This window comes from Sander lucioperca, chromosome 8 (genome assembly GCF_008315115.2).
Source record: "Sander lucioperca isolate FBNREF2018 chromosome 8, SLUC_FBN_1.2, whole genome shotgun sequence".
Taxonomy (NCBI): domain Eukaryota; kingdom Metazoa; phylum Chordata; class Actinopteri; order Perciformes; family Percidae; genus Sander; species Sander lucioperca.
The window spans coordinates 9,160,213-9,448,570 of NC_050180.1; the positions used below are offsets into that span (position 1 = coordinate 9,160,213).

The 288,358-nt window shown below is 40.9% G+C and overlaps 11 protein-coding genes and 1 long non-coding RNA gene across 25 annotated transcripts in view; 4 read left to right on the forward strand and 8 right to left on the reverse strand.

Annotated features, from left to right (window-relative positions):
- The first annotated feature begins 696 nt into the window (after positions 1-696).
- zgc:162780 (uncharacterized protein LOC555377 homolog) lies at positions 697-6,102 on the forward strand. The gene is made up of 6 exons (XM_031291602.2): positions 697-1,153; positions 1,281-1,441; positions 2,441-2,657; positions 4,759-4,862; positions 4,998-5,135; positions 5,459-6,102. Exons 1-6 carry the CDS (start codon positions 1,043-1,045, stop codon positions 5,553-5,555), a joined length of 828 nt encoding a protein of 275 aa, XP_031147462.1. The 5' UTR covers positions 697-1,042; the 3' UTR covers positions 5,556-6,102.
- Positions 6,103-18,107: 12,005 nt separating this feature from the next.
- ube2f (ubiquitin-conjugating enzyme E2F (putative)) lies at positions 18,108-55,711 on the forward strand. Its single transcript, XM_031291645.2, has 9 exons — positions 18,108-18,295; positions 19,942-19,971; positions 23,477-23,542; positions 32,578-32,645; positions 34,998-35,068; positions 35,550-35,607; positions 41,936-41,968; positions 42,986-43,048; positions 54,079-55,711. The coding sequence occupies exons 1-9, from the start codon at positions 18,181-18,183 to the stop codon at positions 54,127-54,129; spliced, it is 555 nt and encodes a 184-aa protein (XP_031147505.1). The 5' UTR covers positions 18,108-18,180; the 3' UTR covers positions 54,130-55,711.
- Positions 55,712-72,640: 16,929 nt separating this feature from the next.
- ramp1 (receptor activity modifying protein 1) lies at positions 72,641-152,752 on the reverse strand. Of its 3 annotated transcripts, XR_004898129.1 has the most exons (4): positions 152,174-152,751; positions 105,111-105,249; positions 74,156-74,470; positions 72,641-74,026 (listed from the first exon to the last, which is right to left on the reverse strand). XR_004898129.1 is itself a non-coding variant. In XM_031291688.2 (3 exons), the coding sequence occupies exons 1-3, from the start codon at positions 152,229-152,231 to the stop codon at positions 74,215-74,217; spliced, it is 450 nt and encodes a 149-aa protein (XP_031147548.1). In that variant the 5' UTR covers positions 152,232-152,752; the 3' UTR covers positions 72,641-74,214. The 3 variants fall into 3 exon arrangements, 2 of the variants coding, with proteins under 2 accessions (XP_031147548.1, XP_031147537.1); XM_031291688.2 differs by having other exon boundaries at positions 72,641-74,470; positions 105,111-105,246; positions 152,174-152,752; XM_031291677.2 differs by having other exon boundaries at positions 72,641-74,470.
- A 4,672-nt stretch (positions 152,753-157,424) lies between these two features.
- LOC116044606 (E3 ubiquitin-protein ligase mib1) lies at positions 157,425-162,850 on the forward strand. Its single transcript, XM_031291933.2, has 4 exons — positions 157,425-157,784; positions 160,287-160,481; positions 161,135-161,295; positions 162,799-162,850. Exons 1-4 carry the CDS (start codon positions 157,578-157,580, stop codon positions 162,848-162,850), a joined length of 615 nt encoding a protein of 204 aa, XP_031147793.1. The 5' UTR covers positions 157,425-157,577.
- A 1,478-nt stretch (positions 162,851-164,328) lies between these two features.
- Positions 164,329-176,851, forward strand: map3k19 (mitogen-activated protein kinase kinase kinase 19). 4 transcript variants are annotated; one of them, XM_031291703.2, is made up of 12 exons: positions 164,329-164,799; positions 165,849-165,909; positions 166,959-167,049; positions 167,673-167,798; positions 168,137-168,291; positions 168,974-169,008; positions 169,161-171,383; positions 172,854-172,958; positions 173,793-174,031; positions 174,132-174,384; positions 175,605-175,813; positions 176,015-176,851. In XM_031291703.2, exons 1-12 carry the CDS (start codon positions 164,629-164,631, stop codon positions 176,145-176,147), a joined length of 3,801 nt encoding a protein of 1,266 aa, XP_031147563.1. In that variant the 5' UTR covers positions 164,329-164,628; the 3' UTR covers positions 176,148-176,851. The 4 variants fall into 4 exon arrangements, with proteins under 4 accessions (XP_031147563.1, XP_031147573.1, XP_031147582.1 ...); XM_031291713.2 differs by having other exon boundaries at positions 167,676-167,798; XM_031291722.2 differs by having other exon boundaries at positions 166,962-167,049.
- A 185-nt stretch (positions 176,852-177,036) lies between these two features.
- Positions 177,037-203,131, reverse strand: LOC116044510. 2 transcript variants are annotated; one of them, XR_004103687.2, is made up of 2 exons: positions 203,009-203,131; positions 177,037-178,181 (listed from the first exon to the last, which is right to left on the reverse strand). It is a non-coding gene; the product is annotated as an uncharacterized LOC116044510 (long non-coding RNA). The 2 variants fall into 2 exon arrangements; XR_004103686.2 differs by having other exon boundaries at positions 203,005-203,129.
- ccnt2a (cyclin T2a) lies at positions 177,226-186,619 on the reverse strand. Of its 5 annotated transcripts, XM_031291744.2 has the most exons (10): positions 186,372-186,613; positions 185,593-185,674; positions 185,347-185,475; positions 184,971-185,031; positions 184,338-184,400; positions 183,764-183,809; positions 181,294-181,457; positions 180,993-181,063; positions 178,764-180,036; positions 177,226-178,602 (listed from the first exon to the last, which is right to left on the reverse strand). In XM_031291744.2, the coding sequence occupies exons 1-10, from the start codon at positions 186,527-186,529 to the stop codon at positions 178,529-178,531; spliced, it is 2,121 nt and encodes a 706-aa protein (XP_031147604.1). In that variant the 5' UTR covers positions 186,530-186,613; the 3' UTR covers positions 177,226-178,528. The 5 variants fall into 5 exon arrangements, 3 of the variants coding, with proteins under 3 accessions (XP_031147604.1, XP_035860054.1, XP_035860055.1); XM_036004161.1 differs by lacking the exon at positions 184,338-184,400; XR_004103682.2 differs by lacking the exons at positions 177,226-178,602; positions 178,764-180,036 and having other exon boundaries at positions 180,987-181,063; positions 183,370-183,809; positions 186,372-186,619.
- Positions 203,132-207,173: 4,042 nt separating the features above from the next.
- Positions 207,174-209,579, reverse strand: LOC116044171 (conglutin alpha 2-like). The gene is made up of 4 exons (XM_036004147.1): positions 209,197-209,579; positions 207,785-207,870; positions 207,295-207,391; positions 207,174-207,186 (listed from the first exon to the last, which is right to left on the reverse strand). The coding sequence occupies exons 1-4, from the start codon at positions 209,577-209,579 to the stop codon at positions 207,174-207,176; spliced, it is 579 nt and encodes a 192-aa protein (XP_035860040.1).
- A 19,348-nt stretch (positions 209,580-228,927) lies between these two features.
- On the reverse strand, positions 228,928-235,875 carry LOC116044520 (piggyBac transposable element-derived protein 4-like). The gene is made up of 3 exons (XM_031291786.2): positions 234,911-235,875; positions 233,041-234,444; positions 228,928-230,013 (listed from the first exon to the last, which is right to left on the reverse strand). Exons 1-3 carry the CDS (start codon positions 235,087-235,089, stop codon positions 229,581-229,583), a joined length of 2,016 nt encoding a protein of 671 aa, XP_031147646.2. The 5' UTR covers positions 235,090-235,875; the 3' UTR covers positions 228,928-229,580.
- Positions 235,876-261,204: 25,329 nt separating this feature from the next.
- Positions 261,205-264,827, reverse strand: LOC116044615. Its single transcript, XM_031291944.1, has 6 exons — positions 264,740-264,827; positions 264,453-264,497; positions 263,241-264,357; positions 261,983-262,970; positions 261,740-261,896; positions 261,205-261,495 (listed from the first exon to the last, which is right to left on the reverse strand). The coding sequence occupies exons 1-6, from the start codon at positions 264,825-264,827 to the stop codon at positions 261,389-261,391; spliced, it is 2,502 nt and encodes an 833-aa protein (XP_031147804.1). The 3' UTR covers positions 261,205-261,388.
- Positions 264,828-264,877: 50 nt separating this feature from the next.
- On the reverse strand, positions 264,878-266,923 carry LOC116044534. 4 transcript variants are annotated; one of them, XM_036004584.1, is made up of 4 exons: positions 265,727-266,923; positions 265,567-265,642; positions 265,425-265,474; positions 264,878-265,242 (listed from the first exon to the last, which is right to left on the reverse strand). In XM_036004584.1, exons 1-4 carry the CDS (start codon positions 266,481-266,483, stop codon positions 265,181-265,183), a joined length of 945 nt encoding a protein of 314 aa, XP_035860477.1. In that variant the 5' UTR covers positions 266,484-266,923; the 3' UTR covers positions 264,878-265,180. The 4 variants fall into 4 exon arrangements, with proteins under 4 accessions (XP_035860477.1, XP_031147652.1, XP_031147670.1 ...); XM_031291792.1 differs by having other exon boundaries at positions 265,425-265,480; XM_031291810.2 differs by having other exon boundaries at positions 264,878-264,958; positions 265,430-265,474; positions 265,727-266,921.
- Positions 266,924-282,336: 15,413 nt separating this feature from the next.
- acmsd (aminocarboxymuconate semialdehyde decarboxylase) overlaps positions 282,337-288,358 on the reverse strand; it is a 6,089-nt gene continuing 67 nt past the window's right edge. Inside the window, exons 1-10 of the mRNA XM_031291848.2 lie at positions 288,242-288,358; positions 286,704-286,748; positions 285,786-285,882; positions 285,644-285,693; positions 285,095-285,331; positions 284,859-284,952; positions 284,311-284,406; positions 283,958-284,130; positions 283,166-283,264; positions 282,337-282,852 (exon numbers count right to left, since the gene is read on the reverse strand). The exon at positions 288,242-288,358 is cut by the window's right edge and continues 67 nt beyond it. Of these exons, the coding sequence (XP_031147708.1) occupies positions 282,790-282,852; positions 283,166-283,264; positions 283,958-284,130; positions 284,311-284,406; positions 284,859-284,952; positions 285,095-285,331; positions 285,644-285,693; positions 285,786-285,882; positions 286,704-286,748; positions 288,242-288,298 (1,011 nt within the window). The 5' untranslated portion in view covers positions 288,299-288,358 and the 3' untranslated portion in view covers positions 282,337-282,789. The remainder of the gene's footprint in view (positions 282,853-283,165; positions 283,265-283,957; positions 284,131-284,310; positions 284,407-284,858; positions 284,953-285,094; positions 285,332-285,643; positions 285,694-285,785; positions 285,883-286,703; positions 286,749-288,241) is intronic.

Sequence of the window (288,358 nt, forward strand, 5' to 3'; positions counted from 1 at the left end):
TGAATAAGCTCATTAAAAAATATCAATAGCTACTTTGCTGTGTCGGAGTTAGATTTCAGAACAACTTTACATCAGTTTGGATGGAACGATTCGATTAGAGACACATTACAATGCTTGGTTAATTCGCAGCCAAACTCAAGTAGGTTAACACTGTATTACAAGCCGTTGTTTTGCAAATTCTGAGGTATATATATTACTATATCCCATACCATATAGGCTACACAAAAGGAGAGACAATGACTGTAAATCATGAAGACCATGCATTCAAACTGAGCCGTGTAGTACCACTTTTCTGTGACTCGGTGGTAACACTTGTGTATATCGACAATATTAGACCACGAGTTATCGTTACTGTTAAAAAATATGTATCAGTCACAACGTGTAGCTTAGTAGGTGGCTGTGATAAAGTAGTAGTAGTCCATATGGCCGTGGATGCGAGGAAAGAAACGTGAAAACTGTCATCGGGTATTTCCTCAACTAAGCCCAGGTAACCAGTTTTAAATCAGCTCAAAACAAAATGTTACCTGGTTGCTGACTTAGTTGATAAATATGTGACTGGAAGCTGTTTATTATAGAGCTATGATAGCTCACTGTGTAGAGCTGCGGACTCAGGTGTTAGTTATTATATTTATGCCACAAGATCGAAACCAGCTCGACCCGAACTGAAATGATTATATTGTTTTTAGATCTTTTTTTGTTTGTAGGTGGCTGTGATGTGGTGCTTACTTAGACAAACATTTTCGCGACAGTAGATCTGGGAAACGATTTGAAAATCGGCAGTAATATGTTTGTGATTGTGTGACGAATCTGGTGACAGAGGCGGCCCACATCGGCAGCTGTTAGGTAAACACAACATACGGAAACCAGTTAGTGTGGAAACCAGTAGGGCTATAACACCGGCAGAAAAGAATAGGAGCCTACACGGTCTTTTCAATGTGGAAGTTAGCTCCTCTTACCCAGTAAAACCCATAAGATAAAATAGATGGCTTTTATCTTTATGTAAACGTATGCTATATCAGCTGTTGAGAGGGATCAACGAACTATGGCTTACCGTCTGTTTGAAGGCAAAAAGCATGCTTCTTCCTACTGGAAGTACAGGATCTCACCATCAGATGAACTAATACGACAGGTGCTTGACTTTCTGGAAAAACGGGTAAGTGCAAGTGGGAAACGTGTGGTAGCCTATTTGGTAAATATAAAATGAACTAGCTTTGTCAGTTGATACAATATCAAAACTAACTTTGCAGCAATGTTGTAATACGTGCTCAATATTTGGCCAGAAAGGACATCCCTTCGAGCTGGCAGTGGATGTTGGTTGCGGCTCAGGACAGGGAACAGTGCTGCTGGCCAAACACTTTGCCTCGGTGGTAGGGACAGACGTTAGTCCTGCCCAGGTGGAAGTGGCGTTGGAGCATGCTAAAGAGCCAAACATCACATATAGGTAAGCATGAACCAGCCAGGAGTCCCAATTACTCTTTAGTTTTAATTCAAGTCTGTAAACGAAGATTTTATGGATTTTACAGAGGAAAATCAACGGATGGCGAAGAAATGTCCCGCCGTACTCTGCCTCTGATTGGCTAGTATTCGAGAGAGAGAGAGAGAGAGAGAGAGAGAGAGAGAGAGAGAGAGAGAGATAGATAGATAGATAGATAGATAGATATTTATTGATCCCAAAAATGGGGAATTACAGTGTTACAGCAGCAAGATATCAGACACATAGCACACATACAGAATATACATTAAATAATAGGATACAAACATGAAATAATAATAGGACAGAATAGAAGAACAAATATTTAACCAATAGCCAATCAGAGGCAGAGTAGGGTGGGACATTCCTTTGCCACCTTGTAAACAGCGAACCTGATTGGCTAAAAGTTGAAAGCGAGGGTTGACAGCCATACAGTTATTAAAAGTGAAGTCATTATGAAATAAATCTTGACATTAAATAAAGATGTCATTGGGAAAAATACCAACATGACGCTTAAAAACAGACTATTATAAAAGGCATTTTTAAATGAAAATTTCAATGGAAAAATAAAAATGATATCCAATGTTCCTTAAAATAAATGATGCAATTATATTCTGTAATAATGAGTTTTGATATTTTCTGTATTATTATTAGATCTATTTCACCTATGAAACCCAACAACCATCTCTTTTTTTTTTTTTCCTATTTTTTTTTTTTATAAAACAATGGATCATTTGAAAAAAATTGCAGGAGGCACTTATTACATCTGGCATCTGCATCAGGCTTTTCTGTTTAAAAGACAACAGTGGTTTGTTGCACTGCACATTAGACTGCAATTTACACATCACATTTAAAAAGTAGCTTGACAATTCAAGAGCTAGTACCTGAAAACCCCCTACATTTGTATTCTTTATACTTTAAGCAGTAGTCAGAAGTTTGACTTGGCTGTTGCTACTGTTCCATCTTTAGACAGTGTGTGGCCGAGGAGCTGCCATTTGCTGACAGCTCGGTGGACTTGGTGACAGCCATGTCTGCCTTCCACTGGTTCGACCGACCACGTTTTCTCCAGGAGGCCCACAGGGTCCTGAAGTCCAATGGCTGCTTGGCTCTGCTCAACTACACCATTAACATGGAGCTCAGCTACCCGGACTGCTGCTCACATACACTCAACCAAGTCTGCAAAGAGGTGCTTACAAGAATGTTCATCTGAGAGAAGTTATTGTGACTGTGCACTGATAGACCCTCCTTAGCTGTATGTACAGAGATAGATGCACGGCAATAAAGCTGTTACTGATAACATTAATGATGGCTCTGTTCATAGGCCTTGTCTACACGTACACGGCTATTTTTTAAAAACGCATAGCTTTTCCTATGCATTTTGGCCTTTCATCCACACACAGAGGATGTTTAAGGTCACTGTAAACAGAACTTTTAAAACACTCCTGCCAGGGTGAAAACTTTTAGAAATGCCGTTTGTCTGTTGTCGTGTAGACAGAGAAAACAGAGTTTTGGGCTTGTAATGTCAGAGTGTGCGCCGTTATCTCTTTTGTTAGGTGTCACAAATGAGCAGACATTTCTCTTAATGGCAGATGTGGCCAAAATAGTGCTGATAACAGGCTTGCTAGCAGGACTTTTTTAACACGTTTTCACATAAATGTAAAGTTACTCTTCATTGTATTGTGGAACGCAGGCATCAGATTTTGCCACGGAGGTCACTGCTGCATAATCCATCACTGCCACGCCACAGACCCTGCCGCCAACACTGCCGGTCTCCGACAAGACCATCGGACTTCTAGTTAGTCGGTAGCCCTCGCCACCTGTTGGCTTGACATGTTCTTGACAGCGCTTCCATTGTGTTTTTGACAGAGGGACAGGCAGAGATTTTTTCTAAACAGTGCATGTGTGGACAGGATTTTTTATTTTTTTTTAGAACAAACAAAGGAAGAACCCCGTTTTTAAAAATACACGTGTACGTGTGGACTGGGTAAGCCATGACAGTGTGACAGTGAGCCAGCATGAATAATAGGCTGCAGGGCCTTAAAACTGCCATCATTCTTTTTTTATTATTTACACCTATGTTCTTCCTACTGCAACATGTCAAAATGTCTGCTGTAAAAAGGGCCTACGATTGAGATGTATTTTTTAAGAAAATTATGTTCATCTTTTTCAACTTTTTCAACTTGTTTTTTCATTCTATAAAAACAATTGAATCACTAATATCAACAGTCCCAGACAAGCATTTCTAAGGTAAATGCATATTTATATATTTACTGTATCTTCTCTTTGCCTCTGCTGGGGTTTTGTACAGGAGTACCAGCATCACCAACTGCTTCATCTGCCTGATCCATAAACTCAAAAGGAGAACACTTTTCCAGTTCTGCTGGTGTAGGGGATATACCGTATAGTGTACTATACTGTCTGCCATCATCATCAGACACATCCTTACATCACACTCTAGTGGATTTTCTGTGCAGAACAATTAATGGCCTTCAATCAGAAATGAACAACAGCACCATCTATTGGATCTCAAACTTTTATTTATAAAGCGCCTTTCATGAATCCCAAGGACACTTTACAAAATTACAGTGGCTATACTAAGGGAGGTTGTAGGCTGTGGTAAACAAGTGGTGTTTCTTTCTCTTCTGTTTTTTTCGAATATCTTCAGGGAGGGTGTTCTGGTGTGGGGAATGGAGAGCAGACCAGCGTCTAAAGACCACAGGTTTCGGGGTGGGGTGTATGGATGGAGGAGGTCGGAGAGGTACAGTGGGGCCAGGGGCATGGAGGGATTTGTAGGTGAGAAGGAGGATTTTATATTTGATGCGGGACTTAATTGGGAGCCAGTGAAGGTGGATGAGGGTTGGGGTGATGTGCTGCCACGTCTTGGTGTGGGTGCGGACCCTGGCGGCAGAGTTTTGGACATACTGGAGCCTGTCTAGGGTTTTGCTGGAGACCCCAGACAGGACTCCATTGCAGTAGTCTAAAAGGGAGGTAATGAAAGCATGTATGAGGGTTTCTGCCACGGAGTCAGAAAGTGATGGCCGGAGTCAGGATACGTTTTTAAGATGAAAAAAGGCAAAACATTGTAGAAATGTGGATTATGAGTTCATTATGAGTCAGACAAAAAACATACACTAACTCTGGATAGATGGTACAAACACACATAGCGTTAAAGCTGTTTTATAGTGAAATGAAAGCAAACACATCAGTGATTAAAACATACGTTATATGTCATGTTATTATTATAGTGATGAACAATCTCATGACTCCCTGTCTCTGGGTTTTACCAGTTTTATGCAGCCTTGCAGCCTTACCGCAGTCCCCACCTTGGTGCCAGCTCTATGGAGTTATACCGGGAGGCCTATGAATCCATCCCTTACCCTGACAAGGACTGGTGAGAGCATGTTTTTGTTTGATCAATTTCAGCAAATTCCCTCTTTTTGGCTTAGGAAAAAAAACATTATTTGGATTCATATGTACATAAATGTGTAGGTACATACTCACTGTTTTTATTAAATATGTATTACAGGCAAGAGTGTGTGTGGGTGAAAAGACCCATGCCTCTGTCCAGCTACATGGGGTTGGTGGAGTCTTTCTCGAGCTATCAGGCTCTGCTGAGAGAGGACCCGCAGAAAGCCACCTCACTCTCCCAGGACATCTGTCAAAGGTAAATGCCTAATGGCAGCACAAATACAGTACAGTATACAGTACACTTGTGTGCATACCACACACTTGACAGTGCTCACTGTAAAAATGATAATAAGCAGTGTAGACCTATGATTTGTATTTATGAATGTCATGTATCTATGTGCTATCAACACATGAAGAAAATGTATTCAGGATATTATTGTTTTATGAAAAAAAATACACATTTTTACATGGATTTCTTTGGCTCCTTAAAACTGCCATATTGGAGATATAAGGTTTTTACCAGTGTCTGACATACTGTATGTTGCCCTAATACTGAATGATGACACACTGCCTCCTCAGGTTGATGTCCGTAATGAGGGTGACCTCTGTGGAGACAGAGGTAATGGTGGCTGTGAAGTATTTTTACCTTCTGGCCTGCAAACCCCAGGAAGCCTGACTACTGCCAGCACAGGAACGTGTGCTACCCCCCCAGTATTTTGTCAACTTTTCTGTGTGAAGGTTTTCTCTTGGACATTTAAATACAGAATGCTAGTGTGTAGTGTGCTAGTTGTTACTTATATAAGCTATGTATATATGCTTAGACTCTCTGTTTTGCATACAAATGTCACATATTTAAAAGGAATAGTTTGACATTTTGGGAAATACTCTTATTTACTTTCTTGTTGAAAGTTAAATGAGAAGAGTGATGCCTCTCTCATAGACATGAGAGTGTATTGATCTTCTGAAATAATTTTTAGCAAGAAAGCTTTCTGAGAATATCAAACTATTGCTTTAAAGTTCAACTAAGGAAAGAGCTGATCAGCTGTTTCTTTAACAAAAACATGCACAAATGTACTGTGCAGATTTCCGGGCGACAGTCGCTCACTCCGTCGGGACTTGGCTTGGGAATCTCTCCATTTAATGCATATCTATAGGGCCCTTCAGCATTTGTGTGTATTTCGGACCTGTGTGTGTAATGTGTGTAATAACAGAGTGAAAAAAAATGAATTTCCCCTCAGGGATTAATAAAGTATGTCTTCTTGTCTTCTCCTCAATATCAGCATCTAGCATTCCTTTTGCCTCTCGTTGGTGCTGCGGTCACTGCAGATTTATGTTTGAATCATTATAGTGATTTGTAAAATACACAGAGGATCTTTGTCTGAAGCTTCCCTGAATGCAGTAGCTACACTTGAATGTTGTAATTGATCTGCTTTATGTGTAAATGGTCATTTTCAAATGACTCACCCATTGTCAACAAAGTGTACAAGTGTAGTATTTGGATATGTTGTTTTTACAAAATACCACTAGAGGGAGACATTTGATTAAAAGTGATTATTGGCACTCTCTACACATGGGACACTATATCATCATATTTACTGACTGACACATACATTATCTGTATGTAAACAAAAATAATATAGTATATTTCAATCACGGCATGTTGTATATGTATTTTCTATGTATAATATACACTAAATTGTCCTGTTTGCTGGAAGACACCAGAGACAGGAAAGCATGCAGTCTCTCCAAAACACATTTAAATGGCCTTTATCTTTGTATTTAGATGATTAGTAGTCCCGCTGACTGATTTATGCGTCTTTACCATTCTCACAGTTGCCGTTAGTCGTGTTTGTGATGCTTGTCACGCCCGTTGTATGTGAACCCCCCGCTGTCTGTTCTCACATCTGTGTGGGAATGCTCTCAGCAACCTTTTTCCACCACTGGAAGATCTGCTGTGACAGAATCCTGCACCTTTTCTTTTTTTTATTTTCTTTATCCACATTCTCACAAACAAAAACATCCCATATGCCCTTACTTGAGATCTGGCTTCTTTCAATTTTAGTCAATGCTGGAGACATTTGTCACAAACCCAGTGCAGCCTTCAGCCTTCAGTTGTGCTATTGGTAGCCGCTGGCATGACTAGAGGCCATGGCCTATGAACAATGCAGGTGTTGTGAGTGGGCATGTTTGTATGGTCTGCACCTGGTAGCACAGTGGCTTTTGGCCTTGGGCTATTACGGTTTCCAACTCCTCCCCCCCCCCCCGCTGTAAAGCTTTTAGTCATACCACACAATTCTGTGTGTGTGTGTATGTGTGTGGTAAGTATCATCATCATTGACAGTATCATTGATCAAAAACGGTAAATTTGTGTTAGTAGCTATCACAATGTTTATTATCTGTTTGATTCTTGATTTGTGCAGTGCAGTGCACCATATTGGAATAAAAGAGCAAAAGTTCTGTCCGTCACTGATAACCATGAAGCAACTTCCTGACTGGACAAACCCTCGAATATTGCAACGAAATATTCCACATTAGTAGAGTTTACTTACTACTTTTTACAGTGATGGGCTAAAACATCTTTATCATAACTATTATCCCAATCCTAGTAAATTATAATTCATGTTTTAAGAAATGTAAAGTTACAAATCTTAAAAAGTTAAAAATCATTTTAAATGCACTACATGGTGAGTGATTCATCGCAAATGGATAGTGAGGTTTTATGCAGCTCCAAGTTTATATTTGAAAAAACATGGCACTATGGTGAATCCAAGCCTTCCCCTCTGTCTATCTGTTGTTGCAGCTGTATGAGCACAATGTTCCCTCAGATCTAGAAACATTGTGCTATTGTCTGGAAGATCATTGATGGAAAAACATTCCCTTCCCACCCTGTGAAATCAGATCTTTTTTCACCACAGGCTCAGCTTGAAGTCATATGTTTTTATATATCTGTTTGATGAAATTTCTCTTGTCATGCTATGATCCTCCCTTCTATAATACAGCGTTTCAGTGTCTGTCACAGATTTCACTTTTATACACACGACGTACACAAAAAACATTGGTCATCAACGTTGTAGGTTTATAGAGTAGTATATGTATTTGCAATGTTATAAAAGGAAATATTGACGCACACCAAGGGTTGAGGTGGTGATCACTGGATGTAGACCTGAAAGTCAGAAAAAAGTGTTGCACACTCCGGCTCCATATGCGTTTTTTCTTTTTTATTTTGATGACGTTAAGTCATCATGAATCGAGAATTTATAAAAGCGATAATTCACACACAACTCGAAGTCCACCACAAAGAACTATCAAACAAAACTACGTTCCAGCACTTTTGAATACAGCATTTTTGAATACACAAATATGAGTTAAAACTCATTTGTATACTCATTTGTATTAGTCAGGAGAAAACGTCCTTCCTCTTCCCATATTCAAATCAAACAGAGGTTATTAGTTCTCCGTGTGTCTTAGTGTGTGTGTGTATTTGTCTGAGAGAGAGAGAGAGAGAGAGAGAGAGAGAGAGAGAGAGAGAGAGAGAGAGACACACAGAGAGAGAGAGAGAGAGAGAGAGAGCGAGTGAGAGAGCTTACATCGTTTTTCTTTGTGACAAAAGACAAATGCACTATGCCTATTTATATCAATGATTCTATGAGATTCCTGAGATAGTGACTCACACTTTCAGTCTGTCTGTCCTGTTGTGTTGGAATACTGCAGAGTGAGTTGGACTGACTTCAGAGCTGTTCTGTCAAACAGTGAGCATGTCTGGTGTGTCTGCTGGACAGATGTTTCCATCTCAGCATCCAAAGTGCTGTGTAACCAAGGGGGTAAGCGAGCATCTGGAAAGCGTACCTCCTATGGGGAGATTCTGAGGCTATCAAGCCATCACCCGCCGTTAGCATTCCATTGACTGCCATTCATTTTGGCGCCACTTTGACAGCGAACGACTTTACATCTGAAGTGTTTAAAGACTTTATTTGTCCATTGTTTATTTCTAAAGAAACACGACAATGTATAAAAGGCTCCATTACCTTGTACCTCACGTTATGGCTCCGTAGCAGACGTTTTTATAAAAATAGGCTAACGATTGGGTCATAACCACGCTACTTGCTGTCGCATAGTAGAGGAATTACCGTATAGTCAGGAGAAGCTTGCAGGCAGTTTCGACTTACATTAGCTGTTTAAGTTTAATTACTAATGTTAACTAGCATTTTAGTTAGCAATAATTAGCCTGTGCCAATGTTATCTCCTTACATATACCTACGCTCTCCGTCTCTGCAAGATTGGGAATGATTGAGATTTCTCTTGGCACAGCTACCAGAAGACTTCCAACTTTCAGACAGGTTGCTCACATCACGTCTTCAAGCTCAGTTGGAGGCTGCGCAGTAACGCTCAGTCATCACCAGAAAAGTGCTTCTAATATCCTTCACTGGTCTCCGTCAAAGTCTAAGGCGTCACTGTGTCTATTTCTTTCACTATCATTTTCTTGCATTAAAAAATCACATATTGTATGAATTTTCAATTGAAATGTTTTCACTTTTTGGAGTGTACTGATTCCATAACAAGGTAACACAAGTTAGTGGTGGTGGTGGTGGGGAGACATTCCTCCCATGGTTCAATAGATGAGTTATGTGCATTGAGCCTGTGACTGAGGACAGTGCGACAATCTATTGCCATCAATTTTTCTTCTGTCAGTGCCCTATTGCTATCAAGTTAAACACTCTATTTCTGAGTCTCAGCTAGGAAATTGCCATCCATTGGGACCCTAAGAGAAAATAACTGTTAGGAGCCACTCATCTAGTGTCTGTCCTGCAATGTGTCAGGGGCTGGATATGTCTTTTTCTGAAATGACAAATTGGCGCATGTGACGTTAACCTGAAACACTAAACTAAGATGCTTCTCAGAAGCAACTGCTGCAGTCAATTTCACTCAAATTTGATTTAAATTGTGACATATTTTGCATAACTTAGTGTAAAAAAACAGCGGTATGCCGGTGTTTGTTTGGCCATTATTTTGAATATTGTGCTCTGCTTGCACATAAGTAGTAAGTTCTTATTTTCAATTCATTTCAAATAGAGTACAGAGTCTTCTTTTTTTATTTTTACAGCTTATAGCAAAAGTACAGCAGAAAGCGAACACACAGCATAAAACAGGATGTATTATCATGACCTGTGCATTAGTCATGTTGCTGTAGAGAAGTTTTTTTTTTCCTTTAAACTGAGTAGACACTCACATCTGGGTCATGTGGTCCAGCACGGAGAGCAAAGCCCCCGGTGTAACACTTTGTTTTGACATGATTAAGATTAGAGCCACCGGGGCTACTGTCACTGCAGTCACAGTCACAGTCTGATGTGAATGAATTGATGTACATATACAGAGTAACTGGTGGTATAACTAATACATTTAAGGACTGTGGTAAGAGGACTGTGGAAATGATTCGAAGTAGGCATAGGAAAAATCTCAGTTGAGCGAAGACTGAAATATCTCATCATCTTTTAGATGGATTGTCATGAACATTTTTCAGTTCCAGTTCCATGGTGCACAGAGGATAAATCCTACTGCTGTTGGTGAGCCTCTAAGTTTTAATCTAGCGCCGTTATCAGCTCAAACTGTGTTCAATACTTTACTTTAGGACCAAATACCTGAAAAACCAATGACATTCCCATCAGCCTCATCTGCTTTGTTTTAGTAGCCTAATAATTAAAACATGTTAGCATGTTTACAAGCTTAAAGCTAATTCAATAATTTGTTTATGTGCCATCCTTTAGCTACTGTCCATCCAGTATATGTATTAAGCAAAATTAGCTTCTAAATAGATCAGAACAAAACTGAAACAAGTTAATACATAATGATACACTATACCCGTCAATAAATTGAACATCTTTTCTCATGGGTTGCAACCTCCCTCCTCTTTACTGTATGCCTTTCCAGAATGGTTCTTTTGTATTTAACTTTAAACTGTGTGACATTTTTACTCAATTTGATTTCGTCCTCCAAACTATTACAGAGAGTCACCCCACGAACAGAAACACACATGCAGGTATATGATTGTTTTAAATTAAGTTTCCCTCTTCAATCATATATACAGCCCCCCCTCTCTATCCAGGAACATGTGTTACTGTAAAGCAAGTAAGTACACCAAATAGCACGTGCATTGTGAGGAGTGTAAACAACACAACCTCAGATTATTTATTTTTTTCGAGTCACTGATAGGACAATGCATTTTGCATGTCCTGTTCCTGAATCTCAGTCATAGACGGGAGGTGAGACCAATCATTTGCCCACAAGACAACCCAAACCATGGATTGTCCACAACATACTGTAGCAGCAGGAGACAAATCCTAATATTTTTGTATCCGACATACAGACAGCAGATGTTTTTTTTTTGTTTTTTTTTGACTTGAGGTTAACATTTCCAAGTCATTGTTCTGCAGACATCAAAGTTGAAAGCTAAATGAACATTTCAGTTTTCAAAAGCTGTCCAAAATGATAAACAGAAGTCTGAAATTCCTTAAGGTGCATCCGCGTCACTTAATTATCCCCTTTGGAGAGAGAAGCACAACAAACGTTTCTTATCTCCCTCTTTACGCTGTTGTTGAGCTCGAAGACCTTGAAGTGACAGAATGATTTTCTTTCAAAGTGAATGCCTTCATCTTCAGTACTGGATTTTCTCTTTACTGGGTCATTTGAGGAGAGGATGGAAAGTTGATTCCAATTGTTGATATCTTCAATATGTTCAGACAATTGTCCTTCCTGTCCAGAATTCTTGATCTCATCTGGATTTCTGACCTTCTGTTCTTCATCTCTTCCTCCTGACAAGGCTTTACCTCTCCTAACTTAAGGCCGTTTTTTTTTTTTTTTTTTTTATCATTTCATTGTTTGGGTGTTAATCTGATTAATGTTTTTCAATAGAGTTTATTCGGATCTCTACAACACAGTGAAACCACCCGCATAACCACAGATATATGATTTGTCCTCAGCCGGCATCCATTGAATAACAAAAGCAATGTGTTTTGGGTGTAAATAGAAGAGAGTGAACATAACATTGTCACAGGGGCAAAACCTTTGGCATATGAGCTTTGCAGAAAGCCTGATGGCCAACACCTGTCTAAACAGATGTAGATGAAATACACTATATTCATCCGCTCCAAGATTAATAGACTCCTCATTTTAAAAACCTTCATCCAACCAGGCAGGTCAGTCATTAGCATGCTCTTGTTTACAGTGACAGCCCTCATGCCCCTGGGTCCATAACAACTGGCTGAGTGAATCATAGCGTTGTCCAAATACTTTAGGGTGGACTGGGTTTGCTCCAAGAAGCAAATCAGCTGTTCTGTCATACAGTGAGTCTAAGTTTTCCATTTTCCATTGCAAATTGTGCACTTTTCAAGGAGTGTGTGTGTGTGTGTGTGTGTGTGTGTGTGTGTGTGTGTGTGTGTGTGTGCGTGTGTGTGCGTGTGTGTGTGTGTGTGTGTGTGTGTGTGTGTGTGTGTGTGTGTGGTTTCAGCATGTGGATGCTTCTTCCTAAACATTATATTGCTGTAGTTTTAATGTGAATTTTGGAAGATGTTTATTTACTTAATGTTGGGATAATTAGCAAAGCAAACATACATGAATACATAAATAAATTATCAACAATAATGAATAAAATAGTGTAGTATTAAAAAAAGCTTCACAACTGCTGGACAGATTTATTATCTTGAACCCTGTTCAGTGGTTCAGAGTAGCACAATCACAAGGAATAAGGCAGTTTCAGCATACATACTGCTCTTTATTCTGCAAACATGTTCTCTCATCTCTTTGTAGAAAGCTTATTTTTAACTATTTTTTAAGATGGGAAAGGAAACAAATTTGAATCTATTCTGGGCAATGTGCTAATGTAAAGTACTGTATAGGGTTTTGTTTCTACATGTACGTTAGACAGTTAGAGTAATAATTCAAAATAAATAACATAAATATTAATGAATGTTACAACACAACAATAAAACATATCCACTCAGTACCAGCAGGCTTCTTTAGTGACTATGTTAATTTTCATACCTGAACTTGAACTTATGACTGTGTATGACCTTGATATTAACAATCTATGGCAGGGATCTTCAACAGGGGGTCTGGGACCCCTAAGGGGTCCTCAGAGTCATTGCAGGGGGGCCTCCAAATTATTGTTCATTTTTGAACGTTTTTAAAAAAAAATTAAAAAGTCTTAACATGATTCCAACATATTATTAGCTAATATAAATCCCCACTGATGATAGGCTTACTGGCCCATAGGTAAGGTAGTCACTAAGGTAGCACAGATACAGTTCATCGCAAAGGATTTACTGTTCCACATCATGATTTATAAAATAATTTATAAAATCATGCCGACAATTATTAGGCTATTTGAATAGCTTGAATAGCTTAGTATTCTATGCAAAAAAAAAGGTATCTATAAAGGCTTTAGGCTGCCCTAAAAGTTATTGTAGGCCCAGTTTAATATACAACTTCATTTTATACAATATATGTAGTAGGGGGTCCCTGGTCCGTCTCTGTTTCAGTTATGGTATGACCTGAACCTACAAAAACCGACTGGAACTCTTCTTCTGCTCTGCGGAACTGTTTATCTGCCGCCATGTCTACACGGACAACAATACCAAACGGCATTTACTGCACTTCCGTTGCCCATGACACCGGAGCGAAGTTCTGACAGCTTATTCTCCAATCAGTTTATATCCACCCCGAACCCACAAATAATCACTTTTGAAGGTATTTACACTCGGACGTGCCTCCTATAACCTCCGGCTGGAGTTGCAGACAGCGCCTTGAACAGAGGAGGGCGGCTGATTATGGTGTAGCACGGAGCGCTAGCTCTGAGACAGCAGGTACAGCAACGCTCAGTTAACACACAAGCTAACACTGGCTAGCATAGACACTTCATCAAAAAACTCGCTTGCGTTTTCATGAATTAAAACAAGTGACATTTCTTAGTGAACTCAACCACATGTGCTAGGAATAAGCCTGAGCTGAGACATGTTTTAAGCTTGGACATTGTGTCTAGCTAGCTGTGATTAGCGGTGTTAGCGGTTTGTTATTGCGATTGGTTAAGCTAAAAGTACAGTGACAAGGTGGTAACTGTTAACTTCTAAAAGTATTTACAATAGCATTAATCGTTTCTTAATGGATATGCACTGGCTTGTGTCTGAGTATCATACTATGTTAACTGAGTATATGCATTGAGTTATAGCTTTACAATTAAATACAGGCTACACCTTTTTACTGAACAAGTGAACATACTCCATATGCTAACGTTACCAATTTAGGTGTATTCGTGGTTATAGTAATTAGCTAAGCTTGTTGTAACGTTACTATGAAAAAGATGTGTGCCTTTGTGTTAGACCCAGGAGAGTTCGGTGTGATTGAACAACAGGATATTTCATCAATGCGTGCGTGTTTACTTGCTAGTTAGTTGTATCAACCTGTGTTTACATTTCTTTTCTTTTCCAACTATGTTGTCTGCTTGACCTGCATGACCCTGTCCCTACCCCTGCAGCTTATTGACTCACATCCAGGTTGAGTTAGTGAGCAAAACGGGGGTGCAGTGACTGACAGCTGAGGCAGGTGGGCAATGTGTGTCACTGACAGTCAGACTCAGTGACACACATTTTATGGACTCACTGATACCTGAGACCTTCACCGTCAGCTACTGCTGCTCTTCCACACTGAAAACAGAGTGCAGAGATGCCAGTGAACTGCTCCCCTAGAGAGGAAAGGTTAAAAGGCCTCTGCACTACCTACAGAATTGTACAACAGTAAAAGAGCAATAGTAGGCTTTAGCAGAAAACTAGGGGGAAACAGAACATTTTCAAAACAGCAGAAGGTATCAGTGGGACCAACCATTCAAGACTGAATTATATTACATTAAGCGAGTAATGTATGCAGTGGGTCAAGGTTGTTGTTAGGCAGTACGGATGCGGCACCAGGCAAGGTGATTGTCTTTGAAAGTTTAAGTGATTTTAGATGATGACATACTGTATTGTTTGTTTTTAAATTTAAACTCTGATCAGTATTGAATTCTGGAATTCTGGCACTTCTTGTTGACGTTTGAAGTATTTTCAAACAAAACGAGACTAACTCTCCCCTCCCTCCTCTTCATCCCGTCCCCTCCCCCTCGCTTCCGTGCTTCTGCGCACTAACCCCCCAACCCCCACCCCCAAAATCCTTCTTGTCGGTTATTGGCTGGAACGCTGGAACACTGTTTGTTATGTTTGGTGGTGCAGGTTGGCCAGTTTGTTTTTGTTGGCGTTTGTGGAGCCTTGGCTGTCTACAGAGACCGCGTTTTTTTTACAGTGTGTTCAGGGGACAGGCAGCTAGCGGACAGTGAGGAGATGTTTGCTGTATGTGACAAAAAAACGTGTGACATCGCTTAGAGCACCTTTTAACATGACTTTCTAATTTTAAACTTTTGGATGATTACATTTTTAGGTAATTTGACAATTTAATGTAAACAATATTTTTGATACATTATCTTTGCCAGACTAAAGCTGTATCATCTTGATTAAAATACATTTAATCCATTACAGATATTGTTAATTTTACAAATGCATTTACAATAAATGCACAAGAAACTCCCAGGAAATAAGTAAGCAACAGCAAAGGCAGAAACCCACTCAGGCGGTTTGTTGTTGCATGGCATTGGTAGTTACAGGAAGACGTGTTTACAAATGGTAGGGATGCACCGATGCTTCAGCCGGACATTGGAATCGGCCAATGTCCACCCTATTTACTGTCATCGGCCTTTTGGAAAATAAGTTGACATGCGGCGATGGCAGTAGCCAATGTTTATCTGTTTTGCGCTGCCTTTATGTTGTGTTACTTGGTTTGATTTAGGCTACATAAACATTGTTGCGTTTTTGCTTTTAAGCAGAGTTTTGAGCCAAAGCAAACTCCGTGCACAAAAGTGTTTTTTAGCTCCAGTAGAACTAATCTCTGTTTAAACTAACACACCCAAACCGCATATCTCATCAACATTCTCGTATACTGGGAATGCGCATGCCAGGGTAAACAGGAGGCAGTATGTATACTCCGCCCGTTGCTGGTAGTTGCCATGGTAACGTTAATAGCTTAGTCTCAGAGAATGAGACTTCATGACCCAATCAGGCGGCGAAACATTGGCGTCAAAACGGGGTCAGAAGTCTTTTCAAATTTCTCTGGTTTAGGGGCTCTGAAACGCCAGAGCAGTGTGAATGCGAGGTGTAAACGTAGCAAAAGATATTTGTTTTTAAACCGAAATGTAGCAATGTAAATGTAGCCTCATACAACAGTACCTACCCAACTTAAAAAAAAAATGATGTTCTTGTGACCTTCCAAGAACAGGTGCGGTAGCATACCGGTAGACTGCAGCTTGACTATTCCAGACACCATGGCCACTGCCGGAGTCAGAGATGACGGGGGAAAATCATCTTTCTTCCCTAAAGTGTGGCAACATTTTGCCTTCATCGTGAGTGAGTTATGTAAACAAATAACAAAGGTAAAGCATGTGGGCTCCGACGGGACTCTACGGTGCCTTCACGTAAACCTAATGGTGCATTTAATGGCGCCACTAAAAACAAAAACTCGGAGAAACTCAAACTGTTCATGAATGTGTTTAATTACATTTCTGCTCATTTAAAGTTAGTGTAATAAAGATGGTTTAATATTGTTGTTTTTTTTATTATTTATTTGTTTACCTGGTGCAAAAGAAAACAACAAGCATCGACCTTGGCTAAATGAAAATTCTACACATCGGTGTCGGAAATTTGCAATCGGTGCACCCCTAACAAAAAGTGAATGCTTTCATCTCTGAGTTTAACAAGGTTCCTGCTGCAGCATTAATAGGAAAGTTGGCAGAAGCATGACGTCGAAGTACTGTTTTGGCTTCCTTTGTTTACTTTGCAGGAGTCTGTTGATGTCATTTTGCAATGACAAAATGCCTTTCATACTATCAGAGAATTTGTAGTCTTGCATTGCCAGACCTATCTCCACAGCACAGTGTCAGCGCTGGAGTACAGTCTGGCTACACTACCTATCTATTCTGATCTGGGATAGGGGGAAAAAAACAATCTGGCTTGTTTGTATTTCTTTAAACCAATCAAAACCGTCCTGGGCGGCGCTAGACTCTGATAGCAGAGATAACGATAGGGGAGGATGTCAGGCTTTATTGCAGAAATGTACATTCTTTGAGCCAGACTAGAGGATTTGTGACGCTCGTCTCTGTAGGCTCCCCTCTGTCTGGTTTTTGTTGAGATATTCAAAAGAGTGTCAAAGATAAGATGTGTTTTCTTTTTTATCTTTTTGTTATGAACTTCTGAGTTCCCTGTTGCATACAACGGTCCCATTTTGAAAACCACAGCAGTATGGTCATGAATGTTTTAAGAGCAGATTGTCAGAATTTACCTCCTTTAGCTTATACTGCATACATTTTATTTGTTGTAGCAAATAGTCTTGCATCTAAAGGAAAGTTTCAGAGGCTGTGTTATTAAATACCTCATTTCCTGCAGGTAGTCTCATATAACAAGACTATAACTCAACAGTTACAGTATTAGACACCTTGTAGCCCCACACGTCTTTCCACAACAGGGAGTTTAATTGCAATTGGCTCCTCTAATCGATGTCACGCACTCCATTATTCCACCGTGATTAAATGGTGTCTTAGTTGTTATTTTTTTGCTATAGGGAGAATAGGAAGGAATAGAGTTAAACCTCATTATTTCCCTGTGTCTCACCCATTAAACCATTTCTGTCCTTTTTATCTCTTTGCAATGTGACCCATATTGTAGAATATGCAAAATATGTTTTTGATGTATCTGATCTGTCATTTTCTGGTCAGAACTGAACTTTGGACTTGGATATAATGTACCTTGAAAGACCCTTCTCTGTAATGTTTTTTTTTCATCCATCCAGCCTTTCATTGGTGGCGTCTGAAATTCCATACTAACATGTGATTTAGTAGGCTAAAACAGTACAGCATGTGAGATTTTTGAGTATGTCCGAAACCTTAGTATGAAACCAATAATACGTGAAATGCATACTATTTCCGGTGAAATATTACAGCATGCAACCACTGACAACCAAGACATGCAGGAAAACCGTCACAGGTCGGACTCGAACCCTGGACCTTCTGCGTCGAGGAATAAACCTCTGCATATGTGCGCCCACTCTACCAACTGAGCTAACCGGCCACGTCTAATTCATTCTTTATGGTGTGTGTGATCGTCAGGCTTTTGAGCAGCAGTGCAGTGCAGCAGAGTTCAGCGGGGGGGCAGACCGAGGCAGACCACAGCAGCGTAGTCATGCTTACGTTGGCCAGTAAGCTGAAGAGGGACGATGGAGGAAAGGCGGGCCGTGCCTCTGGAGCCTCCGACTCCGCCCATAGGATCTCCATCAGGGACCGCCTCCTTACCAAAGGTACCTACTTCATAAGTTGTTTCTGGACTGTGTTTTCCAGGAAATTTCATTTCATAAATATATAAGCGTTCATGCTTCTCTTCCTCCATGGATGTTTGTGCTTCTCCTTCTCCTTCTCTTTCTCTGTTTCTACCTCCATCTCTTTTTTTCCTCTTTTTCTATCTGTCCATGTTTTTGCCTCTTGCTCCTTGGTTTTTATTTATAGGTACCTCTGGTTGCCTTGAGATGCAGCTTCCTCTCTCCTCCTTTAAATTTCATGGATGTCCTTGTCCTTCTCAGTTTTTGTCATTCTATTTACATTTGTCTCATTCTCACCCCTTGTGCCCGCCACCACTTTCCTTAATGCGTTCTCTTTTCTGGGTATTCACCTGTCTTTGCTTTAGTCTGTAAATGTAGGACTTAAATGTATTATTTTACCCAGTTACCATGACCATTGAAATTAAGGCTATAGTATAGTATAGTATAGTTTGATGTAAGTGTCTTTTCCCAATAATTTGAATGACCAATCTTTGTTTGTGTTAAACTGTTTTTGTCTAGAGAGATGTTTACTATTATTATTACTGTTAGTACACTATTATTATCAAAATTAAGTGAGAGAAAATTCAGAGTATCATTACAGTACCTTATTATTACACTTTGCACTTATATTGTTTATATTCTTTTTATCCTTCTTATATTTGTATGTGTGACATGCTCCAACAACACCATGACAAATTCCTCGTATGTGCAACGTACTTGGCAATAAAGCCCTTTCTGATTCTGATTCTGATATCTCAAAGCATATGTTTGTATAACTGACAATAGAAAAAGTCTTAGCACGACACACCACAACAACAGAGAAACCAAGCAAGTTTCCCCCCTCACCTTTTTGTGTTGAAGTGTTAAACCTGCTGATGCAAATAAGCAGTGAAAAGAGTGTCAGCGATGTGAAACTAAAACCGAGAACCTGAGATTTAGAAATCCAACCAGACTTACCCCAGAGGCAACCCCAGCTAAACAACACCCTACTCTTTACACGTCTTTCTGTTGGTTCTTTTTTTTCTTTTTTTTTTAACCCACTGATCAAATTCTGTTTTTCCTCTGCTACATTGTGTTGTATGCATTTACAACGTGCATATTATTAGAGGTGCAACGATGAATCGATGAATCGATTAGTTGTCAACTATTAAATTAATCGCCAACTATTTTGATAATCGATTAATCGTTTGAGTCATTTTTTTATTAAAAAAAATAAGATTTCTCTGATTCCAGCTTGTTAAATGTGAATATCTTCTAGTTTCTTCTCTCCTCTGTGACAGTAAACTGAATATCTTTGAGTTGTGGACAAAACATGACATTTGAGGACGTCATCTTAGGCTTTGGGAAACACTGATCCACATTTTTCACCATGTTTTGACATTTTTATAGATCAAACAACTAATCGATTAATCGAGAAAATAATCGGCAGATTAATCGACTATGAAAATAATTGTTAGTTGCAGCCCTACATATTATACATTATACTTTTATGCAGAGTCACTTTCCTAGGTTCATTATTTAAAGGTGCCGTAGGTAGGATTGCGAAGATCCAGGATTTAGCCAAAAAATTCTGTCTTTGCCCTTTTCTCTCCACCTTTATTCATGGTTCTTTGTTTTTCTCTCAACAGAAGTTGCAGAACTTGAAACCAATCTCCCTAGTAAGTTTTGCTTTGCACTTCCATACACACTGATCTTATTCAATTAGTTTAGTTCATTTCACCTTGCATTTCTCCCCATGTTTACATTAGTGTTTGTTCAGGTCCACATCTTCTCCTAGTCAATACATCTGAAACACTGCTAAGACAGCTAAATAACTGACTTAAAAAAAGGATATTAAATAGTGTCCTCCGTGTTCTTAAATGTTCTCAACTTAGGAAGAAAACATTTATAACATTTATAGTCTGTTTTTTTTTTTTCCTTTTTCCTACAATATAAAGGAATTGTTTCGGACATGCTAATTTTGAATATATTTTGTGTTTTGGGAATTAGGGAATATTGGAATAATTCCTACAATAGTTTGAGATGAGGCATGAAAACAAAACCAAGCCCATAGATGTGCTCCGTGTTCTGACAAGTTGCTTTGATACTTTAAGGTGTAGTTTATTTGTAACAATACTTAAAACTGTATTCAGGCAGAATCGGATGTATATTTTTTCATTTTTAGCCAGATCGCCCAGCTCTTCCAAATACATTTCTTGCTGTATTAAGCTGGAAATGAGCCATGAGTGTAAACACATGCGCTTTGAGCCTTGGACGGGTTTCATGCTTGTTATACTTCTGGCCTCAGGATGTATTTGCTCAGACTGTACCCCCAACTACTATATTAGTTCGGGTTTTTTATTTGAGCATTTACATAACAGTATATCAGATCTTCATTACTCAGTCATCTGGTTATTGTTATGCATGAGTAGTGCTGAATGAATTATGATTGTTTTGGCTGAGCTCCGCATGTTGTTGTTTGTGATCGGATGAGTTCGACCTCACAGCTGAGTATCATGAGAGCCAGAGAAGGAAACAGTGTATGTAGCACACAGCGTTGACAAGAAAGTAAGAAAACTGACTGGTTTGCTGGGAAATAATAGCTGTCAAAGATCTTCTAGATAAGACGCATGATAATTCAGCAGTGTTAATCTACACAATATGGGTCAAAAAGGACTACACCACGCATGGGTTGCACCATGCATGAATCTACTCTACAGCCTAGGGCTGCTCGATTATGGGAAAAAAAAAAATCATAATCACGATTATTTTGGTCAATATTGAAAACACGATTATTTGACACGATTACTTATTGAACTTAGAAATACAATAAAATAGTTGAACAAATTCCCAGTGAAAACACCTTGAACTTTGGAATTTCCCTTCATATTTTTTTCCCCCATTCAGAACACGAGACAATATAAGAGTTTACTTGCAAAGCATAATGTGCAAAATAATCGTTTTACTTGATTACATTGTTTTGGGTGTCGAGCCGAACTCAGTTAATTGCACAGTTCTACTACAGCCTGTATGTTTGCTGCACACTGGAAGCTGACTGTGTATAGGATATATAAATTAGATTTTCAGAAATACATTGCAGTAGCTGTGGGGTTGTTGGCCTACACCCCTTGGGGAACTGAGGTGAACAACTGGGTGAATGAGGGAAATTTGAAAAATGATTTTACGACTCATTAAAGCGCCATTAAAGAAACGATACAGCCCACATGACTATTATGCTCATCGATCCATGCTTTATTACCAACAACAATGATGAAATATGCTCCTGTGGAAAGTATTGATTTTCACGAGGCTTCAACACTATGCTTCATGGGAACCTGGCTTTGTGCCGTGGATCTGGACTTGCTGTATTACACTGATGGATTTTCACTGTTACAGGCAGATAGGAACTCAGGAAAAAAGGAGGAGGGGATCTGATCTCATCATATATACTCTGAGTGAGCAGTGGTGCTTTCAAAAAACCATATAGGACACAGTGGGCCTCATGGAAGAACCACTCGTATGAACAGATTTGTTCTTGAATTGCATGTACAAACAATTTGAAAAAACACAACATATATGATGATATTGCCTTAAGGCGCTGACACACCAAGCCGATTATCGGCCGTTGGACAGTCTGGCGAGGTCGGTGTTCGGTGTGTTCCGTGCCGTCGTCAGTCGGAGGAGGAGCTGTCGGCATCCATTTTAGCCGATTTGACTTGTTGAATCGGCCAGTGGGCAGTGTGACTCAATGACCAATCTGATTGGTGGAGTGCTAGCCCTTGACTAGCGAATCAGTGCACGAGAAAACTGGAGCTGACAACGGCAGTATCTTCTTATTACTAGCCATCGTATTTTCTTCCGTTCAGCGAGTAATGACAACAACGATCCTTCTTGACTACTATCAACACTCTCTGATGAAAACAGTGACTGACGACAGCGTGCTCTGTGTTTACTCGGTCTAGAGAGATGTTCCGTCATTTAATTTTTTGGGCGACAATACAATTAGCGCCGCCTGCTGTTATGGAGACGTATTACGTCTCGCGCATGCGCAGAACGTACGCTCAAGTCGGCGTCGCTTCGGTGTGTTCCGAGGCACTTTTTTGACCCACTCAGGGAGACGGGAGCTGACTGATCAGTCCAACTGCCTTTTCTGCTGACAGTCGGCCGTCGGGTTGGTGTGTCAGAGCCTTTAATCTGAATGGATTTGGAGCAGGGTCCAAAATGATCTTTTTTGTCCACCAGCCACTCAATAGATAACCATTGTTTTTTTGGCTGGTGAGTGAAGCAAATCTGCCAGCCACATGCATATTTTACCAGCATTTGGCTGGTAGATGGTGCTAATTTTGGACCCTGATTTGGAGTTTAAGCATGTTAAGCCTAGGCTATGTTACGGGGGAAAAAAAAAAAAAAAGAAAAAGCGTTATTAAAATAAACTTCTTTCAAAATTATATCCTGTTTACCATCATTATCCTCCCTCTAAACATTACCACACACATACACATACACATTTTTATACTTTTGTCAATTTACACTGTGCTGTTGTATAATGTTATTTGACATATCTGATGACTGCTGGTCCCATGTGATGCTCAACAAATTTCAGGCCAAGTTGGCGTAAATGATATATGAGCTTGGTGGAGAAAGTTTGCAAAAGAAGACAAATTCAGTTTCACTTTCAGATGTGATAAATGATCATCAGTTGTTTGTGGAGGGCTGTATTTTACGTGCAGCCAACAGTACTGTAAATGATCTACTCTGCATGACTTGAGTTTTACATTCATTACAGTCATAAACACTAACATGTTTCACATGTCTCAAGAACAGGGAAAAGGGCTGATGTGCTGTTAAGTTTTTTTAAAAACTGCTTACACGTGAAAATAGTTAAAAAAAAAAAACACTATGTTGTGCCAACTGTCTTCCTGAGTGCAGTATGTTTCCTTGGACACCAGGGGGGAATGTGGTGCCACAGCAAGGCCCAAGGCATATATCCTGCAGTCTGTGTAGACAATATCGACAGACTGTGGCTCAGGAAGGATTTCATAAAAATAAAATATGTGATTTATGTTAATGCCATTATTTGGTGCAAAGGCAAATAATAAAAATTAATGGTAGATCTTCATACAGCTGCTTCTGGCTTTAACCTTTGCCTCTTAATAACTTCCCCCTGCATTTGTTTTTGTTTAGGTACATGCAAAGCCAGTTTCCCAGATGAGGACAAGCTGCATCATTTTCAGCTGGCAGTGTCACCTGGTAAGAGAAAGCGACATCAGTCTATCCCCTTTTCTCTCTTACACTAACTGCTTTAATAATTGTTTGATAACTGCTTTCTTAATAGGATGTCCTTTAGGCTTCCACCCTTGCAGTGGCAATGTTGTATACACTTATTGCAGCAGTGTTGTTGGTTGCTTATCATTCTGGTGCGCTCTGAGTTTAATGTTTGAATTAAACACACTTTAAATCAGACTGTGATGGTGATGGTAATTAAGGGTAATGTAAAGGAGGGCAGCGCGTGGCAGGGTAGCCTGACTTGTGTCTTTCGGCTGCTCCGACGCTCTCAGCTCCGGTGCTGACTGTCAATGAAGTCGGCTAAACTACTTTTAAACCAGACGCTGGTAAATCCTCCTCTACTGCTGTCCAGTGTGATTGGATCTTCAGCTGATATCGCTGTCTGCAGCCAATACAGGATATATGCTCCTCGCTGTGCTAGGATTTTGTAACTCAACTATGACACTTTTCCTTTTTTACTTTCTCTGACTGTGTGGAAATCTGTGCCACGTTCAGCGCCGAAAAACGTAGCAACACGTTTTTTAAAAACTGAAACGGGGGTGCGTTGAACACCATGTTGTGTGTGCAAAGCGCTCTTCCTTTTTATTACCATGAGTTTACAGACACATCTCTGCTGATTGGGTATCACCTGTGACACAGGCTCTTTTACGCGAGTCGGTTCAACCGGACGGTCGTTGGTTGGCCTACCGAGTTAATAGATTCGGTCACTGGTTTGCGTGCCCACGGCGGGGCGGTGTTAACGTAGCCTATGAATTTCCATGAACACAATTCTAAGATGCACGAGACATAAAGGCTTCTGGGATCGGTTGATAACTCAAACTTGCCGAGAACCTAGACACCTCATGCATTAGGCACGGTTACGGTCTCGTTCACTAGTCTGGTGTGCGGTCGAACGTGCCCCTGTTGTTCGCACATCACAGATGATGAACAATGGTATTAAATGTGTCTTATAGGTAAAACGTGGGACTGATGTAGGCTGGAGTTTAGTTAGGGGCTGCAGCTCTGGAGATGAGCTGAGCTGACACTAATAGGGCTGCACGATATGAGGAAACTATGCGATATGCAATAACATTGTTGAGTATCGCGATAACGATATTACTTGCGATAAATAAACAGATTTTAAAGTGTACAAAATTTTTTCTTTCTGCTGCTTTCGTTATTCCTGCGAAAATACAACAAACTGCTTGTTGAATTTAAAACAAATGAAAGGAAATCATTTCCAACATTCTTTTATTGAACAAATTGAACATTGAATTGAATATAAAAGGCACCACTAAAAAAAAGAATGACAGTTACATTTGAAAGTGCAGTTTTTTCTACTGATATTTTCTTTCAACTGAAAATCTCTTGAGTGTCTTTCACAATATGTCGCAGCCTTGTGTTTATTGCGCAAGTTGATATTGCGATGACGATGAAAAAAGTTAGATACTGTGCAGCCCTAGACACTAACTGGTGAGGGTGAGAGTGACTAATGCATTTCTCATATTTATAGGTTGGGCGTATGGAAAATCATCAGTAATAATGTTCATAAATCTAAAACTATTTATAAATATGATAAAGCATGAACCACAAGCACATGACAAGTCGACTCTGAAAATCCTGTTTTGGGGACAGCCCTGATGACAAATGTGAAAATTGAAATACAAAATGTCAGCTAAATGTTACACAGTTCCCTGAATATGGAGTGCTCAGCAAAATATGTTTGCCCCCAGGTAGGACATGCAGCTGTATCCACTGCTTTCTCATTTTGTACTTTCAGACAATACGCGGGGTTTGTGTGTGCAGAATGTGTGGGAGACTGCAAATGTTAGTAAGTTTATGGGGCTTAAAGTATTTTCTCCTGAGATGGTACTCCAGTCTTGTCTCTGTACTTTGACAGTACCGCGGCACCATCATTAATCCCCAAATCCAATCTGCTTGCTCAGCGGTGTTCCAAGCAAAATGGGCTACCTGTCGAATATTGTACAAACCGAGCACACTGGTGTGGGATTACCCAAGTCTCTGGAGGCTCTCCTACTTCTCACTTCCTGCTCTCTATTTGTCATACACTGTCTCTCTGCCCTCAAGCCCAATGTCACCCTCTCATTTCAGGCAGAACACATGGCTTTGGGTTTGTGTGTGGAGTAATAGAAAGGGAGGGGACAAGTAGTGAAGAAAACTGAAACATAGGCATAATTAGGGCTGCACGATATAAGGAAAATATGCGATACGCGATAACGTTGCCGAATATCACGATAACGATATTACTTGCGATAAATAAACAAATATTAAAGTGCACTTCTGATGCTTTCAGTAATGTCGCTGTCTTTCGCGATGTGTTTATTGCAGAAGTTGATATCGCAATAACGATAAAAAAAAATAAAATATATATATATATATTTATATATATATATATATATATATATATATCGTGCAGCCCTAGACAGAATATTTATTTATTTTATTGCAGTTGTAGGTGCTAATACTACAACGTGGTATATGTGCTTTCAGTACCAGACATTGTTAATTCTGAAAAAGACCTGGGTAACTTGATTTTGTCTGGTTTTGAGAGAGTTGATGAAAGTCACTGCAAATCTTGATGTTTTAGCAAGTGGTGAATTCATTTGAAAAAGTTTTCAAGCTGTTCCCCGGCCTTGTGTGTGAAGTGTGTAAGTGCGTGTGTATGTTATGCATGTGTCTGTGATTCATCTGTTTCCCTGCCACCTGAGTAGGCACTGCAACGCCAAGCTTAGTTTTCTCAAAGGTCTTTGTAAGCAAACTCTGCAGAGAAAAGCAAAGATCAGCAATTAGAGACAAGGTCTGGTGTCGTGTTCTTTAAGGGAAATTGATAAGGAGACTGAGTTCTCAGAGAAAGACACGCTCAATTATTCAGAACCTCTGTCTATCCTGACAATGCCAAAAATACCACCTCAAGTGCTGGCTGTGTGTCTCGGTAAGACGTCAGATGAAAGATGCTAATTAGAAGGTGTCTCATTTTTCTATTGTCCTCATGCTGTGCTGTCAAATTTCCTTTCAGAATAGCAGTTTATTAGTTAAACATTATACACACAGACGCTTTAATGTGCACTGCACGGAAGTGGTCAGGAAAATATACAATGCAAAGGAGGGAACTCGCCTCAGGATGCATATCCAAACCAGTGAAAGTTAAAATCATCTCCCTGCATGGTTCACTTTCATATTTCCAGTACCAAGCTGCTTTTGTTTTTTTTTTCTAAGAGACAAGCTAACTCAAATCACTTCCCTTAAAGAAGAAACAAAAAACAAATTGTGTTATGGAGATTTTCCGACCCCTCCAGTGATGCGCTTTAGGACTCAATATACAAACACAGGGAGCACAGAGAACACAGAGATGGTTAAAGTGATATATTGCAAAAGTTTATGTAATTAATTACAGGGAAGTTACAGAGAAAAAGTGTCAAGGTCTCACCAGATCAGTTTTCCCCAATAACTACCACAGAGAAGTTTGTGCACATCGATTTCATACTGTCACAAAACAAAAGAAGTCCTTTCTGATTGGAATACAGCCAAAAACAAATCTCTCCTTATCCTATGGGAAATAGTCTCTATACAATACTCTATTATCAAAAAGTCCTCAAGCAACACTCCTCTGTGTCCTATAAAAAAACAGTATTTTTCCCCCACTGGTGACCTTGACATATACATCAGTTCACATTCAGTTCACATTCAGTCCACATACATGGTGTTTCCGGAGGTAATAAAACGACATGGGTCTCTTGACTATATTTCCATATCACAGCTCAGTGAACAGTGTGAGCATTTTTGAACATGATGCATACATAAAAAATGTTCAAATGATTAACACAACTCCAAGAATCATAATTCCTTTAGCATTTGTTTGCCCAGATGTAATTGAAGCACGGCGGGTGGCTGAGAGCAGATTATTTTCTATTGTTTAATTTGTTTTTACATAATAAACTGTATATTGTATGCAAATATTTGATCAAAATGTATTTTCTCCAACATGAATCTAACATTTATTTTATAACAGAAAACAATCGGCCAGTTGGGATGTCTCTTTAGTTACTCGATTTAGTTCATTTTTCTTTCCCATGCAACCGCTCACCCCCGTTGCTCCGGACCCCTGTGTCTCTGAGGAATGGGGACAGCAGCAACACTCTGGGGTAAACACATTCTCACATGACATTGTTTGGATTATCAATAGAAATACAGTAATGAAAGAAAAACAAATCACATTGCCTTTGTGTTTCAGATGTGTACTTTTTCTGCTTGATTTGCATATGGATAATTGATGTATTGTCGTGCACATCGCTGCAGAAACCTGCAAAGTTTGAGTGTATCATCAACACTCTTTAAGAGACCGCAAGAGGTCATAGTGTGTGTTGAAAAAAAGTACATTTATGGCAAAAAAAAGTATAGTTTAGTAAAATAAAATTCAACTCACAATGACCCTTACTGATTGTTGTAGCCAATTTAGTCATGTGCTGCGTGCGTGTGTTATGTGTATAGTGTGTGTGTGTGTGTGTGTGTGTGTTACGTCACCTGCACACCTGTGTGTATGTGTGCTAATCAAGGTTAGAAAGGGAATCACAGGTGAGAAGAGGATTGAGGAAATTAGGATCTGGGAAGCGACACAGTTTTTCAACCTCAGCTGTGTGCGAGTGATGTTTTTTTAGATCTCGTTTGCTCGTTGTTAATCTGACACAGTCAGTCTTTTTGAATGCATTTATAAAATAAAGGATTAACCTTAAGACGATGGCGGACCTCATCATTTGCACCAGCAAGCGTTGGAAATGGTTTCAAATTCCCTCCAGTGGCATTTTTTGTGGTCAGATTGCCACTACATTGATAAAATAATAGCATGTTGTTTTTTTCCTCTATCAACACTTTGTACAGGGAGCTTTTGCAGCAATCATATCTTACAGCCCTTTTTTGAATATGTTTATAACACCTTGGATGACTTCTTGTCTTTATGCACATTTGCTCAGAAATAGTCAACGTCAAGCTTGGGTATCACTACTTCTGTATTAGTTTGGCTTTGTGAGCTCCCAAGCTGGATATGTTTTGTGCTTTAGTTTGTCTCAGATCCTACCTTTAAAATGTAGGGACACTACCTTGTTGTTGGTTTATTTCTAAATGCGCTATTAAGCCACGTCAATAGCGTTTGAATTGTGGCTGTCCAAATAGATGCTTGGGCTACATAGTGCACTGGACGGGTTAATTTGGCTACACATTGGGGTTTCAGTTATTAGATCAATGTTGGAGCTTGCTGGTGCTCTGTTGGTGGTGGTGTTGTTTTTTTGTTGGACAGCCAAGCAGAGGCTACAGGGGCCATCAGAAGTTCAACTCTGCACATTAGTGTGTCTGCATGTACGGCCCGGGCTTCATGCTCATGTCACAGTACAGCTGTATGGCTAAACAGAGTTTCCTTCTGTGGAAGCCCTGCTGCCATTCAGTATAATTTGTTTGAGTTTCTTGTATTGGGAAACCATCATCATCATGGGAAAATATTATATATTGGTTTTGAGTTGTGCTGCAAGGATAAAGCTTTTTTGGCAATCACATTGGTGCCAGCCACGTTTGTAAAAATAAAATATAAGTAGTGCAAAATGTAAGTGCACAAATCCGGGCAAAACAACAACAAAATAGCAGAAATGTTGATAAAGCTCCTCACTGTCTTATTTCAATGACGTTTGTACGTCAGTACCATGGAGGGAAAAAAAAACACGTCCTTGTTTGTTGGTGTTTTTTCAGATAAGCTGTCTCTTTATTGTGCTCACAATTATGGATGAGTCTTTCAGAGCTCTGTCAGAAAACCTAATTATCTGTCAACACCAATCAGGGCCTGTACCTGTACTCTGCTTCTCTATCTTTCTACAGGGTGAAACACAACTATGCTTATTCATCTGGGTATGATGGCTTATTTCTTCCTGCATGATTTTTCTTTGCTTCAGTTTGTCAAAATCGTTGATTCAGACGAAGGCTCTATTTACATTTTAAGTAAAGGTGCTTTCAGAGAGCTTCAAAGGACGGGTCTCTGCCTGCTTTCAATTAAACTCTGTTGTTTGTGGTGTGAAAGCAAAGCAGACCAACCACATGATGTAGATGTGTGAGTTTAGCATAAATGTAAATGATAAACTAATGAAATCCATCTGCTGAACAAGGGAGCTGTCAAGGAGGCAATCTTCTAAGCAAACTAAATATATCGTACTTAAATATTTTTAATATGGTATATATGGTAACCTAATACACATCAGCATGTGACTGCAGGGATTTACCTAAATACATCAGGAAATGAACTGGTTATAACAGGTGTGTTGTGCTTGTGGCCTCCTCCTTGGTATTTTAGTAGTTCCTCATTAAAGGACAAATCCGGGCAAAATGAACCTAGGGGTTAATAACACATGTGTACTGAGTTGACCGTTCTCTGGGATTTGTTTTCATGCTAATGGAATGTGACCAGTTTTATCGCAAACCGCTAATTAGCTTATACCGCTAGTCGTTGAGGCACGGGTAAAGTAAAAAGAAATCACTATTTCTACATCACTAACAAGGCTCAAAATAGCCATCTTGGGAAAACAGTCACAACCAGTCGAACGCCGTGCAACCAGTAACCGGTAACATAGCTCAGGCACGGCGATCGTCGTTCGACTGGTTGTGACTGTTTTCCCAAGATGCCGCCCGCCTGTATATGTGAACGGTACTGTCTTTCTAAACTATCTTTTTAATAAACTGTACACTTACAAAGTTCTCAATGCTTCGGTTTACATGTAGGGACCCTCATTATGCTACCGTGGAAGTGTGGTGCTATTTTGAGCCTTGTTAGTGGTATAGAAATAGCGATTTCTTTTTACTTTACCCGTGCCCTGACGACTAGCTTTATAAGCTAATTAGCGGTTTGCGATAAAACTGGTCACATTCCATTAGCATGAAAACATATCGGTTGAATCGGTACACATGTTATTAACCCATAGGTTCATTTTGCGTCGGATTTGTCCTTTAACAGTAAATAAAATGTTGCAACAATGCACGTCAACTATTCATGGCGTGCGTGCGTGCGTGCGTCAGTGTGTATGTATGCAGTTCAGCATCCTGTGACAGTAAAGACTGATTGTTCCTGTCTACTGAAGACAATCTTTAATTATTTATGACCTCCGAATGCCGCTGTCAGTTAGCAGATGCTCCCTGCCTCCTTTGTCCCTCTTACTTTGTTGCTTTTTCTCCATTTTTCTATCCATCCATCCCGATTTTAATGTGTAGCTCTCTTTCTACTCCTTTCTGCTTGATAGTTGTTCAAGCTGTACCGTTTCTCTCTCTTTCACACAATGTTTCTCTCCCTTTACTCTTCTCATTTATAATACAGGGGAGACTGTGGGAGACTGTGGTCTAATGAAATTGCACCTCTGTCTTTGTTGCAGTGAATGGAATCTAGGTGAGGTTTAGATAGCCCTTTTAAGAAGGCCTTATCTCAAACTGCCCAGTGTTTGCGTACACAGGCAGGGGTAGAGAGTGAGAGTGAGACAGCTGCTGGCCTTTCATGCTAATTTTGATGTGTGCGTGTAAAAAAACCTTTTCTTCTGAAAACTCATTTTAAGTTTTATTGATACAGCGTCAGAGCAGTGTTGAATTAACTGGTATTTTTGGGAAATTTGTATTGCATTATATTGTAAGGTGTAAACAACATTTTCACCTCTCTGTATTTGTAAATGAGACCGTTTAAAATAAAGCGCAGAAGTGTATTTTAACATGTTATTTTTAGACAAATTGTGCAAAACTGGATACTGGCTACCTAATCAATAGTGCACATGTACCCGTTCAGATCACTACATATTATCGAGTGCTTTCCTTTCCTCTAAATCTCTCCCTCAATTTCTTGAGTTCAATCAAAAGTTGCCATGAGTATCAGTGCACCTGTGTTAGCTATATCGGCCGTCATAGGTAGTTTTATTTCTTTCTGGCATGATTCTCTAGCATCTCCTCTAGTTAAACTATTTAAAGACTCCTCTTCAACAGATCCTATGTCTTTAATTGGCTACATTTGGGGAGAGTGGGCAAACAGAGAGAAAGGTGTCTTTCATTGATTGGACAGCTTACAAAGGTAGATGGATATATAAACCGGTCATACAAATGTCACTGCAAATGACTGAGAAATATCTAATTTGTGATGTGTGTATATGAATAAACATTTTTGCTTTATGCTTTGATGTTATGTGTTGTTTAGTAGGTGTGCGTGTGTGTGTGTGTGTGTGTGTGTGTGTGTGTGTGTTTTGGTGTACTGAAGTCTGCCATTGCAAGATCAAAAGGGAGGATTAAAGCCAGTGTTATGATTATGTTTGACCTACAGAATGTGGTCCAACTGAAACATCACACATTAGGCCTTTTTCTCCTCTGAGATAACTTCCTAGGTTGAGATTCAGTTCGTCCAATCGGTCCTCTCATTTACTCTCATGTAGCAGATTCCTTGATCTCAGCTGAGCTGGTCGATCTCCTCCAGATTCTGTCACGTAGAGTTCAGGGACAAACCTCCTTCATTTCAATGTGACCACTGCGTTGGCATGGGAGGGCTCCAGCTATAAAGAAAAAAATTTAACCTGGCTCAATTTATGCATCATCTGGCAGCATACTGCATTTAGCACAAGTATTTGTGGTGGGAGAGAGGATTAGCTTTGTTTTTTTATCCGTGTATTATGCTGTCAGACAGACCCCTGGAAAGAGTTCTACTCAGTCAGCTATAGAGTACATAAGGTAACTGCTATTGCTGCTGCTGTACAGTGACATCTGGCAGCCCGCTAGGCCAAACGTTACCAGCAGAAACACTTGGGCTTCTTGTTCAAGATGATGTCTGACAGTGTTTGGTCACTTAATCCAGAAGGTCATAATGATATGTTGACATATCTAAACGCTGATCAACAGTGTATGACAATGATCATGTCCCTCTTTTCACAGGGAATTGTAAAGTGATGTTTGTTATAAAACCGATACTCTTTATTGAAAACCCTTGCCCTCTGTCTTTCTTCCAGATGAGGGTTACTACCAGAGTGGAAGGTTTCAGTTTGAAGTAGACGTCCCCGAAGCCTATAACATGGTGGTGAGTTGTCCAGGTGTTTTCTCATCATTTGGTCAAAAAATTCAATTTGTGTATCTGCTTGTGTGCATGCCCGTGCCCGCCCGTTCCCGCCTGTGTATTTATGTTGTCTATGTCATATATAGTGGAGATGCTGCTACTTATATCCCTGAGAACTGAGTAGGCCTACTATGTTTTAACCAACTGTCACTGGTCAATGATTCGGTGAATGTATTTGACAGCAAGTTAAATAAATAAATTGTTAATTTGATAAATTGTTAGTGTGTGTGTGTGTGTGTTTGTGTCTGTATGTATGCCTTGTATCTTCGTCTTTTGTCTAGTCCTTTATCTCTCTCACACACACACACACACACACACACACACACACACACGTATGTATGCCTTGTATCTTCGTCTTTTGTCTAGCCCTTTATCTCTCTCTCTCTCTCTCTCTCTCTCTCTCTCTCTGACACACTCACACACACACACACACACACACATACAACGATTTATCAAATTAACAATTTATTGTTATTTATTGTTACTGGTCAATGATTCGGTGAATGTATTTGACAGCTAGTTAAATAAATAAATTGTTAATTTGATAAATCGTTGTGTGAGAGAGAGAGAGAGAGAGAGATAAAGGGCTAGACAAAAGACGAAGATACAAGGCATACATAGAGACACAAACACACACACACACACTAACAATTTATCAAATTAACAATTTATTTATTTAACTAGCTGTCAAATACATTCACCGAATCATTGACCAGTGACAGCTCTTCACAATAAAAAACATAGTAGGCCTACTCAGTTCTCAGGGATATAAGTAGCAGCATCTCCACTATAAATGGCAGCTGCCGCCCACACACCATTTCCTCTATGCATCCATCCCTGGCAGTTTTATGACGCCTGCCACAGAATTAAATTAACATTCAATCATGAAAGGTTAATCGATTCATAAAGTTGGGCCTAGTGGCGTTCAAGGAGAGAAATGCTCCCGTGGCAGATATTGGCGAAGAGTAGTATGACAAGACAGAAAGTTTCAGTATATAACTGGTAATAAAGTCACATTAATAGTAAGAGTAATTTGCTTTCTAGTCTGTGTGAGTGTTCCTGCAGCAGGGTTTCAAACAAGTTGAATTGAAGATTGAGGGTGGAGTTAGAACAATAAGAAAATAGTACATTGCAGTAAAGACATTGTGAGTACATTTGTAAAGTATATTTTATGTAAGGGATAATGTAGAGCGAGGCGGTTGTTATAGCGAATACAACCCCGACAGGGTGATCAGGACATCCTTTTTGCACAGCCGCTGCAGTTGACACACCTGTAACGTTAAACATGTTATAATACAAGCTAACTAATTAGCGGTGTTGTCCCTACGGCTGAAGTTACTGCGTAGCGATCATAGACCATATATAAAGATGTAGAGATGGCGCTCACCAGATCTGCTGTCGTTGCTTGAATTGGAGGACAGAAGTTGATCCACGTTTCCCCACTTTTTGCCACAGCTGATAAATTATCCGGACTTCTTTTAGCGGATTGATATAGCTGTCCTCTAGAGTGAACAGAACGGCGACCATAGCAACGCTCTGCTATGCATGGCAACGGTGTGTTATCCTTAGCAACGGTCTGTTATCAAGAAATAACAGACCGCACGCAGAATGCCTTCGAATTCAACCAAGCAATGTAATAATCTATAATTTATTCAATATAAATATATAGATACTTTAAAACATGTAAGCTGGCTTTCAATTGTCAAACTCTGAAACTGAGTTAATGAAGAAGCGCCGTGGGGGATGTTTTCTCTCTCAAATTTGAATATTGTCCTACTAGACAAGTTAAAAGCCTCAAACCACAGTGGGACATGGAGCACAGAGACAGAAGGCACAGAAGCCTCCATGTTGACCAACAACAGTGAATAAACCATCTGTGAACACTGGCCTGAGTTTTGAGGGCTGGTCTATTCAAATGCTCATGACTAAAGAATTTCACAAAAATAGAGAAAATGGGAAATTACGCCACACAGAACATTTGAACCACAGAGGTAAAAGCTGTAGTTGTCTCGATACATCATCACTATATAATACATAAATGAAGATAAAAACTTGATGTTGTGCCCTGATTTAATACTGGTCACTGATGAGGACTTCAGGCCTAAAGCTTACCTAGTAAAGTACGCTATTTTGCAACAGCAGCATAACCATGGAGTTACCTCCATTTACACCTTCTGCAAAGACTTTTATTATATAAAGATGATCTGACAAGTTAATATTGGGTATTAAAGGTTTATTAAATTAAAAGATTTAAATTAAAGTAAATAAAAACGTGTCTCTCTCCTTTCTTAATTTTCTCTCCATGTTAATCTCCAGCCTCCTAAAGTGAGATGTCTGACCAGAATATGGCATCCTAACATCACAGAGAATGGAGAGATCTGTTTAAGGTAATGCTGCCGACACCTCCTTCACGACTCACCTACAGTGCGAAGCTTCTTCCTCTGTTTAGCTCTAGTTTTCGTATTTTACTTTAAGTTACATTATTGTTCTCCCTGCTAAGCAATTGATAGAAAAAGCTAATAAAAGAGTATTCCCTTAGCTACTGTAGACATCCACTCTCACCCACATTCCCTGAAATGTAATGGGCAAACCCTTAAAGGGACAGTTCACCCCAAAAAACAAAACCATTGTTTTGGTGTGACCACCACCAAAACAAGTTTATGTGCTTTTGGTTTGGGGGTGAACTGTCCCCTTTTAAACAATGTAGCTTATCACATTCTTGAAAATGTTACAGTTTTGTTCATGATCTTGCAGTTTGTAACCTTCAGCAACACTTTTGGCATTGCATGAGGGTAACAACCTACAGTGACAAGCTGCCACAAAGTGTCTTAGATAACATGCAAGTATTTCTATTTTTTTTTATTTCAGCCTATTGCGGGAACACTCTATTGATGGCACAGGCTGGGCCCCAACTAGAACATTAAAGGTAGGTACATTGCATTTATTAAAGAAAATGTTACTCTCTTTTAGAACTCCGATGTTTCAGGGATTTCCAACTGCATGTTTTTCTAGAACAGGAAAAGTGTAGCATGTATTTATCTGTCTTCAAGTTGTGGGTGGTGAATGGACTAACAGGACTCTACTCTCCATGTGAAATCAATCTGTATTTCAACAGTGTTTAGTTTTACAATGAGGGTAAGATTTCTTTTTTACAGCACCTACAACAGTTGTGTAGTAGAATAGACCTTATACTGTGATATTTCATTGTTGGCACATATTCCAGTCCAACATGAAAGCACACTCCTTTACTTTTTTACTGTATACTTTTTATTGTCTTCCAAGTCAAACAACAACATATAACATGAACACAAGAAAGAACACAGATACATAACTCCCCCACCTATGCCCCACACCCCACACAGTCAGATGGAAGAAAAAAAATACACAACCAAACCAATTCAAAAGCCCAATAAAGCACAACCAAACCACAGAGAGAAAGTATTGGGACAATTCAAGGACATATGACATAACAGACAAACAAACTTAGATAGACTGAAAACGAAGAGCAAGACAGGGAAACAGGACAAACAAATTGGCAAAGAAGTTAAAGAACGAACACATGGAGGAAATTGCAAGACAAGGCACAGCTGGAGTGGGCAAGGAACAGGAATAACGAGGGAAACACTGATTGGGTAACAAGACAACGAGGACTGAAAACACAAAGTCGGGCTGACGAGGTGTTGGCCTTGGTGTTATATATGACAGGTGTTAATTGGAAAACATGCAGAAACACATAAGGACAGGGCACTCACAGACAACTCAAAATAACACAATGAATAAAACAAGGAACATGAACAAAAAACCATATAACCTTTAAGAAATAGATACTGGAATGAAGACAACTAAAGACATCCTGTTGCGCTGAAACAAAGAGTCTAAAGACCACTGGCCACAGGGCAGGGCTGTGACAAAATGAGCACTTTCTGCAAGTTGATCAGAAACTGTTACTACAGTTTAAAGCAATGGTGTGGTGCTATCCCTATTCAAGATTTGACTAAAATTATATTTGATGGCAACTCCGGTGTGGAGTAGGCCTGCACAATAAATTATTAGAAAATCGCGATCTCGATTCACCCGTTCACAATTTTAAAATGACTTCGATTTTATATATATATATATATATATATATATATATATAGTATTTTTATTTTCCTTCAATTAATTTATTGAAAGCATTTGACATGTTTTAATTATGTTAAGACATGTTCAAGGAGTTCAGATAGAGCCTGTATCAGGGCCATATTTAGTTAGTTATGTCACTATTTTTGGTAGCCTACTGTACTTAAATGGCCAGTATGTACTTTATTTTCTTTATTCACTGAAGCCTCTGTTTACAGGCTTGTGGTGATGCACAATGTGCTATACTTGCCAAAAGAAAATCTATGTTTGGTACTGCCAATTTGTTTTGTTTTGTCATGGTTCATGTGTGCAATAAACATTACACTTTGTGAGAAAAAAATCGTGGCAGAGAAGCGTGATATCAATTTTAAGCTAAAAAAATCGTGATTCATATTTTTCCCTGAATCGTGCAGGCCTAGTGTGGAGCTGAATGTGGTTATATGGTGAAGCTCTGCCTTCCATGTTTAATTTTGACTCAAACATTCTGATACAACCGACACATATCTCTGCTTCTCAGCAGGGACGCAAGGCAAGATCAACATTCCTCTCAATCACTGCACTGGGATGCACTTGTAATTATGAACATATATAAATGTATGCATATTAGGTGCAGTTGCCTTTAGAAGTGGATGCAGAGGCATTGGATGCCCCTCCTACCCCCATTGCCAGATTTACAAGTTTAGAGGGTCATCCAGTAAATCTTGTTACCTTTTGAGTTTCCTGCCTTCTTCAAGAGTGCTCTTGAAGTTATTGTCATGATTTGTCTTATTCTCAAGGATTCTCTTCCCCCTTTTTTTTTTTTTTTTTATAACTTTATGTCTAGTCAATCTGGAGTTGTCTGCACACATTAACATACTTGGGAGATCTTATTTTTCTGCTTTCAGTAGAAACTGAAATACATAGCTTTCTTGTACAGAATAAAGAACACATTCTACGTAATTGAAAATTGTGAAGCTGGATAAAGTTTGTTTCATTGCAATGTCATCATGACAGGTTTAGTGTCTCCATATCACTGAACACATTATGTTCCACTTTGCATGACGCCAATCACATGATACACCAAGAAGAAATGGAAGACTTTGCCATGAAAACGTACCTTGCTCTGAAATGAACGATCAGCCTGACCATCTTTTATTTTAGCCATAGTGAGTTCCCCTCTGAAGGACAGTACAGTGACCTTTTGATGTTGCTCATAGATGTGTTGCTTTGGCATTATCGTGGCCATCCATTTCTTATCCCTGGCCTGTGTGTGACAGTGGGTGGATGTTTGTTTTGTGTTCCAAGTTTAAATGCAGTCTATCGTTTGTTAAACGTAGATGTGGATGTGGTCATATTTGAGGGAGTGGTCAGGCTTGGGTTCATGTGTGTCAGCGACTGTCCCTGTGAGTGCACAAAAATATGTGAGAAAAAGTAAGTGCAAAAGCTGTGAGTCAGAAAGGATTGTGTGAGTTTTTGAGTGGGTGATGATGTCCCTCTTCACTGGTCACCACTCGTCTCCACTTCAGCACACACACACACACACACACACACACACACACACACACACACACACACACACTGTAAATTAAACAAAATACATTTTCAAAGCATTGAGTGGAAAAAATAGTCATGTCAAACTCACCACTTTGTTGCTTTGAGTTTAGCTTTTTTAAGCAGAAATATTTCATTTTGACAGGTACTATTTCTCTGTTTCTATTTAATCTATTTTTGTAAAACAGCTGTATATTTAAAGGCAGTTTAATGGACGTATTGTAGAATTGAAACAAGGGTGCTCTCGTAGACGAAGGAGTGGGTTTGCAACAAAGGTCCTCAGCTGGAATCCACTGAGGATGTTGCAGTTGTGGTATGAGCCCCATCCATTTAAGGTGCTTTCTCTTGTGATGTTAGCGACTATTTGCTGCAGCATTTGGAGTTCATGATGGTTCAACTTTTTCAACTTCCCACTGGCCCGCCGTGTGACCATAGTCGTGTTTCTATTCGCATATGTTCATGTGCATTTTGAAGCATTGCATTAGAAAAGCTGAATGGAGACGTCAAATTTCAATACAAACTTTTTTTCAATTGCGGCGAAAAGCTTTTGTGACAATAAACAATGTTTCTGATACTAGCAAAACTTGCTATAATAATCATGTCATATTGCTAACCATTTCCTCTATTCTAAGCTACAATCCACTCTCTAGCTGCTTGATGCGTTCCTATTCGGTGGATAGCAGCAGCCTGTAGTTTGTGGGCTGGTAGGATTGGAGGTAGTCAGGAGCTGCGGCCGCTCATTCAAAATACAGAAAACCCAGTTTCTGCAGCGGTAACTGCTCGCTGTCTGAGAGCACTTTCAGGCTACCAGGACACCCCTGCAGTTAATTACAGTAAACATACTGATTCTAAGATGTTTTTTGGAAAAGTGTACTCCAACCAGACAGTAAACAATCAGAGCTTGTGTTGTCTTTGTTTTCAATGTCACTCACAATTATGATTATTTATTGGATCATACGTTTCACGGCAACTCACAAATTCTACCCTCTCCGTGGAAGGACGAACCTCTGGCTGCAGTCAGTGTACCAGCACTTGCATTGAATTTGACAATTTAAAATGACTGGGGGCGAGGAACAACTGCATATACTCTCATCTCATTCATCTTAAATGCATGTTTGATGCTTTCATATGTCAGCACTTTCACTAACATTAGGTTGGAGACCTAATTTACCTGTTGGGCCACAGACTAGAGAAAATGACACCACCCAAAACCAGCAGTCAGTCAGACTGGCGGTGAGATGTAGCTGTATGTAACACTAGATTTGGTTTATCAAAGATGCAAAGCAACAGAGAAAAGAAAATAATCACAACAGAAACGTCAGATAGGTCGGAACCTTTCAAGATTCACTATATATATATATATATATATATATATATATATATATATTAAGCGTTACAGTTACGGTTGAAAATGACAACATGACAAATAAAACAAGTTTGCTGATTTCGCATTTCTTCACAATTGAAATCAATGGCCAGTTGTCTACCCAAAAGTGTGTTGTGTTAAGTGTAGTCTATATCCACAACGTTATTCCACTTCCGGGATTGCTCCATTGCCGCCGGAAATACCGCCTAATGTCCTTATTTTCGGTCACCTTCCGCTTTCTTTGTGTTGGCGTTTCAAACTCTGGTGGATTTATGAGGACTATGGTTAACTGCTCCTCAGATCTCTGCAGGGTAAATCCAGACAGTTAGCTAGACTATCTGTCCAATCTGAGTTTTCTGTTGCATGACTAAAATAAATTTTGAACGTACACATGTTCCACCAAAACAAGTTCCTTCCCGAGGCTATTTTGCAGCAGCACCGGGACTCTGTGCGCCGCCCATGACAATTGTGATTGGGTTAAAGAAATGCCAATAAACCAGAGCACGTTTTTCTCCCATCCTGGAATGCTGTGTGGACTAGCCAGACCCTCCTCCGCAGCGTTGTGGAGGAAGGTGTATGTTAAGTGTGACATGGTGATTTAGTCTATACCGTAGCCTTTAGAAATGAAGCCTCTAATAACAGGCTGGCTCTAATAAAAGCTGGTGCTAGTTTGGTTTCAATTCAACAGGAATCAGACAAAAACAATGTTTGTTTTTTTAGTTTGATAATTAAACCTATTAGTATGTACCATGGTACATAGGAGACGGAGAAAAAGCAATGCATTTTTCTTTGGGGTTAGTTCAGCCTGGAATTCTCTGCAAGATTATTTTAATTTGCCTTAATCACAGAGTTAGCGAAACAGACATGTTGTTAGTTCAGGGCTTTATTTCATTATGTAAATTACATAAATACATGTGTGTAGAATGAGCAAAAGTTAATTAAAAGGAATCCCTGAAACTATTACCTTGAAATTGTCGATCAGCGGACCGTCTAACAGTTGTATGCAGCAGCACCCAGTGAAATAAAACTTCCTTTATTAGTTGGTCTTCTGTGATGTTTTCCATCACTCTTATATTCTGTCACCATGTCCCTGCATTTCTTAGTTAGATTTCACTTGACTATTCCTGAAGGTAACAAGCAGGGCATAATGAAAGTTGTAAGCTACAATAAAAAGGCAGTTATGATTGTGCCTTTGTTTTACCATACACAGAACCCTACAGCCTCTACTAGCCACTGTCAAACCTACTCTATAGTCATATCCTGCTTGTTGCAGTGGTACATTAAAGATTCCCATGGCTGCTTTGTCTCAAGGGAAATGTTGAAGAGATTCTTGTGAAGGTTATTGCAGAATAATATATGCACTGTTCATAGTGGTTTCCATCTTAGAGACTGGAAGTTGAAAAGCTTGCATTTCGAATTTACGGAATTTACTTGACAGTCGAGCAAAATTAAGTGGGTATTTAGTATTATAGTGCATCGACACTAATTGTTGTAGTTGTTTTCACTTTTTTTATCATTGGCAGGAGAGTTTCCATTCTTATATTCATTTAGCTGTGGTTTCATTTTATAACTGTAAGGTGATAATGACTGATAATATTCCAAAAAGATTTGTGATGGGACAGTAAAAATAAGTCACTGCATTTTTTTCTCAGATGATCAGCATTTGAATATACTGCTATTAAGTTATATAATGAAGTATCTGCTAAACGTACAAATTGTATAACTGCATATGAATCCATAAAACAAAGATGTGCACAGTAACTTTGTAACAAGTTCTTTGTCAGTGCCATGCAGCCTTTTTGTGGTTTTGATTGATTTGTTTAAGAACAGATCTTTCTTTTCGTCATAAGACTAAAAGGAATTTATAATAACATAAAATATTAAATTGCCAAGTGTCACCACTCTGGCTCCATTCTTACTGAGGACCCAGACAAAATGTCCTGTTATCTCATATAAAGTAGAAGCCTTTAGCATCGTCCTCATTATTCCTCTAATTTAGCGTCAGCTGAATTAATGTCAGTAAAATGATTCACCCCTTTCATACTATATACACTACCCATCAAACATTTGGAATAAACTGCCAAAAAGCTTGATTTGGTACAGTCAGATGGCTGAGAGGACTGCTCTGTATGTTTGAATGTACTTTCTTGCTTTTAGGTTGTAGAAAAGCTGTCTGTGATGCAATTTGACCATTTCTGTGCGCGACCATTAATGTTTTTTTAATTCTTTTTTTTCCTAGGACGTTGTCTGGGGATTGAACTCCTTGTTTACTGTAAGTTCTGCTTGTTTTTACTTTAATACCATGACATATTACCTTCATGTTGTTAGAAACTGAACTACCTAAAGAAATGAATTAAATCCACACTACAGAAGTTTGAAGTTGCTTACTGTATGTAGGTTACACCAATGACATTTGTCCAAGCTCAGATCAGATGAACCAAGGCTTTTGTTTACCTCTCTTTACAGCGGAAATAAGACCATCATTTCTGACTTGGGGGAAATGATCTTTCTTGTTATGAAGAACACTTTAAAATTATAGGGAAATAAACACAGTTGTGATTACACATTATTTTATCAGCTTGTGGAAATGCATCCCCTGCTGGTTCTGGATGTCCCCTTTTGTCAGGTCTTGAGTTTGAAAGTAATTCATTACAAATTCTTCAGAAAATGAAGATAACTAATCAGCTTTCTGGTCATGTTGGGAAAGATGTTTCATCGTTCAGAAGAATATTAAAATATAGGGAGGATAAGATTTGACTGTGAATATGAGTGCAAACATGCTTCTAAATATCAAATGGAATGGGGAATATGTTAAATAAATAAAAATAAGTTTCATTTAAACATTTTGGATGCCAAAGTAAGCCGTAAGTACGCAGCTGATAATAATCAGATTACTTAGTTTAGTCCAAAATATGCATACTTTGCTAATTGCAAGCTTGCATAAATCTATCATTGATTGCACTTTGAAAGCGTCCACACTCGGCCTGGGGTCAGCACTGTGTCTATGATGATAATGGTGATGGTAATCTGCATTGATGTGGGGCCATGCCCTAAATTGTACCTCTTAATCAGGAAACAACCTCTCAGGCATCCTCCTTTTTATCTCTCTATGAACACTCCCACACTTCGCCTTGCTTGTTGTGCATGGCATCTCTACGGCAACAGCTTAATTATAATGTTTTGTTTGTCGCAATTGCAGTATCCAGGGTGACACTGCAGACAGCAAATAGTGCTGACGTGGGCAATTCTTCATGTCTTCTCTCTCTTTCTCTCTTTGCCTCTGCACCAGGACCTGTTGAACTTTGACGACCCTTTGAACATCGATGCTGCAGAACATCATCTGAGAGACAAGGTGAGGTTTTACTGACACGCTCGGGGGGATTGTATCTTAAATTCTGTTTTATCATCAGACATAAATTCAGTGCAAACTGTGACTTGAGTCATTGACATGCAGACGATTCACTTTTGAAGCCTCCCCATAGTGTCTCAGATATGCTTATGGTCTCCATAATCATATTCATACCCTAGCTTCTGTTGACAGCCTGCATAGAAAATGTATTTGGACAAGACGTACAGCTGCTGCAGAAACTCAATTTTCTGCTGCAGCTTTGACTGAATTATGAGATATTCAGTTGAGAGAGCTTTAATCTGGTGTAATGGGATGAAGACAAAAAGCAAACCTCAGCCTTTCTGAGCAGAGATGGCTATGATGTTATATTCCAGAGCTGTATGCATGGGACATGTGCAAATGGTGTTATATTTTAACAAAAATAATAAAAATGATTTAATTATGTGCCTAAACAGTAGACTGCAGACTCTACAATTTGTAAGTCACATAAGCACCCACACATCTCACTACCTGCTCCTTGGTGATGTAGATATATTGTGTATGAGTGATTCTGTATGTATGGGTACACATATGCATGCCTGCATGTGTTTGTGTTTCTATGAACTGTAACTTTAGTTATACGTTATCTCGGCCTTACCATCCAGTGTAGTTATTATTATATTATACATACACAATGATGCGCGTGTGCAAGCGGTTGAATGCCAGCCTTGCTCTAAGCAAAACAAATTTGTTTCCAAAAGATAAGCACCCTGGCTAATTGATTCTTGACTTATTCCCTATATCTCTCCCCATTTGCACTCTCCCATTTATTTCTATCTTGTGCATCAACTCTCTTCCATTCAGTTCTTTATTGGTACATCAGTGTCAGAGAGTGGACAAACTGATGTTCTCAGTGTTTTGCTTACAGTATTTGCTTTCCTGGATTGCCAACCAAACTAATGTAACTCTGCAAGGAGCCTGCTGGCCAAGGTAATAGTTGTTAGTTGAGCCCGAGCTGAGACGAGCTAAAAGCCTTTTAAGGTACAACATTTGACCTTTGGCACTTTGCACATAGCTTTTCCCATGATGCATTGGGATGTATCCAGAAGTGCGTGATAATGGTTGCCATGTGACCCCATTAGATGTGAAATAATTTGTGTGTGTGTGTGTGTGTGTGTGTGTGTGTGTGTGTGTGTGTGTGTGTGTGTGTGTGTGTGTGTGTGTGCGTGCGCGCGTGCGTGCGTGCGTGCGTGCGTGTGCATGTGTCCGTGCAGGAGTGTGTGTGCGTGCATTCATGCGTGTGTGTGCCTGCATTTGTGCGTGCATGCGTGTGTGTTGTTGTGAGAGGGAAAGGGAGATTGAATGTGCAAGAAATAAATGGTGGTTTGTTGCAGGGGTTATGATTGTTTAGATTAGCCAATAGTCCCAGCAAGTGTAGAGGGAGAGTGTCAATTGGGAGCCTTTCATGATGTAAATGCAAAGAAGTCCTTGTTTCTGGTGTTGAGACCCAGATTAATTTGTTAGTAAGCCAAAGCCTCTTAGAAATGTCTCTGAACAGCAACAGCATGTATCTATCTAAAAAGGCAGGAATAAAATGAGGAATATAATGCACTGTATTCACTTCCTGCTGTTTGATTTAAGTGTCCTAATTCTGAGAGTGGACTACACTCAATGGAATGAAAAAAGTAACATACACTGATTAGGTTAGCAGTCCCACAGTGCAATGCATTTTTATGTATTTTATAGATGCAAAAATGTATTGCTCACTATAGAGTCAACTGTTGTCTATTATGGAGGGAGGAGTGAACAAGGGAGTGATCTGGTACACATCTCATGTCTTTGTGCAAGCATTGGGTTCTATGTTCTTTATGTATACTTTGTTGGTGCAGGAGCACATGCAAATGGCTTCTGCAGGGCCCAGTCACAGGTCGTGGGTTATACGTAAAACATTAGGGACACTGATCTAGCTTTATTTTCAGACACCTGTTCAGACAGAGGTGCTGGCTTCACTATTTTGCTGTTAGGCAACCAATAAATCAGCCGTCAGTCACCTCATGAATGTGGCAGAGAGCCTTTGCTATTTCCATGTACTGCTTCAAATGCCAACTAAAAAAAATTAACTCTACTCCCTGGGATAAACTGTGAATGCATGAACAACTATAGTCTACGTTTTCCATTTTCTTTGTTTACGACAACAGTATGGTTAATTATGTGGCACGGAATGATACAAATTTAGAAAACTCTCCAAACACTGAAAGTGGCACTTAGCAATCTTGATCTTCAGAACTGCTTGTGAAGGACCTTTTTCAGTTAAAGAACAAATCCGGCACAAACTGAACCTAGGGGTTAATAACACATGTGTACTGAGTTGACCGTTCTCTGGGATTTGTTTTCATGCTAATGGAATGTTACCAGTTTTATCGCAAACCACTAATTAGCTTATAACGCTAGTCATCGGGGCACGGGTAAAGTAAAAAGAAATCGCTAGTTCTATACCACTAACAAGGCTCAAAATAGCACCACACTTCCATGGTAGCATAATGAGGGTCCCTACATGTAAACCGAAGCATTGAGAACTTTTGACTGGTCGTGACTGTTTCCCCAAGATGGCGCCTGCCTGTATATGTGAACGGAACTGTCTTTCTAAACTATCTTTTTAATAAACTGTCTGTACACTTACAAAGTTCTCAATGCTTCGGTTTACATGTAGGGACCCTCATTATGCTACCATGGAAGTGTGGTGCTATTTTGAGCCTTGTTAGTGGTATAGAAATAGCGATTTCTTTTTACTTTACCCGTGCCCCGACGACTAGCGTAATAAGCTAATTAGCGGTTTGTGATAAAACTGGTCACATTCCATTAGCATGAAAACATATCCCAGAGAACGGTTGACTCAGTACACGTGTTATTAACCCCTAGGTTCATTTTGCCCGGATTTGTCCTTGAGGCAAATGTCTCATTTAATGCTTTCTTTACTTCCTAAATGGAATGTTCCTTATAGCACCTAGAGGCAACAGGGCACTTACTGTGCTGTGTATGAGTTCCACCCACGGCTGCTAATTAACAGAATGCAGTATGCTCCCAAAACTGTAAATGTAGAAGATGTATGTGTTTTACCCAAAAATACTGAACCTGAATCTCTCAATATTCAAGAGAGATCAAATTGATACTACTTTATTCTCAGTGAGTCATAAAAGAAATTTAAATTATTTTTTACGTTAAGTGTTGGTGCTGCTTCAGTGTGCTGTTGTGGTTCTCTGGAGTCACAACAACTGAAAACACAAAGACATCCATCCATGACCCACTCCCACTGAGTTACAGCCTGCTGTAATCAACTTCAGCAGCGAGTGGGTGAAGCCGTGTGTGTGTGTGTGTGTGTGTGTGTGTGTGTGTGTGTGTGTGTGTGTGTGTGTGTGTGTGTGTCAGCATACAAGTATGCTTGTGGATATGTGTGTCTGTCTGTGTTGAGACTTTTGAAGTGGAACTCCTGTGGGTGCTCTCTAAATACATTTGCTAGTTAAAGTGGCTGAAAGGAAGAATCCAAATGGGCAATTTGTGTGTGTGTGTGTGTGTGTGTGTGTGTGTGTGTGTGTGTGTGTGTGTGTGTGTGTGTGTGTGTGTGTGTGTGTGTGTGTGTGTGTAATATTGTACCATTGTTGGTTGTTAGTGGCTTTTTGTGTATGTACATGCACAGACACCTTTATAACATACACAGTTAGTAAGGATGGCACTTAAATGGAATAGATTTATTGGCTTGAAAGAGTCTGCAGCTCCAGCATAAGCGGTGTTTACATGAATATTTGTGTAATATGGAATTCTGAAATATAAAAAAAATATATATACTACTATACTACTTATACTATTTTTAGTGACCCAAATAAAACCTTCTTACAAGGTAGGGTAGTTGACATTGCAGACTGTCAGGTAGAAGTGAGAGTACATCCCCTGACTGACGTCCAGGGATTATTTCAAAGCACCCTCTTTGTCTGTGGCACTCTCTCAGTACTTATTTGTTTGAAGCTTTATAAAGACTGCTGACAAATACTTAGCTGTGCAATGCACAAGACAGGGTTTAAAAAAGGGCCCATTGTATTGTATTTACTAAATAAACTGGCGTCACATCAAGTCATCTTCAATACATCAATACATCACAATATTCACTGCATATGTTACCGATGAGGAAAAAAAGGAAAACAAACCTTTAAAAATTTTACAAAAACTCTGGAAATACAGCGTGTTATACATTGTATCTTATTTAGTTTTAAAGACAGCAATGGCGGAAACCGTCTCAACGATGTGAACCAAAATGAATAGCCCCTTACCCTTTAATACACCACCCAGCAGCATGAACATGTGTCATTTATTAAATGGCAAATGTCTATAAAATGGCAAAAGGCTGACCTGCCATAAATCAGATGAGTTCAGATGTCTTCAGTACAACACGTACCTCATTGTTTCAACTGAAAATATAATTTAGTTGCCAGAGTATCTGGCACATATTGCAAGAGATTTGTTTCTGTTAACTGTAATATGACTACTACTGAAGCACATAGTGACGGAGTGGGACCTTGGGGAGTGTGTGACCGGTTAAGCTCCAGAGTTCATGCGTCCCATCGTTGCCTTCTGAATTCTAAATTCTCTACATCTACATTGATTGTTACTCATCAATGTGAAAGAGCCCCTTTCTCTCTTTCTGTCTCTTACATCCTCACACCCTGGCTTCCTCCGGTATCTCAAGTGGCTCAGCCTCTTTAATCAATAGTCAGTTATGTCAAGCGCACATACCATGTGTTAGATCCTGATCTGGCTTCTGTCTCCATTATTTGTTTTCTGTCCCTGAGTAGTGATCGATGTGGCCCTATGGGGTCTCATTATACCAAAGGAAGAAGAGACATCAAGGTTGTTCCTGAGTCACATAGGATCCTGATTAAAAACAGCTTACATTTAATTCAGCTGAGCATAAAGCCCAGTTCAGACTCTCCATCTCCATCAGCATCTCCATAGCAATGACTCTTTGTACTTCTGTTCTAACGTTTGACTTGTCAGGATTTCTTTTGTTGCTGGATAGAATTTGTAGCATCTTAAATCCTTCAGTATTATATATGCATCTTGGTCTTATTGCAATAATGTAACAAAAGAGCTTGGCAGCTCTGCTCTCTGCTGACTGGCTGTCTGTCTGTGTTGCCCTGTAAACCTGCCAATTGAATGGAGAAGTTGTGAGCCAAAACCTTGACTATACCAAAATACACTCACCAACTCTTGATGAGGTGGAGGATGATTCAAACAAATTGATTTCCTGGAGAGTCTGGGTATGGCCATGGTATTAGTGATGCAAACTGTGACAGAGAGCAACGCAAATTAAGGAGGAAGGTGAGGCAAATCTTAGTTTCTTGTCACAACAGCCTCCTCCTATTTTTTTTTTTTTTTAGCCCTTTGCTATTTACAGTATTTATGTCTACAGACCGACTTTTCGTCTTGGCTCTGGTTCAGCACCACACTGCTGAAGTGTGCTTGACATAGAGAGTGAATCCCTATTGTTGGGGCTAATGTGTCACAGTATTTATCCCGTTCCTTCAGACTAATGCCTGTGATTGCATCTCAGCTGTGCTATTATCTGATGGCATCTCCCGTACAGTATGGCTGATTAAAGTTTAAATGTAATGCATCAGGCTCTGTCGCTCTTAAAAGATGGTTTGTCTGTCATTATTTGGACATTTTAGTATTTTATTGTGTGTATGGTCTTCTTTACTTTGTGTTTTTGCAGCCTATATAAGCCGAGTGTAAACTTCCAAAAATCCTGTGGGTTAATTATGCAACATTACACATCTTTATCATACTTTTGTATATGTTGTATGTATCTTTTCACCGGCAGACCATATCCCTTTCCCAGCCACCTAAAGTTTAATTCAGAATACTTCCATACATAAAATAAACCAAACTTCCATCTACTTGTTATATATGCAGGCAATCGAAAACCCATTACTGATGGCTTAAAGAACTAAGAACATGTGGTGGGCCATTGACTTGAATTCAGTTTTAAACTGTGCCAGAGATCTTTTCCCAATCAGTTTAGTGCTTAACACTACCTTGAGATAGATTATTGTCCTCTTAATGACGGGTTGTAAATCAGCAAATAAATGAAAAAGTTTAAATACTTTCAATATAAGAGACATAGAGTTTAGTTTGCATAACAGTTAAGACACTGCTGGGCCTTTTTAACAATGCCATCGGTATTTTCATCAAATCCAAGTCTGTCATTAAACACAAGTATTTAGTCTAGATAATCTCAACAACTATGCCTTGAATAATTCTGGGAACACACATTTTAGTTTCTTTATCATTAGTGCTGGATATATAATGAAAAAGACTCAACCAATCACATTATTCAACTTTGAGTGTGGAGTGGAAAGCCGCAGACCACACTGGAGTTCACTTATATGAAATCCTCACCATTTCCAGGTAAAATCACTTTTCTGGACCACACCCAGCCGTGACAGGGCTTTGACATTTTTACTAAACTTACAGAATTCTCAAAAGAAGAAATCCTCTGTCAGCGCAAGTGTGAAAACACCCGGGACTGTTGAGTGTTCAACCCTTCTGCATCCCTTTTCATCTGTCTCTTCTCTATTCCACTTATTCTTTTCCCTGTTCACACCTCTCCTCTCCTCTCCTCTCCTCTCCTCTCCTCTCCTCTCCCCTTCAGCATTCCCTTTGCAATCTGTTTGCCTAATATATCCAGGGGCTTTCCGTTGCTTAGTTATCAACTTTTGGTTTAATTTGCATCCCCTTCCCTCTGATAAATATTTTGTGGTGCACATTTTGAGTACCTGAAAATATCGCTGGAGAAGAGGAGAGTTAATTGCCTCCGCGGGTGAAATAAAGCAAAAAAAAAAAGTAAGTTGTAGCCTAAGAAAGTTTTTAATTGGCTGCAGGGTTTGCTTGGAGTCTTCAAACTAATGAACGCCAAAGTAATTTGCAGTCTCAGCCAGTTTTCTGCCGTAAGAGAGAAATGGTGGACAAAGTAAGAAAAAAGTATGAGGTCAATTTATGTAAATTCATCTTGTAAATTTGTGTGAGATTGCATTGATAGGGTTGGCAAACTCATCCTTCAAGTGAATGTGTTGGTCTATCTTCTTTTTTCTCTGGTGTCTGTGCAGCCTGCAAACCTTCTACAGTACTTCCTCATTTTCTCCACTAAATGGCATGCTGTGTGTACGTCTGTGTGTTTAAGTCTTTGTTTTTTTGGGGCTCTTCCCACAAACATTTACAGAAGATCGCAAGAGACAACTGGGTAGACAAAAGATGCCAGAAAGACAGGCAGGTGGAGGAGCAGTTACAGACGGTCCAATATCCCATATTTACATGTTGTGTCCATTTAACATTGCACAACTTGAGACAAATGGACAAAATATGTTATTCTATTGAGGCGGACCATGTTTCTGCTTATTATTTCATCTTTTTACCAAATAGGATGTTAGAAACCACCAATTGGCACAAAAGCAGACTGATATACAACATATACCATCTATGATCCCGTTTGAATTGAGCCATGGATTACAAATATGATGTTCGTCAATTTAAAAGATAATTTTTCAACCAAAGAAAGTCTCTGTTATCCGTAGGTTTGTCATAGTACCACTTAGTTTTGTGTGAAACCGCTCAGTGAACTACAGCTCTCGTCTCACGATTTACATCATCTAACTTGATGCTCAACTTGCTCGCTAGCTAGCTTAGCTCTGTTCCACAACACATGTAACGTTATCTTACCTGATGTGTTTTATCCAGTGAAGTGTTTTCAGCAGATAAGCAAAAGAACAAGCAAGATCCGCTGCTCATTTGAGTAACGTTACATCCCTGGTACGATACACACAGACATCGTAGCTTCAGCGAGACGTCATCCATGCGACATTGAAGTGTGTAGTCTTTCTAATTGTGTATTTTCACAGTCTTATACTTCAACAGTTTAACAATAAACTGAGACTTTCTTCGGTTGAAAAATTATCTTCTAAATTGAAGAACATCATATTTGTAATCCATGGCTCAATTCAAACGGGATCTCTCCATTGACCCTCATATTTTTTCAAAAGATAGGTCCCATTGGCCGGAAATAGAAGGGCGTGACTTCGGCTCTCTATATGGATAGGAACTAGTCTGTATCCCTTGTCATCTTAGGACATTGATCTCTGCATTGAACGTTGCATTGATCATCATGATGGTGCTCAGTCAGTCTTGAGGTATAGGCTTTTGTCTGTCTTGCAAATGTCTTAACTTATAGCTTATTCTACTGATGCATGCTTACTGCAAGTCAGAATAGGTATTGCATTTCTAAATATGGAAATATTACACTGTAGCTTCACACAATTTAGATCTATTAGAATTGTGATGTGTAATAGTTTTTGTGTGTGTGCTTTTTAGCCATGCTAGCAGCATTGTTCTAGGGATGGCAATGTCTGTCTGTTGATCTTAACAAGCTGGATTGCCATGAAACTTTGTACAAACATTCATGGTTTCCAGAAGATGAATCCTAGTGATTTTGGTGATCCTCTGACTTTTCCTCTAGCACCACTAGCAGGTCATAGTTCTCACTTTTCCAGTGAGATATCTCAATAACTATTGGATTGATTTACATAAAATGTTGTTCAAACAGTCAAGCACCCCTGGGAATGAATTGTAATCACTTTTGTGGTATTTTTACCACCATAATCAGTTCAAAATCCCATGCCACTCAATTGCATATCAAGCATCAACCGCTGAAAAATAAAGTCAACAGGGAAGTGCCAAAAACTGCAGTTCCTGAAATGGCCACTTGAGGCTAGCTCCAAAAGGGATTCACAGTCTGTGCACCCAAGATTCACCGCTTTGGGCCAGCCGTGGCACTTGTAGCAATACAATAGGGCCTAAAGGCAAAGATCCCTCAGCAGCAATAAGGCCAATTCATCATCCTGCTGTGGACAGATATTCAAAATGCTCTCATCACTGCTGAGGTTTTTGTCACTGGCAGCTTTTTAGCATTCCTGTCTGTCATCTGTGTTCCACACACACACACACGCACGCACGCACGCACGCACGCACGCACGCACGCACGCACACACACACACACACACACACACACACACACACACACACACACACACACACCATGCCTCTGTTCTCCGTTTCTCCCCATGTATCTTTATTTTCCCTTTGACTCGTGGTTTTTCTCACGTTCTCTGCCTCTCGATCATACACAGAAGCCCCAGCAGTGCGTGTGTGACTAACTGACGACTGGAGCTGTGCGTAAATCATTGCAATGATGTCACTGTGGGACACTTGGGGCACTGATGGATGATCGAAAATATTAGACACAAGAGGGGGAGATAAGAAGGGGTGATGGGCTGAGGAAGGAGGGTGCAAAGCATTGAAACTAAAAATGATATATCTCTAGAGTGCATGGAGCACACTATTAAGTCAGCCACAAATAAACTGGTTAAATATTTAACTGTATTTCTAGTGAAGTGAATAGTAAATTGAGATGTGGGAAGCTGTTAAACAATTAGATGCATGGGTGAAGACACAACTACACAATAGCACACAGAACAACAGGCTGAATAGGTGTCCGGTATGTTAACGTAACACATTAACAGTTATTCAGCTACACAATAGCATAAAGAACATACCTTGGAGGCTGAATAGGCTAAATTAACATAACAAGCCAGCGAGTCCAACAAGCAAGTTACCGGTAACACACCTGACTATAAGTTGCTGGACCAGCCAAACTATGAAAAAAAGTGCGACTTATAGTCCGGAAAATACGGTATTGAAAAAAAAATGTAAACCGTTCTTGTTTCTCATTAGAAATCTGCATGGACAAAGTATGCTTAAACTGCAGTTCCACCCCACATTCAGAAGCTATAGGAATTGTTTTGGCGGTCTCTCATGGAAGTCATCCTATAGCTAATACAATTCTTTAAATGACTATGGGAACATTGATGCTGCCGAAACAATACCGACATCATTAATCCCAGAAAAGAATGTCCCCTTAGCTGGGGATAGTGTGCAACCAATTACGTTGCTATGATTTACAGTGTTGAGCTACAGTGCAGTGTTACTAAGCCATGCACTTTCTTGTATAGAAACAATAAAGGAAATCCTTTCGGAGAGGAAAGCTGCTGCTGCTCAAATTAATGTAACAGTCTACAGCCTTTGACCAAATCCATTGTATTGGGTGTGTACTGTCATGCATTCTGCATGATGGATTAAAGAACAACTGACTGAAATATGAAGAGGATTTAGACAAAGTTAAACCAACAAAGTAGCCCAAGTGGAAGAGAAAGACATAAAGGCTTGAAATGATGGACAGAGCCAAGGAAAAGAAAGAGGGCTGTTAGTAGAGGAAAGGAAGGAGAGCTCGATCAGGCGAGATGTAACGAGGAGGAATGGGTCATGGGAGTGACAGAGGGGTGGTTATAGGATGGAGGGATGGATGGTGGGCTGGGATGGAAAGAAGCCAAGCACAACCAGGAGGGGTATGATTAAGAGGAGAGGAAAACAGGGAAAAGGGTGGAGAGGGCACACACGACCAGAAGGAATTTGGCCAAGGAAATTCAACTCGAGTGAGAGACACTGTACATAAGATGTAATGTGGTTCTGCTCTTTTCCACTAGACATCTACACTACATTGTTTGTAAATTGAATTGTGTAAAAACATAATCCAATATGTCATACAGGCATTCAAAATTAAAATTCAAAGCAGCTACAAAAAGCACAAAGCTTTACACGTTTGAGATATTTTAAGTGTCCGGAGCAAACACTTCATTTATGGTTATAGCAACTCACTAATTGGTGTAATTTGTGAATTGGCCAGAAGTCCAAAAATTAACTACACTGTATATTTGGTTAAGTCTGTGTTGATGTGCTTTGTATTTATTGTTTTGTTTTTTTTTTACATGGTGAGTCATATTACTTCGTCACTGTTGATTTTATTACAACTGCTCGCCCCCTACAAATGTTTAATGTCTGGCTTTTCCAATCTAACTCTCATATTCTCTCTTTACCTTTCCCTGTCTCCAATCCAGGAGGATTTTCGGAATAAGGTTCAAGATTACATCAAGCACTACGCCAGATGATAGACGCATCGGCTACCTACATTAGCCTGCACCAACCAACCAAACTGCTCTACCTTGCCTCTGCTTATCTTGGCCAAGTCCCCCTCCCCCTCCACGTGTGTAAATCAACAGCCGACTCTTTGACTCTTACAACTCCCCTCTCGACACCACAGCCACGCCCTGCTGTTAACCAATTGCAATAAATTCCACATTGCGGGAATGAAAAAAAAAGAGAGAAAAAAATTATGCATTTAAGTAAAGACTTGCATACAAAAGTAAAATATGCTTTAATTATCCTAATCGATTGAGTGTTGGACCACAATGTCTGTTCATTGTGACGAGATTGCTGAATAAGGCCGCCTCCCTGAGGTGTCCCTCTGAGCCTGTTGGAAATGAGCCATGGCAACGATTGGCAAGGGATGTGATGATTCACCAGCCAGTAAAAAAAATAAAATAAAGGAAGTGACGTTCAGCTGTTAAAAAAAGTTCATGAATCAAGAGAAAGAATATCTGTTGCTGTCAGTCCTCTGTTCCAGTGCCTGCTATGTTTGTGTCGCAAAAGAGAAAATGCATGTGAGTTCACACACATATAAACACACACTGTCACATCCTGTTGTAAAAGTTATCACATACATACACGTTTCTATACACTTTATTATTCACACACACTGAAGTTGGAAAACCGCCAGCCCCACTAGACAGCATGTGAATGACCACATTGTCCCTTTCTGTTGTCATTCTTCATGCATGTGCACACACATACACAACACTCACACACAGACTTTCTGTTTTGTGTTTTCAGCTCCAGTGGGATAAAGTACGACTTTTAAAAAACCACAGCCAAATCAATTTTTCCGGTTTTAGATTCACCTCTTCTCTTTGCCCTCACTCTTTTCTCTCCTCACTATCCTTTTTTGTCTTTCCTCCCTATGTCTCTCTTGTTTTAGAAACACACACAGACACACCCACAACCACAGGTACCTTTTTCATTGACGATGGAAAGGTTCATACCTACTTACAGTGCAATCAGAAAGTACCGTACTATGACAGTGACACATTTTCGGTGTGTGGTCGCTCTGTGCTTTACAGTGGGTATATAATTAAACAGTGAGTACGAGTTTAAAGGACTGATTCAGATTTAGTTTTGCATCCATAACAAATAAACAGTGTAGGGATTGTAGCTCTCTTTGTACATAGTCCCCCAGGTTTAATGGACAACGTGTAATTGAACAAACAATGTGAAAGGGGTCGGTCGTAGTTATGAACCTACAGAGAATTATCACCCGCTCCACTCAGCTTTATAGAACTTGTAAGTTTTGGCTCATTGTTTAGCTGTCCGGCCCAAAACTTTACTCTTTTCATTCATTCTCACAGCTCTTTTACTGGTGGTGTTTTCGCCCAGGCAGCTGTTTTCAATGAAAAAGCTCTAAAATTCCACTGCACACTGCACCAAACAGCAAAAAACACAGCAACTAGCTGGTGAACATATTGGAGCATTTAGCAGCTAAAGACCCAGATAGTTCTGTTTATAGTGTGTATAATTGGTAAAGACCAAAAAAACAGAGCTAAACCAGAGTCAATATTACATTCGCCAGGGTCCAGAGTTTGCCATATCAACTTAAAAGGTGATGATATGTTAGTGTTGGCCATAAAAAAAAAATCCTTTTTGTTCGGTCCTAAAATTTGGGGATTAGGTATGAAAGGCCCACAAGTCCTACACCGTTGACTCGACATGGATGTGAAGTCAGCATTTTATCCTCAAAGTTATTGTTTCATAGCATTGTCATTGTGCTGCAGTACGGAATAAAAGACATTTTACCGTGCCACGACTTTTTGACTACATTGTACGCACTTATCATTCTGGTTTATGTGTGAGATTTCCCAAGCCAACGTGTAGTGTGTGTCTTCCTGGAAGGACAGTACTCCATTTTCTCATTATCTTTGTGTCTTGTATGGACTGTCTGTTTTTACTGTCACTGGATGTGAACCTCTAGTCAATTGCAGATGTTCATAAAGGCAGTTAGATAGCAAGCTAACTAGCTAGCGAGCAAACTAGTGAGGTGACACGCTAACAAGTGAGCTTACTAGCTAGCTAACAAGGTAGTGTTTTTCACTCGGTGTAAGGGACTCTTTTTCATCAAGTATGTGTGGTTCTTGACATCCATACAATGTGGATAACATTGGAGGTGTTGCCTTTGTTGCACTCTGGGCATGTTTAAAGGACTGAAAGTAAGCACGTTGCTCACTCGGTAGCCAGTTGGCATGCTTAGCATGCTTGCTACAATGCTTGTTAGCTCACTTGTTAGCTTGCTAGTAGTCTCGCATTGCCAGACCTATCTTCACCGCATTTTGTCAGCGCTGGAGTATGGTGTATCTTGCTACACTGCCTATCTATTCTGGTATTGGGGGGGGGAATGCATAGCGGAGATAGCGAGAGGGGAGGGACATCCACACCTGATGTTAAGTGTGAATTATACTGGCCGCAGCCCAGCTGGCGCACACAAATGTGACGTCATGGATTCGCCGTAACTATTTATACCCGCGCTGGTGGTCGCGACACTAGTTGCAGTCTTCTCCTGAACAGAGGTGAGGAAAGGCTACTGACTTTGCTCTTTCTACAGACTCGAAGAATAAGAAAAAGGTAAACAACGGCGGAACTGGCAACAGCATTGACGTCAATGCTTTGATTTGATTCGATGACCTACTTGGTCGGATCAAGCCTTTCATTCACCATAAAATAACTCATCTTAACCCAGTAAGTTTACAAAAGAGACTAGCAGTCACTCAGAGTCCTGGCATCCGGTTGCCCAGGAGCTCGTTCATGCTTCCTTTTTCCACTTTGTCGCGCGCCCCTGGAAAAATCCGCGCCAGGTTGTGAACGGCCAGTATAATTAACGCTTTATTCTTCATCCCAGCAACGTACATCTATTGAGTCGGACTAGCTTGCTAGTGAACTTGAGTAGGTGCTGCTATTCCACTGCCATTGTGGATTTTGGCCATACAATGTGTGTTCATATTGTGTGTGTTAGAGAGAGAAAGAAAGTGCTGTCACTCACTCAGTTAGCCTTTGAGGGTGTGGTCTGCGTATGCTTGTGTGTTTTGTTTTGCTTTGCCCTGGCTAGCATTGTGCCTCCAGTTTGAGTAGTATACTGTATACATATCTGAACATCAACTCGCTCCGTTCAGCTTTGTGTTCACAGGTCTGCATGAGGCAAAGTCTATGTGATCTGCCAGCGGTGCATTATTTACTAAGGATGTCAGAAATGTAGTTGTTGAAGATGGAATTGTTTGTCGGAGGTGTGTGTGTGTCTGTGTGTGTAAAGATTGAAATTATATGCTTGTTAAGCGCACGTGTGTGAGCGCCTGTGTGTGAGCAGTTAAAGTACGACGTGTTGAAATGATGTGACTTGTTGGCATGCTCTGGTTCCCTCTTGCTCCTCTTTTTGTTATTCTGGCCCAGGGTTCAACAGCTCAAATTGTTATTGTTTTCCAAGTGAAAGTAAACAGACGACAGACGACACTGACTTCTGCTAAAATAAAGGACTTCAGAATATGACGAGTACCAGGTCCATTGAAAGCAAATGTGAATGTGGGCATTCCATGGTTATTGTCCAGCATTGTGTTGGTCCACTGAAACCATGAAGGCTAATGTAACTGCCTTTTAATATGAAGCCATCCTGTGTAATCACCATGACAGTTAATTGTCATAGTAGTTGCCCCCAGGATATAGTAGCCCAACACTCTGTCTGTCAGCCTTACTGATACTCTGACTTGTCATATGTCCTTTAGTTTGGCAGTTTGCAGTGTTTATTTTTTCCCTGGATGCTATTGGGAAATGTATCTGCTTTGGCTAACTCCATCTTTGAGCCAGGGGAGAAGATTAACAATCTGTTCTTCTTCAAATCCTCAACCTTTTCTTTCTCAGATTGTATGTCCATTTTTTTTAAAGATATATTAAAGAGAATATAAATAAAACTAATGTGTCTTGTTTTGTTCTGTTTCTTTCTCCAACGTACATTCACAACTGACAGTCAGCATTGCAAGAGAAAAGTTTCAGTGAGTTAACTATTTTAGAATTGTGAATAACGATTATTTTCATTACCAGTTAATGTGCCAATTATATTCTCCACATATCAGTAGGTCGATAAAATGGTTTAAAATGCCCATGGCATCTCATCCTAAAGACCAGAGTGACCACTTCAAATTGCTTGTTTTGTTTGACCAACAGTCCCTAAAGATGTCCTGCAAGATTATGGAGGATGAAAGACATCTGCTGCATGTCGACATTATGGATTAATTTATTGAACGCAGCAGCAGACTAAAAGCACCTGGCACACTCACTCATCACCATTCTCTCTCTCTCTTCTCTCGGGGGATACCACAGTAAAACCACACATTTTTAAGGAGGATGTAAACACTAGATTTATTATTCTTTCAGTGGTCGGCTGATTGTTTCTGTTAAAACACACACACACATTTTTGAACTTCTAGCACAGATATTTTAAATTGACTTGTGTTGCCTGTATGGTGTTTTTAGCTATACAGTAACAATCTATTCTTCCGTCTTCACCGAATAGAAGTGAGTTATACTTAGCAAGGTGTGGAGTACATCCACATGCATGCACACAATGTTTAACTCCATCTGACAACTGTCAGACAGTTACCCATTTGACTTGGCTGAGGAACACACATACACACATACACAATGCCAACACCTGCCAGTCACCCACAGCCCGTTATTACGCCTGGTTTCGGAGGAAACACAATCATACTGTACACTTGCCCAGTGGCTATACTTACTTGTGACAGCTGACAGCCACAGCCAGGTAATAAGATGGTTGAATGCTATAAATCATATTTCTGCAGTTTTTGGGATTCCTGGTCACAGCTGCTGAGCAAAAATACATACGGAATCAAGTGTTCTTTAAATAGCCTTGATTAACTTAAAGTATATGTTCCCATTGCCATTAACAGCTTTGGGAAGGAGGTGTGAAAATAATGAGGAGCTGCAAAAGTCTTGTCCCTACAGAGTTCCTGTTTACAGCCCACCTGCTAGTCACATTAAGGAAGAGATTAATGGGTGTAAATGATGGTCATTTGTCACACAAATTGGCTGCAGTCAACACTGCTGGGAGCTGTGTGATTGGTAAAAGAAAATAATGTTGAAACCTGAATAATATGTGTTATCCGTTTCTGTTGGCTAGAAAAAGTAACAGCTGCTGTGAAACTGAAAATACATTTTCCTTGGGACTAGAATTTTAAAAAAACACATATAAAGAAAACTAAAAAAAAATCCTAAGGTAGGGAAAATTTCTGAGTTACCAACAAAATAAAATAGCCCTGATTCTCTTGAGCTACAGATTGAGGCCTTGTAAATTGGTGTAATTATCACCATCTCATTATGAATGACAGCACACCTATCAAGCCTACTCATTTTTATCTTATGACTCATCTCCTGAGTCATTTCCTTGTAATCTCATGGGCAAATGAAGTTAAATGTATATTCATGGTATCTTTGTTGTGGTTCATTAAGGCTGAAGTTCACAGGATTTCCATTGAAAGGAAGATGTAAACATCAAAATGAAAGAAAAATCATACATGGGTCGATGCACATCTATTTGCAAGAGCTATCCACATTAATACTACATAGTATGGGAGCACTACTCTTAAAATATGCACAAATAATCATTTTATAAAGCAGATTGACTCAAAATAATACACTCTACCTTATTTTTTAATTCTAAAGATAATCTAATTTGCCTTTGTTACCATCATCATCAAGTCTGTGCGTGCGTGCGTGCGTGCGTGCGTGCGTGCGTGCGTGCGTGTGTGCGTTGTGCTGACCTGACCTGGTGGGCGTTCGGTGCCAGCTCTTTATTTCTCTCCTGCTTCTCTTCTCCCATCACTCAGCTGTATGCAAACTCCATCTCATCCGCCACGCTGTCTGATTCTGTATCCAAGCTGCACCTCATTTCTGTAGCTCTTATCATACCTCTTGCTTCTGGCCAAAAATGTCACTGTGGAGCTACCCATGCAGCGAGCACACAACGCAGAAAATACATAGGAAAAAATGAGGTCCTGGGGAGAAATCTCATGGGTCATACCTCATCACTGGATTGATGTGTTGAAGTGTTGAGGTACTGTAGGTTGATTGCAGGGAGAACTCAGCTGGACATTTCTTAGAAAATGATGATACCACGTGATATTGATGTCAACTAACCATCAATATTTTTTCTTCTTTTTGCTGTTGTTCTTTTTCAGACAAACGAGCATGTCCACGAGCCAGACACTTACATTTTTTACTTTCTCCATCATGAGACCTCTTCAGACATTACTGGCGTCATCTGTTAAAGTCATGGTGTTTAGTGTGTGGTGTCATTCAGACATAGCCTGGTCCTACCAGACTCTGGTACATTTCATTTGTACAGAGAGTCTGGCCATTCTCCATTGACAAGTGTTAACTTCCTTGAAGGCGGGTACTCTGTTGAAGTTTAAAACTATTGGATCTGCCCAGAGCCACTCTGGATCTGCCATAACAAATCGCTAACGTTTGGTCGTGACGTATGTCATGCACATGTGCAACAAGAGGGGAGACCGACAAGGCTTATATTTAGCATTAGCATCGCTAGCGTTAGTCTTAGCCAACTCCTTCACCAATAAAGGAGTCTCGGCCCCCTAGCAGATGGTCTGACCCCATACGCGGAGTTTGCCGGGGGGGGCAAACGGGTAATTGCATTGTTTAAAAAATTAGTGGAATAATTACATCTGGCATGACCAGATATTTTATAAATATCTTAAATAACACAAAACAACTAAATGGTGATAGGTAATACATCTGATTTCATATACTGCTTTAGTAAAAAAAATATGACCTGGCTGACGATGGGAGCAGCAGGACGCAAAAAACGAAAGTTACTGTTGCACTAGTCTGGACGTCTTGCTGTGCCAACCTTGCAATAAAGGTTTCCTAAATGCCATGTATATACATGTGATGTCAGCTTACTAATTGATTGCGGGTTTTGTGTAGATTTGGACTTGTATACGTTTATTCCACTTTGTTTAAACGGTGAAGTGGAGAGGCCTCGTTCACCTGTTTGGAGCTGGCTGGTGAATGTGACGCTCGTATCGGCCTTGCTGGATACACCGTGTCATTTACCTTTTTGTGGATCTACTGATCTCTGTGGATTACTTTTTTTTCGTGTCATTGGATTACGGCAAAATACAGATCTTTTTTCTTAACGTGTCTTAACGTTTTATGGTGAGTTTGGAGAGGCATCTCAACAGAATGTAGGTCCAACACTGATTGTTCACTGTTACATTTTAGTTGAATTTAAGCGTCTGTCTATTGTGTTCCAAAACAGCCGTGCCGCAATTGGATTTCATAAGGGCGAATTGTTAAATTGTTACAATGTAACTTAAAAACTTTAAAAATAAACATATGTGTTTTGGAATATAATGTTCAGCTTCAGCAGCTTTACCTATGTTCTAAAATATACAATGACGATAGTGACAAGTCCATAGCAACCAGTGTTGAATTGGTTATATCCCAGCGTCCTTTGCTGAATGGTCTCAATGTTTTATTGTTTTATTTCATATGAATACTAGTTTACTAGAGGAGTAACTTAGTATTTGAAGTAATGCAGTAATGCATGAAGTGTGCATTTAGTTTCCATGCTTATTGTGTTTCCACAACAATGTTAGTGAGTAAATCTACTGAAATGGCCACCACACCATAACAGAGGAGTGGGATGTGTAAGATGAGAATGCAGAGGTTAACTCCTGTACATCATGGCTGTAAAAATCAAATGGTATCTGTACTTCTTTGCTAAGTGCAAACTTGCACGCGAGGGGAGGGTCATAGGAAAATTATTACTGACGAGGGGAGGGTCAAGTCTTTTTAGGTTAGAGGCCACAAAACTTCTCTGGTGACCCCTTAATTAAATAACAAACAGTCCCTAAGTACGTAGGAGGGCAGAGCCAGGCTAATTCAGACAAAGCGGACCTTTATGTTAATGTTCTTTATGGCTTCATTCAGACCTGAAAGGATCCTTACGGAAAGAGTGGTCGCACCGCTGGATAGCAGTGGTGAATGGATGTACTACTGTGAGCACTGCACAGCATTATGCACATCTAACACATTATGCACACATAGAAGAGCATCATGGGTACCAACCAGCATTGCACACATCCAGCTGCGTAATATACATTGACTTAGCTCATCACATCTGCTGAAAACTACTGTCAACTGTTATGTTTAAACAAATTTGAACAAAAGAGATGGAGTCACACTTGAATCACGTAAGAGTCACTCTCCTCACCTGCTTGGATGCAACGTTTTTATTTTATTGTAAAGAAACTCAAATTTCCCAAAATGAAAAAAATTATCATTAGGCTGCGATCATACAAAAGAAGACAGCAGTTTCGCTCACCAGATGCCAAACAGTCCTTGGGGTAGTCAGTATGATTTTAAGCACATAAAGTCATTTGAAAAGCCTTTAGAGTATATGCGTCACAATTCTTTGCGTCAGAATACATATGAATGTATGAATCCATAGTTATCAGATCATAAAGATTGATGTGTTTAGGGATTTATGTGTCTACAATAAGTCATTATTATGAAGCCTTAACTGAGAACACATTTCTTTTCTCACAGATAAGACAGTCTGCATGGCTTAGTCTGTGTCATGAGCTCTTTTCAGACATTGCTGGCTTTATCTTTTTGTTGAAGTGATGGTTTTGTTCTTATTTATGGCTTCATTCAGACCTGACAGGATCTTTGTGGAAAGAGTGGTAGCACTGCTGGATAGCAGTGGTGAGTTTGGTAATAATAATGGCATGAATGAAGAGTTCTGTTTTCTCACAGTCTGCATCACTGTTTTTTATCCATATATATATTTTTGTAATTAAAGCCTTAAATAACTATCATCCTGAGCGTACATAGAAAGGGAGTGCTGGTCTAGAAGGAAGAGTTGGGGAAATCCCAACAAGTCTGTTCCATCTTGTTTATATCCGCGACGATCCACTTCTGGGATTGCTCCAGTGCCGCCGGAAATTCCGCCGGATGATTTATGAGGACTATGGTTAACTGCTCCTCAGATCTCTGCAGGGTAAATCCAAACAGCTAGCTAGACTATCTGTCCAATCTGAGTTTTCTGTTGCACGACTAAAACAACTTTTGAACATACACATGTTCCACCAAAACAAGTTCCTTCCCGAGGCTATTTTGCAGAGGCACCGTTGCTCCGTCCGCTGCCCAAGATGATTGTGATTGGTTTAAAGAAATGCCAATAAACCAGAGCACGTTTTTCTCCCATCCCAGAATGCTGTGTGGACTAGCCAGACCTTCCTTTGCAGCACTGTGGAGGAAGGTCTGGCAAAGCGAGACTAATCCCAACAAACTACACGACGATACAGGTAATTTATTCCTCGAAAAATCCTCATCTTAACCAGAGAACGTAACAGTTGCGGTTTAAAACACATCGTTAACGTTGTGAAGCGGTCGCAGTTTGGTTATGTTTAGGCACAAAAAACTACTTAAGTTTAAGTTAAGTTTAGAAAAAGATCATGGTTTGGGTTAAAATCAGTACATCTGTTACGTTACTTCACTTCCGGTTAAGCAAGAACGTGACATATTTTTGTTTGTTCCGTAAAATTGCAAAACAAAAGTATTTTTAATTTTAATTTTATTTTATTTTCAAACAGGACACAAACAGCAGTCTCCTGGGTGAAAGCTCTGTGTTTGTTTGATGTCAAATAATGATATAGTGAAATATATACAGTAAAAAAGAGAATCCAGGAAGTGAACTTTTGTTTTTGTCAATGATGTAGTTTGAATGATGACAGACAAGCAATGAAACCCAAAATAAGATGAAATAAAAACTCCTCTTTTTGTTGGTTCCGGTTGTGTGTGGGCTCACACGTGCCTATGTATGTTCCACAGCGTGTCTCTAACAGAGAGCGCCTCTCTGCTTCCTGTGTTCCGCTTCAAAAGCTGCCCACATGCTCGTTCTAGCCGTGGGAGGCATCTCATTGTTCTGTGAGATTAGCTTGGCAGGCTGCAAACAGTAAAACATTTAGTCATGCCAACTTTAACAAAAGCAGAACCAATGAGTGCATTACTGTAATTAAATAAAGCTCCATCTCCACTCTTATTGCTTTGTTGAATTGGAACAATGTTAATGTCAGATGAACATGCATCTTCGACATTATTATTAACTGTGGTTTCAGAGTCAGAGCCCTTGAGTGCCGGATGTGAGGCCCTGATCATCCACATGCATGAATCACAGTGCAAGTCGCAAAACTCATTTAGTTCAAGTTCAATCGTATGTCACGTTTTCATTTGAATGCAAATCAAAGTGCTTTACATGGAGATTTAATCTGTCCAAAGTTACATGTACATATAATAAAGGAGAAAAAGGGGAGAAGCTGCACCTATGGATTTCAACTTTCAAACATATCCATTACTGTGAGCACTGCAGCATTATGCATATCTATCACATTATGCACGCCCACAACATTATGCACACATAAACATACGTAGGTGCCAAACAGCTTTGCACACACACATCCAGCAGTGTTATGTTGTTTAAGTTTAAACAAATTCAAATAAAAGAGATGGACTTACCATACATGGGATCAATCACTTAGGAGTTGCTCTCCTCGTCTGCTTGGATGCAACCTTTTTTTTTTAGAGTATATAACTCAAATTTCCCCAAAAATATAAAAAAGTGCTTCTTTAGGTCGCGATCAGACAGAGCATGTTTGCAAGGTGCAAAACGTGAGGCGCACTGATCAGACCAGTTGCGTCTTTTTGTTATTCTCGCTAGGCAACCATCAAATGATCGTCCTCAGCCAACCGCCATTTGGCTGTGGAGTTAAATGACGTTAACCGCTTTTTCCACTTTGAGTTGAAGTTTTTTCAACTCGAGGCGTTGCTCGGGCAAAAAAACCAGAGGAGCTAAGCAACACAAAAGCAGTGAGGAAATCGCTTCACTCTAATTGAAAACAATTTAAAAGCCGCCCCAGACTGCTATAACGCGCTCTGTCTGATCGGGGCCTTACTGCACTGTTCTATGAAATCTGAAAGATAGATATATTCACAAGACATTTGTGTATATGTTGCTGTCAGCTGCAGCCTACACCAATGACCTCATGAGCAACTTCTGAGGTTTCAAACGTTTGCTTGCTAAAAAGCTTCCTCCTACTGTACTCATGAACCTAAGCGAGGATCAAAAATAGGCTGGTGAAGTCACTGGAGAGGTAGACTGTTCAGATTTTCTATTGTTTACTAAATGAGCAGTTTATGTTTGATGGCTGTGTTCACAGAGAACGCAGGAGGACAGGATGATGGATGGACATACATAGGCACCCCGGCTTTGTAGTACTGTTGTCGCTGTTCATTTTTTTCTTATAGCCTACCTTAACTACGATTTGGAACTCAACTTTATAGTTAGATTAGCAAAAACTGGATTTTGGGAATATTTCTTGTAAACATTTACAAAGCAGATGTTTTAATAGCTAGCAGTCTCTTTCTTCTTTGCCTTTGCTGTTGCATTGCTACATTTATTTGCACTATTCATTGCCTACCAACTGTTTTCTCCCTGTCTCTTGAGACAGGCCACAGTTTAGACCTCTGAGTGCAGAGTGTGAGACTGATCTGATTTAACTGCTTAATGCGACTGACAAGATAGATTGGTGCTACATGATCAACAGACACACACCCATGCACCATAGAATATGTGCTTGGTAATTTGTTTTTTTCCATGTTGTTTTCCACAACATTGACCATGCTGATATGGAAAAGATAGGATTGTGGAGCAAATCATAACATATTTGAAACCACAATTTCAGAGATTTGTATTAATTTATTATTTGACCACCAGAAAACTCAGAGCAGTTCTTGTTGGGGTCCCATCTCCCAGACAGAATGGCAGATTGTAATGTTGCTTGAGGTTCCACTGGGAAATTGCAAAAAAAAAGACTGAAATACACCAGAGGCACTTGGGAACAGGAGGAATTGAATTCTGACACACATACAGAGCACTTAAAATAACATGTATTAATAGCGGACATCTGTGAATGACATTATGGCATCTTTTATTAACTTTCTGTTGTCAGGCACTCATGTGTCTTATTTCTTCACATTTTCCGTCTGTTTTTTTTTTTTTTAAATCTCCAGCCTTTATCCATTTCGGACCTCACAGCTGGTGACAGGATGAACCGTGGCTGCAGGATACTTTCAAATGAAACGGTATTCTCCATTAAGCACAGTAGTGTTTTATCTTATTGTCATCATGGAGGAACTTCTTTTATACAATTGGGTCACAATGGTGGTCCTAGATCGCACTGTGAGACACGCCCAGCCACGGCCAGTTTCGTGCTTTTGTGACAAAAAAAAATCCTGCTGCAAACTTGTGTCAGAAATTCACAATTCACAATGTTCAGAAATTCACACAATGTGACCCACATCTGCAAACCAACCAATCAGAATGTGAAAAGAAATGACAAAAATTTACATGATCAACGTTGTCGCACCCACCCATACATCCGGTGGCATTTCCTGTTGCACTGGATCAATCCCGGAAGTGGAACGTCAAGGCAATAGACTAATGACATAGTTATGTTTGTGAGGGAGCGTAACACTGTTACATAGTTAACTTATGCATGTAAGTTAAAATAAGTCAACGTTGACTTTTGGTTTCACATGGGACACAAAGAGGTCTCCTGGGTGAAAGTCCTATCTGTTTGACCCGTCCTTTTTCCTCCTGCTAAATGGGCCATGTCACGTATTATTTCAAACGGTAAAAATAGCATACAATATTAACCACGAGATTTGAAGCAGTGGTAACTTTTAATGATGTTTTAAAAAGCAGACAACATTTGAACTATAAAAGGAGAGAGAGAGAGAGAGAGAGAGAAAGAGAGAGAGGGAAGGTTCCTCACATCTTTTATTGCCCCTTCTTTTTCTTCGGGTCACTTTCATGTCATGAAAGTTATATACTTCTCCAAAGAGGAACTTCCGTTTACTCTCTATTCCCTGATATAAACAGACCTGCTCTTGATGATTTGCAGCTGTGATATACTGTACAATAGCAACAGAGTGACTTTGAGAGGGGGGAAACACACAAGGCGGCAGGTTAGTGATCTGTGTATCATTCTTCAAAGACAACATGCATTTAATCCAGGTAAAACTTAACAGCCGAATAAAGCCCTCGGTGTGTGTTTTCAGTGCGGTATCTGGGACAGGGCCGAGCTTCTGTCTGCAGTTCAATCCCTCTACTTAGAAGCAAGTAAAACAACACGCGCGTGAGTGTGGGTGTCCTCGTTACTATCAGGTGGTGCCGTCTTATCTTCCAAGCCACAGTAAACGCTTTCACCAGGTCAGTCTCACGCTCTGAGGCAGAGGGACACAGATCCCCTTGGCTGCAGAGGCGACAGAGAGAAAACTAGCCTGTACTGACAGCAGTAATGAGAAACCAAATCATTCAAATTGCCTAAGAAAAAGCATTGCCTAAACATATATGATCTCATCTTTGTAATGTAGCTAACATCGTCTATAATATTTGGAAGTATTTATATGTGAAATAAACTAAAATGATGCCAGTTCCTCCCTTACACTGAACAGGTGAGAAAAATTCAGCGCTCTTGTGACATGTTCTTTTCCATGTGCATACTGAGTGTTTGGGATTAAAATGTAAATTTGAATAATCAACATTTAATGTTACATTTAAGTGTTATGTACTTTTAATGTTGAAATTACAATAATACTTGTGATTTCATTAATTTGTCTTCATCTTGCTTCATCTCACATGCACCACCCTGCAGCAGAATCACTCTGTTGCAAGCCAGTTTATTATTATTATTATTATTATTATTATTATTATTATTATTATTATTATTATATTAAATTATGCTGCCAGTGGCAAAGGGTTTAAACATTTGGTCTATGTGCATATGGTTGTTGGCTACATTTCCTTTTACAATTTATATACCTCTTATAAAGGTTTGCATGTTTTACACTGGAGAGTAAATACGGTGATTTACCCTTGTGTTGTCTTCCATTGGACCTTGCACTTGTCGTCCTCCTGGGCCAAAACAAAAAAATCAACAATTTTCTGACATTTTTGTCCTTTTTTTGACACTTTTGGTGCTTTTTTCAATGTTTTTGGCTCTTTTTTTTGTTGCCGTTTTACACTTCTTTTCAACACCACTAACACCAACTTATTACTAGTTTTATACTTATTTTTGGAATTCATGGTCAATAAACCTCATTTATAGGAAATTATACCTAATTCTTGAGTTAAAAAAAGCAGAAATTATGAAGTATTTAGACTAATATTAAAGGAAGGATAATCACAGACTGGTATATGTCAATGTTCAGTCTTTTTCAAATGCTAAAAAATGTAACATAACACCCCAAATTCAATGAAATTACAGATCCGATCTTTTGTTGTATTTGCGAAGCGCGTTGTATGGAATCATCCATACTATTTTTGGTTAATTAAAATTAGAACAGAAACCCATATTTCTGATATAGACATTTAGAAAATGGGTCAAATTTGACCCGAAGACAACACAAGGGTTAAGAAAATATTTCTGCTTTAGTTTTCATCTTAAAGGCTGCAATTAGCCGAGCAATAAAGAAATAAAGGGAACAATTGTATATAATGCTAAGAAGTAGAGAGTGTCAGTGTGAGTGACCTAGATACAGCAGACAGAGTTGACAAGTTCTGTGTGTGTCGACTCTGGAGATTCTGCACGCTTTAAAAAACTTTGAGACCTAATCCTGTGATGAGAGAGATCTCTTTCAAGCATTCTTTGAATGCAAATGAATACCAGTAGCAGTAGATAACTAATTTCAACTGGGAAGGGTACTACATTTTTACGTACTCTAGTTTTTCTGCAGCACACACGATAACCTTTAGAAAAGAAACTGTTAGTAGATAGTTAATGGTGTGTGCAGTTATTATCAGCCTGTTCCTGATAAGGATTAGTCATAAATTACCTTTTCAGGAGAGCTTAGAAATATGAATGTGGTTAAGAAGTTCGAATGATGGTTATGTGCTGTACTTTTTGCATATTCCTTTTTAACCTGTACTGTTGGTTTCAGTGTTTCTTACTTATATGTATAATATCACTTCTAATAATGAAGCCTCCGTAGCTTTACAGACGAAAATTCAGCAGGAGTCAGGAATATCACTTGTTTGGCTGTTGTACCACACTCTGAAATAACCATGTCATATCAATCAATCAATCAATCAATCAATCAATGGATGCAGAGATGGCCTCACTTGTCCACGTAGTCGGTTCATAGACATAGATCTTTGTTTGTGTTTACTCTGATGTTTTCATTTTAAGACTTTGACCTGCCAGGCTAGCAGAGTCAGCAGGAGACTGATTAGTTGATTTTCCTATCCTGATGAGTGACTTGTAGTCTTGAGATGGCCACAGAGATCTTGCTAGCTTAAGCTCATCTTCTTCTTCTGCATTTACTCTTCACCGGCTAGCTGGATAGCTAGCCCAGGCTAGCAGAGTCGGCAGGAGACGGGCAAGTTGATTTCCGATCCTGATGAGTGACTCATAGCCACATTGGGGGCCACATGCCATCACACCACAACATCAACCACATAAAACACAACTAATATTGGTAAAATAGACAATTCAGCATACATTTGGTGGAGCTGACATTGAGGCGACTGGAGAGGGCTGCACGTTGTAGTACAACATTTAATGTATCTGAATAACAAAACAAGCAAAAATACTTTGAGGCAAATATTTTTGACTTTTTGCATCTTGGAGCCTGATCTCTCTGACCTCAACCCACTCACTGTCCTTGGTTATTATACAATAATTAACAGTTTGGTGCATCATTGCTCACAATATCTGCTGCCCTTGCAGTCATGTGAGGCTTCAGCATCTGAATGTCCTCAGGTTGCCTTTCTCCCTCAAATAATTCCCCAGTGACAGTCCAATCTTTAACAAAAGGAGTTAGCGTAGGTTGAAAAGGTTATGGCTGACAGCAAACTCATATTGTTTTAATGAAGCATTTTCCGTAGCATGTTTTTTAGCATCATATGTTCTACTTATTAACCTATCATTTGTGCTAATGAAAAAATGTCACGGCCAAAAAATGTCAGCACCCAAAGCCTTGAAGTGATCTATGTACCATAGGACTTTGAATTGATTTGGAATTTGTTACTTTTGTAAGTCACCTGTAGTAGGTCACCTGTCCAAAAGACTGAAACAGATGTTAAAACATGCTACAAAGAGCACTGACTTAGGAAAACACGTGGAGCCACCTGTTGCAATCTCCGCCTCCCCCTGGCGGCTTGTTGGAAAAATGCGTATGTGTGACGTAGTGGGGCAGGTGTGTTCTGGGTAGTAAAAACAAAGTATAGCGTGGGAATCAGTCTGAGCCTACGGCGCGAATGTAATAGTAACGCAGTCCATGCTCCAGCCGAATGCTAGCAAGAAAAGTGCATATTGTGCCCATGAATGTGTACCACTGTGAGTAATAAAGCCCGAGTTCATTACTGCAACTAATCGACGCCTCACTGTTTTGTGCTTTGGCTCTGTTGACCCGGACCACTATACGCAAGTTACCTGCTACGAGCCAAGTTCTTAGTTTGAAACCAGCTCGCTCCCAACTACGGTTCGGAGCGGGGAAGCTGAAAAGGTAACACACTGTTTATTGGAAGCTGTAAGCAGACTGTATGATTTGGCACATAGTAGCCTATCGATAGAATTGTAAATGCAGAGATTAGTAATATGGACAGTGTGATCTTGTTTTCTTTCAGTCCTCGAAATATGCCCCAGGGCCCGGCCTCGAATGTCAGGAAAAGACACTTATTGAGTGACCTGGCCTCTTTTCACAATGTTCTGTTGTAGACTATCCTGCCTAAGTTTGTGGACTTTATGAACCACACATATTAGGAAATATTCTCCCATTGAAGCTCAAAACTGATAGCTACTTAATTAGCTTGCAAGCAAGTTAGCCTTTGTCAACAAAATACATAAGCTAGCATGTTAGCTAACATTAACCACTGCCTCCATTAATTGACCGTAAAACTATTCTAGATGCTTAGCAAATATCATGTTAGCAGTAATTTTATCTCTGTAACCTAAGTCAATCGAATGTTCATTTATATTCTGTTTTCAGTTATATGATTCTATCAGGGTTGTCAACTCTCACGCATCGAGCGTAGACTCACGCCACTGACACTTTTCGAACGCTCTTATGGCACCAACTCGGGTAAAAGTTATCTGAATAACAGATTAACACATCAATGCTCTTTCTACCTCTGTATTCGATGGTGACCATGGTGAGCTTAGGGGGAAAAGGCTGCACACAGCTTTTTCTTTTATTATTATTTAATAGTGCAAGGACTAACACTTTGACAAAGTATGCATCTTGCGGCCCAAAACATACACTCATTAAATTTCCATGCGGCAGGCTGTGTAGGGTTACATGGTACTTTTCTTAAAGTTAAATGTAGCTTACAAATCGCCTGGTTAATGAGAGTCCTCCTAACCCTTGCTAGACCAATGCTACGACAGAGCTGCAGAATTAGACTAACATGAAAGCACAAACCTTCAAGACTTAACTGGTAGATTCCCAGAACAATAAAAAAGTATTAGGGCAGCGTACAGCAGGCCTTGCATAACCACACACCTTGTATATTTTATTATTAGGCCTGGGCATTGAAAGGACTCATTGTCAGTTATATAAAAAAGGACTGGGCTGACACTGCTAGAGAGAAATGCCATCAGAATTCACATTTACCCTAATTAACTTGTGACTTGATTTAAAACTTGGTCTGAATGATTTGACACTTGAATGAGGTGACGTGTGTCTTAGATGTGTCTCAAATGACTTGAGACTTTACTTGACACTTGAATTAGACTTGTCTGGTAAATGTCTGTTTTGTCTGTTAATGACATGAGACTTAACTTGGAATTATCTTGAAAGAGTTTACACTTGCCTTGTAGTAGTTGTCTCAAATGTCTTGAGACTTGACTTGGATTTGCCCCAAAATACTTTTAGAGGACAAGTTAATCCTTTTCATCGCATAATAAGCAATTAAGAACAAGCTGTGTGCTCTAATGGACTTCTGAGCTCATTTTACCCCTGGTTTGTGATTCACGCTGACCTGTCCTCTGAGAGCACCAATACAAAGTCAAAATTCATTGCAATATAAAATGCTGTATGACTACTGCACCTTCATTTAATCTTTCTCTGCCCAGGCAACACTGCTATTACCCAATTCCTGCAGGTCACAGATCTTTGTGACATAAAAGCAGGAGGCCTTTGTTTTCTTAACACTTTACTAAACATAGTTTTTCCTTTCTCATATTTTTCACACTTCGGCAATTGACACAGGAGCTTGAACCTAGTGCATTTATTATGACTCAATGTTGTGCAGTACTAAGCCATGCATGCATTATAGCAGGATTCTTGATTCATATGTAAAGCATAGCCTTTTGTACCATCCCTCTCAACTCATGAGAAATCGAAGTGCCAATCCCCAGCATATCAGACACATTAATCAGACGTTTTATTCAACTTATCTTCATGATTATAGATTTTAAAATTCAGTCATTAGAAGTCACTCCAACAGAAAATTAGACATTTCATAGCAAACATTGCCCTCTGTTTTCCAAGAGCTTTTGGCACAAAGTACAGAGTAGATAGTGTTCAGGAAGTGTGGGTGTGCTTTCAAGTATGTTTTGCTGACAAGAGGGCTACAGGTCAATTAATCTATAAAGGAAAGAGAGCATTCAAAAATATCAATGAGAACAGAACAGTCTACCGCATTTGGAAATCATAAATCAATATAAACCTATGATACACAAACTGTGCTTTAGGCAATATTCAGCAGAGATGTGCATTGGCTAATCCATTGCTTTATGTTCTCTTTGTAGTTAGATTTGTGATTTTTCCACAGTGATTTTCTACTCATTGTTCTCGTTTTCATTCTTGCAACATTTTCACATAAGTGCCTACATTGGATGGAATCAATATGGTTATTGTCAGGATAGAATATTTCTATATGGTAACCAACATGGGTAGCAAAGGTGTTTAAGGGAGCAAAATCAGACAGAATGGGAGATTGTTTGGTTAATTAACTGTCTGATGTCTCCAAACTACTGCCTATGTATGCTGGCCTTTAAAGTCTTTACACTCATCCACTTCCACCTTTGTGTCTGCTGGCATTTCTTCATTTTTGTTTCCTTGGTGATGGAGGATGGAAGCAGCTGCTGCAGAACACAACATCATCACAGCCCGGCCAAATTGAGGCCTCAACCCCTGCCCACTGACCGTCCTTTCTGTGCCGTGCTGTATCTCACCTGTACTACATATCTGTATGTGACACCATTATCTGCAGCATTTCGCCAGCTGTTCAGTTTGCATTATGCTATAGAAACTTGTCTTTGTTTCCCATTCAGAGGAGAGAATGAGCTGCAGGTATACCAAGAAATTGAGGCAAGGGTGTCTGATATGAGCAGGGGAAAGGAAATGAAAACTAAAAACATACATATTCTACTCCCACTAAGCCATATGCATCATTCAGAGTATATAGTTCAACTATAACGCACATCTGTTTAAAATCATATATCTTTTTTTTTCTAAAATTTGCATCTGAGAGAAACAATTTCCTGTACTCTGGTTTGTTGCCTTGATTGTGTTACAAAGACATTCTGACAATCCACTGACAGATACATATTATCATATTGTACATACTGTGTATATTTACAGTATATGTATATACTCATAAAATCTGAAATACCTGGGTTTCCTACTGATGTCGGAGTCATTTTCTTTTGTAACCTAGTGATAATGTAAAGCAGGTCTCCTGGAAAAGTTCAGCACTGCGTTTCATTCCCGTGTTTCTGTAGTAGGTAATAGTGGTTTCATGGTCTGACTTCCTGTATGACTTGTAACACACATCCTAAGTTTTTTTTAAAGCAGTTTCTGTGATTTTTATATTTACAATATTTTTCCATCAGTCACTATCCTGGTCCACATCAGATTCAGCTGTGCAGTTCTGCTTCTCTTTGCTCTCTAAACCAAAGAAATTATTTCCTTGGCCCCCTCCCTTCCCCTCACTACACAATCCCCTCGCTGCGTTTGCTCCTCCACACCACCAGGGCCGTCATAAGGAGGGTGACCAGGATTGGTATTGCAATAAATGGACCCAGGATGCGATTTGGTGGGTCCTTGAGAAGCCGTCCAGACAGCGAGCAGTCGTGGAAGTACTGCTTGTGGACTCGGATGAAGAACTCATCCACCAGCCTGTTGGGCCAGAAGCAATTCATCCTTAGCGCCCACAGGAACGTGCAGTTTGTCAGCTCGCCGTAGAGTCTGCATGTTGGTGACAAGAAAAGAAGAGAATAGTTACACAGTGAAGATCAACTGAACGTTGCCCACTACCCTAAGTTAATGTTGTCATGCCTGTCCAACTTTGTTTCTCACACAATGTGCAGGTACTCTACAACTCAGAATTCATGGTCATTTTTGAAACAATGGGTGCTTCATTTCAGATTCTCATTTATTGCCCGTTCCTGCAGAATTTGTTAGCTGAAATGACAGCTGTAACTGGCGCGTTATTTTAGAACCCATGCAACTTCTAGGCAAGACCCGGCCTTCAATAGCATTCCCACGCTGCTTTTGGCTGGGCGTCCATGCTTACGCAAGGTAACGGAACCCGATTTGTTCAGGTCCTATCCCCTGACTAGTCTGGTATCCTAACCTTAACTACTATTAATTGCATTAATGTCATAGTTAACTCGCAATTAGTTAAGTTTAATCGCAATTAATCGCACATTTTTATCTATTCTAAATGTCCCTTGATTTATTTTTATTATTATTTTTTAATATTTATATATAATTTAATATTTTTAATATATATATATATATAATATTTTTTTATATTTTAATGCTCTTAACCAACATGATACGATACTTTTAAAACGGTGCCTGAACCGAAAGAGATATATATATATATATTAATTACAAATTATATTATATTTAAAAAAGGAGCACCTTGTTCAATTTTATTTGTCTGTTCTGTATGTTAAAAAAAAAAAAAGGAGCACAAAACGGCGAAAACAACCACTGGATGGGAAAAGGGTATTTTACAACAACTTTGAATGCACCACGAGGCTGGCGAGGTGAGGCTGAGTCTGTGTTTTTCAGACAACTGCAGCTACAGTCTGGTGTTAGAATCCTCTCCAGTGAAATACAGTCACACTTTAGCTGTCAGCACTTTAACCGTGTTTACTCCAGCTAGCTAACAGTAGGCTAACGTTACTTGCTGCTAAGTGTAGTGTTAACTAGCGTCCCGTGCGGCGATGTTTCAGTTCCCTCTAACGTCCATTTTCAAAGCATCAGAGAGAAGCGCAGGCATTTAAGTGGCACCTAAATAAGGCACCTAAATCCGCATTACTATTCGGTCCAGTAGATAACGGTCGTTAAGGCACCGGTGGGGGGTCTCGGACCCGATTCGAAACAGCGATTTTCGCCGAAAAGTGACTAGTTTGCAGGCATGTACTACTCTTTGGCCGGCTTCCAAGCCCAAACAAGTGTGTGCGGCGTACCTGTTGTTTTGTTTCCGGTCTAGCTAGATCCGGTGTGGTGTTACTAGTTGTTGCAACAGCATTTGAAAAAAACTACAGTTTGCTAGGCCAAAAAGAACGTTAATCTCGCGATAAAAAAATTGACGGCGTTAAAATGGGTTTGCGTTAACGCCGTAATAACGCATTTAACTGACAGCACTAATATATATATATATATATATATATATATATACACTCTACAGTGCATCAAACTGTATTCTCAATTAAAGAAACCCAATAAAAAAAGCAACAAAGGACTTAAAGGGGTGATAGAATGCAAAACCGATTTTACCTTGTCATAGTTGAATAATGACAGTTCGGTGGGTAAATAGGACATACATAGAAGCTCAAAATCCCATTGATACCCCTATCCTTTGCAAATCTCACATTTTGAAACTGCTGCTGAAAACGGGCGAATCTCAACAAAGCTGGAAGCTGACGTAAGCATCCCAAATCCTAGTCTTTGTCACGCCCCAACATTTGCATAGGCTACACCACTGACCTGAGGTCAGCTTAGTCTTCTGAATCTAGCTAGGTCATGCAGATCTCCAGAGGTCCGCTATTTAATTACTAAATTCACTTCTGAGACTTTTTTATGCAACTATCTAGAGGTCAAATATGGGCCGTTTTACGAAAATTGATGGCTAATTGCAAATTTTGTCCGACTGTGTGTCGGAGTTCAGCAGGAGCTCAGCAGGCTACGTGACAGCGGCCGGTGCTGCCTCGCCACCCGGCGTGTCCTACTTCATAGACTCGCTGTGAGCTAGCTGGATCTCCGTCACAAAGGGAAGCCCGCGGCGCTCCATACCCGCGCAAAGTCACCGGTTCTGGGTTACTGGACTACAAAATGCCGAGGCCCTGATGGAGCTCCAGGGCCTGCAGCTAGCTGCGATCTTTACCCATAGGATTGAAGGGACAGTAGCAGCTAACGGAATCCCTAATGTTCACAAAAATGCATTAAATTGAAATCGGACACCATAGTTAGCTTTATAAGACCTTGGGGTATATGTTATATAAGTGGCGTGACGAAATTCAAACTGTAAATAGACTTTAATTATGCCGAAAGTGAAGCTAACTAGCTAGCCGCGATCTGTACACATAGGATTGAAGGGACAGTAGCAGCTAACAAAATCCCTAGTTAATGTTCACAAAAATGCATTAAATTGAAATCTGACACCATTGTTAACTTTATAAAACCTTGGGGTATATGTTATATAAGTGGCGTGACGAAATTCAAACTAAATATACTCTAGTTCTATTTCGTATAGGCTTCACCCTCTAAGCCACGCTATTGGGTTTATCCCTTCGCGCATGCGCAGTCGTGAAGATTTTCTTTCCCGCCCTAGCGTGCCGCTCGGGCTTCAACTACGTCCGCAAATACTGTATATAAACAGAGCGGACCCGTAGCTCTGCTCCCACTTTTTCTTCAAGCTAGCAGTATGATGCCAGGTGATAATTCCCTATGGGTGTGTTACTGCAAGTAACTCAAACATTACACATAGTCAACTGACCCAGTGTTAATATAAGAATATCAATTAGAGCAAAACATAATGCAATGCATTATACTTAATATCAAACATTGTCTTTAGTGTAGAATATCTGCTCCTCTCTGAACTGCCCAGCTTAGATTTAAAATGTTTGTTTACTATTCTAACAGCTTTTGATGATGCATCCCAACACAAAGTCTTTCTTTGTGGAAGTTTAGATGTAAACAGCTCATTGCTGGTTGGCATGGGACCAGAGCTGCAGAGCACTGGGGTTGCTTCGGGTGGCACTCTGTCTGGGTGTCTACTTCCTTTCTCTGTTTCCTTCCTTGAAGTTTTACAAATCAGTCGTGGAGGAAAGAAATGCTGGTCTAATGAGCACTAAGGGTCTCCGGAGATGTTTATGAGTGAAAGAAGTCACAGCAGAGTCGAGGCAGAGTACACAAAGAGATGTAGTGAGTAAGGGTGTCACGATTTCGATTTTTAAATCGAAATCAACCGAAATTAAGTCACAATCTTGAATTTCAAATAAAAAAATGGAATCGTCAATACTGCCACGCCCCCATGTCACGTCCGGTCGGCTTGTCAAGCGGAAAAAAACGTGTTGAAGTGCTGCGAGTCAGTCAACCTCCTGTAACTTAGCTAGAGCCAGTCAAAAGATAGCATGGCAACTGCAGATGCTGGAGACCAATCGACAGAACTTGAGCCCCCTCCTCTTTCACTGAAGTGTGTGAAAATGTGGAAGTATTTTGGATTTCCAGTGAGTTATGTTGACAATGTTCGCGTTGTTGACAAAAAAGCCACAGTTTGCAAGCTCTGCTATGTGTGTGTACCATATTCTGTGTGTTTACCATTGCACATTAGCCTAGCAGCTAGCGGATATTCCTTCTGCTTATAGCTTTATCCCAACAAAACCGCACAGTTGAATTTCAGCTTGCATGCACATATTGTTGCCTGAACAGAGCAGCTTATATTGGTTATATTAAGCTGCAGACACCCAGACCAGATGGCCGACCCTCGGCAGAAAAGGCAGTTGGACTGATGAGTGTCCCCGAGTTGGTCAAAAAAGTGCCTCTGCACACACCAAAGCGACGAGATGTAATACGTCTCCATAACAGCAGACGGCGCTAATCTGTATTGTCGCCCAAAAATGAAAACCGGCAGCTGATTGGACAAATGCATCACGTGGGTCTGCTTTCTCCGGAAATTCAAAGACAGAGGCCGTTTCTCAATCTGTGTTCTTTTATTGACTTGTGTTCTTGTGTCCCTGTGAAACGTCATCTCGTGTTGCCCAAGTACTGTCCCAATACACAAGTTCGCATTTCACCAAGAACAGTTAAGATTCCCGGAAATGTTCTTGACACGCCCATTTTACCGAGGATGCATTGGTTGGTAACTTGTATGAACTTCGCTGCAACCGTATCCCAACATTCATTTCGGCATTCAATGATGGTCGGGTTTCCGGTACATAGACAGCCCAAAAATGGGACAATTTTAACAATTTTCGCCATCTTATTCATCACCAAATTAACTTCTGACCACATTTTAGGCGAGAAATGAACGGTTTAGATTTCGAATATAGGCAGTCTTGCGAAAATCTTTGCCGAATTGACAATTTGCTCCAAGGTTTTCGGAGTTTTCGGAGCTCCGTGAAGTGAGGCGGCCGCCAGCTTGCGCCTGCCCCGGCCGCTAGCTCGTCGCTCGGATAGTCACGCTCAGAGACCCCGCTGGAAGCCGGAGGTCTTTTAGACCGGTCCCGTAAATAAGAGGCTTTTATTTCGCCGTTGACGGATCGTTTGTTTAAATATCACAACACATGTCCATCATAAGATTAATGGGAACCTGTGGTTAACTGTCTTTTCAGAGTTAAACTCCACAAGCACACACACGCACGCACGCACGCACACACACACACACACACACACACACACACACACACAAGGGGGAGAGATATATACACGTTTCTTTTCGGGAGACTTGTTTAAATTATGCCATAGGCTATACATTTACGTATATATAGATTTAGTTTTTTTTTGGTGTATTTGTTTTCTGATTTATTAGAAGTTGAGTTTCAGTCTGTATGATAAATTAAGAGTTGTACATAAAGTGGTAACATGCTGACATGTTATGTAGACTAAAGGGGAGACACCAACCTTTATAATTTGAATTGCTAATGTCCATCTCCCTGGGCATATACAGGGCACTACAATAATATAGAAATGATCACGATCATGAACACATAGGACACACCAGTGCATGCCTACTTATTTTTTAATTTAAACTGACTTAAACTTATACACTAATAATAGTAGGGATCACGTTCCACTCTTCTGAATAAGTAAGGAGTGTTTGAGCTAAACCATAAACAATAAAATTAAAGCTCAATAAGATTTATTTTTCAATATTATTGCAATAATTGTAACATTGTGAGGTTTTCTTGTCCGGAGATTGTTTTAATATAAAGTGGTTATATTGTTGTGGTTTTTATTTCTAGCTGTTATTTTGGAGCCCTGCTGGTAGCCTCTGTGCTGGGGGGGTTGAGCAATAACAGGAAGTATGCATCGTCTCAAACTCTTAACAGTGTTTTCTGTGCTTGTGAACTTGCAAGTTCATTCTTCCAGGTACAACTAGCAAGAACGTCCTCCCCAAGAACACAAGTCTGTTCTTTGCATTCTTGGTATTGGGAAACGGCCAGAGTGTCATGGCGACTTGTTCAGAATACGATCTCATATTGTACTAAAATAGTTCATTGAAACATGTTTCTGAAAACATTTTAAGCAAAAAATGCAGTTGTTGAATCTGTCTTCATTTCAGTTCAACAAAGGTCAGTTTAAAAGATTTTCGTCAGATTTTGAGAGACTCTAGTCACACTCATTCCGCTCCCCGTTTCCGGGTTAGCACTCTACCAATCAGATGGGTCATTTGAGTCAGACTGCCGGCAGTGCGCGCCCCGCCAATTATACAGGTCAAATCGACCAAAATGAAGGCCGACAGCCCCTCGGACGGACGACGGCACGGAATACACCGAACAGACTCGAGTCACTGACCTTGCCAGACTGTCCAACGGCCGATTATCGGCTCTGTGTGTCCGGGCCTTTAGAGAGAGCAACAAGTTAGCGGACTGCCGAGTCGCCCTCTTTGCTATCGGTCTGCTCAGCTGCTGTGCTGGCTCGATGGTGTTTTAAGCCCCCAACTAAGCCTTCAAGGCAGCGCTGTGACCGTCGTCTTCAACCATAACCATTGCCTAATCCTAGTGCCTTCCAGGCAGCGCTGCCTGGAAGACGACGTTGGGGGCTTCAAACACCAAACTCCGTGTGCTGCGAAGCGTCTGCCCTCAGGATTGTCGGTAAACTTTTTTTTTTCTTTTTACTTTATTGACAAATTGTCAAGTTTCCAATTGACTGAAGATATGTTATTATTACATTATGTTGTTAATAAATGTTTTAAATTTGAAAATGTAATGTGGTACATTGCGAACAAAGGTCAGATATTATATTGCATAAAAGTCTAGTCTAAAAATGGCATAGCAACCTGTGCTTTAAAAAAAAGAATTTTAAAATCGAGAATCGAATCGAACCGTGACCTTAGAATCAAAAATGTAATCGAATCAAGGATTTGGAGAATCATGACACCCCTAGTAGTGAGAGAGAGACTGTATGTGTGTGTGCGGAATGTAGTCCACTATTTAATTTATATTAGTAACTATTCCAATTCCTTACAGAGTACACAGTGAATCAGTACTGGTTAAACTAATGTTTGAAGAAATATCATATGCCAGGGTTTGAACTCTATCTTAACTTGGCCTTTGTCCTGTGACCAAGACATAAAGTACTGTGCTAATTTCTTTTTAACTATTCACCCACTATGGTATAACCCAACTCTATATTTCTCTGAGGCCACAGGGTAAATGTGTGTGTATTTTTTAGGCGGGAGGAACATGCTTGTATGTATTATGTATGTATTGCCCATCATGTATGTATACATTTTCTTCCAATTAATAGGGAAGAAAGACAGGGGTAAGACACAGAAACAAAAAGAGACAGTCAGGAGTAGAGTGTGAATTTGAATTCCCATCGTATTACTTTTTCTTGGTAATAGTTTAAAGTTAATTATCATAAATTCATGCATGACGTCATGCATGAAAAAGCATGAATTCATTCAGGTAGTATGAACTATCAGTATTGTGCAGGATTAATAGTAACTCATGTCATGTCTTTCAATTCTGATTCTGGTTTATTGATGAGGTCTTAATAGGAAAATCTGTAGTTAAAGTGACATGCCAAAAAAACTGAGCAGTCACAGCAGTGTACATATATTCTGATGAACTGTAGTGTTGTAATCATGATTAACTAAACCTTACTTCTTCATGTTTATGGCCCTTCAAATAAAGGGCTGACCTGGTCCATCTATAACATTGATAAATAAAATATGATTAATGGTGGCATTATGCAGCAATCATCTTTGTGACCCCTCAAACATTTCTTTTGTCAAGAAATTATATATATATATATATATATATATATATATATATATATATATATATATATATATATATATATATATATATATATATTTACTGTATATATCTCCTACTTGGGTGAGCATTGTTCTCCCTTAGTTGATGCACTAATGAACGTACTGTTCCTGCATTAAGTCATGCATGATATACTATTAATCCTGTACATTACTGATAGTTCATGAAGTCCTACATGAATGAATTCATGCTTTTTCTTCAATTCATATACCCTTACCATAAAGTGTTACCCTTTTCTTCTTACCATTTCTGTCATGTTGGCATTCAGTGCTGCTCTCCATCCTAACATTAAGTGCCATCATTAATTGTATTACCACATATAGCCTAGTTTAATTTGAAAAAAGGGAGTGCAACTTGAGGATTAGAAGTGCCAGTAGTGTTGATACTGAGACACCAAGCAGTTTCCATCTTTTACAGTGTAATACAAATTTCAAATGAAACCGGTTTCAATCAGCTCAGTGATGGAGACTCCAAAAAACAACAGTATATTTTCTTTGTTTCTTTGTGGGGAATCAATAAACAGCAACAACTGCAGAGTGGTAACAGGGTTACTACTGACTGCTGCAGGTGCAGTGACATTGCAGATGTGCACAGATCAAAATGGTCCAATTTGTAAGTTGGGTAACAAATAAAGAATAATTAAATTGTAATGCATTTGAGACTGAAGCCTTTTGATTGCATTACTACTTAACAAAGGCCAAAGTATTACGTTTACTCAGAGCCGTTGCCCACTGGATGCTTATGTTAGCACTAATGGATGTTGAGAAAGATTCTCCAACTAGTCTGCTCATGTGAGCACAAGCAGCATTGCCTGAGTATTCTATTCCAAATGGGATTTGCCATCTCAGTTTAAACCTCGGGATGGAGAAGAGAAGCTTTACATAAAAAGGCTCATCTTATTTAGACAAAGAAACGGGGCAGCTCCACACAGGGTTTGCTATTCTAAACAGTAACAGAGTTTCTTGCTCTGGCTCCCATTTAAAACCACTTTAGATGATCCTTCTGATAATCATATGCTGGTCTTCTTCAGTAGGCATTCCTGTTTAAAGGTTAAAGCATTCTCTCAAGTCAAAAGTAGGGAGGCGGATCAGAAAAGAAATAGAGAACTCATGAAGCTCGCTGCAAGAAAAAAAACAGAGTTGGAGCGAAGGCGTACAGTATTTACTCTTTCACCAAAGGGTCACCAAAGGGCGGCCTCAACATAGATGCATTTAGGGTGATGTTGTTCCATTTCTGTAAGACAACATTCAAAACCCAGTTCCAAGATGACAATCTGTGCGAGGAAAATCAGCACATATAGTGTGTCAGTGTTTATCAGGAACCTACATTTCTTCGTGATCCTTTGAACACATGCACTCTCCATAGCTTGCCACAAGCAGAATCCTCTTAATGTGACACTGCATCCTTTGCCAAGTGTTATGCAACCGTTTGTATAGCCCAATGCACACTCATGAATGTTACTTTTTTGACTGGACTAGACATCCACAAGGGTTTACAAGAAACAGAATAAGTATATCTACTGTAGCTGTCTGTTTGAGTACTTAACTGCCTGCATGTGTTTTCTGTCATTGTGAGTGCAGTTTTGTTCAGTTTGTCACTTTGCCAGCAGAGTTGTCAGATTGCATGCGTGGTCATGGCTGTGCGTGACTGTGTGCCCACTCACACGTCAAGTGTTTTTCGATTATGTTTTTTTTTTACATCTTAACAAGTGTGTGGGAGATGAAGTATGCAATGTTAACATGCAATGTTAAAGAGTTTGAGCCTGTGAAATGATGTTTGGAAATGATTTGACAGCCTGTGTTCATATATCACCTGTGAGCACGTGAAAAATGAATCTACAGATATGATTTTCAGGTTGGTATCTTAATGTGTAAACATGTAAATAATGTAAAAAACGTTATAAAAAACAAAATGAAGCTCCTGGCTTTAATTTTACTCTTTATATAAACTGTATTGACTTGTTCCTTTTAGATATTGTATCACAAACAAAGTTAGGGAATTACATTTGAAAATATTGCATAATATATATATCCTACAAACCTGTTTATCTCAAAATTCATGCCTGTTGATAATTATTGTAGTTTTTGGACAGAACAAGAATCATTAATCGTTAATCTTTTTTATGGTTGTTCATTCTGTATTACATTCTGGAAAAGTTTTGAAAATGATATGGTATCTAAAACAACACATACAATCACACTTGAAGGGAAACATATTATTACATATTATGAACGTAAAGATAGAAATTTATGTAATATTGTAAATCTCTTTATTTTCTTAGGTAAGTTCCATATTCACAAAGCAACATTTTCCAAATCAACACCATGTTTTAAACTATTCCAAATTGATACTGAGATATACTTTGACTCTCTTAAATTGGTAACAAATAAGAAAGGTATGTTAATAACTGATATCTACTCAAAATTATTTAATTAAGAACTCCTGCTGTCAATATCATTAATGAAGTTTGCAAGTCTGTCACTTTTTTACTTATGTATCTTTTTATTTGTTTCTGTTTGAATTATTACTTTCATACTTACTTTCATATTATATTATTTGCACTTATTTACGTATAGTTTTATGTTTACGGATTGTGATGATTGAATTTTTGTAAATTGAATTCTAAAAAAAATTTAAAAAAATGGTGGGTCTATTGGCTGACCGTGCAAGACGAGATGGTGCTGTTGGCAGCATGCTTGGAAATGAATTATAATACAATCTATAATTCCGTCAGTTTCAATAAGGCCTCCGCCGTAGTCGGCGCTCGGACCCTAATAATGCTTTTCCCCTGATGGTCTGAAGTCGTTAAATTTGTTTTCGCTAGCCGCTTTTTAGAAAAAAAGGTGGAAAGAGGGTCTGAAAAGTCGCAAAATCTAAGAAGAAAATTGACAAGTTGGCAAGACTGCATATGACTGCTGTATTTACTGCCACAGGGTGGCGGTTTAATCATGTAACCATAGTCTTGTTACTGTTCAATTTAACATAAGGGCCGCAGTTTTAAACACGTATTAAATGTTGTGAAATAGAACTAGTTAAGTTTAGGCAACAAAAGTACTTAGAGTTAGTAAAACATCAGGGATTGGCTTGAAATGAGTCACATTAAATAAATGACAGTTGGCTTTTAGTTTCCCACAGGACACCCAGTCTCCTGAATGAAAGTTTGTTTGACCCATCCAATCCCCTAACCTGCTTCGTTACGCCAAATTTGGCGCTCTTACATTTTGTCGCCTCACTTCCTCATTTTCTCTCGCGATAATTACTACAGCTATGAGAGCTCAATGCCAAGAGGAAGAAGAAACTTAATTGTCAGCTGCTATGAGCTGCTTGCACAATCGACCCATATGGTCGTTTTTTGAGTGAGGACGGGCTGGACTATATTTATTTATGAAAATATCCCATATGTAAAAGATGAAGGACAGAGGGAGCTGGTTCAGGCAGAGGCATGCTGCTTTACGTAGTTTGATCTGTTGACTAAAGAGCAAAGTGTGAATAAATAAAACCTGGATAATGAATAAATAAAAGCAACACAGAGAGAAGCTGCTCCAGGGACTTGAGAAATGAGGCAGGACTGTTCCTTTATTCCACTGACTTACGCTCACAGAGACAAGCGTGTAAAGTGGACAGGTATGACGGTAGATGGATGGGGGTTACTTATTCAGGTAATATTGCAAAATATATAATAACTGATTTCATGTAGCATGCAATAAATAACAAGGAAGTTATGTAAAGTTAGGATGTGGCCAAGGAACAACAAGAGTTTTTGGTGCAGCTCCAGATGCAGTTTAAAACAATTTAGACATTGGCTAATAACAAAATTCACACACACACACACACACACACACACACACACACACACACACACACACACACACACACACAGAGAAAACCTCTCAGTCTCAAAGCTTGAGCTTAAGTGGAGAGGTGATTTCCTGCAAAAACCTTTAACTCAATTTGAAATGAAGTTTTTAAAATGGACAAATATCATGCTGTCACCTTCTATTCTCTGTTTGCTTTTAATGTGTAATATTGAAAAGTCTGTAAAAGGAAAATGTCATTTGGGAAACTCACTCAAAGTTTAGCATTGATGTTTTGTTTGCTATTGCCCTTCTGACAACCTCTGAGTCATTTTATATTTAGGAGCAGTTGATATTTAGCAATGTTAAACCTCTCTTTGAAATTACCATCAGAGTGGCAAACATCTCTGGCATCATGCTGTGCTATTCATACCGACCTCAACCTTGTGTGGGCTGCCAACACAGGGGGTTCCGGCAAAAGAAAGTGGAAACAAGCTCAACTTTTGCTACAAATACCTGCAAGGGCACATTCCTGGTAGATCACTTTGCAACATTGAACAGCATGTTTCTACATTTACTGTAATTGCTCGCAGGGCTGCCCTCAGCACGTCATCATACCACAGCTACCTTTGCATAGAAATATTATTGACAATAAAGACCGGTATACTATTCTGTCAAGTGGAAGTACCTTCAGCCACTGAGAGAAACTAGCTTCATGATGATCAACATAAGTCCAATCACAGCTCTGGGGAAATATTCAGCCTGATCTCACAGAAATAGGTGAAATGAGTACGACGAGTTCTTTTTTTAATCTAGTGATATTAGTAGGGCTGTCAAAATAATGCGTTCATTTCGATTAATTAAGCTGAGAAAAAACAACGCGTTAAAAAAAATAACGCAGATTAATCCATTCCATATTGATGTTTGACCCAGAGCCGTTCTAGCCACCATTGGACTGTAAAATGAAGGAGGGAGACGAGAATGTGCTGCCTGGATCATTAATTGGAACATTTACTTGTAAAAAATCTTCTTCCTGAATAAGGTTGGCTACCGAAATCTGGTACCACTGATATGTCTGCGCTTCTCTCTGATGCTCTGAAGACAATACAGGCAACACAAACATTGCTGCACGTGACACTAGTTAACACTATAATCGACAGCAGCTAACGTTAGCCTACCGCTAGCTAGTTAACACTATACTCGACAGCAGCTAACGTTAGCCTACCACTAGCTAGTTAACACTATACTCGACAGCAGCTAACGTTAGCCTACCACTAGCTAGTTAACACTATACTCGACAGCAGCTAACGTTAGCCTACCGCTAGCTAGTAGCTAGATTAAAAACGGTTAAAATGCTGACAGCTAACGCTGAACGGTGTAAAGTTTGACTGTGTTTTACTGTAGAGGATTCAACACCGGTATGTAACAATCTGTAGCTGCCGTTGTCAGAAAAACAACACAGACGGTGCGTTCAATGAAACTGGTAAACTACAGCCTCGTGGTGCATTCAAAGTTATTGTTAAATGCCCTTTTCCCATCTTGTGGTTGTTTTTGTCATTCAACAGCAATTTACTAGTGAAATAAGTTATTGTTATACATTATTATTAAATCATTTCATTTTGACCATATGGCCTTAGCAATAAACAAGCCGTTCTTTAACGTCCCCGACTGTTGTTTAGTACCCTTCTTTTTTTCTTTTCTTTTTTAACTTTCTTAAAAAGTATCGGTTTAGGTACTGTTAATTATGTATGCGATTAATTTCGATTAATTAATCACAGAGTATGTAATTAATTAGATTACATTTTTAATCGATTGACAGCCCTAGATATTAGTAATTTATCTCCTCAACTTGTTAATAACCTGTCTGAAAAACGGACAGATTGGACGTTTTAATAGGTGTATACATTAAAACATTGCTATGATGCCATAATGAAAATAAAATCTACAATACTTAAACAGAAGTACACAAGAATCAAATGAACAGTTCAGTCTTTTTAAAGACCAAATGAAAAAATGTTACATCCCTTGTTGTGAGGAAACTAACTAGATGTCAGTTTGTCACCAATTCATGGACTATTCACATATAGTGCGGATAAGACACAAAACACTGCAGATCGTCTTGATCAACAGTGATACTGTCATCACACCTTTTGTTCATTACAGCTGAGGAGAACATCTGATACGAAAGAGATCCCTGAGAGCAAATGGGTCATAAAGCATTGAATAAATGCAGCCAAAGCTGGAAAAAGCAATCAGGAAAAGACCTACAGATATAAATCTGTTGAAGATTAAAGACTGTCATATTACACAAAGATACATATCTATGCTGTATTTGTTTCAGCTCAAAATTTCTTAACATGACTTAGTGTCACTGTTCATCTCCCCGTCCTGTAATGTGAAACCACGTATTATCACCTTAATTCTCATTTCAGTATTTTGAGCCATGGAATCCCTTCTTCATCACTGTCATTTACTGTTGAGAAAGTTTCTGTCATGCAGCTTGGAGAGATCACCTCAGAACAGAAAGGGAGCGATTCCTCCCTCTGAAGACAAAGAAAAAAACAGAAAAAAACAGGCCAAACTGTCACTACTGAGCACATCAGACAAAATGTTCTGCTTTTTCATTCTACTTTGTTATTCTGCTGACCTCCCGCATTGCTTTTCCTCTGGGGGAGATTGAACATCTGAGTTTGTGCACAAGTGTGTGTGTGCAACTCTTTCTACTTCCAACATTAGAGGAAAAAGTGATAAAATATTTTGCAAAGTTTGAAAGATGCTTTTTTTTCAAAAGATGTAGCAGTTTCTAGGGCCCAAAATACACACACCACACCACACATATACACACACACACACACACACACACACACACACACACTTTTTTGTTTTTTTTGAGTGAGGACGGGCTGGACTATATTTATTTATGAAAATATCCCATATGTAAAAGATGAAGGACAGAGGGAGCTGGTTCAGGCAGAGGCATGCTGCTTTACGTAGTTTGATCTGTTGACTAAAGAGCAAAGTATAAATAAATAAAACCTGGATAATGAATAAATAAAAGCAACACAGAGAGAAGCTGCTCCAGGGACTTGAGAAATGAGGCAGGACTGTTCCTTTATTCCACTGACTTACGCTCACAGAGACAGGTGTGTAAGGTGGACAGGTATGACGGTAGATGGATGGGGGTTACTTATTCAGGTAATATTGCAAAATATATAATAAATGATTTCACGTAGCATGCAATAAATAACAAGGAAGTTATGTAAAGTTAGGACGTGGCCATGGAACAACAAGAACAACAAGAGTTTTTGGTGCAGATCCAGATGCAGTTTAAAACAATTTAAACATTGGCTAAGTTCAAAATAACAAAATTCACCCACACACACACACACACACAAACACATGCTCTTCGCTCTGTCACTTTTCTTCTCTCTCCTTCTGTATCTGTTTCAAATTAGTCAATATCAGGATGTGAATAGATAGAGCTCAGTGTGTGCTGCCGTTTGTTTTTTACATGTGTGTACTTGTGTGAATAATTGCACGTGTACTGTATGTGTAATGTTTGAGTGCTTTATGTGTTTTTATACCAGGGTATAATTTTGCTCCCGTGACTTTGTGTGTGTACATATGTGTATGTGAATGTTTGTTCTGTTTGTACTGAAACCTGGACAAATACACCAACTCAGATGCTACGGCACGGCCGTTTACATTAAAACAGTCAAACAAGTACTTACAAATGCAGACCTGCTGGTGCTGCTGTCCCAAACACAGACAGAAGTTCAAACTGTCAAACAACAAGCATGAAAGCTGTCAAGGACCATGATGTCTGCATTTACAGTACCGTCAGTGGCTTGCTTCCAGATCTAAAAAGTAAAACAGTCCAGAGCCCCACGAAAGCACTTTTAGGTTAACATGATGGTAAAATCCATCTTACAAACCTTCTTAACTATAAGAGGTGTTTTCCCAAAAGCATCGTAACTGAAGAGGAACAGATGCCTCCTAACCTAAGCATCTTAAGAAGCTCTTGACCCTGCAAGGGGAACCAAAACTGACATGATATATTTATGTTTTTATTGTTTTTGTTAACTTTGAAGTCTACACTTTTATCTTGAATTATCAGTTTTTTTGGTAAGTCCTGATGGGATATTTTCAGTTTCTGTATCTTCTATTTTCTTTCGATTTATGCTGCCACTTTTATTTTTAAATATTAACCTTTTTTTCTTTTTACATTGAAAGTCAATGGAGCAATCTTTGAATCCTCTTCAGTCTTCTTCCAATTCTAAATGCTACTCCTCCTACATACCTTCACCTACAGATGTCATTCAAACTTTAAACTATTCATAAAACCTTCAGCTATTAGAAAACGATTCAGAACATATCTTTTACAGTTTTTGTGTTATCACTGTTTAAGTTTAGTGCTTCTTTCAGGCTTTAACATGTCTATGTTACAACCTGATCTCACAGAATTACGTGAAATGAACACGGCCCCTTAACTCAACTCAAAAGCTGTGGCAGTTTCACAGAATCGCAAAAAAATCCTTGATGGTCCCACGGAAGAATTCCATGAAATGAACACGGCCCCTTAAGGTAAGGAAAAGGTCGTGGTGGGCTTACGTTTCAATGACACGTGGGACAACAACGGGACGGTTGGGTTTAGGGAAAGAAGAATGGACGGTTGGGTTTGGAAAGGTGACACGCGGGACACGATCCCAGGTCTCCTGGGTGAAAGTCCTGTGTTGTTTGACCCATCCACCAACCTCCCTATGAGGATTTTCAGGCTTTCATACTACTCGCTACCGTACTCGCTCCTAATGCTACGTCATCTTCTCATTGACTTTACATTGGCATTGTTTTCCGTGGTGGCCACACGGAATTTTCACACATTCTGTGCCACCGCTACGTAATGCGGTATTAACAGTTCGTGATCATTTCACGGAATTCTGTGAGACCAGGTTGTTTTTGACATAACTATACCATGACTTTTTTATCACTTTTTTCGATAAACTATAATATGACTTTATACTTTTTTTTTTACATACATATACAATGACTTGTCAACATGCTATACTACGACTTTTTTGTAATATTCCACTTTTTTTTAATATATTATTGGTATTATTTAACATGTCAATAAAATTCATACTAAACTAATTAAAAACATTCCCACTTTTCCAATTATTCTCATTACTCCACCTTCTTCTTACGCAATTATGCCAGCAATCCAGTTTAGCTTTAGTAATTTAGCTTTTCAGCATTCACAAGCATTTTCTGCAGGAATGCAGTTTCTAGAATGCAGTTTAGTTGTATGGGAAGGTCATTTTTAGAAGACAGGGATGATTTACTGCACATTAAAGGTTGCCTGTAGAGTTTTTGACATCTAGTAAGAATAAGACTGCTGGTTAGTAAACAATGCTGGATTTCAAATATGTAAAAAAAAGTTGTAGATCAAGGACACACACAATGTGTTCTGGGGTGAAACGCTGAATGTAAACATAATTTCATAAACATCTGCACAACAGCCTTATGAAAATCTGGCCCTTACCTTCCTAAGGCTTACGATATTTGTTAGTTAGACAATATTGTGTTTGTAACTTTAACCATGTGTTTATGCTTTGTGTTTTGTAACTCTTTTCTTGTATCAAGAGCACTTTTCTGAACTGTCTCTGAATTTAATTCTGAAACATGTTATTCAGAACATGTTGAAATAACACACTGTCACATCGAAACATCCAAAAGTAATCATAATTTATCCAAAAATGTGTACGGTAAGACAGGGGCGTAGCACAAAATTCTGGGCCCTGTAGAAAGGCATTTTCTATGGGCCCCTCCCATCCACGGCTATTCATTCTAGCATTTTTTGGGCCCTCCTCACATGACGGCCCTGGGTACTCAGTGCCCTTTTCTCCAAGTCCCCAATGAATGTGTCTGAATTTCCGTAGAAGGTACTATTAGAAGACATTTAAAAAAGAAGAAAAAAACACTACAGTGGGACTGCCTGAAACCTGTGAACACTTCTGTATGGTGCAATGGCAACGGTGCACAATAAGAGGATGAAAGCTCATCCCGAATTCCTCTCTAGCTTTCACTGAAACCCAGCGGGACCAATGAGTCATCAAAGTGAATGTTTGCAGTATTGATGCAAAAGCTCACAATAGGGAGATGGCTCAATTAGAGCAGGGAAAGACCTTTTCTTGTGTGTCCGAGTAATATACTCAGTTCTACATCAAATTTGAGCTTTACTTAAAGACGACGCTGTGTGCGCATGCCAATTTACTAAAAGCTAATAATACAGGAGGACAACGATTATAAAGAATTGAGCTTTTTACAGCAACAAAAGCAGAGGAAAGGAGAAGTGATATTTGTTCCAGAGAAGGAACAAGAACAAATGCAAAGGTTTCTCCTTTCTTGCAGCAGAAGGGGAGCATGGATGTGGAAAGAAATGCATGCCAGCCAGTTTGATGATCTTCAATCGGTTGACTACGTTTATCAAACTTGGATACAAATGAAAAACCTCCCTAACTGGGGTAAGCATTCAAATCATTGTCCCAATGCTGTTAAAGAAGCATTGCGTAACAGCTGCTGCAGCCACGCGGCAATCCAGGCAATGCTGGATGTAATCCAGTCATTATAGCTGGAAAAACATACGGCAATCCATTTCTAATCACCCACTAATCAGCCGTTTAATCACAGACCTCCGCAGAAAGAGAACTTCAATTAGCTTTCCACACTGCTGATATCATTTTTCTGGCCTGGATTTTCACATAACCCCGATGTGAGCTCACTCACAAAAGGTTTTTTAAATTATTACAGTCGGCTGACAGGCATGCATGACTGACTGACCAAAATACCCCCCAACAATCACCCACAAAGCATGCCCTTGTAAAACCAAGAAACAGAGCTATTTTTAAACTAAGAGCCTGCGGTACGAAAAACAGAGACAAGGGCAAAGGAAGAGAATTACACCTTAATGAGAATGAATCAAAAACATAAATTCTGTCTTCGGCAAACTATTCTGCTGTGTTCTGATCCTGCATAAGGTGCTGAGAACAAGCTGATATTACTGTAAAGAATGACTTAGTTTAGAAGGTCACCAAAACCATATAGCATCTTTTTTTCTCTATGTGAAAGGAGCATTTCATACTGTAAAAATTAGAAAATTAAGACTTGTATCTAAAGAGCATATATCTAAGATACGTTATTAATCAGAAGAAAAATATGTCCTTTTTGGAGCTTCTTTTTATGCTAGAAAATATCTTCTTGGAGAATGTGTCTCTAATTGGTTTGTTTACTCAGGAAATGAAAACTAAAATGAAAGAAAGCTAAAGTTGTTTTGCCGTGTTTATGAATATGCATAATGCTGGAGGAGTTTGTTTCAACTGAGCTTCCACACTGAATAAAGTAATGTACTAATGTGCCACAATAACCCGACTAACCCAACAGGCAGAGCGGATAGATGAGTATATACAGCCCACAGGGTCTTGTGTTACTGAGGCTGGCAGATGGATTGACTAAAGCATAGGCTACTTAATAGACCCCATACATATTTATAATGAGAAAGAGATGAAGGGCAGCTAAACTCCCTCCCCCCCATCAAATGCAGGTTGGTCAATGTAGACAGTGGCTTGCTGAGCAAGATAATACACTAACACTGTCTGTCCTTGTAAGCTACAGTTATCAGCAAATTTAGACCAACACGGTCTCACGGCAGTTCGTGAAATGTTCACGTTATTTTTAATCTATTGATTCGTGTACACGGACACGTTTATGTCGTTTTTTTCGTAATGAGAAGGAGGTTGGGTTTAGGAAAAGAAGAACGGGGAAAGCACACGTCACATGCGGGCCACGATCCGCGGTCTCTGGGGGACACGCAACAACAACGGGATGGTTGGGTTTAGAAAAAGAACAACGGGGAAATAAAACGTCACACGCGGGACACGATCCCCAGTCTCCGGGGTGAAAGTCCTGTGTTGTTTGACCCATCCACCACCGCAAACAACCGCCCTGTGAGGATTTTCGGCATTTCATACTACTCGCTACCGTAGTCGTGCTGTGATAACGAAAGATGCTTCCCATTGAAAAAAACGTGCTGACCACAACGAAAAATACAAGATAAACATGTCCGTGTACACGAATCAATAGATTAAAAATAACGTGATCATTTCACGAACTGCCGTGGGGAGAACTGGCATGACGTAAGACCATACTCCAGTTACTGCTCTGCATGTACAGTAACGCACTGATTTAATGTCAATGCCCCTTCCTGCTCACATAAAGGGCCCACTCAGAGGCTTACAGGATAAAGGAGAATTTCTCATTTATCTCCAAAGGCCCAATACATTTAATACACTTTGACATGATTTTGGACAGCACAAAGGCATGACTAGTAGTGATTTCAGTTTGATGTCAACATTCCTGATGTTCTGCTAATGCTCTTATGATGGTGAACAACATGATTAAGTTGTATTTTATAATCACTGTGGTCATTGGATTAAAACCCAGATTCTCGCCCCAGTTGTTTGCCAGAAGGCATTTATTTATTATGGTACGATGACTGCAGAAAAGATCAAAGTCTCAGATACACAATAATAGTAGTTGTGCCCATCGGCTTAAAGCAATTAAACTGTTACCTTCTTTGTTCAAAGATGCCGTTGGCACAGAGTAATTGGGCATGACAGCTGAGTACCAAATCATTTACCATTCTCTAGTTTTCTCTCCAGGTGTTTTATAATTATTCTATCTTATCCTTTTTTTCATCTAAGTTGTTTCTTTAACATGACATACTGCAGTGTATACACCTTCTTTGGCCATAAAGGAACTTTTACAGACCATCGGCTTTACAAACGCAGACTAAATCTCTGCAAATCCTCCCGACGTAGGCAGTGACCTGGGTCACTGTGTATTATTGAAGAGTCTGTGGTACTCTGACCTCACACAGCAGCTCCAAGGAACCAAAAGCTATGACAACTTTAGAGAGAGATTTAATAGCTGAATGAGAACATAGGCACGACGGACCAAAAGATGGAAAGGAAAATAAAGATAGGGGAAAGTATTTATGGTTGAGCCTGTGATGAACTGTTAGCTAGCTGACACTTGTGTCGGGCACTGTGTGGCTATAAATGGCCAAACCTCAGTTAACTGAGCAAAGAGTTCAAAGAAAGAATTTGATAGCTGCCTGCTCACCACAACACAGTTTGTTCGGTATAACGGTGCTGCTGCTGTTGACTAATCTGATGGTAAAGGTTTGTGCAGACTCTGATGGCTGGCTGATCATGTAGCATCAGAAGGGGCATGTCCTGATTAGTAATCATGAAGTAACCTCATGTAGGTATAATTAGACTGTGACAGGTTTGGAAAATAATAGTTAGCAGTGAGGACAAACTAATAATTAACACACCGACATGTTTTCTGCTGTTTTATTGGTAACGGTGGGGGGAAAAATGGATACAGCATAGTATCGCGATATTTAGTGTTGGTCAGTTTGTCTGCTTGACAATCCCATTTTGCAGCAATAAAATTGAAGTGAGATGAACAAACAGAAGTTTATCTTTTTAGATAAAACAGATGTTGACAAAGCAAAAAAAGGTAATAAATTGCAATATATGTGCAATATGTTTAAAATCGCAATAATATCGTATCATGACAGAGGAATCGTGATGACATTGTATCGTGAGGCCACTGGTGATTCCCACCCCTATATATTAGCAGAACATGTATAATCATAACGATATACAAATGTATTATATTATAATTTATTATATATGCATCTATTTGTTCATCTGATTGGGAGACAAATGGCAGATCAGTATTTAAAATGCAGACTCTGAGAGCTTTAATTCAGCACTCCTTAAAAAAACAAAACAAGCACTTTTAGTGGACGCACATTGACGGTTCATATTTGCGTCATAGGATTACATTGCAGCCCATTAAAAAACATTTTTTTGTTTTTGCGTCTAAGTGACGCAAAATCCGTTTCCTTCAAAACATCAATGAGAATGCAGTTTAGTTGTATTAGAACATAATTTTTAGGAGACAGGGCTCGCTGTGGTCCTTTAAAAGTCTCTCAATTACGTGCAGATATGTTGTGGAATGGATGTAGAAGGTTTTATATAACATGTAATAAACTGATGGATCTCAGAGTTCATCTATACCATACACAATAATGATGTCTCTAATGTTGGTGGCAGAAAGGAAAGGTCACATCATCCAATAACGTCAGGTATTTCAAATATCTGGCCCTTTCTTGGGAAGGCAGTAAGACATTTTCTTGTGTAGTTTCTTGTCTGTTCATCATCTGTTCACATTTTGACATGTCACTGTAGGGAAACCACAGGTTTAAATATAAAAAGAAAACAGATTTGGTTGTAATTAAACTTTTTTTGTGGTCACTACTTGTTCTTTCATGTTTTGTTAAAAACCATATTCATTACTAAATGACATCCGTTGTTTGTAATAATCAGCTTAAGTATGCAGTGCATATTAACCAGAGATAACTAAGGATGTTAAGTTTCTGTATGGGAGGGGCGGGGTCGTTTATTCTGCCTGAAGCAGTGCAAAGGCTCATGGGAGAAAAAAAAAGTTCTGAAAGGTTTCTGTCGTAGTTTAAGTGTGTTTTAATAATGTTCTATTAATGTTGGGTGTGCATTTACAGCATGTTAACTGGAATTTAGTTTTGTATGGATGATTTAGGGTTCATGTTTATCTACATTTATTGTTGCACCATGATAGAGACCCGGGTGGGGACTGATGGGGTCTGGACAGTGACAGAAGAAAATGCTTTAAACACAGATTGGAAATCATTAACTCTGTCTCCTGGGCTAAACTTCCCATGCAACACAGTGCATTGGAAAATTTCAATGTATTATGTTGATGAATTTCCTTACTGTTTTTTTTTTTGGAGTAAATGTATTGAATACATTATTCTTAAAACTAGATTGTCATAAAGAATAAACAATATTTATATAAGGAAAATGTTTCTGTAGTAATGATAAGTAGCCTAATGTTTTATATTTGTAATGTTTCTTTGCGTGTTTAAAAGCTATAGTGCGTAGCTTCTTCTGCTATAGTGCGTAGCTTCTTCTGCCCATGAGGGATTCTAAGTACTGACAACAAAACTGTCGGCGCGTCCACATGATACAAGCCTTCCCTGACCGCTAGAGGATGGATACCCGACCCGAGCCCGAGACCGGGACCCGACGGGCCGGGCCGGGTTCGGACAGATATTTAGAAATGATGTTCAGGCTCGGTCACATCAGCGCGATAAGGCATTGAACATTTAAAATTTAAAACAGCATATTCCTTGCCTGCAGCATCCTTGCCATTCCAGCCAGCAGCAGTAGCAGTGAGCGCAACGGCAGGACCGTCGAGCAGAGGAGGACAGCCTTGAAGCCATCCACCGTTTTTCTGCATAGGAACATGGATTAGCCTAAACTTTGATGGGTGGATTATGCAAATAGATCCCATGTTGCAGTTTAGTAGCCTATACAGTTTTCGAGGAAAATGGTAAGGGTGATATTCATTTCAATTAGCTGCATTTGTGTTACATTAATGTACTATTTTGACCCTTTGCCGCACCGTTACTTATCATCAAGCTGCGATACTTTCTACTGCTGCAGGCTGCAGGCATGATGGAGAAAGACAGCAGCAACACAGTTCTGAATGGCGCTTTTTATTTTCCAAAACTCCCGGACGGCTCAGTAGACAAGTCGAAAGCCATGCACATTGTGTAAAGCCGAATTAAAATATCACCGAAGCACGTCAAACTTGAGCTACCACCTACAAGCTAATTAACGTGACTCAGGTTGATGCTACCCACTAGCATGCTACCCACTCAGGCAAAGCGCTATTTTGGAGAGTGCTACTTGCCGACCTGTGGATGAAACCAAATCCAAAAAAAATACTACCGCTCTTGCGAAACGGGTGGCAACTAACTGCAGACCTGTCAGCATCGTAGAGGACTCGGGTCTTAAAGACGTACTATGGTTGGCATGTTCTGACCCGTCTCGTTGCCGTCGAGGGGGACAGTAGTTTTCACGCATACACAGCCTGTACAACACGGAGATAAATTCCGATCAACTATGTTGACATGGCAATAACGTTTTGAATTGAATTGAGAAAGCAGCCCAACTGGAACTGCTGCAAGGTGTGCAAACGCTGTCTCATTAACCGGTGATCACTGGACGTCAGTGAATAATCCAAATTATTTAGGAGTTACTAAACACTATATTGACTCTGGTAAGGATAGGTATTTTTTGTTTTTTAGTTAGGTACTTGGAGGAATTGTGCAATAATGACAGATTCACACATTTTTCAGTTACAGTAAATAAATAATAAGTTTGTTGTATAACAAATACAAATCTTAAAGTAAAGTTCATAAAGTAACTTTCTTTGCATTCATTTGATTCCCAATCAAGATACACTGGTAAGAATTGCTTTCCATTGTCAATATGTACTTAAAAACTTTTCTGAAATGCAAAATAATAGAATTTTAATCATGTGATAAAATGTGCGATTAATCGCGATTAACTATAGAAATTCAGCGATTAATCGCGATAAAAAAAATGAATCGTTTGACAGCCCTAATTTTTAGTAATGACTACTAATGTAAACTTGATTTGTCTACTGCATCAACTTACCGCTCTGTGTTAATACAACTTAACCTGTTAAGTTTCACCATGTGTAAAAACGTAAACGATTTAAGGCAACGGGTTTCCACGCAAATTTCTAGTAAAGTCAACTAATTTGGGATAACAGTGTATGGCTGAATTCCATTTAGCTGCTTCAGTTTGTGTGTCCTGGTATTGTGCATGCTCGATCACTGTCACACATTCATGGCTTACTAGGACACTTGAAAAGAAAAGAGCCATCTTAAATGTTATTAGTACAACCTGTGCTATTCCTACTGTGACAAGTCAAAATGTCTGCTGTGAAAATTATCTAAAAGAAGACTTTCCTCAAAATTCAAATATCAAAAGCCATTTGGAGTCTTGATTGAAAATAATTGAATATAAAAGCTGTTATTAGGAAGTTTGCTGTTTGCTTGCATCTCAAGTAGACTGGTTAAAAATACAAAATACTGGAGTGATCAGCTTTACAGTGGCTCCGTGATTAGCACTGTCACCTGCCAGTTCATTGCTTGATCATGTCATTCTGGGTGACCTGTATCTTCCCACAGTCTAATAATGCACCAATGCTTCTGAATGAGAGCGAGACATCCCGGTATTGACTGGTGGGTAAGGGTGTGTGGACCTGTATAGGTCAAATGTATTAGACATGTCACTATATTGAAAAGGGACAGCTTAAAAATGCAATATCTTAGCATTAGCCTCTGAGAAACACTGGAGTTTACTGCTAGAGCTGTAACAATTACAAATTTTACTGTACAATTTATTGTCTCAGAAATAATTGCGATTTCCCTTTCAGTCAAGAAAAGTTTTTTATTTATTACTTTTTCAAACAAATAAAGTTTTGAATGAATCCCAGGATACATCTTTTGGTTATATCATTGTTATGTGACCCAAATAATATACTAACACAGGTACTCAGCCTGTGAAGTGAACCACACCTCTTTATTATTATAAAAACATAGCATTTTTTTCTTACATGAACATAAAATTGACAATTACCATCAACAGGCATACCCATTACGACTTTAGCTAATGTTAGCAAGTAATTGCAATTAAACAAAGAAACTGCGATTATGTAAAAAAAAACAAAAAACGATTAGACAATTATGTAATAATTGTTACAGGCTTATTTACTGCATATTATAACTAGGGCTGTAATGCACGAAGCAGAGCAGTTTTAATGTAGAACAAACAGGCAGTCATGCTAAGTCACATTGGCACTTGAGTGTGTGAAAGCTTGTAAAGTATAATGGAAGGAGGTATATTCTGGAATCTGAGGAGATATGTACGCACATGCAGTTAATAATGTATACTGCAGTGACAACAGTTTAACAGAATAGACAGGGCTGTAAAGGCACATAGGAGGAATGTATATTTTAGGAATCATAAGTTTGTGAAAAATGTAAAAGGCCATTAAAAATTATCACACAGTAGGAGCATAATTTAACATTCTACTTGTGATTTCTGCTTCAGCGAGACAAACTAAGAGAGATTTCACGCAGAGAGGGAGAAAGTAGGACCGACCTTGCAGGGTGAAGGACAGTTGAGCTACTGCACAGCACATGTTAAGTGTTTATAGGGTGGGAGCAGGGTGTAAACTCAGGCGCATGTAACAGTGGTGAGAGCTGAGGAAGCTGCCCTCCCCTATGATACAATGAGAGGTAGGAAGGCACTGTGTACAACTGTCCTGACACACTCACACGCAGACATACACAGATGCCAAATGTCATTTGAACAGAAATAGAAATCCCCAGTGGCATCTTGGCCAGTATGCAGCTTTTTTCCTTGAAGGGGGAGTTACTGTCCTGATACTTGACCTTTTCTACTCTACTGAACCATTTTTGACATTTCAATCTACTATTCACCAGTTGTTTGTTTCACTTTTTTGTTTTGTTTCCTGCTTTTTCTGTGCAAAGGTTTGAGACAAATCTTTAATGAGAAGTGATCAGAGGTCAGTAAATCAAACTCCTCAGTTAACAACTCTTGTCCGACAAATCAGACTGTGCTTTGAGAAAAGTAGAGCGGTAACTGTGACTTTCTTCCACAACTCAATATCTAAACAGTAAAAGTAAATGTATTTGTCTGGGACCATTTACAAAAAAAACTTTAATCTCAAGTAATAAGAGGAGATGCTTTAAACCATTTTAGCTAGCTGTAGTACTTTTGATCTGCAGTCCCTGGCCAGATAGACACAGACACTACAAAGTAGAGTAGATACAGATATAATGCAGTGAATTCCATATTCAAGTTTCAAAAAAGCTTATTTTGTCCTTCACTTAAATGAAAAGACAGAAGTCCTCTTGAATACTAACGTTGAGCAATGCTTTTGAACAGTGGAGGAGCAGTTTTGTAAGTTATGGGTGGTGATGGCACAGTGGATATGACACATGCCTTTGGTGTGGGAGATATGGGTTCAATTCCCACTGCGATACATCAACCAATGTGTCTCTGAGCAAGACACTTAACCTATAGTTGCTCCAGAGGCATGCGGCCTCTGACATAAGTAGCAATTGTAAGTCGCTTTGGATAAAAGCGTCAGCTAAATGACATGTAATGTAATGTTAAACACCAAATCTGATTAAAAAAATGAAACTGTCAAACTTCAACAAGTTATGTCAAGTATATAACAGTGTCCTTATATCTTATCATTCTTTCAGAGCTTAGTTGGTTTTAAGGCTACTAATTCTATTAAAAACTATTAATTCAGGACATTTTGGGAAACACATTTATGTTTCTTCCTGAGTTAGATAAGAAGATCCACTTCCATGTATTTGAGCAAAATATGAAGCTAGAACCTGTAACCAATACGATTAGCTTAGTGTAACATAAAGACACAGAGCAGGTGGGAGCAGTTAGCTGGGCTCCAGCCAAAGTTGAAAGAATCCACCTACCAGCACCTTTAGAGCTCACTAAGTTTATTAGGGATCCTCACTCCCCTAAAATGCTAATTACAAAATCTTAAGAAATCATAACCCTGAATGGCCAGCCGCCTTCATTTGCTGGCAAGAAGGGAGTTTTCTTTTAATTACACATGCTTTGAAAATAAAGTATCTGAAGTTATGTGCAATAACAGTAATTCACCCTCATATACTGTACAACCATATGTGTAAACCAAAAATTTCAATAACTAAATCTGCTAGTTTCTAATTACAGCTTGCTTGAAAACATTTGGACGATACAAATTTGTGAAAACAAAGAATAAGATCATATCATCACTATGCGATTTTGCTGAAAGTAAAAAATCAATATTGAAATATTTTGACAGAGATGTCACATGTATATACTTCCTCACATCTACACCTCCCTCACCATCCTTCTTTTATGACTTCTTCCCAATTCTCCTCTTCCTGTTTCCCTGCAGCCTCCCCTTATTTGTAATGCCTCTCTTCACTTTCTTTCCTTGTTGTGGTTTTAAGGCTATCTTGCATGTCTGAGACCAAGGTGATATACAGAAACAGAAATGAGAAAAACCCTCTAATAAACCTGAAGCTGTGTGCATGGCTTATGTTTTTCATATGCTCCTTGAGTTATAGCTTTTGGCCATCGTTCATATTGATATATTCATTTATGATATTCTACTCAAGATATTTGCTGAGATCTGGTACCGTTAGTTCAGACAGAGCACTGAAGTCATGCTTGTATTAGCTGATTGACATCAGCTGTTTTATTCATGCTTCATGAAGCACACAGAATTGTGGCTATCAGCTGACAAGTAACATCCAATTATATTTATGCAGGTGTACTGCACGACCCATTATAACCTGATACTTCTCACTCAACTCTGCTGATACCGGCTCCCTCCAACACCCCAAATGCCTCAATATATGCCATATTTTTGGTATTGTTGATGTAACTAAGATTTAATGTTTGTGTGTGTTTATCAGCAGAGAGATTAGTTCTCCCAGCAGATTCCTCGTGTTCGCTGTTCGCATTCTTTGAGCACTGTCTAAGAGCAGAGCATTTTCCACCAAATTTAACTGCAAAGCCATCTGCTATAAAAGGTCAGTGGCTTAAAGAAAGTAGCTCCAACTGAACTATACTTGCCATAGTTGTGTGCATAGTTTTCCTAAAATGATTTTCACTAGCATGATAGGGATTTTCTTTTACTCTTGGATCATGGATTCTGCCTTTAACCTCACTAATACATTATTGTATTCTTTGTACATTCACATGAATATTTGGACAGACCTTTTGTTTATGTTTATTAGTAAGCTACTTGTCACTTGAGCGCATATGACCGTGTCATCTGAATACATCATGATTTCCACATAAATGGAATGAAATGAAAAACAAAGGCCCAAAAATAGAGCCTTGTGGCACTCTTAATTCATTATTTATCTAAACACAAAGGGTGCAGTGTGTCAGGTATGATTTTATCCACTTCAAAGTAATAATAGACTATATTCAAAACAGTTAGTGCAAAGTACTGGGTAGGTAACTATTAAAGGCCTCACATAGGTCAAGAAACACTGCTCCTTTACCCAAATTAACCTTGTAGCTTGGTTTTTCCAAATCTAATATGACATAGTTGTCTCTGGCCCAAGGATGTATGAAAGGGTTTCATTAGCAACATTTGGTACATCTCATGAGAACAGAGACAATGCTGCTTATGTATGGAGGAAATATTTATTCATAATTCAAATTGAAAGTCCAAAGAGAAATTGAAAGTCCAAAGAGAAAACGAAGCAAGATCAAATTAAAAATACTATTATTTTTTTAAATTTTCCATTGATCAAATTAAAAATATTATTTTTTTTTTTTTAATTTTCCATTTGGCTTTTCCATTTGGATTTAATATTTGGCTTTTGAATTTAAATTTAACATTGGCTTTTCCATTTGGATTTAATATTTGGCTTTTGAATTTAAACTTAACATTGGCTTTTAATTTGGATTTAATATTTGGCTTTTGAATTTCAATTTAACATTGGCTTTTAATTTGGATTCAATATTTGGCTTTTCGATTTCAATTTAACATTGGATTTTCATTTGGATTTAATATTTTGCTTTTGAATTTACATTTAACATTGGCTTTTCATTTGGACTTGACACATGTCAATGTAAATGAGGAGGCGTGGCCCAAAGGCTGGTGGGAGGGTCTGAAACGAAAGGGGTGCAGAGGCACCTTATGAACAGCAGGGGGAGCTGACTGCTGGGGAGCACACTGTTGAGGAGCATCTGTCTACAGCTTGGCCACCAGGCTGGCTTATCCTCTAATTTCACATGATAGAAACTGATGATGTAGGCTAAACACAAACGACATTTCATGCAACAACAGTGAAGTTTTCATGTAGTTACTATAATTGGGCCTGTGTTAGTGAGGACTAGATTAGGACTGTATTTAAAGCTGATTCTGGTTTCCAGAAATCAGCTGAAAACTTCACTGTTGTTGCATGAAATGTCGTTTGTGTTTAGCCTACATCATCAGTTTCTATCATGTGAAATAAGAGGATAAGCCAGCCTGGTGGCCAAGCTGTAGACAGATGCTCCTCAACAGTGTGCTCCCCAGCAGTCAGCTCCCCCTGCTGTTCATAAGGTGCCTCTGCACCCCTTTCGTTTCAGACCCTCCCACCAGCCTTTGGGCCACGCCTCCTCATTTACATTGACATGTGTCAAGTCCAAATGAAAAGCCAATGTTAAATGGCAATTCAAAAGCCAAATATTAAATCCAAATGAAAATCCAATGTTAAATTGAAAGCGAAAAGCCAAATATTAAATCCAAATTAAAAGCCAATGTTAAATTGAAATTCAAAAGCCAAATATTAAATCCAAATTAAAAGCCAATGTTAAATTGAAATTCAAAAGCCAAATATTAAATCCAAATTAAAAGCCAATGTTAAATTGAAATTCAAAAGCCAAATATTAAATCCAAATTAAAAGCCAATGTTAAATTTAAATTCAAAAGCCAAATATTAAATCCAAATGGAAAAGCCAAATGGAAAATAAAAAAAATATATATATTTTTAATTTGATCAATGGAAAATTAAAAAAAAATAATAATATTTTTAATTTGATCTCGCTTCGTTTTCTTTTTGGACTTTCAATTTCTCTTTGGACTTTCAATTTGAATTATGAATAAATGTTTCCTCCATAGTTATGAGACTAGAACTCTTTCAAAGGTCAGGCCTATTGGAGACTTGCTAAATGGGGTTCCCCTTCTAAGGTCTTCTGATAGTGAGGGCCTCGGGGAGGCAGCATGATATTATATCCAGGTAATTCAGGATAGGGGTTTGTTGTTTAAATACAAAACAGATGCACAATTTTAAATTGACAGTCAAGTGGGGGCTATTATTTATGTAATTATGTAATTGTACCAAATGATTCACTCATTCCTAAGAGCAATTGTAAAAACCTGTGGCGCCAGATGTCTTTTACAGTTAGTGCAAAGATAATATTTGTACATGCACAAAAGATCCCTGTTTATGCCAAAGGCATACGGCTTTTGTTCTTCACACTAACTGTCTCTGCATATCTCTCTCATCCCCCTCCCTTTTTCCATCCAATCTCTTTCTCTGTTGTCTCTCACCCAGTATCTAATCAGGTGTTGGAAGGGGACCAAAACGTTTGATGATTGTAAAGATCTCCAGTCAGAAATGAACAAATGATCTACTGCATTTTTTGATAACAATTGATCTTAGTTAGTTAAACTTCATTTTGTTGACTTACACTGGATCAAAAATGATGAATAAAGGTAATATCTGTAAGATTATTGTGTTATAGGGAACCTGTTACATTCACATTTAGGTGTTTAATGCTGTTATGTAATTGCATTTCAACTAAAAAATAGAATGGAACTGCTGATTGACAAATTTGAAATGCGGAGCTCATTATGTTGTTTGTTTTTTGCAAATGTCAATCTGTTTGCAATTGTATCTGGGCTTGTCGCTCTCTCTCTTTGTGTGTGTGTGTGTGTGTGTGTGTGTGTGTGTGTGTGTGTGTGAGTATTTATCCTACTCACTCGACTGTGTCCTCCCAGCTACACCAGTGTCTCTGGTCCAGCTTTTGCATGTCCAGTCTGAATGTGTCCAGGCAGACCTCCTCAATGGCTAATTCATAATCCGGCTCACACCCTAGTGCCGACACACACTGAGACACTGCTGAGAGAAGGGAGGAGGAAAAAGAGATGTAAATAAGTGAATAGAAAGAAAACTCAGAGCAGATACAGGTGTAAACTGTGGGTAACTTAGTACTCACACTGTGTGTGTGTGTGTGTGTGTGTGTGTGTGTGTGTGTAATACACAGTCAGTCCATGCAGCCTCCTATGGCCTGGTTAAAGGCTATAGCGGGGTGAAAGCACAGGAAAGCACTTAGAACTGAAAGCAGCTACAACTTTAAATGTTGTCGTCTCTTTTTGGGTCACTGCAAACTAAGATGTTTCCCCATCTGTGGGACATGACACTGAAACACCATCTGCTAACACTGTGTTATATATATCATTGCCTTACAAGACCCCAACACAACAAAGATACACACACACACACACACACACACACACACACACACACACACACACACACACACACACAGTAGAAATGAAGTGGTGAACAGGAACTTTTCTGTACAGTTAATTCTTGCTGGATATTTTCTACTTTTGTCAATAAGCAGGAGAGTGATCTACATGTTGTAAAGGACACTACAATATTATCTCTGGGACTGTGTGTGCTGGTTAAGAGACAAGGTCAAAAGATCTAAATGCAGCTCAGAAAAGATAAGATAAATTGAGACTTTGATGTTTCACGGAGGTAAAACCATGATAATACTGTAAACTGATAACAATGTTCAAATATGTTTTGTTTAAATGAATTCTCAATAGTATCATACTAATATCTGATGGAAATAAATGAAATAAATAAATGTATACAAAAGTTGTTATTTCAGATAATGCCTTATAATCCCCTTGAAGGCAAGGTTTGACATTTTGGGAAACACGTTTATGTTTCTTCCTGAGTTAGATAAGAAGATCCACTTTCATGTATTTGAGCAAAATATGAAGCTAGAACCTGTAACCAATATGATTAGCTTAGTGTAACATAAAGACACAGAGCAGGTGGGAGCAGTTAGCTGGGCTCCAGTCAAAGTTGAAAGAATCCACCTACCAGCACCTTTAGAGCTCACTAAGTTTATTAGGGATCCTCACTCCCCTAAAATGCTAATTACACAATTTTAAGAAATCATAACCCTGAATGGCCAGCCGCCTTCATTTGCCGGCACGAAGGGAGTTTTCTTTTAATTACACATGCTTTGAAAATAAAGTATCTGAAGTTATGTGCAATAACAGTAATTCACCTTCATATACTGTACAACCATATGTGTAAACCAAAAATTTCAATAACTAAATCTGCTAGTTTCTAATTACAGCTTGCTTGAAAACATTTGGACGATACAAATTTGTGAAAACAAAGAATAAGATCATATCATCACTATGCGATTTTGCTGAAAGTAAAAAATCAATATTGAAATATTTTGACAGAGATGTCACATGTATATACTTCCTCACATCTACACCTCCCTCACCATCCTTCTTTTATGACTTCTTCCCAATTCTCCTCTTCCTGTTTCCCTGCAGCCTCCCCTTATTTTCAATGCCTCTCTTCACTTTCTTTCCTTGTTGTTCTCCCTTATTCCCACAACGCTCCTCTGGCAGCTTCCTTCTTGATATTCCTTCTTCTCTCCCCTCCCTCCCTCCCTCCCTCCCTCTCTCTCTCTCTCTCTTTCTCTCTCTCTCTCTCTCGCTGTCTCTCTCTCTCTCTCTCTCTCTCTCTCTGGCCCCCTGAGTTTTGTGGAGACATGGACAGAATAGTTTGTCTCTTTGAGTATTTCTCACTTATTCACAACGATTAAAGTCAACAGTATCATGTGTGAAAATGTAGTAATGCATGTATGTTATGCTGCAGAGCAGAAGGGTGATAGAAACAGAGACATAACAGAGGATCCAGCCGATGTCATTTTAAAGATGGAAAAACAAACTCTAGCTTATAAAATGGAGGTTAAAAAATATAAACAATTAACTTGTTTACATTCCTACAAAGAATCCGAGTCATGCTGTGAGGAAAGCGGATGAAAAGGTCTACCCGTCTACTCCAACTCCAATCAGACGCTGCAATCAAAGATCAAGATCAAGTGTGTATGTTTGTGAAAGACACAGACATAAAGGAAGATCTAGAGAGGGAGTGAGAGAAAGAGTTGGATTTTTTTTCTGCAGATCACATTTATGTTATGCCAACGATCTCTAACAAAGATTTGTCCAACCAAAATGACAAAATGGGTTGTTTGTGATTGACTTCAACAGTCTATGTCAGAGTTTTGTGGTCATCAGGATGACATCTTCTAAAACCATTTTGTTTTCGTGGTTATCTTTTTTTTTTTTTTTTTAAGCGAGGATTAACTGAAAACTCACGCATTCAAGTTGGACTCCCTTACTTTCCGCTTTGCTACAGAAAGGGCACACTACTGCTTGTGTTGGCGATGAATTGGTATCTGATGCAAATTGTGTTGCAAATGTGTCACATATAAAGTTAATTGCTACAGATACTGGCCTGCATACTTATAAATGAATTGAAGTTTTTGCACAAACCGCTATTGTTTTTCTGGAGAGGCCAGTGTTCTTTCTAAATATCCTCATCTCAACCTGCATGAACAGATACAGTGTCTATCTTCTTTATTCACACAAACTGAGCCAGAAAATGTGTTTAGAAAATGTAGTGCTAACTGTGTTTTTGACATCTATGATTTCCTGTTTTAACATTCAGAGACTGTTGCTCTGATTTTAAAGCAGTAAGCCAGTGTCATCGAACTCATGCGTACATAAATGTCTTGCTGTACCAGCCTGCTACATGAGAGAGAGAGAAATACTTTCTGCAAAATGTGTCACTATCTCTAATTAAATGTACACAAGAATTTAACAAGTAAAGGTCAAATTAAACATAATGCACATACACCACACATGCATACACTAGCCTGCATGTCATCTGTTATCCGAGTACACTATGTACTAATTTAATGAGGCATCTCATCTTTAATAAACCATAGTTTTCATTTTGAATGCAAAGTTGTTTAACCTACCACATGCTTGGTGCTGCTTAACCACATAAACGTTTAACTCTTAAAGCAGTTTTAAAATTACTATAGTGTAAATGTGCAGAAGAGCAATCAATGCAAACATTCAATGAAACAAAATGATATTACAAAGATTTAATGAAACAAAATCATATAATAAATAATCAAAAATAACCCAAATCCCTGGTAGCTGCAGGGCCCTTAGGCCGGCTCTGATTATTCACATAATAAATCCATTCCACGTGAGTGGGCTGCTTGAACATTGCTAATGATGGCTCGGTTGCATGCATGTTGATTTGTCAGAAAGCCTGAAGGACACAAAAAAATACATAATGTTAACAAGAGTTCGTGCACTCCAACCAAAGTATCAATTCTGCACCAAAACAAAAATATAGTGGAAGATAGTTTTCTGTGATACTTTACACTTTAATCCTGAGACTTGGACATATTTTACTTGATGGGAATTTGCCTGACCACAACAAAAATTAAAAACATTTCAGAGTAGAATTACATCAGAAAATACTGCGAAATGTGTGTCACATATTGCTGAGAAGTTGTATTCCTAATAAACATGTCAGACAAGCCAAAGCACCTGATAACATTTCCATTAAAATTTCAGGGAAAATTGACATATTACACACGTTTATAGATCAAATATCTGCAGGATAAACACAAAGAACGCCTTGCCTTTTTAGCTGAACGTTTTCTTACTAAATGTGGAGTAGTGTTGCCACATCAGTTGAACTTTATTTTGCCAGTTATCTTATCACACGGCTAAATAAAGGCATTGCTGCCAGTAAACGATAAACGAAGGCCTCAGCATCAGAGTCAAAAGCTTTCCATTAGGTTGTCTTCAAATAAAAACAAAGTGGTTCTGTGAGTGTAGCAACAGAGGATATCTGTGGCTCCTGGTTGTGCGAAAACTGCAAATTTATCTATCAGAAGCCTTATGGAAAAACCCATTTGTGCTACAAATAAAAACACCTGTCTACCTAATCTTTCCTCCTGTAACTTGTCAAAAGGTTAGGATGAAAAACTCCAAACAGTCTGTAACTAAATGTTGTTTGTCCTCAACATGAGTCACATTTTTGTATTGCCTAAACACATGTCTCTCCTTGTAGAATAACTAATATTGTACTTATTCATGGCCTAATTCATGGAGCCATTCCTTACACTTCCTTTCTGAAAATGTGATTTACTTCATTAGAAGTGTACCTATAATATTATCACCTTTTCGGATTATAATCTTGTTGTTGTATTCTGTATACTTCACCTGCTAACAATCAAAAGCTTCTGTTCGATAGGGAAATCTCTTGCTCCAAACCTTTTTGTAGGAGTGTTGAAGTGAAGCCCACTGTATGTGATACTGGGATACATAAACTTGTCTTGATTTAGTAACCCGACTTGACCCATGCATAAAGTCTGCTTCTGTAAATACAAACATGCTTGTAGTCAACTTGTCTGGTTAAATACAGTAATATACAAGAACAGGAGAATGTACTTGAAGTCAATGGCATACTTGTTCTTCTAAGTAGATATTGCATGACCATTGACCTGATGCATGCTGCCTCCTCTATCCTCTCTGTGGGGTGTCTGTGTACAACAACATCCAGCAGCTAGCTTCAGGGGGCTCTGTGTACTTTATGTGTGTCCGATTCTGTGTGTATGTCAGATGGAATTGGACTGTCTATTTATAGTATGTTTTTTCTTTCTCATCATCATCATCCAAAATCCACAACAACTAAACAAAGAGCCTCACAGCAATCCAATTAGAGCTGCACACTCACATTTAATTCCTTTACGACATTGCCCTCTTGAACGCCTCAAGACCATATTTGCATACACACACACACACACACACACACACACACACACACACACACACACACACACACACACACACACACACACACACACACGCCCCCATCTGAAAGTCTAGTTTGACAGCTGTTGATCTGCTGCTGTTCCACCACACTGTGAGCTATTACTTGTATTCATATCTGGAGCTTTTCCAAGCAACAGCGCCTGAGGTTATGCATGTCTTAAAACATGTTGAAATGCTTTGAAATAAACAGAAACTTTCACAAGATATTAAAACTCAAGTTGGCACACAGAGTATTAGTCTGAAATGAAAGCAAATACTGTAGGCTATAACACAGGTGAAAGATTCAGGTATACTACAAGCGTTTGAAAGGGAATACAAAGAGAGCGATGCAGCAGGCGTGCAGCAGATGAAGACACTCATCGGATGAAATGAAGGTCTAAATATAGATGAGACGGGGGAAATGGATGACACTTCTCAGCGAGTGTCGACTCTGTGGAACTGGACTCCAACTTTTTTGCATTCTTGAACACTGACTCTCAAGCACTAAATGCAAATGGCGTCATATGAAAGTTGTGCAAGTTTTATAAACATTTTTATTTTAACAACTAAAAACACAAAATTATGACAGCTGAGAAATATTTCAGTGGGATAGGATACCTTTCTATGTCAATTCAATCTGTTTCAGGAACTTTAACACTTTAAGTGTGAACTTGAAACAGCACAAGATGGCAGACCAATATCATCAAAATTGTTCAAGTTTGTTTGTTAAAGCGGCCATATTATGCTCATTTTCAGGTTCATAATTGTATTTTAAGGTTGTAACAGAATAGGTTTACATGGTTTAATTTTCAAAAAACACCATATTTTTGTTGTACTGCACCGCTCTCTCTCACTGCTGCAGCTCCTCTTTTCACCTGGTCTCTGTTTTAACTACAGAGTGAGACCTCTTTTCTTCTTCTTCTTCTGTACTATCTTTTATTGCAATCGCACATGCTCAGTAGCTCAGATGTAGATCATGTCAGCTAGCTAGCTCCATAGACAGTAAAAGAAAGGCTGTTTCTACAACTTTGGTCAGTTACAAGGCAGGATTAGCTGGGAGACTTCTAAATGAGGGCGCACATGTAAGTAGTTCTTTTGTAGATTATGGTGAACTTGTGTGTGTTGTAGCAGTGCTTTGCTATTGAGAACGAGGTAGCATGCTAGCGTTAGCATTATATATATATATATATATATATATATATATATTTTTTGAACAGCTCACCCGAAGACTGAAGGCAGGACACATTCAGAAACTGTATCTCACTCTAAACAGCATGGATGGATTTTTTTCAAAGTTTGTATGTGTGTGGAAGCACAACATAACACCCCAAATCCCAGAAAAAGTGATTTTTTTCATAATATGGGCACTTTAACTAAAGGCGCTTTCACATCTGTAGTTGGGGATGAAGTTGTAACATTGTTGCGCTTTGGTTTGCATTCACACTGTACTTTGTCGAGCACACCAAACAATATAAACAAATGTCAAAGTGAACCGAACTCTAGTGCACTTGGAAGCGAACTGAGACCCCCGTTTTCAAGCGAACAAGAGTTTGGTTGTTTGGGCCGCACCAGAGTTCGAATAAGCTTTTACACCACCCCAAACTGGAGCTGGACTCACTGGTGACGGTGGCAGAGAGGAGGACACTGGACAAACTGCTGGACATTACTGACAATGCCAGCCACCCCCTGCACACCGTCATCAGCAACCAGAGGAGCCTGTTCAGTGGAAGGCTGCTCCTTCCCAAGTGCAGGACCAACAGACTCAAGAACTCCTTTGTCCCTCATGCCATCATACTCTACAACTCCTCACTTGGGGGGAGGAGGAAATAGGGTAAAGAGGACATAACAGGAAGGAAGGGAAAGAGTGGTAGCCACTCACTCACTCACTCACTCACTCACTCACTCACTCACTCACTCACTCACTGTGCAATAATTTTATAATCAACTCACATACATACCTGGACACTCTAACTGCTCTTAACTTCTAATTTATGCTTATATATCTTAGAGGTCGACCGATTAATCGGCCGGCCGATTTTTGGCATTTTTTAACATAATCAGCATCGGCCAATAGCAAGCCGATTAATAAGCAGGTGCATCTGCGGGCAGCCTAGTGTTAAAAACATGAATAGGCGACATTTTTTACAGCGCGCCCAGACCAGCTGCCTCCAGCCCCTCCCCTCGTGAATTCTTGCCGTGTGCCACTTCAGGTTCAGACGCTACCGTTAGTAGTTGCTTGTTGCTGGTGTTCTTGCCTTGTGATTAACTGTACTAATAAAACCGTACAAAACACCGCGGCCACACCGCTGTGGAAGCTCCCCGAATGTCATTTATCAGAGTCTGGTTGTTACCCCTGTCCGTGGCAGTCTCATCCACTCCTGTAACGGAGCTAACTGAAGCTAGCTAACCGCTAACAGAGCTAACCGCTAACGGAGCTAATCGTTGCTAACAGAGCCTTCAGTTCTTTGTGCCTGTATCCATTAACTGCATCTATGGACTCTAGCACGAATAAAACCGTTAATTTTATTAAATTGACTGGACGAGTTTTAAATTACAACTAAGAGTTGTTTGAATGACAGAAATGTGCTCAGATAAGATCCTAATGAGTCCAACAGGACATTTAACAGTAGGATCCCCAAAACACAGATAAAACACTTCAACAAGGTGAACAAGAATTGACTTTAGAGAGCCCTAGTCTTATGTGATTCAACAGGAGTTAGGAGGAAATAGTGTTGAGATTAATAACATGTCACTTTCTGTGAAGCTTGCAGATTTGTACTCTCAGAAAATTATTTGACAAAGTTTATTTTCTTCTTACCTGTTTTGTTTATTTAATATATTTTTCATACATTATTTATACAATATACAGTAGGCATATGTTTTTACATTATACATTTTTAATTGAAGTAGCCTATACAGTGTAGATTGGTGAAGTGTTCAATAAATGTTTTTGTTGAGAAATTCTGTGTATATTAGTGTTACATTTTATCTTTCAAGTAGAGGTTTAAAAACAAGCACATATCGGCCAAAATAAATCGGCAGCATTAATCGGCCATCGGCTGACCCTGATTTCTAAAGATCGGCATCGGCCAGAGAAAAACCATATCGGTCGACCTCTAATATATCTATATATTTATCTGTAGTTTATTGTTGTTTTACTGTTTGTTTACTTTTTGTAAAAAAATATTTAGCTAAAAGTCTATGTATATTGTTATTCTTATACTGTATTTTTTGTTTTCTATACCTCTTTATTTAAAGAGTGTTTTGTTTGTATGCTGCTAAAATCTGCTGCTGGATATTTAATTTTCTTGCGGGAGTCATCCCAAAAGGATCAATAAAGAAAAGTCTAAGTCTAAGTCTAAAACAAACCGGACTATCCCACGAAGCGCTCCACGGTTCCGTTAATTCGGACCAAACTGCTCAAGTGTGAAAGCAACCTAAGGTTCTGGGTAAAATATGGAAAATACAGACACAGCTGGGAACTACTTACAAATAGTTTTTATTGCAATCTCCGAACAAATCACAAATTAGGACAGGGAGTATGATCTGATTGTAGTTGCCGCATGTATTTGCGATGGAAACTAAGTTTAATTACAAACCAGAGTATAGAAATATCTCTGTTATATAAAGCTGAGCTAAAGTTCTAATCTGCTTCTACTCTATAGGCGTTCACTTTAAGTAGTCCAACCACATCTTGCCACGATCTCTCTCAGCCAATAATATCGTTGCTGTCAAACTTTAAAATCCGTTCTACTCTCTGCTGCTGTCAGTTGTCCTTTCAGTACGAACAGACCCTCCTCCATCCGTTCACCTCCAGTCTGCAATATATCAGCGCCCAGTCCTGCTCTACATTCCATCATCCAGGCCTTCAGCAACTCCCTTCACCACCACCACCACCAGTGTCTAGACCCCAGGGGGGAATATCTTGAACTAATCATGGCATCCTTACCCTCTAAATATAACACGCCACAATAGGATCTAATCGCCAAAGACTGAAATTGTTTTTATCATGCACTTGAATATAAATTGATTGTTCACTCTAAATAAAGTCCCTCCTGATTGAACTGCCTTATACTGTTCAGTTAACTCAGAAGTTGTTTTTCTCATGAATTCCTAACATGTTCCTCTGCAGCATCAGCAGATTGGCAATAAGCAAGCTCCTTAGAGAAAAATGCAAATTTGAATGTGCTGCTTGATGATGCCTTGATTGGGGGCGTTTTGAAACATATCAGTCGAGGCCTCTGCAGCAGACAGGTCCTCTGTAACAGGAAGCAAGCACATTGAGACATTTTATTCCCCTCTTGCCCCGTCTTTAATTATTTCCCATCTCCATCCTGTGAATTTTGTCTTTGACAACCCTTTCACTTTCACTCCACATCTCATTCCGATCTTGAGTAATGATTTCCCCTGCTGACTATTACACAGCTTCTACCCAAAGAACATGAGCACCTCTAATAAAATAGGCCTTTTAAATACGTTAAGTAATTATACTGAGGCTCACCCACCTGTAGCTCCAATTCGTAAAAAATAAGCCAATATATGACAGCAACATGTATATAATATCCATCAGATAATAGAAGCCTATGATGTCTAATTCCTTCCAACTGCTTTCTATGCCCAAGGCTTGGATTACCAGTTGCATCCTGATTCCCAACAACACAATGTAACAATACTCCCATCCCACGTGTGGCTTATTACATTACATTCTCTTCCCAATGCCAATGTTGCTAGTCTTTGTTAGAGGCTGACCTCCCATGTCAGCAAGAGATTCACTAGTGGAGAGAGCCTAGATGGAAGTATCGGGGGGGGCAGTTGTACCTTTTCTCTTGTAACATGGTAGTAAGGAACATACCGTGAAGTCCACACAATACATCCCGTTGTTAAGTCCGCAGCCGGAAATTAGCCAGGTCTGATCAGTTTTGCCAGAGTTACAGTAGAAAACTATATTTTTCGGCAGCCTTGCTAGCTTGACTGACTTTATGCACCTTTCTTGAATATTCATGCAAACACATTTAGGAACCCCTTGATATAGTTTTATATGTAAGAACTCTACTATTAAAATGTTCTTCCTACAGTCAAACAGGTTGTTACAGTAACGTGTCTGTCCCCGTCTGTGCATGTCTGTAAACAAAAGGCTTTTTAAAAAAGCAATTCTTACTGATGCATCTGTTATGACATTTTTTTAAATAAAAGGTTTTCCAACAACACAATAAAGTTGATGAAATAATGTTGTAATAACAGCTTACACAGCCAATACTGTTCAATTGCCAGCAAACATGCTAGTAAATTAGCTTGTTAGCAGTAGTGCAAGCTCTGCTGCCTCCATTAGTCACATGACCCTCGCCTTGCAGGTTGTAGCAGTAATAATACCATTACATTTCTAACAATTACTTTGAAAACATACATTATTTGCACCTGAATAGCATGACTTTACGAGGTGTACCTGAATGCACCATGAAGTCCCATACGCACTTTACCGTCCATGGTTTGTTTCGATAGATAGATAGATACTTTATTGATCCCCAAGGGGAAATTCAAGATTTGGCATAACTCATGGTGAAGGCAAAATGTTGCCACACGGGTTCCTTCAGGGAAGCATGAGGATTTAACATTTCTGTTGTTTCTCCATCATCTCCGACTCTGGCAATGGCCAATGTGTCTGGAAAAGTGAATCTGCAGGCTAAGCTGTGTCTTTAGTAGGGTTGGGTATCGTTTGGGTTTTTTCCGATACTGGTGTTAAAGCGATACTTTTAAAACGGTGCCGGTGCCTAAACGGTGCCTGAACCGATACTTTTTAATAAAGTAAAAAAAAGAAGAAAAAAAAGAAGGGTACTAAACAACAGTCGGCGACATTAAAGAACGGCTTGCTTATTGCTAAGGCCATATGGTCATTAAATGATTTAATAATAATGTAATAACTATAACTTATAACAATAACTTATTTCACCAGTAAATTGCTGTTGAACGACAAAAACAACCACTAGATGGGAAAAGGGTATTTTACAATAACTTTGAATGCACCACGAGGCTACCTGTTTTAAGCGAACGCACAGTCTGTGTTGTTTAATTCCGACAACGGCAGCTGCTGCGCTGCAGAGCAGACTGTTGCGTCCCGGTGTTGGAATCCTCTACAGTGAAATACAGTCACACTTTACACTGTTTAACGTTAGCAGTCAGCATTTTAACCATGTTTAATCCAGCTGCTTGCTAAAGGTAGGCTAACGTTACCTGCTGTCGAGTGTAGTGTAAAGTTAGGCACCAAAATGAGGCACCAACATTTTCGTTCTTATTCGGTCTCGTTACTACCGTTTACGTCGGCACCGGTGCCCTATTGGCACCGTGTTTCGGTACCCTACTCTTTAGCTATAGACTGTTGCACGTCCTGGACTGGGACTCCCGGTGTTTGAACCCTTTCGAGTGAAATACAGCCACACTTTAGACCGTTTAGCTTTACGTTTTTTAAATTGTGTTTAAGCGAGCCATTAGCCAACGGTAGGTTAACGTTACCTGCTGCCAAGTGTAGTGCTAACTGGCATCAAAAGCAGTGATGCATTAAGTGGGTGCAGTATCGGAGTACTTTTATGAGTAAGAATATGAGTAGATATCGGACCCAATACCCGATACTGGTATCGGTATCTGTGGATCCCTATTTTTTGCGTTCACTTTTGGTTTTACTTCCAAATAAAGAAATCTGGCTAAACTGTTGGCTTGTTACTGTAACAACCTGTTTTATTGTCTAACTGCTTGTGTTTCCGGCTCTGACTTCATTGTGGAGATGTTGCCCACATCTCAGAAATCACTGTAAGTACTGTGTTGTCATAACAGATAGGAATGATGGCCACAGCTATGAAACTAAGACTTAGGTTAATAAAACTGAATTGAAATTGAACTAAACTAAAGCAGTAAATACTGTACAGATCAACTAAACTGCCTCATTAATAATGAACTCTCTGTGTATGGTCTGTAGTTGCTGTTCTGGCATCAGATTCACTGAAGACAGACAGTTAAGTCGCTCTCAGAGTAGTGGCAGACTGTTGAGTCATAAATGATTCAGCCTCCTGAAATTGTTCACACGTTGCAGCCTATGACTCCTTCCAGTTTGAAAGTGACAAACATACAGAGAAGGGAAGGCAGATGTCTTCTGTCAGAGGCAAAGACTAATTAGGCAGCCAGATCTGATGCTCACAAATGAACCGGCATCGTACTTGTCTATATGATCACCCTCTACACCCGCCCCCGTTCCCTCTCGCTGTCGTCATTTTCTCACTGATGATTCATACAGAAGGATATCTTAATTTTTTACCTTTGATCTGAATTATTTTTGACCACCGCTGCCCTATCGCCCAAGCTAACATCAAAACACCCACTTCCTTGACTTTTCAACACTTTTTAGTGATGAATCATCTCAGTTCATTGAGTAGTAGAGGAGAAAGAGACAAATAGATCTGTTTCTTTCCCCACCAATCTGACAGCTCAATTTAAATTCTGTAAAGTGACACAGGTGTTATGCATATTTTAAAAACCCACACAATTCAGCTCTTCCTGTACAAACTTCACACATTTAGAACAAGTTTGGGTGAGTCTTTTTTTTTTTTTTTGCACTTCAGATTAGTTAAGTTTTTCCAATTGGTACACCAGAAAATCAGGGCATGTTCACTTCATGCATTGTGCATTATGTAAATTCTGTGTGGTCAACCATCCGCAGCTTAAGCACTAAGTAGATAAAACACTCCAGTGTTCTACATTCACTTGAAGTAACTTGTTCTCCCCTGTCCTTTATCTTGTACCAAGTGTACTGCAGCAACTTTCTCCTTGCAGATAAAACAGGAAGCAGTCAAACTCCATGAGCACAATAATCAATTGCCCTCCTCTCTGAAACCGTCTCTGCTTCAGGTCAACCTTTCTTTTAGGTTTACAAAATGACATTTTGGTGTCCGGTGCACCACAATAAATTAGAGTGCTGTTGGTCCAACAGCTAAAGCATCTCTGTTGACAAGTTGCCCAGTTATGCGCTACTTGCAAAATGTTAAATGTCAAATAAAAACAACATTAGTCTGTATCGACGACATTTCATTTCCGGGATTGTTCAGGTGCCGTGGGAAATTCTGCTGGATGTCCCACATTTTCGGCCCGATGTCCGCCACCTTCTGCTTTCTTTGTGTTGGCGTTCTAAACTCTGATCGATTTATGAGTACTAGAGCTGTAACAATTCAACATTTTACTGTACAGTTAATTGTCTCAGAAATGAATTGTGATTAACAATATCATTTTGACATTCAGTGTCTTTACCCCAAGTGAAGGAGTTCAAGTACCTTGGAGTCTTGTTCGCGAGTGAGGGAACAATGGAGCGGGAGATTGGTCGGAGAATCGGCGCAGCGGGTGCGGTATTACACTCAATCGCACCGTTGTGACGAAAAGAGAGCTGAGCCAGAAGGCAAAGCTCTCAATCTACCGGTCAGTTTTCGTTCCTACCCTCACCTATGGTCATGAAGGCTGGGTCATGACCGAAAGAACGAGATCCAGGGTACAAGCGGCCGAAATGGGTTTCCTCAGGAGGGTGGCTGGCGTCTCCCTTAGGGATAGGGTGAGAAGCTCAGTCATCCGTGAGGAGCTCGGAGTAGAGCCGCTGCTCCTTTGCGTCGAAAGGAGCCAGTTGAGGTGGTTCGGGCATCTGGTAAGGATGCCCCCTGGGCGCCTCCCTAGGGAGGTTTTCCAGGCACGTCCAGCTGGGAGGAGGCCTCGGGGAAGACCCAGGACTAGGTGGAGGGATTATATCTCCAACCTGGCCTGGGAACGCCTCGGGATCCCCCAGTCGGAGCTGGTTAATGTGGCTCGGGAAAGGGAAGTTTGGGGTCCCCTGCTGGAGCTGCTACCCCCGCGACCCGAGACCGGATAAGCGGACGAAGATGGATGGATGGATTTTGACATTCAGTCAAATTTAAAAACATTTACTAATGTATTACTTTTTTTTTAACAAACTAAAGTTTTGAATGAATCCCAGGATACATCTTTTGGTTAAAACCATGCCTCTTTATAATCATAAAACATATTTCCTAACTGTATCCTCCCCTTGTCATTTGTGTTGCTATAAACGTGTATAGGGTCAAGTGCCAACAACTAACGAAAGCCAACAAACGAAATAATAATAAAAATATACAGTCTGACCAATAATCATTTATATAATTACAATTTGGCATATCTAAACATAATCAACATTTACCAGTCACACGCCTTAAGATCTTAGCTACTGTTAGCAATTAATTGCGGTTAAACAAAGAAACCGTGATTATAAAAAAAAAGACAATTAGACAATTATGTAATAATTGTTACAGGCCTAATGAGTACTATGGTTAACTGCTCCTCAGATCTCTGCAGGGTAAATCCAGACAGCTAGCTAGACTATCTGTCCAATCTGAGTCTTCTGTTGCACGACTCAAACAACTTTTGGACGTACACATGTTCCACCAAAACAAGTTTGACTAAAACAACTTTTGGACGTACACATGTTCCACCAAAACAAGTTCCTTCCTGAGGCTATTTTGCAGAGGCACCATTGCTCAGTCCGGCGCTTAGCACCTCACAAGACGATTGTGATTGGTTTAAAGAAATGCCAATAAACCAGGGCACGTTTTTTTTCTCCCATCCCGAAATGCTGTGTGGACTAGCCAGACCCTCCTCCGCAGCGCTGTGGAGGAAGGTCCGCCAATGCGAGACTAAGATAACATTATTAGGCTCGGATTTTGCAGCCTTGCCAGGGTTAGCAGCTAATTGCTTTAATACTGTTGTTGCTGTACCCTGACCCTGTTTGAGAGCTCCTATCTCCTGTCTGTTCTCTAAGAACACCTTTTCTCTCTTCTAATATCTTTTCTGTCTTTTTGTTCTCTCCCTGTTCTCTGATTGTCCTCATCTCGCCTCACGAGTAGAGTTGAATAAATCAGCAGAATGTAATGTTCCTTTAAATGTCTGTGGAAAATGGCTATCCTTCACTTGTGGCATGTTCCCTCAAATTGATTGTGCACTTAGGAAGCACACATACTTTTTCCCTCCACTTTTTTGCTAAAAATGTCCTAAAGTCTGGCTGTAGTGTAAGATATCAAAAAAGAAGGCCTACTTTATGAACATGCGCATAAAAAACCTGAGCACGTGTTCAGTGAAAAAGCCAAGTGGTGAGAACGCAGTTGCAGACAGTAAATTCATTTTTGTGTCCTCATTAAAAAGGTTTAATCCATTGCTCCAACTGAGAAGTGACATATATATTAAGTGATATTTAGTGCTCAGCATTATCTAAAGACAGAAAAAGGGATTTTCACAGCAGGTGAATGATCAATCATTTTAAGCGATATGTGGTCAGTGTCTGACAGGTTTGTGTAGGCGATTGGTTAAAGGTGCTCTAAGCGATGTTGGGTGACGTTACTTTTTGTTGACGTTCAAAGTATTTTCAAACAAAACGAAGACTAGCTCGCTCCTCCTTCCTCCTCATCCCGTTCCCTCCCTTCTGTGCTTCAGCGCACTAACCCCCCCCTCAAATCCTTCTTGTCCGTTATTGGCTGAACACTAAAACACGGTTTGTGTATGTTTGCATGGTCCAGGTTGGACCACTTTGTTTTTGTTGGCGTGTGTGGACCCTAGGCTGTCTACAGAGACCGCGTTTTTTTACAGTGTGTTTAGGGGACCGGCAGCTTGCGGATATTGAGGAGATGTTTGCTGTATGTGACAAAACATGATGTAGCCTAAAAAACACGTGACATCACTTAGAGTACCTTTAAATATTAACTGCCTTAACTACGTTTCAACAATGTTACCTATTGCTAAAATGTTCCACAAATTTTACTTTCCGCCAGAAAATGAATAATCATATTTTCCAACATGTTGAACTGTTGCTCCTCTATATGATCAAGGCCACAAAATAAGATAATGAAGGACTTGTTTTAGTTGCATTTTGATGGTGCAAATTCCTTCAAAATAGTATTTACAGATAATGGATGGAGAAGTCAAACAGGTTTTTGGAGCCCTTGGGCGTCTGGAGTTTGTCTTTTGACTTTGGATAATGGTGACATCATGATGAGGCTCATAGGGCTCACAACTCCAGTTGCAACTGCATTAACTGCACAATAATGATGTATTGTGAGCAATACAACCTTCAATTTGGTCTCAATGTACACTTAAAAGGTACATTGGTCAATAAATAATGTCCAGAAACTTGCTATATTATGCTCCTTTGACATAAGCTATGGGGTAATGCAGGCAGCATAAAATGTCAAACTCATTTTTCCATCTATTAGCGACAGTGATGTGGAAATTCATAATGTCAACCCCTGAAGGCTGTCACATGCTAAGTGAGTTCATTAAGTTTACCTACCAATTCAACCTTCCTCTTCTTTCTTTTTTTTCTTTTATGGCTGATTACCAAGAGACCAAACAAATTACCCTGGTGAACTACTGATATGTTTATTGGCTGTTTATCACAGTGGGACACGAAAGAGCTGGACGAAAGTGAGTCATTCTTCCTCTTCCTCCGTCGAGCGAGCTGTGCATGTCTGATGAATTAGCGGAGAGGAATGCCAGCGGCAGTGCATCAGCTGCCGTCATTTCATCGCATCACAGTTTTACCTCTAGCGCTGTCGCTCACACTCACATACACACAAATGAATGCTTTCCTCCACCTCTGCTGTCTGTAATCCTAATCAGACAGCTGGAGATCCAGGGGGGGGATATTACTTTGAACAAACAGCATCCCTACAAATTTACATAACTAAATAGACAGACAGAGAGAGAGCGATAGAGGAAAAGATTTCCCCCAAAGAAACTTAAAAATCCCAAGCCATTTATCCCCTTAATCTTTCCATTCTTGTCTTACTTTAATGCAACCTGCCACATCTCACACACACACACACACACACACACACACACACACACACACACACGCACACACACACACACACACACACACACACACACACACACACACACGCACAATCTTCTATCCATGACACAGTGAGTTGAGATGGCCACGAAGCTTAACAAGCCCCTCTCTCCCCCCAGGTGCTCTTGTTATTATTAAAGCCCAGAGCATGCTTCACTGCAATGTGTCATTGGCCCTTAAAAGGCAGCAGCATAAATAAGCCACTGAATTTAAATACAGCCTGTAGCTACCTAGTTGGGCTCAGGATCAGTGGAAAGGAGACACACAAGCACACACAGCCAGGCTACAAACAGTGGGTGCATCATTTTGTACACTGACAGTGTTTTTAATGGCTAAAGGTGACACCACACAAGTGTTCTAACCAATCACCAGTGACCGATATATCAGGCCCCTCTGACATAATTTTCAGTCAACCCTAAGGCAGTGTTAGCTAGCAGAGAGCAGGAATTACTGTGAGCTTGTTTACAGCAAAAGACAATGATGTGTTCATACAGATAAATGTATGTTAAAAAAGCAATAATACAGCAAGAAAATATGATGAATGTGAGGAGGAATGCAATGGTCTGAAATCCCAGTCACCTCAAATGCCTACAGAGTACAGAAGAAAGAGAAAAAAGTCAGTGCATGGCATAATGCCATCTCTCTTGTAGCAACTGTCTTTAATTGTTTAATGATGTGGTGAAACAAATGACTTTTTTATTTTTATTTTTCAAGATATAGGGTGAGATAAACCATGTGAATGTATTAAACATGGCTCCTTGCAGGGTATGAATTTAAACCAGAGATGCTGAATTTTGAGTATTTATTGAGAACCTGTGGTATTTACAGATGACTGTAGAGATAAATGTGGCTGCACCATAAGCAAATTAACAAAAACAGGACAGAGGAATTGTCGTTTCTTTCACTTTTTACACAAATGAGATTGAACAATTACTGAGCTTTAGAGGAACTGGTAGGTGCATTTTGTTGTTGTTTTCCCCTGTTTCCAGTATTTGTGCTAAGCTAAGCTAAGCTAAGCTAAGCTAACTGGCTGCTGGTTCCAGGTAGATATTTAGCATCTATCAATCTTCTCATCTAAATCTCTGCAAGAGAGACAACAAGTGTTTCCCTACATTTCAAACTTTTAGGGGTGTAAGACAGAATGTAATAGTTAAAAAAATGCTTCATAGACGACTCAAATAGTAGGCCGTCTCTTTAAAGTTATAATCAGCCAGAGAGAGAGAGAGAGCGAGAGAGAGAGAGAGCAGCGGTGGTGGTCAAGTGAGCTAGAGAGTACACAAAGAGAGGGAGTGCCGTAAGCGAGAATGAAGAATGAAACTAAAACGTAATTTTCTGATTGTTTTACTGCAGTTTTATTCTAAAGCACAAATTAACACACCCACACCTCTGCACAACACATCACGGTTTATGTGCTTCAGTGAAGGGCTGCACGATATGAGGAAAATATGCGATATGTGATAACGTTGTTGAATATCGCGATAATGATATTACATGCATAAACAGATATTAAGGTGTACTCTATTTACTTTATTAGCCTATACATTGTTTTTTTAGGAAAACCCTGCATATCTTTAATATGAAGGCACGTGATGTATCACAAAACAGCTTCAGGCCCTCAATGAAGGAAAACGCAATATTAAGCTTATCACAAAAACTCACTACCAGGCATTTAGACATAATTACAGTCATTAAAATGATGACTTTTATTCTGAATCCCAACCATGTAGCTCACAGCAGGGACAGTGAAAAAGATTGGAGAGAAGGATGAAAATGAGAAAAGACTTTTCTTACACAATCATATCTTTTTTTGTATGAGAGGAGATGACATTTATCTCATCCATAATACAAGTATGACAATAGGAAGAGCAGCTTGAAGTTTGGATGATAGAGCGAAATTAATTATTGGGTATCTTTTTAGGAATAATGTGATCCTTTTTTTGGACTATTTTGTGCTAAGACCAGACAGAAGCCTCGCCTAAATATCTCGGAGGAATAAAAAATAAAAAAGGGTGCAAATATGATGACGCATTGCCTAAATCATTTTTATGGAGCTAAAAGAGTCTCAATAAAGATAAATACACACACTACATTCACATATGCACACACAGGATTCATACATGCACACACATGATTCATAAATACACACACAGGATACACAAATGCGCACAAAATTCACAAATACACACACAAAATTTAAAAAGCACAGAAGATTCACAAATGCATATAAAATTCATAAATGCACACAAAATTCAGAAATGCAAACAACATTTACAAATGCACACAAGATTCAGAAATGCACAGGACAAGATTCAGAAATGTATTTCTGATGCACACACAAATATATCTTGATTTACAAACTGCTTGCGGTCTGTGAACTTCACTGCATTTGTGTGTGAATTTTGAGACTGCCCTGACTTGGCTCAACACACAAATGCATTTTTTTAAACAGGGAATGATCTGCAACCAATCAGATATCTCCCTTGTTTTAACCAATCACAAGAACGCACCCCACTGGGGGATTGTTTACTTATAAGCCAATCACATGAACGCGTTCACACAGCGCTATATGAATGTGGTGTGGGCGCGGGCTAGCGCGGTGGAGTCATGAGGGGCTTTCCGACCGGAGGGATTTTTGCAGTTCTTAGAACTAAACGTTCCTAGAACACTTTTTTTGTCGTGTTCCAACAGGAAAAATTTGGGGATTTTTAAGTTCCTCTGGCCTCAGTAGCGTACTTTTTAAGCTCCTACTTCAGAGCAGGGTCTTTTCCCTTTTCCCTTTTCCTAGGTGTACTTGATTGGTCGAACTTATAAGTCACGCCCACTGCCAACTCGGAACTTGCAGACGGAGCAACATTTTTAACAATTTTCACCATCTTATTCATCATTAAATTCACTTCTGACAACATTTTAGGCGAGAAATCAACTATGTAGAGGTCAAATACGGGCCATTTACGAAAATTGATGGCTAATTGCAAATTTTGTCCGACTGTGTGTCGGGAGTTCAGCGGCCGGTGCTGCCTGTGTTGCTGCCTCGCCGCCCGGCCTGCCTTCCTTCACAGACCCCTGCCTGCTGGGAGGTAGATGGAGCTCCGTCACGGTTGGCAGCCCACGGCACTCCATACCCGCACAAAGTCACCGTTTTTTGGGTTAATGAACTACCAAACGCCGCTGCCCTGACAGAGCTCCAGGGCCTGCAGCTCCCCTCCGCGTGGTCAGCGAGCTTGTTACGCCCGCAATCTCTTACCACAGGTTCCAGTTAATCTCATAATGGATATGTGTGTTGAGTTATTTAAACAAACGATCATGGAAATAAACGCCTCTTGTCCGCGAGTCTCATTGATAGAGCCTGCGGCTGGATGGAGCTCTATCAATGAGAGCTAGCTAGCCTCCTCTTAGACCTCTGAAACGAAACCCCTTATGTTCACAAAAATGCATTAAATTGAAATCGGACACCATAGTTAGCTTTATAAGACCTTGGGGTAGATGTTCTATAAGTGGCATGACGAAATTCAAACTGTAAATATACGAAAATTATGCCGAAAGTGTAGCAACGATCTTTCCCATAGGATTAAATGGGACACATAGCTAGCCTAGCTAGCAGCTCCTCCTAAGGAGACCCCTAATGTTCACAAAAATGCATTAAATTGAAATCGGACACCATAGTTGGCTTTATAAGACCTTGGGGTAGATGTTCTATAAGTGGCATGACAAAATTCAAACTGTAAATATACGAAAATTATGCCGAAAGTGTAGCAACGATCTTTCCCATAGGATTAAATGGGACACATAGCTAGCCTAGCTAGCAGCTCCTCCTAAGGAGACCCCTAATGTTCACAAACATGCATTAAATTGAAATTGGACACCATAGTTAGCTTTATAAGACCTCGGGGTAGCTATTTTATAAGTGACGTGACGAAATTCAAACTGTAAATATACGAAAGTTATGCCGGCAGCTGGCAACCAGCCAGCTCCGGAGCTCCGCAGAGCCCCGAGCCCCGGTCGTCCAATAACCGAGAAACGGTGACTTTCACTGGGTATGGAGTTTGCCGCTTTCTCGTCAGACTGTGTGGAGCTCCTAAAGTTGAGCAAAACATTACGTGAATTACTACGAGAATGGATGACTCCACCACCTATGCCCGCGCCCGCCCCACATTCATATAGCGCTGTGTGAACGCATTCATGTGATTGGCTTATAAGTAAACAATCCCCCACGTGGGGTGCGTTCTTGTGATTGGCTAAAACAAGGGAGATATCTGATTGGTTGTAGATCATTACCTGTTTAAAAAAAAGGCATTTGTGTGTCGAGCCAAGTCAGGGCAGTCTCAAAATTCACACACAAATGCAGTGAAGTTCACAGACCGCAAGCAGTTTGTAAATCAAGATATATTTGTGTGTGCATCAGAAATACATTTCTGAATCTTGTCCTGTGCATTTCTGAATCTTGTGTGCATTTGTAAATGTTGTTTGCATTTCTGAATTGTGTGTGCATTTATGAATTTTGTGTGCATTTATGAATTTTGTATGCATTTGTGAATCTTCTGTGCTTTTTAAATTTTGTGTGTGTATTTGTGAATTTTGTGCGCATTTGTGTATCCTGTGTGTGTATTTATGAATCATGTGTGTGCATGTATGAATCCTGTGTGTGCATATGTGAATGTAGTGTGTGCATTTATCTTTATTGAGACTCTTTTAGCTCCATACATTTTATCTTATCTTTGTTTGTAAATACTTGTAAAAGCTTGACATAATGTGAAACGAATGCACACACAGGGGAAAACCAGTAGAAATAAATGGAGCTTGTATGCCTAAAAATGTTCACAAAAATGTGTTGATAATCTTCATACAACTGATGTGTTTAGATAACCCTCCCTAAAAAATGTATACGGGTTATATGACTGTAGCGGTGGAACAAGTGACACGGTAACTATGAAGAGGTTTCAGTCCGAAGGCTGAGAGCTTTGCATTACTGTTTGGAAAAGTGCTGAACAAATTAGATTTACTTGTATTGATTCTAAATCAAATTTGGCTCTATCTTCCTTACTTGGACTAATAGGCCCTCCTGGACATATCAAACCATATTAAATGCTCCACAGTAGACCAAGCAATGAGGCATGATAATAAACGATTGCATGGTTTCCCTCATATCAATATGATCTGGGAGTAATTGAGATTTCTATCACAGGGATTAGGCTCTAGGGACTGTTAGCTATCCGATGTAAGAACAGTTTAATTGCATATATAATTGATTTGGTATGAAATAAAGACGGGAAATAGAGAGAAAGGGAGAGAGAGAGAGAGAGAGAGAGAGAGAGAGAGAGAGAGAGAGAGAGAGAGACTGCTGGTTTGACAAATATCTTTGAGTGGCGCATTCCTCTCAAAACATGCATTCTCTCTCTCTCACACTCTCTCTCTCTCTCTCTATTAATATTTCTTTTGTCTATTTTGTCTCCAGTGAAACAGTTAAGATCAATCACAGAGGGTTAATTATCACATCATAATCACTGGGAAAGAGCAGTGATGTATGTCTAAGAAAAGTTTAAAAAATAAAACCCCCCGCAACATTCAAGAATAGGCCTATATTCATAATGATGTCAGTTTTTAAAATATAGATCAGAAACACAAGGCTGTAACTGTGACAAAGCTTCAAACTGTGCGTTGGTTGGTGAGCACAGGGCCCCCTCCTCCTTTGAACTACAAACAGGGGCGTCATTTCCACTGAGAATGGAGGGTCCACTCACTTTTTAAATCCTATTTTCGTCCCCCTCATTTATACGATTTTATGTGGATTTTTTTGGTTTAAGTCTCTCTAAACAGTGTCATTTCACTGCCCTACCAGAAGATCTGAGTTGATAAATAGGTTAATATATATTAATCTGAGCTGCCTTAAGTTATATATATATATATATATATATATATATATATATATATATATATTTTACGGGTCAAAAGTTTGGGGTCACTTAGACATTTCTATTCCACGCCATTCCAGACAGAATACCAGCTGAGATCAGTTGCATTGTTTTTTTAACCAGGGCAGCAGTTTTCAGATTACATTATGTGCTTACATAGGTGCAAAAGGGTTCTCGACTGTTGTAGAAAGAAGTGGCTGATCTTTAATGCAATGTCTACATTGCTCATTATCAGCAACCATTCATCCTGTGTTCCAAAGGCATATTCTGTTTACTAATCTGATATCATTTTAAAAGGCTAACTGAGAAAACACTGGAGAACCCTTTTGCAATTATGTAAATTATGTATTTTTCTTTTCACAGTTAATATCCTTAAAAGACGATACAATTGAACATGAATCAAAGATGAGTCAGTAAAGATGCATAAAATAAATGTAGGGCCGGCCCTCCTCCAGTCCAGAGTGTGGTGGTAATGCATCTAAAGCTGTTTGGTAAATGTCAAAAAAACACCAGAAAAAGAATAACATTTTCGCATTTTAGTTACAAAAGCTCCGCTATAGCTAGCTAACAACTATCCATAAACTTACACTATCAGGGGATTGACCTGTAGAGGCTAAAGCTTATATACAGTATGCCCCTTTAGAGACAGATGCATTTAATAAAGGTGAATCTAATTTACACCTTTTCAACATATGGTCAGAATCGAATATCTGGCCTGAACACTTGGATGCAAATATGTTTAGCTTTTTTTTTTTAAATTTAGACAGCTAAGTGTAAATGGGGACGTCTTTGACATTGATTATGAATAGTCAAGTCCTGTACTCCATTAAGCCTAACTCATTTTCTTCATTCGTGAAATGGCCAATCCGCTCAGCTATCTTGTGCTACTGATATATAGTTTTTTTTCTTTTTGAATAATTTTGAGCTGACAATGAGCACTTGGCAGTCAAAACTGTAAAAGAGTCTGTCAAAAATATCCAAAAAGTCCCCCTTTAGACTTAGAATCTGTGGACACCTTAAATAAGCAACTTAAGACCCACTTATTTAGAGTGTGTTATTTCATTAAATATTTTACCATTATGGTGCCTGTATTTGATGTCTGTTGCGCTTGATTTTCATTGTGAAGCACTTGTAATATCTGCCCTTGACAAGCGCTATAAAAAATATACTCTTTTATTTATCTGCAGCTGACTGTCATTAGTTCTTCTTTGACACTGCCAGTTTCACTCACACAGTTTTAAATGTGTTTATAGACACAGTGCATGGGTTCAGTGCCCATGACCTCCCTTTGATAGGAACCTCATGCAAGCACACAGGCAGTTTGAAAACATGTTATTCACGCTTACTTATGATAGAATAATGAATGAAGCCAGTGTGTGTCTCCTCTTTGACACACAGCTCACGTTAATTACACATTACAAATAGACACATCTTTGCGAACCCTCACCCACCCTGACACCTACCCAAACAGACACATATATGCTTTTCCACCCACTTACACACAATACAGTGTGACAATTACTGAAGAGGTGGTGTGTGTGTGTGTGTGTGTGTGTGTGTGTGTGTGTGTGTGTGTGTGTGTGTGTGTCTGCTGCATCTATCTCTGTCAAGTTGAGTCCCATCTATCACCAGCTAATCATTATAGCAAGCAGGGCTTTCAGCACAGATAGAGATCTGCCCTGACTGGGTCTCTCTGGTAATAGCCCACAATTAACGCAGAAAAAATGGCACACGACAATAGGATGAGCTGCAACACCACTGTAGCGCCTTATCTACAGAGACCAGGGGGCAGATAACAGGAAGTAAATACATGCTGTAATATGTAACTCTGTTTTTTCAAGGAAAAATAAAGCCATTTTCTTCTTCTTTGCAAAAATGCCATGTTCAGCTTTTGCATTTTATATACTCTATATATACATTCAGACAACTTTACTCTACAGAGCAGTTATACAGAGGGCGGCTACACATGATAAATTAGTTGAAAGCCATATTAAGCCTTACAAACATTTCCTCTAACTGTAGAGTCATAATGTGCGATTGATGAGATATAAAATTAGATTTAAAAAAAGAACTGAAAGGAAGGGGGAATATGGAAATCCAGACACATTTGTAACTTTATTATGAGAGAGTAAAACAAAAGAAGAAAAAAAATGTTGCCGACTTCTAGGACAGACAAAACAACATTGCGAAAAAAAGAATGAGATTCTAATTAAAATAATTTTTAAAAGAAAAAGTTCAGAGAAAACATCTAGAAACGCATCACCCCCAAGCTGAGAGAAGCATCCTTAATATTAATGGATTTTGTCACTCCTTATTATCGTTCTTTTTCTTACTTCTATTCGGATAATCGTGTTCTGAGTTGTGAAACTACACTTACCATAATGCTTTGGGGAATGTAAACATGGTATAATGTTGCCATGGATTTAGAAAGTTATGCTGCGGGCTACTTTTAAAAGAAATATATTTTTTATTTTTGCCTATGAATTTGTTTACATTTTCGCAATTTGGCACCATTAAACATATGCCGAATTAGCAATTAGCAGTTCTTATTTGCTAAGTACCCATCCATGGCTACTCATGGAGCCACACTGATTCTAAAAATGTGTGTATCATGTCTGTGTGTTCTAATAATAAGGGGGGCAAATCAGCCAACCGGCCAAACTGCCTAACTAACTTCTTGTTGTTTTAAGAGCATCAGTCCCTTTCACCTCACACTGTATTGCCTCACATCTCCCCCAACCAAAAACAGCTTCAAACTGGTGTAAAAAGCCAATGCTGCGTAGAAAATAAATTAACAAAATACTTTACCCAGAGCAGCAGTTTAAGGTGAGGATGCAGTCTGAGTTGGTCAAAGTGAAGGAAATCTTAAGCATGTACAGACTGAGCACAGTTTGTGATTGGCTGCTTCAGGAAAACAGCAGCCCAAAGACGATTGTTAACTGGGACACAGAGGACAAGCAGCAGCAGAGATATGTGGAAATTCATTCAAGACATTTGAGCAAAGAGGCACAAAGGGGCTGATTTATAAACACCGAACAAGGTCTGAGAGCGAGTGAGGAAAGAATCATGAGTGTCGATCGATGTCTTGAGTCTCACAAGGAACAGTGTCACTGGATTTGAGTGTAAGGCTTCCTTTGAGTGCTCACAATCTGAGAAAACAGCTGGAGGAAACAGTGAGAGCAGATTTCGAGCTCGGTTCACACAAACTCAGGGATTTGCTCTCAAAACTGTTTTTTTTTGCTTAAAAATATGTCCCTGTGCACTGAAACACCTTGAGTTACAGACTGTAGAATAGCTTAAATCTGTTGTGTTTTCACTCAGTATCCTATGTTTGGTTTAAACATTTTTAATTGAAAACTGCCTGTGTGTAGTTTGGTGTAAGTAAGAGAGTATGAGATGCTGACAGAGAAAGAGAGGAAAAAAGAAAGACCAGGACACAGAGTTTATAACATCCAAAAGTGGGCTTGAAAGCGGACGAGTACAATTACACAACACGTCAGCGTGGCTTTAGAGTGAGGAAAGGGCATTAGCTGCACGCACACACATGAAAAGCGGCGCAGGCACACATGCATCTAGTTTGATGGGCTGTGATGCGTGGGTGCATGCAGTGAAACACAGATCCACAGATTGTGTGTGCCAGAGCAGGTTTGATTAGAGATGAGCAGAGGGCTGGCGAGGCCACTGAGGTGAAGAGAAAGGCTATAGCCCCGTCAGGATAATTTAGAGAGAGAGAAAAGAAACGTGCTTCCTGGTCAGCTGTCAACACACACATTCATGCAATAGATCACCACAACATTTAGTTTACCCAAGGGGATTAATAAAGCAGTTCTTCTTCTTCTTCTTAAGCCAGAAGATATTAATATATTAGGCTTAGGTAAACAGACTTTAGTTTAAAGGCACACTATGCAAGATTTGTACCTTAATACAACAGCTTCGAAGTCATTTCGATGGTAGTAGTAGGGCGAATCATCCCAATAGCAAAGCAAGGGGTACACCGCTGGCAAAACCAGCAATGCAAGTTTGGTAGGTGGCGCCCCGCCAAATCTCGCAAGAAGGGGGGGAAGAGATCAGGCCGTGAGTGCAGAGATGGCTCTGCATACGACAGTAACGTTAAATACAAGTACTCCACAGCGACTCTAGGGGTCGCTGTTTGACAAAAAAAACGGAAACTGCATAGTATGCCTTTAAGACTGTGAACCAAAAACTGTTCAATTAACTTGTTTCTTTTTTTTGGTGTATGCTACTTTAGTTTTATTTAAATTGTTTGACTGAATTCACATCAAACGTCACTTAACAGAGAGCATCAGGGAAGAGAAAGGCTATAGCCCTGTCAGGATAATTTAGAGAGAGAGAAAAGAAACACGCTTCCTGTTCAGCTGTCAACACACACATTCATGCTATAGATCTCCACAACATTTAATTTACCCAAGGGGATTAATAAAGCAGTTCTTCTTCTTCTTCTTCTTCTTCTTCTTCTTCTTAAGCCAGAAGAGATTAATATGGTATTAGGCTTAGGTAAATAGACTTTACTTTAAGTCTGTGAACCAAAAACTGTTCAATTAACTTGTTTATTTATTTTTTGGAGTATGCTACTTTAGTTTTATTGAAATTGTTTGACTTTTGCTGGGATTTGGGGTGTTATTTTGTGTCTCTGGTGCTTCCACACATACAAACTTGGAAAAAAAACCCATCCATGCTGTTTTGAGTGAGATACGGGTTTCTGAATGTATCCTGCCTTCAGTCTCCAGGTGAGCTGGTCAAAATTGACAGGGCAGTCTACATCGTTGGCCAAAACATTTGGTGTGTGCTAACCATTTTAGTTATTACCACATCAGCTAGCTGTTTCTCCAACTTCGGTCAGTACAAGGCAGGATTAGCTGGGAGACTTCTTCTAAACGAGGGCGCACTTCCAACTTTGCATGGAATACCTGCAGACGAGGGACATGTATGTAGTTCTATGCAATTTCTTTTGTAGATTAGGGTGAACTCGTGTGTGTTGTAGCAGTGTTTTGCCATTGAGAACAAGGTGGCTAACCGCTAACAGCGCTTGCTTCTAGCTAGTAGTCCTTATCTAGGTACTGCGCATGTGCAACAAAGATGGGATAGAAGTGAGAGGTCTCACTCTGTAGCTAAAACAGAGACCTGAACACACAGGGTGAAAAGAGGAGCTGCAGCAATGTGCAGTACAACAAAAAGATGGTGTTTTTTGAAAATTTAACCATGTAAACCTATTTTGGTACAACCTCAAAATACAATTATGAACCTGAAAATGAACATAATATGGGCACTTTAATGAAAGTGTCGACTTTAAAATGAACAAAAATAAGAGAAACATCAATGAAACATGATTTCTGCTGCGAGCTGCAGAGCTTCAAGTGAGGTTCTCATTAATCTATCATCATTTATAAACGCGTTCAAGTTATTAAGCTTCTGCAACAACAAAAACACACACAGAAGAATGTTGACGCTGTTAAATGTGTGAAGACATTGACACTGTTAATGATCCTCAGCATGACCAGTTTCTATTTTAGTCTACTGTAAAAAGGACTTTTGGACCCCATAACATGATTACGTAAAACAGATCATGCAGTGAGGTGTTGGGTGCTCGACAACATCTGGTTTAGTTTACTTTTCTATACTGATAACTACCTGGACAACACACAGTATGCATGATAACACGATCTGACGCACTATTTCCACATTTATGGTCAAAATGAAAAACTACCATATGATGAAACAGTCGTGAATATGCCCAGGGTAATTGAGAATATTCTTTTTTATCCTTTGGGGTAATGCAGTATGCTTTTGGCAAAACTCTAAAGCAGTCGCAGTTTGGGGATTAGAGAGCTAAACTTGCTGATGGAAAACTGCCATGTTCACTTCATGGGCTGATTAGAAATGTTTTGGGTGAGAGTGAGTTTAGGGGGCTGATGGTTGTCTCGCCCCGTGTCACAGCACCGCCTGCGGCTGCCAAAACCAAACCACTCATCCACTCCAATGCTGCAGTGGAGGACTTATTAAGTGGCCAACAGTATGAGTGAACTGACAGAGCTGCTGCTGTGTGTGCGTGTGTATCCTTTCATTATTTCTATCTCGTTTTTTTTTCCAGTTTTTTTTTAAATTAATTTCTCACACCAATTTAACTGTTAATGCTTTGAAAACTTTGTTTGATTCTGACTCTCATTGCACACTGCAAAAGAAAATTAAGTGTTTAATCATAGTTTTCTGCCAACAGGGTGAAATGTTACTTGTTTTAGTTAAGGATGCATAAAAAATATGAATAGCCTTATACAAATTTGTTTTTTTTTCTAAAAAGCATTTTGTGTGCAGTTTCAACAACAACCCTTTTGATTTATTGTTGTGTGTGGCCTCCCTGCTGTGCACTTTAGGTGTCTACAGAGGCAGTGAAACGCACAGCTATAGATTATGTTGAAATGAAAGAGACACAGAAACCTCTCAAGTGAATTTTTTTGTTCTCCTGTTCTGCCCTAAAACCAAATGAAGGCATAAATCCTCTGCCTTTCTGTTGTTTGGTTCAAGTATTTGGTTCAACACCGGAGACCCGGAAGAGAGTAAAGAGGTGCTTTGGGGTCACATTCCTGCCGAGAGGACCCTTAAATTTCAGTCTCTGTCTTTTTCTGTTTCCCTCTGTTTCAAGCTTTTAATTAAATTCATCTTTACCTTCAAATTTTACGTTCACAAAGTCTATGACCGGATGTCTTTTAATGCTAGCGGAGACGGTGGGTTATACTCCTCACATCTTTTAAATTCCTCTGTGAAAACTCAAAATGTTAAAAGAAGAACACTGCCAAGTAGTTTCTCTGTATAATCCCACCAAAGATAAGATACCAAGCCAGTTCTGCTGCTCTGCTAGCAACACTTCTAAGCCACCAAAGGGCACAGCCGTTGCCACAAACAGCTGAGATCTCTGTCTATTTCAGTGGACATTATGTGTAGCCAGACCTTCAGCCAAAATAAAATAAAAAACAGAAGAATGAGAGAGACAGAGACAAAGAGTTTTGTGTCTGTATGGCATTAACAATGTCTAATTTAGGTTCAGTAATAACACTGGTGGACTTGCAATTGCAGCATGATTCCCTGAAAGGGAAGAGAGACAGAAGCGGAAGACAGTAAAACAGTGTGTGTGCTGTAATTTCATTGAACATTGCGGAGAGGGGAGCGCATAGAAGAAGAAAGATTACATAAAGAGGTAGGTAAATTAACAAGAATCTACGCTTGCTGCATGCTAGCACAGTATAGGGCTGTCATGTATAACCTGCAGTAACTCTATCCTGCTCCCTCATGACATTGCTCTCTTATTGTGACTACATTGGAAAACTCTACAACCAATGTCTTTCCACCCAGCGCTCTGCACACGCCAACTGAATCTTTGGCTTTCCTCCTCCTCGCCCCACTGCTCCCGCGCACTTGCAAAGGTTGAGTTTAAAATGTTCATCAGGGGTTCCGATTACACCTGTAATCTGTTCATACAGCGTTGAAAGGCCTCCGATTACATGCCTTTGAAATGGTTGATACAACTTTTAGAAGTTCCAGTTGACTGGCACTGACTGGCAAGGTATAAGTTTACAAATCATCAAGAAATAAATATGGATGATCCTATTTAGTCGCCCCTGTTGTAGTTCTTCCTATTAACAGGACACATTACTCCACTCCTACTCTGGGACATTGTGTAGCTTTTCCATGCCTATGTACTTGTCTAAGCATTATTGGCAAACAGTTTTTAAATGCCAGAAATGAGACTACAGAGACTCTCATCCTGAGTCTGACTCAAGTTAAGTCAGGTTATTTTACTCAAGAAAACTACACTTCTGATTGCAGATGGTACTTGAATCGGATTAATTAAAAGAAGACTGCCAAGGACTGCAGTCCCGCTCTTGACAACAGACTGTAGGAGACAGTGCCAAAGTTCTGTAAGTTAAATATTAATAAGACAACTGACAACTTGGCAACTGCATCAGTAATTCCAACAAGTCTTGAACAGAGTCCAAGGTTCAAGTCTAAATCCAAGTAAACTGTAGTAAAAAAATGTTTGGGGGGGTGTGCATAAAATGGTCCCAAAACTGTCACGTGGTGGTGGTGATATGGAATGGGAGCCATGTGAAGTTAGGCAAAGGATTACATGCTTACTTGAATAAAAAAAGTATTAATGCAAGATTTAAACAAATTGCAAATGGACCTGTGATCAGCTCTCAGCCAAATGCAATATATACAGTTTGGCCACATTTATATGGAAAACTTACAGTAAACAAATTGTAAGGTCCCCTAAGTCAGCCTCTTTCTCCAAGCTCAAGCTGCCCGTCAAAATTCTACAGACGACCCCTTCCCCCACAAAAGAAAACCCAAACAGCAGCACTGCTTTGTCGAACTTAGTGTCAGGCGACTTGCTTTCTCACAGCCATCACCTGCAACATAAGCACAAATCTTTGGCTGTAAAGTGTGTATATATGTGTTTTGTGTATGTGTTTAATGCCCTTGGGATGTGCACAACAGAGTGTATATAGCTGCTTTTGGTTGAAAAGACATTTATGATGCCATGTGTGTGTTTGCACCAAGGGGCTTCTTCCGGACCTAAAAAGTTAAGTCAATGCAGAAGTGCCTTAAACCTGCATATTATCTCATTTCCACCAGGGGGCGACTCCACTGGCTCCAAAATGAAATCAATTTCAATACAGCATGATGTTCATTGTGTGAATTTAATTTAAAATTGACAATAAAGCAGGGGATGCTTCTGACTCGCGTCAGAAGGATTGAAAGGGATGAAAATCTGTGACTTATCCTCCTTAGCATTTAGATTAGCACAGCACCATTAAAACAATACACGACACTGGTTTAGACGGCTAAACGGTGCCAGTTCAGCCCTTTTGTTTATTAAACATGGTCACTTATGGCATTGAGATTACAAGATGGCGACAGCCAAAATGTAAACTCCAGGCTTCAAAACAGCAGTCCAAAAACCAATGGATGACGTAACTGATGCTACGTTCATGATTTTTACAGTCTATGCTTTGCACATAAACCTTCAATTGTGCATTTATGAATATACTGTATTTATGCACATGTGGTCTGTAGGAAATGAACATTTTAGATTTTAGTAATCAATGTATTTTGGGGAAAGCCTATGATTCTGTGTGGGAATTTTGTTAGATAAGAAAAGAAAGTCTGTTGACAAGTCAAGAAGAGATGGACTATCGTGAAGAAAGGCTAAGAGTTAACATTAGAGGAATATTGTCTTGAGGAAAGAGGAAGGTATTAACATTAAAATGACCATTTGCTTTCAGGAAAGGCTCCGGTAGTGTATGTCGTTACAGTTACAGTGTGTAACAGTAGTGTAACGCGCTACTACTGAAAATTTGGTAACGAAACGTAGTTCCTTTTTCAATTCGGCGGAACATTACTTTTCCCAGGGACAGATTTGACAGCAACACTGCCTTCTCAGCCACGCGCTCACAAGCTCCACACGGGACGTGACAGAGGCTGGTAGCAGAGTAATCATGGCAAGCGAGAAGCAGCCAAAGCTAACTTTTGAGAGCGTTTTAAGCTTCGTGGCTTTTTGCTAGACGGCGCTCTGAGCCAGGCAGACACAAAGCTGACAACCTCACAGATGGATGCGGTGGAGATGGGTTCATACATACACGCAGCGGACCGCTGTGGACTTGTGTCGGTCGCACAGACACGCAAGGATTTCCAGAAAAGAGGCTGCTGATGTGCATTCAACCCGCGCTGGACTCGTTCATAATGAGTCAGCCGTCACTCTGTGAGGAGAGAATCCAGTCTGCAATGTAGTTCAGACACTTCACTGATAAACCAGAGATTGGCTTATATGGTCAAAGATAGTTTTTGTATAGGCCTAATTAACTTCAGTCTCTGCCAGAGACCCCTGCTTTTAAAAGTAACGTAAAAGTAACAAGTAAAGTAAAAAGTTACTTTCCATAGGGGGGTATAAGTAAAGTAACGGATTACTTTTTTAAGAAGTAACGAGTAACGAGCAAACACTACTTTTTAAAAGTAACTTCCCCAACACTGGTCGTAAATGACTGAATCAAATTTGTCATGAGTTCAGCAACTGTAACTCAACTAAAAATCCTTTTGTTTATACAATGATATTTAAGACAAGGCACTCTGAATAAACTTGAGAGAACACCAGTCCAGGTCTTCATGTGACAGTTTATGCGTGTGTCAGAATGTTGGCACTAAATGCATTTGAAAGGCGCAGTAGTTAAGTTGACATTTTATGATCTGTTTAAACTTTTATGGGAACAACTTACACATGTTCCATGTGGGTCTTTATTTTTGTAAGATAAAGGATAGAGCAAGGCAGTAACATTGCCAAGACTAGAGCTTGAGTCCAACTGGAATCCCACACGCTTAATTATGTATGAAAGTAAATGGTACAATAATGCACTTGAGTAAAAGCATATGGCAATATACTGTAGTTTCAGTCAACATACTGCTGTCTGAGGTAGATGGAAAATAATAATATAAAAAAATAAGTTGCATTTTTCCATTTTCCCCTTGTATTTTTTATATAGTTATATAGATGTAATCAGAGTGTTATAATGTATAATGTATAGTAACGAAGTATAACTACTTCACTACTGTACTTAAGTACTAAAAGGCTGTATCTGTACTCTACTGGAGTATTATTTTTTTCTCCTACTTCCACTTTTACTTCAGTACATATTTACGATGAGTTTAATACTTTTACTCCGATAATTTTGTTATGTGCTGCATCGTTACTCGTTACTGTTGTGTATTCCTCACGCTACGGAGACTGTGTAGGTTACAGTGTGTGTAGTTATGGCTACGATAGTTACGTACTAATTACGTAAGTTACGTAAGAAATCCCCGAGATCGCCTCGTGTTTCTTTTCATTATGGCGGTTGCCTGTTCCGAAGTCAGAGACGATATAAGTTTGTACTCTTTATATTTAGTTATTGTTGCAGCAGATGAAGCTATTCCTGAGTTGTTTCAGTCTGCAATGAGTACTGGATGTTAACCCTTTTACCCTGTAATGTGAAGCTGCTATTATCTGTATTTTGCTAGCTTGCTAACTTTCCACTGTTCATCATACATGTTACTAGCTAGTGTGTGATACGTTTTTTGGGGCTTTAATCATTACTGTGCTGGAGAGGATGTTCATTTTACTTAATTGTACATTTTATTTCAATATCTGTCAATAAGTGATTAATAACCCACTGTTATATCAGATAATAGTAGTTATAAAAGCTGTGACATTAATTTACCTTTTTTTTAGCCTAGAAATCTAGACGCACCCTAGTGGCAGCAAATTTATTTTAATAGGGTCTAGGCACTTGGCTTGCGAGCTGGAAAAACCAAACTCTGGTCAGGCCAATCACATCGTGTATAGAGTCGGTAGGCGGGCTTATGGCTGCTGCTGCTGGGAACAGTGGTCTTCTGGAAGACTTGGAGTTAAGCTTTTCTTTGAGAAAAGAACAAAGAACGGCACTGAAATCATTCTTAAAAAAGGAAGATGTGTTTGGAGTTTTGCCGACCAGATACGGCAAAAGTAAAAAATCTATCAACTTACCTTCTTCGTTGCTCTGCCTGGTTGTAGCGCTATCCTATTGCATGCAGAGAGAATTTGAAAGACAACCGTTTATCCCGCCCCTCGGATTGAGCTCCGTCAACGGTGAGTTCCCAAACCCAACATCTTGATGTGGGTCTGGCTTGTCAGGCTACCTTTTTTTGGGTTTATTTCAGAAACTTCCTTCATATATCCAGCAATGTACAGCTTGTGACTGCCTGTAATGCACCATCTTATTACCAAGTAAAAAGTTTAACTCCACCTGGTGACTCGTGCTCTCTGATAGGAGCTCTGGAAATGTTACGAATCATTCCTTGTACTGCTGCTACAGCCAAAGTAATTGTGAGTGTCCTTTAGGCTAAACATTTGAAATAATATAAACAATATGATATTCAAACCTTTGACTGCTTTCTTTAATAACTACATAACACAATACTTGTACTTTTACTTTCAGTACTTGAGTAGTACATTTTAAAATAAACTACTTGCAATATTTGTGCAAAAAATGTTGAATACTTTAGTACTTCCACTTGTGGGGCTTAAAGAGCACTTCAACTTCTACTCAAGTCACATTTTTGATAGAGCACTTGTACTTTTACTCAAGTCTGGGTCTCTAGTACTTTATACATGTCTGGATGTAATCTATGCCACTCAGGTTACTGCCTTAAAGACAGGGTTGGTAATGTTGTAGCATCTTCTCGGGGCTCCGTCTAACCCCTCCCCTGCCCTCGGGGCTCCGACCCACACACAGACGGACCGCGAGGCAGTGATTGGTGGCCGTTTTTACAGGATTACAGCAGCTATAGATGACAGATCTTTTTCGGTCCTTTTTTAGAGCCCATAACACTTATGGCACAGGGCTCTCACTAACTTTCAAAGGTTTTAATTTATTTCCTCTGAAAGTTAATCCTTCTGCTTTTTCCCTTTGAAGTGCCAGTTTGTTTTCTGTTGGAACAATTCTTAAGAGTAATTATTGTTTGGCATTTCTGATTAGCTGCTGGTTGTGATACATTATTAAAGTTTGAATGTTAAATTTCAAGTTGTTCTGATTGGCTGTTCTTACCTAATTTAAGTTGAATGTCAAATTTGTAACGGCTGCATTTTTATAAACACCTGTAAATATAATTTCTATTCACATGGCTTTTTTGTTGTCTACACAACCAAAGCTCCTCTTGTTGACACTTGACATCAACTGAGCACTGGGTGTCTTGCTCAATGGTGCTGCTATGACATGGGAGAGCATGTCTGATTCACTTGGTGCTTTAGGGTATGTGTGAGACTGTGTGTGCTATACTCCTTTGTGTTGTGCCAAGTATGCCAGCATATGATAATGTGTGTGTATGTGTGGTTTCCACATCCAAGGTGCTGAAATACTTGTTGGCTCAATGGCGCCTGGATAATTGCTAATGGCTATTCCACGATGGACAGGGCGCTCACATACACACACAAAAATGCACATGCACACATGCACGCATGCTTCAGTGCCTCAACGCTGCTCATTAGCTGCTGAGGCGTGACAGTGAAATCTGGGTTACTGCTTTGCAAGTTCACACAAATGTATGCAACGCACGCATAAACAACCCCCCCCCCACACACACACACACACACAAACACACACACACACACACACAAATCCATAGGCACACACCAGTCGTGACCAGCTATTAAACTGGTTACTAATGTGGAGGGAAAATGCAGGCAGAGGAGAGCTTTGACAACAATAAAGAACAGCTGGGGGGGCTATTCACCTTTTTATTGCTAATTAGGAATATGAGAGAGTGTGAGATAAAGAGAAAGAGAGAGAGAGAGAGCGTGAAAGAGGAACTTGCTGGGGGGAAAAGGAATTGTCCGTTTGATGACATTAAGTGCTGTTAATTTAGTTACAGCTCCTATTTCTGCAAGATCAATTTGACACAGAGAGAGGTGGAAGGAGAGAGAAGGAGAGTGCTTTTGTTCATCCCTTAATTTCCATATGAGGTTCATATTGTTCACGATGTGGAGCCAAAGCAGTCAAAAGCCTGTGGAGGTGATGCTGCGCCTCTGTTACTAGAGGTCAAAATCATATGTGAGGCAGGACCGTCACAGATATATGAGCTGTTAAATCAGGTGATGAGTGTGGAGCGGTGGAGATGGAACTCCTCTCATGTTATCAAGAGGGATGCAGTGTTTTATTGAAACTACTGCTCAGATCTTGGTTTGAACACTGACATGGAGTAGAAATTAACAGTAACCAGTGGATCTTTTTACACTTGCAGCTGGTATATATATATATATATATATATATATATATATATATATATATATATATATATATATATATATATACCAGCAGCAATCACCTGTTCTAATTCAAATGTCAATGTACAAAACCAGTTGCTCTCATTTGATCCAATTTGGGAATTTCTCCTGCCTCGCTCAATTCAATACTAATTCCAGTAAATTGGTAAGTTACGCATCACAAGAGAATGGAAAAATGCAGATGAACGTCATTCATCGGGGCTTCAGTGTGTAACTCAAGCTGTAATAGACCTTTTTCATTTGATACTTGTATAGAAAATCCTACATGCATTTCCTACATGGGTTGTTGTTAAATGTGACTTATGAGAGAGGATTTCCTCAAATAAATAGGTTGTGAAATCACTTCTGTAGTGTTCACTGTAGCATATCGGTGCTGAGTTTTGGGAATCTGAAGCCACTGTTGACAACGAACGGATGAATTAAAGGTCACTAGTTCAAATCCCTGACCTCAATCACTCAGTATGTATCTGACTGAATGGCAGCAGAACTCTTCACCCTAAATGAGCAAAACCTGGGGGAAGATTAACTGAGCATGCTCTTTGCAGCAATCCCTTGCAGATGCAATCACACCTGAGAGCTAAATACAATTCAGCCTCTGGTTTCCACAAAATTAAATATGTCGACTTTAAAATAAATCTCTCCTGGACATTAACCTTATAAAGGCGCTGGAGAAAAAGTCAGAGGATTAAGTGATTAGGATTCATAAACTGCGGACCATGAATGTCTGCACAAACCTTCATGTCAATTTATCCAATAGATGTTAAGATACTTCAGTCTGGACCAAAGAGGTGGACAAACTGATGTTTCCATTAGGGATGCACCGAATCCAGATTTTTGGGGTTCGGCCAAATACCGAATCCACTGGTTAAGATTCTGCCGAACCCGAAACCGAACCGAATCCTACTACCATCCTCAGTCCATTAACACAGTAAACACATTAATGAAGTAAACAACGTCCACAGCAGTGCATTTTTCATTTTATTTTATTTTAACTGTAAAAAAAAAAATAAAAAAAAGAATAGGCAACATTATGCCAGGAAGACAAGTGGGAAAAACTATTTTGACAAGGCCAATGTTTACCCTATCTCAAGATCCAATCAATATCCAAAATATTAGCCTTTTAGATTTATAATCCCATAAAGTAGGCTAAGTAGGTTGTCTGGTTAACACAAGTTTTTAGCTGTGACTGTCCTTCCTTTGCCGTACCTGAAGTTGCTGCATGTTGGCTGCTGTCTGTAGATTCCTTCATGCACAACTCGTATTCTTTTGGATGTTTCATATGCAAATGTTTTAACAGCGGCAATGTTGTGTATTGTTTAGGGTCCTTGCCACCACGAGACAAATCGGCATTGCAAATTGAACATGTAGCTGGACTTGAATCGCCTTCTTTTGACTGAAAGTACTGCCAAACAACACTTTTTCTGCTACCGAGTTCCATTTTCACTTTCTCACAGCCTACTGCATTGAACGCTCCACCTATGTAAACACCTTCCTGTAATCAACGGCGCCGTCATTACATTGCAGCGTAATGCAAGCGTAGGGTTCGGTTCGGTGAAAAAAAATTCTAAGGTTCGGCCGAAACCGAACCCCGTCAAAAACCCCAATATTCAGCCAAATCCGAACCCTGGATTCGGTGCATCCCTAGTTTCCATCCATAGAGGCATACTGCCAGCACCACTAAAATGTATAGTTAATCAGTTAGTAGTTATATTATAGGAATCGTGTATTAGGTCTTTTAGTATGGATTATGGCACAATGGAGCAAAATGTACAACTTTATGTTTTATGTTTTTGTCAAAGTTCCCAACTGATTATCTTTGTATATACCTTATTACTGCTTTTTAGGAAATGTAATAGCGTCTTAAGGTCTGTTGTGAATTTTTCGATGACATGCAAAGTTAATGCAAAAATGCGAATAGACGCAAAATTGCGCCGGGCGACACAAATAGGTGTCCCACGCAAGTGAAATATTTCAACTTCAGCGAAAAATTTGCCTGACGCTGTGTCACGAAACCCTTTCAGCGTTGCGATTCTCCTGACGTCACTGAGAATCAGAATTGGAGGAAAAACATCACCATCTGTAGGCACCCCGAACCTCTACTCAATGTCACTATTGTGCATAGTTGTGCAGAGACAGAACAAAAAAAGAGGGCTTGGAGAAAAGTGAACGAAGCCATAGGACTACATGGTAAGTTCTGATTTGTTACTTGATCCCAGCTATCACTTGCACTTTAACCAAGTTAGAATTAATGTTGGCGAATATTCGCAAGGTGCGAAATACTCAAAAAAAACACTCCAGTGGTCGCATTAACGCAAGTAAAACCAGGCGGAAATTTGGTTCGCGTTTGGTCCAAAAACACCTTTAAGTATCCCTTTCATCAGGGGACCTACAGTAGTCCTGTACAATTTTAGATATTTTAGACCTGTTTATTTCAAACTTGCTCTAAAATGGTCTTTCAGCTACTTTGCCATGCCTAGTGTGATTATGAAATTTAAACATCTCAGTATCCCCAGAAATTGCCTCAACATTAGACGAATCCTTAACCTTAACGATTTAGGTCCAATGCCAACATTTGGAAAATTCGTCCAATATCAAAGCTCTTGTCTGGTAATAGGGTTGGTTTTAAAATGATGCTGTAGGAATGAGATCTATCTCTGACTAATTTGATCCACTTTTGTGTTCCCAGCAGGTAACGCATCAAACTGCTGACACTACAGTCACATGCACTCCAGCATCAGACGTTGGTGAGCCTCCTGATGTTCTGTACTGTAGCCCAGGAGCCATAAACTGCTCCAGCTGAACAACTGAGGGGTCAGCAGCACAAGACACATCTCCCGACTACAAGCAGTACAGTATGTACATGTTTCCATGCCTCAGCCACACCTCCTTCAGGCCATTGCTATAAATACAAATGTGTAACCATTTGACCAGTCTTGTTAGGTCAATGTCAGGAGAAATCCCTTACAGGCTCTTTGGTGGCTTTAAATGACTGCGTGTCACAAGGTCTTGATGTCGTGGGCCACATTGACGTGTCATCATGTACTTTCTGTGAAGCAGAAATGCCACGGAAAAAAATTTCTTCAAAAGAAAATTCCACCCTGATGCACTGGTTGAGTGAACCGCTGCGACAGGCTCTCTATGTCACTGTTATATAAGGTTAGATGTAATGTATGAGAGCAGCGGCCCACATGAATGGGTTTTAGAATATGCTCTGTGGTTGTCAATGAGAGGGCTGATGTTGTATTCATAGTTTCTGGTTTTATTCTTATATTAGAAAAATGTGACAAAAACATGCACAAACATTACTATATGGGGAGATATAAATTACAACACGTGGCCGCATGGTTACCAATAAATTAATAGATTATCTGGATACTACATCTTTTTATTCAGTTTTATAGATTAAAAAAAAAAACTGATACCCACTGTGCACTCCCTGTACAGCAACTAGAGAGCAAAAAGAGCTAAAAGGAGAGTGAATATTGGACTAACATTTGGAGATGGACAGACACTCAACACCAAATGAATGCTAATGTTGCTCTATGTGTGCTGAATGTGTAAAATTAAAAACATTATGAGGTGATAATGTTGGCTCCTATAATTGACATATCAATTGAAAAGCATGTGTGTTAGTTGCTTAACCATAACATACCATACTGTAGTTGCCATGCTTGGATAATGACGCTAAAACTATCCATTATTGAAAATAAGCCAGGGTTATGCAAAATTGTTCAATATCAACATTCTGTTTGGTGAATGGGTTACAATATTTGACCTAAGTGGATTATGAACTCTCTCTCTCACACACACACACACACACACACACACACACACACATGCTCACACCACACACACATGCTCACACCACACACACGTGCGCACGCACGCACACACACGCTCACACACACAATGGGAGGATTGTTCATTTTAGAAAGCAATAGTCACAAGAGAGGCTGTTGGTGTCCCCCAGCATTACCAATGATCTACAACTAATTACAGTTATTCACAGTCTGTGTGACACACAAAAAACTGTTTCTACAACTCACCAATTATGGCCCAGCATTTGGGCTCACTAATCCTCTCAAAAAAGAGTATGAAATTAGATCTTTATTGTAAAGTTAGAAATTATTCTTATGTAGCTGAGTACACATTGATTGGAGTGCACTGAACTGCTTCTGTTGCAGCTAACAGCACTACAGGCAGATTTCTGAAAACCCTCAGTGCAGTGCAAAAGCATAACCTTGGGTAATTTTTTATCTCAAATATCCTGTCTTTTGAGGGCCTCGCTTGCAAAAACCTCTCACTTACAGCAAGAATGAAACAGTGTTGCTATTTTGTCACTTGTTAGATATCTGTATTTACCTCCCCCATAAGGAACTCTCAGTGGATACGGAGGGCGAGAGAAGTGATGAAAAATGACTTACTAGGGAGAAGAAGTGTATGAGGGAAGTAATCTAATACTGTAATACACATGAAAAACAGCTCCATCAAAAAGAGGCATGGCTACTTTTCATGGCTTTCCTCTTCTCCTTTCATCCCTCGTTCACCATCTATCTAATTAGCCAAAGTCCAGTGGGCGGGTCTGTGCCGGGTCCGTCACACAGGATGCACACAAACACACACATGGAAACATACGTTACAACATTCAAAACAGACACAGATATACAGTATATCAGCCCTATTAAAACTTTCACTATCCAGCCCCACCTACCTCATTTATCTCTCTGTCTCTTCTTAGACTGGTTCTTACTCTCATTGTCACCCCCTCCCTCTCTCTCTTTCTCTCTCTCTCTCTACTGATTTATGGAGATTCTTAAAAACGTCCCCTTGAGTCCTTCAAAACAGAAATACGTGCTCCTCTGCCCAAGCAGAACAGAGACAAAAAGAGCCTTGTGCTTTTAGAAAATCCATGCATTCTCTCTAGATAAGTGAGAGCGTTAAGGGGGCTGTACTTCATATTCAGAACATTATTATAGCAGCAAAGAAATATTTGCTAAAGCTATAGTGTGAGATATGTGTGTGTTGCAGCCACGCTTCTCTGTTCTTTATTTTGATAGCCGGTCCGGCCGCGCATGCATGTTAGTGCATGTGAGTGCATTGAGCATCAGTACGCCTAGTACGCCGAGGGCCGTGATAAAGCGTCTGTATTTGACGAGTTGGGGAACGGTCGTGAGAGCCGTGTGGAGGCAATTGTTGCGACCTAGGAATAAAAGATAGCAAATTAAAGTATACACATTTTATGACGCTAAAAATGTACAAGACAATATTATTTATTAAGCTACTGTTATACAACTTTATTCATTGTTCATCTTCATTCATTTGTTAATATGCTGATGTTGATGTATGACAATTCTGAGTGACACTATACCTCATTAGTGTGCGTGACTGAAGTTGTATTGAGTTTGTGGGAAAAAAAGCGTTGTGTCATACTGCTTTGTAAAAACTGTAAAAAAAAAAAAAAAATGCACCACTGGGGAGAATAAAGTTGCTGAACAAAAGAAGACGGAGTTGTTTCTTTTCAAGGGTGCAACACAATCCCAGACTACTTTTTTTCTGAATATCGAGTACAGCCCCTTAAACTGGAGACTGGGGCAAAGACCCGACCAAAATTAACATTACTGTCTCTGATGGTAACATCACACACTCCTGAAATGTATCTAAAGCAGTGGGGAGTCAACTAACTCTCTCTGTCTCTCTCCCCATCCTCCTCTCCCACTTTCTTGTGTTCATATTGTTGCCTTAAAAAAATGCATGCCTGCTGATGCTGAAGAATGTCTGCCAACCAACCACATCTCCCTGTAAGATAAACAGTCAAACAACCACACTGATGCAACAAATGCTTATCTGTTCAAGAAATGTGTAGCATTTCATCATCGAGAAGCCTGTATCTTGTCTCCTGTCCTAGAATTTTCAATGCTGAGGAAACTATGGGAAATACAAATACTCGAAGGAGACATATGATGCTCATTTTCAGGTTCATACTTTTACCAAAGATACAGACGTGGTGTGCCAAGGCCTTTAGTCAAATGAAGTTAGTGTCTTCCAAAGTTACTGCCTTTTTACAACAAAACTTCCTCTTTTTGGTTTCCCCGGGCAGTGTTTTGTTGAGGAGCTGTGGTGGAAACACTTACACATGACTGCCAGGACATAGATGCCCCCGGGTGCTAGGGTCACTTCAAGGAATGATTACAATGGCCAGTAACTAACGATGTACATGAGGCTTTCAGTAAGACAGACTTGAAAGAGTCTGAAAGTACCCTTTAAATCAGATGGATTTCTGAAAGCTTAGTTGATTCTAAATGAAGCCACCCAACCAAAATTAATCAACTTGAGCTTTTCTTTTATTAATTTTTTTTTTCATTTTGGAAGAAAAATTGATTAAAAGCATGCCCGAGACTTAAAATAAGGCATCAGGCCACCCGCTCTCGCTATGTAGAGACCTATCAGACATTGTCTCATGAACGACTCTAAGCCTCACACTTTAGTTGGCGTACACTGCATCAACCATTTTGATTGCTTACAGGATATTCAGTCATTCCAGTCAAACTGTTAGAATTGCCAGATGTTTTCCCCAAAGTTGTTCCTCAAAGTATTCCCCTTTTGTCATTTTACTAATGTCCAGTGAGTCGCTTGTGTTGTTGTGAAATATTTCAAACAAATTCAAATTGAATCCTGAGCCGTCAGATGAAAGACGATCATGTCAGCGAAAGAGGATTAAAGTGTCTCTCTGCGCCAATCCCTTGGTATCTTTGGGGAAAGAGTGAAGACTCCTTTCCCTTTATCCATTTTGTACTTGTCGGCCCAAAACATTACAAGAGACAATTAAAAACGGCTTCTGTCATGGCACAAATGACTTCAATTGCAGAGGTTATTTTGATTTGTATCAACTCTGTGTTCTATTAATCTAATTATGCTGCCAGTCTTTAAAAGTGCCTGTAAGACTAATAGAATGAAAGTATCCTAGACAGATAAATGGACCGCCTGAATGTGCATCATTATTTAGGGACCAAAAAATGTTTTTTGAAAGAAAAGATTTTTCAGAGCAAAAAAATTGCTGTTTCAGGTGGGAATGTGGTAAAACAGTAATGAGGCAACCTGGTGCCGCTGTGATGAGTCATACATTTCTCTTTCTGCAAATAGAACACCTACATGGAGGCTATGTAATGGGAAACAAAGGGCAAAGTGATAAAGAGTAGAGGAAGCTTGCCTCAACACCTTTGTCAGATAGCGTCACAGCGTGTGTAGTATGCACGTTGGTGTATTTCCAGTGCATATTTCAACTGTGTGTTCATTTTATTTTTTCATCACCACTCTGAAGTCTGTAACAGGTGTAACTAGTACATTTTTATAGAAATCCACAATGCTCAGTTTGGGGTTAGGGGATGAGATTCATTTTACAGTTCAGCTGAGGGTAAAGCATTTAGTGGTTAGCATTAGTGTTAGAGGTTGGGAAATGAACCCAAGTCAACTGAGTGTCTTCCCAAGCCTAAACGTACATGCTGTGGATAAATCTGTGCACGCAGCAGAGAAAGAGAAAGAAAGAGAGATAAGGGTCTGAAAAGGAGACAAATAAGACTGGATCTCCTCGCTGAGACTTTCCTGCATTACATGGCTTTATCAGCCGAGTGGTCTTGTCATACATTTTGTATAAGTGGCAATGCATAATGACGGAAATTAAATAATTGATATCATACTCTCATAACATCTTTTTCTTGAAACTTGAAAAAAAATATTTGTGGATCTGGTGTACTTCACATCGCTGATCATAATAGGTTTGTTAAATATTCGTATCACTGTTGTAGTTTGTTCACTTTACGTTCTCTAAGCTAAGTGGTTGCATCACACTTCATACTCAAGGTAATTACAGTATATACATTTACATTATGTGAAAGTAGGGCTGGGCAATATATCAATATATCGATATATATCGATATCGTGATATGAGACTAGATATCGTCTTGGATTTTGGATATCGTAATATCGTAATACGGCTTAGGTGTTGTCTTTTCCTGGTTTTGCAGGCTGCATTACAGTAAAGTGAGGTCATTTTCTGAACATACCAGACTGTTGTAACTGTTCTATTATTTGCCTTTACCCTCTTAGTTATTATATCCACATTACTGATGATTATTTATCACAAATCTCTTGTGAAAATATTTTGTAAGAGCACAAATTGTCAGCCCTACAATATCGTCCTAATATCGACATCAACATTGTGATATTTGATTTCCTCTATATTGCCTAGGGCCGCACAATATGAGGAAAATATGCGATATGCAATAACATTGTTGAATATCGCGATAACGATATTACTTGCGATAAATAAACAGCTATTAAAGTGTACTCAGTTCTGCATTTCTGCTGCTTTCAGTATTCTGCTAAAATACAACAAATTGCTTGTTGAATTTACTAACAACTAATGAAAGGAAATCATTTTCGACATTCTTTTATTGAACAAATTGAACATTGAATTGAATATAAAATGCACCACTAAAAAAAGAATGACAGTTTCATTTTAAAGTGCAGTTTTCTACTGATATTTTCTTTCAACTAACACCTAACACAAATCTCTGAGTGTCTATTGGCTATATCGCAGCCTTTCGCGGTATGTATATTGTGCCTGTTGATACTGCGATGACGATAAAAAAACAATATATTGTGCGGCCCTAATATCGCCCAGCCCTATGTGAAAGTGAACACACTGCCGGTCATATAAATGTGATGGCCAGCGCTGATTCTGACTGTCTGCAGTTGCTGGTTCACTAGGTCTACACAGACACAACTTATAAGTTTAATTTACAACAGAGTTATCACACCATGATTGCTTCTGTTTCTTTCGCTGTCTTTTAATAAGAGGAAGTAACACACTATGTATCACAGCTAAGCTGACAGCAGTGCTCTCGGTCACCACCGGTGAGCGGAGCTCCACTGCTAAAAGCTACTGATTCTATCAGTATAGCCTGAATCACCTTTGTCTTAGTCACCAAAGAAGAGTCCGGGTCGAGTCACCATTGCCGGAGTTCGAGTCCAAGTCGAGTCACTAGTCCAGAGTCGTACTCAAGGCGGATGCAAATACTCTATCACTGCCTATTACACATAAATGTAGTCAGAAACTTTATCCAACTTCTGAGCCCTATTTCATGAATGCTCGAGTACGAGTTGATAAATTCTCCAAGGCGAGTCACGAGTCCAGAGAATAGCGACTCGAGTCCGAGTCCAGGACTACTCCATCCAGAGGTACTCCATCACTGGTAGTATTACAACTGTGTAGCTATTGTAAAAAAGAAATTACCTCACCATTTTTGAGTGTCATTATTTTTGAAAAACAATGACAAATGTTAAATAGTTATACCACTATGTTAAAATATTAAAGTAAAATAGGTCAGGTGTCCTACTGACTAGCTAAGCTCATATTTATTTTGACTTTTCAGCAACTGACTTTTTTTTTTTAAAGAACAATGGAAGAACCTCAACCAGCTAATGCATCATTTCTATCAGATTATGTTTCTTGTAGAAATAGATTTTTGCGACTATGCTTGGCAAAAAGCAAGTTTTTTCTTACTTTTTCATAACCCTTCCAGGTGAATTCCCTACATCTCAGTTGGAATAAGTGGATTTATTGTATACAATCTCTAAATAGTAAGCCTGATTGCAATGACCTGATAATAACCTGATAATATTACATGATTGCAGAAGGTTGCCAAATTAAATGCATACCACTCCAAACAGAGAATCTAACTAGAGAAGCCTTCAGTGAACTTGTGGTAGCAAGCTAAAATAAAAAAATAAAATAAAAAAAAACCCATCACAACAGTTTAGAAATGTTAGGCACATTTCCTACCTGTGGAAAATCATTATAATGAAAAAGCTGACTTGTGAGGGAATCCTGTAGTACATTTGATATCATATCATAACGAACCCACAGGTTAGGTCAGGAGTATAATGAAAGTGAGAGTGATAATAACGTGTTTTATGGTCTATATAAACAATTATTAAAAGTAATTTTAATATGATTATTAAGTACCACAAACACACGAGATCCTGGCACAATATTGCTGTTTGTTTCATTGTTTGGAACATCAAACTTGCCATTCATCTTTAAACCAGCAGAAGTGAACACATACTATTGCAGGTATGTTGCTCTGTTTGACTCTGGATGTGAATGAGAGTAATTGAAGTCGTTTTTACACAGCAATTACTAAGCCTCCATAAACACAATATGTACATCCGAACTCATTTGTTTCTAACTGATGATCGCATGAGGAATGTTTCGCCACGTCTGATGACGTGTCTGATATTTTCCAAACAGATGTCACAATTTAGGTTTACGTTAATGCGTCCCCTCACCACCTTTGTATCTCTTCATTTCACACACATGAATGCAGCCACAGAGTGAGAGACTCACCTACAACGAACCACAGGAGCGTCTGTTTCTGCCGAGCTGCCCCGGTCTGCGATCCCATCCTGTCGCTCTCAGAACGATCCACTGACTGAAGTTTGGGAGGGAAGTGAAGAGGGGGAGCAACTGACAAGAGCTCAAAGAGTAAATGGTAACATAATAAGTGACAGCAGCTAGGTGAAGAAATCCATGGAGCTTATACGGCCATCCGGTCGGGGATCCTCTGCTGTCTCACCTTGCGCAAACTGCTCGGGGGAGGGAGGGGGGGTCAAGACTCGTCCTTGCTCCTGCTGTACCTGAACTCCCCCGAGTCTTCCTGTCACCGGTCCTTTGTCATCCACACATGAATCATAGTGACTCGTAAAGTTGTAGCTCTCTTTCCCACCAGCCGTTCTGAGGTTTAGGAGGAATTCGGAGCGCGCTTTTGAAGTGTGCAGGGCTGGAAATTGTGCTGAGCTGTGCGCAACGGGACGCACCAGCCTGGGACCGGTGGAGCGGAGAGACTGTGTGATGGTTCACTGCTTCTGTCTGCGAGGGCACGGCTCTGGGTGAGCGGCGGGGACACGGGACAGACCCAAACAGAGCAATTACAGCGCGGGGAGGGGAAGTGAGGGGGATTTGGATGAGGGAGGAGGCACCGGACTCCTAATGGTACTTTTCCATTGGTTAATCGGATACGTACCCGCGGCCAATGCAGCCTATGACCACAACTTAATAAATAACCAAACTCAATACACAAATAAAAAAGCAAACAAGCAAAAGTAATTGACTATAGCTTAAACTAAACGTATGTTATTACCGGAAATTGTCAGACACCATCTGAAATAGAATACATGTATATCACCTTTATAGAGAGAGACCACACAGACTTTAAATTGTAGATTGTGGATTAATTTGGAATTACTAAAATGGATTAAAAAACAGCATTTGCTGTGTGATTAGTGGACATGTAGAAAAGTTGTCCACCTGTGGTGTGGATCTGAAGACAGGTGCAATGGTTTAAGATTGGATTCAGAGTTGCCCAACACTGCCATCTAGTGGTCATGTGGAGCGTTACAGCTCAAGTTCACATACATCTGTACACGTTTTTTATACAAGCCCTAGCCCTCATATAGTCATTATAAAACAAAACTCCTAATCACTGGTAAAAAAAAAATAATAACAAAGGCTGACGTGTACGAGCCTGAGTGTAGCTTGTAAGGGACCACAGATCTGGAACGAGATTGATGAAAACTTGAAATTGTTGCATTCTGTCTCCATCTTCAAGAAAAGTCTAAAGGAAAAGATGCTTCTAACATAATGATTGTTGAATATTCTTCAGTTATATTTGTACTGGGATTGTCTGTATTTTGTGGTATTTGTCTGTGTTGAGTCTATTGTGAATTGACTTTTTAGTGTCTGTATATTCTCTGGTGTATGTTTATAGTTATTATCGAGCCCCTTTCGAAAAGCTTTTAGTAGCTTATTTGGGGTTCCCTCATTTCACGCGGCCTACATATGATGATTGTACCTTCTGAAATTGTGTTTTAATGATACGATGATGACGTGTGAATAAATCACAAAAAAACAAAAGTTAGAACCCAACTTTTTCCAACTTTAATTCAATAATTGTATCGTCTTTAGACAATTTCTCAGTCCGATTTTCCTTCTTTAGTGTAGTAAAACAGGAGAGGTTAAAAAGATGAGTGGTTGTAATCATGGCTCACCACATCACACTAAATATATTTAACAGTTCAAAGTGGTTTAAACTTCAGCAGAAATGAATAAACCAAGTGCCTCCTGTGACGCACTCTACCGTCTGCCCAGTATGACCCACAGTGATGATGAGAGGGAACACATCAATAGAATATTATAACACTTCACTGCAGCAAACCAGTAGTTTATGTTTGGATCCGTATTGCACATGTATTACTCTGGTGATTCATACTTGATTCTGTTTTCATTTAGAATCCACGGCTAAGCTCGTAAAATCCTGTTTCTCTTCTATACATCCTTATACGTTGTTGAGAAATCCACTTTTTCCGTCTGTCTGACAGCATCACATACTGTGTATTGCGGGTTTTTTCAAAGTCTGAGCCTGTGGGCCTCCTCTCAGACAAGGCTTGAAAAAATGCGTCCCCTCCCCCCCCCCCCCCCTCGTTTTTTTTTTAATAACTTAATGTAATAACGTATGTTCTATTTTTTCAATTCCATTCACTAAGCCTCCCTGAAACTGTTTGTAGCCCCCTGGGGAGGCCCAAACCACTGCTGTATTGTGTATCAGCTTTTTTCAACTTTACGCTCAAACTACATGACCTTTACTCTGCATGAACCATGAACATGAAACATGGGATGTCTTCTTGGAATTCAAAATAAAGTTATGTTCAAAGTTCACACCAAAAAATGTATATCACAATTTAATTATAGCTACAGTACAGAAATGTATAGTAAATACATGTTTTGTTTCACCTTTTTATAAAGACTAGACTAGTTGGAAATATTGGTTTTTGGAGCCATTTGAAGTGTATAAAAATTGTCTCTATTTTGCTGCAGTTTGCTTTGAACCCAGTGTGAAAAGGCACATTCATCTGTATTAAAAGGCCTAAACATGACTCATCTACGTGGGATGGTAGAGACTAAACCTTTGTTGTTGTTCTCTGCCAAATACCTTTGTGTGCCTTCATGATGTTACATGAGAGCAACAGAAGAAGCTTCCAACAACGACTCAGAAAATGAAATGGCTGAATGGAAAAAAGGCAGCCTGAGGCAGGTCCTGACGGAGGGTCATATCACAGGTAAGAAGAACTGAATAGAGGATTACACAGAGGCAACAAAACTACCAGTGGCTAACTTTACAAATAAGGCAACAGGTGCAACTCAGATAAGTCAGTGCCACTAGAAAAGTCTCGAAAGGTCCAGAAAAAGGATAGCACAGAACAAATACCTGTCTAGACCAAGACCAAGCACATCGTCTCCATCCAGTGGGCCAGTCGGGACAAAATAGAAACATGTTATGGGAAAAAAAACATCACAGAACAAGGCGGATAATTTTAGTAAGGCAAAGAAGAAGATGGCATAAAGAAGAAACTTGAAGAAACTAATAAATGTATGTATTATTTCTGTTGAACAGAGGGTGGAAGGGATAAAGAAAGCAGGAACGGAAGACCCCAACAAATTCGAGGCTGTAAATCTCACTCTCATCTCAAACCAAAATGCTTTTGAGGCAGAATGCAGAAGGATTTAAGAGGAGATGAAGCAGAGATGTTAGTAAAGCACTTCTTACAAGTACAAATTATTCAAGAAGGACATGAAGCAAAAACATGAAGTGAAAACTGATGTAACGTCAAGGAGGAAAGCTTAGGACTGTGACTCAAAAACAGGAGATGAAATGGTAAACCATATGACAATTTGAAAAATTAAGCTTGTCAAGAAGTAAAGGTTGTAAAGAACAAGATCAGAATCTACCATCAGGGTTGAGTGATCACACAATGATGTCAATGACTGTCTACCCCATTAGTATTCTATTATCAAGAGGACATCAAGAGCTCATTACAAGAAAAAACTACATCTGGAGACAAATGTGTTTATCTTTAACAAAGGATTAAGGAGCACTTTAATAAAAAGGCTGAAATCAACATGTCTACATTGCCAAAAAGTATGATTATACTGCACTGTGAAGCATTGGAGCATTACACTACATCACAGCTATGGTACAGTTCACACCAGACCACACTGTGGGCTAACTGTACATACATCTTTTAACCCACAGAGGTCAGTACAGCAATGGTTTTTTGTCCATGCAAGTGTGGATTTACTCTTTAAACTTCCCTAATGTCAATGAGGAGCTGTGACCATCTGGAAGTATAGTATTACTGAATGGTATATCAATTTGCTGCATATGACTGATGTAAGTATGAAACACAACTTTTATATATTCTATTACATGATGATTATAGTTTTTGTGTTCTGTTCACGATCCCCTGTAGGTTTAATTCAAGCGATGATGTTGGTGTACATCATTAATGGTTCATCATATTATCTTGTTCATGAAGTTCCAGTAAATCTGGAAATTAGCATGAAAAAGTATTTTGTTCCTTTAGAAATCAGTTATGTTTACATGTGCAAAGATTACAAGCAAGCAAAGGTATATCAAGTCTAGCTCCATCAAGTTCACGCCACAGTTGACTAAATGATAATTAAAAAAAAAAAAAAAAATGTTGTCTAACATTAATTTTGCAGGTCTCACTCGGTCTAAAGGTGTCAGGCAGCAAACAGCCTGCTGGCATTTAAACTAAGTCTGTCAGCCTGACCATCTCCAAGGCAACCAAATGTAAACGTACAGCAGGAGGCGTACGGGGAAAAGAAGAAGAAAGGAGAGGAAACACTAGAGTGGAGAGTCTGTTGAAAAGGATCAAAAGGTTTGCTCGTGAAATGTCCACAGAGGGTCCGAGAAGACATATGGCTAGATGAGCTCATGAAGGAATGTGAAGAACGGGAGCTAAAAGAACGAAATGACATCAGTACAGTAAGTAAACAGTTGTTCATTTCAACATTGTATTCCAAATCATGGTTGTTAGTCTTATTTTAAAGCTGCTGACAAATGTTTAATGTGCAAAAAAATCCTTCATATCTTCTAAAAGGCACTTTTGTAATATATCTATAGGGTATAATTGTTTGTATATCAGACATTTCGGCCATCTTGACTGTTGCTCTGTTAGTGTTGTCAAACATTAAACCACAGGGGTAGTCATGTCTCTATTGCGCACACACACACACACACACACACACACAGTTACATACACATTTAAGTTATATATACCATATTTATGGCCTGACAGAAGCCAAATATTGTCTTCATTCAACTATTTTAACAAACCTGATTTCACATTGCATTTTTTAAAGCATTTTTTTAGGCTGGGGATTCATAAATGCTAAAGAACAATGTTACTCTGAGGTTTGTGAAGTTCTTTCAGCACCTGTATCACTTGACACATCACACGCACGCACGCACGCACGCACGCACGCACGCACGCACGCACGCACGCACACACACACACACACACACATTGTCATTGGTGGCTCATTTAAAGCATACTGATGTTTATCATGGTGACTTACCAGCAGTGATAATGGGAAGGAATAATTCCTATCACGCCCTCTGTGCTGCCTCTGCTGGGAATAAAGGATCATTAGAGACTTACATCCCAAGGCAAACATCCCAGTGATGATCACACAAACATACAGACTAGCTAAGACACTGAGCTGATAGAACCGCATCAGTGCAGGGTTATTATTTCCTGAGTCATTTTGTCCTCTTGTTTGTCTTTTTCCATAACAACAAAAAAAGGTCAAGTGGTGTCTGGTCTCCTGCTTAGACACGGCTCTTCTGTCCGACTGCATTCACACAGATCCGACTGAGATCCTGTGAACTATGGAGAGAAGCGAGAAGAGAAGAGAGATAAGGAGTGTTAATGAGATGCTGAAAAGAGAGAAAGAGGAGGAAAATGAAGAAGTCCTGGTTGTGAGCCGTGGACAAGAGGTGGAGGGACGGGAGGATTTGGAGGTCTCCGACTCTGAAGATGAGGAGGAGGAAGGATCCACTCCCCTTATCGCTACCTGTCACAAAGGCATGCCTGAGGTAAATTGTGTAAGTGTGTGTGTGTGTGTGTGTGTGTGTGTGTGTGTGTGTGTGTGTGTGTGTGTATGAGAGAGAGCGTCTGGTGTTGTGTAATTATGGTTTAGCTTTGGTCACCTATCACTTAGCAGATCTAATATCAGTCCATTGTTCACTAGTAAATAGGGGCGATTCCAGGATTTTTTAAGTGGGGTGGCACAGGCGGGACCAATTGTCCATCCATCTTCTTCCGCTTATCCGGTAACGGGTCGCGGGGGTAGCAGCTCCAGCAGGGGACCCCAAACTTCCCTTTCCCGAGCCACATTAACCAGCTCCGACTGGGGGATCCCGAGGCGTTCCCAGGCCAGGTTGGAGATATAATCCCTCCACCTAGTCCTGGGTCTTCCCCGAGGCCTCCTCCCAGCTGGACGTGCCTGGAACACCTCCCTAGGGAGGCGCCCAGGGGGCATCCTTACCAGATGCCCAAACCACCTCAACTGGCTCCTTTCGACGCGAAGGAGCAGTGGCTCTACTCCGAGCTCCTCACGGATGACTGAGCTTCTCACCCTATCTCTAAGGGAGACGCCAGCCACCCTCCTGAGGAAACCCATTTCGGCCGCTTGTACCCTGGATCTCGTTCTTTCGGTCATGACCCAGCCTTCATGACCATAGGTGAGGGTAGGAACGAAAACTGACCGGTAGATTGAGAGCTTTGCCTTCTGGCTCAGCTCTCTTTTTGTCACAACGGTGCGATAAATTGAGTGTAATACCGCACCCGCTGCGCCGATTCTCCGACCAATCTCCCACTCCATTGTCCCCTCACTCGCGAACAATACCCCAAGGTACTTGAACTCCTTCACTTGGGGTAAAGACTCATTCCCTACCTGGAGAAGGCACTCCATCGGTTTCCTGCTGAGAACCATGGCCTCAGATTTAGAGGTGCTGATCCTCATCCCAGCCGCTTCACACTCGGCTGCGAACCGATCCAGTGAGTGCTGAAGGTCACAGGCCGACGATGCCATCAGGACCACATCATCCGCAAAAAGCAGCGATGAGATCCCCAGCTCACCAAACTGCAACCCTTCTCCACCCCGACTACGCCTCGATATCCTGTCCATAAATACTACAAACAGGATTGGTGACAAAGCGCAGCCCTGGCGGAGGCCAACTCTCACCTGAAACGAGTCCGACTTACTGCCGAGAACCCGGACACAGCTCTCGCTTTGGTCGTACAGAGATTGGATGGCCCTGAGAAGGGACCCCCTCACCCCATACTCCCGCAGCACCTCCCACAGTATCTCCCGGGGGACCAATTGTAATTCAGCTAAATAGAACATCACATTCATTAGTAATTTCACTTGTTTTCATTTTAAACTAATTGTACATCCGAATACAATACACCTTTTCTATACTATAGGCTCAGTCTGCCACTTTTTAAAAAAACAATTCCAGTGCTGGTTCCATGGTATCAGAATTTTGGATAGTCATCATGGAAACAGTAATTGGTCATGTGACAAGGGCTGGGAAAATTGGCAGAACAGGCAGGCAAGTGACAGTGCTCTGATGGATTGGGGAGGGGCACCATGGGGGCCAATCATAGTTCAGGTGGGGGGGGGCTTCTAACTAGTAAATTCCTACAGGTGAGCATGTGTGTGTGAGACAGGTTGTATTTTTCCTATCAATAACGTAATGTTTTTTGTTCCACATCACCTGGCTCTTGCTGTTTATATAGCTCCTCTGCACCCTCTCGGGGAGGGCATGTTCAAAACAAGCATATGACTTACCGGTAACACAGGGGAGACACGATCCCCCCACTGATGTCCTGTGAAATGAGATGAGTCACATGTTGTGGAAGTTTCTTTTGCAGCAGAGTGTTTTGTGAGAGTCAAACAAAAATAAGAGAGTTCAGAACTGAAACCAAGTTTGCTCTTTGTATTTATTATACTTGCAAGCAGGAAGCACAATTTCACAGAGCACATATAGTACAGTGTGGAAATGTCTTTTCACAAGTAAAAAATACAGTTGGTTTATATACACTTCTGAATGAAAGGCATACCCATTCTTAGTAAACATGACTCAGCACTCCTAGCAGACAGTCTAAAATATATAGAAATAGAAAATATCTGTTGGGCCAATTTCGGCTGACGTCTTCCCCTCAGCACACTATCTCCCTCAAGGTGAAGTTCCTGTTTTATCTAACTGCCTGAAGAACAGAATGTTTTTCAGTGAACCTTATACATTTGTCTGGTCACATTCATTTCAGCATGACAGAATCAACTTCAAAAGAGACAAAAAACAAAAGGTCACATTTAAATCTAATTTTCCCATTACACACATTTACTGTATCCAGCTGATTTTACTGAGAATTTACCCATGTACAAAGCCTTGTTTGTATCAACAAGGAGAAGGTATGTAGCTTCACAAAATCAGCTATTTCCATCTACAGATGTACATGTGATAAACGTCTACTAACTTTCCTGTTTGTGTCATTCATCGTTTTACCTGCTGGTGTTGTAACTGTAACAGGTGGTACAGCGGCTGCTGGGGGCCGGGGCTGATGTCACCTTGTGTAACTGCAGCCAGCAGACAGCACTCCACATTAGCCCTCCTGAGCTCCAGGGGAAAGTGTTGGGGTGGATGTCGAGGCCTCATCTGCCTCCCCAGGCACAGCTGCTGCAGGCTGCCTGGCAGGGAGACCTGCACTCTTTACAGCACCTGCTGGTAAGACTCCCACGCAGCTACAGAGTGAGTGGTAGAGGATGTCCCTGATGAGCAAAGGGAACAACTAAGTTTCCATATAACAAAAACACAACTGGGTATTAATGTCTCATGATGTCACTGTGCAACTTTGTGTAACTAAAGGGAGAAATATCATCTGGTGCTTTTCGTTCAAATAATAAGTGTAATCTAAACAGCAGGCATGTGAATAATGTGTATTGTGTGTTTTCTATCTGGCCTCCAACTGTATTTAATGCTATAGCACACCAGTTTTTTAGGTGTTTAAAAGATACATTAAATGATTAAAATGATGATTTAAAGCTATAGTGCGCAACTATTTTATATGAATGAACGTCAAGCTATCACCAAATGAGTTGATACAAAGCTAATTAAGACTAATCAGCTCCACAAAACTCTCTCTGTATTTCTTAGTATGGCTCTGTTTACAAAATGGTGTAGTCCATTTCACTATTTTACACTTTCGTCATCATTGCGAGATTTGTGCTGCATTCATGTGATGTCGGAAAAATGAGTTCCAGACTGGGAAAGTTCACAATGTATTAACATTGTGAAATAGGGCATGCCTTGGCAGAGGTCTGCAGTGCACTCTCTGATTGCCCTTCTAGTTGATGTTTGTGTCTGTCTGCATGTCTCAGGTTCAGACAGACAAGGTGGATGTGAATGTTCCTAATTGTGACGGCGTGACGGCTGTGATGCTTGCTGTTCGGGACATTGACCTGTTTGAGGCCTTAGCGATACCGTTGCCATGGGAACACCAACCTGTGGAAGTGGTAAAGGAACTGCTGGAACTCTCAGCGTAAGAAAACACACATTTATCCATGCATTAATATACTAAAGAAAAATAAACACACACACAAACACACAAAAACCTTTCTTTAGAGTCACACCACCAGCAGTCAGAGAAGGTTGCATCTTGAATTAAAATATTCCTATTACTACTAATAACAATAATTCTACTTTGTGCACCAACAAGGCTCGATATTTCTTTGGCATAAAGTAACAACTTTTTGCTGACATTAACACACCAAATTGAAATGTACAGTAAACGCCAAGGGAACACATTTTTAAATATCAGCCGTTCTGTGTCTACTTAGCAATGTTGTAGTCAAGACCACCTAAACCGAGACCAAGTCTTTACCAAGACCAGAGTGTATCGAGACCAAGATAAGACCAAGACTTTGTGGGGTTGAGACCGAGACAAGACCAAGACCAGACCAATGCCAGACAGCCAGAGCCTCTTCTCTTGTCTCTCGCATTCACTTTTTTGGGAGTGCGTGTTAAGGGCTCGATGGTGTTTTTTGCCTCCAACGGCGCCTTCCAGGCAGCTAACCCTAACCTTAAAGGTCCCATGACATGGTGCTCTTTGGATGCTTTTCTATAGGCCTTAGTGGTCCCCTAATACTGTATCTGAAGTCTCTTTTATATAGGCCTTAGTGGTCCCCTAATACTGTATCTGAAGTCTCTTTCCCAAAATTCAGCCTTGGTGCAGAATTACAGCCACTAGAGCCAGTCCCACAATGAGCTTTCCTTAGGATGTGCCATTTCTGTGTCTGTAGCTATTGAGGAGGAGAGAGGGGGGGGGCAAGGTGGAGGGTGGGGGTGTGGCCTTGACCAACTGCCACTTTGCTCGTTTGGAAGCCATGATGCCTCTCTCTCATGGGTGGGCCAAATTCTCTGGGCGGGAAAAGCAGAGAAAGGGGAGGTAACCTTTCCCCTTATGACCTCATAAAGGGAAGATTCCAGATCAGCCCATCTGAGCTTTCATTTTCTCAAAGGCAGAGCAGGATACCCAGGGCTCTGTTTACACCTATCGCCATTTCTAGCCACTGGGGGACCATAGGCAGGCTGGGGGAACACATATTAATGTTAAAAAACCTCATAAAGTGAAATTTTCATGCCATGGGACCTTTAACCCTAAACATTGCCGCGCTGCCTGGGAGGAGACGTTGGGGGCAAAAAACAACCAAAGACTGTGTTAAGGGGGCGGCGAGAGGGGATTAACAGTAACCAATTTCAAATTAGAAGTGGGTGGAGTTATTGGTTGCATTTGAAGCAGGAAGTTTTACATCCAATCACATTATTTATGTTAACACATAAATCAGACAATGCACAGGCAGTTTGGTGATATCCCTGCAGTTGTGGTCTTGACCGGTCTTGAAATAAAATCAGAGTCCTCTTTATCCGAAACCGAGACCTTCAAAAAGTGGTCTTGAGACCGATCTTAAGACCAAGACCGATCTTGAGTAGCACAACACTGCTACTTAGACTTGTTCCCTCTGTCTTAATTCTTGTCCATCAGTGACCTGCGGGTACGAGATCACAGTGGCCATTCTGCTTCCCATTCTACATAAGAGTGACATGACACTATCATGAACACATGACATTGTCATGACACAGTCATGACACATGAACCCTAACCCTAACCCTAACCATAACTTGTCATGACAAAAACCGAATGACACTTAATGACAGAACCATTATGTCATAAATGTTTATGACTTGTTTATAATGTTTATGAAACGTTCATGACAGTGTCATGTCACTCTTATGTAGATACCTTCAAGTAAAGTGTAACCAAAGTACTTAAGTAAAAGTAAAGGTACAGATTTTTAAAAACACTCAAAAAAGTACAAGTACAAAGGCTTTGTTACAGTAAATAGAGTAAATATAAATTGTTACTTCCAGCCCTGGTTTCCAACTGCAGCAGGTAGCTGTTTCAGAAGAAAAGCTCTGATAAACTGACTGTATGCTACGTGCTCACACAAAACGACAGGCAGACAAAGTTAGCAGCTAGCTAGTGAACATAGTGGAGCATTCAGTAGCTAAAGATGCAAGTATATCCTTTAGGACTTGGTGGAGACCAAATCAAAGCCTAAAAAAGAAGAATGCATTCGTCAGGGGGCCAAAAAGACAACATCAAATGAATGCTATTGTTGCTCAGTGTCTGCAAGTAACTGTTAACTGGCAAGTTCCCCATATCAACTCCATATTGTGATAAAATGCCAGTGTTGTGTTTACAGCTTTTTCCACTGCCCCAAGTGGCCAAAAAAGTCTACTAATGCTTCTTTAAAAGTTAAGGGGAAATTCAGATCTTAATCCCAATAGTGCATGTGATCTGCTTTGGGAAAGTACGGATTATTCAGCTATTTGTACATTCTCATGCTTCGTTCAAAAATAAATATAGTCTGATTAGAAATATCCAGTTAAAAGGTTTTTTTAAGATGAAAAGGATCAGTGCTCTCTTTTGTATGCTGTTTCCTCACACAGGATCACATACAACACATGACCTGAAAAAGTAAAACATAGGAACTGAAAAACAGAATGTAACACTTTTGTACTACAAGCATTAATTAATGGGTAGCCATTTGCAACCTTGAGTAACAAATACGTATAATTCTCTGTTCATATCATGGCCTTCTCATCACATGAAAATGTTGCTCACACTTGCTGACTTCCTCATGCTATTGGCTTTACGTTGGTTACTGATTGATTGATCAGTTACTTATTAAACTGGCCGTTTAGTGCAAAGCATGCATGTACACACCTACCTATTCATGATTATGTGTAAGCATGCACGCACACACACACACACACACACACACACACACACACGTCTCTCTTACACACACATATAGGCATACACACAAACAGCATACCAAGTTCATTCATGATCCTGTTTTTCAGAGTAAAACCTATGCAGTAGCAGCACTCAAAGCCTGCACTTATGTGGGAGGTTATAAGAAAGGCTTGTTTGTGTATGTTTGAGCCAGCATGCGGCTAAGAGCCTTCATGAGAGTGTGGTAGTCAGTTTGTACCGAGGATGGCGATACAGAAACACAGTGACACATAGATGGAGAAACAGAGATCAAAAACAAACAAAAACATGTTGTTTTCTGACTTTTAGAACACTAACTTCCTAACCTTGTGCAAGGAAAATACATTTTCCTTCACTTTGTGTAAACAGCACAGAGGTGTGGACCCTGTTTACCCAAATGTGGATTCGGAGTATTTTTTTTTAATTCTTGACCTGCTCTTGTTGTAACTGGGAGAAAAAGTTTTCCTTCTTGATGCGTCAATATAGGCAACAAAGGGTTAGAATTATTTCTGATTTTGCGCAGATGCTGCCTCCATGTCACTCCTAGCCCTTGACAAATACCCATGCCAGGATTTGGACTCAGAGTTTGGAGATTCGGACATAGAGTTGGACCTTGAGAGCCTTTGTCCTTATCAGTCGACTGCTGCCTCCCCCACGCAGACACCAACCCATCAGCACGGCTTTCTCCTTTACAGCCACACAGGGGTAAGTAAGTGCTTTGTGAGAAAGGGTTGTTTGGATTCAGTAATTGTTTGAATCGTCCAGGTTTTAGGGGAACAACATTCGGTTCAAGTTAGACTAACATGACAGCAACCAAACCCGTATGATCCACCTTGATTATTGAACTGTTGTATTCACGCATGCAAGTGCAGAGTATTGCACGGTTCACTGATAGCCACAGGCTGTTGTAGACATGTAGCCACAATTAACAGACACACAGGCAGACTGGCAGTGAGTGGTCACCTAGAAGACAAACACGTGGAAGCAGTAATTTGGCTGTTTAAATAAGTGTGTGTGTGTATGTGTGCGTGTGTCTGTGTGTGTGTGTGTGTGTGTGTGTGTGTGTGTGTGTGTGTGTGTGTGTGTGTGTGTGTGTGTGTGTGTGTGTGTGTGTGGTAGGTGTGTAGGAGGGGTGCTCTGGGTAGCTGACACTTAGCTGCCATACTGCAGCATTATGGGTGTCCATATAGATGCTGCAGACAAGTAGGGCAGCTGGTTAGCTGGAAGAGAAGAGCAGGTGGTATACGAGTCTCAAAAGCCAACTGGCACACTCAATTGTAATGTATGTGTACATTAGTACTAGTAATAGTGTTAAAACTACAAAAAAAGACTACACTTTATTCCAAGGGTTTACTTGGAATAACTGAAAAATCATTAACATTATAATGTTTAAATTGACTTCCAAACCACCAAGAGAGCTATATCTAAATCTAAAGCTTTACTTCTATACATGTCATCATATTAATAATTGAAAAATGAAATGCATGCCTTTGTGGTTTGTTTTGTTGTAATCTCTTCTAATCTCTTCTTGCTCTGCATTCCGGACAAACTTTGAAAAAGTATTCACAGAATAAATGAGAACACAGGAATTGAAAACATTCATTACAAAATGAAATAAGGGCATTATTTACTCTAATTTGGAAATATAGTAAAAGAAAAAAACTGAGCTAACATCAGTTCTGCAGGACTCCTACCAGCCTCTGCTTTTTTAAGACTGGGACATATACTAATTTGCTCACTTTTGTTTCTTCCAGGAAGTGCTGGAGTCTCCAGGGTACCCTCCTCTATCTGACCATCACAAAGGCCTCCAACAAGGTAAGGACTCTTTCAAGGACTCCTGGAGTTTTAGTGGTTTAAGGTGTGGACTATTGATGTACGAAATGGGAATTCAACTTTTTTTTTTTTACTTTGTGGGCTTGTAAGAGAGGGCCAAACTTGTATCATTAGTCCATAGAGGAAAAAAAGGCTAAAGAGAAAACACAAGAAGGTGATATGAGTGTCTTTGATGCCAAATAACTACTTTAAACAGGTCAAACTTTTGAACTGTTTCTGGCATTGTATAGTGACAAAGAAATAGACTGTCAGCTCCCAAATAGGCCATCAGATCACCTTCTATAGGGAGCGGAGAGAGGGAGGCGTGACTAGGTGGGAGGGGTCTCACACACAATACGACCTCTCAGCTGAGAAACCTGCCTGCCGGTCTTGTATCTCAGCCACAACAGCATCGAGGATTGAGCAGATCACTAAAAGACAGTGTTACATGGAGGAAATGACATGTTGAGAATACAGAGAGCAAAAACAGAATAAAGGTGTAATCATTAGGTTGTGGAGAAATAAAGAAACAAACAGAGAGGAACTATCTGATTAAATTCTTAAACATATTCTCGATATGGGAGCAGAGTGGACCAACAGGCTCAGAAACAGGTAATTTTGTTTTCTCTATGATGAGTATCAATATGTTCTATATGAATATTGGCAGCAGTTTACCTGTGGTTACATGTGTTACGATGGCTTAGGAATGTAGAAATTTGTAGCCTGTCAAGTGATACAGGTGCTGCATGAACTTCACAAATATTAGAGTAACATTGTTCTTTAGCATTTATGCATTTAGCATTTATTTATCCAGCCTAATGAACTGCTTCAGAAACACTTTACAGTTAAGGAAATGCAATATGAAATCAGATTTATTAAAATATTACATTCAACAATTATTAAAATAGTTGAATGTAGGAAATATTTGGCTTCTGTCAGGCCAGAAATATGGTATATATAACTTAAATTTGAGTGCAAATTAGTCCTTTGTCTCGTGTGTGTGTGTGTGTGTGTGTGTGTGTGTGTGTGTGTGTGTGTGTGTGTGTGTGCAGCAGATAAGGGAATCCCCCTCTGTTTCCAAAACGCCATGGAAACACTGAGAGACATCAGGCAAGCCTACCAGGATGCAGGGAGGGGAAGCAGGTGGGCAGGGTGACACACACACACACACACACACACACACACACACACACATCAACATCTGTTCATACGTACAGTAACCACAAACAGTTGTGTACACACAAACATCTAATGTGCGTACAGTTAACACTCTATCACCCCAACACACAGTCACTTGTATAAACAGCACACTCCCTGTGCTAGTCAACAACGGCCTCTTACTTTACACCAACAAGTAGAATAGTTTCCTATCTGGTTACACTCCTGTCATGTACGCAGACACCTGTCACTGTGTCCAGAGGACAACCTGTTCTACCCAAACAGGTTAGAATCACAGGGACAGGGGGAGAGAGGGCTTTGGTGAATCAGCTCATTGTCTCACCACTGAATCAAGTCCAAGCTCTCCAAGGAGAATAAAGGTCTTTGAGCAGGTCTCTAATTTCATAGCATCAGCTTCCAGTAATAGAGCTAGATGGGAGGAAAATGAGGCTTTTGGCATTATGTTCAGCTCAGCACAAGGCAATAAGACTCATCAGCATTAGGAATTTCTGTTAAACCCTAATAAACTCCTGAGCGACCTACACTCTCTCCTTGTCAAAGGCAAAACTAACCCCATACTTTTCTGTGCTCTCTCCTCTTCTGCTCAGCAGAGGAGGTTTTTCTCTGCCGAGCCTGGGCGACAACAGCAGACGCTGGAGCCATCTGGATCCTGCTCCCTCACCTGGTGTGCTGAATACCAGGACCTCCTGCCTGCCAGTACCCCCTAAACACAGGTACATACTGCAGTTGGACTCATTATTTATCGGCATTTGGCATTACTTAAGAAAGACCAATCAATAGCAGATAGTCGATTCATTACCCTGCTTGCCACCATCACATATAAAGAGAGTGGATTGAAAAATACTGCCAGCCTAATGTGACAGGTGGAAATTAAACATTGAATGAAATACTGAACATCTATCTTACTGCCCTTCCATTTTCTAATAATTGCACTTTTTTGTACACAATGAATCTGTGGCACACACACACACACACACACACACACACACACACACACACACACACACACACACACACCAAAAAAGATCAGATTTCGATTTGTCCCTCACAGGCAGAGAACAAGAAGTGTGGTTGCTGCATCCCCATCCTCTACCGGTCTGCTGTCTGTGGCTGAGCACAGCCAGCTCAGCCAATCAGCCCCCAGCATCATGGAACCACTACTGTGTTCAACCACTATGATGCAGGCCAGAGCACACATTCAAACCCGTATGTATATGTAGTTATAAAAACTTTGACTCGTTTAGCAGTATTATATTTAGAACAGAGGAGTTACATTTATTTCCTTATATGTTATGAATATCCAAAAGGGTACGGAGCCCTTAAAGGGACATTGTGATGTTTTTTTTCTACTTGTGCGCACAAGAAACTGTCTCGCAGGCACAAGATACTTTTGTCGTGAGCATGCGAAAGTATCTCGTGCTCACGAGAAACCAATCTGAGTACCAGTCAGAATTGCTCCCGAGGAGGAGGTATTCATCTTCTGGAAAACGCAACGAAATTTTCCTGATAGTGTCATCAACACGCTTAAAGATGATGAGGTAACTGAAACAATTCCATGCTGTGAATGTGAAATATTAACTTTAGCCACACTTTAGCTGATTTGTATCTCATGAGCAGGACATACTTTGGTATGCTCACGACAAAAGTTTCTCGTCCACACCAGAGAGCTCACAACAAAAGTTCTTGTGCACACAAGAAAAAAAGATTCCCCATGTCCCTTTAGGGACTGCGTAAAAAGGAAGCTGTGTTGTATATAATGTATGACTAGAACTATTGTGGTATTAATTTTGAATAGTGGCCGATTTAAAATCAAATCAGTATTGTAGTTTGCTGATACTGATACTTGTGTGGATGTCGTTTAAAATGTATAATCTCTTCCTGCCTGCAGGACTGGGTTCTCAAGACACTGTAAATCAACAAAAGGTGAATTTCAACCAAGAAAACCCTCCTCATAGCATCTTCACATATTTCAGTTGTCATACTTGCATTCCTTTTTTCTTTTCATCCATCTAATAGTTTGTCTACCTCACCAGTCTGAACCATTGAATAACTGTCAATGTCTGTATTCTGTGCAGTTCTCGCAGGGTCCCTTGCCGGCTCTGCATCCCAGAACGCCCAAGCTGTTGGCACCACTAGACAGAAGGCCCAGGGACATTGCAGCTCTGCCAGAACTAAAGCCCCACATTCCCCTGAAGCCCATCAGCCGGAGCCCGCTTTGCTCCAGGAGTCGGCTGAGGAGAGAGAAGCTGTACTGGGGCAGCCCACGCACTGGCCCTCTGACCACTAAAGGGGGTAGTGAGGAGAGCGGTTCCAGCAGCAGCATTAGCAGCCAGAGTTCCATCGACCTGGAGGATGAGGAAGATGAGAGGGATATGCGTGAGAGAGCTTCCGGAGAAAGACATCTGAAGTTCGTAGGAGACAGGTTGTTGCCGCATTCAAACGATGTGAGCTCCACTGAGGCTGATTTGGTTGAGGAGACCCGGCAGCATTTTAAAGTTCAGTCAAGGATCAGTCATATTCCAGCGATCCACAGATCAGCACATGACCTGGATGGAGAGCCTATCAATCATACAAGTGATCTTCTCAGCACTAAAAAAGCTACGAACTCTCACTGTGAAGGCAAAGCCACCAATGTGAACTATACAAAGGAGCCTGTTGACAGTCAGTCCTTTATAAAATGTAACTATGCACAACAAGGAGACACTGTGAACAATGAAATACCTATCACATCAAAGTCTAAGGAAGAAAAGAACGATGTGGGCTGCACCCCGGAGCCTGAGATTAGCCATGGGATAACATTTAATATGAATAATGACCAAGGTCATGTTGTTGCATGCTCTGAAGAGACATACAGAAATGACCTGCAGGATATCAAACAGACAGAAAGAACAATAAAGGTTTCCTGTTTTGAAGAAATCAGAGTAGATAACCCAATCCCTCGTAGAGAGGATGGAAATTTAACTACTAGCATTACTGAGGAGAAAATTCAGTTATTTACTCCAGCTGTAAACCTTCCACAATCAAGCACGGGTCCCAAGAGAGCTGAGAGGATGTTGAAAGCCTTAAAGCCTGTCCGAAACAAAGAGAGAAGAACCAACATGAACTGTGAACTAAGAGCAAACATTCAAACCAGCCAGCAGTCCTTCAACGTTCTAGCACACAAAGACCGAAGCATCCTAAATCGAAACAAGTCCAAAAACAATCCGAAGTACTCCTCACTTTCCACACAAGTTAAAGATAAAACCAGGAAAAGCCCCGAGCTAATAATTGGTGGAGAGACAGTGACAAAAGTAAAGTCAAAGCTTAAATCTGTTAAAGGTGCTCATTGTTACACTGGCACCCCGTCACCACGAAAGAAGCTTATTGATCAGGGCAAAAGAGTAAATCCACCGTTGAGGGAGCTGAAGAGCATCCGTCAGTTGAAGAGACCAGGTCTAGCTGGGACACCGAGGTCTAAATCTGCCGTGGACTTCATCACCTACAAAGACATGTTTCAGGAGATACAGAGTGGGGACGAAGGACCGGCCATCTACGAGATGTTTGCTGGTCCGATCTATGATAACCTACGAGTTTCCAGCTCCAGTGAGAAAGTAAAGGACAGACAAGTGCAGTCTGCTCCACCGAGGAAGTCACAACAGTGCCATAAAGTCAAACACAGACCATTGAAACAAGCACAGAGGAAAAGTCTGGGGGAGAGTGTAGTGGTTTCAGCTAAAAGCAAACAAAAACTTGCGTCCTCCAGGGTTAAAACTCACAAACCTGTACCAAGGAAAGGCACACACAAAATCAAGGATATGCCTAAATCAGATGGGTACGCAGAGGCTGAGTTAGCTCTCTCTAAGGATGTTGACATTTGTCAGACAACCGCTCAAGATACTATCTTATCTACCATAGAGGAGGCTCTTTCTAGATATGGGTCTGAAACAATCAAATCTCATGACAAAACACTGACTATGCCAACAGGTTCATCTCATGCTAAAGATTATAGTCACCTGCACATGAATATGCAAGAAATAGGAAACCCAAACCGATCATTTCCTAAGCCTGTGTTATCTCAAAGCCCCGAACAGCTAAAGGTTAATACATGGGCGTCTTCCAGCAGCAACCACACCACCATGTCACCAGTTTACCAGAAGTTTCTGGATGAGGTGGGGGACGGGCCGCTTACAGATGACCTGCTGCAATGTCTGGCCGAGGAGCTGATCTCATTGGATGAGAGGAATGTATCCATAGGCTCCGAAAACATGGAGTCCAACAGAGAAGACGAGCGAGTGTCAGGAAGAAATAAAATTCCTGAGGTAGACTTTTATGGTCAAAAGTAACAAAACAGAAGCATTGTCATTGTCATGACTTCATGTAGCCAAGATTAAGAGTGATTTGGAACTGCACATTTTTAACACTAACTTTACTCATTTTGATTTGATTTTTTATTTATCTCGAACAATCAACATTTTAAAGAAGAAAATGAAAAGAAATCATGTTCATAACCCCACAAATATTAGGGACTGTATGAAAATGATTAGGGGCAGTCTGAAAAGGGGGAGGGTATTGTAATTTTTCTTTTGGCTGAAGGTAGGGTAGTCTGACTTTTTTGGAAGGACAGGGTAGGGTTCTTTTCTAGGTATATCTTTTATTTCAGCCTTCTTTTGCAATATAGTTAGTTACATAAACAGACCGTCACTTGCACTTGAGCCCTGCGTGGGACTGTTTTCTTCATCCCGCTCCTGCCTGCTCCCGGCGAATTTCTGACCATTCCCGCCCGACCATTACTGCCCGCACCCGCAACATGTGTGTACACTCCCGTCCGCACCCGCAAAACTCTGAGAATTTATGCCCGCACAATAATAGAGATACATTGATGTTGTGTCTTGTCCAGTCCCGCATGAGAAAACACGTCATTTTATAGGTTAATAGGGAGAAGATGCAGGCAAAGAAGGCAGGTGTTGCTGCTGTTAGACGGGGAGGAAGGAGCAGAGGATGAGGGAGAGAGGAGAGGGAGAGAGGGGGAGGAAGGAGCCGAGGATGAGGGAGCGGGCGGAAGGTGGACGGAGCCTTGGCTCAGAGCTCCCCCGTCCTGGGAGGCTCAGACACACTGGTGTCTGCTCATAGATGGGCTATACAGTATATACTCAGTCAGTATATATGTATATCTATGGTTTCTGCTGGTGTGCGGGGGTTCCAGGCTACATCCCGATCCTGCAGTGTTTTTTTTAGCCGCCCGCAGCAAAGTTAAAACCGCCTGCTCCCGCGAGATTTGCGTTGGGTCCCGCGGGACCCGGTGGGACCCAATCACAATGCAGCCCTTTAACTTGCACCATGGTTGATAAAGGTGGACTTTTCCACATGCACAGGTCCACCGTTCTATCTCTATATCAGGGTTTTATTAATGTATACATTGCTGGCACACATTAGAAGTTCCATTAAGACATTAAGGGTCTACACAATTAAACATGTACCAATTTAACATATTATTTTGACATGTTGTGGAACAGGTGTTTTTGCAAGTCAAGACATTTAAAAACCTGGAGAGGGCCTTTTTTAACAAAGTAAAACATAAGGTTCAGTCCACCTCACCAACTTAATAATTTCCGTACAGTCCCTTATAAAAAATAAGACACAATAATGTTCACATGTGACCCTCGAATCTATTAAAAAATAGACTTAATATTCCAGACAAACCAAATTATTCTAATTGACTAAACCTTCAGAGGCCCAGATGTTGGTTGTGAAAAAGAAGATTAAATCGGTGAATTTTGTCGCATATTTAGGTTAATTCAAAAGACAGTGCTGCTCTGCTTGGCTCTGGGTTGGTTGTGGATGACGCCATCACATGGACAAAGGGTGAAGTACTCGGCAGGGGAGCCTATGGGACAGTAAGTATGGGAATTTACAATGGCAAAGAAAGGCTAAGGACACATTTAAGCATGAGAAAAATGTAGATTGTGTCTTTGTATCATTAACTGTGGGTCTGTTGACCATCAGAACTCCAGCTTTTTTGTTGTTTTGTTTTTATGTTGCTTATAGTGCTCATATTGTGCTTTTTGGCTTTTCTCATTTCCTTTATTGTGTTATATATCTTTTTGTGCACGTTATCGGTTTACAAAGTGAAAAAGCCCAAAGTCCACCCCAAAAGGACTTACCATCTCCAACAGAAAACACTGTTCACAAACGGCTCCAAACAGCTCTATTGTAGTCCAGCCTTTACTTCAGAGACAAACGTGGTCACTTTGTTACACACGTTTTATAATGCTCGCCTAGCTGCTAGCATGGCACTCCCTCATACTCTGCAACTGACAAGCTAGCAGTACTTACTGCGCATGTGCGACTCCCAACAAAAATGGAACAGAAGTGAGAGGTCTCACTCTGTAGCTAAAACAGAGAGCTCAACACACAGGGTGAAAAGAGGAGCTGCAGCAATGTGCAGTACAACAAATATATGGTGTTTTCTGAAAATTAAACTACATAAACCTATTCTGGTACAACCTCTAAATACAATTGTGAACCTGAAAATGAGCATAATATGAGCACTTTAAAAAACACGAACAACGTCTGACCCTAGTTATTATTATCTATTTATAATTATTATTATAATATAATAATTATAAATTATTATTTATAATCTTGTAAAAATACTCAAAACATTATTCATACCGTAGCAGACATTGGTGCTCAACTAACCCTGGCGATCACTGCTGCCTTCTTACCAGGTGTACTGTGGCCTGACCAGCCAGGGCCAGCTGATAGCTGTGAAGCAGGTGAGACTGGATGCCTCTGACCCCGACGACGCAAAGCGGGAGTACAGTCGTCTGCAGGGGGAAGTGGAGCTACTCAAAACCCTCAGACACACCAACATTGTGGGCTTCCTGGGTACCTCACTTTATCAGCATGTGGTTTCCATTTTCATGGAATACGTCCCAGGAGGATCCATCGCCAGCATCCTTCACAGGTTAGGTTGATTCCAAACAGCTTGACAACTTGCCCAGGAGTACCTGTTGAGAAATTGGTCTTTACTAATGCCTTTAACACTGTCCCTTTCATTCCCTCAGGTTTGGCCCTCTGCCAGAGCGTGTCCTGGCTCTTTACACCCATCAGATCCTGAAAGGGGTGGCCTTCCTTCACCTGAACAGAGTGATTCATCGGGACTTGAAGGGAAACAATGTCATGCTGATGCCCACTGGCGTCATCAAGCTCATAGACTTTGGCTGTGCGCGGCGTCTCAGCTGCCTGAACCACACTGCCAGCAACAGTGGCGATCTGCTCAAGTCTGTCCACGGCACACCTTACTGGATGGCACCAGAGGTAGATGTAGAGCAATTTTCTTCTCATCTGTAGAGATGGCTCTTTTTGAATTATGTTCTATTGGTAACACTTTACCTAAATTGGTACCTGAATTATCATGAATTCACGCATGACTTCATGCATGAAAAAGCATGAATTCATTCATGTAGTACTTCATGAACTATCAGCAATGTACAAGGATTATTAGTATCTCATGCATGACTTAATGCAGGAACAATATGTAAATGAATGCATCAATTAAGGTATTTGAATCATCATGCCTTCTGATTTATTAATGATGTCCATGTCTTCTTCAAAAACACCTGCCAGTCACAGCAGTGTACATATACTCTTAAACAATTGAAGTGTTGTAATCATTGGTAACTAAACCTTACTTCTTCATTACTTCATGTTTGTGGCCTGACAAATAAAGTGCTGACCTGATCCATCTTTAACATTGATAAATAAGATATAATTTATGGTGGCATACAATTAAATGTATTAAGATTTAAAGGAGTGGGTTGGCAAAATGATACAAAGGTCACTACATTGACACAAAATACAGTATACTGCAGATGCATTTTTATATTTGCTTTATTCACAACAACATAATGCAAACAGCAATGCCTGAGAACAATGCTCACCCAAGCAGGATATTTATGAATCTTACTTTTAACTAACTTCTAAGTGTCTGAACACAAAAAAATGTCTTTTTTTTTTTTTTTTTTTAATTTTTACTGTATTTATGGGGTCACAGAGATTGGGGCATAGTCCACCATTAATCATATCTTATGTATCAATGTTAACGATGGACTGGGTCAGCACTTTATTTGAAGGGCTACAAACACAATGAAGTATTGAAGAAGTAATGTTTAGTTAATCATGATTACAACACTACAATTCAGTTTATTTAGCTTGTCACTTTAACAACAGATATGCCCGTGAAGAAAACATGAACATAATTAATAAATCAGAAATCATGATTCAAATACCTTAATTGATGCATTAATTAACATATTGTTCCTGCATTAAGTCATGAATGAAATACTATTAATCCTTGTACATTGCTGATAGTTCATGAAGTACTACATGAAGGACTTCATGCTTTTTCATGCATGAAGTCATGATAATTCCTGTACCATTATTAGAAAGTGTTACCGTTCTATTTATTTCATTGTCAGCTTAACGTAAAATTGCCCGTTAAGTCTTGCCTGACTCCTAGCATCTTTTCTGCTCCTCAGGTTATCAATGAGACAGGATATGGCAGGAAGTCAGATATATGGAGTGTGGGTTGCACTGTGTTTGAGATGGCCACAGGGAAACCACCACTGGCACACATGGACAAGATGGCTGCCTTGTTCTACATTGGGGCTCAAAGAGGGTTGATGCCCTCTTTACCAGATGGGTTTTCGGATAACGCCAAGAACTTTGTGGCAGTCAGCTTGACAAGGTAAGACCTGTTCCTCCTTCCTTTGAAATTCCTTTCATACACTCACATACCCTCTGAATCTTTCCCTAATGTAATTATAATAAAACATATACTTAAGAGTTTGAAACTAATTGAGTAAGAGACCTAATTCAGAGCATTTTTTTTAATAGTCATGTTTGGGAATAAGTTCCCTTATTTTCATTTGTTTTCCCTCAACTCCAGTGACCAGAGACTACGGCCATCTGCAGACCAGCTGCTGAAGCATGTATTCATTCCTCAAAGTGAGACTGAAGAGAACTCTTGGGAAACACAGAAAAAGAACTGCTGTGGTCACCCAGAGGGACGGTGTGGCTAAGTTACACAAAGACAGAATGCTTTTGAGTTCAAGGGGACATTTAATGCATCAGATTGTTGATTCAAAACATCAAGTATTGTTTGGTGACCCTTTAATGGTCAGCCATCTATCCCCAGTGATGCACTAGTAGTGAGTTTGGGTGCAAAGGGCTCATGTCCCAGGCCTTTCTGGAAACTACAACAAACAACAAAGTATATCAAGAAGGACCTGTAGCCATTGCACTCTTAAGTGGAAGTTTATAAAGCTACATTAGAAGCACTTTTATACGTTTAACTTTAATATAACCTATAAAATGTGAACAGTCAGATTTTTGTTACCGACTTTAGATATTTCCTATAGCAATCTTTCAAATGTGCCAATCTTATAAATACCTTAATTTTGTATCTATACAGTGTAACTCTAGTTCTCTCTGCTGTGTAATATATATATGTTCTGATAAAATGTGTCTAATCCATATACAGCATAACTTTCATAACCTAAAGTTTTCCATACTGAGAATGTAAACTACTTCCGGTTAGCTTTCCTCTGAGTTATTGAGGAATCGGTGCGTAAAATTATGCTTAAGAGACATGCCACAAATAAAAACTCTAATAAAAAGACTCTAGTAACATGTTTATATGCATAATAAAATGACAGCAACAACCATGGTTTATACTGTGTCAGGGTAGTGGCAACTTTGAAGTTTATTCATAATATTGAAATGAAAAGAAAAAAAAAGGATGTAAAGAGTGGGGTGTGCTTATTTGTCCACAGTTGCTTTCCCTCTGTGTCTAACACTAAATCCCAATAAGGGTACAAACAATCCAGCCTCAGGCTTACCAAGTATTTCGCAAACTCCTATCAAATAAATGAGTAACAATCCCAGTCAATAACAGAGGGGACGGTCATGTCAAGATTTGAGAACAATATAGCGTTTAATGTATGAAAATCATGTGAAGACGTGTCCGGACAGGTACATGGCTGCAAATGTAAATTCAACCAATTGGATAAGGACATCAGTGACAAAATATCCAGCAGGTCATGTTGCATTTGGACAATTGGTCACTCTTGTGACAACTGTTGCTGGGATTTTTTTTAAATACATCATACAATGTTAATGGCTGATTGAATAATACTTACATGTATCCCCTTTATGGGCTGACATCTAAGGGCCACAGCTTCATGTCATGAAATTATGTCTGATGCACTTCAAAGAAAAAAGGGTTATGTAAATTTTAATAGCACACTACTACCATTTCTTTTTGAGGCACAACCTTTGGCATCCAGCTTAAGGTTTACTTATAGGTCCAAAAAAAAATTATATTTTTGGTACAAATTGCATCGCTCTGATGTGATAAGTAGGTTTTGGATGTTGCCTGTGTTACTGAGGGCATCAACTGATATTCCCTGTGATGGAAAAGAACAGTACAGCACCCCCTGTAGGAAGGTAAGAAGCACACACCACTGGAATCATTCACCCGATGATGCCCAATCCATTGATCAACAAAATAAGTCTTTTCTAGGTATTATAGTTATACTTACAAGCAGCTCTAAACCTGAGTAGTCATGGTATAGCTTCTTTTTTTTTCTTTAAACATACAAAAACGTATGTACATGTATCTCCACTTTCTGTAAACAGCAAGTACGCGTTCTCCTTTTAAATCCCATTGATGATTGAAACATGCATATCATATGCACAGTACTTAAGTATAAAAAGAAATCAAGACAAGAAAGAAATTGAGGAGATGAAACTTTACATCTAAAAAAAATGTTTTGCATCCATCAAGAGTACTAAATGGTACGCCAGCAAACATAACTTGAACTCATCTCCAGCTGGCCACTGGCTTCCTCCATACAACCGCAGAAATGTGATTAAATTAAATTACACGTTAAAAAAAAAAAATTAGAGGAAGAAAATGAAGTAGGTGTACCTTCCATGCCTCTCGTAGTACTTGTAATAATTTTGTTTTCCCATATGGAGATCTGAAATGTGGGAAGGACTTTCCCTGCGATGAAAACACACACGCGCACGCACACGCACACACATACACACACCTTTGCACATTTCTAGACTCATTTGAGGAGGAAGGAGAACCAAGCAGCAATTCAACACACTAACAGAAAGACAGGACTGAGCGTCACAGCCCAGAGATCCGACAGTCAGGAAGCATAATTTCTTTTTCATCTTTCTTATCTCTCAAAAATTGAGAAGTCCAACAATACTGATCTTTTTCTTTTTTTGCAGATAAGTTTTTCTGCCTTTCAGTAAAGGGTTTATCATGACATAATGAGTTATTTTCCTAGGGCACTTAACAGGGAGGTGAGCATAGTCTTCAAAGTCTGAGGTGTGGGTAGTCTGTTGCCATTTCCATGGGGTTGTCCATGGCTGCAGAGCGGTAGACTCAGTGTCTCTGCTCTCCTACTTCATGTGGCGATTCGCTAGGAGGAGGGTACTGCTGAGAGGTCCGCAGCCCACCTGGGTGTGACAGGAGGGGGAGGAGGAGAAACAAGAATAAGGAGGAGGAGGGGGAGGGGGAAGGGAGGGAGGTTAGCCATAGAGCTGCAAGCCAGACGAGACACACTGCAGTACAGGAGAGGAGCAAGGAGGGGAAAAGGGGAGAGAAAAAGATGTAGTACCTGCAGCACCAGTGCCACCCTTGGAGATTTTGCTCACTTTCGAGCATGAAGTGGAGAAGGAGGGTGGTGGGTGGTGGTTGTGGCTTGCCTCGGGGTAGGCCCTCTTGCGCGAAGAAGACAAGGAGGTGGATCCGGGAGGAGCGAGCGGAGTCCCTTCCACGCTGACCAGTCCTGGAGGACCACGTAGCAGGCTGCCGCCGCCGTTCCCGCTGTGCGTGTGTGGATGAGGGTGACTGTGCTTGTGGTGGCGATGGAGGTTGTGATCTGCTCCACGATGTTGTTTCTCCTTGCTCGCCAGAGGGCTGGAATGTTTGCTCTTGTTGTTGTTGTTGGCCGCCATGCCTTCGTCCGACGAGCTGTGGCGCTCCGACGATGAGACTTTAATCTTCATCTTGAGCTCATCTTTGCTTGGCTGTCCACTTTTATCCAGCTGGGAGCTGCTACCAGACCCAGGAACGGCCAGGCGGAGTTTAAGCGAGCCTTTGTCCCGTTTGTCACCGTGATGACGTCTATCTTGCCCTGAAGTTGAGGAGGAGGGGACTTTCATTTTCATTGGGGAGGCAGTGGTGCTCCCGACACCACCGTGGGACGTTTGGTGGGGCTGTGAATGTTTTCTATGGTCCGCTTGGCTCGCAGAGGATGGTGCATAGGTAGAAGAGGAGAAAGATAACATATCGCCCCTCGCATCACAATCCATATTTCCACCATGCGGTTCGTGACCGCGTTTCTGCCCAGAGACAGCCAGCTCTGCAGCTTGTTTCTCTCTGTATTTGTCCAGAGACAGCTTCTGAGCGGGTGACGGCTGTGGTGGAGGAGGCTGAGCTGGTGGCTGATGCTTGCCCACTCCGCTCCCAACAGGTCCTTTTTGTTCCTGTTTGATGACAGGGATGAAGTCTAGTGTTTTCTCAGTCTTGCATACCGGCAGATGCTGAAGCAAAGAGGAAGTGGAGGTCTGCAAGGACAGAGTCGGCTCTTGGATAGGGATGCTGAGGGGTTCCTGTTTTATACAGGTTGAAGGGTACCCTGTTTGGCTCTGGTTGCCCAGGGGCCACTCACTGTGGCTAGCTGGGTTGTACGTGCCAGCCAAGGAGTCCAACGACAGGGGTGCACCTCCGGATTGGCCAGGCATGGGCACGGTAAAGGGAGCGCCTGCTTTGGAAAAACTTGGGTTGGAGGAGGCATCACCATGATCTTGGAGCATGGAAGGCCCAGCAAAGGAGTTGTCAGCCGACTGAGTGCTGTCACCCTTGGGCTTTTTGGCAGCTTGTGTCGCCTAGGGGATAAAATGAGTTGTGACACTGTTAGGTTTTAGTTAGCAGTAAGCTCCCTGAAGGGGGTTTAACAGAAGATTCCTGTTCTGTTCATATTTGTGATTTTTAAAGCTGGCACCAGCCACTGCCGTAAAGTTGTTGGCCAAACTGGGGTGTAAATTTATAGTTCCCATACTATGGATATTTAAATTGTTTTCAAAAGTGTGTTTGATACTTGGGCCCTGTTCAGACACGGCATTAAAATGTGTCTTGGGTGATCTGATCACAAGTGGAGAGCTCAGTCAGTTCACACCTGGCATTAGAATGCATCTCCACATGGGTCTTGAGTGACCACAATTCAGATCTCACTTCTCCACTCTACATGCAAATGAACATGTAAATCACTTCCGTTAGCAAAGACCACATGCATTGTTGTATAACCAGCAAAGCATTTCCCATGCCTAGTCTGCTGGAAAAAAAGATATCAAAAAGATACAGACTGGGTCTCCTTGGCTTGTTCTAGGCAAACCAAAACACCCAAGATGTTTGACCCACGCATAATATATTTTTGTGGGCTTTTCAAAATGTTCAGACGTTGAGGACAAAGCCAGTTTACGCAATTTGAAAACGCTCTGCTTACGCAGAGGATGCCTGTTGACTAATGTGCGTACACACTGCTAAACAACCTGGGAATGTGGTCCAAGTGGTCGAATCTCTATGCGTCCTCAATGTGTCTTGGGTGCATTCACACCTGTACTTAGAGCTGTCCACTTGTAAATAGATCACCCCAGAGGAATGTTAATACCAGGTTTGAACAGGGCCTTAAGCTTTTTGGTAGTCTGAAAGATCTAAATTATGTGTAATGTAGCCATTTTGGTAACACCATCTACTTTGATACATCCTGCGCTAACACTTTAAAATTAAATTGACAAGCCACACGTCTTTCAAATGCATGAAACAGAGCAGCAGCGCATCTTACCCTCCAGTTTCGTATTCTCTTCAACCGACTGGGTGTTTTCTCCAGAATCTGCAGAAACTCGTGGGTCAACTCTACAAAAAGACATACATGTTGTCACAAAACCACCTAAATTCTGCTACTACACCGACACTCCTTTATACCTTGTGACCTCGTATGTGAATTCTAATCCCCAAAAAGTAAATACAAAAACAGCCATATGGAAAACCTTACTAAATAATAGCAATACATAAGAAATTACTTCACAGTTAAGTTATTCACACTAAAATATTATAGAAAAGCAAAACGCATTATTCAATCTCACCATCAAGAAGCTCGAGGGTGACAGAGTCGTCCACGTACTCCCACCAGTGTTTCCCATCAGTGGACACTGGGATCTCCCAGTTGGACCACTTACACGCCAGGTGGATGCACACACAGGAGATCACTGTGGGCTTGTACTGGAGGCAGAAGGTAGTGAGGTGTAGACTGCATAGTGTGTGTGTGTGTGTGTGTGTGTGTGTGTGTGTGTGTGTGTGTATATGCAAGAAAGAGTGAATGTTTCGCATATGTGAGGATATAGGAATGTGAGTTGATTCAGGCCAGGCGTTGTCCCGATTGGTCCGATATGTAGAAAAGAGAGAAAAAACACAAGAGGGAGCGGACAGTTTTAATTTACTGTAGGGATTGGTTGCTAAAGATAAGCCATTAATTGATTGTGTTGATACATTGAACTCTGATAATGTAACATGTCAAACCCAGGTCACAATACAGGTGATACAATACAGGTCTCTAATAACGTCATGATTCATGTGAGGACATAATTCCCAGTGTGCTTAAAAAAGTAAGCATCCAATTGTGTCATGCAACAATAATTTATGTTTTAAGGAACCTGGCCGTTTTAAATGCTAAGACACGAAAACCAAAGCGAGGGCAGTGGGGGCCACGTGTGGTAGCTAAGTGCAGTCGGCCCATTGTGAAACCCTGAACCCTGAGGCCAGCCATGTGACAGTTACATCATTGTACAGTTAGCTGACGAGGGGCTGCTCCTACAACCCTCTGTATGGGTCTCTGGGACTGTGTTAAAAAAGGATGAACCTAGTGGGCCCTCCACATCAATGGCTACAACGGGCACTAGCGCTGACAGTATTGCGACGTGAACGCATGGTCTGAACACAGAGCCTTCCTAAATTGAAATATCGTAGCTAATCTGACCTATGACTCAAGGGTAAAAATCATAATTTGATAAGTGCAACATCGTTCTGCAACAGTAAAACTGCAAGAGTCAACAGTAACGCAAGCAGAACAACGTATACAAATCACATCAACAGTAACATAAAATTAGATAAATGGCCACCATTTATTTTAAAGCTAAAATGTAGACAAAACCCACTACTGCACCACTAAAGGCTTTGGTTCTTTGTTAGCTCACTCATGGTGAACCAAGTATTAATATCGTAAAAGCACCACGGTTGTTTTTTTAGAATGAAAGTAGGTTCCCCACAATCATTTATGGGACACTTAAGCCATGAATATACTATTGTAATCCCACTGCATGAAAGTAAAGATTCTTAACAAAAACCTAGCCCATGATATAGCTAGATTCAACTGCAATGTCTCAGCCTGAAGCGGTATTAAAAAAAATAAGAACTAGCCATAACTTTGCAGGGCTGCATTTTAAAACACTTTTGGTTAGAGCTGGCTGGTAACCTTCTACTGGGAGACAAGTACAATGTCTGGAGTCTGGTCTGTCAGATTACAACAGCCTTAAACAAAGCTAGCAGTCACAGCCAACATTTACAGCCATTTGGCTAATGACATTTAAAACCCCACCTCAGGTGGATTTAAACATCTTAAACCCTTAGAAACATTAGGAATGAGTCTTCTTGACTGAGTCAATCCGTAAGAGTATTGGGCTATTTTAAGAACTGGCATTGGCTACGGCTTGCACTTCAAACACCGTTCACAGTCAGCATCCAGACATTGTCAACTGATTTGAAGTAATTGAAGTTAATTACATTAATGTGAATTCCTTTCCACCACCGTTGAATATTAACAAACCCTTTAAGGACCCAGTTTCCCCACTACAAGAACGTTTTGTCCTTGCTTTAGAAAAAAAATCACAATCACCAAATGCATTTTAATTAATATGCGAGATACTCAAATAGTTATACTGATTACCTTAGTTATAGTATTACACATACTCAGGTCCTTAATGGGTTGCAATTATGTTTTTTTGGGCATGTTTTACATGAGCTACATGTACGATAGAATGTTTTAGAAAAGCCAGAGAATGTGCATTTAAAGACATTTAATAAAAAAAGATAAATATTTGAGGAGATGCATTTTGAACAAATGGATATGAAAAAGAACATTTAAAAAGTGTATTTGCGGTACTTACCGGAAAGACCTCTACGAGAAATGTTTACATCTGTGAAATCTTTAGCTGCTATTCAGGCTACCAAAGTGTCTTTCTTTTAGAATTATGCACTTTTCGCAACCGAACAAACATGTGGGTTTCAAGCGCACCACTACACTCCACACCTTGCATTCAACCCATCTGTGCCAACACGTGGTCCCTTGTACAATACACCGCACTGCAACTGGGGCCGGTAACGCTACAAGCCACCCTGTCCCGCTCCCTTTGAACAAGGGAGGGGAGCTGAGGGGAGGAGGCAAGCATCCCAATAACCACCAGCGCAAGTAGGGCCCGTTGGACACTGAAAGGGTACCCTGCATTACAGGACGCTATGGTGTGCAGTCAAAGTGCAACAAAGGAGGGGCAGGATAACAACCTGTTGGTAGCCATGAAATAGGAAGTCTGTGCCAGATCCTTGCTTGCTGTAAGGGAGACAGAAAAATAGAAAAACAGGGATAGGGGGGGAAAAAAAGGATTACCATTTCTGCAAGCCCAAAGCATTTATTATCATTAGGTCAGTAACTGAATGTTTCAATGCACTGATTAAGCCAAGGCCAAGACTGAAAACAACACTAAGCACAAGCTGTTGCTAAATTTTGGAAACTTTCAGCAAGTTGGATGATGTTTATAGATTAAGCCAGAACCACTTCCTTGACTGCATCAACTGCAACCAATATTTAAAAAGGGGTCAGTGTCTCAGATACAGACTGTCAAGGCAAACCGACAAAACAAAAATGATTTCAATTCTGTCTTGGACTTGGCCCAATAAGCGTCAGTAAATGTTGTGTATGTTGCCATGTCATATAATGAACTCAAAAGGCGATCAAAAGAGCAAGATGTGTGGCCATGTAACCATTAAATCGGCAAGGTTTTCACCCCCCTCCCCACCCATGTTTGAGGTGGGACAAATAAGAGCAGAGGGCCCAAAGAGCAAAGAAGGAAGCCTCTACCTCGCACTAGCTGGGAACATTTCACCACATCAGTGTGTGGGTGATCAATAGTAATTTCAAAGCCTGGAACAAAATACATGACAGGTGAGTTCGACACAGAGACAGTTGGGAGGTGACATGTCATTTTATGATCAAACAAACAAATCTAACGCTCCATGTTAAGGCTATCAATTCAGATTCTAGTAGGTATTTATGGACTTCACGGTCAATTCATATATGTACATTATAAATGATGTGCAATAAAAGTAGCTCTGGCCACTTTCATTCTGGATGAAAGAAGTTTGTCAGTATTGAATGTAATCAATAGGCAAGCACACATTGCTGTAGACCTAACGTGAAATGTTGTGCAGAACTGAAATGGAGACAACATTTCTAAAAGCCTTATCAATGCCATGTTTCATGACTAATGTCAGCAATGGCAGAATGACATGTCACCTTTACATGATTTCTTGAAAATATGTACAATGACAAGATACCCATACAGCAGCTGATAAAACATTTCACTCAACAGGCTGTGATGAATATATTCAATAGCGATCAACAGCACTTCTTCCTTACTGAAAAAGATAATGATTATGATAAACAGTTCGCTATGTCTCTCTCAAGTCATCCACTCCAGTCACCACTACTTACCCAGGGTCTGCAGCACTATGGATTCAAGTATCACCAGCTCTTGAGCTTGCTGGAGGTATGCCTGAAGTTTGATAGACAGTCATTACATCACAATTGTAATGAGTCTATTAATCTATACCCCTAACAACTGATTTCATAAGGCCAAACCTCCAAACAGAGAGGCTGATTTTATTATTAATGTAATCTTTGTTAGGTGTATGGTACACACTAACAGCAGACCAGGGCAGTTAAAAAGAAGCCCTTTTTAGAAGGCAATGGAATTTGGCACAGCCAGTTATACATAGGGAAACCATGACCACTGAGAGAACAGAAAAGTCAGATGTAGAAAGGGGGAACTTTCAACCATAAAATATGTAGAGCATGAGCCCAAACTTACATTACTCTTTGTGTCTAGAGGTGGTTCTTGGGGATTTAGGCAAGCATGTGCCACTTTGATCACATGTTCGAGTTTCCGAGGTTGCTCTTCCACTTTTGCGGCCAAGAATAAGGTGGTTGGAGATATTATCTACGCAAAAAAAAATCAAGACATTTCAATGTATACTCCTACTAACGTAACAACTGTGGTAACAACACAACACGTGATACTAGGTTGCAGGTCAGTATTATGTAACAGAATACTTACATTCCTATGGAATTTGGTGAAAGAGTGGTGCATATAAAACCTATGCATGTAAACAATGGCTGTATTTATGGTTAATTGAGAGCTGGAGGGTGGGTCAAGGGAAATGTAAGGTTTCACCGTCTGTAAATCACGTTGCCAAGAACAGAGTGAACAATTTAGCTCTAGTCATTATATAAAGCCACGCATCATTGGGCAACGTATAAGCATTACCGTAAACAACGGTTTGAAATAAGTAAAGGCCAGAGTAAAGAAAAGTTAACTGTTGAGCAAGTGACACTGTATAGCAATCTAGTTAGGTGACTTAGCTACGTTAGCTTTACGATAGCGCTAATTGAGCTACGTCTAAATAACAAGTAATGTCAAATACATTTACACATCAGCTTTCGTATTCTAATGAAAAGTGTCGTTACTTGATCAGCAAAGCTCGATCGGGCAGAGGAGTAACAGTTAAGTTAAAGACACCCAGTGCAACAGCTGCAAACTCGGCTACTGGCATTTTGGACGTTAACCCTTAGCTTGGCAACTGTTAGCAGGCTATATTAGCGCATATCTAACGTTAAACATAAAACAATGACATTCCGATTCCAGGTTAAGACTCATAGCGTAGCAATAGTTTAACAAACACAATAACAAAATATTCATGTCGAAAGTCACGAATCTTGGTCCCTAAAATCAACAGTCTGTTTAACATTAGCTAGCAGTAACGGGCCCGCTGCAGGGGTTAGAGCATGTCTAATACTTCTAGTCTAGCTAGCTAGTCGTTTGTTTACAAAGGATACACGTTGAGTCTCTGACCCATATCTTGGATCAGATTTGCCGCTTGTTGTCGGTAGGAGAGCTCCCGGTCTGGTTCTACTCCACATCGGCGCGACGGCGTGGTTTCGAGCTGCTCCCGGGTGAAAAACCATTTCGACGAGGATCCCCGGCACGCCGCCATTGCTCTCCAACATTCACTGGCATCGAGAAAGCGGATGTGACGCCGGTGTCGCACAGGAAAACAATTCTTCTTCGATGGTGAGACCGTGGTGCGATCAAGGGGGTAAGCCTCTCCTCAGACCGCGAACCTCCTGTCGGTACACGATCCGTTCTGCACATGCGCAAGATAATACTGTTTTACGTATCCATACGACCTGCACGATCTGTTCCACGCTAGCCTATGGCTAGCCTCCACCGGGAAGCTAACGTTAGTTTAGCTAACAGCTAATTCGGCTAACCGCTAGCTGACAGCTAGATTCAGTCTAAAATAACGTTAACTCAAACGTAATGGGAAAAGCAGGCTACAGCTAAATTAAGACTTCACAGTAATAACAATAAAGACAAGTATTGAGTGATTGTATTTTAAATGAGCACAAGTAAAGTAGAACTGACGTAACAGCTGTTATATATGTTAGGTGTTTGTTATATATGTCAACGTTTATTTTCAAGTTTTATTTTGAGGGTCTTTTAAAGTTATTACATGCTGTCTCAGCTAGCAGTTAGCCGAATTAGCTGTTAGCTAAACTAACGTTAGCTTGCCTGTGGAGGCTAACGGCAGACCGCTACAATCAGCTAGCAGTTAGCCGAATTAGCTGTTAGCTAAACTAACGTTAGCTTGGCTGTCGACCGGAAGCGTGGAACAGATCGTGCAGTGTCGTAAATCCTCGTACAACCGCACATGCGCGAACATTTTGCGCATGTGCAGAACGGATCGTGCAGGCAGAACGGATCGTGTACCGACACCTCCCATAGACTGTGTCGGTACACGATCCGTTCTGCCTGCACGATCCGTTCTGCACATGCGCAAGATAATACTGTTTTACCGAGGATACGACCTGCACGATCTGTTCCACGCTAGCCTATGGCTAGCCTCCACCGGGAGGCTAACGTTAGTTTAGCTAACAGCTAATTCGGCTAACCGCTAGCTGACAGCTAGATTCAGTCTAAAATAACGTTAACTCAAACGTAATGGGAAAAGCAGGCTACAGCTAAATTAAGACTTCACAGTAATAACAATAAAGACAAGTATTGAATGATTGTATTTTAAATGAGCACAAGTAAAGTTGAACTGACGTAACAGCTGTTATATATGTTAGGTGTTTGTTATATATGTCAACGTTTATTTTCAAGTTTTATTTTGAGGGTCTTTTAAAGTTATTACATGCTGTCTCAGCTAGCAGTTAGCCGAATTAGCTGTTAGCTAAACTAACATTAGCTTGCCTGTGGAGGCTAACAGCAGACCGCTACAATCAGCTAGCGGTTAGCCGAATTAGCTGTTAGCTAAACTAACGTTAGCTTGGCTGTCGACCAGAAGCGTGGAACAGATCGTGCAGTGTCGTAAATCCTCGTACAACCGCGCATGCGCGAACATTTTGCACATGTGCAGAACGGATCGTGCAGGCAGAACGGATCGTGTACCGACAGCCTGTATATAAGAATGTACCAACAGATCCCGTTGCTCTGGACGGAGACCAGTGAAGGCCGTTAGAAGCACTTTTCCGGTGAGCGCTGAGTGTTACTGCGCAGCCTCCAACTGAGAGAGACGACGTAAATGTGCCGTGAGCAACGTGTCTGAAAGTTGTAAGTCTTCTGGTAGCTGTGCCAAGAGAAATCTCAATCATTCCCAATCTAGCAGAGATGGAGAGCGTAGGTATATGTAAGGAGATAACATGGGCACAGGCTAATTTTTGCTAACTAAAATGATAGTTAACATTAGTAATTACACTTAAACAGCTAATGTGAGACGAAACGGCCTGCGCGCTTCTCCTGTACTATACGGTAATTCCTCTACTATGCAACAGTAAGTCGCGTGGTTATGACACAATCGTTAGTCTATTTTTACAAAAACGTCTGCTACGGAGCCATAACGTGAGGTACAAGGTAATGAAGCCTTTTATACATTGTCGTGTTTCTTTAGAAATAAACAATGGACAAATAGAGTCTTTAAACTCTTCAGATGTAAAGTTATTCTCTGTCAAAGTGACGTCAAAATGAATGGCAGTCAATGGGATGCTAACAGGGGGTGATCGCTTTGTAGCATTAAATTGGCGCCATAGGAGGTTCGCGGTCCGAGGAAAAGCTTACCCCCTTGGAACCTCCTATGGCGCCATTTTAATGCTACAAAGCGATCACCCCCCGTTAGCATCCCATTGACTGCCATTCATTTTGGCGCCACTTTGACAGCGAATAACTTTACATCAGCGTTTAAAGACTTTATTTGTCCATTGTTTATTTCTAAAGAAACACGACAATGTATAAAAGGCTCCATTACCTTGTATCTCACGTTATGGCTCCGTAGCAGACGTTTTTATAAAAATAGGCTAACGATTGTGTCATAACCACGCGACTTACTGTCGCATAGTAGAGAAATTACCGTATAGTACAGGAGAAGCGTGCAGGCAGTTTCGTCTCACATTAGCTGTTTAAGTGTAATTACTAATGTTAACTAGCATTTTATTTAGCAATAATTAGCCTGTGCCTATGTTATCTCCTTACATATACCTACGCTCTCCGTCTCTGCAAGATTGGGAATGATTGAAATTTCTCTTGGCACAGCTACCAGAAGACTTACATTACAACTTTCAGACACGTTGCTCACGGCACATTTACGTCGTCTCTCTCAGTTGGAGGCTGCGCAGTAATGCTCAGCCATCACCGGAAAAGTGCTTCTAACGGCCTTCACTGGTCTCCGTCCAGAGCAGCGGGGTCTGTTGGTCCATTTTATATATCTCAATGGGTGCGATTGGTGCGATGCGTTACATCCATGGTTCCGAGCATGGAATCCGGATCCGAGCGATTGGGTGTGTATGAACCTGTGTGTGGGTAACTCTTCAACTATGGTAGCCTACTCTTTGAGCTAGACGAGCTAGATTCAAGAAGCGGGGGAAAAATAATTTAAATTTCACTTAAGCAGCAAGGGGTAGCTATAGCTTCAAAGTTGAGTCTTTTCCCCACACTCATTAGCTGGATGAATGATTTTTTTAGTGTTGCAATTAACCTCATTAGGCAAGAAAGATAGTAGAAATTCAGACCGCAGCAGGAAGCTCCGTGCTTGAGCTTCAGAATGCTCCAGGAAATGTAGTGCCAAGCAGGGGCGATTCTAGGATCCGACCTTTAGGGGGACTCAGCATGGATGTATTAACACTAGAAGTGCCGGAATTTCATAACTACTAGAACTGCCATGAGCGGTCATTTTGACCGCCAGATTCCAAACTCTATAATCTCTCATGATAAATACCTAATTGCAATATTGTATTATGTATTGTGTTAGGATATCTTTAGAAAAACGTAATAACACAGAAATGTACATTTTTACGAGTTTAATTATACATTTGAGTAGTAATACGTGTTACAATAATTCATATCATGGCATAGTAAACCGTAATTATTTCATAAATTCATATCCCGAAAAATATGGTGTGGAAATTCATTCAACTTAACTCATAACAGCCAAATAACAATTATAAGTATCTTATTTGAACATTTAGCTATAACCTAACCTGGCACTGTCTCTGTTTTGGTGTCTGCTGCGGTGCGCAGCGCTGCTCGGACCGTGAGCCGCTGACCTTTTTTCCTCCATAAACTCCGCTCTCAGCTCCTCTGCCAGTTGCTGCATGAACTTCCTCCGGACAATTTTACTGCTGGTGCACTCCTTGGAGAGGATGTGTGCAATGATTCCAGCCAGTTCGAGGATGTATAAAGTTATATGAACATGTAAACAACCACCGGCCATCTACGTGTTCCACGCCTTTCACAGAGCGAGCACCCGGTGTTTGCCTTCTGATTCAGAACAGAGTCCATCCACGCCGTAGTATCCTACGTTACCGACTTGTTTGTGTTGTCTTAGCAACCGGTAGCAACATGCTCGTTCATGAGCTTCTCCAAATAATTTCTAATAAGGGATACTTCCGGCTTCTGAACTGGTTGCAGTTCCACCAGAGTTCCATATAGGGGGCGCTCACAGGCCAGTGCAGAATGAATGGGACTCTATGGAGCTATACCCCTCAAAATCCACTTTTCTCAGGATATAATTTTTTGTCTAGTAATTTGAATGTTGCATTCGAAAGGGGAGGCTAAGAAAATACACACTGCTGGGTGTTAGATTTTTTTTAAAGTGGCTTTTTTGTTCTAAAAAGCCTTTTAAAATGTCAATGACGTCATACACATATACGGCCAGAGATACTGCTTTACGGCCATCTCTGAGTCACTTCCTTTTTTCTCTCGAGGCATCGACAACACAGCTAACAGGTAAGGCTCTCCCTGTCAATACATGTGCTAGAAAGAGGTTTGCTAATGTTTTAAAGACCACGCCGAAATATTCACTCTGACATTCTGGTTCTGCTTCGGATGCCGTCAAGCGGGATCTCCGATCGTAATCAGTCCTTCACTGACCAATCAGCATTCATTAGCAGAATGCTAGCGTGTTATGGGCAACAACGACTCAATCTGTAAGAAATCGAAAGGACGTAAGTACTCGTTCATTCAACTTTCGACCTATAATCCATGTTGAACTTACAAAAAAACAAAAAACAAACAAAACAAAAACTACAATCAAATCTGAGATTCCTCACCGACAATCAGGCGAAAGAGACAAATTTAAGCGTCTAGCTCCATAGAGTCCCATTCATTTTGCACTGGACCGCGACCACCCCCAGTGGAACTCTGGTGGAACTGCAACAAAATTCGGTACAATGGGGCTTAATAGGGAGTGGAACGGCTTTCCGTAGACGGGCTTTGGCTTCTCTCTCGTGTCTCTTACAAGTGGCGAACTCATGAACTCGCCATTTTCATTGTCTAAAATATTCACTAACGTTAAACATTGTGTTTTCGTTGTTCCCGATCGTTGTTGTTCCCGGCAATGTAATCACTATGTCTGTAGGCATATATAGCTAGCTATGTATAGATCTTAATACAACCATGCTAGCTACCCCTGATGTTAGCAACTAGCTAGCTAGCTGATAGCCCCGCCAGTTTGGGAAACGCTAATGACGTTACATCCACGTAACAGGCTTTACAGCATACATACATCCCTCGGATGTATCATAACTTCATAAGATAATACCATGGACGTATTAATAGAACACATTGTGAATTACAACCATTAGCTATATCCATTATTACAGCTAGCTACATGAGCTCGGGAGAACAGTCATGTGAGCGGGCGGGCGCAGTCCCATGGGTCTGCTCGCGTCCACTATGCGCGTTCATTATGCCAAATTTAATAATTATGGATTCGCTTCTAGTGAATGTTAAAAATGTTAAAAACATGACGTTTTAAACAAGGACCCTTTCAGTCAGGGCCGGTTCTAGCCTTTAGGTTGCCCTAGGGGAGATTGAGTTTGGCGCCATGTCCCGGACGTGAAAGCCCCCTTACTGGACTATTGAATATTATAATATTCCATTATATTTTGTATTTTAAATTGTTACCTGCCACCAGAATTTTGTGATTTCCTTGCCATAAATATGGACATTTTTACCATAAATTGGTGCCCAAAATGTATCAGAATGCAGGAATTGAAGTCTTTTACCCTCAAAATGTCCTGGGGGAGGACCCCGAGACCCCCGACTTTATGTGTTCCCCCAAAGGCCAATTCTGAGCAAGGAAAAACCCTGAAGTATAATCACAGACAGCCTTAAAAAAATTAAAATGGCAGAGTTAGAGAGTTAAAACAGATGAAAAGATAGAGAACCAGACGGAGAATATGTACAGGTCAACAGAGAGAAACACAGACAAACGAAACAGACAGACAGTGACAACAAAGAACAACATACTGTAGAGAATGACAGTAACAGCATACAAACGGCATAAACAGATGTGTTATAAACGTGTGCTCTTTAAAAAGTAGCATTGTTTGCCAGTTACTTACATTAAATGTTTAAAAATCTGTTACATAAGGTACTGCTTATATTATTTCACCATCTGTACACAAATGTAATTAGTGAATGCCGTGGGTGGGGCTGCATGGTAATGTGGGCTGGTGTGACTACGGTGCCAGGGCTGAATTTTTGTCCCAGTCCGCCCCTGGCTACGCCTGTCAAGCTTTCGTGCCTGGCACGTCCATTACAGTATGTATGCACCAGTGTCAGACATTCCCAAGGAGATAATTAGTAATTTTTGGCGAATAGGTGAAATATCTGAGAGAGCAAGACAAAAGGGACTGCAGTATGCATTCAAGGGATATATCCACGACATAATATGCAACCGATGAGAGAATAATTTCATTAAAATTTAAGCTAAAGCCTATAGGTCATGCAATAATGTGAGCCGCCTCATACGCTGACCATTCAAATGGGAAACACACAAATTGAGGAACAGCTATGTTCATGCACAGCAGGGTAAGTGACATTTGAAAATAATCTAATAATTATAATAATTATAAATCAGCTTATCCATAAATCTTGTGGAATAAACACAAGACATTAGCTTGAAGCCTCTCCGGGAACCATCACCTTATCGTGGTGGAGAGGTTTGTGTGTCCCTATGAACCTGAGGGCTGTGTTGTCTGGAGCTTTGTGCTCCTGGTAGGGTCTCCCAAGGCAAAGTGGTCTCAGGGGAGGGGCCAGACAAAGAATGGTTCAAAAACCCTATGAAAAAACGAGGTAGAGATGGAGTGACCCTGCCCGGAGGAAGCCCGGGGCACCCGTCTGGAGCCAGGCCCAGATGGAGGGCCCGTCAGCGAGCGCCTGGTGGCCGGGTTTGCCACGGAGCCCGGCCGGGCACAGCCCGAAAAAGCTACGTGGCACCTCTCTCTCCAACCCATGGGCCCACCACCTGTGGGAGGAACCGCTGGGGTCGGGTGCGCTGCCACATGGGTGGCAGTGAAGGTCAGGGGCCTAGACGGACCAGACCCGGGCAGCAGACGCTGGCTCTGGGGACGTGGAACGTCACCTCTCTGTGGGGGAAGGAGCCGGAACTTGTGCGGGAGGTGGAGCGCTACCAGTTGGATCTGGTGGGGCTTACCTCTACGCACAGTCTCGGTTCTGGAACCATACTCCTGGATAGGCGTTGGACTCTTTTCTTCTTCGGAGTTGCCCAGGGTGTGAGGCGCCGGGCGGGTGTGGGGATACTCACAAGCCCCCGGCTGAGCGCCGCTACGTTGGAGTTTACCCCGGTGGACGAGAGGGTCGCCTCCCTACGCCTGCGGGTTGTGGGGGGGAAAACTCTGACTGTTGTTTGTGCGTATGCACCAAACAAGAGCTCGGAGTATTCGGCCTTCTTGGAGACCTTGAATGGAGTCCTGTATGGGGCTCCAGTGGGGGACACATGGAGAGGCGTGATTGGGAGGAACGGCCTCCCTGATCTAAACCAGAGTGGTTGTTTGTTGTTGGACTTCTGTGCTAGTCATGGATTGTCTATAACGAACACCATGTTCGAACATAGGGATGCTCATAAGTGTACTTGGTACCAGAGCACCCTAGGCCAAAGGTCAATGATCGTTTTTATAATCGTTTCATCTGATCTGAGGCCGTATGTTTTGGACACTCGGGTGAAGAGAGGGGCAGAGCTGTCAACTGATCACCATCTGGTGGTGAGTTGGGTCAGAGGGTGTGGGAAGACTCTGGACAGACCTGGTAAGCCCAAACGGGTAGTGCGGGTAAATTGGGAACGTCTGGAGGAGGCCCCTGTCCAACAGACTTTCAACTCACACCTCCGGCGGAGCTTTTCGTGCATCCCTGTGGAGGCTGGGGGCATTGAACCCGAGTGGACAATGTTCAAAGTTTCCATTGCTGAAGCTGCGGCGGGGAGCTGTGGTCTTAGGGTCTTAGGTGCCTCAAGGGGCGGTAACCCACGAACACCGTGGTGGACACCGGTGGTCAGGGAAGCCGTCCGACTGAAGGAGTCTTTCCGGGATATGTTATCCCAGAGGACTCCGGAGGCAGTTGCAAGGTACCGAAGGGCCCGAAGGGCTGCAGCCTCTGCCGTGAAAGAGGCAAAGCAGCGGGTGTGGGAGAAGTTCGGAGAAGACATGGAGAAGGACTTTCGGTCGGCACCAAGGTGCTTCTGGAAAACCGTTCGCCACCTCAGGAGGGGGAAGCGGGGAACCATCCAAGCTGTGTACAGTAAGGATGGGACGCTGTTGACCTCAACTGAGGAGGTAATAGGGCGGTGGAAGGAGCACTTTGAGGAACTCCTAAATCCGCCTAATACACCCTCTATGGTAGAGGCAGAGCTGGAGGATGATGGGGGATTGTCATCAATTTCCCTGGTGGAAGTTGCTGAGGTAGTTAAAAAACTCCACAGTGGCAAAGCCCCAGGGATTGATGAGATCCGTCCAGAAATGCTTAAAGCTCTGGGTGTGGAGGGGTTGTCTTGGTTGACACGCCTCTTCAACATTGCGTGGAAGTCGGGGACGGTGCCTAAGGAGTGGCAGACCGGGGTGGTGGTTCCCCTTTTCAAAAAGGGGGACCAGAGGGTGTGTGCCAATTACAGGGGTATCACACTTCTCAGCCTCCCCGGTAAAGTCTACTCCAAGGTGCTGGAAAGGAGGGTTCGGTCGATAGTCGAACCTCAGGTTGAAGAGGAACAATGCGGATTCCGTCCTGGTCGTGGAACAACGGACCAGATCTTTACTCTCGCAAGGATCCTGGAGGGAGCCTGGGAGTATGCCCAACCGGTCTACATGTGCTTTGTGGATCTGGAGAAGGCGTATGACCGGGTCCCCCGGGAGATACTTTGGGAGGTGCTGCGGGAGTATGGGGTGAGGGGGTCCCTTCTCAGGGCCATCCAATCTCTGTACGACCAAAGCGAGAGCTGTGTCCGGGTTCTCGGCAGTAAGTTGGACTCGTTTCAGGTGAGAGTTGGCCTCCGCCAGCGCTGCGCTTTGTCACCAATCCTGTTTGTAGTATTTATGGACAGGATATCGAGGCGTAGTCGGGGTGGAGAGGGGTTGCAGTTTGGTGAGCTGGGGATCTCATCGCTGCTTTTTGCGGATGATGTGGTCCTGATGGCATCGTTGGCCTGTGACCTTCAGCACTCACTGGATCGGTTCGCAGTCGAGTGTGAAGCGGCTGGGATGAGGATCAGCACCTCTAAATCTGAGGCCATGGTTCTCAGCAGGAAACCGATGGAGTGCCTTCTCCAGGTAGGGAATGAGTCTTTACCCCAAGTGAAGGAGTTCAAGTACCTTGGGGTATTGTTCGCGAGTGAGGGGACAATGGAGCGGGAGATTGGTCGGAGAATCGGCGCAGCGGGTGCGGTATTACACTCAATTTATCGTACCGTTGTGACGAAAAGAGAGCTGAGCCAGAAGGCAAAGCTCTCAATCTACCGGTCAGTTTTCGTTCCTACCCTCACCTATGGTCATGAAGGCTGGGTCATGACCGAAAGAACGAGATCCAGGGTACAAGCGGCCGAAATGGGTTTCCTCAGGAGGGTGGCTGGCATCTCCCTTAGAGATAGGGTGAGAAGCTCAGTCATCCGTGAGGAGCTCGGAGTAGAGCCGCTGCTCCTTTGCGTCGAAAGGAGCCAGTTGAGGTGGTTCGGGCATCTGGTAAGGATGCCCCCTGGGCGCCTCCCTAGGGAGGTGTTCCAGGCACGTCCAGCTGGGAGGAGGCCTCGGGGAAGACCCAGGACTAGGTGGAGGGATTATATCTCCAACCTGGCCTGGGAACGCCTCGGGATCCCCCAGTCGGAGCTGGTTAATGTGGCTTGGGAAAGGGAAGTTTGGGGTCCCCTGCTGGAGCTGTTACCTCCGCGACCCATTACCGGATAAGCGGAAGAAGATGGAGATGGAGATGGAGATTATGTGTCAGTAGCTTGTTGATCTTTACATTGTAAATTAATATCCTATTCTGGCCTGGGACACACATTCATACGGTTTGATAAAGGACTTATTGGACTTTAACTTATCATTGATCTTACAATAACGAGTGTATTAAGTGTAGCTGTCCTCAATTTAGGTCATCCTGTACGTCTCATCTCTGGTTTTTCCTGCATCCACAGTGTGTGTGTGTGTGTGTGTGTGTGTCGTCAGTCGCGGGGTAGAACTGAGCAGCAGAGAGCCAACAGGATTAAAACGGCAGCAGCTTTCAAGCGACTTAAACATCGTTACAGTCTACATTGACGTTAAAATGTATACAGGTTGGCCGGACGGTCAGAAATATTTTGCACGGTCTTTCGCTGTACGTTTTGTTAATCGCCACTTGTTCGAAAAGTCCCTTCTCTTTTTCTTTACTTCATCCTCACAGTTGATTTGTGTAAAAAGATGGCGCCACAGAATGGTGACACGGTGTGTTGGAGCGCTCTGTTTTGTTTTGTTTTGTGTTTTAACTTTGTTTCTTGCGATGGTACCCGTATCTCATTCACAAGTGAAGAGCTCGTGAACTTCAGGGGAACAACACCATCAGACTTATTTCCCACTTGTCTTCTCCCTTCACTGGAAATTTTGGACATTCTGGTCAAAGGTGCGCTCACCTTTGCTCACGCAGCGACACGCCGGAGGAGAGGGAAACGGGCCGGTGCGCTGGTGCATCTCCGCCAGCGAGGATCACGCACACCGTTACCTGGAATATTCCTCTCTAATGTGCGCTCTCTGCCCAACAAAGTGGAGGAATTACAACTGCTGTTGGGGGGAAACAGGGACTTTTCTTCATCTGCTGTTTTGTGCTTCACGGAGACGTGGCTCTGTGGAATAATACCGGACTCTGCGCTGCAGCTGGCAGGCTTCCAGCTTTTCAGAGCGGACAGAGACACGGACCTCTCCGGCAAAACTAAAGGTGGAGGAATCTGTTTCTACATCAACAGCGGTTGGTGCAACGACGTGACAGTGATCCAGCAGCATTGTTCTCCTGACCTGGAGTATTTCATCATAAACTGTAAGCCTTTTTATTCACCCCGTGAGTTCCATTCATTCATTCTGGTCGGTGTTTACATCTCACTGCAGGCCAACGTGCAGGACGCGTAGCGCATGCTTGCCGACCAGATACTGTGTGTGGAGCGGACCAACCCGGACTCCCTAGTTATTGTCCTTGGTGACTTTAATAAAGGGAACCTCACTCATGAACTCCCTAAATATAGACAACATATTAAATGCCCGACCAGAGAGGAGAACATTCTGGATCACTGTTACACCACAGTCAGGGATGCTTATCACGCCGTCCCCCGTGCTGCACTGGGACACTCTGACCACGTCATGGTCCACCTGATCCCCGCCTACAGGCAGAAACTAAAGCTCTGCAAACCTGTAGCGAGGACATCAAGAAAGTGGACCAGTGTAGCTGTGGAGGATCTCCAGTCGTGTTTGGATTCTACTGACTGGGATGTGTTTAGGACTGCTATCAACAGTCTGGATGAGTACACAGAGGCTGTGACGTCATACATCAGCTTCTGTGAGGACTGCTGTGTTCCATCAAGCACCAGGGTGAGTTACAACAATGACAAACCCTGGTTCACAGCCAAACTCAGAAGGTTAAGGCTGGCTAAGGAAGACTCGTTCAGGAGTGGGGACAAAGACAGATTTAAAGAGTCAAAGTACAAATTTAGCAAGGCAGTGAAGGAGGCTAAACATCGGTACTCTGAGAAGCTCCAACGCCAGTTCTCAGCTAAAGACTCTGCGACTGTCTGGAAAGGACTTAGGCAGATCACCAACTACAAGCCTAAAACCCCCCACTCCTTCAATGACCGACACCTAGCCAACGACCTGAACGAGTTCTACTGTCGATTTGAAAGACAAAAGGACAGTCCTGACACCATCCCCCACGACACCTCCCTACAGCTACAGCCACTGTGCATCACCTCCACCTTGCCCACCTCAGCAGGGTCCTGGGCCCCCCCACCAATGCCCTCCTTAAAGGTCCCCTCCACCTCCACCCCCCCTCCCACCTCAGTGACGACCCTCTCCATTCACAAGAGGGACGTCAACAGACTCTTTAGGAGACAGAATCCCAGGAAAGCTGCTGGACCGGATGCTGTCTCCCCATCCAGCTTGAAGCACTGCGCTGACCAGCTGTCTCCAGTGTTCACAGACATTTTTAACACCTCACTGGAGACATGTCACGTGCCAGCCTGCTTCAAGACCTCAACCATAATCCCTGTTCCCAAGAAGCCAAGGACCATCACCGACCCCCTCCTGGACCCCCTGCAGTTTGCCTACAGAGCCAATAGGTCTGTAGATGATGCAGTCAACCTGGCCCTCCACTACATCCTCCGGCACCTGGACTCCGCAGGAACCTACGCCAGGATCCTGTTTGTGGACTTCAGCTCTGCCTTCAATACCATCATCCCGGCTCTGCTTCAGGAGAAACTCTCCCAACTTGGTGTGCCTGACTCCACCTGCAGGTGGATCACTGACTTCCTGTCTGACAGGAAGCAGCATGTGATGCTGGGGAAACACGTCTCCGACTCACAGACCATCAGCACCGGATCCCCCCAGGGCTGCGTTCTTTCTCCTCTGCTCTTCTCCCTGTACACCAACAGCTGCACCTCCGGTCACCAGTCCGTCAAGCTTCTGAAGTTTGCGGACGACACCTCCCTCATCGGACTCATCTCTGATGGAGACGAGTCCGCCTACAGGTGGGAGGCTGACCACCTGGTGACCTGGTGCAAGCAAAACAACCTAGAGCTCAACACTCTAAAATCAGTGGAGATGGTTGTGGACTTCAGAAAGAACCCAGCCCCACCTGCCCCCATCACCCTCTGTGGCTCCACAATCGACACTGTGGAGTCTTTCCGCTTCCTGGGAACTACCATCTCCCAGGACCTCAAGTGGGAGCTGAACATCAGCTCCCTAGTCAAGAAAGCACAACAGAGGATGTACTTCCTGCGGCAGCTGAAGAAATTCAACCTGCCAAAGACAATGATGGTGCACTTCTACACAGCCATCATTGAGTCCATCCTCACATCCTCCATCACCATCTGGTACGCTGCTGCCACTGCCAAGGACAAGGGCAGGCTGCAGCGTGTCATTCGGTCAGCTGAGAAGGTGATTGGCTGCAATCTGCCGCCGCTCCAGGACCTATACGCCACCAGGACTCTGAAACGTGCTGGAAAGATTGTGGCTGACCCCTCCCACCCCGGACACAAGCTCTTTGAGTCACTCCCCTCTGGCAGGAGGCTGAGGTCCATCAGGACCAAAACCTCACGCCACATAAACAGTTTTTTCCCCTCCGCCACTAGCCTTCTAAACAAGGCCCGGAATCCACTCTGACTCTCTCCACATCCCACCTCTGGCTCCTCATGCCACTGTACCTACTCTGCTGTAGCGTCCCTTTTCACTACTGTTTAACTTATTTTACTATTTATTTAAATTTATTTTATCGTTATTAATACGTACTGTGTGTATATGTTTATACTAATATTGTTTATATCTTTTTATCCTTCTTATATTTGTATGTGTGACATGCTCCAACAACACCATGACAAATTCCTCGTATGTGCAACGTACTTGGCAATAAAGCCCTTTCTGATTCTGATTCAACAGCTTGTACATCCATAGCTACTGCCGACTCCACGGCAGGCCTCTTAACACCGGGGATATGTCGCCACATTTTTTTAACAGATAATTTTCCTTTCGTCTGTACTTCAGCTCAGCTAGCTAGCTAGCTAGTTACATGGCGTCCCGGACTACCGCTGAAAACTAGCTACTCGACTATGCGTGGTCAAAGCCCTGGCTGTGAACGGTTTCATTTCCTGTAAGTTCTTCACAATAAAAGTCCTCCGTTATTTTGGTATTTGAATGTTTTTATTATGAAGCAGCAAAATCCGAAAATGTCCAAAAACGGTCCAATCCATTACAAGGATACAAGGCTAATTTCCCACCCTGGTTCCGAGACACTTTTTTTGACCAACTCGGGGAGACCAGTTCAGTACCTGATCAGTCCAACTGCTTTTTCTGCCGACGGTCGGCCGTCTGGTTGGTGTGTAACTTAGCTGCGTATAGAACATTTTCTCACGAGTAGTGCGTTATCTGATCGGCCTATCTGATTGGCCTTTATGGAGACCACCGATCAAACTATTTAAAGCCTTTATCGGCCGATAACGATCCACATCACATCAGCAACATGCTGTTTGAGGACAGGGTCAAACTTGGCCATGAGCTCAACTTTCTTAAGGAAATTTCCATTATTTGGCTGGTATAGCCTGTCTGAGTTCCCACGCAGGGGAATATTTCGCTCGGCCAAAGACTGTATTATGGCCACCAACCTGGTCAGGACTTCACGCCACCTGCTCCTTTCAGCTTGAAGGAGTGCCATTTCCATTTGATCAATTGTCTGGCCCTTTTCAAGTCGAGTCTCCAATTCCTTCCATGCTGTCATGTGCCCCGCATGCTCTGGACTGTGCTCGTGGCTTTTCAGGATTTCACTACAATTCTTCCAGTCATTTAGGCCACTACTAATGAGGTGATAATTTTTCTGTGAAAAGAGCTTGCAGCAGAAGCAATGCAGAGTATTTTTTTTTCCTTGAATATACAAGCCAGCTTCTCTTGATTTCCTCCCCATTTACTAATTTCCTGTAGAAGTGGTTGTGGTGGCAGCTTCTCCCATCATCTCTTTTTGGAAAGGTAAAGTCTGGACTGGTCTGGTATGGTCCTCTGCTAACTAAATCTGTCCTTACTGCATCACAGAGGGCTAGCCAGTCAGCAGGATCTGTAGGTGCTCCCTGGATATCAGGAATTGCGCAGGGTGAGGTGTCTGCAGGCAGCAGTGTAGTGGCAGAGCATGTTGTGTTTGTTGTTCCTTCACCTAAAGGCAAATGCATACATGCAAAATTGATGTTAATGCTTTCATAGGGGTACACAATGTCAAGCAAAAATGCAATAACAAATGTACTCTTCATTTTATCCATATCCATCAAATGTTCTTATTTTGTTTGTGCTGTTTTCTGAGATTCGTCAATAATCTTATAAGTTATAATACAACAGACGGTAAATATATAAAAAATGTACATTATTACTATGCTGTGCTTAAGCTATACATTACTATAGCAAAGCATATAGAGTATAATAGACCAGCAGTGTTTGAGATAAATTAATGAAGAATGTCAACTTGGTTTTACTTGGAAAAAAGTAACAGAAGTTTTAAATTGTGGTTGAATAAATAGTATTCAAGTGTCTTACTTGATTCAGGCTGAGTGTCCCTGGTCTCAGTGGTCTGTGTTTCACTGGTGCCTGGAATGCTAGATGTGGCCCCTTCACCTGCAACAGCCAGATCAGTGGTGTTCCATTAAATTAGTGAAAATGACTAAAACTGTGGTTGAAATTAGTTTCAAAGGGATGGAATGTTATTGTGATTTCCATGTGTTTTCATTATCTTCTAGTACATTTTGTCAGATGGTTGTAGGCTTGAATTAGTTATTTAAAGGACTAACTTCCTTCAGGCTGCGTGTCCCTGGTGTCAGTCGTCTGTGTTTCACTGGTGCCCAGAGTGCTTGATGTGGTCCTGGATGTCCCTTCACCTTCACCTGTATTCAAGCATATTGTATAGCCAGACAAGCAGTGTTTAATGTAATAAGTGAAATGATCATGAATGAGGTTGAACTTCTTTAAGAAAACAAGCTATTGTATTTTAATACATGCTAACCTGTTTCTATTGTAGAGCTGCAAAGATGAATCGATTAGTTGTCAAATTTTAAATTAATCGCCAACTATTTTGATAATCAATTAGTCGGTTTGGTTAATTTTTAAGACAATTAGTAAAAGTTCTTTAATTCCAGCTTGTTAAATGTGAGTATGTTCTAGTTTCTTCTCTCCTCTGGGACAGTAAACTGAATATCTTTGGGTTGAGTACAAAACAGGATATTTGAGGACGTCATCTTGGGCTTTTTGGGAAACACTGATCAACATTTTTCACCATTTTCTGACATTTTATAGATCAAACAACTAATCCATTAATCCAGAAAATAATCAACAGATTAATTGACAATGAAAATAGTCGTTAGTTGCAGCCCTATTCTATTGTACTTTAAAGTATGGATGTGGCTTGAATAAATACTATTAAATAGACGCACCTGATGCAGGCTGTGTGTTCCTGGCCTGTGTGTCACTGGTCCCTGGAGTACTACTACTGGATGTCCCTTCTCCTGCAGCTGTATTTAAACACAGTTTATCCATGCTGTTTGTTACACAATTGCATTTGGTCAGTTCTATCATCCTACCACATAGTTGCATTGTACAAATACATTTTATCTGACCATGTAACTTGTAGTAGATAAATTACAATTACTATTATTACTATTAGGCTGCTACAAGGCTAAATAACACTACTGATTACAATTAGTAGTATTAATGTGATGTGATTCAGGGCTCCAGACTGCGACCAAATGGTTGCATTTTGCGACCAAAATTTGAGAGTGTGCGACTGAATTTTACATCCAGTCGCACGTGTGACCAGTAAATTTGTCCCCTTTTTTACACGTTAAACGTCGAAATTTCGGTACCTGAGAGCACATAAGCTCAAGCTTATCTGTCCTCTATGAAAAGTGACAGAGAGCGGAGCTCCGACACACACACACACACACACACACACACACACACACATGCACAGAGGTGCAGACGGAGTAAACTACGTCGGCAGTTTTGTTGAAGTCACAGTGAGTCACAGAAATGGCGATAAAGTGGTTTCAAGTGTGGTTACAGTTTTTCAAAACTTCACGCAGACAGCGTTTGCTGCGATATGATATTAATGGAGAGCCGAAAGCGGTCGTGGTGCTGTTGACGTTACACTTCCTAAGCAGGCACAACAGTGGTTTCTCTGCCCTGGTGACTGACTGACAGGCTGAGGTTGTAAGGAAAGGCAACTTTATTTCTACAGCACCTTTCAGCAACAAGGCCACTCAAAGTGCTTTACATGAAACATTAAAGAGCAATTAAAAACTGTCATGAAAATAAAACAGGCTAAAAAAGAATATAAATACAAGAATAAAAGTTACAGTGAGTAAGAAATAGGATAAATAGGTTTGACAAGAATTTTTACAACTGAAATAATTGTTTTGTAATTATAGAGGGAAAGTACCAAAAAAAAGGTACCACTGGGTAACGGAACCGAATTTCAGGTATCGGTACCAATATTGGTTCAGTAGTAGCCTAAACAATGCAAGTTGAGTTCATTGTAATTGTAGACTAGAGCTGGTATATATATATTTTTTGTTTTTCATGACAGCGATGGTGCTGTCAGTTAACCTTCTATGTTGCATCTTCAAAAGTGACACTGAATTTGAAACAGCACATTGTAATTTCTACAATCTATTATTATTGAGTATTTATTAGTAATACAGTGGAAATTAGTAGAAATGTGAATATTTGGTTAGCATGTTGATTTACGGTGTGTGCCCCTAAATTTTCTGGTTGCGCCCCTAAAATCTTCAGTTGGGGGCCACTGTGCTCCTAGTGAAAAACGTTAGTCTGGAGCCTTGTGATTATAAAAGTAATAATTGCTAACAATAATAACAATAACAAAAACAGCAACAATAGTACTAGTTGTACATACCAAGTTCAGAGAGAGGCAAACATGAAGGATCAGGCATCCTTTCTCCAGCAGGTGCCGGCTTCTGCAAATATTGCCTGAGTGCATCTGGCCAATTAAAATAAATAAATAAATAAAATTAAAAAACACATTTCAATATATTCCTGGAAGGGAACTGTACAGAAGGGTGAACCCCACCACTATCACCAAAATGGTTACATTTTCAGCTCAGAAGCGTAAATACCTATCTTTGTAAACTTAAAAAGGGGACACTGCCCCAGGGACGTCATTAGACCTAGAGCTGTTTGTGCCCCAACAAGCCCCCCTAGGGGGGTCCATGGTCATGCTCCCCTGTAAGAAAAGTGTGTCTATTTTAACGTTTAAATGCATCAATCTGGTGCACTTTGAAAAGAAATTCAGAGGTTAGACTTGATTATTCTTATCTATGGATGGAAATATTTGTGCTGTAGCCTGAACTATTTTGCACTTCACCACACGCACAGGTGGAATAATTTTTTCTTCATATTTTTGCATTAACATCACTAGGAAGCATACCAGTAGAAATATATATTCATATTTGTAAGTGGGATATATATAAGTAAGTGGGATTGTCTGGAATCTGCCAATATAATAACCATTATGGTGGGATACACTGGCTAAGCAATTTACAAAAAATATCTGTGCTGACATAAATAGTTTACATGAGATTAAATTATAAAGTTGGAGACCATGTAGAAATTTTGTTGCAATTTCAAAACCGTATTACTCAGGAACCGCTTGTTGTACTGATGCATGTGTTGAGTATAGAGTTTGTGAGATATTTCACAGAGAGTAATGGGTGTGCAGAGATTTGTGCAGAATGCAAATATGATAACATTTCATGTAAGTTCAATGTTAATTTTCTTGCAAACCATTTGTCACAGCAAGGGGGTTAACACTTTTGCATCCACTATATCCGTGTCACATTCTCATAGGGGCTGAGCCCCCCTAAAGGTCTGATCCTAGAATCGCCCCTGCTGCTACTTCATACTTGTACTCCACTACACCTCAGAGGGAAATGTTGTAATGTTTACTGCACTACATTTATCTGACAGCTTTTGCTTTATTGCTTCACACCTGGGCTTGTTTCTGCAACAGCTCATTGAGTATCGGATACAATTAAAACTATTGAGAAAATATTTTCCTTTGACATTGGTCCAGTATTAAATGAGATCGCTGCAGTCGGCAGCGGCGAAACAAGACAATTGTCCAGCTTGTATTTACGTTCATGAAAGTGCTTGTTTTGGCGCTGACAGGCTCAGATTAAGTGTCAGACAACATTATGGAAAGGATTTCTAAGGAGGTCGACCTTTCTGTTAAAGAGTAAGATCCTTTTTTTAAACATAAAAAGTCTTTATGTAGTATTTGCGGACGTAGTTGAAGCCCGAGTGGCACGCTAGGGCGGGAAAGAAAATCTTCACGACTGCGCATGCGTGAAGGGATAAACCCAATAGCGTGGCTTAGAGGGCTACGTCTATACTCATAGAATCTGGAGTTACAATAACGTAACTATCGTTCGACCGCCTTTTCCTTCTTGTTTTGTGGCCGTACATTTACTTCCGGATTCCGAATTTTCAAAATAAAAGCATTAGCGTCAGAAAATAACTTAACCAGAGAAACAATATGTGGGTCATTTACAGCAATGAATGAAAATTGCAATACAAATCAAATTGGCACCCATGTCCAGGGCTCTAGAGTGCGACCAATTTGGTCGCATATGCGACCAAAATTTGTAAGGGTGCGACTAAGATTTTTCCTAGGTCGCACTGGTGCACCTAACGTCCTCGCATCCGCTGCCTCTCCACTAACGAAGCAATGTCGTTTATATCGATATGGTTTAATGTTGCGTTACGTGACCCATTTCTTCTGTAAAGCCGTGCCTGTGTTTGGATCTCTCCTCCGCGCAGCCCTGCTCCCATTCATTCACACACACGGCCCACTTGCGACATGCAGACAGACACAGCGCCGCCGGTCCAAACTGCTGACATTTGTCTACAGTTGTAATTGTTATTAACACAGCTATATATTGTTAAGTATGAGAGGGAAACCTGTATTGGTACCAGTGTTTCCGCTGGTAACTCTCTGTTATTGCGGCCGCCACGGCAAAAAACACAGAAGAAGTTATTGAATGGAACTAACTTCAGTTCGTTGAGTAATAGCGTGTGAGACGGAGCCTGCTGGACCTGGGCGAGAGATGTGACCCATGGCCACATTATCATATTTCATAAAAAGCCAGGGACGATACAGACATTTCATACACAAGACGTATGTAACGCCACTGACCCGCCAAAGCGCATTCGACCCGTGCTGGACCGTACTCTGTGAGTAGCATACGCTTCAGTCCATCGTACTCCCCCTCTTTTCCTATATGAGCTACTGGGCTACTACTGGGTCTGTTATTATTGTTGTTGAAAACAAGTGAAGGAGCTTTCTCAGAGATATATTTTTTTAAATATATCCCAGGCTATTTATTTCAGATAATTTACGTGTTTATGTGTTGCAGCTGTATATTTTCAAATTGGGCAGGAAACCCTGTCTTTGCATTTTATTTTAATCACATCTGTTTTAATAAAAGAGCTTGTGAAAAGTGGCTTTGACTTAAAACTGAACATTTAGCCCACTTTGTAAAAATACATATATTAGAGATAGAGATATATATTGTGTATCGCCATTCAGCCTAAAAATACAGAGATATGATTTTTAGTCCTGGACTAGTGGAAGATCTGATAAGAATCAGTGTGAAGGGGCCCAGTTTGGAGAATTTTGATGCTAGGGAGTGTGGCAAGCTGGTTTAGCCAAGGCCAAAGGGGAAGAAGGCCAAATTACAGGTGTTGGCCATCTGAGGGGCATTTGACAGCAAGGGGGGACCCGCTATAAGACTTTGAGTACAGTATAATTGTGCTTCAAATTAAAAAAAAAATGTACTAACTACTTATTCTTGTTTTAAATAATTTACATTATATATATATATATATATATATATATATATATATATATATATATATATATATATATATATATATATGAATGTATATGGAGCGTGATAAAAAGGTGACCTTGAAATTGTGGTGTTAATGGCGACGCAAGGAAAAATTTGAGTGCACCTAAATTTTGTGCTGGTGCACCTAAATAAAAAAAGTTAGGCGCACCAGTGCGACCAAGGCAAAAAGTTAGTCTGGAGCCCTGCATGTATTGTGAAAAAATCAAATCGGGACAAAAGCATATCGTCCCGGCCCTATTATTCAGGTGTTACATTCATACATTGTACATGAAAAGACATTGAAAACGCACCTCTTCTTGTTCCTATGCTGTTCAGCTATCTGCTCTTGCAGGTCCTCTCTGTAGCGCTCCTTTCTCCTTGGTAAGACATCTGCTGTAGCCACTGTTCCTGAAAACATGATATACCAAAAAAAGAGACCTGATCATTTCTTTGTAGCAGTTTAGTGCAAGTCTGTTTGGTAGTACATCTTTACAGAAAACTGATCTTAAAAATTCTTTACCAACCAATAACTCTGGTATGAACTGTCCTTTCAAGATTAACAACACAAATTTATTTTGTGCACAGTCATTTCTTATATGTAAATGTTCATTAAACCTTTGATTTTTAAAACAAACTGCACAGTTGCACAAAACCAAAGAGACCAGAGCCAACATCTGGTTAAGGGACTACAGTTGAAAATTAGCCGGCTGGCTAACACTGGCACATTTACAGAAATGTTGATTAATGTGCGTTGTAATTATAAATACAATTAAAAAAATTTTTAAATGTAAGTCCTTTTACCTATTAAAAGGCCAATGGCAAACTCTGCATCCTCATTTCTGGTCAGTGCTCTCGATCCCCTGCCTACTAGATTCTCCCTCTTCTCCCTGTAAAAAGCCAAATTAAAAGATGGACAGAAAATGATAAATAAGACAAACAATTCAGCTATTTTATAACATGCATATTGAACATACATTAAAGGGATATTTCACCGGTGGAAAGATGAATGTATATTAAATTGAGTCATTTATGTAGTAGAAATGTGATTTTTTTTTTAGAAGTTGGTGCCTTCTAGACCGAGAAAAGCCACGCCTACCGTTTACAGACATAATAGACAGTGAGACAGTCAAGTCAACTCAAATGTGTTTTATTGTCATTTCAACCATATACACAAAACAATGTTTCACCATGGTTCAAATGGTGTAACACATTTAAAATATATAAAAACGACGTTCAGCTAACGCATTCGTAGCATTAGCGCTTGGTGGGCTGTAAACACTGAGTATAAACACAGCCGTGAATTTGCATGGAATGTAGAATGGTCGCCATTTAACAGTCACAAACTCCGCCAGCAGTTAGCAGTAGTTGGATAAAAGCACCCCATTCCTGCACCAGTCCGTGTCCGTGTTAACACAGCCCACCTCCACGAGTCTTACCCGACAGGGCAACATCTGCTCGGAGGGCTAGCAGGCCTGGTAGCTGGATAGTCCAGTACACTATGGTTCAGCCATGTTTCCACAAAAACAAAAACACAGCAGTCTCTGAATTCGCATTGGGAGTTTCGTTGAAGTTGGATGTAGTCCAGTTTGTCGTCTAATGAGCGGACACTTGCAAGCAGGATGGATGAGACACGTGGCCGGCTAGCTCATACTCCTGCCCTCGTTCGGCATTTCACTGCTTTGGATGTCCCCTTACCTGGCGAGCAGCATAGAGCGAGACTGCAGGCTGAGGTGCTGGTCTCCATAGCAGGCGACGCTCGCGTTGTGTGTCGAGTATTCCGTCTGTAATAAAGTGTCCTGCATATTCTCCGATCTGTACCAATGTATCCCGGTGGTACACATGTGCGGTAGTTTGAATGCACATAATTGTTGTAAAAATTTGCTGCTGAAAAGAGAGAGCTGTAGCTTAGCTCCAAGATGGCTGACACTCGACTCACTTCGGCAGGCTTCGGGTAAAGACGACAGTCCAACACCCTATGGGCGGGTTGAAAACATGCAGAACTAGCTGGCTGTAGTCCACAGACTCTGGGCAAAAATGCCTCCGATGACACTAAATGGGCGTCATTGGAGGCTTTTTTCCAGACCCACAATACAGAGAAATCTAGTCTCAGGGGGACATGAGGGAGGTAAGCACGGTCATTCGAAAATACTACCGGGTTTCTACTGATACAAAGCTTGATGCTAATCGGTGAAGTATCCCTTTAATAAACATACCTGCCAGAAGTCCTATTGGATTGTCTATTCTCATAATTGGCCTCAGCCCCTATATGTCTGTGTCTTCTTCCTTCCATCAGCTCCAGCTCCTCCTCCTCCTCCTCCTCCGAGTCCTGGTCCACTAGTTTCCCCAGCCGGTCCCAATGCCTGGGGAGGACTGACGACTGCTCCTCGTCCTCCTCGGGGCGATGGGTCTTCACCTCAGCGTGGCATGAAGCTCTGTGCAAACCCCTACTCTCCTCCGTTAGAGTGGTGGGAAGTCTCCGTGAGGGGGGGCGCTGTTTGGGAAAATCACCTGCCTGGTTTTCAAGCAGGTGTTGCTGAAGGAAATGCGATTGTAGGGGCAAAATGTTATCAGCTATCAATAGGTCCTCATTGATCATAGCGCTGTGCAATTAATCCAATTTTGGTCGCGATTTCGGTTCCTAATGATAGGGCTGGGTATCGTAAAAAAATATTCAATACTGGTACCATTACCGTGACTTTGATACCGGGTCCTTAACCATACTTTTTTCATACCAATTTTATAAAATGAAAATAAATTACAACATAACACATTACAGCACAAATCTTTTTATTTATTATTCAGCTCTTACTACGTGAGCCGTCTCTACGTAACGTAGTTTTTTCAGCCTGCCTCTACGATGCGTAATGTTAGACAGCCAATCAGTAGCTTCATTAGATCTTGGTAGAGGCATGCTGCATGCTTATTGGCCCACTGACGCTGATGAGATTTACTCCCTAGGTATTGAAATTGGTATTGAATGACAAGGCATTTTTCGATACTAGATACTAAGGAGGCAATTTGGTCGGTATTGAATTCGGTACCCAGCCCTACCTATGATCACAAAGACAATGTGATCGAGAAAAAGCAAGTAAACTCTTATTTTGTCTCGTGTTCTGAATGACACATGCACTTTCACCCCTCCCGAAGGCTAAGCTCACTCCAATAGTCAGCGAGGACCTGTTTGTGGTATCTGGTAGCATATAAAAATCAGCATGAGTTAGAGCTGCACAACATATCGTTTTTTATTATTATCATCATCGCGATATCAACTGGCGCAATATACATAACGCGAAAGGCTGCGACATGTTGCGAAAGGCACTCAGAGATTTTTTGTTAGTTGAAAGAACATCAGTGTTGGGAAAGTTACTTTTAAAAAGTAATTAGTTACAGTTACTAGTTACTTCATCCAAAAAATAACTAAATTAGTTATTCAGTTACAAATTATGAAAGTTAAAGAAATAGAAAAGTTACTTCAGAAAGTAACTATTGCGTTACTTACAAGTAAATTTTTAAATGCTCAAGTGTGACCCCACCTCCACCTACCCCTCTTTAATGGAACATAAAATACATGTGCATGTTCAATTATTTATGATAAATCTGAATATTATAATGAAACGGACACTTAATACAATACATTATTAACAGAAACAATGTACACAAATCTAAACTATTTTAATGTTGCTGTTGGACAAGTGAGACTAGCCTCCAATCAAATGCCATGTATGTAGATATTATGTTTATATAGTGGATCGATACAAATAACACAACACCTCAACAGGCCACAACTGGACAAAATGAAATTATGCTTGTTAAGCACTATACCAAAAAGAAATAACAAATATACACACTCTTTGTAGTGCAAATAACGTAAGTGGCCTGGTGTTTATACTTGTGCGCTGGTGTGTGCGTCGAGCCGGCATGTGTGTGTGTGTGTGTGTGTGTGTGTGTGTGTGTGTGTGAGGAGTAGGTGATAGAGCGAGGGAGAAGTGAGAGAGTGACGGCGATTAGCTTTGGAGCGAGTAGCGACTCTAGAGTCATATATTAAGAGAAACAAAGTGTTTCCCCTGTTCTTTCTCGAGCAGGAAAAGTTAACCCTCTCCTTGATTTTATAACCTGTCTCTCTCTCGTTGACTGACTCGCTTGTGTTGTTCTTGTATGTCCGACTATGCATGCTTTCGAACACCCACCCAACTCTACCTCTGATTGGCTTAAAATGACATTTTACTCAACTTCAGCCAATTGTCAGCATTTATGCGCTTGTGTCGTGCACTGCCCACTAAACAAGGAAGAACAGTAAAAAAAAAAGTCTTTGCCTCTCGGCTCAAACCATGGATGTATTAAGAGAATTGGATACAGTGTTCGGCGGGAAGCCCCGTACATTAATTATCAATGAGAGTGCTCAAAAGCGCATAAAGCAAACATGGAGCTCGGCTCTTCCACATTGTTAGGCCATAACGCTGGTTGGCTCACGAGCTTCTCTCTCGTGTCTCTTACAAATGGCGAACTCATGAACTCGCCGTTTTCATTGTCTAAAATATTCACTAACGTTAAACATTGTGTTTTCGTTGTTCCCTATCGTTTACATGCTTAGCTAAATAAACGATAGATGTATTTAGCTAGACAACCAAGGAGATTTAATAATTATGTTGTGCTACTAGCTAGCTAGCTACTAACTAGCGCTAGCTAGCTGTTAGCCTGCAGTTTCGTTAACAAAGCTCATCCATGGCTTCATCCTTCATCCACGTTACAAGCTTTACAGCATACAGCCCTCAGATGTATCATAAGAGAGAACCAAGGCAATGTAATCACTATGTCTGTAGTAACGTTATGTAGGCATAACTAGCTATGTATAGATCTTATTACAGCCATGCTAGCTACCCCTGATGTTGGCAACTAGCTAGCTAGCCGATAGCCCGCCAGTTTGGGAAACGCTAATGACGTTACATCCACGTAGCTAACAGGCTTTACAGCATAGCTACATACATCCCTCGGATGTATCATAACTTCATAAGATAATACCATGGACGTATTCATAGAACACATGGTGAATTACAACCATTAGCTATATCCATTATTACAGCTAGCTACATGAGCTCGGGAGAACAGTCATGTGAGCGGGCGGGCGCAGTCCCGCGGCTCTGCTCGCGTCCACTATGCGCGTTCATCATGCCAAATTTAATAATTCTGGATTCGCTTCTAGTGAATGTTAAAAATGTTAAAAACTTAACGTTTTAAACAAGGACCCTTTCATATACAATAGCTTGGTGCTTAGTGTGTAGGCTACATGAGAGAGTGAGAGTGACGGTGAATGCGCTCAGAGCAGACAGCTGTCGGCTATCAGAGCAGAGAATACATCAGCAGTTTATTTGTTAAGTGGTAGTAAATGTACAGTGTAGGTTTCCGTTTGTCTCTGAATAAATTCTCCAGAAAGTTCCAGTGTCTTGCTTCTCAACATCACAACAAAACAAAAAGAGCCGCGGCAGTAGAGGAGAGCAGCAGTCAGCTGAAAAAACTCCGACACAGAGAGAGGAGACGAGAGGACGGGGAAGCCTGTCTACAAACCAATGAATTATAAGTATCTGGAGACGCAGCTCACGTATGTGATGATGGCAGGACGTAGTTTTGTCACGTATAGATCTTTAGTGCGCTTGCATAACTGCAGTGTGAAACCAAAACTTACCGGATCAAATGTATACAATGTAACAAAAACATGAACCTTGGTTCGGACTTTCATGTGTGAAAACGCCCTCAGACTCAGAGATCTAGTTGGTCTGATGAAAAAAACAGCTTCAAATATAGTAACGCGCAGCATTTTTTGGCAGTAACGGTAACGCCGTTATTAAGATGAGAAGAGTAATCAATTAGATTACTCGTTACTGAAAAAAAGTTACGCCGTTAATAACGCCGTTATTTATAACGTTGTTATTCCTTCATTGAAGAACATTCATAGAAAACTGAACTTTAAAATGTTACTGTCGTTGTTTTAGATTTTTGGGGCATTTTAGGCATTTATTTGACAGGACAGCTGAAGACATGAAAGGGTAGAGAGGGGGGGGATGACATGCAGCAAAGTGCCGCAGGTCGGAGTCAAACCCGGGCCCGCTGCGTCGAGGAGTAAACCTCTATATATGGGCGTCCGCTCTACCAACTGAGCTATCTGGGCAACCACTGTCGTTCTCTTTTTAGTGGTGCCTTTTATGTTTAATTCATTGTTCAATTTGTTCAATAAAAGAATGTTAGAAATGATTTCCTTTTGTTTGTTTCAAAATCAACATGCAATTTGTTGTATTTTAGAAGAATACTGAACGCAGCAGACATGCAGAACTGAGTACAGTTCTACTTATTTATCGCAAGTAATATCGTTATCGTGATTTTCAACGTTATCGCATATCGCATATTTTCCTCATATGGTGCAGCCCTAGTGCGAGTGAAGATGGCAGAGGGAGAGAAGTAGCGTTTGGTGAACAAGAAGGGGGGAGCAAATTCCGTTGTCACTGTTTTTTTTTTAAGTTCAGTACATGCAACATCTTTCCAAAAGTCAATGAGTTTAATATCGACCAAAATAATTGTGATTATGATTTTTTTCCATAATCAAGCAGCCTAACTGATGCATACATGCTTAGTTGAGTGCAATCCAAACCACAACTTATTTAGTTTGATATAAATCTGTGGTTCCCAACCTTCATGTCCGACATACCCCCAGAGCTACTGTATGTCAGGTGAACTCAAGTACCCTTTCATTAACGCCACCCGTGATGCTCCAAATGTATTAATTTAAGTTGATTTGAAACTGGATTTTATTTAATTATTAAATATATAAAAGTGGATATACAGTAACTTTACAGTAACTATTATTATTATTATTATTATTATTATTATTATTATTATTATTATTATATTATTTCAACCATTTATGTATTACTATTAGCCAAATATTTCAACTTCTCTGCTCGCTTTGTAACTAGTTTTTAGTTTTAGTGTTCAGGTGTTACAGCTGACTGACTGATGTATTTTTGTAATCAAATTGTAACTTCCTTCTTTCCTAGGCTATGTGGGTGAGTATTTTCAGAATAAGAGCCTAACCTTCTTCAGCAGACAGGCCATGTGGGTAAATATTTTCAGAATAAGAGCCTAACCTTCTTCAGCAGACAGGCCATGTGGGTGAATATTTTCAGAATAAGAGCCTAACCTACTTCAGCAGGCCATGTGTGTGTTTGGGCTGATGGTGAGACCCAGCGGTTCTGACAGAGACTCCTGGTACTGCAGACAGCAGGCGTAGAACTGGGACCAGAACTCCACCTGCAGCTGGCGGTAATCCTCCTGAGAAAACTCAAACTCTGTCACGCTGCTCTGCAGCTAAATGAGGGGGAAGAAAGGAGGGAGAGAGACAGAAATATTACCATCTGCTCTGTCCCTGTTTAACAGACTGAAATATGTAAAATCACAGCACAAAACAATCACAAAACTAAAAAAACTTTGTAGGGTGAACAATTAACTGCATTTGGGATAATATCCCGATATCAAGAATGTTTCAAAGCAGAAGTCCATATGAACGTTTTTTATTGCAACGGGAAAAAAGAAAGGAGAGAGGGGGACAGAGAAAAAAAGAAGGAAAGACGAGAGGAAACAGAAACCAGAAAAAGAAAGGAAGAAAGAAAGATAGACGGGAAAAAAACATACCTAAAAGCAAACATTTTTGTTTGTTTAAGTCATGTTTTAAAAGCATTTATTTGTTTGTTTTTTTGTTTGGTTACCCAGGTTTGAATGTAACTAAATTAAGCCACTGTCACTATAACCTGCACCAGCCCCGTCTGGTTTGACGCGTGAAAGCGCTACAGGGTTAAGCGTGATTTATGCTTTTGCGTTAAATCATTGCCATGGTACGTAGGTACATGGAGATTCCGATCCTACGCCATAGCCTGACGTCACCTCTCGAAACATTTAACTGCACGTCGCGGCGACGCAGGTCGGTCGGCCGTGGCTTGGTGGCGTTGCATTTCCCCCGACTCATTTCCTGGTTCTCCTTCTCCATAAACAACATGAAATCAAGGAGAGGGTTCACTTTTCCTGCTACAGATTTCCCACCGTGGTCAGAAAGAACAGGGGAGACACTGTTTCTCTCACTATGACTCTAGAGTCACTACTCACTCTGAATTTCAGGCCACTTACTTAGGCTACGGCGAGAGCTCTGCGTGGAGACTCCACAGAAGCATGAATCAGACTTTAGGGTTAGTTCCTGGGGTAGGAGCTGTTTTTATGAGTCATCAAGGACAAAAAGTGATGTTTAAACCCTGTGATGGAAGCACGTGACCGGCACCCGCAATGGTTGCAATAGACTGAGCTCCGACACTCGCCTCCATTTTTCATTATATAACCAGGTCTATTACTCATTCTTTGACGCCAAAACGTTTTGTCTGTTGTCACGGTGACTCGGTGAAACGCCTGCAGGCACGAAACAGCGGGTCTCGTTGTCGCCTGGGCTATCTACTCGTTCAGAGAAATTTGCTAGCATGTCGGTGGCTAAACGGAGCAACTGATATGGACACGTTCTCTAACATGGAGGAATTAATCGACCGGGTCTTGGAGAAGCAGCTATGTGCGCTTAAATCAGTGATCTATAGCACAGTGAAGGGAGTGCTAGCCGAAATTAATGCCTCGCAGCAACACATCGGGGCAGAACCTGAGATGCAGGAAATCATGGTATGTGAGCCGGACCAATCTGACTGCGTCACATTCAAGACCCAGCGGCTTCGGACGCCTTGGGAGTGACCCACGGAGAGAGAGAGAGAGTTCGCCTTTGCTGCAGGGTTAGTTACTGTATGTAAGTTTTGAAGCTGAGCTTTAAAGGGACACTTAACCAGACTGAAGGTGCATGATAAATGCTGGCTGGTCAGTTTGCAGTCTATGTTTGTTAACATTTAAGCTAGACTGAAAGAACATGAGGGATATGGTCTGTTCAGCTCATAATCTGCTTATTGCTCCAACAAGATTGGTCTGTTTTTCACATAGCTTAGTCCAGAAATTGTTCGAAGGTGTTTATAGTATTGTTCATGTTTAACGTAAGAATTCCTTAGACCTGTTTCAATTGACCTGTGACTTAATACAGGAGGTGTAGTTTTGAGCTGGAGTTTTGCGCAAACTGCGTTTGATATGGTCATGCATCTTACAAATAGGGGAGGGGATCTGCTGTCTCAGAGGGTTAGGGGATTTATTTTACTTATGTTTTTGTCACACCTTGCTCAGAGCTAACAGTTCACCCTTTACTACATTTTTTTCAGCAGGTAGGGTACTCGAGATATGTATGCGTGTGGATTCTGAATATGGCTGAGCTTTAATCCTTTCAGTTAACATCAGAGGGCTAAACGGGCCGATCAAACGAGCTAAATTCCTGGACTATTTAAGAAGGAAGAACATAGATGTGGCGCTCATACAAGAGAAATACTTTAAGGTTGCTGCCTCATCTAGTGACGACACCAAAACCAAGGGCTCCATTGCGTTGCTGTCGCGGAAATGCGCCCTCACCGTAGACAAAAGCAGTAAATATATATATTTTCCCGCGCCTAACCAATGAATTGCTCTCTCTCAACGAATATTCACTAATTATAGGAGGAGACATGAATGCAGTACTTGATTTAAATCAGGATAGATCAGGGGTCAATCACACCAAAGCCCAGAAACATATATAAGACATGTTCAAAACAGTTGTGGAATCCCACCATCTTTCAGATGTATGGAGGATGCACAATCCTACTAGCAAGGACTACACCTTCTTTTCCACACGTCACCTCACCCGCTCCCGCATTGATTATATTTTGTGCTCCAGTGAACTTAAGGCAATGTTCCACACGATAGCAATAGAACCAGCAATTCTATCTGACCACAATGCGCTGACATGTTATATATATGTTAGGAGAAAGATCTAGGAGATGGCAATTTAATAATTCCCTTCTCCAGAACACAGCTTTTGATGCAGAATTTAGAACCAAACTGGCTGAATTTATATCAATTAATACCGACTCAGTTCCTGATCCCGCATATACATGGCAAGCAACTAAAGGGTTTATTAGGGATTTCACATCCTCCTTCGCGGTCAACTTGAAGAGGAAAAGAGAGGCAAAGATTGTGGAGTTGGAAGAACGCTGTAAATCGTTAGAGCAATCTCTTAAGACTTGTTTTTCTAAATCTGCACATACTCTTCTAGTCACAAATCGAGCAGAGCTAAATGACTTGCTAAGAAGGAGAGTTGAGTTCATAATGCAGAGTGAGGCAAATTACTATTTTAACGGCTGTAAACCAAGCAAATTGCTAGCTCTGAAATTAAAACAAAGCAAATCCAGAGCTGCTATCAACAGCATCCACACAGACAGAGGCATCTCAACAATTCCTAAGGATATCAGCGCCACTTTTCAATCCTTCTACTCAAAGTTGTATGAGTCCTCCTGCAACTCAGATCCGATACTGTGCCAAGAATTCCTAAAAGAGCTAAATCTGCCTCTTCTTGACCCAGAGGAGGCAGAAGAACTGGGTCGACCTATAACGTCTGCATTAAAAACAGTTCAAAATGGGAAAACACCAGGGTTGGATGGAATTCCATCAGAACTTCTTCTACAGTATTTTGACATATTAGGACCTACCATTTTACAAGCTTTAACTTCAGCCATAGAGAAGGGTACTTTCCACCAACAAACCAACACTGCGCTGATCTCCGTTATGCCAAAGAAGGGTAAAGATCCTACGGATTGCTCAAACTACAGGCCCATCAGCCTCATCGGGACTGATATTAAGCCTTATTCCAAAGTCTTGGCTCTCCGCTTAGAGCACTTTATCGAGAAGCTAGTCCAGCCTGACCAATCAGGTTTTATACCCAAGCGTCATGCTGCAGACAATGTACGCAGATTATTTCATGTAATAGAAGAAGCCAAAAACCTTCCAACAACAGCAGCAGTTTTATCAGTGGACGCGGAAAAGGCTTTCAACCGCCTAGAGTGGAACTACTTGTGGCAAGTAATGGAGAGGCTTGGTTTGGGAGCCAAATTCATTGACATGGTACGTACTTTATATGCAAATCCCACGGCCATAGTCTCAAACAGTGGCTTGCACTCTCAGCCGCTCTCGACAGGGATGCCCGCTCTCCCCCATGCTGTTTGCAATCTCTCTTGAACCGTTAGCCCAAGCCATAAGGCAAAATAAAATATATAATGTCCAGATTAAATCCAATAGCACCTCAATATCATTATTTGCGGACGATATTTTGTTGTACATTTCTGATCTTGAGGACTCTATTCCAAAAATTCTTAAGATCTTCAACGAATTTGGCTCAATCTCCGTCTATAAAATTAACTGGAATAAATCTAATCTTCTTTTATTGAATAACAGGCATGTGGCTTCAGCCATTAGTGTTACAATACCAACCCAAAGCAAAACTACATATTTGGGCATCACCATACACACATCCCTACAGTGAGTTGTGCAGGACAACTATGAAACTATATTAAGTAGTATTCAAAGGGATCTGGCCAATTGGTCTGCACTGCCGGCATCACTACGGTCCAGGATTGCTGTTGTTAAAATGAACATAGTTCCTTGTGTGAATTTCTTAAGTACAATGATCCCCTTACCCCCACCAATACATTTCTGGAAGAAACTTGATATCTTAATTCGGCAGTATATTTGGAATAATAAACATCCTAGGCTAAAATACTCTACCCTGCATCGTACCACAAACACGGGAGGCCTGGCCCTCCCCAACCTTAAAGTGTATCACAGAGCCTTTCAGCTATGGGCCCTTAGAGTGTGGATGGACCCCTCATCTACAGTCCCATGGAGAGAAATAGAGCAAAACCTCACTGGAAGTCTAAGACTGCAAGACCTTCCCTTTACAGGTGTGTGTCCAAAAAGTGTATGCTAGCCTATGGCCCTATTATTATCAACATATTGACCAACTTTAAACAGGTCGAGAAGCAACTACGCTACACCAATAAGTGGCATTTGAACACCCCAATTTGGCACAACATACACTTAATGTCTGGTAACAAACCTTTTGTTTATAACCAGTGGAGTGACAGAGGTATTTATACTCTAGACCAGCTATTCAGTGATGAAGGTATGTTATGGTTTTGAAGACCTGAGAGCTAGTGTTGAGGTCCCTAGGACATCCTTCTTCCTTTATCTTTGCTTAAGGTCAGCCCTAAAATGTTATGGAGTACCATGGGGGAACAGTCTTGAGATGTACCCAATCATTAAATGGCTTGTTGATTCTCCAGTGAGAGGATTAGTGTCCGGGATTTATGCTAAACTGATGCAAGTATCCGTAGAGAACTCCCAATACTAAAGAAATGGGAGCGAAAGTTGAGCTCGGAGGGGAACGTAATTAATTGGGAGACAGCTTGAGAATTTGGCTAGCTGGATCAACCGCGACCAAGAAACCCCACCCCACTTGCTTTGTATAAAACAGTGGATAGCATATTTTCTGGACATAGTTATGCTTGAGCTCTCTACAGTAGACTAGGTCGATTTTCAGATAATGTGACACCCTCGGGCATTTTTGAGTAAAAGTTGGCAAACAGACTTTTCTAGGGGTATTTTTTCTGCTGAATCCATTTTTTCTGTTTGCCAAGCTGTATCTCTTATGTGAAACTCAGTAGAGCGCAAACTCCAAGATGACCTCTAAAATGTCAGGAAATTCCATATTTTTAAACTTTACATCAATTAACGCGTATAGAAAGTTTATTTAGGTGGGAATTAAGATACTTGTATGTGACAATGATAATTGCATTATTTCTCATTGTAGTCATGAAAATATGTTTTTATCCTTATATTTCAAATGAACAAATAGAATATCTAAAATGCGAGAGTCACTTGTTTGGAGTCACATGCCTACTATTGTCTTTGGATCAAAGTGTGTGAATTGAGTTTGGAGTTATCCAAGAGGTTTGTTATTCTACTTTCTATTTCTTTCTGCAGTTATTTCCACACATCGTATTTTTCATCACAATTAATTTCTATATCCAAAGAGCGACATGAACCGACACAAAATATTTCCAGTTGTGGAATTGTACCCATGAAGTTGGTCAGATTATAAGATCACCATTATGGAAGCTGTATGTAGTTTGAAGCATGACCGGTCAATGCCATTGGATTCTTGCATTATATGCCAAGAATCCAAGAAAGATAAGCTATACAATGCGACAGAACAGGGCCTTTTGACACTAAAAGCAGCTGCACAAAGTAGAGGATAAGGAATACATATGACTTCATCAACCTAGAGCGGGAAATTCAGCTTGTTCCAGTTGAATTTGGACATGTTCCTTTGACAACCCTGCTTTCAGAACCTAAAGAACATTCACTGATACCAAAATACACGGCCCCTGAATGGTTCATGGAATTGATCCACGCTGCATTAAAACTGAGAAGTGACATACTTCAGCATACAAAGGTTTTGTAGTAAGCGAAGAGGAAATGATAACATGCGTTCCAGAGAGCCTCTTCATGTTCCTTCGCTTAATGTTTGGGGGACAAGGTCTCTTAGAAGTGGATCATCAGGATTTTCTGATCATCAGAATGGGTGGCCTGCATACATCTCTAACCTTCCTGAAGGTGATTAGCAAACACATGCAATCTTTGGTTTGATGCAAGCATGGATTGAAAGTGGACTTTTTGGTCCAGGTACAGCAGAACAAGTCATCCTCTGCAAAGGGGAGTCTTACTCCAAGCAATGTGGAGAATCCTAATTCCAAAACTCATGAACTTCATCCAAAATGAAAATCAGGCTCTGAAGCAGACGCTGGAAGAGAAATCAAGCAGTGAAGACATTGAAGATCTACTCACATTCCTGGCTACCAAAGAGTTCCTTAATGTTCTGTCTTCTTTTGAGAAATCAAACATGAATTCGAATTTCAAATTTTGGTGGAGCTACATGGAGATGGTGGAAATCTTGTTGATGTTCACTTGTGCTCAACAAGAAGGCAATTGGAAATTCCACTTGCATTCCTTCCAGCGAATGATTCCTTTCTTCATGACATACAGGCACACCAACTATGCTCATTGGGGAACAATCTACCTTAGCTAGATGCATCAACTCCCCCCAGAAGTCCAGGAAGAATTTGATGAAAGGAACTTTGTTGTAAAACGCACTGGCCAACCATTCAATGAAGTGGACCCTGACCAGAGTCAAGAATGGCTGAACGGCCAACCAGTGGTTAAACGACAGTGCATCACTGGTTGGCCGTTCAGCCATCCGTCGAGCACATTACCAAACTGCTTTGTGGCGCCAAGCAAACAAGCGGTATCCTGTCCATCCTCCGCCAGAGACATAACCCTAACCCAGCACTTTAAAACACCACTAAGCCATGTACAATAGCTGCATGGCTACAAACCAAGGAAATTATCCAAAAAAAAAGTTGAAGCATCAAAGATGCAGACCTGCCAACCTTGAAAAACTTTTTTGAGTAGCAACTTATTGTCGAAGTTCTGTTTCATGAACATGGCGGCACGCACGCGGAGAAAATGTGCCATTACCACTGTCTTTGATGTATTTTTGGCTTGTTGGGCATCAGTATAGTGTGTCCTTTAGTTCACATGCTTACCAATCACTTCACCTGGTTCTAGACGTAGTCATTAGTCATAGCCCAGGTTACTTATGATCTCTATAATAACCTTACCCTCCATAATGTTCCTACAGTAGCCTACAGTCTTATAATAGTCTCCAAAATACTGTAATACTTTTATAGTATGTCCCAAAATACTAGGCCTATAGTAGCCTATTTCTATAAGATTACTATAATATTGTTCCAAAATTGGCCTAATATACGATTCCTGTAATTCTTTTTCGTGATGGTTTGTACAGCCTAGGCTACAATGAAAAAGTCACATTTAGCAAACAAACACGACCAATATACAGGGTACCCCCAGGATCCTCCAACTTAAATTCAAGGCTTTTTAAGACCTTTTTAATACCATTTCAAATGAAATTCAATGCCAACCATTCCGACAGAAGTATGACGGGAAAATGTCAAATCTGTATACATTTTAAACCCTAGAAAATAATTATGTACAAGTAGGCTACTTGAATTAAATAAAACAGTTTATTTAAATTATCAGTCATATTTAAGACAATGTATTGAATCATAATATAATCCAATAAAATAAGATATATTACACTGCATAATAGACATACTTTTACTTTTGGTACTTTATAAGTATATTTTGATAATACTTTTGTACTATTACTTAGGGAAGATGTTGAATGCAGGACTTGTAACTGACAAGTAATTTGTAACTCTACAACACTGTTTTTTCTAGTTTTACTGCAATACATGATCTGAGTAAGTCTTCCACCTCTGTAAATCACCAACAACAGTCGTGCATGAATACCTGCAGCAATGTTACAGCGTTTTGCAGCTCTGCAACAGTAGCAGATAACCTTTAACGTTACCTGCCGGTCACATGGTCTCTAAACAGTCTGCTCACAGTGAAGTCCTGCACGGATCAACAGATGTTAGAGTCCGGCGGCTACTCGCTCTGTTTGTTAAGACGTACACATCTCCAGTACCAGTCAGAGAGGCGCGTTTACTTTGTGTCTCGGTCCTCCGGTGCGACTAGCAACGGGCTCCGCTTCAGTTTTTAATTAGCCTACATTAGTAACAGTTAATGTTGTTACGGTATGAACTTAATCCTAAGAAAGGCAAAAAAAAATGCAAGACTTTTGTAACGAAATCCAAAACTGAGACAGCTACTGCACGTCAACCGTCAACGAGTGAACTCAAAGCAGTCACCGGATTTTCACGTAGTTTAAAGTGACAAATCATATCACCGTATTTTGATGTCAAAATGCGTATCTACTACGCAAAATGCGTACAGGTTGGCAGGTCTGAAGATGCGTCACAAAAAAGGCGTTGAAAACAAAACAAGTCACTTCTCACCTGTAGAGCTTTAACTACAGCATTAGTTTCTCACCTGTAGAGCTTTAACTACAGCGTTAGTTTCTCACCTGTAGAGCTTTAACTACAGCATTAGTTTCTCACCTGTAGAGCTTAAACTACAGCATTAGTTTCTCACCTGTAGAGCTTTAACTACAGCAACTCTTATAGTTTACATCAGCTGATCAATGAACCAACACGTGTGTGCTCTACCACCCAAACCACGATTGACCTTGTCCTAGTCTAGGATAACAGAAAGTGGGGTTATAAAATATGGGTTGAGTGACCATTCTATTATTTTCTGTACTAGAAAGATCAAGCAAGCAGTGCTCAACTGTCATACTTCTATAAAAACCCGGTCACTGAAAAAGTATAGCAAAGAAGCGCTGAATGGCTGTTTAAATAGAATGAACTGGTCTACGGTTTTACAATGTAGTGATGTGGACAAAGCTTGGTGCATACAGAACGGTGCATGTTTTTAGAAGCTGTAGATAAAATAGCCCCATACAAAGAAATTAGAATAAAGCAGAGAACAGAACCCTGGGTAAATGATGACATCCTTGAGGCAATTAGGATAAGAAATAGGAAGTATGGTAAATTTAGAGAAAACAAGGATCAGCAGAGTTGGGCTGATTATAAAAAGGCAAGAAATGAAGTTAACGATTAGTGGTCAATACTAAAAAGGCATATTTCAATGAAAAAATTGCTGAATACAGAAATGACTCAGGAAAGTTATGGAAATCCCTTAAGCAACTTGGCTACAGTAAAAGGCTAAAAACAAAAAACACTAATATCACTCTAGATCTTGGCAACAATATTACATCAGAGAAGGAGACCGTGGCAGATGGCTTTAATAAGTATTTCTCATCTGTTGCCAGGAAGCTTGTGGAAAAGTTACCTGGCCAGACTGGTCAATATGGTGAAAGTCATGTGCAGGAGTTTTACTCTCAGTTAGGTGTCCAGGTGGGGAGTTTCTGTTTTGAAAAGGTGAGGGAGGCACTTGTTCTTGAGAAGCTGAAGAGGCTTGATGGCTCTAAAGCCACAGGATTAGATTCTATTCCATCTAGATTTGTGAGGGATGCCTCTGAGATCATTACTCTGAGCATTACTCATATTATAAACAGGTCGATAGAACAAGGATACTTTCCCAATGACCTTAAGATTGCCAAAGTGATTCCATTATATAAGAAAGGGAGTAAACTAGACCCTGGTAATTACAGACCTGTCTCAATTCTTGGTTGGCTGTCAAAGATAATTGAAAGGATCATTTTTGAACAGATTGATAATTACTTAAAATCACAAAACCTACTTTATGAGTTCCAGTCTGGCTTTTGTAAATCACACTACGGATTCCTGTTTACTGTTTCTAACTGACTATATAAAAAGAGGTGGATAATGGAAACTTCTGTGGCATGGTCATGTTAGACTTACAAAAAGCCTTTGATACAGTCGACCATTGTGTTTTAATGTATACATTGAAATCCATGGGTTTTAGTGAATTAGCACAGAAATGGGTGGGCTCCTATCTGGAGAATAGAATGCAAGTAGTGGACATTGGGGGGAAAATGTCTCATCCAAAAGGCATGGACTGTGGGGTACCTCAAGGGAGTGTTTTGGGTCCACTTTTCTTTCTGCTATATATAAATGACTTAAAGTCTGCTTATTCATGCAGTCTTTTTTTATATGCAGATGATTCTGCACTGATTGTTTCTCACAAGGATAAAAATGTGATTGAAAGCAAACTTAGCGCAGAACTTCTAAATGTTAGCATGTGGATGGCTGATAACAGATTATCACTTCATTTAGGGAAAACCGAATCTATATTGTTTGGAACAAAGATAAAGTTAAAGAAAGCCTCAGGTTTTAAGGTCCTAGCTGGAGATATTGTAATTACTGCCAAGGAATCAATCAGTTACCTTGGATGTATGTTAGATTGCAACTTATCGGGAGTAGGTCAGGCCCAAAAGGTAATCACCAAAGTAAATCAGAGAGTCCGCTTTTTGGCCAGAATATCAAAGTTTTTGGATGAAAAAACAAAGCTAATTCTGGCAGGAGCTTTAATTCAGCCTTATTTTGATTATGCGTGTGGCTCATGGTATAATGGTGTCACAGGGAACCTGAAACATAGGCTTCAGACATCTCAAAATAAATTAATAAGGCTTATTTTAGACCTTCCAATTAGAACTCATCTGGAATCTTCCCACTTTGAAAGGGTGGGATGGTTGAAAGTGGAGGATCGAGTGTCTCAGATGCAGCTGGGTATGGTACACAAAATTGTTAATGGAGATGTTCCCAAATATTTTAGAAATTATTTTAAGAGAGTAAACGAAGATCACAGGTACTCCACTAGGGGTAGCCCAACTGATTTTGTACCCCCCAGATTTAACACTAATCTGGGCAAACAGTCTTTTCTTTATACTGGAGCTACCCTTTGGAACCGTTTACCTGGTACACTCAAGACAGTCAGAAGCATAGGCAGTTTTAAACAGAGGTTGAAAGAGGCTTAGATGCCAATCGTAGTCATTATCATATCATAGTCTATTTTTATTGTTCATTTTTCTGTATAATGTGGATGAGTTTGTTTAATGTATAATGAATGACTGATGTGTGATTTGCTGCCTCTTGTCTCCTCCCCCCTGCCCTTAAAGGGACCACAATGGAAATAAGTCTTTGGGCTTTATTGTGTCAACCCTGACTATTTATGTATTTTTAATGTATGACACATGTACTGTTTCATATTTTTATATTTAAGTGGTCAAATAAAATCAATCAATCAAGCTTTAGTTACTTTACACATTAAGATTTCTGCACACAAAACACATGTAGTTAATAAAATATGTTTTATTATAAACGAAACAGAACTTACAGAACTTTTACTGTAACAGAGTATTTTTTACAGTGTGGTATTAGAACTTTTACTACAGTAAAATAATCTGAATACTTCTTCCACCGCTGGATGTTTTAATGACAGCTTTAGCATTAGCAGCTACATTAGCTTCATTAGCTAAACATCGCTAACGTCAAACAGCGTGCTAACGGCGCTAGCTGTTGTTAGCATGTGTGCTAAGCACAGAGCATATGACACACGATAAATATAATAAATATAAAGCAGAGAACCCGGAGAGAAGAGCGCTGTAACGGGCGGATCTCTTACCAAAGTCTATGGTAACCTCTCTGGACCTGTGCGGAGCACCGCCGCCGCTGTCTTTTTTATTTTTTATTTATTCAGAATACAGTTTACAGATATTCAGTCAAGTTCACAGTTCATAATCAGATAAAACTATACATAAATAAGTGCAAATAATATAATATGAAAGTAAGTAAGAAAGTAATGAATTAAACAGAAACAAATAAAAAGATACAAAGGTACAAAAGTGACAGACTTTGAAAACATCATTAATGATATAGACAGCGGGAGCTCTTAATCAAACAACCTTCAGCAGACATCAGATATTAAAATAGCTTTCTTATTGGATACCATCTTAAGACACTCAAAATACATGTCAAATTCAACCTGGAATAATCTAAAACATGGTGTTGATCTGGAAAATGTTGCCTTGTGGATATGGAACTTACCTAATAAAATAAAGAGATTTACAATTTCTATTGTAGTATATGAACATTCTATAACTTCCTATAAACTTTGACTTAAGAATTGGTATAAGGAGATGTATGAACTTTACCCCACTTTTACTGAAAACATCTGGAAACTGTTAACATGAGCAGAGGTCCCCCCAAGACAGAAGAGTCCTTTTTTGGAGCTATGCCAGATAAAAGGCATCGATTGGTCAGTTCTCTGTTCTAATCATATACTTACATATATCACGTCCTATGTTAATACAATGCACAGAATATATACTGTGTTCACACAAAGAAAAGGCTGAATGACTTTTTGGAAGAATTCGGGTTGGTCGTTCTCCAAGCTCTCTGCAGGAGTTTGTAAAATTGATGCTGAATCTCTGATTGTAATAACCTTTTTATACTCAAGATCAGTGTCAGCGGATTCCTCTTCATACAACATCACAGCATTACTATTAAAGGCACTACAATTTTGGCGACGAGGATGGGATTGATTTGCGTCTCCCGGGTCATCGTTTCATCATGGGCACCGTCGAACTGATTCCCGCTTCATTGGCCGGCTTATGAGGTGAGCTTTTTCACACCTTTGGGCGCTGGTCAGTTCGTGTGTGTGTCTCTGTGTGTGCGTTGAGGGATTGCACCGTGTCGAACCTGTGTGTGTGTGCCATGCGGTGATTGCTGTGTGGTGGAGGTTCCGTTCTAAATTTTATTTGCATTGCAAACACAATGCAAAAAGGGGGGAATAAGAGGAAAATAAAGCAAAGGCTTAAGGAAGTTAGAGAAATAGAGAAAAGGGAAAATAAAGTAAGGGATTAAGGAATATTCACATATATAATGTGAAAAGGCTTTAAGGAATAGTCAAATTGGATTAAAGGAAACAGATGATAACCCTGGCCAGGGAAATTCGGCTTGAACAACATAAAGAGATAGAGAAGTAAGAGGAAATGAGAGAGAATAAAAGGAATAAGAACAAATAACCGGAATAAAGAGATAAGGATAACGCCGTTAATCTGATAAAAAGCCCTTTGAAGAAAGGCGATCTTAGGATGGGCCACAAATCTTGAACTTTATTAGGTAAAGTTTAAGTCTGTTTTGGGAACAGGAGGTATAATAATATTCAATTGTATGTTCCCACTCGATTCATGGTTGACGAACCTATGTCCGAAGCGACCGCTCATTGTATGAAATCTATACCTCAAAGTAGCAAAATATTTAGGAAAAGAAATGATAAAAGAAATAAGAAAAAGAAAAGAGGATGGATGGATAATGTCGCCTTTTTGTGTGTATGAGAGAGTGTGTGTGAACGGTGTTTCTGCTGTGTGTGCTGTGAAGTGTGTGTGTGACAGCACTGGGCTGTTTCTCTGTGGTGTGGGGAAGAGTCGTAGCCTAAGGCAGGATAGGCCTAGTCTGTTCCTTATGGTTAAAAATATAAAACGTATGAGCCTTTTAGGAAGGACTTTGTTTAATCAGGTAAAAATATAAAATCTTATGAGCCTTTATTGGGGGACTTTGTTTAAAAATCTGTTAAAATTATGAGTCTCCTTTGAGAGAATGTTCTTAAATGTGTTAAAATGTATGAGCCTCTGGAAGGACGTTATGATTTTGTAAAGAGGATTCGTTTTAGATAAGAAAATAAGTATAAGTCTGCAGATTAGAATAAAATAAGTGAGGAAGGAAAGAGTGAAAATAGACTATAGTCAGGGTTCGAATTATGATTTCATCTTTGTGGGGGTCTCTTTAAAAAAAACAAAAGTAGGCCTAGTCTATGAGCAGCAAATTTTGAGCATTAACCCCTTAACACTCCTGTAAAATTTGCCAAAAACGCCTATCCAAGGCATACCTATAGTAAATTGGAAGCTGTTCTTGAACCATTTGTTCTACATGCATGTCTATGGTTTCTTTTGAAAGGTAACACTCTGAGCCTTCTTTTCCAACAGTTAGAATTACTGTAAGTGCTATTGGCTTTGAGTAATAGAACTTTGAATGTACTGGAAAATATTTTTTTTATGTCCGCCTGAGTTCTTTTTTATAGAAAAATGCCTGTAGATGACTATTGCTGGGACATATTAGCCTGAAAACACAATGGGGCTATAGCAAGAAGTCTTACATAGTCCCAGTTGAAATTTCATATCAGTATTTCATAAAATGAATATTTTACACCTGTTTTTGTATGGGTATGTGTCTAGGCGTTTACAAAAACGGACATTTTGGTGACCCTAAAAAGGACCCTTGGTAACGATGGTCACATACCTAGACTAAAAAGACTGCTACAAATGAACAGTTGACATTACAGTCATCATTCAGGGCTCTATTAAAAGGTTACATTAAGAGGTATCCTATCTAATATCCAGAATCACTATCAGTATTTCTGACACAGAGTAACAGAAGCATAAACACAATAAATTGCCGTTTTGTAACTTTGTGTGTAAAAAAAGTCAAAACAAGTGGTAAGGTGGAAAAGTAGTGTATAAAAGGTAACACAATATTTACAGCTATTAACATATCTAAATACACATATTTACAATTATGTATGTACAGGTTATGTGCTACATGCAACAAAGCACAAAGAAGGACCCTTTGGTAAAAAAGGGTAAAAAGATGTCAAATAAGTGCTATGGTGAAAAAGTAGTGCAAAAAAAAGCATTACTATATAACTATTTACACATCTAAATCAACATATATTTACAGGTTATTGGCAACATGCCAGACATTGTAACAATCGCAAGCGACAAAACACAAAGGACATTTGAAGGAACCGTTGGTAAAAATGGTCAACAAAGTAAAACAAGTGCTATGCTGGAAAAGTATTGCAGGTACTACTATATAACTTTTTACATACACATATCTATAAATTGCAGGAACCCAGCGAATCAAATCCATACTTCACCGTTAACCGTCAAGCCACTAAATATATACATATGTCCCATAAACATAAACCTGTATGGAAAATGAGCACCTCTGCTGATGTGTTAAATTTCTTAACGATCAGATGACATGAGACAACACCGTCTCTCCCTCTACACACACCGGGTCTGGTGGTTGATGAACGCCGATATGTGGTGCAGGCACAATTTCAACAGGCACTGTACTAGTATTTACAATTACAGGTCATTGGCAACATGCCAGTCATTATAACAGTCACGGCCAGCGACAAAGCACAAAGGAATATCGCAGGAGGAGCACTTCACTGGTGTCTTTGCATGACACTGCCTGCACTTCAGCCGACCAGCAGTGCTGTGCCCACTGATATGCACTGGCCTGTGATGTGCTCCACGTGGAGCAGGAGGTGGTCCGGGTGTGGCTGTGGAGGAAGACCCCGCCTCTGCCAGCTCCACTGCGAGCGTCTCTCTGAACGCCTTCTGATGCAGAGGTACCTCTCCTTTGCCAATTGCAAGGTCCTTCTGGAGGAGGAAGGCGTTCACAATTGCGATGTCCATGAAGTGGTAAAACAGAGTCTTGTACCACCGTTGGGTCTTGTGCAGGACTTTGTAATACCCTATGAGGGCATCTGAGTGGTCCACTCCACCCATGCACCTACAGTAGATGAACAGACAGTATACAAAAACATTAAGTAAGTAGTAAGTAAGTAAACTTTATTTATATAGCACCTATCACAGACAGAGTCACAAAGTGCTTTACATGCAGCAAGATTAACAATTTAAAAAAAAAATAATATAAAATAAACATACAAACATAAAAACAATGATATCTCATTCAAGTGAAAGCTTGTCGGAATAGGAGTGTCTTTAGCTGTTTTGTAAAATAAACGATAGAATCGGTCACACGCAGCGAAAGGGGCAGGGCATTCCACAGTTTGGGAGCAACTGCCTGAAAGGAGCGGTCTCCCCGAGTTTTAAGGCGGGTTTTTGGGACCATCAGGAGATTTTGACCTGAGGAACGAAGCGTGCGGAAAGAGGAGTAAGGGGTCAACAAATCAGCAATGTATTTCGGCGTCTGTCCATGTAGTGCTCTAAAAGTTAACACTAGAATTTTATAGTCAATTCTGTATTTTACTGGAAGCCAGTGGAGAGTAAACAAAATCGGGGTGATGTGTGCCCTTCTGTTTGTTCCTGTTAAAAGCCTGGCTGCTGCATTTTGCACCAATTGAAGGCGGCTCAACGAAGATTTATTAAAACAAGTAAAAAGAGAATTACAGTAATCTAACCGTGACGAAATAAAAGCATGAATGATCATCTCCATGGTAGCTTTGGGAAGTATTTTTCTCAATTTAGAGATATTTCTCAAATGATAAAAACAATTTCTGACCAACTGTCTAGAATGACCATCCAAAGACATCGATTGGTCGAACAAAACACCAAGGTTTCTTAGGCTCAGCTGGAAGGAGGAGTCCAGGGAACAGAGGTGTAGTTTGATTTGGGGTAGTATATGTTCTGGAGCAATGATCAATGTTTCAGTCTTTTTTGTATTCAGTTGTAGATAATTGTTGTACAACCAAGTCTTAATGCTTGACAGACATTCCAATAAATCAGCTAATTTACCAAACTCTGATTCTTTGAATGAGCAGTACAACTGAATGTCATCAGCGTAAAAGTGGTAAGACACATTATTAAAATTACGGATTATTTCACTAAGAGGGCTAACATACAATAGAAACAAAAGAGGACCTAAAACCGAACCCTGAGGAACTCCGTATGACAAAGGGGTCATTTCTGACAAGATGTTGTTAACAGACACACAAAATGATCTATCACTCAGGTAAGAGGTGAACCATTTAAGAACAGTCCCAGAAAATCCCATTTCATTCTGTAACCGATTTAACAATACTGTATGGTCCAATGTATCAAATGCAGACGACAGGTCAAGTAAAATCAACACAGTGTACTGTCCAGAGTCAGCAGCCATCAGAATGTCATTTGATACTTTAAGAAGCGCAGTCTCAGTTGAATGACATTTACGAAAACCTGACTGAAATTTGTCAAGCAAATTTTTTCCATCAAGAAATGTAGTCAGCTGGCCCGCCACCACTTTCTCAAGTATTTTAGATAAGAAAGGCAGTTTAGATATAGGCCTGTAGTTAGTTGGTTCAGAAGAGTCCAAATTAGGTTTCTTCAGTATGGGACTAACAACTGCTTGTTTAAAATGGCTGGGCACAGAACCGGTTAAAAGGGAAAGGTTAATCATTTTAACAACATACGGTCCAACTAATTCAAACACATTTAATAGCAATGAAGTCGGCAATACATCGAGCGGACTTGAAGATGGTTTCACTTTACTTAACAGGCCCTTAATATCATCTCGAGTGATAGGTGAAAAAGTATCCCAGGAGTATGAGACTACTGGCCCACAGGATAAGATATCAAGAGATGGGTTAATAGTAGTTCTAATTTCTTGCACCTTGTTTACAAAAGCATGTAAAAACCTATTGCAATCAGACTTTGAGTATACAGGCACTTGGGGAGCGGGGGGAGAGACAATCTTAGATATTGTATCAAACAGGACTTTAGGATTTTTCTTGTTCAGAGTTACCAGATTAGCAAAATAATCCGACCTGGCCTGTTTTATCATAACATTAAGCAGTGTGATAAGCTCCCTCAGATGCAGTCTATGTACTTCCAGACTTGTGGATTTCCACAAACGTTCGACTTTACGGCACTTTCTCCTGAAAGACATTATTTCTTCATTTATCCAATGGCAAGAATTTTTAGGGAACGAGCTTTTACTTTTCAGGGGAGCAACGTTATTTAAAACCGACAGACAATGATTATTAAAAGACTGAAGAAAAGATTCAGCATCACTACAGTTATTAAAAGAACTAGGGTCAAATGACTCAGAAAATTTCACAGCTGTAGTTTGATTAATAATACGTCTTTGCAGCATCGGTCTACAAGGAAGGCAGTCCACATTTGAAGACAGATTGAAAAATATGCAACAATGATCTGTCACATTAATGTTCATAACACTCAGTTGGTCAATGCTCAGGCCTAAAGAAAAAACAAGGTCCAGAGTATGGCCTTTTGTATGTGTAGGACCGGAGACATACTGTTTAAAATTAAATGATTCAGTGAGTGTTAAGAACTCAGATGCCACAGTACATGAAGAGTCATCGATATGGAAGTTAAAATCCCCAAGTATCAGAACACTTTCAAGTTTGATAATTGAAGATAAGAACTCTGCAAAATCATCTAAAAACAAGCGAGCAGGACCAGGAGGTCGGTAAATTAAAACACAGTAAAATGAATCGGTATTTCCAACCTTAGTCATCTGTAGCTCAAAGGAGTCGAAAGAGTCCGAATTTATCATCCTGCAGCAGAAACGGTCCCGGTATACGAGTGCGAGTCCACCTCCTCGCCGCGACACCCGCGGTGTCCCAAACACAGAACAGTCCGGAGGACACAGTTCATTTAGATGGGTGTACTCCATTTCTCGCTGCCAAGTCTCAGTAAGGAACATAAAGTCAATATGTTCCTTTGTAAATAAATCGTTGAGGATGAACGCCTTGTTGGCAATGGAGCGCGCGTTAAACAATGCAATGTATACAGCAGACAAATATAACATTTCCAAGAGCATACATGAAAATGTAGTTGAATATATAGTACGTACCGGTTGTAGTCCTGCACCACTGGTGGAACTGAGACGTCCTTCAACTGCCACTGCCCATCTGCAGCTTTGACCCTCCTCTGCACTGTGTCCTCTGCGTGGGCTGTGTGGAGGGTTGAGCACAGAAAAACATCCCTTGTGTCTCGCCACTGAACAAAGAGCAGGGAGTCATTCCTGATCCAACGTATGCTGCCACGAGGAGATTTTGAGACCAGAATGTTGACCTTTGACCTTGGGAATCCGATTCTGTTTGTGCGGATGGTTCCGCATGCCCAGATCCTCTTCAGAAGGAGGTCACGAAACAGGATTGGACTTGTATAAAAATTATCTACAAAGACCTTATAGCCGGTGCCCAGCAACTGTACATCAATTAGCTCCATCACTGCCTCATAACTGAGTCCCTTACCACTGTTTCCCTGGCACTTTCCCTCATAAACAAAAAAGTCCCATGTATAACCGTTCCTGGAGTCTGCCAGAACAAAGAGTTTATAACCCCAGCGAACAGGCTTGTTCTTCATGTATTGTTTCAAACCAGTGCGGGCTTTTGAGGCAACCATTCGCTCATCAATGGAGATTTCCTGGCCAGGGTGAAAGTTTCTTCTGCAGGAGTCCCTCATCTCCTCGTAGAGCGGCTTTATCTTAGCCAGACGGTCGTAGGCTCCTGTGCCTCTCCTTTCCTCATTAGCAGCATCACCCACAGAGCTGCTGAGGTGAAGGGACTGGGAGATCCTGAGGAACTTTTTACCGGTCATTACCCGTCTCGGGAACGGCAAGCTATAAAGATGACCCCCACGCCAGTAATCAGTGAAAGAAAAGCATTTGACTACACCCATGTAAACAATTAAAGACATGAATGCAAACATGTCCTGCAATGTCAGATCAATCCACGGGATAGAGGGTGTTGAATGGTGTGTTGAGCCACAGTGGTTGGTGTTTTGAAGTATTGTCTTCAAAACAGAGTTGGTAAAAAACAGTTGAAACAACTGCAGGGCTGTGTACGTAGCAGTACGTATGAGCTGGGGTCCTGGGACATTTCTGGGTCTGAAGGTGGGCTGTGGTGGTGTGATGTCTGGGACATCGACATCATTCCACCTCTCTTCAGATGGGCTGCTTGATCTGGCTTGACTGCAGCCTCTCCCTTTTCCTTTACCTCGTCCTCTACCTCTTTGTCTCCTGCTGTTCTGAGGAGTTGGAAGATGAGCCTCCTCACCTGATGAACTGTCCTGCTGCTCCACGCCTCTCCCTTTTCCTCTACCTTGTCCTCTACCTCTTGGTCTCCTGCTGTTCAGAGGAGTTGGAAGATGAGGCTCATCACCTGATGAACTGTCCTGCTGCTCCACTCCATGTGGCCACTTGCTCACTGGTGCAGATGTAGCAGGCTCCCAATCCATATCTACATCACATTTCCTATAATGTGAAAATAAAGAAATAACAGTAATTACAAATAATGTTCTGAATGCTAAGTCAACGAAAAATATTAAATGTGTAGATATTACCATAGATATTTACATAAATACAATAACAGCTGCAAACTTGTGACGCAGTATTTACTCAAACGTTTCCGTTTGCAACACTTCTTGCAGTAAATGTGGTGCAACAAATGTGTAATGTTAGCTGTGGAGCTCTCAGCAAGCAGAGTAGAGAGCAGGGTTTAGATGAGAGACAACTTTGTCTGGCTCGTTTAGTGTAACGTTAGCATGATAGCTTGGTGAAATTAGCAAGCTAAGGTTAGCTTGGCGAACTATCCATTCTCTAAATTAGTAAACATTTAAATCATCTAAACACTCTTCAATAGTCAAACTGAAGCAGACGGTGAGCTCCAGGTCACAGCCTGTCTAATTATACAGTAACGTTATATAAGTAAAATACTCACTTGTCGAGAGTAATGTCTCCTCCCTCTAGGAACATGTCCTCTGCCACGGAGTCCATGCAAGACATTTCACTGTCTTTCTCAGACATTTCCTCCTCTGACTTGTCGCTTTCACGTGGCCGAGTACATTCCTCCACTGCTTCTTGGAGGGTATATCTTCTTGACTTGCTAATTTTCGCCATTCTCAATTTCTCGTTCGGTTTTGGTTTAGGATGTAGAAAGTAGTGGGCCGTGTTTTTATCGGTGTTTGCACTACACAGATCATTCCTTTGTTTAGGATTGTAACTACCCGCGAAAGCATCAGTTCCCCGTTCATTGGCTATACAAAACGTCAGTCATTGGCACAACCGGTTGCAATTGGCACAAAATAAAAAGGCGTGCACCTTCTTTCACCGCAGGCACTCGTTGGCTATTCTAGGCTGTAGACGAGACCAGGAAGGTCCTATTGGTTCAAGTGAGGTGTCAATCGAAAGGTCAGAGTGCAGGGGCCATTTTGATATCAGATACCGGCAAAAAAATATATGCAAACAAGATTTACTCCAGGAAATACAGTAAAATATTAAATAACTGCCGCGAAATTTGAAATTTAAAAACAGCTGTCCGTGGATATATTTTAATGTCATAATATGTTTGGACTAAATAGTTTACTGGATTTGATCGTCTGGACCTTTGTCAATGTAACAAGACCGTTTTTGTCAGAATATTATGGATCTGTGGATTACAATGAGGCTTCAAAGGTGAGTTACCTCAATTTTGTAGTTGTTTGTTACTCAGACAGAGGCGATGATTGTACCTGCTGTTGTTATCATGTCTTGGAATAGTTTGTATCAGTGAAATCACAAGAGTTGTAGCTTTCCAAAGATGTATGGCATGAGTAACTACTTAAACATAGGAGTTGTATACATAGCAACACGTGTTCGAAAGACGCCGACGGCCCGTGGGCGGGCCGTCAGAACGCTAAGGGGTTAAACATTTCATTTCCTGCATTCAGGTGAATTTTTATGCACCTATTTACCTTTTTCTGACTCAATGTATGCTGGATATATCTTTATGTAAAGGGAAACAGATTACAATCCAAATATAAAAACATAATGCAATATATTACAAAAGGCTGTCAGGCATTCTGTATTGCTATTTATTCTCCTGTAGATCGACTTTTCTAATTATATCTGAGTCAGCACACATAATTTACTCCTCCCTCCTCTTTTGCATCTTTTGTTGAGGAAGTAACCTCCTTAAATGTGAACATGACAATTATTCACCTCAATGATACATGAATTCATTTTAATGAATTAATAAACCCCTGGACTGTAATATTTCAGATGTTTGAGCAAGATTACTGCTCATGTTCAAAACTTTGTGCACATTCAAAATATAACTCATCTGTGCTCTCTGAGATTTGGAGGAGTCGTGATATTTTGAGAAAAATAAAGTTATAATAGGCTATTACAAGAATGAAATCACAATATTTATGAAAATAATCTACCTACATCATAGTCTGCTGTGCATTACGTGATTGCTCTGCTGAGACGGTAGATCTCAGACCTGACTCGAGCCCTGTTTGGGTCTCTGGTCTCTGAATGAGAGAAAGTTTAGGGAAGTGGCTGTACGCTGCTCTACATCGGGGGTGGGAAACCAAAACTACCTCAGAAATTCACGGAGCACAAACGGGACACATCTACCGCAGCATGCCCACAGCAGAACGCGTCCTTTATAAACCTGAAGCTCCACAGACCACGGAAGGCGTGCTGCAGCAGCTCCGTGGTCTGAGCTGCTGCTCGTCTCTGTTTTTACAGCGAGAGTGGACACTAAGCGACGCACAGGTCTGCTTCAGAGCTCCGTGTGTTTGGGAAAAGTGCTTTATTTGTGATTTAAATAATGGTGCTGATGATTTTTAGAGACCCCCACAGGTGTATGATTTTACTGCTTCCATGGGAGCTCATCCTCTCTCTATGGGAGCTCAGCTCCCACTGGCTTCCACGTAATTCGAACCCTGACTATAGTAAAAATAAGAAGTTTCAAATTAGGATCTGTGTTTTATGTTTTTGTGTTGGTTTGTTCATTTTGTCCCGTGTCACTGTTGTTTTATAAAAATGGGGTCTGTTGGGAAAAATGGAGAGACAGTAGGTCTGTCTGTTGAAAGAATTTGTAAGAATCATTAAGTCCTCTCTGATTTTTTGTGATCGCTTAAACTGCTTTGTGATAGTGTATCGCTATTTGCAATATCTGCCACTTTGAAACTAGTAAGATTAAGAAATTCTATGTTGAAGTAAGCTGAGTGATCCTTTAGTTATTCTTCTTGGTTGAGTGTGAGCTTGGGTGCTGTGGAGTTCCTCTCACTGTGAAATCACACTGCTGACTGATCTGCGCATGCCCAAGAATTCTAGAATAATCTAGCCACTCCCTGCCTGCACTGGGGCTATTGCTTGACTATGAAACTATGCGATTAAGATCCATTAAATTTATAAATGAGAACTGAGAAAAAATGTCATAAAACACCTAGAGAAATGGCATAAGAATTTAAAATGTCCTTCTAATTAGGAAGCCTTAACTATGCTTGCTTCTGAAGCATGAAAAGAAAATTGGGAGAAAGATTTGAGGATAAAAGCAGGATAAATAAGGCTCAGGCCTGAAAGAAAAAGGAAAGGAAAAGAGATTAACAGCTGGCATAGGTGATTTGCTGGAACGCATATCAGTGATTGATCACCCTGGATTAAGAAAAGTCCAGCCTCTATACCTCTATTGAAAGTAAGAGATGAGAGGACTGATTGATGGGCTTCAGGATTGTCACCTCTGCCATTTTAAAATGTTGGACCACTTGTTTTGAGTGGTGAGGCATCTAAAATGATTTTACTTTGAATAAAATAATTCAAAATTTGATAATTCTATAAGGTTTTTGACTTTGCTAAGGTTCCCCACGATCACATGTGGTCACGTCATTGCACCAAGGAAATGAGTGACATTTGTGAAGGTTAGGGTTAGGGTTAGAGTTAAACTTTGACTTAAGAGTTGGTATAAGTAGATGTATGAACTTTACCCCACTTTTACTGAAAACATCTGGAAACTTAACATGAACAGAGGTCCCCCCCCAAGACAGAAGAGTCCTTTTTTGGAGCTATGCCAGATAAAAGGCATCGATTGGTCAGTTCTCTGTTCCAATCATATACTTACATATATCACGTCCTATGTTAATACAATGCACAGAATATATACTGTGTTCACACAAAGAAAAGGCAGAATGGCTTTTTGGAAGAATTAGGGTTGGTCGTTCTCCAAGCTCTCTGCAGGAGTTTGTAAAATTGATGCTGAATTTCTGATTGTAATAAACCTTTTTATACTCAAGATCAGTGTCAGTGGATTCCTCTTCATACAACATCACAGCATTACTATTAAAGGCACTACACTATCTTTACATTCATAATATGTAATATAATATGTTTCCCTTCAAGTGTGATTGTATGTTTTGTTTGAGATACCATATCATGTTCAAAGCTTTTCCAGAATGCAATACAGAATAAACAACCATAAAAAGATGGGTTAACCATTCTTGTTCTGTCTTACAAAAATTACAATAGTTATCAACAGGCATGAATTTTGAGACAAACAGGTTTGTAGGATATATATTATGCAATATTTTCAAATGTAATTCCCTAACTTTGTTCGTGATAAAATATCTAAAAGGAACAAGCCACACCCTATTAATTAATTAATATCAGTAAAATGAGAATTCCAGAAAAATTTCCCACGAAGTGTTATTTTCTTTAAATTTAGAAAGAAAATATATAATATATACCATCACACCCTGAACTTTTATTATTTTTAAGACTATCAATTGCTTTCAAAACCTCATCATTGGAGATGTTATAATCACATTCATCCCTATCCTCTGCAGAAATAACTTTACAATTGTTGATCCATCCATCCATCCATCTTCGTCCGCTTATCCGGTATCGGGTCGCGGGGGTAGCAGCTCCAGCAGGGGACCCCAAACTTCCCTTTCCCGAGCCACATTAACCAGCTCCGACTGGGGGATCCCGAGGCGTTCCCAGGCCAGGTTGGAGATATAATCCCTCCACCTAGTCCTGGGTCTTCCCCGAGGCCTCCTCCCAGCTGGACGTGCCTGGAACATCTCCCTAAGGAGGCGCCCAGGGGGCATCCTTACCAGATGCCCGAACCACCTCAACTGGCTCCTTTCGACGCGAAGGAGCAACGGTTCTACTCCGAGCTCCTCACGGATGACTGAGCTTCTCACCCTATCTCTAAGGGAGACGCCAGCCACCCTCCTGAGGAAACCCATTTCGGCCGCTTGTACCCTGGATCTTGTTCTTTCGGTCATGACCCAGCCTTCATGACCATAGGTGAGGGTAGGAACCAAAACTGACTGGTAGATTGAGAGCTTTGCCTTCTGGCTCAGCTCTCTTTTCGTCACAACGGTGCGATAAATTGAATGTAATACCGCACCCGCTGCGCCGATTCTCCGACCAATCTCCCGCTCCATTGTCCCCTCACTCGCGAACAAGACCCCAAGGTACTTGAACTCCTTCACTTGGGGTAAGGACTCATTCCCTACCTGGAGAAGGCACTCCATCGGTTTCCTGCTGAGAACCATGGCCTCCGATTTAGAGGTGCTGATCCTCATCCCAGCCGCTTCACACTCGGCTGCGAACCGATCCAGTGAGTGTTGGAGGTCATAGGCCGATGATGCCATCAGGACCACATCATCCGCAAAAAGCAGCGATGAGATCCCCAGCTCACCAAACTGCAACCCCTCTCCACCCCGACTACGCCTCGATATCCTGTCCATAAATACTACAAACAGGATTGGTGACAAAGCGCAGCCCTGGCGGAGGCCAACCCTCACCTGAAACGAGTCCGACTTACTGCCGAGAACCCGGACACAGCTCTCGCTTTGGTCGTACAGAGATTGGATGGCCCTGAGAAGGGACCCCCTCACCCCATACTCCCGCAGCACCTCCCACAGTATCTCCCGGGGGACCCGGTCATACGCCTTCTCCAGATCCACAAAGCACATATAGACCGGTTGGGCATACTCCCAGGCTCCCTCCAGGATCCTTGCAAGAATAAAGATCTGGTCCGTTGTTCCACGACCAGGACGGAATCCGCATTGTTCCTCTTCAACCTGAGGTTCGACTATCGACCGAACCCTCCTTTCCAGCACCTTGGAGTAGACTTTACCGGGGAGGCTGAGAAGTGTGATACCCCTGTAATTGGCACACACCCTCTGGTCCCCCTTTTTGAAAAGGGGAACCACCACCCTGGTCTGCCACTCCTTAGGCACCGTCCCCGACTTCCACACAATGTTGAAGAGGCGTGTCAACCAAGACAACCCCTCCACACCCAGAGCTTTAAGCATTTCTGGACGGATCTCATCAATCCCTGGGGCTTTGCCACTGTGGAGTTGTTTAACTACCTCAGCAACTTCCACCAGGGAAATTGACGACAATCCCCCATCATCCTCCAGCTCTGCCTCTACCATAGAGGGCGTATTAGTCGGATTTAGGAGTTCCTGAAAGTGCTCCTTCCACCGCCCTATTACCTCCTCAGTTGAGGTCAACAGCGTCCCATCCTTACTGTACACAGCTTGGATGGTTCCCCGCTTCCCCCTCCTGAGGTGGCGAACGGTTTTCCAGAAGCACCTTGGTGCCGACCGAAAGTCCTTCTCCATGTCTTCTCCGAACTTTTCCCACACCCGCTGCTTTGCCTCTTTCACGGCAGAGGCTGCAGCCCTTCGGGCCCTTCGGTACCTTGCAACTGCCTCCGGAGTCCTCTGGGATAACATATCCCGGAAAGACTCCTGCTTCAGTCGGACGGCTTCCCTGACCACCGGTGTCCACCACGGTGTTCGTGGGTTACCGCCCCTTGAGGCACCTAAGACCCTAAGACCACAGCTCCCCGCCGCAGCTTCAGCAATGGAAACTTTGAACATTGTCCACTCAGGTTCAATGCCCCCAGCCTCCACAGGGATGCACGAAAAGCTCCGCCGGAGGTGTGAGTTGAAAGTCTGTCGGACAGGGGCCTCCTCCAGACGTTCCCAATTCACCCGCACTACCCGTTTGGGCTTACCAGGTCTGTCCAGAGTCTTCCCCCACCCTCTGACCCAACTCGCCACCAGATGGTGATCAGTTGACAGCTCTGCCCCTCTCTTCACCCGAGTGTCCAAAACATACGGCCTCAGATCAGATGAAACGATTATAAAATCGATCATTGACCAATGGCCTAGGGTGCTCTGGTACCAAGTACACTTATGAGCATCCCTATGTTCGAACATGGTGTTCGTTATAGACAATCCATGACTAGCACAGAAGTCCAACAACAACCACTCTGGTTTAGATCAGGGAGGCCGTTCCTCCCAATCACGCCTCTCCATGTGTCTCCATCATTTCCCACGTGCACGTTGAAGTCCCCCAGCAGAACTATGGAGTCCCCCACTGGAGCCCCATACAGGACTCCATTCAAGGTCTCCAAGAAGGCCGAATACTCCGAACTCTTGTTTGGTGCATATGCACAAACAACAGTCAGCGTTTTCCCCCCCACAACCCGCAGGCATAGGGAGGCGACCCTCTCGTCCACCGGGGTAAACTCCAACGTAGCAGCGCTCAGCCGGGGACTTGTGAGTATCCCCACACCCGCCCGGCGCCTCACACCCTGGGCAACTCCGGATTGAATTGAAATGTTGATTGAATCTATAAATGAGTTAGCTGTCACTTCACAGTAGATTACTGTAAAAACGCAAAAGTGGATCTGGCAAAAGGCCGATATGTCTTTGGGATTATCAACTACCTGGTCATCTATTTTTAGTTTGTCGATCGCAGCAAGAAGAGATATATTTTTTTCCAATCTAAAAAAGTAGGCTGAGTTTTGCTCGCCCTCTTCTAACCATTTGGATCTAAATCGAATGTATGCAACCTTAGCTTTTTCTATATTGTATTCATCTAGTTTATTTTGTAAGTGCATATATTCATTCCTCTCCAATTCAGATAAGGGCTCCTTTTGAAAAAGAGATGCCAGCTGTGTAGTAATCTCACCTTCACTTGCTCTTTTTTGTTTAGCCAAATCAGCACCAAACTTCCTAAAAAACTTCCCTAGCTCATATTTTAACAGTTCCCAATTCCTCCCGTAAGATTTCTGGGTTTCTGCATGGTTCCAGTGTGTTATTATTAGATCCTTAACTTTTTCTTTGACCTGTGAGTAGTTCAAAAGAGAACTATTCAGTTTCCAGAATGATGCTTTTGGGCCTGTATGACTAACAGGCAAGGATATTGATAGATTTTGCTTTATGACCAGTCAACGGAGTATTATAAATATGAACTGAGATATTATTGTTTATCAGGCATTTGGAAACCAGCCATAATCAATTCTAGACTGTGATCTGTCCTTATTAGACCAAGTATATTGTCGCTCACAAGGAAACAATTTCCTCCAGACATCACCTAGTTCAAACTTCTCTATAAAACATTTCAGAGTTGAGTTGAGAGATACTGAATTCCTTGGGGGGAATCTGTCGTGTTTTTTAGGGCTATATTAAAATCCCCACCTAAGATTAAAGAGGCATTGGGATATTTGGTTAACCAGTAAGAGACTTTATCATCCAAAGTATCAAAGAGTGTACTATTCTCCAGAGAGGCGTGGTATCCATAGATGTTGATTATAATAATAGTAAGATTGTTTATGGCTATAATCATACTGACAAAGTGACCTGAAACATCTGTATCAGTCTCCATAACATTTCCCTTAGAGTTGTGTTTGAAAATCCTTACTCCAGCAGAATGTTCAGATCTGGGTGCATATGTCGTTCCCCCATTGTGATTTCTAAAACTTAGTCATTTGGAGTTGAGAGACGTTCTTGAAAAAAATTTAAATCTGCCTTGTATTTTTTGCAAACAAAAACAAAGCTTGCGTTTGACATTATCTTTCAAACCCCTAACATTAATTGACAATAAAGACAAAGACATAGAACAATACTGTGAAGGAAACATAGATAACTACAATTTTCCCCTCTATGAACACTTAATAGCAGACTAACTCTGCAGTAGAGGAACAAAACCTGTAGTCAAGATAGCAAGGGCATGTTTTCCATACTGTTCAATAATATGTACATGTTGAATAAGCACCAATAAATAACCTAATAATTTCAACACTAGGATACTTAAACAACTTCAACTCCCCCTTCTTTACCTAAAAATAAAAAAATAAAATTAAAGAGTTGGTGATATCGAATCACATAACAGAAGCGTCATCTTCTGTCGATTAACAGTGGCCTGCACATGAAAGAACAAAATTAGACTAGATCGTTGTCTATGAGTATTAATAACTTTGTTACCCATTTAACATACAGAATATGTAACTTTCTGCCGCTAGGGGTCTCTCAACCAAAACAATGGATTGTAAACACGTAGACGTTTGATGACGTTGGGAAGTTGCGTGGAATTATGGGAGTTTTTATTGCTTAACACTATCGTCGGAATGCATCTGTTCACGGACGAGTTTACCCATTCAAGTTTATTCACATTACGTTTAGTAACGTTTATTCATGTCATGCTAATAAAATAGCTGCAGTTTCCCCAACATAATTACGTTTTTCTTGATTCAATCTGTGTTGGTAGCTAGCTAGCTGACCAGTTACCTAGTGAGCCACGGCTAACGTTAGCAGGTTTTAGCTGCTGGCTAATGATTAGCCAGCAGCTAAAACCACACTATCACAGTATATTTCACATGCCAATGTCACCTTTTGGATTTTACCGGGCGGACAGGGTTTGTTGTAATGCTAGCTAGCTACTCAACGAGGCTGAGAGACGGGCGTGGGTGGGGATTGCAGGGGGAATCTCCAGGACGGCGAGCATGTTCGATTGCCATTGTCAGCAGGAGAACTTCTCCCAGCTGCCCGATCTCCCCCTTCACTTTTCTGTAATCTTAACTATTCGTTTTGTTGCTTAACCCACCTTTTGTCGGGTTAATTTAGCTTAGGTTTCCGGGGACAGTCCCCAGTTTCGGTGACCTGTCCCCGGCTGGAGCTGTCCCCGGAATTGTCCCTGGTTTTCACTGTGACTGACAGACCCGAAATTGGAATGAAAGAAAGAAATCATTGACAAACGTATAGTCGTGCACCCTACATGCGCAGGCTCAAGACAGACAGAGCGAGCACTGCTCAGAGCTCAGAGATGTTTTAGCTGCTGACTGCAGCGATCTCATTTAATACTGGACCAATGTCAAAGGAAAATATTTTCTCAATAGTTTTAATTGTATCCGATACTCAATGAGCTGTTGCAGAAACAAGCCCAGGTGTGAAGCAATAAAGCAAAAGCTGTCAGATAAATGTAGTGCAGTAAACATTACAACATTTCCCTCTGAGGTGTAGTGGAGTACAAGTATGAAGTAGCAGCAGGGGCGATTCTAGGATCAAACCTTTAGGGGGGCTCAGCCCCTAATGAGAATGTGACATGGATATAGCACATGCAAAAGTGTTAACCCCCTTGCTGTGACAAATGGTTTGCAAGAAAATTAACATTGAACTTATATGAAATGTTATATTTGCATTCTGCACAAATCTCTGCACACCCATAACTCTGTGAAATATCTCACAAACTCTTCACTCAACACATGCATCAGTACAACAAGCGGTTCCTGAGTAATCCGGTTTTGAAATTGCAACAAAATTTCGACATGGTCTCCAACTTTATAATTTAATCTTATGTAAACTATTTATGTCAGCACAGATATTTTTTGCAAACTGCTTAGCCAGTGTATCCCACCATAATGGTTATTATATTGCCAGATTCCAGACAATCCCACTTACTTATACAGTCATGTGTGATACTTTGCATCCTGATAAAGTTCCATTGGCCTTTGGAATTAAAATAGCCCCACATCATCACATACCGTTCACCATACCTAGAGATTGGCATGGTTTTATTTCAGTTAGCCTAATAGCTGGTTTGATTTGCATTGAGAGATGATTTTATGGAAAGTACCCCATGCCAATCTCTAGGTATGGTGAAGGGTATGTGATGATGTGGGTCTATTTTCAAGTTCAAGGGAACTTTATCAGGATGCATAGTATCCTGGATCCATGAAATAACTGGCCTTTAAATATAAAAATCTGCCTGCCTCTATGGGAATTTAACATAGGGGTGTACTTACTTATGCCCCCTGTATTTTAAGGAAGAACATTTATTTATTTACGATACATTATTCATTCACAAAGAAAATTGGTGTCCTTAAAGATTGGATTTTTCCTCATTTTTGTAATTAAGGCATTAAGATCAATTTCCAAAAGATGATTTTTTTTTATTCCTCTTTTTAGTCAACTTTAGCATAGGTGTCCTAATTATTCCACATGACTGTATATATCCCACTTACAAATATGAATATATATTTCTACTTGTATGCTTCCTAGTGACATTAATGCAAAAATATGAAGAAAAAACTATTCCACCTGTGGATGCATGGTTAAAATTCTGAAGTGCAAAATAGTTCAGGCTAAAGGACAAATATTTCCATCCATAGATAAGAATAATCATGTCTAACCTCTGAATTTCTTTTCAAAGTGCACCAGATTGATGCATTTAAATGTTAAAATAGACACAATTTTCTTACAAGGGAGCATGCCCATGGACCCCCCTAGGGGGGCTTGTGGGGCACAAGCAGCTCTAGGTCTAGTGACGTCCCCGGGGTAGTGTCCCCGTTTTAAGTTTACAAAGATAAAAACATTACCTGTTTTTGAGGTATTTACGCTTCTGAGCTGAAAATGTCCCCGGATTTTGTCTCAGAAATCTGGTCACCTTAATATAGCTAGCTAACTGTAAAGACAGCTAAACGCAAAGGGGGGAGAAATTTGGCAGGGAGGAGATTTTCGGTACAAACACCGGTAGCTAACATTATGGCTGGCCGATGTTGTGACTAGGATGCCTGGGTCTGCTATTCTCTGTTTCCCGACGCTTCATTAAACTGCCGTTAGAAAAAATGCGTGTGAGGCGTCCTTTTCGGCTGTCTCCCGGCGTGTGAGGCGTCCTTTCGCCGTAGTCGCGTCCCCAGCGGCCGGCTTGCGGCCGCCTCCCGACATATGAGGCGTCATTTTCGGCCGTCTCCCGGCGTGTATGAGGCGTCCTTTTCGGCCGTCTCCTGGCGGGTATGAGGTGTCCTTTTCGGCCGTCTCCGGGCGTGTGAGGCATCCTTTGCCCGTTGGGTATTTCGTGCTGGCCACCACGAGAACGAGAAAAGTGTCCCCGTGAACACGTATCAATAGATTAAAAATAACGTGACATTTACATGAACCTCCATGAGACCGGGTTGCATGTCCATATCTACTGTGGAATTATGGAGAAAAGCCAGCTCAAACAAATACAGATTTTCGACAATTCTGTTGCTAAACCTCCTGGCTTTGCGCTGCCCCCAAACGGCCAAATATGGTTCCCATTGAAACGAGAAGAGGAGAAAAGCCAGAAAAGCCAGTTCATACAATTCCCGATTTTCAACAATTCTGTTGCTAAACCTCCTGAATTTAAGCTGCCCCCAAACAGCCAAATATGGGTTCCCGTTGAATTTGAAACCTGATTTGATTAGTACAGCTCCTCGCGTTTCTAGGGATGTCCAACATGTCCATATATACTGTGAAACTATGGAGAAAAGCCAGTAAAGCCAGTTCATACAATTCCAGATTTTTGACAGTTCTGTTGCTAAACCTCCTGACTTTAAGCTGCCCCCAAACGGCCAAATATGGGTTCCTGTTGAATTTGAAACCTGATTCGCATACTACAGCTCCTCACGTTTCTAGGGATGCCCAACATGTCCATATCTACTGTGGAATTATGGAGAAAAGCCAGTTCATACAATTCCCGATTTTCGACAATTCTGCTGATAAACCTCCTGAATTTGCACTGTCCCCAAACGGCCAAATATGGGTTCCCGTTGAATTTGAAACCTGATTTGATTACTACAGCTCCTCGCGTTTCTAGGGATGTCCAACATGTCCATATCTACTGTGAAACTACGGAGAAAAGCCAGTAAAGCCAGTTCATACAATTCCAGATTTTTGACAGTTCTGTTGCTAAACCTCCTGACTTTAAGCTGCCCCCAAACGGCCAAATATGGGTTCCTGTTGAATTTGAAACCTGATTCGCATACTACAGCTCCTCACGTTTCTAGGGATGCCCAACATGTCCATATCTACTGTGGAATTATGGAGAAAAGCCAGAATGGCTTTTCTGGCTTTTCTCCATAATTCCACAGTAGATATGGATATGTTCATACAATTCCCGATTTTCGACAATTCTGTTTTTTTATTTGATTTGATTTATTTTGGATTTGACAAACAACATAATCCAAAGAATAGCATGTTAAAGTGTAAACACTTATTTCTAACATGGTCCTTGGTGTTAAAACATGCAACACATCACGAAGACCTATTTCAGGTCAAAGACAACAACATATAATACAGATTAAGATTTAAAAGCATTCCAAAATCCGAGAATCATAAATCACATAAAATAATCAGTCTACTCTAATTAAACAATATTCTATTAACTAACTAACTACTCTATTCCATAAAAAAGCCTTAACCTTGTGTCTAAAAGCTCCTCTGGTATTTAAACTTTTGAGGGAAAGCGGCAGATTATTCCACAATGTTATACCTGTATAAAAAAAAGAACTTCTACCTGCATTGTTGACTCTGGGCACTTTACAAGAACGGACACTGGCCCTAGTATTGTGATTATGCTGTGTATGAACCATTTTTATATGGGAATGTAGATATTTGGGAGCAGAACCATTTATGACATTATACATATTATTCAACTTTAACTGCTCCACTCTAACATGTACTGGCAGCAACCCTACCCTTTTAAAAGCATCTCTACTGATATGAGTCGGGGGTGGGTGCATTTAACAGGTAGCGGATAACATTATTTTGCATCACTTGCAGTCTGTTTTTAAGTTTAACTGATAATCCACAGTACTAAGCAGAACAAGCATAATCAAAATGACATTGAATCAATGATACAACCAGTAATTTCTTGATAGAATAATCTAGATGCCTTGTCCTGCGATACAGGAATTTCAGTTTACCGGCACATTTGGATAATATTTTGTCAGCAATAGATTTAGAGGTTAATGACTGCTCTAATGTTAACCCCAGGTATGTAACACTTTTCTGAGAAAAACTATTTCAGTGCCATTACTGAATCTCCTGACTTTAAGCTGCCCCCAAACGGCCAAATAAGGCTTCCCGTTGAATTTGAAACCTGATTCCCATACTACAGCACCTCACATTTCTAGTGATGTCCAACATGTCCATATCTACTGTGGAATTATGGAGAAAAGCCAGAACAAAGCCAACTCAAACAAATCCAGATTTCGACAATTATGTTGCTAAACCTCCTGACTTTGCGCTGTCCCCAAACGGACAAATATGGGTTCCCTTTGAATTTAAAACGTCATTCACATACTACAGCTCTTTTACCTTTCTAGGGATGCCCAACATGTCCATATCTACTGTGGAATTATGGAGAAAACCCAGAAAATTACAGAAAAAAGCCAACTCAAACAATTCCAGATTTCGACAATTATGTTGCTAAACCGCCTGACTTTGCGCTGTACCCAAACGGCCAAATATGGGTTCCCGTTGAATTTGAAACATGAGGCAGATACTTCACCTCTACACGTTTGTAGGGATGCCCAACATGTCCATATCTACTGTGGAATTTTGGAGTAAAGCCAGAAAATTACAGAAAAAAGCCAACTTAAATAAATCCAGATTTCGACAATTATGTTGCTAAACCTCCTGAGTTTGCACTTTCCCCAAACGGCCAAATAGGGGTTCCCGTTGAATTTGAAACCTGATTCACATACTACAGCTCCTCATGTTTCTAGGGATGTCCAACATGTCCATATCTAATAGGGAATTATGGAGAAAAGCCAGAAAAGCAATTTCACACAATTCCCGATTATCGACAATTCTGTTGCTAAACATCCTGAATTTAAGCTGCCCCCAAACGGCAAAATATGGGTTCCTGTTGAAATTGAAACCTGATTCGCCTACTACAGCTCCTGACGTTTCTAGGGATGCCCAACATATCCATATCTACTGTGGAATTATTAAGAAAAGCCAGACAAGCCAGTTCATACAATTCCCGATTTTTGACAAATCTGTTGCTGAACCTCCTGACTTTAAGCTGCCCCAAAACGGTCAAATATGAGTTCCCGTTGAAATTGAAAAGTAATTCACATACTACAGCTCCTCAAATTTCTAGGGATGCACAACAACCCCATATCTACAGTGGAGTTATGGAGAAAAGCAAGCTCAAACAAATACAGATTTTTGACAATTCTGTTGCTAAACCTCCTGAATTTAAACTGTCCCCAAACAGCCAAATATGGGTTCCCGTTGAATTTGAAACCTGATTCGCATACTACAGCTCCTCACGTTTCTAGGGATACGCAAAATGTACATATCTACTTTGGAATTATGGAGATAAGCCAGAAAAGCCAGTTCATACAATTCCCGACTTTCGACAATACTGTTGCTAAACATCCTGAATTTAAGCTGCCCCCAACGGCCAAATATGGGTTCCCATTGAATTTGAAACCTGATTCGCATACGTCAGCTATTCACGTTTTTCGGGATGCCCAACATGTCCATATCTACTGTGGAATTATGGAGAAAAGCCAGAAAAAAGCCAACTCAAACAAGTCCAGATTTTGACAATTATGTTGCTAAACCTCCTGACTTTGCGCTTTCCACAAACAGCCAAATATGTGTTCCCGTAGAATTTGAAACCTGATTCATATACGAAAGTTCTTCACATTTGTAGGGATGCCCAACATGTATCTACTGTGGAATTATGGAGAAAAGCCAGAAAAAAGCCAACTCAAACAAATCCAGATTTCCACAAATATGTTTCTAAACCTCCTAACTTTGCTCTGTCCCCAAATGGCCAAATATGGGTTCCCGTTGAATTTGAAAGCTGATTCGCATACTACAGCTCTTCACGTTTGTAGGGATGCCCAACATGTCCATATCTACTGTGGAATTTTGGAGAAAATCCAGAAAAAGCCAACTCAAAGAAATCCAGATTTCAACAATTATTTTGCTAAACCTCCTGACTTTGCACTTTCCACAAATGGCCAAATATGGGTTCCCGTTGAATTTGAAACGTGATTCACATACTACAGCTCCTCACGTTTCTAGCGATGTCCAACATGTCCATATCTAATAGGGAATTATGGAGAAAAGCCAGAAAAGCAATTTCACACAATTTCCGATTATCGACAATTCTGTTGCTAAACATCCTGAATTTAAGCTTCCCCCAAACGGCAAAATATGGGTTCATGTTGAATTTGAAAGCTGATTCGAATACGTCAGCTATTCACGTTTGTAGGGATGCCCAACATGTCCATATCTACGGTGGAATTATGGAGAAAAGCCAGAACAAAGCCAACTCAAACAAATCCAGATTTCGACAATTATGTTGCTAAACCTCCTGACTTTGCTCTGTCCCCAAACGGCCAAATATGGGTTCCCGTTGAATTTGAAACCTGATTCACATACGAAAGTTCTTCACGTTTGTAGGGATGCCCAACATGTCTACATCTACTGTGGAATTATGGAGAACAGAAAGAAAATTCCAGAAAAAAGCTAATTCAGACAAATACAGATTTCAACAATTATGTTGCTAAACCTCCTGACTTTGCTCTGTCCCCAAACGGACAAATATGGGTTCCCGTTGAATTTGAAACCTGATTCGCATACTACAGCTCCTCACGTTTCTAGGGATACGCAAAATGTACATATCTACTTTGGAATTATGGAGATAAGCCAGAAAAGCCAGTTCATACAATTCCCGACTTTCGACAATACTGTTGCTAAACATCCTGAATTTAAGCTGCCCCCAACGGCCAAATATGGGTTCCCATTGAATTTGAAACCTGATTCGCATACGTCAGCTATTCACGTTTGTAGGGATGCCCAAAATGTCCATATATACTTTGGAATTATGGAGAAAAGCCAGAAAATTCCAGAAAAAAGCCAACTCAGACAAATACAGATTTCGACAATTATGTTGCTAAACCTCCTGACTTTGCTCTGTCCCCAAACGGCCAAATATAGGTTCCCGTTGAATTTGAAAGCTGATTCGCATACATCAGCTATTCACGATTGTAGCGATGCCCAACATGTCCATATCTACTGTGGAATTATGGAGAAATTCCAGAAAAAAGCCAACTCAGACAAATACAGATTTCGACAATTATGTTGCTAAACCTCCTGACTTTGCGCTGTCCCCAAAAGGCCAAATATGGGTTCCCGTTGAATTTGAAACCTGATTCACACATGAAAGTTCTTCACGTTTGTAGGGATGCCCAACATGTCCATATCTATTGTGGAATTATGGAGAAAAGCCAGAAAATTCCAGAAAAAAGCCAAATCAGACATATATAGATTTCGACAATTGGACCCGACCCAACTGGACCCGGCGTCGCAGGCCACCCACGCCTTGAATCCGTACCTGGCGGGCTTGCTGGGCATGTACTGGTGGAAGGCGCATCGACCTTGGCAGAGAGCATGACGACGTTTAAAAACACACGCACACACACGCACGCACGCACCTCGAAAGGGAACCAGCTGCTCATCCATGGTCACGTCGGGGCCCGGGTTGTAGAGGCGAGGCAGCCGCCACACCCAGGCGTCCCACACATCTCGTACGGCCGCCAGTTTGTCCGTGGCTCGTATGGAGACTCTCGTCTCGCGGTCGTCGAATCGCAGCAGTCTCGAGAACGCTTGGAACCGTTTCAGCGGCATCGTGGCGCGGAAAATGGCCCTGCCGCTCTCCTTGTGCCAAAGGCTCTCCAGGGCCTCGTTTCGGGACCTGTACACGCCGGCGAGTAGCAGCAGCCCGCAAGTCCGTGGCGTCCATCGTTTTCCAGTTGTCGCCGCGTTTCCTCAGGCCCTGGAGGTTCGTGGCGGTCACCACCATCTCTTCTATTCCTCTAGATCGAATACACAGCGCGGGTCTCTGGGACCCCGAAGGCCAAGGCGAGTGTAGTGGGAAATGCGTTCGACTGCAGCAAGGGTCTCTGGGACCCCGAAGGACAACACAAGGGTTCACAGGACGTTTGGTTTTTAGAGCAGCCGGAAAAAGAGTCCCAACATGGCTTGAATTCCCAGCCCAAATACAGCAAAAGCATAGCTTTAATCGGACGTTTAAGCCTTGAATTTTAAAATCCTGGATCGGAAGGGTCCGATATTGGCCAGTGACAGACCGGGATGTGTACGGTATCACCCTGAAGTGAAATGAGTATGACTTAACGGGACGTTTGGTTTTTAGAGCAGCCGGAAAAAGAGTCCCAACATGGCTTGAATTCCCAGCCCAAAAACAGCAAAAGCATAGCCTTGAATTTTTAAAATCCTGGATTGGAAGGGTCCGATATTGGCCAGTGACAGAGCGGGATGTGTTTGGTATCACCCTGAAGTGAAATGAGTCTGACTTAACAGGACGTTAGGTTTTTAGAGCAGCCGGAAAAAGAGTCCCAACATGGCTTGAATTCCCAGCCCAAATACAGCCAAAGCATAGCCTTGAATATTTAAAATCCTGGATCGGAAGGGTCCGATATTGGCCAGTGACAGACCAGGATGTGTATGGTGTCACCCTGAGGTGAAATGAGTCTGACTTAACAGGACATTTGGTTTTTAGAGCAGCCGGAAAAAGAGTCCCAACATGACTTGAATTCCCAGCCCAAATACAGCCAAAGCATAGCTTTAATCAGACATTTAAGCCTTGAATTTGTAAAATCCTGGATCGGAAGGGTCCGAAATTGGCCAGTGACAAACCGCGATGTGTATTGTATCACCCTGAGGTGAAATGAGTCTGACTTAAACAGGACGTTTGGTTTTTAGAGCAGCCGGAAAAAGAGTCCCAACATGGCTTGAATTCCAAGCCCAAATACAGCCAAAGCATAGCCTTGAATTTTTAAAATCCTAGATCGGAAGGGTCCGATATTGGCCAGTGACAGACCGGGATGTGTATGGTATAACCCTGAGGTGAAATGAGTCTGACTTAACAGGACGTTTGGTTTTTAGAGCAGCCAGAAAAAGAGTCCCAACATGGCTTGAATTCACAGCCCAAATACAGCCAAAGCATAGCCTTGAATTTTTAAAATCCTGGATCGGAAGGGTCCGATATTGGCCAGTGACAGACCGGGATGTGTATGGTATCACCCTGACGTGAAATGAGTCTGACTTAACAGGGCGTTTGCTTTTTAGAGCAGCCGGAAAAAGAGTCCCAACATGGCTTGAATTCCCAGCCCAAATACAGCCAAAGCATAGCCTTGAATTTTTAAAATCCTGGTTTGGAAAGGTGCGATATTGGCCAATGACAGACCGGGATGTTTATGGTATCACCCTGAGGTGAAATGAGTCTGACTTAACAGGACGTTTGGTTTTTAGAGCAGCCGGAAAAAGAGTCCCAACATGGCTTGTATTCCCAGCCCAAATACAGCCAAAGCATAGCTTTAATTGGACGTTTAAGCCTTGAATTTTAAAATCCTGGAACGGAAGGGTCCGATACTGGCCATTGACAAACCGGGATGTATATGGAATCACCCTGAGGTGAAATGAGTCTGACTTAACAGGACGTTTGGTTTTTAGAGCAGCCGGAAAAAGAGTCCCAACATGGCTTGAATTCCCAGCCCAAATACAGCCAATGCATAGCGTTATTCGGACGTTTAAGCCTTGAATTTTTAAAATCCTGGATGGGAAGGGTCCGATATTGGCCAGTGACAGACCGGGATGTGTATGGTATCACCCTGACGTGAAATGAGTCTGACTTAACAGGACGTTTGGTTTTTAGAGCAGCCGGAAAAAGAGTCCCAACATGGCTTGAATTCCCAGCCCAAATACAGCCAAAGCATAGCTTTAATCGGACGTTTAAGCCTTGAATTTTAATATCCTGGATCGGAAGGGTCCGATATTGGCCAGTGCAGACCTGGATGTGTACGGTATCACCCTGAGGTGAAAAGAGTCTGACTTAACAGGACGTTTGGTTTTTAGAGCAGCCGGAAAAAGAGTCCCAACATGGCTTGAATTCCCAGCCCAAATACAGCCAAAGCATAGCTTTAATTGGACGTTTAAGCCTTGAATTTTAATATCCTCGATCGGAAGGGTCCGATATTGGCCAGTGCAGACCTGGATGTGTACGGTATCACCCTGAGGTGAAAAGAGTCTGACTTAACAGGACGTTTGGTTTTTAGAGCAGCCGGAAAAAGAGTCCCAACATGGCTTGAATTCCCAGCCCAAATACAGCCAAAGCATAGCTTTAATCGGACGTTTAAGCCTTGAATTTTAATATCCTCGATCGGAAGGGTCCGATATTGGCCAGTGACAGACCTGGATGTGTACGGTATCACCCTGAGGTGAAAAGAGTCTGACTTAACAGGACGTTTGGTTTTTAGAGCAGCCGGAAAAAGAGTCCCAACATGGCTTGAATTCCCAGCCCAAATACAGCAAAAGCATAGCCTTGAATTTTTAAAATCCTGGACCTACACAAGATGCTACGTCATACAGTTTATTAGCTGTTAAAGGGGGCGTGGCTAAAGCATGGGGGTCGGGGCAAACCTTTACCAATAAAAAAAGGAAGTCTCTGCTGAGTTCATTGATACCTCACATAAGACTCTACCATAAACGGGTCACCAGGTATGAAAGGGGACGTGGCTAAGCACAGAGGGGCGGGCCAAACAATCACCAATGAAGAAGCAACTCTCAGCTGAATTCAATGACACCTCACGCAAGACTTTACGCCATACAGTTTATTAGCTGTGAAAGGGGGCGTGGCTTACGCACAGGGGGCGGGCCAAACCATCACCAATGGAGAAGCAACTCTCTGCTGAGTTCAATGACACCTCACACAAGACTCTACCTTAAATGGTTCAAATGTTATGAAAGGGGGCGGGGCTGAGTAAGTGGGCGTGGTTATATTATAGGGGCCGGCTCATTATCACATATAGACCACACATTCTAAATTTCATGTAAATCGGATGATGTTTGTCATATAAGGCGCATTTCCTGTTGCCAGCAGGGGGCGCTATGACCAAAAGTCAAATTTGGCCTGTAGATGTCCTCAGGCCTGGACCCTTGTCAATCGTGAGAAATATCGGCCTTTATTTGTCCTCGGGGTTGGACTCTTATGAATCCTGAAAAGTTTTGAGCGAATTGGACAATGTACACTCAAGTTACAGTCACTTCCTGTTTTGGTGGCGAAACACAAAATGGCCGCACCGCCACGACCACGCCCTATGACGAAAAAATTTTCTTTTAACAACTTTTCATCTTTAACTTCTTAAGATGGTACAGACCAAATTTGAAGTTGATCAGATGAAATCTCTAGGAGGAGTTCGTTAAAGTACGACATTTGGAAATGGCCAAAATCGCATTAATTTCGAACTTTCAATTCAAAATGGCGGACTTCCTGTTGGGTTTAGGATATGGCTCCAATGACGTTTTGTGTGCGTCTTGACTTGATACACATGTGTACCAAGTTTCGTGAGTCTACGTTAAACGCACTGCAGGGGCTCAATTTTTTTAACTTTGTAGGGGGCGCTAGCGAGCCATTTTTGCGCGCCTATTCCCGAAACCCTTAAAATACGTAAATTTTCACCAGACTTGATGCGACCGCCAAATTTGGTGAGTTTTTGAATATGTTAAGCCCCTCAAAAAGCCAATTAATTTGCCGGGAAAAAGAATAATAATTAAAGCTGCAAGCAGCGATGGACGGGCCCTCGCTCCCCTGCGCGCGTCAGGGTTACCGGCAGTCGCCGCTCCTTGCGACCGTGCATTTGCGTGGCAGTCAGACACCGCAAATTGTCACCAATGAAAAGGGAACTCCCTGCTGCGTTCAATGATACCTCACACAAGACTCTACCTTAGATGGGTCAGCATTTATGAAAGGGGGCGTGGCTTAAATGTAGGGGGCGGGCCAAACAATCACCAATGAAGAAGGAACTCTCTGCTGAGTTCATTGATACCTCACACAATGGTCAACCTTAAATCGTTCAAGTGGTATGAAAGGGGGCGTGGCTAAATTATAGGGGGCGGGCCAAACCATCACCAATGAAGAAGGAAGTCTGTACTGAGTTCAATGATACCTCAGACAAGGGTCTACCTTAAACGGTTCAAATGTTATGAAAGGGGGCGTGGCTTAAGCATAGGGGGCGGGCCTAACCATCACCAATGAAGACGGAACTCTCTGCTGATTTCATTGATAACTCACACAATGGTCAACCTTAAATCGTTCAAATGTTATGAAAGTGGGCGTGGCTTAAGCATAGGGAGCGGGCCAAACCATCACCAATGAAGAAGCAACTCTCTGCTGAGTTCAATGACACCTCACACAAGACTACCTTAAACGGTACAAATGTTATGATATGGGGCATGGCCTGAGTAAGTGGGCGTGGTTATATTATAGGGGCCGGCTCATTATCACATGTAGACCACACATTCTAAGTTTCATGTAAATCGGATGATGTTTGTCATATAAGGCGCATTTCCTGTTGCCAGCGGGGGGCGCTATGACAAAAAGTCAAATATGGCCTGTAGGTGTCCTCAGGCCTGGACCCTTGTCAATCGTGAGAATTTTCAGGCAGATACGACAACGTACACTCAAGTTACAACAACTTCTTTGTTCATCGCTAAACACTCAAAATGGCCGCCACGCCACGCCCACACCGTCAAATGAAAAGTTTTTCTTTTAATAACTTTTCATCTTTAAGGTGTTGGGATGAGAGAGACCAAGTTTGAAGTACATCGGATGAAATCTCTAGGAGGAGTTCGTGAAAGTATAGCACCTTGACTTTTAGGCCTACTTCCTGTTGCCACTAGGGGGCGCTATGACTTTAAGTAAATATCGGCCTTTATTTGTCCTCAGGGTTGGACTCTTATGAATCCTGAAAAGTTTCGAGCCAATCGGACAATGTACACTTGAGTTACACCCACTTCCTGTTTTGGCGGCGAAACGCACAAAATGGCTGCCCCGCCATGGCCATGCCCTATGATGAAAAGTTTTTCTTTTAACAACTTTTCATCTTTAATGTCTTCAGATGGCACAGACCAAATTTGAAGTTGATCGGATGAAATCTCTAGGAGGAGTTCGTTAAAGTACGACATGTGGAAATGGCCAAAATCGCACTAATTTCGAACTTTGAAATCAAAATGGCGGACTTCCTGTTGGGCTTAGGGTATGGCTTCAATGACGTTTTTTGTACATCTTGACATGATACATGTGTACCAAGTTTCGTGAGTCTACGTTAAACGCACTGCAGGTGCTCAATTTTTTTAACACTAACTAGCGAGCCATTTTTGCGCGCCTATTCCCGAAACCCTTAAAATACGTAAATTTTCACCAGACTTGATGCGACCGCCAAATTTGGTGAGTTTTTGAATATGTTAAGCCCCTCAAAAAGCCAATAAATTTGCCGGGAAAATAATAATAATAATTCCTTCAGTTTCAATAGGGCCTTCGCCGCTGTCGGCGCTCGGGCCCTAATTATAACTAGAACTGCAAGCAGTTATGAAGCGGCCCAAGCCACCCACGCCAGTCGCCCCCGACGCCCCGGGGGAGCACGCGAAAGCGGAACCCGAAGCCGGGCAGCGGGGAGGCAAACGTCGCAAAATATCGAGAGGCGCAAGCAGCGACACCTGCGGTACGTCGCCGTTGGAAACGTAGCGGTCAACAGTTCACCTCCATGCTTATACGGACTACCTTTAAGTATTCTCTACAATAAACAAACTTCTTAACCCCCCTGACCGCAGGGTACAGCAGAGAGAAATGAGAGTTACCGAGAGGGTGGAGGGGGTAGGCAGGTGTGGTGGTTGAAGGAGCAGGGGAGGTGGTCAATTTGTTGTAAATGGCGTCATAGGCGCCGATTTATGTTTTCCTCCGTGGGTGCTTCATGGGAAATTAAGCATCAATGCCACCAACATAACCAATCAAACTATGACAGATGCTCCACTTAGCACCAACTGCAATGTTTAATTGCACGGTATCGCCGCCTATGAATGGTGTAGATTTTGGATTGAAAAAGTGAGAAAAAAAGAGTTGCATTTGTCCACTGTGAAGGTTGTAGAAACTTTGTCAGGTGGGTTAAGAAGTTTGTTTAATGTAAAAAAGCAAAGGAGCACCCAAAAGTAAAAACCAAAACCTAACGGTAAGAGGCAAACATCAGTAAATATTGACAAGTGTGAGCTGCAAGGTCTGTGGTACATTTCCATTGCAAATATCCCATTAACATTGAGTAAAAGGGCCAAAACTCGTCTACGTTGATTATTGCGCCCCCTAATGGCCAATCTTCGCCAAATTTGGTAGAGAGCCTCAGAGCGGCATGCCGAACAAGCACCACAAGTTTCGTGTTGATTGCATGTACTGTGGCAGAGATATTGCAATTGCAAATTCCCCATTCAAATGCACTGAGTTATTGGCCAAAACAAATAAACGGTGCTTATAGCGCCCCCTAAAGGCCGATCTTCGCCAAATTTGGTACCTAGGAAACCTATGCAACTACATTTCTCAACACATATAGAACGTTTTAATGAACTTAAAAATACCTTCTTGTCTGGGACCTCTGGAGGAATGATGAACTTGTGTTGTTTTCCTGTAACCTTTGACCGTGTCCATTCGTTGACTCGGTGACGAACCCCCGTACCACAACCTATTAATGAAAAACAATATGAAAATTAACATTTCATTTACCTTTATAAAGCAGCAATTGAAAAAAATTAAACATTTTATACCCTGGCAACACACATGTATACATATATGAATACTTACATGGTTCACATGCGCCACCACGTGGCACCAGAATCACTTCAGGAGTGGGAAGCTGAGGAGTGTTCTGCTTTGCGTACTTCAACTTGCCAGCCAAAGACCGACGATAACCTTTTCCTCTAGGCATCTACAGAAATGCAAATACATCAAAAGATTAGACCTATATCACAATAACCATATTTACTACATAAAGAGACCACGCAAACATGCAAACATTTTTAGTAGCTAAACTCTGGGTACACAACCAATGTTGTCAATGCTTTGGTTAAGGTGTAGAGCCCCTGGTGAAAGTCTCATGTTGTGTCGAGCCTTCTTAGTGTTTTAAAAATAGCTATTTTGAGGCTAGAATAAAAGTGCCCCTAGCACTCCCCTTCAAAAGGCCCCAAAACGAAGATACGGTAAATCTTAAAAATTCCGTCCTAAATATGCTTTTAAACGAAAGTTTGACTCGGATAAATTCACAAAAAGACCATAGGTTGCATTTTGGCGAGAGTTAAGCTTTAACATATACAAAAGGAACCAAATTAAAACATGCTATAGCTAGCTAGCTAACGCTAGCGTGATAAGAGGCAACAATGGACCTCATGTTAACTAGGTAACGTTCAAGTCCGGTAACACAACCAACGCATTTACAATTAAAAGTAAACTTACCTTAGTAAGACAAGTAGTTAAACTTATAGAAAAGCTCTGTTGTTCTGTGAAAAAAATCCACTGTAACCGACAAATACTGTAGATCTCAAAACCCACGTCTGTACCGCGGAGGCCAGTCGCGTATAGGTGTAGAAGACTTTTTTCGAAAAAAAGGGAAAGAAAAAAAAAGATGTTTTCCTGACCGGAAGCCTCTCCAAAAGAACAGGGTTCGAATCCCACCTTACCCCCCAAAAAATGTCCTGTATTTAGTTCAGAATATTATGCTACAGCATGTCTGTATTACACAAAACAATTATATATAAGTTTTTAACCGTTTAATGTTAAATTTAATTCAATATTCTTTTGAAAAATGATGTGGAAACAATTAGTCTTTTAGGATGATAAGACCTCATGATTTGAAGGTTATGACAATAATACTTTTACATGCTGCTACTGGTAAAAGTTGAATTTAACTTAATAATAGTATATTATTATTTAATGATACAAAATTCCAAAGCACTATATATATTTATATGTTTCATTTTATTTCATTTTTTAAGACTTTTACTTCCTCAATCAAATAAAGACACAGTGATGCTTTGAAGATATTTTATTAAAAAACTACCTAATTCTAAAACACACCAAATAAAGATCTAAAACACACCAAATAAAAAACTAAAACATAATAAACATCTAAAACACATAATAAAAATTAACACACTTTGTATAATAAAATGTAACAAATAAATATAGAAAAATATTTAAAAAAATACATAAAAATATATGATATAAACTTTCTGAAATGTTATTTATCATTAAAATATTACATATTAACAAACTTATTTACACTGTTACAGAATAGTGCCTGTGAAGCTTCTAACTGAGAGACTGTGATGTGATGATGAAAAAGTTATGATGATGATTCAGACCAGATATCCAGTGAAGGTGAATAAAGTTGAATAAACTAAAATATCACAATGAAACAGTCCTGACTAAGTACAGTACTGTGTGCGTGTGTGTGTGTGTGTGTGTGTGTGTGTGTGTGTGTGTGTGTGTGTGTGTGTGTGTATATTTGAAGTTGAAGTGTTCATTTTTTTTTCTCTGCGACCCATCTGTCCCTTTCAGCCTCATAGAAGTCCGACAGTTTGAACTCCCCCCAGGTCATCTCCTTCCCCATGCCCTGTGCCTTGTAGAGGGAGAACACTCTGGAGGGGCAGTAGATGTATTTCCCTGGTACCCCGGGGAAGCTATCATGTGTGTGAGGGCTGTCAGGGCCCTGCTTTAGGGGTTGATGACAGAACCTGCACAGGCGACCTGTTGGAAGCTGTACTGCTGACTTCCTCTTTGCCCTCTCCTCTGCCACCCTCCTCCACTCAGCCCCCCTCTGTCTGGCGCCCTCCAGCTCCCTCTCAAAGAATGGAGACGCAGCAAAGTCCTCAAAAGACATCCGAGGGTTTGTGAGGCCTTCGTCTGCGTAGGTCTTAAACACCTTTGTGGAGCAGTAAAAGTATTTGATGGTTTGTGTCTGATAAAAGAAATGAACTGATGAGCCATCGCCAAGATACCGGGACTTGGGCTGACCACAGGCTACACAGTTCCTGGTCTTTTTTTTCTGCTGCTGCTGCGGCTGCTGCTGATGTTGTTGTTGTTTGGCCATTAACTCTGCTACAATCCGCTCCACTGTAGCCCGGCTCAGGGACTCCTCCTCGGGTGGAGCAATAGGTGGAGGGTTGAAAGTTGCAGGAGGCAGAGTTATGACAGGCACGCTGGTCGTTTGACTGCCTGAAGTCAAACTCTCCAAAACTTTCTCTGGGCTGGTATTGAGGGAGGAGCTGGTGTTTTTTAATTTGGCCAGATGCTTTACATATCTGGAGATATGTTGGCATGTGGTTGGATGAAGGAGGCTGTTGGGGTCAGTGCACGCCCTCTGGACCATGGCAGCATAGTCTGTGTCCACCTGCTTCAAAAAGTCTTTTGACCCATGGTGTTTAATCAGAAGCCCGTCGATGGCCGCTCTCATGGCTTCTGTTCACCGGCTGTGGTCCAAGACTTGAATAAGGCCTCCTGTCTTGATTGGTCCAGTGCGGGCGGCCCGGGGAGAGGAGGAAACAGGCAGCGGTGCTACCCCTGGATGGTCTAAACAATAAAGCATATATTTATTATATTGTTTTCTGCCAAACTTGGATAAAACATGGATACAAAATTGTATATGTTGATTGTGTGAAGAGTTGGTCAGTTAAATTTGTTACATGTATCATATATTATATTCTCCCATAGTTTTTACACTTTGGATACACTAAGTTATTCCTTATTCAATATTATCAGGCCTGTTTTATACTGTGAGGTCTGTATGAGGATGGTAGGTGGGTAAATGGAATACCTGTATCCATCAAAGACTGATTCTCTGATTTGGCTCTGGCTGCAGCTGGTATCAAGGGTGGCTGGGACTGCTGGGATTGCTGGGATTGGGAAACGGTTTCAGAGCCCTGCTGGAAAGATAGGATGGGCACCGCTCCAACTGACTCATCACTGGTCTCCTGAAATATAACATCAAATATAGTGATTTGGTCAGTCAGTCTGTCGGATGGTCAGTGATTGACAGTGAGTGTTTAGTCTGGATTACCTGAGAGTCTGTGCCCACCATAGCAGCAGGGCAGTGATCCTCTGTCTCCATGGCTACAGCAGCTTGGATGTTGGGCTGTACCTTGTGCTTGTCCCAGTTCAACACAACAGGACGACAACCTGGCTCCACAAACTGCAGTCCAAATCTCTCCCCTGTGTCCCTGTTCGTATTTTGCAGCCTGGGGTATTTAGCTTGGCCTGTTACCTTGACAGAGGCTGTGTTCAGTCCTGAAATTAACAGGGGGTCAAACACAGCTGGCAGCTCCACACCAGGCTGTTTCAGGTCCACCAGCCTCTGGAAGTTCCACCGCACCACTCCAGTCATTGCCTGGGCCTGGAAAAGTTCACAGGACACCCGGTTGCCTGTCACCCACTGGGCTTGGTGAAAGTGGAAGCCCTCCTGCTGAGAGGTGCCTCTCACTGGAATCCAAACAGGTACAGCGGCTCCCGCACCCTTGTTGTAGTTGAGCTGCAAGGTGCCACCATACCTGTAGAGAATTCCCTCCCCCACCTCAGGGTCGCTCAGGCAGCCTCTCAGGATGTGAACGCGTTGGATCCTCCACAACTTCAGCATGGAGGCCTTAAACAGGGGCACATCATTGGCGTCCTTTGCCATGTAGAAGTGGTGCAGCACATCTTCAACCCTCTGCAGCAGCTCCCTCGGCTGTGGCACCTTTGTCCTGCAGTGATCTCTTATGTGCTGCTTTGTTGGATTTGCAGGAGAGATTCCACAGAAGGTGTATGCCTCTGTGAGCCTTTGTAGATCCCTCTGGTCCACCACAACAAATGCTGCAGAGAGGAACTGGCAGAAGGAGCTGAACAGAGGGTGATGTTCAGACACACACTCCCTGGTAAAGCGCCTCATGCAGTGAAACAAGTCTAACTTGATGACAATGTCTTTGTTAAACTTGCTCCTCGAGGCACTGTTGTTGGCCAGGTTGCCAGAGGTCGCCTTCGCCACGGTGGCCTCTGACGTCCTCCAGCAGTCCCTAAAACATTGATAATGAATTTCATTAGAGCCACTACAATATGTTTTGTACACAGTGAGTCTTATTATATCTACAGTTTAAAAGGATATACTGTAAGTTTACTATATCATTTGTGTTTTTTTTTTTTTTATATGAACTATTAACAAGGAGAGTCAGATTACACAATAAACTGCAAATTAAGTAATAAAAAACGGACATGAAGACAACAACAAACAAAACAACATAAAAACAAGTATATAAATTTAATTTAATTTAAACTTATATTTATACCTGTCAACCCACTGGTAGCTTGCCTTCCTCACTCCAGCTGCAGTGTAGCGCCGAGACAGCCCCTCATACAGAGGATAGAGGGACCGATCGCACTCTGACTGCAGCATCACCCAGCTCAGGATCATCCAGTTCTCATTCATTATGGCATAGGAAGACATTGTGCCGGACGACAGCACCACCTTCCTAGCCACTTTGCGTGTATGATCTGACCTGAGTACTTGTCCAAAGGTCCCCTGTAGCAACAGAGTGAGGAGCTGCTCCTGCCGTTGAAACTCACGGACCAGGCAGTCAACCAGGTAGTGAGAAGAAATAGACACTCCACACCAGCCGTCAACATCAGAGTATCCACCGAATGGAGCTGGAGTGTCTGCCTGCCTGAGAAGCCCAGTGATGGTTCTCTGGCCGTAAACTCCTGCCTCAGCATCCCTGACGTTCTGCACACTGAGCAGGTAGGCCAGGTGAGCTCTCTCATATTTAAGGTGGAGTGCCTCCGTCAGCTGCTTAGCCATGTCCTCCGGTGATCTGCCGCTGCGCCTCATCTCATCCATTACTGATTTGCAGATGGCCTTTTTGTGGGTTAGGAAAGCTGGAACAATGTTGCTGAAGCGCTCCGGTAGCTTCTCCAGCCACTGGGGCTTGTCAGCATGCCAGTACTTCCTACAGGCCTTGCAGGTGAGCCGTGAGGCTAAAATATAGTACTGGCCACTGGTGCCAATGATAACCCTTGGCCTTCCAACGCCGGAAGAAGCTACCTGAGGGTTGGGACAATCATGAAGGCAGGGCAAGATGTAATTGTTCCTTACCCTCTCCATGATTGTGTGCTCCGGCTTCCAAATGAAAAAAGGATGAAGCTGACAGTATTTAGGTGACGGCAGCTCAGAGATTGAGTCTATGAGCTCAGGCTGAGGTGGATTACGCCACAAGGACAGCATGTTCATAGGATGACGAACAGGACGTGACCCCGGCCACAGCCCCAACGCCTCCAGCTCAGTCTTCATCCAAATTTTCTGCTGGTGGGAGCAGTTCCACTGCGCTACATCCTGAGCATAGCCAGGGACAGAGGCTGCAGGCTGGTGTGGGACATCTAAAGGGACAGACGGTGCTGGACATGGCAGAGCTGTAAAACAGTATAATACATACACAGTAAGAGAAAAGAAAGAGAGCTCTATATTAAGACTGCTACAGTTATAACAGCGTTACTGAAATGTATACCTTCATCAGGGACAGTGTCTCTCTGTGCTTCCACTGATGATAACTCTAGGATGGTGAGATACAAACAGGAAAGGCAAGTGAGACATACGCATTATGTGCATATTATGCAAGTGAAAAACACCAGATGTTAACATTACATAACATTATTTAACATATAGCATGCATGAGTAATATATAACACAGTGAAATATTCATTTGATTTTCAGAATGAAACTGATGTGAGGTACACTGATAGTATAGGAGGACAACATACTTTGTCTCAACACATTAGGCGCCTGTTCTTCTACCCCAAGCTGTGGGGCGAGGGCGAGCAGCTGAGGAGCGGGGCCTTCGTCGTGGCTGTGGGACCAATTTGGTCACATACCATGATACCATCACGCAACATTCAGTACAGTGTGAAGTGAGAAGTGAACAGATATAATAACCTTTCACAGAAGCAACAATCCCAGAGGAGTCATCAGGCTCGGCAGGTCTGGAAACTGTAGCTGTTGGCTCCGTCCTGTGTGCTGTAAAACAATTCAGAGTCATTTTCCTCACACAGTCAAGTTTGTTTATGCTTCACAATGTGTCTTTACCTGTCGTCTCTCTAACAAACTGAGTACAGACTGAAAACACCATATTCCCTTAAATTATGAATCTCTATTTATTTGTAATGACAAAACACAATGCTTTTAAGAAAACAGGTAAAGCACAGAAACAATATCAATATATAGTAAGCACACTGCCTGTCATTCAAAGATGTGGCATGGCAAAAAAAATGCCAAATCCTTGAATGACAGCCTGAGAAAAAGCATGCAAAAAAAGAAAACACTTACCATCATCGCTGACATGTTAATTCCTTAGGTTAGTGGGAGAGAACACAAGCATCAGAACAGGCCTGAACACGGCCAAAATAACAAACTAGTTGACGGAGAACAGTAATAGCAGGAGGATTCTGCTGAGAACAGAATCCTCCCTCTAAACTGATGGAGAAAAACCTGTTGGTGGAGACACAGCCGGGGCTCTGGAGACTGCTGCTGCTGCTGGCCCTGAAAGCACAGCTGACATTAGACTATTATCATGAACAGTAGGATGAAGAGTTTAAAAAATACTCTGTTTATTAAACTAGATCCACCTACTTGTGGCAGTGGCAAATTTACAGGGAGACAGATTCAGCATCCCCCTCTCCAACTCCTCGTCTTCCTCCATCGCTAGAAGATTAAACAATAACATTTATTGTGTGTCATGTTCATTAAATACTAAAAATCTGTATTTGCATATTTTTGTGAACTGACCTAGAGTGCTAGATGTAGGCGGTGTAGGGGCAGCTGATGTAGTGGAGACTCCTGCAGGTGGTGGGCAGGACTCCCCAGACTCAGCCCTCTGCTGCTTGAGGATGTACTGCTGCAGGTTGTACATCTTGCTGTTTTTGATGCACTTTACTCCTACGATGAAGGCAGCATATCCATCTGCCCTGCTCTCCCAGATCTGCCTCCAGGTGTCCTTTGCCCTGGCTCCAAAGCCGACAGTATTGTCACCCTCTGATGCCACTGGTGGTGCAGGCAGCCTGGAAGCTAGATACTCCCTCAGGTCCCTAATTTCCTGGAAGCTCCTGGCATAGTCCAGAAATGACAGCAGGCTGTCCTTGCTGTGTCCTTGAGGGTTGAAGGTCCCATCTCTCTCCTCCTCTTCCACCTTTTTCATCAGGTAGATGGTGTAGCCAACATCGTTTTCCAGGAGCCACCTAAACAATTTACCCTTGTACTTGCCAAACTGCAGCACATACGCCCCCATCACCTCCAGTCGGTCGGACACATCCCCTCCCCGCTGAAAGACCGCAGTGACAGCATTGGTCTTCACAAGGTCATGTCTCTGAGGGGGAGACTTGTCCTGAAGAGAAGGGTTCTTTTTGATCCGCATGGCCTCGTCAGAGGGATCCTGCCGCAAATGGCCTGATGGACCCTTCCTGAAAGACACCACAGTCTTCCCGGGAAAGAAGTTGGTTGTCTTCTTCATTATCTCCTGTGCACAGCAAAACACAATGTATATCATATAGTAATAATCAAAATATAGTCACACTGTCATATAAACGTTATTTATTTTAACATCAATCAGCATTTGTAATGACTAAGTAACAGCATAGATAGATAGATAGATAGATAGATAGATAGATAGATAGATAGATAGATAGATCAAAATGTATTATTCACATATTAACAATAATTCTATATGCTGTTTGCCATAGCAAATAAACCCCATCTTAGACATATACTGTATTATTTTATTGAAAATATACACAATCATTGCCTGAAACACGACTGTAGCTAAATATTATCCATATTATATAGTAATAATTAAAAAGACAGTCATACTATAAACAGTTATTCATGTTAACATTAATCAGCCTTTTTAATGACTAGGTAACAGCTAGACAGACAGAGAGATAACTAGATCGATAAATAGAACAAAATGTCTGTTTAACCTATTAATCTATTAACAATAATTCAATATTTTGTTTGCCATATCAATTTAACCCCATCTTAGACATACTGTAGTATTTAGCCATTGAAAATATACACTATGATGCCTGAAACACGTATGTAGCAGCAACATATTTACAGTGCCTCTGTGTTTAATGGTTTGTAAATAAATAAACACTATGAAAGAGTCAAAGAAAGCACAATACCAATGTCTGCAAGAGAGATGTGCAACGTAACGTCATCACAGGTAAACGTTACTGTAGACGCTGACATGTACATAACGTTACATGAAAAACATGAATGTACTAACGTTACTGTTAGCTAACGTTAACGTTACCTTAGCTAAGTAAACAACAGTTTGAACCTGTCAATTTTAAAACAACTAACAGTGTATAACAACAGTTTGCCCATATATACAACGGAGACACGTTAATTTAATACTTACAAGACGACAGAACAGTTGAAAAAAAACACCGTATATCGAAAAAAAACCTCCGTGCACTTTATCTCTGCTGCTGCTGTCAATGATGCGACGTCTGTCACTGTAAGGAAACAAGGAAAAAAAGAAGAAAAAGAGTCTGTCCTTAACTTTATCCACAAGGGGAAACAGCGCCCCCAAAATCCAGCTTGTGGCCACAAATATATGACAGCCGTAGTTTAAGACTTACCATATAGAATGAATGGCAAAAGTTAAGAGAATTAAGCTCTACTATTCACGGCTCTGGCTCGCGAGGACGTGTTTCAATTTCAGTGAGTATCGCTCAAAGGCGAAGCCACGTTATAACAACATCACGGTCGTGACGTAATTCCATTTCCGGGACAGAAAACACGATTGATTTTTATAGTAACGATTTTAAACCTCTTAACGTTCACTGTGCCGTCTACGGTACAGCTTGTGGCTGTGGCGTCACTGTAACCTCCATTCATGAACGTTTTTATAACTTTAAAGCATTAGCTAAATCTTCAAAATATACAGCCATGCGACACACCAATTGAAAGCTTAGAGTCTCAGTATTCCATTAAGCCCACACACAAAGCATAAGATGATTTATAGCAGTTACACAACTGCTACAAAGTTATAGAAAATTAAATAATACAGCGTAAAGTGCAGCCCGTGTGTAGTGCATCCATACCTGTTTCCTTGTCCCTTTAGCCACTGCAGGGATTTTTTGCCCAAAACTTTTTTTTCTTAAATCCCCAAGAGCCCAAGGAAATGGAATATCCAAGCCATTATATCCAAAACGAGCTGTTCGCCTCACAAACGGGAAATCGCTAAACTGTTTTTCATTTCCGTATTTGTATTGCTTCCTCGCGTCTCTCCTGAGGCTCATAGCAACTTGACGTGGGCGTCACTGCATTCTCTGACTTCTAAGGTTTCCATAGAGACCTGGTATAAGCCAATCGGTGCAGGTTTTCCTGTGATACACCAATAAGAAAGCTGAAGACTCCTCTGACGCGATGTGAGCACCACGTGTACTCGAGCGACATTTGCTCGGACCAGTTAGATTTAAATGCTATAAGACCCGTCTACATTTTTAGCCAATGAGCAGACAAGTCGATAGAGACCACATTTGCCCCTGAAATTTTAACCCTGTAATGGCTGGAGCTGTGTCAAAGCAAAAACAGGGCCTCATATAATCATTTCACACCCTGTGCAATGTATAATTACTTCTTTCTATATATTTATGTATATAGTTAGTTCAAGTATGTGTATGATTGATGTGGGTGTGTTTGTGTATTTGAGAAGTGTTTTATTTTGTACTTTATTGGCTTTTTTCTTTGCACTTTTCAAATGGAAATCAGAAAAACGCACAGACATATGTAGAAAAAAATTCATATATTTCTGAGTCTTTTGGCTTCTGGATTTTTTCTGTAGTAAGACATGTGGCTCAACCTAGTTTAAAACAAAAAACATAACTCTCCCACGATCTTATGGGAAAAAACTACACTACCCACAATTAACAATACATTGCCATGTCCTTACTGTGAGACGCCTAAGACAGTGCTACAGGGAGACAGGAAGCACAGCTGGTCATCCTCGCAGTGGCAGACCACGTGTAACACCTGCATAGGATCAATACATCTGAATATCACACCTGGGCCCCGTTTCAGAAAGCAGGTTTAGTGAAAACTCTGAGTTTGTTAACCCTGAGATGAGGGAAACTCTGGGTTTTCGTTATCAGCATGAACAAAAAACATTGTGTTGGTTTATTAACCATGTTAGGCAGAATATAAAACGTTTTTTTTTTCTAAAAACATGGCATTTCCTTGTGTCGATGATCCCGTTGATGAAGAAGCTGCTTTACTTTGCAGGGTGTTATATGTCAAGAGATGATATTGAAGCCCCGACATTTTAATTTTCAGATAACGTCCTATCTCAGCGGTATTGTTTTTCTTCCCAGTCTGTTCCCAGTCCCAACCTTATCCGTCCTCATTTCACTAACGTCACCCATCTTGGGCATGCTCTAAATCCTAGTAGATCATTTGTGTCACATACATTTTTTTTTGAAAACAGCAGTTTCTTTACAACATTGATGATGTGGAGCATTTTAGTAAAGCTTCATTACCATTATACAATTCTTTCCTTCCCTATGATTTCTCTATCATGTTTATAACTATAGTTTTTAGTTGTGCTTTTTAAATATCCCTCAATATCAGCTGCAGCAGGATAACTGCGTGGTTGGAAACAATTACAGTTACTGATATTCTTGTCTATTTTATATTTAATATATCACATTACAATATATTTTTGTTTTCTAATTCATAACTTTGACAAACATGTATGCTATATACAGTAAGTAAACAATACACTACTTAACCACTTAATTTAAAACAGCTAAGTAACTAATGACATATTTAAAAAACATCAGGTTATCATATTTATCAGGTTCTTTTAGCAATCCAGTCCAAAGGCTCAGGATGCTGCAAATGTTGGTAAAATATGAAAAAGGCTGGTGGATTTAAGACACAAAATAAGAATGTATTGAATGAATCAAATATGAACACATGTGTCATTGTCAGTGGCTTGTTAATCTTTACATTGTTAGTTAATTTCCTATCCTGGCCTGGGACACACATTCATACGGTTTGATAAAGTACTTATTGAACTTATCATTGCACTTAATAAAAATAACGAGTGTAGCTGTCCTCAATTTAGGTCATCCTGTAGGTCTCATCTGCATTTTTTTCCTGCATCCACCGTGTACGTTTGTGTGTGTGTGTGTGTGTGTGTGTGTGTGTGTGTGTGTGTGTGTGTGTGTGTGTGTGTGCGTGCGCGTCAGTCGCGGGGGAAACGGAGCAGCCCCGCCCGCTGCAGAGAGCCGACAGATTGAAACGGCAGCCGCTGACTTCCGAGTGAAAAAAGGTTACAGCGTACATTGATGTTAAAATGTATACAGGTTGGCAGGACGGTCTGAAATGTTTTGCACGGTCTTTCACTGTATATTTTGCTGGTAAATGTGAGATGTTTGAGTCACACACACGTCTCGTCTTCATATCAGAAATTAGAAAAAGAATTTGACCCGTTCTCACTCCCGCTTGGTCAGTGGCTGCCATAGACTGTATATAAGAATTACTGTAAGTAGGCTACAATAAAACCTTTGTGAGTAAAAAGTCAATACTTATCAATGCACTCACCTGTATAGACAGGCATAAACATGTAGAAAGCGATATTTCAATCTGCAAATAGCATTTTTACAAACACGCTAAAACAAAAGCTGTCGGTTTGTAGTCTAACTGTTTATCTTAGTTTGCCAGGAATCTTGAAATTTGGACAAATTCTTCGGCTGGCTGAACAAACCAAACTCTGTGCTGGAGCGGTAAAACTGTGGAGGTATTATAAGACCAAAACAGACAAAATAATAAATTAAAAAAAAAGAATAGGCACATTTGGTATAAATTCATTTTATTTTCTTTATTTGAAAGTCCGGGCTCCAGAGTGTCTGCTTAGAAAAATTCTGGCCCTTGGAAAAATGTAGTTGATGACCCCTGATGTAAACTGTTTTTTTTTTTTTTTACACTTTATAAAAATCAAATATGTTGTATGTGAGATTTGAAACCTGTCCCATCACAAAACCATTTTGTCGCATTCAGGAACAATCAGAATTTTGAGAATATGACAAACAATAATTTTTTTCAGCATCTTTCTAAAGTTACAAAAACTTTTCCTCTTTACGAATTGTATAATTTAAATGACAACACTAATAAGGGGCCAAAACACGTCTACGTCGATTATAGCGCCCCCTAATGGCCGATCTTTGCTAAATTTGGTAAAGAGCCTCAGAGCGGGATGTTGAACAATGATCTCAAGTTATTTGCTGATAACTTTTAATTTGGTCGAGATATGATATGATACGCGTGTGGTAGCTAGCTAGGAAAATTAGTTTGGTCGTCAAATGCGCAAACTTTAACGTAGCAAAATTCCTTGAGTAACTTTTGCTCAGGTCCATCTGGAGATACTACTTACCAGGTTTCGTGCTGATCCATCGCACGGCCTAGGACGAGTTTGAAAAAGTTGGTTTTGCGCATTGCGCGATATTGCGAAAAAATTTTAAGCGGAAATGGGCGTGGCCTATATCATGTGATTCAGCTTTATTCAAGGAACATGTGGATGTAAGGATTTCTAATGTGCGATGTGTAATGTGGTAGTTAATAGCAAAAAAACATTATAGCGCCACCTAGTGGTCCACATGTGTAATTTTTGGTAGGTGTGGTCCATGACCCATTGTCTAGCTACCCTGTACATTTAAAGTTTTTCACGTTAGCATAAGTAGTAAATTTAGACGTGGGTCCCATAGGCCACGCCCACTTTGACCCCTCAGTACCCCACTCTAGGGTTGGCCTCAGGAGTGTCCCTAGATGGTATCCATCAAATCTTGTAAAAATCAGATTAGCGGTTCATCAGATATAAACTTTTTGTACTTGTAGCGCCCCCTAGTGGCCAATTTTTGTAAAACGGGTGGGAGACCTTCAGAGGGTCATGATAAACAAGAATCTAAAGTTTGGCGTTGATGGCATTTATTTTGGCCGAGATATGGCAAAGTTGGTGTTTTCATAGTTAGCTACACAAATTTGTTTGTGCACAATATGCGCAATTTTTATCCTATCAAAATTCTTTTTATTAACTTTTTGTTCGGCCCATCTGGAGATGCTACCTGCCAAATTTCATGCCGATCGGTCGCACGGTCTAGGAGGAGTTCGAAAAAGTAGGTTTTTGATAAATCGCGATTTTTCACGCATAAAAGTTTAGGCGGAAATGGGCGTGGCCTATATCACGTGATTCAGTTGGATCCAGGGAACGCGTAGATATATGGATTTTTAATGTCCAGTGTGGGAGTTATAGGGCCAAACGCGTTTTTTCTGCTATAGCGCCACCTAGTGGTGGAAGTAGGTCTATTTTTGCGCCTGAGGTCCTTGCGGAGTTTGGGACCATTCCTGAAAATGCCAACCCCCCATCATGTACGGTTTAGGCTGTAGTCGGAGTTTTAGGCGGAGAAGAATAATAAAAATCTTTAGAAAAAACAATAGGGTTCTACAGCCCTGCTGTATGAACGGCATAGCTTTGCTATTGCCCGTTCTTACAGACTCGGGCTTGGACCACTAAAAATAAAAATCTTTAGAAAAACAATAGGGTTCTACAGCCCTGCTGTATGAACGGCATAGCTTTGCTATTGCCCGTTCTTACAGACTTGGGCTTGGACCCCTAATTAAAGCTGCAAGCAGCGATGGACGGGCCCTCGCGCGTCGGGGTTAACGGCGGACACCGCTACTTGCGACCATGCATTTGCGCGGCACTCAGACGCCGCAAATCGTCATCAATGAAAAGGGAACTCCCTGCCTAGTGCAACAATACCTCACACAAGACTCTACATCATACAGTTAATTTGCTGTGAAAAGGGGCGTGGCTAAATTATAGGGGGCGGGTCAAACCATCACCAATAAAAAAGGAAGTCTCTGCTGAGTTCAATGATACCTCACACAATGGTCTACATCAAACGGGTCATTAGTTATAAAAGGGGGCGTGGTTAAAGCATAGGGAGCGGGTCAAACTATCACCAATGAAGAAGCAACTCTCTGCTGAGTTCAATGACACCTCACACAAGACCCTACCTTAAATGGGTCACCAGTTATAAAAAGGGGCGTGGCTAAATTATAGGGGCCGGGTCAACCCATCACCAATTAAAAAGGAAGTCTCTGCTGAGTTCAATGATACCTTACACAAGGGTCTACCTTAATCGGTTCAAATGTTATGAAAGGGGGCGTGGCTTAAGCATAGGGGGCGGGCCAAAACATCACCAATGAAGAAGGAACTCTCTGCTGAGTTCATTGATACCTCACACAATGGTCAACCTTAAATCGTTCAAGTGGTATGAAAGTGGGCGTGGCTTAGCCATAGGGGGCGGGCCTAACCATCACCAATGAAGAAGCAACTCTCTGCTGAGTTCACTGATACCTCACACAATGGTCAACCTTAAATCGTTCAAATGTTATGAAAGGGGGCGTGGCTTAAGCATAGGGGGCGGGCCAAACCATCACCAATGAAGAAGGAACTCTCTGCTGATTTCATTGATACCTCACACAATGGTCAACCTTAAATCATTCAAATGTTATGAAAGGGGGTGTGGCTTAAGCATAGGGGGCGGACCAAACATCACCAATGAAGAAGCAACTCTCTGCTGAGTTCAATGACACCTCACACAAGACCCTACCTTAAACGGTTCAAATGTTATGAAAAGGGGCGTGGCTTAAGCATAGGGGGCGGGCCAAACCATCACCAATGAAGAAGCAACTCTCTGCTGAGTTCAATGACACCTCACACAAAACTCTACCTTAAACGGTTCAAATGTTGTGAAATGGGGCGTGGCCTGAGTAAGTGGGCGTGGTTATATTATAGGGGCCGGCTCATTATCACATGTAGACCACACATTCTAAGTTTCATGTAAATCGGATGATGTTTGTCATATAAGGCGCATTTCCTGTTGCCAGCGGGGGGCGCTATGACCAAAAGTCAAATATGGCCTGTAGGTGTCCTCAGGCCTGGACCCTTGTCAATCTTGAGAATTTTCGGGCAGATACGACAACGTACACTCAAGTTACAACAATTTATTTGTTCATCGCTCAACACTCAAAATGGCCGCCACGCCACGCCCACACCGTCAGACGAAAAGTTTTTCTTTTAATAACTTTTCATCTTTAAGGTGTTGGGATGATAGAGACCAAGTTTGAAGTACATCGGATGAAATCTCTAGGAGGAGTTCGTGAAAGTATAGCACCTTGACTTTTAGGCCTACTTCCTGTTGCCACTAGGGGGCGCTATGACTTTAAGTAAATATCGGCCTTTATTTGTCCTCAGGGTTGGACTCTTATGGATCCTGAAAAGTTTCGAGCCAATCGGACAATGTACACTCGAGTTACACCCACTTCCTGTTTTGGCGGCGAAACGCACAAAATGGCCGCCCCGCCACGGCCATGCCCTATGATGAAAAGTTTTTCTTTTAACAACTTTTCATCTTTAATGTCTTAAGATGGCACAGACCGAATTTGAAGTTGATCGGATGAAATCTCTAGGAGGAGTTCGTTAAAGTACGACATGTGGAAATGGCCAAAATCGCACTAATTTCGAACTTTGAAATCAAAATGGCGGACTTCCTGTTAGGCTTAGGGTATGGCTTCAATGACGTTTTTTGTACATCTTGACATGATACATGTGTACCAAGTTTCATGAGTCTACGTTAAACGCTCTGCAGGGGCTCAATTTTTTTAACATTGTAGGGGGCGCTAGCGAGCCATTTTTGCGCGCATGTTCCCGAAACCCTTAAAATATGTAAATTTTCACCAGACTTGATGCGACCGCCAAATTTGGTGAGTTTTTGAATATGTTAAGCCCCTCAAAAAGCCAATTCATTTGCCGGGAAAATAATAAATCCTTCAGTTTCAATAGGGCCTTCGCCGCTGTCGGCGCTTGGGCCCTAATAATTCCTTCAGTTTCAATAGGGCCTTCGCCGCAGTCGGTGCTCGGGCCCTAATTAAAGCTGCAAGCAGCGATGGACGGGCCCTCGCTCCTCTGCGCGCGACGGGGTTACCGGCGGTCGCGGGTCCTTGCGACCGTCATTTGCGCGGCACTCAGACACCGCAAATCGTCACCAATGAAAAGGGAACTCCCTGCTGAGTTCAATGATACCTCACACAAGACTCTACCTTAGATGGGTCAGCATTTATGAAAGGGGGCGTGGCTTAAACATAGGGGGCGGGCAAAACCATCACCAATGAAGAACGAACTCTCTGCTGAGTTCATTGATACATCACACAATGGTCAACCTTAAATCGTTCAAATGTTATGAAAGGGGGCGTGGCTTAAGCATAGGGGGCGGGCCTAATCATCACTAATGAAGAAGCAACTCTCTGCTGAGTTCAATGACACCTCACACAAGACTCTACCTTAGATGGATCAGCATTCATGAAAGGGGGCGTGGCTTAAGCATAGGGGGCGCGCCACCATCACCAATGAAGAAGCAAGTCTCTGCTGAGTTCAATGACACCTCACACAAGACTCTACGCCATACAGTTCATTAGCTGTGAAAGAGGGCGTGGCTTACGCATAGGGGGCGGGCCAAACCATCACCAATGAAGAAGCAACTCTCTGCTGAGTTCAATGACACCTCACACAAGACTCTACGCCATACAGTTTATTAGCTGTGAAAGAGGGCGTGGCTTACGCATAGGGGGCGGGCCAAACCATCACCAATGAAGAAGCAACTCTCTGCTGAGTTCAATGACACCTCACACAAGGGTCTACCTTAAACGGTTCAAATGTTATGAAAGGGGGCGTGGCTTAAGCATAGGGGGCGGGCCAAACTATCACCAATCAAAAACAAACTCTCTGCTGAGTTCAATGACACTTCACACACGACTCTACCTTAAACGGTTCAAATGTTATGAAAGGGGCGTGGCCTGAGTAAGTGGGCGTGGTTATATCATAGGGGCCAGCTCATTATCACATGTAGACCACACATTCTAAGTTTCATGTAAATCAGATGATGTTTGTCATATAAGGTGCATTTCCTGTTGCCAGCGGGGGGCGCTATGACCAAAAGTCAAATATGGCCTGTAGGTGTCCTCAGGCCTGGACCCTTGTCAATCATGAGAATTTTCGGGCAGATACGACAACGTACACTCAAGTTACAACAACTTCTTTGTTCATCGCTAAACACTCAAAAAGGTCACCACGCCCACACCGTCTGACGAAAAGTTTTTCTTTTAATAACTTCATCTTTAAGGTGTTGGGATGATACAGACCAAGTTTGAAGTCCATCGGATGAAATCTCTAGGAGGAGTTCGTTAAAGTATAGCACCTTGTCTTTTGGACCTACTTCCTGTTGCCACTAGGGGGCGCTATGACTTTAAGTAAATATCGGCCTTTATTTGTCCTCAGGGTTGGACTCTTATGAATCCTGAAAAGTTTCGAGCCAATCGGACAATGTACACTTGAGTTACACCCACTTCCTGTTTCGGCGGCGAAACACACAAAATGGCCGCCCCGCCACAGCCACGCCCTATGACGAAAAGTTTTTCTTTTAACAACTTTTCATCTTTAATGTCTTAAGATGGCACAGACCGAATTTGAAGTTGATCAGATGAAATCTCTAGGAGGAGTTTGTTAAAGTACGACATGTGGAAATGGCCAAAATCGCACTAATTTCGAACTTTCAATTCGAAATGGCGGACTTCCTGTTGGGTTTAGGATATGGCTCCAAAGACGTTTTGTGTGCGTCCTGACTTGATACACGTGTACCAAATTTCGTGAGTCTACGTTAAACGCACTGCAGGGGCTCAATTCTTTTAACTTTGTAGGGGGCGCTAGCGAGCTATTTTTGTGCGCCTATTCCCGAAACCCTTAAAATACGTAAATTTTCACCAGACTTGATGCGACCGCCAAATTTGGTGAGTTTTTGAATATGTTAAGCCCCTCAAAAAGCCAATTCATTTGCCGGGAAAAAGAATAATAATTCCTTCAGTTTCAATAGGGCCTTCGCCGCTGTCGGCGCTCGGGCCCTAATAATAATAATAATTCCTTCAGTTTCAATATGGCCTTCGCCGCTGTTGGCGCTCGGGCCCTAATAATTCCTTCAGTTTCAATAGGGCCTTCGCCGCTGTCGGCGCTCGGGCCCTAATAATCCCTTCAGTTTCAAAAGGGCCTTCGCCGCTGTCGGCGCTCAGGCCCTAATAATAATAATTCCTTCAGTTTCAAAAGGGCCTTCGCCGTTGTCGGCGCTCGGGCCCTAATAATAATTCCTTCAGTTTCAATAGGGCCTTCGCCGCTGTTGGCGCTCGGGCCCTAATAATAATAATAATAATAATTCCTTCAGTTTCAACAGGGCCTTCGCCGCTGTTGGTGCTCGGGCCCTAATAATTCCTTCAGTTTCAAAAGGGCTTCGCCGCTGTCGGCGCTCGGGCCCTAATAATTCCTTCAGTTTCAAAAGGGCCTTCGCCACTGTCGGCGCTCGGGCCCTAATTAAAGCTGCAAGCAGCGATGGACGGGCCCTCGCGTCTCTGCGCGCGTCGGGGTTACCGGCGGATGCCGCTCCTTGCGACCGTGCATTCGCGCGGCACTCAAGACACTGCCAATCGTCAACAATGAAAAGGGAACTCCCTGCCGAGTTCATCGATACCTGAAACAAGACTCTACATCATCACGTTCATTAGCTGTGAAAAGGGGGCGTGGCTAAATCATATGGGGCGTGTCAAACCATCACCAATTAAAAAGTTCAATGATACCTCACATACGACTCTATCATAAACGGGTCACCATTTATGAAAGGGGGCGTGGCTTAAGTATAGGGGGGCGGGCCAAACCATCATCAATGAAGAAGGAAGTCTTTGCTGAGTTCAATGATACCTCATATAAAGGTCTACATCAAACGGATCATTAGTTATAAAAGGGGGAGTGGCTAAAGCTTAGGGGGCGGGTCAAACCATGACCAATAAAAAAGGAAGTCTGCTGAGTTCATTGATACCTCACATAAGACTCTACCATAAACGGGTTACCAATTATGAAAGGGGGCGTGGCTAAGCACAGAGGGGCGGGCCAAACAATCACTAATTAATAAGGAACTCTCTGCTGAGTTCAATGATACCTCACACAAGACTCTACCTTAGATGGGTCAGCATTTATGAAAGGGGGCGTGGATTAAACATAGGGGCGGGCTAAACCGTCACCAATGAAGAAGGAAGTGTCTGCTGAGTTGAATGATACCTCACACAAGGGTCTACCTTAAACGGTTGAAATGTTATGACAGGGGGCGTGGCTTAGGCATAGGGGGCGGGTCAAATCATCACCAATGAAGAAGGAACTCTCTGCTGAGTTCAATGATACCTCACACAAGACTCTACCTTAAACGGTTCAAATGTTATGAAAGGGGCGTGGCCTACGTAAGTGGGCATGGTTAAAGTATAGCGGGCGGCTCAGTAACACATGTCCACACATTCTAAGTTTCATGTATATCGGATGTTGTTTGTCATATAAGGCGCATTTCCTGTTGCCAGCAGGGGGCGCTATGACCAAAAGTCAATATTGGCCTGTAGATGTCCTCAGACCTGGACCCTTATCAATCGTGAGAAATTTCGAGCAGATACGACAACGTACACTCAAGTTACAACAATTTCTTTGTTCATCGCTAAACACTCAAAATGGCCGCCATGCCACGCCCACACTGTTTGACAAAAAGTTTTTTTTTTAATAACTTTTCATCTGTAAGGTGTTTAGATTGGATGAAATCTCTAGGAGGAGTTTGTTAAAGTCTAGCACCTTGACTTTTAGGCCTACTTCCTGTTGCCACTAGGGGGCGCTATGACTTTGAGTAAATTTTTTCCAGTAAATGTCCTCAGAGTTATAGTCTTATGAATCCTGAAAAGTTTCGAGCCAATTGGACAATGTACATTCAAGTTACACCCACTTCCTGTTTCGATGGCGAAACGCACAAAATGGCCGCCCCGCCACGGCCGAGGAGTGCCGAAAAGTTTTTCTTTTAATAACTTTTCATCTTTAACGTATTAAGATGGCACAGACCAAATGTGAAGTTGATCGGATGAAATCTCTAGGAGGAGTTCGTTAAAGTACGACATGTGGAAATGGCCAAAATCGCACTAATTTCGTACATTCAATTCAAAATGAAGGACTTCCTGTTGGGTTTAGGGTATGGCTCCAATGACGTTTTTTGTATGTCTTAATATGCTACATATGTGTACCAAGTTTCATGAGTCTACGTTAAACGTTCTGCAGGGGCTCCATTTTTTAATTTTGTAGGGGCGCTAGCGAGCCATTTTTGTGCGCTTATTCCCGAAACCCTTAAAATACGTACATTTTCACCAGACTTGATGCGACCACCAAATTTGGTGAGTTTTTGAATATGTTAAGCCCCTCAAAAAGGCAATTAATTTGCCGTAATAATAATAATTCCTTCAGTTTCAATAGGGCCTTCGCCGCTGTCGGCGCTTGGGCCCTAATAATTCCTTCAGTTTCAATAGGGCCTTCACCGCTGTCGGCGCTAGGGCCCTAATTATGGTACAAAAGGAGCACTAACGCAACATTTCTTATGTTGACAACGTGGATGCAGATATAGGAAACTCCGAAGGCAGTCGTAATATTTACCAAGCTAGCAGTCTAGGCTAACGCTGTTGCGCAACGTTAGCAAAAGTCGGCGTAGCTAGCTAGCTGTCTAAACTTGTGAAAAGCCGAACAGCATCCCCGTCCAAGCTGTGTTTCACTTTCCCTCTAATATTATTTTACACATAATAAAGACACATGGACTCGGTCGAGACCAAAAGCCATATTTTGCAACACTAGTGGCACAGACCGAGCCCATAGACAGTGAACAGAGACGGGGCTTTCGTCTGTCGTCTCCCCAACGTGACGTAATGCAATGCATTGTGGAGGAAAAGAGAATCATCTACTACGCTAGTATTCGGGGCACAGAGAAAGTAAAAACAAATCGCTATTTATACCACTAAAAAGGCTCAAAATATCACCACACTTCAACGGTAGCATAACGAGGGTCCCTAAATGGTAACCGAAGCATTGAGAACATTGTAAGTGTACAGATAGTTTATTAAAAAGATAGTTTAGAAAGACAGTAGCTCCCAAGACGGCGGCCGCCTGTTTACGAGAACGTATACAGGCAATATAATCTATCTTTTCAATAAACTGTCTGTACACTTACAAAGTTCCCAATGCTTCGGTTAACATTTAGGGACCCTCATTATGCTACCATTGAAGTGTGGTGATATTTTGAGCCTTTTTAGTGGTAGAAATAGCAATTTGCTTTTACTTTCCCTGTGCCCCGAATACTAGCATTGTAAGCTATACAGCGGTCCGCGCTAGCTTGTTTCAAGCTCCAAACACATTAGATTAGCATGAAAACATGTCCCAGTGAATGATCGAGTGGGTACACATCTATTATTTAACCCCTAGGTTCGTTTTGCGCCGGAATTGTCCTTTATTTTACGTTCAAATATATGCATTATGAACAAAGAACCGTCATTATTTCCAAGCAATGCTGTGCTGAGTTAGCTAGCTAGCTAACATTAGTGTGTTCTTGCCTTGGAGCAAACGTATGTGTTTTTGTTAATACTGTCGACATTTAGCTTGTTGTGAATGGGGCCTCCCACACTGCTTGATCCACGCCCGGCCTTTCTCCCCTTGGGTTTTAGGTTTCGGGAAGGGAAAAAATTCCGCCACCCCGTCCAAACTTTTAGGATATCGGGATCGGATTTGCACAACACTTCGGCGTACGGTGTTTCCCTCGCTCGAAAGCTTGACAGACCTCCCGCGCCTAGTTATGGTTGCTAAGCCACGATTGGCCTGTGGCGGTTTTCGGGCGTGGCTTAGCGAAGGGTCAATTAACTTCAGTCTCTGCAAGAGACGCCCGCTTTTAAAAGTAACGTAAAAGTAACGAGTAAAGTAAAAAGTTACTTTCCACAGGGGGTAACTAAGTAAAGTAACGGATTACTTTTTTAAGAAGTAACGAGTAACGACCAAACACTACTTTTTAAAAGTAACTTCCCCAACACTGATTATAACAGAGGATAAATGCAATATATTGAACATATGAAAAAACGACAAAAGCTCCTTTATGGACTACCAGAATGAAATGATAATGAGGTGTAAACAATAAATATATAAAAAATAAAAGTTTCATTGACTGGGTTACAGGTGCATAGCATTGACGAGAGCAACACAGGATATTACACTTGTTTCTTTGAACCTGTAATTGTTTGCCTCTGTCACTAACAGACAAGTTCGCAAACTCTAACTTGAAGCTATAAAATTGATTAAAAAAAATAAAATTAATGATGAATGAATGATGTTTTTTATTATAATTTTTAGGAGGGCTGAGATGAGATGAAAAGGCTTGAGCCCCCCTAAAAAGGGTCTAAAATCACCACTGGTGCCAAGGTACTTATCCCCGCCAGGATTTGTATTCCCTGGCCGTGGAGTTTAACTGCTGCACTTCGAATTCACCTCTTAAATGGAACAAATATCGACGTGGAAGACGCGACAGGGTTTTCCATAGTAACAAGGGTCTCATTTATCTACATAAATACGTTACATTAAGGCGACGTGTGAATTGTTTAATGCGTCGTTTATTATTGTGGATTAATAGACAGTGTTTTCCAAAGTTCCATATTGACATGCACCTTAGCTATATAGGCCGACTGATAGGCCCATCTATGTGAGTCATGCAGATTTATGAACAATATTTTTTCCTCGTCTTTGCTAACCTGTCCCTCCCTGCCCTCTAATGTGATTTCTGTTTTAATTTAATTTAGTTTAATATGTCTTTTCAATTAACCGCTTTGTTCACCTGTCTACCATATAAGTTACAGAGGGGATACACATTGTATCAGGCTTTTTCTCACCTGATATAAATGTGTCACAGTCACAGTGAACAACCTGAGATAATATGGAGATGTCTGCTCTTTTCTAGCAAAAGTTACAGAGGGGATACACATTATATCAGGCAGTTTTTCACCTGATATTTTGTGTATCCCCTCCCCTAACATGCAAAGGATCTGTCCTGTCCTCATGTGTATTATTTTCTGTGTTTACCAGGTCACAAGGACAGGACAGACCCTTTGCATGTTAGGGGAGGGGATACACATTATATCAGGTGAAAAATGGCCTGATATAATGTGTATCCCCTATGTAACTTTTGCTAGAAAACAGCAGACATCTCCATATTATATCATGTTGTTTATTGTGACCTGGTAAACACAGAAAACAATATACATGAGGACAGGACAGATCCTTTGCATGTTAGGTGAGGGGATACACAAAATATCAGGTGAAAAATGGCCTGATATAATGTGTATCCCCTATGTAACTTTTGCTAGAAAACAGCAGACATCTCCATATTATCTCATGTTGTTTATTGTGACCTGGTAAACACAGAAAATAATATACATGAGAACAGGACAGACCCTTTGCATGTTAGGTGAGGGGATACACAAAATATCAGGTGAAAAAATGGCCTGATATATAAATGAATACAATATGTCCTTGCTCCATCTCTCTTTCAGCTAAGGGGCTTACAAAACAGTGAAGACCCAGGCTCTAATCAAACTAACAAAAACTAACTCTCTGTTGATGGCTAACCATATATGATGTGTAAGAATAAAGTGTGGATAAATAGTATCAAACAACTAAAGCAATTCACAAAATACTGAGAGTAAATTATTTTATTATAACAAACAACAAAAAAGTTGGTTATATTTATTATACAAGTTAATCCAAAATGGTTTTCATAATCATCCAAATAAGAATATTTGAAGAAAGCCTTTGCACTGAATCATTGGGTATCGCAGGTGTATCTCAGGTTTGCATCTCACTCAAATTCCTCTCGTTTCAGGCCCAAAAATTCCACTGCATTTCCAGCAAGCAATTTATCCTGCAAAACATATAAGCACACACACCATGTATGATTGGACATGCTACTACTTTTAAGATTTTAAAACTTGTTCATTTGTGTATTACGTAATTCAATTTTAAAAGCTAGCTGAATTAGAGACATTTAATGACATCAATATATTTGCCATGGCTGCTAGATTCTACCAATACCAAATTCTACATTCTACCAAAGAAGAATTGTACTGCATCCTTTGCACTACTGCTAATAAGCATTTTCTACCTGGGTTATAGAGGCAATGCATGACAGCAGTATTGACATGACTGCATTGTCTAAATGAAGGAGATATTTATACCTTTAGTGTGTCATCAAATTCATCCATTGACTCAATTAGTGATCCAGGCTGCAGCTCACCCAGTGGGAATGGATAATCTGTTCCCAGCATCACTTTATCCTGGAAGAGGAATACACATGTTAAACTATTGGAGTAAATATGTGCAGATATACAGTATCTCTGTCGAATTGATGAAAGCAAGAATAGTTACTATCATCAGTAGAACCATTCTAAACACACTCCCCACGTTCAAAACTGGCAACACTCCTCCAGTGTCTTCTAAAGCTTGATTTATGCATCTGCGTAAAATCTATGCTGTTTCTACATACGTAGGTACGTGGAGACACGAACCTACGGCGGACCCTACGCCGTAGCCTGACGTGCACCTCTCGAAAAATGTAACTACACGTTGCGGCGACGTACGCCGCTCGGCCGTGGTTTGGTAGCGTTGCATTTCCCCCGACTCATTTCCTGGTTCTCTTTCTCCATAAACAAGATGAAATCAAGGAGAGGGTTAACTTTTCCTGCTACAGATTTCCCACCTCAGTCAGAAAGCAGAGGGGAGACACTTTTTTTTCTTGCTCTCCAAAGCTAATCGCTGTCACTCTCTCACTTTCTCCCTTGCTCTATCACCCACTACCCACACACACACATGCCGGCTCGACGCACACACACCAACGCACAAATATAAACATCAGGCCACTTACGTAGGCTATGGCAAAAGCTCCGCATGGAGCCTCCCAGAAGCATAAATTGTGTGTGTGTGTGTGTGTGTGTGTGTGTGTGTTGATTGAATGATGAATACAAGCTCACTTTTCCGATCACGTCAATGAGCAGCTTCAGGGAGAGGGGATCGTGAACTAGAGAGTCTGTGTAGAAAGAACCAAGGTATTTCCGTGGACTGATGTTGTTGTCCACTGCACACAGGTCAGGGCGGACTTGGTGGCCATGCTCAATTCTGCCAACAGTGATTGGAAAAGATCCACCTGTATCCAGATAAACGATAAAGGTAATAAAGCAATAAGCAATATACAGTAGGTCAAACAACATCTGTAGTTTAGCATGAAGTAAGAATATGTTGAAGTTGACACCTCAGTGCTTATATTATTCAGCTGTGACTTTAATTTTCTACAATTGAAAATGTGTCACCAACATCTGGTCTATACCTCCATGTGCAAAGCACACTTTCAATTTAGGAAATCTCTCGAAGATGCCTCCGAATATCATCGAGCAAATAGCAATGGTTGTCTCTGACGGCATGCCTTTGAGTTGGAAAAGACAAGAAAACATAACCTTTCCTTTTCAAACTGTACTTTAACATACATAACATCATATATGTCTTGTTATGAAAAGACAATATAAGTGGGTGGATATACTAAGTGGCAGAAGCAAAATCAAAAGGTAGGGTATCACTGGCTATAATCACAATGCATCAAACATGATGTGAATGCTACAACACTCAAAGAAAATCAACACCAATGTGGGAGTTTTAACAAATGGGGAAATACAATGATTTGGTTTTGATGGTTTCATCAATCATTTTAGGAAAAAGTGGGTATAATGTTGGTGCTGCGTTTTTGCTATTGGTTTGGTTTTCTATGCACAAATAATTAAACATGGATCCGTTCTGTAAATGTATTTTCACAAGAGAATTTTATTTTCTATTGACTAGACCAGGGGGAATATTCAATTTCCCCTCTTGCTACTCTCTTACCCACCAGCCAGGGCAGCCAATACTTAGCCATCCTCCCATCTGTCTGCATGTCCCACGGGTGGACAAATATGGAGCAGCCCAGCTCCTCAGCTGCCTGCATGGAAGACACACCACAAGTTTTTCTCAATGAGAACTTGACCCTCTTAATAGGGTATGAAATTAGTCAAACCAGTGTAAACATAGGGATATTTGCAACCATTACAGGAACATTATGTCATCGTATTTCAATGTCTCACAGCATAGAAAGGATAGAGTTCGGTGGCGTTGAGGTCCCAGTCGTTGATATGTGAGCCGATCTGCACCCCAGGGAAGCCCAGCTCCTTCACACAGCGCCTCATCTCCAGCACAGCCAAGTCAGGGGCTTGCATGGGCAGAGTGCCCAGGCCCACAAACCTCTTGGGGTGGCTGCGCATGGTCTGAGCCAAATCGTCATTTAGAAGGACACAGAGATCCAGTGTATCATGAGGTTTGGCCTGTAATCCAAAAAAATTATACAATAGGTAAATATATCTGTGAAAGGTGGAAAGACATTTTAATAACATATTCTTCATCTTAGTGTTGATGCTTCTGTAACTGAAGAAGAGTAAAGACAGTTAAGCAGCTTTGAGAGAAGTATAAAAGTGGTATTCCACAAAGAGCCTAGAATTCAATTTGCTTCTTGTTTCGAAATGAATGGTTAGCTGCAGCTCACAACACTATGATACAGGTCTTTACCACGCAGCAATAAAACATAATAGATGCATTGTTTTTTTCATACAAGTTGCTCAGACTTAGTGTGCACTTACCCAGTAACTAAACATCACGGGAACAGTTGAAAGGGCTTGAACTGTGACACCTGAAAGATCATAAACAGAAACGTACGTTTTAGGAATTAATAAGATGAAACACTTGAATACGTGTAGGCGTCTTTTACGTCTGTGCATATACCATGTTGATCCATGTCCCTTATGCGTGCCTTTGCATCCCAGCAGTTCTCTTGAATCACTCGGAACAGCTTCCCATCCTTCATCATGTTTGCTTCACCCTGAAACACACAGCGGTCACATCCCCTGTTGATGTGACTGCAATCAAAATGTTCCTTGTCTGGACACCTTGGCAGATTCATTGTTCTCACTCATGGTCATTTCACTCATTCAATTTTCAATTTTCAAGCTAATGAGACCATGTGACATTTAGATTTCATAACACTTCTAAATACAACCACATGATGGCAGCAGACAGCTAATACACTGTTTCATGGAACACATACACACGTCATATGAAAACCTTTCATTTACACCTGGCGTTAAAGTGTTATGACATACGAAATGTATTTGTAATGCTAAAAGTATATTTAAAATATATACAAACAACATCTGGACAATGCTTTTCCCCTGTTAATGCCTGTAATTAAAAAGCTTACATCTACACCTGTGTTACAATGTGACCTGGAGACCTCATAGATCTTGTTTAAACATTAGCATCAGGACTTAAACAGATGCTCATCACCAGACACGGCTTATGTTTGAATGCATGTGACACAATCCACTATTCGTCCTTATGTGCAGTTTGCTGATGCCAAAAGCTCAACCAATGTCGGCTGCTGAAAGTTGCTACACAGCTGCCACGCTGCTCTGAATTTTGCTGTGTTGCGGTGCTATTTGAAGTGATGCAGTGGCACTGTGCTGAGTCCTGCAGCTGCTCACACGCGAGAGCCAGGCTGAAAGGTCCACAGGGTGGGGTGCAGCCAGGAGGAACCTGCTGTGTCCCGAGCATTATGTGCAGTAAGATTGCATAAGGGCTCCAACACCCTGTCTGTATGTATGTAAGTATGCATAAAAGAAGAAGAAAAAAACTATAACTCACCTTACAGTGATGGTGAAGCTGTACAAACCCATCATATCCATATCTCTGAAACACATGCAAAAGAGTGTCTATGCTTAATAACTGAGTGTTTCTTTTTGAATATCACATACTGAAAAACACTATGTATTAGATTATGTTGTATTTCATTGAGATGTGAAATATCTGTGTAAATGTGAACATAGTTTGGTATTCCCCACATGTCTTGCTGTGGGAAAGCCTCTATTGATTGTGTTAGCCAATCTGCGAGGGTTCAATCTTCATCCTAGAGGACTTTCCACTCCAATGCCCTGGATAACTCGAAGCGAGTGCCACCTGAGGCTGTTGACTCTTTTGCATACAGATGAAACCGCCAGTTAAGCCCCATTTCATATCCCTACAGGTCGGTAGTACTCTGTGCCACAGAGCAGCTTCAGCTATTCAAAATGTGAGATGGGTTTTACACCCTTCTTTTAAAAGTGCCAATCAATGTCTTCCAAGTTACTATTTTGTTGAAACTTGCTTCAAATAAAATCTATACGTTCCAAATCAACAGTGGAGTTTATAACACGTTAACCCTAATGTTCTGTTCGGGGTCCTGAGTAACCAGGCACTCTTTACGACCCCAAAATGTACATACTATTGTACTATCACCGTCATACTTCATGACTTTTCAGAATTGTATGAGAGTCTGCTACAGAAAATAATGCATTACATTACAGAGGCTCTCAGAGACCCCAGCTGTAAAACATGGTTAAACACAAAGGATTTTCATATGCTCTAGTTTTTATGCAGTACTACCCCTGCCAAATCCTACAACAATTATATTATAGCCTACTGTTAGACCTCTATAATCTACTGTACATTTCTTTGTCTGTGAGTAACTTTTTGGCTAACAAATAAGAGTCACCCAGTTTGTGCAAAGGGAAAGGTTACCACTTCAACACTTAGCTGTATATTGGGTTTTTATAAAGTTGGAAGGAACATGTTATTGTGGGAACATGTTCATTTTGCAATTATTATAATTATCGTAGTAGGAGAGAAGGTAATTCATAACTCAAAATATGGTAACATCCACCAAGCATGTAGAAAGAAAGAAAGAAAGAAAGAAAGAAAGAAAGAAAGAAAGAAAGAAAGAAAGAAAGAAAGAAAGAAATATGCATTGTGGAAAGGTGTGATCATCAGTCACAGAGCACCTCTTCTGTGCAGCACTAAAGGAAAGGAGGCCAGGCCTCCACAATAACAAAGACATAGGAGCAGGAACAGATAACAGATAGGACAGGGAAAAGCAAGGCCAAAGTCACACATTGATTAAAGTTTAACCATCCGTAGAGAACACACATTTATGGAGTGAGCTGTTAAACTCGCTGCTGACACTCCAATGAGAGAAGTCTGTACATTTTATTTTTTGGGCTTCTAATTGCATTGAATTGAAGGAGATGCTCTGCCTGCTGCAGGCCTGATACAAAGATATATATGTTTTTTTATAAATCTACTCAACCACCAATATGTGGCTGAAAACCTTTCATATCTCCACTGAGCTTGTGTCTCTCGGTGCCTACCTGCTTCAAGTCTGGCCACTCCTTTGGTAAAATATGATTATGAATATCGACCTTCATCCTTATGATTTTCCCTCAGGAAAACGTGGAGGTCTGCTGCCAAAGATTTCTTGCAGTAAC

Bases quoted from the DNA above. Each gene is read 5' to 3' on its own strand.
- zgc:162780 (XM_031291602.2), top strand. From the start codon at position 1,043: ATGGCTTACCGTCTGTTTGAAGGCAAAAAGCATGCTTCTTCCTACTGG. The intron at 2,658-4,758 runs GTGCTTACAAGA...GGGTTTTACCAG, and splicing joins TCAACCAAGTCTGCAAAGAG to TTTTATGCAGCCTTGCAGCC. The intron at 4,863-4,997 runs GTGAGAGCATGT...TATGTATTACAG, and splicing joins CCTTACCCTGACAAGGACTG to GCAAGAGTGTGTGTGGGTGA.
- ube2f (XM_031291645.2), top strand. From the start codon at position 18,181: ATGCTTACGTTGGCCAGTAAGCTGAAGAGGGACGATGGAGGAAAGGCG. The intron at 18,296-19,941 runs GTACCTACTTCA...TTCTCTCAACAG, and splicing joins GGACCGCCTCCTTACCAAAG to AAGTTGCAGAACTTGAAACC. The intron at 41,969-42,985 runs GTAAGTTCTGCT...CCTCTGCACCAG, and splicing joins GATTGAACTCCTTGTTTACT to GACCTGTTGAACTTTGACGA.
- ramp1 (XM_031291677.2), bottom strand. From the start codon at position 152,231: ATGGGATCGCAGACCGGGGCAGCTCGGCAGAAACAGACGCTCCTGTGG. The intron at 105,250-152,173 runs GTGAGTCTCTCA...CCCTTCTCTCAG, and splicing joins GCTCCTGTGGTTCGTTGTAG to CAGTGTCTCAGTGTGTGTCG. The intron at 74,471-105,110 runs GTGAGTAGGATA...ACCAACATGCAG, and splicing joins AGCTGGGAGGACACAGTCGA to ACTCTACGGCGAGCTGACAA.
- LOC116044606 (XM_031291933.2), top strand. From the start codon at position 157,578: ATGGAGAGAAGCGAGAAGAGAAGAGAGATAAGGAGTGTTAATGAGATG. The intron at 157,785-160,286 runs GTAAATTGTGTA...TAACTGTAACAG, and splicing joins GTCACAAAGGCATGCCTGAG to GTGGTACAGCGGCTGCTGGG. The intron at 160,482-161,134 runs GTAAGACTCCCA...TGCATGTCTCAG, and splicing joins ACTCTTTACAGCACCTGCTG to GTTCAGACAGACAAGGTGGA.
- map3k19 (XM_031291703.2), top strand. From the start codon at position 164,629: ATGTCACTCCTAGCCCTTGACAAATACCCATGCCAGGATTTGGACTCA. The intron at 174,032-174,131 runs GTTAGGTTGATT...TCATTCCCTCAG, and splicing joins ATCGCCAGCATCCTTCACAG to GTTTGGCCCTCTGCCAGAGC. The intron at 175,814-176,014 runs GTAAGACCTGTT...CCTCAACTCCAG, and splicing joins GTGGCAGTCAGCTTGACAAG to TGACCAGAGACTACGGCCAT.
- ccnt2a (XM_031291744.2), bottom strand. From the start codon at position 186,529: ATGGCGGCGTGCCGGGGATCCTCGTCGAAATGGTTTTTCACCCGGGAG. The intron at 181,458-183,763 runs GTTGTTATCCTG...CACACTATGCAG, and splicing joins TATTTCATGGCTACCAACAG to TCTACACCTCACTACCTTCT. The intron at 181,064-181,293 runs GTGAGATTGAAT...GTCTTTTTGTAG, and splicing joins CACCCTCGAGCTTCTTGATG to AGTTGACCCACGAGTTTCTG.
- LOC116044171 (XM_036004147.1), bottom strand. From the start codon at position 209,579: ATGATCAATGAGGACCTATTGATAGCTGATAACATTTTGCCCCTACAA. The intron at 207,871-209,196 runs GTATGTTTATTA...GGCTTTTTACAG, and splicing joins TCCAATAGGACTTCTGGCAG to GGAGAAGAGGGAGAATCTAG. The intron at 207,392-207,784 runs GTAAAAGGACTT...TCATGTTTTCAG, and splicing joins TGCCATTGGCCTTTTAATAG to GAACAGTGGCTACAGCAGAT.
- LOC116044520 (XM_031291786.2), bottom strand. From the start codon at position 235,089: ATGGCGAAAATTAGCAAGTCAAGAAGATATACCCTCCAAGAAGCAGTG. The intron at 234,445-234,910 runs GTGAGTATTTTA...TTCACATTATAG, and splicing joins GGAGACATTACTCTCGACAA to GAAATGTGATGTAGATATGG. The intron at 230,014-233,040 runs GTACGTACTATA...CATCTACTGTAG, and splicing joins GTGGTGCAGGACTACAACCG to GTGCATGGGTGGAGTGGACC.
- LOC116044615 (XM_031291944.1), bottom strand. From the start codon at position 264,827: ATGGTATCATGGTATGTGACCAAATTGGTCCCACAGCCACGACGAAGG. The intron at 264,358-264,452 runs GTATACATTTCA...ACTGTTTTACAG, and splicing joins AGACACTGTCCCTGATGAAG to CTCTGCCATGTCCAGCACCG. The intron at 261,496-261,739 runs GTATTCCATTTA...TTTATTGTTTAG, and splicing joins TCAGTCTTTGATGGATACAG to ACCATCCAGGGGTAGCACCG.
- LOC116044534 (XM_031291792.1), bottom strand. From the start codon at position 266,483: ATGATATACATTGTGTTTTGCTGTGCACAGGAGATAATGAAGAAGACA. The intron at 265,643-265,726 runs GTCAGTTCACAA...TTAATCTTCTAG, and splicing joins GCCTACATCTAGCACTCTAG to CGATGGAGGAAGACGAGGAG. The intron at 265,243-265,424 runs TCTCCATCAGTT...TTTTTTGCATGC, and splicing joins TGTCTCCACCAACAGGTTTT to TTTTTCTCAGGCTGTCATTC.